The following is a 288358-nucleotide window of genomic DNA, read 5'->3' as shown; positions in this document are numbered from 1 at the left end:
AAGGGGGGAAGGCGCCATGGTATAATGGTAGAGCGTTCAACTCTTGTACGACGAGTACTAGTTCGATCTCAAGTCATGTGAGTTTGTAGTGGACACCATCATACTCTGTGTTTTCTCATTTTCACCTACATTTTTTTTTGTAGATTCAAATTCAAGATATATATATATATATATATATATATATATATATATATATATATATATATATATATATATATATATATATATATATATATATATTATTACTCCAAGTTCACCCTTTTTGTGGGAGGAAAGTATACTCATTTAGGCTTATATGATACATGATCCTTACAATGGTATTGGCACAAACTAGAGAATGTTACAAATTTCTAAAAGTAAGTCATATACCAACTGAATGTAGAAACCCTAACAAGAACACCCGCAAATTAATTGACTAACAAGAACCACCATACTGTAAACAAACACGTATTCCAAAATATGTCACAAAATTCTAATTCAGAATTTGTTTTCCACTTCCAATAACTAATCACTAATATAACTATATACAGGGCGTTTCAAAACAACACAGGCAACGTATGGGAGCTGATTCCTGACACCAAGATAAGACAAAATGTATAGACCAACCTGGGTGCACAAATGCTTCCTTTCGGGGTTATAGGCTGCCGAAAACATGAAAAATTAACTTTAAAAAGTCTATAAGTCCAACATCTAAAGTCTATATATATAATAAGTATGGGACCCACCGTAGTCGGGTCGAGACTTCACTGAGAAACTAATATGTGCCCTAGTATGTCCAAAATGAGGAACTAATATGTGCCCTAGTATGTCCAAACTGAGGAACTAATATGTCCAAAAATCCAAGTTTCAGAATTATAAGGTGCTCACGCAACAATTTTTATAGAGGGAGTTTGGCTACGGGCATATAATTTGTAAGTACTCACCAACTACCTCTATAAAAAATGTTGAAGTACTACAAATTCTGAAACATGGATATCTAGATAGGGCACATACTAGTTCCTAAGTAAACTTTGGTCTGTACTTTTTGTCTTATCTTCGTATCAGAAATCAGCTTGCAAACACTGTCGGTGTTGTTTTGAAACACCCTGTATAAGAGATCGTCTGTATAATCAAATTTTTACATAGAAACGAGTCAGCCACCAAATTTTGTAGATAATCTTCAAGACATTTAATTGCGTACGAGTCTTTCTTATTTTCGATTCGAAGGAGTGATTGGGGTTCACACATTGTGGAAATTCAAAAAGTATAGAGTATCTCACTTGTCAGAAGCCCCTCAAGTTAGTCAACCCAAACAAGTTGCACACAGTTTAGTAAGTGCGAAAAACGGACACTCCTGCTGGTACGTAATATAGATTCTGTATATTTAAATGATAGTCGCAGAATTCATTAAAGTAGCTGCAATAATTCATCCTGTTAAACATTACATGGAAGAATTAAAGTGTCATGTGAGCTGTATTTAATTAATGTTAGTTCTAAGCTTAGGTTTAGACTTAGCTTGTAAGGCATATATAATTCACATATATGTTTACTTTGGAAGTCATGATGTTCTGGCAATTCACAATACCATGCTGTAACATACATGTTATGCCTCCTTGCCTCGGTTGATTCGTGAACATCTTACTTTTTGGTATTTATTTTTACAATAGTTCAAATTTTGTTTTCGCAATTTTTACCCTATTGTCGTAACAACACACTGTGATCTGAAGTTTTTTTTTTCCAAGTGTACACATCAATGTATTAAAATTCAGTTATGCCGAAAATTTTTCACCGACTAATCAGTTTCTGTATGAACATATAAACACATGAGACATAGGCAGTAGCAGTGTCTAAATTTACTAGGACTGAAATAATGAGGGAAAAAGGTTCGTCCGAACGGATATAGAACATATCAAAATCCACTGAAGTATAAGCACTTACAGTGAAAAATGTGTTGTTCATATTCACAAAATCACTAGAATGGAAGCATGTTCGTCTTTGTATAGAAGATGTATTTTGCAACTTGACTTCAAAAAAGAACCAAATGAAGGGTTGCAGCCCGCAAAATCCTTTACTAATATTAATACGGCCCGCCGACAGCAGAAGGCAGGACATCCCTAAACTCAATGAACATTTCTATACTTACACATTTGCTATCGAATCCTTCTGAAATGCAGAGAATGTCTATTTTATAAGTGGTCTTGCTTCAAATACTGAGTTTCCTAAATGTTTGTTTTTATTAGTCAAGTACGTTTCCTTTCTAACGCTTGTATTGTAAATTATGCCATAATAACTTCAGCCACAGTGAGAATATGGATTGCTCATAAGGGCTTCAACATTTTAACTAGTTTATATTTGATACTAACCAATAATGACCGAAAAAGATATACTGATGAAATATTCTCTGCACTGTAATTATCCTGAACCCTTCGTTACTGTGAGTTGTGGTGAAAATATTGGTATACTCAAAATTTCGTGTACTCGATAACACATATTTTGACACACCAGTTGTTCAACGGATGAAAAGACTCGAATATGTTCTATTCTTAAATAAATAAATAAAGGTGAACATTTCATACATATGACTTCTTACCTTTAATTAACGAATCGATACACGAACACAATAATTTACGTGGATTATAAAATAACCAGAACAGATACAAATAAAATAACAAGAACAATAAATGAACGAATACATGCATAAATATCGCGAAAACTGCACCAACGAATTTCCAGACTCAGTAGTTTGGTTGATCAAAGATATGAAGAAAAGTTCTACCTTTTAAATGTATATGCTGTTGTGTGTGAAAAGCACTTTTAAGCGCCAATTCCTCGAAATCAATGCGTCTCGGAAAAGGATTAGAGGGGTGAGACTCAAAAAAATACTAAGAAGTCGAAAGATAAAGGCCATCCTAATACAAAGGGCCAAGTCAATGATATATATTTAAAGTTAAGCAAAATAACTACTAGACTTGTAACTTGCACACAATGTTTCAAGTTCTTCAACTTTTCGATATTAACGTTATCCGCCGTTTTCATTTTGCAGCGAGATTTTTTTTTTTTTTTTTGTATTGTCAAGTAAAAGGACTACATTTTGAATGATAAAATTATCTTGTAAAATTCAATGTGACAATACTAAACAATTATGAAACACTTAAAAACTCTGGTTATTGATATTGACAGTACATTAATTTGTGAACAATATGTGTTAACGCTGTTGCCTGGATTTCAAAATTTCAGGTTAGATTATTTACACATACTTACGCACTTTTTTCGGTAACTTGATGAAGAAGCATTATTCGATCCATGTTTATTTAGTTTTGCATTTACTCTCAACTATTATCGCTGTAATTCAATAAACACCTTTTATTTTTACATTAGATATATAATGCCGATTTATCAAACTATCTGCAATCGTTTTCAATCAAACACACAAATCTATTTGATCAAATTTGAAAATATTGTCCACCCGAAACCCTTTAATCCTATTTCATAATGTTTAACGCTTATTGACAGAAACAATGAACACCTGATTTCTTCAAACGGTATCAAAGCTGCAGAGATTATACTGTGGAATTTAGTTCATACTAGTAAAAGCCGAGAACCTGCTAACACGCCTGAAATACCTTATTTGTAATATGCATTACTATTTTATTAAGAATGGAATTAATTTTCGAATTTTCACACGAATAGCCGAAGAACTCAAAGAACTATGAAGCAATTAGGAATAATGAAATCCCTATATATCGGTAAATATATTGCATTTTTCTCTTTCAAATGCCGGTAAAGGGATTATACTCCGTTTTCCTTTATAAGCCAATGTGCCTAACTGGATGCAAGGAAACAAACACTGGCGCTTAGAATTTCATGTCCATTCCCCCTATCATTAAATATGTTTTCACGGATTCTTACCGTATCTCCGGGATCAAGCTCCTTGAGACAATCCATGTTGACAGGGATTATGCAACAGGGAACTGTAGACCGTTCTTTAACCACCCGCTATTATCCACCACTGAACAAAATCACTGTCATTCTTGAATGACATTCATTGCACTAGTTAAAACATTGTGACACATGTTCACTCTCATCCACTCTAGAGTAACATCTTCAGCAACCATATTCCCGCGCTAACCCTTCATGAATAAGCCCTGGCATGAGATCCTTTGTAGACAACATTGATAGGTGGAGCACAAAGGGAAGTAGGAGCATTGCCAACTCTCAAGATCAATAACAAGCTAGGTCACGGTTCGTAAGTTAGAAAATTATATACTCAGAACATGTATAGCTTTAATTTACAAGTATTACATTTATTACAACCTTATTTCTTACACAACTTAATCACTGTATGGCTTAAGGAGCTCGATGTTTCACTGCCACAGAAATACCCCATTATATGTTACCTTGTTCTGCTTCAATCCAATGAAGATTTTGTTATCTATCTCGACAAGATCATTCCATCTTCCCATATCCCTTCCTGGACTGCAAAACCACAAGGTATCTTTCCAAGTAAAACTTTAATTCCACAAGCACTTCACATGCAAACGCAGTGATGGAATTGAAACGGTATGAATCGGTATAACATACCAGTAGTAAAATGCAAAAAATTATACCAGCCGTAAAAATTTAAAAATTCCTCTACTACACATAGGGAAATATACTTAAGGCAGATCTATGCATACGAGCATACTTCTAATAATTTACATCCATTTCGATGTAACTTTCTTAAAAGATGTGTTTAGGTCATGCTTCTATGTATAAATAAACTTTCTGGTGTAAAGCCTGCAACAGAGTTATGGCTTTAATTTGGATGTGTGCAATCAACAGATATATCAGCTCTCATCATCGTCATTTCTGACTTTCTAAATCGGAGTTCGCTACTTCTTAATTTAAGTACCTACTCACTGCCTCATATTGTTGATTCAACAACGAAAATAATGCAGTCAAAAGGAATCGAACTCAGGCCTACCTATATAACATGCACGCTACCCATATGGCTACGTACATTTTATTCAGTTGGATTTGTATCACAAATACCGCAATTCAAAGGTTACAGCATTGATTCCTTAAAAAGAATTTCAGTTATTTTTATCGGCTCACATGATACTATTTGACAGACTTTCATTATATTCAATACTAGTTTTTAACCACTGCACTGATTGCGAGAATATATAAATAAACAATATTAGAAGTGTCTCATTTGTAAAGGTGATATTCTAATGTGGCATTCAATCCGAAATCATTGTCCCCTGATAATGCATCTATTAGACAAACGCGAACGTCCGTTTATGGATCCAAATCATCACATCCAAAATATTTTATACTTTATTAGTGTGATAGGTATACTTTATTAGTGTGATAGGTTATCATCGCCAGTCGCACCCTGTAAGTACATCCAATTTTTGAAGCCACGGGAAGAAAAGAACACTATACTGTTCCGGCATCCTGACCACTTGCTGGGAGGAAAGATTCCTGATGACTGACCGATACAATGTGCACTTAAGGACTACTTCGTATCGCGGTCTCCGGACTCTTTCGCCACGGAATTCAATCTTTGGCTGAGCGACGGAAAATATGCGTGGTTGCAGACGTCAACTATTTTGATTAACCAGGTATGCTAGTTTCTATTTTTTCGTCCTTTGGAAATGATGCTCCTGGGTTTGAATATTTCACTCGCACCAACTTAATACAAAAAGTAAATTTCGTACATAAGAGATTTCTGGGTACAAATAGGGAAATAATTTGCATGAACTCGATATAGTGACTGCAATATTATTGTAAACTGATAATGCAAATGTGGACAATTCAAAGGTGTTGAGCTTGGGAAAACTGTCCGAAAGTATATTGCATCACGGCATTATCCGACATACTTAAGTTCTGCTTTCCTACCGAACTGCGAAGCAATAAGACAACGCACCACTCCTTTGATAAGAACAATGATCTTAAAGGACAGTAACACAATCAAATGATAGTAAAGTAATGTACAGTTTAAGGAAAAAAGCTTCCAATGAAAAATTGTGTATTTATTGAATTGGGTGATAATCATAATATTAGAGGGGACGGAAATTATTAAAATATTAGAACGGAGCTCAATTTTTATACTACGTATTTCAAGTTCCTTCGCGAAGGTATTAATTCGAACTTGAAAAGGTTTGAATATTACTGTACTGCAAACAATGCTAATAAAAAGACTTGAGATGTATAAGCACCTTCATATCTATGATGACTCACAAAACTACCACGTTTTGAAAACTACCACGAAGGTGGGGGATTCTGTAGTATCCAAATTTGTTTCTGAATTATATTTCATTAGGAAAATAAGTAAATTTTCGAGTCGAAAGATATAAATTTCATTAGTTACAGACATTAACATTGCCGAACACAAATCTGAAGATGTGTATTCAATGTTATGACATATTGAAATCTGTTTTATGAACACTCGGCACGATTAAGATGATTGGAAATTTTCAGAAAAAGTTACAAAACATTCGACCAAAATCAACTTTTAAAAAATCATGAAGGGGTAAGTGAGTAATTATATTTGACTGATGAACTCCACGCAGTGGGGATTCTATCAAAACTTCAATAAACATATTGTAAACTGGGGTTACTTGGAAAGTTTCATACTATCCCTTGTAATGTATTGTAATTTATTGCAATTAATTTTTCTTTTTGTGATGTTTCTTGAGCTTAATCCATATTATTACCTTCTCCTGCAGTCATGATAAAATTTTACTGACAAGGAAAGGACATGAACGTGCCATCCGGACATCCTAATCAAACCTAGTCCATTCGATAAACATAACAAAGATATGTTCATGCACAAAAAATTAGGTACCATGGACAACGGAGTAAGTCCCTGGGGGCCATTAACCCTGTTAGTATAAAGAAAACCGTAGACTCGCAACGGAATAGCTATTGCATCAACACTGTTCATTGGAAAGTCATGGTTTATAGTTCATTCTCTTCAGCATGAAACAAGCTTTCCAGAGGTGCTATGTATTGGGGACCATAACATACCTGAACAGGGAAAATGGGAAGAATGTCGAGAAAATTCCTTCCAGAAATCCTTCCCATCAACTTTGGACTCCTCTGTAGTGGCCCCGGGTAAAAACACACAATCCAAATGTATCTAGAAAATTACTATAGATACAAGAAATGTGTGTACCAAGTTTTGTATTGCATCTAAATACAACAGTTTTCTGTTACATTTAGAGACAACTCTCTCTTGTTTTTACAGTGTCTGATGAAGCCAATATGTTCAGTTAGTTGGTGAAATTGTCACACATTTATTATTTTATAATAAACGTTGCTTTGCTCAGCAATTTGTATTTTAGTGTAAGTTATTGAATATAACAAAGCTAGACTCAGTTAAACGGAGTGCATGTTTATAAAATCAAAAGTGTTTTGAATCATTAAAAAGTTTGTTGTCATCACACAATCACTACGCACTAAGTGCACTAAGAAATGACTTGGATTGACGGAAACAGCATGTGTAGAACGGAAATGAAATCTTTCCGTTTTACGTCCCACTTTATGCCGGCTAGGCTAAAGAAAACGAAGATGATGAGAAATTAATGAAATGGTGGAGTGAAGAAACTGGGTTTGCATTTTTTAAATTATCAACTACGCTATTTACAAAACGACAGATACTTCCAGAAAATCATTAACAACTTATGTTTCTACCATGGTTTTCACCTTTTACCTTCCTCTATTGTGTTCTTCCTTCATTGTTCTGCACACAGTAAATTACCTTACTCTTACTATGTTATCTGTCAACAAGCTACAGTAATGTCCGAATTATGAAACATCCAGGGAAAGGGATGTTGAAGTATTTTAAATAAAATCAAAAATCATCTACATAGCTGTATTAGACTAGCCATGACATGAAATTTGTAGTTTTACGTGCCACAATTACCCTAGGATCAAAAGTGAATGATGATGAAAGGATTGTTCAAATTAAAATGTAGGGAAGAAAAACGGAAAAGACCCACAAGAAGATGTTACTACCACAAATTCTCATGGCCTGTGATCGAACCAGAGAATAGATGTGGTAGTGTTCACTTCTATTGTTAGGTGACAGTCTGTACTACTTCAGGAGAAATAGAACGGAGGCATGTGTTGAAAAGGATAATGATAATAATGCAAAATGGAAGGTATTTCTGTGGCAAAGATCGACGAACACTGACGAGGATGCCACAAGAGCCGTAAAGCGAGAGCGGCAAAAATAACTAAGGAATTCAATCAGCATCTGGAACAGCCACAATTATAATCCGACGCAAATTTCGTAACCTGAACGTCCGCAGTTGGGTTGCATTTCCTAACTCCTGATAATCACTGAACGTGCTTCAGCGCGCCGAGGATATGCAAACTGGACGGCCGATGATTGCAAACGTGTAATACGGTCCGATGAGACCTCTTTCACCTTATATCAAACAGGCTATTATTGGGGATTAGTGCACGCGAGTACGACTAGAAAATATTATAGAAAATGGAATAACCGCAACATCTCTCTGCAGTAGCGTAACTAAGGACGCATGGATCTCCTCGCAAAAATGTTAAATAAGGCCCTCTTTCCACGTTCATGAAGACACGTAAAATTTATACAAAACATACAAGGTGTGTGCGAAAAGTAATGAGACTAACAACACTGCGGACGATCTGGCAACGTTGTGTCTATCGGTCTGTGCTAGACCGGTTTGTTTATCCCTTCCACTTCCTCAGTTCGAGTTACAACTCCGTACAGCTAATACATTATTTTTGACAACGCCATCAGTGAAGTTGTGTTACAGAAATGGAGCATCGGAATTTAGAGCAACGTTGTGCAATAAAGTTTTAAACTTGGTGAATCCACGAGTGTGACTTTTGAAAAGTTGAAACAGGCCTATGGGGAACATCGCTTATCTAGAGCACAAGTTTTCCGCTGGCACAAATCATTTTTAGAAGGCCGAGAAACGTTGAAGATGAACCTCGTTCAGGGAGACCTTCGACTTCAAAAACTGACGAAAACGTTGAACGTGTGAGAGCTCTTGTGAGATCAGACCGTCGTTTAACAAATCATAAGAATGATGAGTGAACAGTTACACTTAAACACTTTCACCCTACATCAAATTTTGACAGACGATTTAAACATGCGAAATATTTGTGGCAAAATGGTGCCGAAAAACCTCATAACTGAACAAAAGGACAATCGAAAAAACGTGTGCATTGATTTTCTTGAGAGTGCCAATGACCAAGAATTCTTTAATTGTGTGATCACAGGTGATGATATTTGACTACGACTGAAACAAAGCGGCAAAGCGAAGAGTGGCATACTCCGTCATCTCCTCGGCAGAAGAAATGTCGAATGAGCAAATCAAAGATCAAGACAATGCTGTTTTTTTTTTTTTTTTTTTTTGACAGTAAGGATATCGTGCACATAGAATTTGTTCCACCAGGACAAACTGTCAACAAGTGTTTTATAAAAGTGTCCTTGAAAGGCTCAGGAAAAGAGAGATTCGTGAGAGACCAGACATTGCAGACAAGTGGATGCTTCATCATGACAATGCTCCGAGTCACACGGTTATTTCCATCAGTGAATTATTGACCTCAAAACGCATTACTGTTGTTCCTCAACCCCCCATTTACCTGATTTGAGTTCTTGTGACTTTTTCCTTTTCCCGAAATTGAAACATGTCCTAAAAGGACGTCATTTTGGAACTCTGGAGAACATTCAAAAGACTGTGACCGACCAGTTAAAAGCCATACCAGTCAAAAACTTCCAGCGCTGCTACCAAGAGTGAGAACGACGATGTTCTAGGCTTTCATATCGCTTCATAAGCCGTTTTGATTCACTTTGGTCTATTCGTCCTATAATCATTTCCCTTTTTCTTCTTTGTTCAAGAAGAAATGGCACTAACTTTGGCACTCGTCTTTCTTTTTCATGTTTGCAATGAATTAGTGGATAAGCACATTTACACCAAGCAATATGAAATAAGGATTCTCTGGCAAGTTTCTGAAACTGTACTACTTTAGCATCACATATAGGGTTTGATTTTTCCACTGATTTTAGGAGCTGACGAACTTTTTCGTGATATTGAAAAATTAAGGCAACAATTCATTGTTGGTTTAAAATGGCTTTGCCACACAGAGGTTAATTCTTCCAAACTTGAATTATTTTAGAAGCAATGTCCTTGGCTGGAGGATCTTTTCTAGAACCGGAATTCCTCTTCTTTGTTTCTCTGTACACCGGAATTGTTTCAGCATACTTTCTATTGTAGGCAGTTGAACACAACTATACTCTTCTGGAGATCCAATAATATCGTGAATAATGTCTTTATGTTCTCTTACCGTAATCGAACCTTATTCCCCAATTCTATGTTGATACAAGGAATACAATTGCACATTCACAAACATAAATGGAGAAAACCATAAGCTTGTAAACAATAGGATCAAGCAAGAAAACAGTATCACGCGTCAACGCTACCAAACTAGCAGAAGCACACGACTCAAATGTGATAATTTACCTCAAACTGATTATGTGTGAAAATCTTTACGTTTAACGTCCCACGTTATGCCGGTTAGGCTAAAGGAGACGGTGATAATGAGAAATGAGTGAAATGGTGGAATGAAGAAAGTGGGAGGAAACGGGAGAACTCCGAGAAAACCCACGAGCACGGTGTTTGTCCGCCACAAAGTCCACACGGCGCGAGCTGGGATCGAACCAGGGAACCCAAGCACCGGCGGTGAACGCTCTACCACTGAGCCACCGCGCCCCCATGATTATGTCTGAGTAAGGCGAGTCTATTTGTTTCGATAATTGAGTTTCAAGGAAAGAAGCTGCCACAGCTGACATTTTTAAATTTCTTTCCTTATTATACTTGGGACTATTTGAAAAACAATTATCACTAAGGGTAATACTGTATGAAGTAATAAATACTTCACTTATTGTTTTAAAAATCTACGATTTCATCATTTTCTTTTTTCGAATTTCAAGCCAATGGCGACCCTCAAAAAATTGCGGTGTCGATTTGAAATTTTTTCCATGTTATATTAAACACATGGGACTAGGGGTAACAAGATTTCGAAAAAAAAAAAAAAAAAAAGTATTTTCCATACACCGTAATATGCAAACTGGACCGCCAATGATTGAAAACGTGTAATACGCTGCTCCCCCCTTTAATCTTATTTCCAACAACAGGTGTTGCAGAAAGTGGCAAAGGTATTTTTTGATTAGTCACTACGAGAATAATCGGTAAAAATTGACTAACACGAATTGTGATTATGTAAAACTTAAGATATAGTATTAGAAGTTATTTTGAAGAATAGCATTTAGTTAAAACAGAGGTAATGGTAAGTAAATACCAATAACAGAATAAAGCGCACTCAAGGCAAAGTTTAATAAAGAGAATAAGTTAGCATTAGAAAGGCCATGTCTAGTATTGATTGCGACACGGATGAGAAAGTATTACGAAACTAGAGTACGACTGCATTTACTATTCTGTGTAGTTTGAAAGGAATAACCGCAACATCTCTCTGCACTTGAAATGGTATTTCTTAAAAAAAAAAAAAAAAATAATAATAATAATAATAATAGTTGTGTTTGCATACGGCGTACTCAGAAGCTTATGTTCCACACAGTCTTCCCTACCATACGATCAAAAAATAAATAAATAAATTTTAATTTAACGTCTCAGGATTATGCCCTTTATGCTAAAGAAGGATAATGAAAGTGAGTGCTGAAAAACTGATGGAAGGAGAATGTGGGAGGAAACAGGAGAATCTCACGAAAACCCACGGACACGATATTGTTTACAAACTTACATGGCCTGGGAGCGTACTAACGAGCTCTGATACAGAAGTGATCGTTCTACCACAGCCATCGTGCCCTACTTGCATGGATTGAGTAATTACCTAGAAACAATAACATGTTCATGGCAAGTCTCTACTTCAATTACTTTAAACATAGCATATAAAACTATGAGGCTGCATAGCTCCACGGAATAGCCTAAAAGCTTCAAGAAAATTGTATTTAATTTTAGCACACAAATAATAATAAAAACGCTCTTCTGTCAGATGATGAGTCACTACGTAACCATAGCATCTTAGAGTGAAAATTACGCAACAGCCGAAACAAAATAGCATAACTTGTAAATATGTGAAATGCTCAGTCGTGTCATGTGGATATTGTTATACAAGAGGTCTTGTAGTTCTCTCGCTTTCATGTATTATCTTTATTCCACCATCTGTATCATTTACTTTTTTATTCATCAATATCTATCTATCTATCTATATATATATATATATATATATATATATATATATATGGTAAGAACCCCGAATATGAGACCCTAAAAGTTAGGATGGTATATGCTGGTTAATTATAGCATAAACAAACACTTGTTATTTTAATATATTCTGTGGAATGTCTACTTTACGATACAAACTATTGGAATACATAAAAAGATAATAAAAAAACATATTGAAAAATGTCATCAAAGTTGCTACAATGCCATTTTTATGAGGGGTGCCTAATAAGAGACCCCGACTTTTTGAGTAATCTTTAAAGAGTTCTTTTATTAATTCACCATTCAACACTATCGTAAAGCCAAATCATGTGATTGTACAAAAATATAAAACGTTACACTTCCAATCTATAACTCATTTTCTTCAATTTTAGAATATACGCACTGTAAAATTTTACCCTTCTTGTGCACATAAACTGCAACGTTTTTTGATCACTTCTTTTAATGTGCAAATATGTACTACATGAGAAGAAACGTGTCCAAAATGACAGTACAATGCCAACGAAATCACTTGCTCTATGTACAGGACCAAGTCTAAGAGACTACTTTGTGACTACAAAAATGTCGATACAAACGAGCTCCTAATATAAGACCTAATTTAGTATATGGGTCACATTATGAGACCGGTCTCATATATTGAACCCGTTAAGGGTCTCATAATAAGACATTCGACCGATAAACAAATGACTAAAGCCATCTCAAATATAAGTGGAAGAAAAGCGGTTAACTCATTACATGTTGCAATATGTATATTCACTGGTATAAAAGAAAGTAAAGATAATAGAATGAATATCTATTTATCTTCTCCATTTTCAGCGCTTGATGTGTGCACGTTAAGAAAACTTTGTAGGGGCGAAATTTCTTCCAGCCTCCACTATACTAACAACTCTCCGCACAACGAGCTCACTAACTTCCGGGGCTGTGGTGGGCTATTTCCTATTATTTTAGTTCTAGATTGCAGCTCTTGCTTCACAAGATAGGTCGGGGTCTCAATTTAGGTGCTTATCCTCATATTAGGGGTTCTTACCCTATAGCGCCACGGGCGTCTCTGGTGGGGGGCGAAGGGGACGTGTCCCTCCCCCGAAATTTTGAAGTACAAAATATTCAATATTCTACCTTAATTTATTTACTAACGACAGTATAACATATAAATAATAATAATAATTATTATATTTATTTAAAATATAATATGTCAGGCTGTGAAACGATTATAACAGAATTCTTGATATGTCTCAGGGGTCCGTGAAGGTAAGCAGAAAGGTAACAAATGGAATCGAAGATAATAAACAGGTTGGGCCAGGTACTACCATTTAAATCACTTTATTTGATGTCTCCCCCAAATTTTACATGCCAGGGACGCCAGTGTATAGCGCTAAATGACATCTCGCCTTGTGATCATATAGACTGGATTTAAAAAAAGAAAAAAGGAAATCTCAACACTGTAATATTAATAATAAAATTACACGAATCTTAACTCATCGTATTATTAAAGTTCAGGAGTTGAAACACATTCTTCTTCAATATCAATACCAATTTACATTCCCATTAACATCCAGTATCACATACGTACAGTTAGTTGTAAAATAACATAGATGGCATCACTGAAGTGGCTGTAGCTGCTCTGGAGCCGGCGCCCTTGCATTCGACTCCTGAACATGAAGATCGATAGGCGACAGCAGGTGACGTCATAGGCGTGGTGTTTCCATCACATGACATCGCCATAAAGATTCTACAATACATCATTTCCTTTTGTAATTGACTGAAATGCATATATTTTCCTCTCTTCCTCTTAAAGAGACTATACCTCAATATTGTTCACAGAGTGGTAGGTGGAATACTGAATTATGCAGCAAGTTTTTATCACAAAACTTCCATATTCACTATCCAATAGGAGCATATATTTTTTAAAAGTATGTATTTAATGATACCTTACTCAGTATCAATTTCAAAGCATTTTCTTTATAGATCAAGGTGACCAGAACTTTTACTTTCAAAAACGGGACGCATACGAAACGGCGACGGGTGGCTGTGGAGGGGGAATTCCACATTGCATTTTGGGACTCAGTAGTGTTTTCAGTTTACAAAATACACAAGTAAGAATGACAACACAGCCTTTCCAACTTAAGTACAACCCAACAATACTTTTAACTACTTGAACACTAGGAATTCCCACTCAATTCCCACTTGAATCAGAGAACACTCAATTCTCATTTGAACATTAAGAAGTTCTCGGCACGGCTAAAACTTCCGAATGAGTGTCGGTACGGAAGAGCGTAGAATTTGCATTGACCATTTACATTTTGAATAATAATTTACGGGACACCTGGGTCATTTTTGCTTAAAAACGGGACATTTAGGCATCCCGTTTGAGAATAAGAAAAAAAACGGGACAAAGGTTGAAAATAAGGGACTGTCCTGGCTAACACGGGACGTCTGATCACCTTATTATAGATGCTTCTAATTGTCATCTCCTAAGACATGTGCCCAAGGATAGCGTAGTCGCAAAATCTCTCGCCTCTAGTGCGAGTGGTACCGGGTTCGATTCCCGGTGGGGATACTAAGTATAAAAGCCTTTTTAGGCCAGTCATCCTCAGCGATGTTTTCCCTCATTTACATCAGGCAAATACCGGTGTGGTACCTAACACAAAGATCCCGCGTTATTTTCTCCCTTTCTATTTCCCTGGGTACTGTGATAGTCGAAACTGTCATCCCTCATACACAACGAGTTAAAATAAGCATAGATGCCGAAAACCTAAAAATATATTTTCTAATTCCTTCTGTAACATGACACACTTCGATGTACAGTACCTGCAATAAATCTATACAGCTGTTTATGAAAATTTCAACTTCAAGGAGGAACGAAAGGAATCCGTCTGATCTTACGAGATTTTTACAACGGTATCACAATATGAACGATTACAATTTCAGCGGAATGGTGCCCTCTTTTCTGTGCGCAAAGTAGTACTACCAATGGGCAACTTACGCAAAATTCTAGTAACGGAGCGTAAACAAGGGAATAAAAAACGACTGGGCAAACGTTATTTTGGCTCCATGACGTCAAAGGAACAACGTAAACAGAGGACTGCGTTCGAAAGGGGCTGCATGCTCATCCTACGGGAAGGTTTCTCGTACCGCGAAATTAGTGCGTGCATAGAATATACCGCTAAAAACAATGATGTGTATGTAGAAGCAATGGAGAGAAGAGAGTCGAAGGTACTGATAATGGGCAGTGGACTGTGCAATGTCATCACACCGCGGGATGACAGGAAAAATAAAAACGTTCGCACGACCATGAAAGACCGTATAGTGTAGTCCATAGTTTTATAGCTCAATGCTACACGTTAACGAGTCTGGACTTATTGGCCTTTATGGCTTGACGGCTCCTGCTGAACGATGGGGTGAAAGCATGCATATCTTAGCATGGCTTCTACTGGAACAATACCACAAACCCCTGGACATATGCCTTGCTGGGTGACAGATAAATCGAGATATCGAATGAATCTCGCTTCAACCTGTCCAAGAGTGATGGCCTATACGCGTCAGACGCTATAGCACCGACTACAGTTCGCCAGTGTGCATTTTTGAATCCAACAGCAACCGAATAGAAAGTATCGGGAGGTATCGGATGCCACTGGGTACAACAGCTGCTACGCATGTAGAGAATTTTACCGGTGAACGATATATCAGAGAAGTTGTAGCGGCTCCGGTAATGAATTTTCTTCAGACAGCTCCGGACGCGCCACACTACAGAAGACCAATGCTCGCCCTCCAAGTATCCTGGAAAACACAAGCCTTCGTCGAAAAACAACACGTTTCGCTCATTCCCTGGTCTGCACAGTCGTTTGACTTGTAGGCGAAGAACATAGTAGGATATGGTTGGACGGCACTTTCTTCGTCACGGTCATCCACCAGACAGCATCGATGTCTTGTGGACTCGCATACAGTATCGCTCTGATTTCAGCATCTGGAGGCTTCCTACCATATTAATTTATGAGGTTAACGATATTGTATAGTTCTGAATTTGTAATCGTTTCTGTACGTAACGTAATGACTCGAACATAAATTTTACTCCTCGCACATGTCTTGTTTGGTGTTGCAATTTTCACACACAGCAGTGTATTTTCATTGTTATTCTACGGGTAAAAACAAAAGTAATCCAAAAATATACTTGTCCGCAAAAGTGTCTTGATCAAAACTCAATGTATTTTATATTTCCATTCCAGAATCAACCTGAACGGAATTTAACGTTTGTTCTCGACACCACCCATAAGTGTATTACATTACAAAAGGGCGGAAACGCCAAAATTGAGATTCAGCCAACAGACACTTAAGTGAGGATCTATTGCGGAAAAGAGGCATCTTTTTAAACATATATATTGTTTTAAATTAACGATTCTCATATATGAAAATTCATTATATGTAATAAAATGTTCATAAAGAAAACATAAATGAATGAAAAATAAAATGTGTCTACTCCCCTGTGAAAAAAAAAACAGCATGACACCGAACGAGTGGTTAAGTTCTCGTGTAATAATAATCAATCATTCGATCTAGACTACGCACATTACGCTCACAAGCTATTTCTGAGAATTTGTACGACCTTCGTTAAGCGTAAGTTCGTTTCCCTGATCGGATTCAAAGTTTGAAAAGTTTCGGAACAGGGATTTTTATTGTTCAATTCAGAAGGTTACTACCCCTAAAATGGCTGTATTTATTCCGCAATATACGGGAGTTTGTACCGAAATAAGCGGTAAGTACAAAAGAAGCTCCTAAAATTTGCATTATAAAAATATATGTTGAAGGTAAGTGTCCATATTGGAAATTGTCGTATTTGTGCTCGACAAAATTATGCAATACTCCAGAAGGAGGAAGGAATAAGGGTATCAATTGTTCAGCGGCTATTCGCCGACTCACAAGACAATTAATTAGACACTTTGCAGTATCGAACTCTAGAAATCTCACAAATGGAACGAAACATTGAAAAAAATGGAATGAAATCTGAGTTTTACGTCCCACGATAATGCCGGTTAGGCTAAAGGAGACGGTGATGATGAGTAATGAATGAAATGGTAGAACGAAGAAAGTGGGAAGAAATGGGAGAACCCCGAGGAAACCCACGCACACGGTGCTTGTCCACCACAAAGTTCACTTGGCGGGGGTAGGATCCAACCCGGGACCCCAAGCACCAGAAGTGAACGCTCTACCACTGAGCCACCGCGGTCCCGGAACGAAACATTGAATATCGACCGAGAAACAGCTATATTGAAAACAGTCGTGGCTGTGTGGTTAGCATAGTTGGTTCGAATTCGATTCCCTATAGGCGCTCACGTGGTTCAAATCCAAAGTTAACGGCGTTGAGCACTTACTTCACCTTTACTTTTCAAATCACTGATTTACAAGTCCCATTTCGTAAGCGGAGAATTATTTTTCTGTTTTCTCTTAAATAAACTTGAGTTTCAATTGTATAACTTTACTGATTTCTGATCTGATAATTTTACCCTAGCTTTTCCCAAATGGGTTTGCATTGTGCATATAAATTTAATATCATTTTAATTAAATTTGATTATTAAAATTACGTCACAACTTAATTTTCACGAGATGAGAACCGTTTAAAATATTTGAAAAAGAAATCAGGAAAATCAAATCAGCAAATTTTCAGTTTATTTAACAGAAAACTGAAAAACTAATTCCTCATGTAAATTAATAGGTTTAAAAAATAAAATTGGCACAGGTATTTCACTTTGTCAAGCTGTATGTCCATGTCTCACATAGCTTCGGTGCTAAGAGGCACGCTAAACTCCTATCCAACCAACCAACCCAATAGTTTTATCCGGTATACACATATCAATGCCCGAGGAATAGTGATAATGTGACAATTACGTGTGTGTTGGTTGCTCTGGGTAAATGAGCTGCACACTAGGGTGGAGCGAAATGGGGGGGTCGATTATCAAAAGTTGTCCAACAAAGTAGCACTTGGCGTCAAAAGTTGTGTATTGAGTAGTATAACATTCGTGATTTTTTTCATAGTTTTTTAACTTCATATTCATTCCCCGCAAAGGCGTTAAAATTTTGCAATTTTTATCAAAATTTGATATTTTTTGAAAATATTAAAAAAAAGAATTTTGAAGCTGCCCAATGAAATCGAACTAGGTGACAAAAGTTGCATAATAACTAGATTACCTACATTGTTCAAGATTTTTAAAATAATTTGCATCTTCATTCCCCGCAAGGGCCTACAATTTTGCAGTTTTTATGGTAAATTTCGAAATTTCACTTAAAATATCATAAAAGTTTTAAAATCCGCCAAATCACTTCACACTAGTTTAAGGAAGAGTTGTGTTCACTACCATAACACCCATGGTATTAAAATAATTTTCGTGCTTTATCTTATTGCCTACAGGAACCTTAAAATTTTGGAATGTATACGGTAAATCTCAAAATTCATTGAAGACACTGACAATTTTCAAGAACTGTCAGATAATATCTGCTAGACGTCAAGCCTTGTGCGTGACTAGTATAATTTCGATTATTTTAAAAATATTTTTTCTTTTTCTTTGTCTTCATTACCTCCAACAAGTTTTAAAATTAGGTTTCACACTATCTAAAAATACATTGAGCATAATATTAAGATACATTACATACATAAATTTAGCAATTTTGCATTGAATTTATTTTTGATATGCAGCTTTTTGCTGGTTTCCAGAACTCACCACGAAGAGGTGGCTGCATATAGAGTTCCGCCCATCCACCCTACCTTTGGAAATTATCTCTTTAACTCTTTGGTTTATATTCAGATTTTGTTTCGAATGTGGGTATAATTGACCTATCCAAAAGTATTATTCTGATAAATCCATCTCGAGCTAAAACATCCTTCACACGAAGGTTACACACTTCAGGCGAAGCTTCGGTTAACAGTTTTAACGCACTTCTCGATTGCTTGGGTATGACATGGCAAATGGAAAACAGACAGGAGGACAGATGAACCTTCCGTTACATATTTCTGTAGATCCTCCTCCAACAAATGGCCCATCAGGGGTGGCTCGGTTACTTCGCGTTCTTTCCAGTTGATTAGGTTAGTGTAATCCTGAGCACTAAAGTGTATTGCTGGAATACTGAACTTAAGTACAGGAGGTGTTTGGTTTGAGATTCTCGACCTTGTGTCAAGGATTCTATGCATAGCTAGTTTTCGAATATGCTTTCGATCACCGGCGAGCATAGATACCAGTAAATTCTCCGGATGCGCAAAGAAACCATTAAGTTGAATTTCCTAGCTCCAATGAGCTTCAGTTCATTGTTTAAGTACCGTGAAAAGGCTATAGTACGATATAAATTCACAGGAGCATCCTTGAGAAAAGGATTACATTTAATGTAAAACCACATCGGAGCATACACTTTCATGATGATTGTAACCAGCTCCTTCATATTCGAAGATGGGTTAGTAGTGCTTATGTACACTCTAAGCACTCTGTTTGCAGCAGCGCAGTAACTTAGATTTTTCTGGGGGGGGAGCATTAATACGCGTATTTGGGCCCCAGAAAAGTTGTTTTTCTAATTCTTGGGCCCCCTCTTTCCATCTTTCTTTTACTCTTTATGGGCCCCCCGGAGCCTGTAGGCCCTCCCGCATGGCAAAGTTTGCGGGGCCGTTTATTACGCCTCTGGACCCGGTCTATACAAAGCCATACGAATAATTATTATTTCTAGGGTCCCTAATAGTAGATTTTTTTTTTTTTTTTTACTGAAATGGGCTCACGGGGCATTTTTGTTTTACGTATCTTTTGTGTGATGTTTCGTTTATGTAGTTCTAATGTAGTGAACCTGTTTGATGCTTCATTTATAATTTCACGTTCGTATCGTATATGGAGTAAGAAAATTTTGTCTTAAAATGGGCCCCCCTCGAACGGCTATGAGCTTTCCTGGGGGTAGTTGCCCCCTGCCCCCCACAAGTTATGGCCCTGGTTGGCAGTAGTTATCCATCTGGCATAGAATAATTTTCCGAACTTCTTGATACAAAGTTCGGTGAAAACTCACCATTAGAGATTGCTTTAAATATCCCACATAGTGCTAAGGTTTGATCTGTGCTAAGGTTTCTGACGTCTTTTTCCTTCATTCGCTTGAAAATTAACGATTGGTAAATCCTCACAATCACCGGCGCATATATGTCTTCAACACAATGCCCTCCTCTTTTTTAGAGATGTTCAAAATATTTATGAAGTTGAAAAACAATGCTCTGGAGGATCAGGGGAGCAGAGTTACCTTCAACATTGGGAAGCGGGCATATTTGAGGCTTATTCTGGGGTACATCAATCTCGTGTCACTTTCCTTTGTGGCAATCGGACACTAATTATCACATTTCTCCCCCAAAAGACACATCTCAAATTATATTATTAGAGGGGACAGTCCCCTACAATCGGTTAAACGTTTTTCTATAGTTCTCTAGAATTTTTGAGGACCCACTGTTGCGCCATCTAAATGCTCTTGAATATGCCTTGGAACATACCATAAAAACTGCAAAATTTCATGCCCTTACGGTCAATGAAGATGCAAATTATTTTTAAAATCATGAATGGTGTAGTCAATCTACTCATAATGCAACTTTTGTCACTAGTTCGATTTTATTGGGAAGCTTGAAAAAAATTTTCAGTATTTTCAAGAAAATTCAAATTTTCATCAAAATTGAAAACATTTAAGGCTCTTGCGGGGAATGAAGATGAAGTTCAAAAATTATGAAAAAAATTCACGAATGTTATACTAGTCAATACACAACTTTTGGCACCTAGTGCTATTTGATTGCACAAGTTTGTTTTTTTCGATCCACCCTACTGCACACCAAACGTCACTAAGCAGCAAAAGAATTGATATTGTGTTTTGCTGTACCGGACAAAATAAGGAAGCTGTGGGTGTCGAAATAAGTCACTTATGTACAGAGAGCAACAGCTTGTGATGGGACTATATGTAGATCCCTAAGCAGTCAGATAAAAACTTGATACAATAAAAAACCCTCAGAACCAACTTCTAGAACAATATAAAGAGACACATCACGAAATATGAGCAGGTACCTCAAAAAACACTGCTAATTGACTCACAAACCTACACGGATAGAGTGGCACAGAGACACCAACAACAGACTATCCACGACTGAAAACGTGTTATTTGATCATATGAGTCTCGAATCTGTCCATATGTAAAGATGTAAGGCGACGTGTGGATAAATCAATGCAATGAACATTCCATGCACATTGAAAACAATTGTTATTATGTTCTCGGGATATTGCAATTATGTGGAAATGAGTCCATAGGTAGCAATGAATTTAAACCAGAAAGGCTACACTCAATCTATGGGTGATCAGATACTTGTTATACAAAGGTATTGTACAAATATATATATTTCAATTCTGCCATCTCTTGTAAGTGTACACAACAAACATGAATTAATAACACTAATACTTAAAAAGACTTAATACTTAATGTACTAGTGTTTATTTTCCACATTTTATAACTTGGAAAACGCACTTTTGTGAATATACCTTTTAGGCTTCATTTTCAGAAGAAAACATTAGTGTACAATGATCAATTTGTATGTTCGCAAGATTTAAACTCCGTGTCACTGGAATGATGTATATCCTGAGCAGTGGATTAGCTCGGATTTTTAAGAGGGATGGGGCAGTAAGGAGGCCACTAAAAATTTGAAGGTCATCATTCATGTCTCTCTCTCTCACTTACTGGATATATATATATATATATGACCATATGACCATTAGTCTTCGAGACTAATGGTCATAACTTTATCCTATATGACCATTAGTCTTCGAGATACAGTCGCCGAAGTGAGCACGTGCACAAGCTGTTCATCGGATTAATAATACAGCGACAATGAAAGAGCTTGAAGATCGCCTGTTTATTTCAAGAATGGCATAACTCCAGGAGAAGCGCTTGAAAGTTTCGAAACGCACTGAAAATGGGCGCACGAACGACACAAAGTGCCCTCTAACGCCCAGTTTTGGAAGCACATCTGTGAAATTTTTACAAGAGACATTAGCTTTTATTTTCTGCCCATAAGTCAATAAGGTCGATTTTTGAGTTATATCACTCTTGAAATAAACAGGTGATATGTCTGAAATTTTTGCTACAAACTTGGCAAAACAGACATTTCAATTGCTTTTCAATTCATTCGAGGTCTCTTCGTGTATATATATATATATATATATATATATATATATATATATAAGCACGCATGAGTCGATCACAGATCAAGGTGATGTTGGTTGTGTTTTCTGATTGGAAAGGCATTCATCATCATGAATTTGTATCACGTGGTCAGATGGTAAACAAACAGCTGTATCAAGACATTTTAGTGTGTTTGAGCAATGTTATGTACAGGAAAAGACCTGAATTGAGGAGAAACTAGATTTGGATGGTACACCGTGCCAATGCGCCTACTCACGTTCGCCCCTTATCCGCAGTTATCTGGTAAAACATCAGACTCTCGTGCCCCATCCACCTATTCTCCAGACCTAGCCCCAGTAGACTTTTTTCTTGTTTTCCAAATTTAAAGTCACTTCCAAAGAATCGTTTCCAAACAATAGAAGAGTTTCAGGACAATGCGACATGAGACTTGTGCACCATCCCAGAAAAGTGAGTTCCAGGAGGCTTTCCAAAAATGGAAGAAATGGTGAGAACGGCGTGTTGCCAGTAGAGGGGCCTACTTTGAGGGGGACAGCGCTTAGAATGTTGTGAAATGAGTATATACAGATTTTGTAGCAGAAGTCCCGGTCCTTTTTTAAACATGCCTTGTATAGCCCTCTAGTGGTCATATGGTTAGTGTACGCGCGCCTTTAGCGCGGGAAAGCCAGATTCGATCCCGATGGAAGCTCATGTTGCTCGAATTTCACTTAAACTGTGAGTAATGTTGTTTGGCTTTCAATTTCGCTGTTGAAAAGGATGCTAAATTCTAATGCAATACACATATACGAGGATCGCCCAGAAAGTAAAGAACGATTGGATCTAACTCAACAAAAACAAAAGGTATCAAAAACATAACTTTATTTACAACGATATTTAACCAAACATTACCTTTCTATATAATCGACAATATTATTGAGGCACTCATCATAACGAGACTCAACTTTTTCAATGCCGAGGTTACACTCATCTCGTTTTAGTGCAATGACTAAAACCACGAAGTTACAGCTAAATAGTAAAGAATAATTTTGCACTATTTCGCACGTAGGCCTTCCACCAAGGCGACTGCGTGCTTGCAAGTTAGCTCCCCTCCCTTCTGCCCTCTGAGCTGGGTCTCGTTCTTGTGCAGTTGCGTTCGTTTCGTTTGTAGTTCGAAATGGTGGCTACAACAGGGATTCGATAGCCACACTACAAGAATTACGTTTTAAGTGGAACATTCTTGACAATCCCCTTTACAGTCTCAATTTGGCGCATAGTGACAACCTTCACCTTTTCCCAGAATGAAAGGATTTCTCGGGGAATGCACTTCTAAAGTGATGACTGATTACGCACTCAAAGCAGTAGTAATTTCATGGTTTAAGTCATAGCCGGCAGATGAGTGTAACAAAGTCATCGAAAAACTTACCTCGTTATGGTAAGTGCCTCAATAACAACGGCGATAATCTAGAAAAGTAGTGATTGACTTAGCATTGTTTTGATATAGTTAGTTCGTTCTTTACTTTCTGCTGGCTCTTGTATATATATACACCCCTATATATCTACGAGGAGTGATCAGAAAGTAAGGTTACAAACCTACAGTGAAACGTGTATATATTATTTCAAACAACCAATAAATTAGGTTATTTTTCAACGTAGTCTCCATATACGTTGAGGCCTTTTCGCATCGTGGAATGAATTTGAAGATCCCTTCCTGGTAAAAATTTCGTTCTTGCGCGTTCAGCATCGGGAACAAACTTTCCTGTACTGCAGCATATCGTGCACAATGTGACGAACGCTTCCGAATGACATTGCTAATTCTGCCACCAGATGCTGTAATGTGATCCTCTGTTGTCCCGATTGAATGAGCTTCTCCACGCGAGCTGTGTTGAAATCTGTTCATGCCGTGCTGGGTCGGCCGATGCGGTCCTCGTCGGTGACGTTTTCTTTACCAGCCGCAAACTTTCAACACCATTCTGCGACATGAACTCTCCCTAAACCTCTATCAGCTGCCGGTGAATTTCAGCCGTGATTACATGTTTCGCCCACAGAAATCGAATAAAACTGAGCGGACTTCTTCGCGAGATCAGTTTTCCAAACGAGTCACCATTTGTGTTTACATACAACTAGCGCCGTAGATAGCGAGTGGCTGAAACTGAACAGCTGCCAACTCCATGTATTAAGATTACCGCACATGCCTCATTCCTCTACAACAGACCAACTCCAGAATTATAATCCTTGTAACCTTATTTTCAGATCCTCCCTCGTATATATCGAGTGCCCAAATTTCTGTATTAAGGAGGTCGTGGGTTCGAAAATCGGCCATCATTCTAATTGAAGTTTCCACAAGGTTTCCAAGTGATGACGGAACTCCATTTTATATATAGTAAGTCATTTTTTCTTCAAATGTGAAATTTGAAACAATCGTTTACTTTACTTATTTAAATTAAATGAAAATAATTTTCAACAGAAAACTACAAAATAAAAATGTACATAAATAAAAGAATCATAATATAGTTTTAAAATGAACATACAATGCAGGTGCATTGCAGGAAAACTTTTTTCTACTGGTTGACTATGGTATTTGCATTATTCGTAGTTGCTACTGTATTTCACTAAAAAATAGTTTCGGATATTCGACACCACAAAATAGTTATCGACCAGTACTACGATTTTCAATAATTTAGTTAGTAGCAATATGACTACTACTAAAAAGGGGGCTACTGGACACTCTAGCTCCCTACAACTCTGTCACTGATCCTGGAACATTTGTTGGAAAAGATTCCGTAAGGGATCAAGTAAAAAATGGTATATATATTTAAGAAAAAAATCTGTGAATCATATGGATATTGTAGTAACAGCAGGATTCAAAAAAAAAAAAAAAAAAAAGCTTCGCAAAAAGGAGTGATATACCAACTGTATTCGAATTCAACGAGAAACTGTTACATTTCACTTCTTTGAAGGCAACCTCTACTCACAACAGACTTTAAATAGCATTATATAAACAACCACTATATATAATAAGTGAAATTTACATGGGGGTTCTCTCCCATTGCATGTACCATTTATTACAAAAATATTCTTATAACGGGGATTATGGGTTAATGGGCTTACGGGGCTTATGGGTTAATCAAAACACGAATAGTTAAACAGCGAAGAGCGTCGTTGTAAATGAAAAAGAGAAAGAAAAAATAGGTTGTACTGATAATAATTTTTTCCCTTATTATTTAAGTAACAAACATTTAGTTTTACGTTTATAATTTCATCACAGGTACAGAATGCGCAATAAATACAGCATCTGATGTGAAGTCGTACTTTACAGTGGAACTTACGAGCGCCTAGAAACCCATGAAAATGGTTGTAAGTTAACATTATTACTGTCATTCGTGAAAATCTCAAATATGTACTGGTAATTCCAACATAAACTGCCGGCATTCCTCAGCGTCAGGAGAAAGCATGTCAAAATCAAAATAAAATATGTTTTTATTTTTTCTAGCAACAGCCAAATGGTGAACCAAATATGTTTATTATGGGAACGCCTTAAAGAAGTACAACTTATCATATTAATATGGCGTTAGACCACCTTTCCCTCTCAAAACAGCTCTGATGCGAGGTCGTGGAATGGAGTCATACTGGTTGTGAATGATACCAAGTGAAATATTGCATCATCCGTTCCGTTAGAGAGGATGAAGGAGAAGAGGAAATCTACATCGGATGTCTCCAAACTTATGTTCAAATCCCGGCATCGGTTGGGCCAGAGGAGCCGTTCAATCTGCAGAAACCAGGATATTGCAGCCCACAGCATCACTGAACCGCCGCCATGTTTCACAGTTGATCAGAGACGCGAGCCATACTCTTCTTTGGGAGTTTGATACACGTGAACGTGGTCTGGAATGAGGTGAATGATGACTCATCCGACCATATCACACGTTTACAGATATCAGCAATCCACAGATACAGCATAATCAGCAAGTCGCAAGTTCGCACTACTATTAGTGTCGTGCTAAAGCGTTATAGTCTCTTATCAGCGCTTCTGCCAATGCAACCTGATCCCGTACTTCCATATCACGTAACTCATGGCGAACTGCAATTGTCGACATAGGCTGTGGAAGGTGCTGCTTGAGTTCCTCCGTCACATGCACTGCCCTTGCTCGATGGTTTGAGTGACATCTACTTTAATGCTCGGAATGACCTGTCACTGAGGATTTTCTTTCGACCACTGTTCCTTTTTGCCGATATGATTTTGTCGTGAGCTTTGTAGGCCATCATCATCTTGGACATTGTATCTCGCGACACAACCAACACACTTGCCACTTCCGTCACGCTCACATCAGAACCAAGTACCAACAATTCGCCCTCAGAGAGATCACACATTTTACATTATCATCGTCTCTTCAATCCACTGCACACTGCCGTTCAACTACTCTTCACGTAGGATTGACTTTATTCTAATACACCCCATCAACAGCCCGGCGTTGCAATTGCCACCTGACCATTACGAACCCGGACATCTGACGTGTTTCCAACAAATTAATAAGTACATTTTATATCGCTGTCAAGCCGAAACATTGATACTGCCTTTCGTTTTTCCATCATCTAGCAGGTTGTGATAAACAACTGAAACAGAAATGTTGCCTAGATTAGTGAGATGGATGAAGGATAGCGGAAAAAGCAGTAGACGATTCTTGAAAATTATCCACTCTTCTGGAAGCCATTTGGGTGGTTGTGTAGATTAGAGGTCTTTCATTTTCAACCAGATATTATATGCGCAGACACAAGCACAAATGGAAATAAACCAGCCTAACTTGCATCTGAAAGTACGAAGAAAGCAAAATGAGGTGGATTTCTAATTTTTCAATGTCAGATTGGAATTCCCATTGAAGTTGGTAGTTCGTAAGTGCAGCGAAAGAATGGTATGTCAAGCAATCTCTGTCGTCAATAGTCCATTTCATTCGTTATAGAGTACCGGTACTTGCTGTTTCTGTAACAAGTTAAAAATACTCTTAAAAAAGTAATAAGCTTGGTTTCATGAATATGCCATGAATACTTTTCAGCTAAATCAAAACTTTGGTACATTTTTCTCTTAACCTGTCGTCATATGTCCGCCTCAATAGCCAAGGCAGCGCTAGCCTTTCCCTAGATATCCTGGTGCCTTAGTTATTATCCAGTAAGTCATACACGCCAGGTGACTCAGCAAAAGTAGGTTATCATGTGTGCAATTAGCATCCAATATCTTCTGCCAATGTATTTTCTCTTTGATTATTTAATTTCTTACGAATGTACGTTCGAATAGACATAAAATTTAGTCTCACATTTATTACTGTGTTCTCAAAGTGGGTATAGTGTTTGTAACTGTGGCAAATATTGATACATATGACAGACGTCAAATACATATAAATACAGATGTAACTCCTGTAGTGCATCAATCAGCGGTGAAGCTTGTCCAAATATATACATCAGTGTGCTCTTGATGAAGACTAAAGTAAATAGTACACATCAAACAACAAAATTTCGAAGAATTTATACCTTGTTAATATTCATCGACAAATAACAATATTAGAAATTGTAAAAGACCATAGTCTATTCATCATCTCAATGCAACAATGTGTTCAATAAACTTATCACAATAAGATTATCAAATGGGTTGCATGTCCAAATGTTAAACTGATTCCTGACTAATAAGACAAATCAAAGAGCCAACCGTTTTAAAATCAACTTATGTTTTATTATTTTTATTTATGCATTTTTAAGGAAATAAAAAAAAAAACGTTATTCTAAAATAACCTCGAGTGGTGGAAACAAACTGTCACAGAAAAGAGTTATACGTGAAATTTACTTCTGTGACAAGAAGATTAATATAATTAATGATTACAGCAACACGATACAGAACAAATATCTCCTCTAACAGTCCTGTATTATGTGGGGAAAGAGTGACTATCTGTGATAGATGAATACTAAATGGCACTTCAAACATTTGATTTTTAGTTCCTGCGATATCTAATAGATGGTCAAGCAAAACACATTCTTATACAAATTACACACTGTTAATTCCCCCCCCTTCCCCCCCCAAAAAAAAATAAAAATAAAATACTATCATTCCTACATATTTTGAGTATTAACATTATCGGAAAACTTTTATTTAAAGAAAATGATGGATAAACGTGAAGTACGCTTTTCTAATTAGCAATCATCCTAAGGCCCTATTTATGATTTATACATTTCATTAGTAAAGCTTTAAATGATAAATTGATTATACGCAAATTGTAAGAATGAAAGCTGGAACTATGTTTTATATGTTACACTGAAAAGTAATGAGCAGAAAGTAAACATAATTTTGTTGTACGATATGTTTGGAAATAAATAATGTACTAATCATGACAATCTACTTTACTACGGAGTTCGAACAATGGTAAATAAACATACTACGACAACAATAATGAAGAAATATATGTTTTGTAATGAAGTAATCTTGATTATCGTCTAGGCTTACACCATACTCAAAATGGCTATTTATTTCTTTACTTCTGCAAATAGAACAAGTATTAAGCTCTCCATATACCGTATTAGAAATTTGTAGAAAACTGTGCTTACACTAAGAACGTGATGTGATGTAAGGTGTCTTTGTAGAAAAAAAAAAAAAAAAAAAAAAGACTTTCGTAGTCTGTGTCTATATTTCTATTTATGGTAATATTTTCTTGCCTCAAGTTTGAATTTAGGAAACGTAAAAAGTCGAAATGTCAGAATTTAATTTTCAGATACTGTTAAAATTGTAGTTAGGTAATCCAAACAGGCAAGTAAATTCGGTTGCTTAAATAAGTTTGAAGGAAACACGATGATGCTAGTTTGAGAATCACGCTAGCCATGAATCGAAACTAAAACCCACAATTATAGACCGCTGTGAAATCATCTGTTTAAATTGCAGAATATACGACAAGAAAACAAAATTGGTAACTGAATAAAGAAATTTTAAAACATTAAAAAGAGAAAATTATATTTAGTATATCTCTATCTGAAGAAGTGTCAGCAAAAGTGCTCGCAATCAAGTTTTCGTATAGTATAACAAAAAGTATCTAAATTCCACGTACTTTTGTGTAATTTGAAAGCAAATGTTATATCAAATATAAGGTTTGGTGATGGGTGGTCACCTTTCTCCGTTACTTGCTAATACAGTCATAAATTATTACGAAACAAAAATACTTAAGAGGAAGATCTTAAATATATGAAATATTATAGAATTGCAGATGACTTGTTACTTATTTACGGAGTGGACAAGGATTTGAATATTTAAACTACAGAAATTAAAGAATATATACCACAAAATAAACAAATTCCACACATACATCTACAGAAAACCATGTCCCTGTAATTTTTATATTCACAATAAATCAGCTCATTTGTTTAACATTAAACCTAATATATGGATCAGCTTCGAGTACACTGATTAGTTTTTTAGAAGAAAAATTATAACAATTTAAACTAGTTTACAACAAAAGTCTCCTCAACGGATATCCCAAAGTTACATTAGAAAATGGAAATCACAGGAGTTACAAATTTACAAACTCAACCAAGGTATCTTTTTGCGGATCACGATAATTTAGCGAAGTGGACTTCGTTCCTTTTAAGGCCTAAACTTCCATATAAATTACGAAGAGTTGCCAACAAATATACTTTCAATATAGCGCTTAAATCATGGATGAAATTAGAAAGTAACTTTAAAGGATGCAAAAATGAGTATGGGGGACCATCTCTTCAGGCAGGTAATTTGCCAATAAAACCAAACTTATATTGGAATCAGAAAATCGAAGTGTATTAATGAGAATTAACGAACACTTTAGGAATTCTAAGGGCCAAGAACTTGCAGTATCAGGATAATCTAAAGATTTGTCTATCTCTAGGACATCAATTATAAGGTAAAGTTAGTTGATCCATAAGACCTCTTCACAAATCGAAAACTTCACTTATGAATTCTACTTTATTAGGATTAAGGAACCGGAACTTAACCAAGGCCCATTGGATAAACGTTGGAATTGTATTTTTAAGCTACGTGACGCAAAAAAATATTATTATTATTATTATTATTATTATTATTATTATTATTAATAATAATAATAAATAAAATACAATAAAATAAAATAAAAAATCATAACTCCATTTGATTCAAGTATACTCTTTAATTTTTCATAAGTAGCAGAAGACTTTTTCAGCAATTTTTCTTAAGTACAAGAAATGTATTACTACAATGATTAATTAAGTTGAATTTGTATGTAGGTTTGTATTTTTTTTTTTTTTTTTTTTATATCATTCCTGATTAGTTTACTAGTGTAACTATCTAGTGATTGTTAAATGAGTTCCTTGGGATTTTTTTACAATGACTTCAAGAAGCTGTTAACTCAAATATTTATGATGAAAATATTAGTGAAGTAACATGTAAATATACACTCGATTTACTACTTACAGTTGGCGTTTACTTTAATGAAGAAATCAGCCTCCCATGAGGTATTAAAACGATAAGGATAACAAATATAAAAATAAGCAAAGACACTTGTAATTTATTCACTTTTTATTACGTATAATTGTGTATTACTCAAAATATGAAAAATCTGACTTATTACTCTTTTTTTCCTGTTTTTAACCCAAATGAAGGGTGTATAAAATGTCCGGGATTATAGGCCAACTCCATTGGGTAAAAACATGAAAAAATGGAAAGAGGAGAAAAGTTGTTGAAGATAGGTGGTTTTCAATCTAATGGTGCGCTCTTCTAATTGCACCAGCCGTTTGGGCTTTACACTGATTAAAGGTCCTATGTTAAATGAAAAGGCAATGTTTCTAGTTCCGCAGGCTGTTCGAACGTAACGTAAGCGCACGCAAAAAGGACAGAGAACGTGCACATTGTTGCATGAGGGAACCTATAACATTCGAATCCATTTCCCAACAATGCTATACGGAGAGCTCACGAGAAAAGCCTGTTGAACAGGCAACATTTCCTTTTCATTCATGGGGTACTTCACCAGTGTGGAGCCCAAACAGAAGGTGTGATTGGAAAAATTCCATTTTAGATTCAAAACCACCTATTTCCAAAACTTTCCTCTCTTTCCATGTAGTAAATTACCACAAAATACTGAAGCCATAATCATACATACTGAAAAAGTACTCAACAAACATTTTCGCTAAATTGTTCACCAATATCAGATAGAGAACAAGCAATAAAAATAAAATTATAGAATATAGGAAAAACTGAATTGTCCAGTTGGGCGCCATGTTGAAATCCACGGTCACATGGTCATGTGCTAAAAGTAGATGGAGTTTACTGAAAGTAAATAAAAATAATAGAGGGGTAGGTCGGTAAGAGAGCAGAATAGCACAGGAATAATGAAGATGAAGTGTTTAACAGAAAGGGTTTATAATATGCATTTTAAATGTGTGTGTGTCTTGACTTCTTCTCGTAAGTAATTCATTATCTATTCCCGATTCCGAATTACACTGTTCGAACTACATACGTAACAACATAACATAAGGTATCATATATATTAGTGGTGGGCCCAAAAATCGGTATTTCGGTTTTTAGGAAAACCGAAACCGGTTTTTGAATATTTTAAAAACCCGGTTTTCACCGAAACCAGTTTCGGTTCTCTCCAAACCCGGTTCGTTTTTCACCAATACCTTTTTCGGTTTTCTAAAAAACGTTCGGTTTTAAACCGGAACCGGTTTTCTTCAAAACAGGTTCCGTTTTTTTTTTTTTTTTTTTTTTCAAACTTGGTTCTATTTCAGACCAGAATAGTGTTTCGTTGTTCTCCGGAAACCGATTCCATTTCCACAGAAATAGTTTTATGTGTTTTCCAAAAGTATTCACCAAAACCAGTTTTGCTGAAAATGCAAACCGGTTTTCGCAGAAAACCGAAACTGGTTTCGATGAAAAACGAACCGGTTTGGGAGAAAACAAACCCGTTTCGCTGAAAACCGAAATGTCAGTTTTCGGATTTCGGTTTTTCTAGAAACCTGTCTTATCCATCCCTAATATATGTATAAACACTTCCTCGTATGTACACGACATGACAAACGCCTCCACAAAAATCTTCCTTCTTAAAACATGCAATTAGTAGTTGACAACTTGACAACTAGATTACACATTACTGATACGTAACGAGTAGTGTAAGCACAGTGATAATGTTAGTAAACACTTATGGTAGAATTTAATATTTTGTACAATAAGCTAACTTATCTTATCTATCCATTTTATGAGATAAGTATGCGGAAGAAAGAAAGAAAAAAACTAAATTTCTAATTCCTTCACTGAACTTTTAGAACATTCCCTTCTCTGCTAAAATCACATTATGGATTGTAGATATGCATACATGTCTCGTTACTGGGTATTTCTAATGCATCCCAAAATATCTAACTCCTTGAAACGTTCTGGCGTAATTATTAGTTAGATGATTGACAGTACAGACAACAAATTATTTCTGAAATAATTTCCCTCGTTTTTAAACTTCCAAACTACGTTCCGCATAGGTATGACAAGTCTTACAGACTGGCTATGTCCGTCCGTCTGTTTGTCTGTCGACAGGTATCAGAACGAAAACGGTAAGGACTTGCGAAAGTGGTTTCTTGGAATAGGTTCAGCGTTCCAATAATAAGTTTCACCTCTTCCATTAACCTTGACTTTATTTTCTTACTACCAAATGCCCCCACGTGTTACTGTGGGCAATATTTTGCATTCCTTCTCCTGCATCTTTCATGCAGAATTCCCCTGAACTCCAAGTCTCACACGAAATTTGAACACCTCGTATAGGCATTTTAGTGAACCACCCCCACTGTCCTTCCTCCCTTCTCGATCATATATATATAAACGCTCACATAGGAGTCTAATTATTTTATATGAAAAATTCAAATACCAAATTTCATGTCTGTAATCTTATGAAATTCCAGGATATTGTAACTCCAGGATATTGTAACTTGTAATAATTGCAATCTCCCTTTCCACACTTTCCACATCAAATTTCCATTCCCTCCCTCCCCCTTCTAGGTCAAATATCCTAAAACACTGAAACACGTGTTTAACTAGTTTAAAGAGCGAGTCTAAATATCAAACTTCATGTTTTTATCCTTAAGGATTATCGAAATACGGGCAGCTTACTGATTCAATTGTAACCGGAATCCCCTCTCCTTTCTTATCGAATTTCCAAAAATCCTTCCTTAGTGTATCTTATGTCACAAATGATTTACCCAAATTTCAAGTTTCTAGCTCGCAGTTTGGTCTCGGCTTTGGTAAATCAGTTACTTAGGATTTCTTCTTTTATATACAGAGATTGTAACCCTCATCCCATTTTTATTCCCACCTTCATGTCTCCTTCCAGTTAAAACATGAAAAAATAAACTCTGAAACACGTATCCCATGAGAAGTCGAAATAACGAATTTCATATGTCTAACCTTACGAGATTCCGAGATATACGCATCTTATAATAGCTGGCTGTAATCTCCTTCCCTTCTAGGTAAAATCTAAAAAACGCTGAAACACCTATCTTATATTTCAAACAAGAAGTCTAAATACCATGTCTCTAACCTTCAGAGATTCGGAGATACTAATTTCCAACCCTATCTCCCCTTTCTTGTCGTATTTCCGAAGTTTTCCTTATTCCTTAAGTGTTCAACGTATGGAAATGAACTGAAGCTTAACAAATATCAGCGACTGTCTAGAGATCAGATGCTAGACGATGATGCTCCCAAGTCTCTCGTTGAATCAGATCGAAAACAAAGAATATAATAATTAGCAGAGACACTGAATTCATCACGGCCAATTGTCCGAGAGTACTACACAAGCTCTAAGTGTACAAGTATCGCATATGAGCTGTCCAAAAATAAGAAGCCACAAAGGCGGGGAATTTGTAATTCATTCTTGACTAGATAACAAAATCATTCCTTTTTAAAAGTGTCGTAAATGGTAACGAAAAATGGCTGCTATATAAGAATATAAGCACAAGCAACTGCGGATTTCGCTACATTAACATCCAATTACATCTATTAAAAAAAATTGACTTCATCCATAAAAGGTTCTGTTGTCTGCTTGATAGGATATTCATGAAATTACTCATTACAAACTTATGGAACAATCAGACTATCATAGAAATCATCTTATATCAACCAAGCACAGTTACGCAAACGTCCCTCTCTTGTCAATCGTAGAGGAGAAAAAATTACGATAATGCAAAACCACATTCCGCGAAACTGACTTAGGATTAGAAGTTCTACTACATCTTTCACATTCACCAGAGTTTGCTCCTATTGACTATCAGTTATTCAGGTCCTTAGACCACAGCGTAAGTCATAAAATTTTTCCGTTTACAAGATGAAATTCAAAGGCATTTAACTGCCTCAAAGAACTTGTTATATGGCATTCTAAACTTAGTAGATCATTGGAAAAAGGTCTAATTACATTGGTGGTTACATTATTGAATGTTGTTCACATTTTGTTAATTACACTTTATCTTCAAAATGTCTTGCAAATAATTGATTACTTTCCGGTATTTTGTTCCTCTGTTGCAAACGTAAGTGAAAGAAATATCTACCACTTCCGGTTCCAATACTGATTCCCGTAGAGCGAAAACGTTATTAGGAGGCGACAAATGGTATTTAATGTGGCTTCAGGATCTGAAGAATAGATGTCATCTCAACTTTCTTCCTTCCACTGAAACTACAAGTAGTAAAAACTAATGCAGCTTCCAGTTACAACCTTGGTTCCTGTATAATAATAATTGTAACAAATAGCGAGAAACTATTTTTGACATGGATTCAGCGTCCGAAGAACGGGTTCTACCTTTCACCTGATCCATCTATTGCAAACAACAGTTTCAGATTTGCTACTGCATTTACATAGTTCGAAAGTCCACTGTGGTTTCACAACGTGAAACGAAACTCGAGTGACTACTACTCTTTACTACTACCGTAAATATCAACATTAACAAAAATTTAAGAACAGAAAAACCGTAATTTTGCAACTGAGGACCTGAAGCAAATAAAAACGTGAGCGCAATTCTTTTTTAGAAAATTGACTGTGTATATTTGTATAATACAATATAAGGCAGTATGTGTTTAGCCCAACAATGTAAAGATTAGTTTAAATTCGATATATTATCTGTCGTTATTAAGTGTTTACGGATAGCATATATTTCCTTGCTTTGAAGTAAACCATAGCAAATATATTTTTACAAATCTCTTTGTTTGAAAGTTTTCATATGAATCTTAAATCATTATTTACTTCGAGTAGTCAGCTCACCCACGTACTAACAGCAGAAATATTTGTCACTTACCTGTAGGCCAGTTGTTATCCCCGATTCCATGGTGTAGGCTGTATATGCGTATGATTCTTCCCCCACCTTACGGGACATACATGAGCCCATAAATGACTCTTTTTTGAATGTCCTCGGCTAAAAAAGAAAAAAGCATTATCTCACATTACGCCACTACTGGTATGTTCACCTAGTAAATCTATAGAAGTCTACGACAAAGTTGATTATTAAAATTTTAAGCGCCATGTGCATGTACTTTATACACACACGGTCTATTACTAGCGGCCGTGTGCACACATGTTATACACATTCCATCTACTACTCAATGGGCCAGTGAAAGCTTCTAGCCCCAGAATAAAACATTTGATTATTTTGGGGATTGGCGCTTAAAGTGTCAATGGTCAAGTCATGGTAGTCTTAACTGTTTAATGTGTTGATCTGCAACCAATTGGTAGAGCAAAATCCACAAAATGAAAGTTCAGGAATTTCAAAATTAATGTATATTTTCGATATGCTAGCCTGTATTACTGATATTGCAATAAATGATACCCGTATAAGGCTCGGGAGCTATCGCTTTATTGAGTCTAATACTTACTTCGTTTTGGAGAAGAACTGATGAAAAATCAGAAAAATTTTGAAAGTAGAAGCTACCAAAAAATTCATGATGGAATTTCTTTTGACGTATTTAAAGTTTTAAAAAATCTACCTTGATACAACTGATTAAATTTACATATAATATCACAAAATAATGTAACAAGTGTGAATTTCTTCTGATTATTTTAAATTAAAAAAAATTTTAATTGCAATTTATAATATTTACCTCTCAAATAAACAATAAAATTGCAATCTTGATTAAAATATTCGCAAATCTCTAATTTGACTGGAATACTTATTTTCTTTTATTCTTTTTCAAATATCAGCTTAAGTACAGAACACTGAGCTCATGCAATTCATAAGCAATTATTTCTGCACATTTTCTTGCTTAATACAGAAAAGATCAAGTGATAGTCAACTCAAGCAAGAAAAGAATCTCACATTTCCCCTTCAAAATGGTTATAGATTTATAAAATTTGTGTTCTTAATAATTCTAAATTATAAACACTAAATTAAAGCCTAAGAGTAAATGTCGAACCAAACAATAGGGAGCAATCATCAGATATGGTGAAAGCAAAATCGCTTTTAGTACAGGAGCCAGCTCATACATAGCATTTTTAAGTTTTCATCTATTTGTAAAGCAGCATGAAACATTTTTGTCCGAGAGCAAATATGAACAAACGAACAGTTAGAAAAGAAAATTAGAAAATTGTATATGTGATATTAGGAGCGAAGTTGGCAGATACTAGAAAATTTTTCACATTCAAAAGATTCATGCTTGAGATTCCAGCGAAGCAGTAAAAATGTTACCATTTAATTCATCATAACACTATAATACTCACACCTATTTACAAAGAATAAAAGCAAAGTTTACTTTGCATTAATTTCTTCACCTAATTAAATCTTCTCTTCAATTGAAATACTTCAGAAATTTAATAATACTCCTACTACAATAATAGTTACTAATCATCAATTTAAATTAATGACTGATTATTTTATTAAGGTTGAAATCCAGTTTTTGCATCTACTGAAACTTAAATATGATTTAACGAGTTACAATAACGGAAAAAAAATAGGGAGGTAAGTCTCGGAAAGTCCGACAGATAATTCCCTCTCATCAACGTTGTTTAATTATCTGTCTAGAGGAAACCGTGAAGAAAGGTCTACATAAGCAAGACTGTATTTTCGATACGACAGAATTAAATGTACGTGGTTCGCAGATATGAGTCCGGAAACAAAACCGTTATCAAATATTGTGACACGAGGGAAAGAAGTAGAGGTTCAGGAAGTATAGTAATACGAGGTCTAGTTTCAGTAACCAAATAATTCGCTAGCGAAGACATGAAATATAAACTTAAAAAATAGATTCAAAGATAGAAATGGCGAACGAAGCAATTAAGAAGAAGAAAAATGTAGTGTTGAGTATTTACCCTGCGGGGAAGAAATACGAACAACGCGCAAACAAAATGACCGAAGACTTAAGAAATGAGAATGTGGACCAAAATGGGTAAAATTAGCTAGGTCAAAGAGAAAACACTTTGACTAGTTGGAGAGAAAAAACAATGGAAGTGGCACTACTGGAAAGAGGAAGTGGCACTAGTTAAGACATCGTCTGAGAAGGTACTGTATCCTGAAAAACGTAATAGAAGGTGCTCTGGAAGAAGAAAAACAAGACAGGGAAGAGAAAACTACAACTGACGACGGTATTACAATGAATAATTGCTATGTCAAGACGAAAAGCTGAGTTGAGAACTAGTGCAACAGATTCTCTCATTTTCTGGCAAGTGAACTGCCAATAATAGAATATTTGTTAATTATCATTCTAATGTAAGCTAATGTTACCAACGTCCCGTTTCTCGGATTTCACAAGATTTTAAAGCGAAATCCGAATCTCTGTGGCTAAAGTTGAAAAGCATCCCGGGATTAATTGAAAACAATCAGATAACGTAATGTAAGCCAACATCAAATTGTGTTTCTTTCCCTTCGTAATTTCCATCGCATTGTCCATCCTTGTCATTTCACTAATATTTTCCTTCAAAACCTCACAAAGTTACACTTAATTAAAATAAAAATTAATTTGAAATGACATCCTGTTTCTTACTTGCCTTGGAATACGAGCTTTGCAGAACTCATGTGTATTAAATCTGAAAGAACAAATGGCACTGAACTAATTCAAATCGAATCTATATTTATATCTTGACAGACTCAGACTTTAACGGAACATTTGAGCTCCTGCTCACAAGTCCTAGTATTAACAATAATTTGACTCTTCAAAAAAGTTTTCGCTACTGAAAGGAGAAACCCAAAGAAAATATCGCAATAATAATAATAATAATAATAATAATAATAATAATAATAATAATAATAATAATAATAATAATAATAATAATAATAATAATAATAATAATAATAATTATTATTATTATTATTATTATTATTATTATTATTATTATTATTATTATTATTATTATTATTATTATTATTATTATTATTATTATTATTATTTAAAAGTGAATTAATCACACTTATATTAACGAAAAACTTAAGTATCCTAATCTAAAAACAAGTGAAGTATATAGTAAACACGCTGAATACATAAAATCTATGAAATGAAATAACGCATATCCCACGGACCAGAATAATTCATGCTTAGATCATTTGCCTCTTATTTGTGAAGGACTAGATTCGATTCCAATATTACATAATCTCGGTTCTATCTCTGGTTTTATTTCTTTTTACAAGACAATTTCATAGTTCTAATACAGTATAGACTAAGTTTACAATGTTTATTGATTTAAAAAAAGAAAGAAAATGTAGCTCTATAATTAGAAAAAAAAAGACTACGAAGGCCATATTCTCGCAAATTCACGTATGGAATTTTAATATTTTGGCTTCAAAAAATATCCTGACTGGTTACGAAAGTAACGAGTTTGTTTGATTTAATGGATAAGAATGCAGGGATTTTTAATGAAAAAGTGTGTGGCCAGGTCTTAATTGATCAACACTGTAATAAATGTATGTACACATTTATTAGCCTCAGTCATTAACATGAAGTAAACATTTGTTATTAAAAATATATGCACCTTGTGCAGCCCCACACACCTACATGCGTTGAGTTCATTCGTCAAATATACACACAGTATCACGAAAAAATTCTGCCATTGCTCGCTCTACGGCACGTTTCAGGTAGATAACGTACCAAGCATACTTCATGGTGTTGAGATCGGAGCAACCAGTTCAATATGACGAACTTTCCAATATGTCACCGGAGCAATTTTGATTTATTTTGCTTGAGCTGAGCGATTAATATATTGAAATATTAGAATAAAATTATGTTTATTAAGAATGCTCTATCTGTGCAATAGGATAAATGAGGAAGACCAAGACAAAAAGGGTTGAACTACCTTAAATTTTCACTTCTTGTGAACGATTTAATATATCTGGACAAAAATTGACATTAATTTATAGTATAATCAGCAAGCCTGAAGGAATTTTCACTCCACTAATTCTTTCGTAGTCATCCACTCTCATTAATCATCTGACTCATTTAGCTTACGAGGCTTAATTGGGACGTAAAACTACATGTTGTGAATATACCTCAAAGTGTAGTCTTTGTTATGCCTCTGCTACAAGGAATGTGACATTTTTTCCAAAATATGTCAAGAGTTAGGCTACCTTATCGATGTTTATTGCGCTTTATGAAGCACTCCGATCGTAATGGTAACCACAAAACCCAGTCAATTTGGAATATATGTATTTAATAAATAAATAAAACAATGTATGGATTGTCAGGAAAACGTACGTCTTTCATCATTCTTCTCCGAACTCTGGAACGAAACGACCAGTTCATGTAGTTTTCTTTGATACTAAGCAAATCTAATTATCTCCATTACCTTAGAGATGAAACCGACGAATTGTTAACCAAATTGCAAAAGAGAGAAATTCTTTCACCAGAAATTGCCGTAAATTTTATTTTTCTACATAAACAAAATGTTTATTAAGAGGTCATATTTCAATTGCATCGAGAGCACAAAATGTGTTAATAAATGATTTGATCTCCATGTTAATGACAACCTGGTGAACAAGGCCATAGATTAAGTGATTAAATGCATACAGTAGAACTTTTACAGATACAATTAACGAAGTACTTGACTTCTCTCTTTAATAGTGCAATTCTCTGTACATTACCGACAAACTACTGAAATTTGTCAATCAGTTTTAAACGTAACGAAATATGAACACGTGTGTAAAACGGAGTACACACTTCTCTTGCTGGCTGCAGAGAAATAAAACAAAAGTGAGATTTTTCCCTAGATAAAATATATAGTTAACATTATTATTATTATTATTATTATTATTATTATTATTATTATTTACATCCCTAGTTGATTTTAGCCAATTATTCAACTTCTGTAATCCACTAGAAACGTAAATTGTAAAGTGAATGTGTTATTGTATTGAAATTGACGCAGATGTCAACATCACAAAGATAGTTTTGCAGCACATGAGAACATTTATTAGTAAAAGAGATGACTATAGGTAGTGTTTAAAGACCAAAGAATATCCTGTTACAATGTAAAGCAGACCATTCAGCTTTAGAAAAGAGATTTAGAATTCCCAAAGCATCCACCACCTGCTGAACTGTAAAGAAAAGCATCTCCCTTTGCAAAAACAAAATTATACTCACAACCAATGAAATAAAAATAATTTCTGATCCTGTGTATGTAGCAGGTGAGTGACAATCACTGCAAAAAGAAATCTAAGTTAATTTTTGATCCCGTTACAAAAAAGTAAATAAATAAAATAAAAATAATTCCCTTGAAATAAGATTACTGTGTTAATTAAAATAGTAACAAAAAAAGTGTCTACGTACCATATTAAAACCTGTTAAGAAATGTTATGTCGATATATACTAATGAATGCTAAGGGGTATATCATATATAACACACAAATAATTGTTGGGATGTGAAAAAGTAGTCACGGGATGCGGACGTAGGTTAAACAATAATATATCTTGATACATCATTTCAAAGCATACCAAAACCTTAAGTTACTCGCAAATTTTTTGGTTAAATTTGAATTTTCCTATATTATATATATGTATATAAAAGAAAAACTCGTGTATGTAGAATACGAACAAAAATTCACTGCGTCAATAATCAGTACTTCTTACTGCAAACTTGTATAGATTAATGTGATTAATCTTTACAAATGAAATAATTAAAGAAAAATGTTACAAAGAGCATTCACATTCATTGAGTGTAAGACAATCATACATGTAATTAAGTATGAAGTACATGTTCTAAGTACGTACATAACTTTCTACAACATACCAACCTCCATGCAGACTTGGTTTATTGGTAATGCCTTAAATTTGCTTTCCTGAAGTTTTTCGACAAAGTGGTTATAACCATTTTTTTTATTTATTTATGAAATGAAACAATTCAACATATGAGAATCCAAATATACTGTTCTTTCATACATATACTATCGGTAAGAATGCACTTTGTGTAGAACAAGTGATTTTGGGTATCTTTTAGTTTCTCCCCCAATCTTGCAAATATAAGATCTCCAGCGTTACTTACTTCACAAAACATAGCTGAGCGAACGAAGGGGGTTAAAAGCCTCGCAGGGCTCGTGCAAGTATTGGTTCGTATGAATGTTCTGTACAAAGTGCACTCTTACCTATACGGTCTTTAATGTATTATAAACTATGAAATATCGCCGACAAAGGGCTTGTAAATTCTATGAGTATGGAAGTTGTCTAGTTTTTTTTTTTTTTTTTTTTTTTTTTTTTAATTTCCCTACGTCATTGCAAATTAAATTGCATTGAGTTTTATGACTCTCTTGTTTTGTTTTTTTTTTTTCTTTCTATCTTTCTTGAAACAATAATAATCTTAGTCTGTGACACTAATTTTGCCTGTTAAAACTTGCATTGGGACTATAAGTGTGATTGTTTGCAGTCAATTTTATTGTAAAAGAATTTGTGAGAGAACAACATATCTCGCAAGATTCTCAGATGCAGATCTTGCATATGTTTTAGGCTCATGAAACTAACATTTAATAACAAAACATTCTCTCTGTGTAGACACGTGCACATTTAATGCTAAGCATTTCAACTCTTTTAATAATTTAAGAGTATGTGTTAGGTCTGGTGTCCGAATGCGGTAACAAATAGCATATTCCACTTTTGATCGAACCTCACATTGTAGCAGTGGCCAACCTTTTGAGGATTGAGAGTCTACTTGTCATTACAGATATCATTGGTGGTCTACTTATCTGTTAATCACCCTACTAGAAGGAACCATAAAATAATGACAATGATCGATGCAGAAAACCGCAGGCTACCATTTAACTTCCCAGTCGATGCGCCCCCCACTCCTCCCTTGTGATATAGTGTTAGAACACCTTTTCCGAGTGCACGACATTATCTATGTTTCAGATTTCCTGTATTAACGAGGATTAGTAAGGCTTAATACATGTATATTGAGATCTTCATAGGCTTATTGTTTTAGTATCAGTGGACATTTCAAATTTGTACACAAAATAAAGGTATAATAAGCACGTGAAGATCTCAATATACATGTATTAAGCCTTACTAATCCTCGTTAAAGGTTACTCGTGTATGTAACCGAAATACAGGGAAGTTTATGCTGTATTAAGGAATACAAAGAGGTGAGGAATTGTTGTGGTTTATGAAGGTCATACCAAAATTAATTAACGCTTATCTCAGGCAAAAATATTTTTATACACTTCTATGAATTTTTCGAATTTTTCTAGCAGGTACAAGTGCCCCATACAACTTCACAAATAAATACATTGTAGCAACACAGCATGGATCCCGGCACTTACTGAAAAAAATAGCCGTAAGAAATTCCTTTTATTTAGTGTTTTTACTCCTATATATGCTCTCAATAACGTCCAAAAATTCATTTTCCGAACTAAAGCAAACGTGCAAGAAAACTATGAATTTACAAATTACAATTTAATTCAAGAAACTCAAATTGTACAAAGATTCCCCCTAAGGACACTTCTATCACAACTGTGTTGCCACCACTACCAATAATTTATGCAAATGATTGACATGTTCGTACCAGAATGACGTAAGAGGCTAAAATTCATATTTTAAGAATAGATGCCCATAAGTGAAGATCTGTAAGGATCTAGAGGCTACACAGAAAATTACTGATTTTTTGTTAGATTCTGAATTCTGATGAATGCCCTCCAGTACATAAATAATTAAGGAAAAAAAACAGCAACAAGGAAAGAGTTACTTGGGAAAGCTCCCAGAGGAAATCGAAATAATATAACGAAGAAATATTTTTTTCTAGATATAGATACGATGTTAATGTTTATTTTTAATATACAAATATGTATTCTATAGCACCCATTCGCTATTTTTATGGATAAGAGTGATAAGAGTGATACTTAGTACAAATATTTGTTTCATAGAACGAGTAAAAGTCACAATAATTCGATCCGATTCGTAAGAAAATGTTAAAACGTAAAGTTCGAAATGGGTCAAAAATGACCCAGCCGCCGTTCTAGTGTTAAGTACTACTTACGAAATTTCTTAAGTGTTATACTATTCTACATTAATAGAAAAGTATTTGATAATTCTTTTCAGTCGAGTCTTCTTTTCACATTAGTTTGTTATTTATTAAGGAATTTGACTTTACCAAAATTCCTTTACTTTCAAATACAATTTTATCGTCAAATCACGAATTGAAAAAAAAAAAAAAAAAAAGCAAATAAATAACAAATGAAAACACTTCTGATTTAACTGCAAGGGAAACTTGAGAACTCTTTGGATTTTGTTTGTTTGTTTGTGTGTGTGTGTGCAATGCGTTTTAATACAAAATTGAGATACACGAGTGCTGTGATAGACCTTTATCCTATTAGCCTAGTGTAACTTTCGATTTCATCCAGCGCACGGTACTATTGTCAGTTGCTAAAGATGGCAGGAGTGCTCTGGACGTCCACGGCATATAAGCAGCGAACTGTTATTCGTTTCCTATGCTGCAAAGAACATACAGCCACAGATATCTACACGGAATGGAGCCGGTGTATTGGGACAAGTGTTTCGCAGTGAGAAGTGTACTGTGGTGGTGCGAGGAGTTTGAAAATAGACGTCACGATACTCAAGATGTTCATGATCTGGTTTTCCTCCATGCCAACGCAAAATTGCACGTGGTGAACAAAACTGTAGTCCAGCCTCACTCCTACATTAGATTATGGAGCATCCCCCTTACAAACCAGGCATTGCCCACAGTGATTACCATCTTTCTGGTCCATTAGGGCAGATCCTGGCAGGACAGAGGTTCATGGACGACACCAGAACTCAGAACGCTGTTCGTCGTTGTTTCGTGATCAGATGGCAACTTTCTACGCAGCGGGAAGGCTATCGAGAAACCTGTGGTACGGTGAGTAAAGTGCCTCAACTGATATGACGATTATGTGCAAATGGATTAACAGACAAAGGTGCGTAGTAAACTACTGTGTCTATCTGGGTTTTCGTTTGTGATTTGTAATCTAGTACTAAATAGTAGGTGCCGAGTCTTTTCTATTTGTCCTCGTATACAAGAGACACCAATCGATATATTATGTGATCCGTTCCGTAATTTGTTTTCTGCCAATGTTCATAACAAAATATACACAGTGAAGAAATGAAGATCTTTACTATATTCCTTTTAATACATGGGCAGATAGTAACAATGAGTTGCATTTTTATTTAGAATTGTTATTATTATTACTCTTTAAAAAAAAATGGAAGAATGCTTGGCTTTCCTTCAAACGCACTTAATTTCACGTTAGTTAGGCATCTTCACAAACAGCGCTATGAAAGAAAATTTAAAAAGAAAAAAAGAGTGTTCTATTTCTTCTTTGAAAAGATCCGATAAGACTATATTAAGCAATAAAAAGTATTATTTCCTTTAACGTAAGAATAATATTACAAACCGAGCGTGGGTATTTCAAAACACTACTTTTCTAAATATTTTATCTGACTGTTCCCAGATCACAATGATAATTGAGTTACGCATTTACATTCTAAAAATACTGACTGTTAAAATCTTAGCCAGGGTGGCTTAAGTTCCGCAAATGGGCCCCCAAAATTACTGTACAAAATTTACAGGGGGAGTGGGGGGATTGAGAGAACTATATGAAATTTAAGCATCAGATAAACGAGACAAAGGAATGAAGGTCACCATTGTATGGTAACTTATGACGGAGAAAAATTAAGTTTAATTTTAGACTATACGAAGGTACGTAGTGAGACCATATTAGGTACGCAAACCGATAACAGAGCATATGTGTGTTTCAAACCCACTGTCTTAAGTAAATAATCTAGGCAGTGATGGTGCAATAGTGGTAGTGACTAACTAACATCGTAGCCTATAACAACGTATCGCCCTTTCGCGGCGACACTGCAGCGAATTGGTTGCATTCGTGATTTTAATGGAAATCTAACAAAAGTTGGTTTGTGTGTTTCGCACAGTAGTTTCTACGTCATTCTTACGGAATTTGAAACACTGAACAACAGAAAGGTGCTACTGTTGCGCAGTAGTACAATATACATGCATACTTATTTACTGAATAAACAAAGAATGAAATTAACAAACATTTGGAAACTACAACTGAAATAGGGAAATGAAACGGGAGTAATTGTAAGTGAGGTATATTAACATAACCGTAAGTAATCAGGAAAAACTTTGAAAACCGTTTTATATTCCTGCGATCGTGGGGAGGTAGAGCATCAGCGGAAACTTACATGGAACTGGTGTAAACAAAGTTTTGAATGAAAAGTAAAATTAGAAATACTAACGAAACTAATCCAAACTATATCATTATTCATATTATTATCCATGACATAGGAGTACAAATAAATACATAAATGTGGTGGGTTTCATTAGTAACCTAGCATTACCTGACCTTCGTTTAGTCATATCATTAATAATAATAATAATAATAATAATAATAATAATAATAATAATAATAATAATAATAATAATAATAATAATAATAATAATAATAATGAGTCTTTACGTTTCTGGATCTACTCTCTGGCACTGAACCCTAATAAAGGCTAGCCAACAATGGTAATTAACAGAATGCTATGATGCAACTATCACCACTTATATAAACAGTCTTCACGAAATAGAAATCACAAGTTTTTCGTTTATCAATTCTCTCATTTAATCTCTAGATATTAAGATGTATTGATTACTATTAACTCAGATTTAAAATATCAATACAGCTTCCAGCTGATCAACAGTGGGAACTCATCTATAGCCGTCGTTAAATTTTAAAACATAAATAAATAAAATAAATCACTCGAAATAATTATTTATTTAAACTCAAGACGGTAATAGTTAAGAACAGCTACTTCTCATCTCCCGTGCACGAGGATACATCTTACTGTTGCACTACCTAAACACCCTAAGTACAAGGGCAAGAACTCAGTCTATTACCTACTTTTTAACATCCTAGATAGTCAATGAATAATTCCTGAAAGTATGGCGTTTCTCGTCCTTCCCTAAATGGGAAGTACGGCTCCTTAACTATAACCCTCAAGACAAAGCTGAATTGATTCCTCGCTTCGTACTATATGAGAAACGAAACCCCGTAATTATTATTCTATAGCAGTACTTCAGGCTGTAACTCATGCAGTACTTATCCGGGAAAATGGGATTCATTTCCCTATATGTTGCTTCTACCACATTCTCACTACGATATAATCATTTAGTATTCTATCTATTGATTATTTACAGTAAAATAAAAATCTTATCGATCAAAAAGTGAGTATTTCGCTTTAAAAAACAGAAAAAAAGAGACTGCGCTTACCTTCTTCAGAATAGTTTATTTCCAAATCGGTATACATATCTACGCTAAAGCGTACTAACATAGAAATTATACGCTGAAAAGATACATTTATAATGTAACAATTGAATTATCGAAATTACATGTAGCACGTACTTGCTACTCAATATATTTAATTCACAATTGCGTATATTAACACCCTCCAGCCATCTTGCGTACACACAAATCAGATGCAGATTGCAGACACTGACGGACGACGCACGAGCAGCGCTGCGCAGCTTGCACTAAGTGATAAGTGAACAAAAGTAAACATCATGCACGTCACATCGGTACATGTTCAACAACAAACTTCATGAAGGTGCGTGCAGCAAGAATATTTGTTTGAACATGGAAAGTACATGGAGAGGGCACTCGACTGTGTTCTGATCTATCTATACTTAGAGAAAGTAAACCGGTGGTACATTCGCAAATCTAAAACGTTCAGAATATTACTTAAATTCTGCACTGGTATCGGCTGAAGCAGAAACGGATTTAAAATTGTTGGGGCCGTTCAATATATCGAACCTGTTCAACCAGTTCGATCATAACGTAGCGAACCTATGTATATATATCAGGTTATCATAAAATAAGTATCGCTGTTCAGAGAACTCTGGGGACATAACCACTTGACAGAATGCTTCCAAACTTGGTAGAGGTGACATTTGGGAACATGCAGAAGAGATTGGTGTAGAAAATAAAATTAGTTCCAATTTTCACCACCAGGGGTAATTGTGGCGCTGTACAACAAGTAAGTATAGCGTGGAAGAAAGACGACACACGACTTTTAGTGATTGTAAATGATAAGAAAGGCTGTAATTACACGACCCGCTCGGAAGAGTAATGCTCCCGGAAGTACGTTTTTGGCGCGCTACTCTAGCCAGCTGTTTTACGCGCTATCCTAGCCAGTTGTTTTAAGTTGGTCACAAAATTTATATCATGGAGTACAAGGGGAACAAAACGAGCCCTGCGGAACTTCTACCCCGTTCCTACTACTACTACTACTTATCTGCACAAAAGTAAGTAAATCACTTTTTTGAGTATTATTTTAATTTAGAAAGTGTTATAAAATGTAAAAAAAAGTTTAAAAAATACTTTCTTCGGGCCGGGTTTTAACTCACGCCAAAAGAGACTTTCGTTACTAGCATATAGCGCTAGCTCACTCGGCCATGAAAACCGACAACAAGAATCGTTTGATTTCAGCTCACTCGGCCATGAAAACCGACAACAAGAATCGTTTGATTTCTGCTATTTGACTGCAACGTGGCAAGAAATGGATAATGCCAGTGTTTTTCGTTCCTACTTCCCGGAGCAGTATTCTCCTGAGCTAGTCCTGTAATTACCTCTCCTGTGGGTCTCGTAACATTGAATACCAACGCTATTAATACCCTGTGGTCAGTGGCAGATTTATGAGGTAGGGGGCTTTTGAACTGAAGCGTCCCTTTAAAATTCTTGGGTATCTTACAAAAGCGAAGTTAAATGTTAGTCTTCCCTGTGCTCATAAAATGCAAGCTCCCTCCAAAATTCAAGGAAAAGATTAATGTCAAATCTCGCGTCCAGAGGTTATTGTGTTTCAGTTCAGTGTTAAGTACGGTGAGTGTGGTATGGAAGACAAATAATAGTATTGATATTCGATGAAAGAAAGGTCATAATTATGCTCCCAGTGTGACGCCTGGCATTGATTTGTACACCTATTAATAATCCCGTGGTACAGTGATGTGTTATGGGCGATAATGATGATGTGAGATTCTGCCCATAGGCAGGTCTTTCACGTGAAGGCCCTGGGCAAGGAAGACGCGTGATGACTAGTACCGTATAAGATAAAGATGATGTTCTAAGAACGGGATCTAGAGGTTAACATGAGATGCGACTCACGTGTCTTCATTGGAAATCGAACCCTGGACTCCTTGAACACAAGGCAAAAAGTGTGGGAAGAAAAAAGAAACAAACATCAGATCACCATCAATTCACTTCGGGCACATAGTGGCTCTCAAATCCGTATCACTGAAACACATGCAGACGTGAGTAAGCACCTGGAGAGGTAATTACAGCTTTCCTTATTTAGCATCACCAGTGTGTCGTTTTTCTTCCACGCTGCACTTACATGGCGTACAGCGCCACATTTACATCTGGTGGCGAAAATTGGAACTAATTTTGTTTTCTCACCAATCGCTTCTGCATGTTACCAAATATGTTCCTACCAAGTTTGATTGCATTCTGTCAAGTGGTTACGTCTCCAGAGTTCTCTGAACAGCAATACTTAGCTATTTTATGATAACCTGGTAGAAATGAGCGAACGAGTTATGTTTTACAGAGCAGGCTAACAGAAAGGGGCCGCATTAGTTACATCATAAGAACCTATATATAACGCAAAATACTGTTGCTGTATGTGGGGTTTATTTATTTTTTTTAACCTTATATGTTGGATATATACAACCAGTTCTTTTTACCTTGATTTGTTGGGTCCCAGTGGCGTAGCAGCTGCCCCCGCAACCCCCGCAGTGCGGGGGGGCCCCGATGTATAGGGGCCCCGAAGTCTTGCGATGAATAAAGTTTTAAAGAAGTAGAACTTCCACCTTACTTGTGTCGGCTTTACAAGTGGGGCCCCTTCTCTATACTTTGCGGGGGGGCCCGCAAAAGTGTGCTACGCCACTGTTGGGTCCTAAGCAGCTTCGGCGTCCCCTGTACTCACCAAGCTTAAAAAAATACCAATAAGAAGCTTTTATTGTTATACTACGTTGAATTTTTATTAAGCATCTTGGACACACCATTGCAACAACCGAAAGCAATCATTTTGTCTGTTTTCAAAAGGTTCATTTTGGACTTTTTGTTAAACTTGACAAAACTACATTAGGCTATATAGACCTACTAATCCACTTGGAGAACAGTTATGGAAATTTGCAACTATTCATATCATAGATAAGAAATAAAATTTCAATTCATTACAAACTGTTAAATTTCAATTCATTAGAACATTACAAACTCATGTGCCTTTAAAATGTTCGAAATGGGTGACAGCATTAATTTCGAGTAATAATTGTAAACTTTTGTAATTTTGTTCTGTATGTGAACACATAAAGAGAATTTTAATTTCGATTCTTCTACGGTAAAAAGTATTTGTGAAATGTAACGGAAATTACGAATATATAGGAGAGAGGGAGGCATTGGTACGATTTTTACTTACCCGAGATTTTAGAACATATCGTCAGCTTGAGAAACATGATTTGTTTTCCAATATAAACTGTGATTCTTTAGCTACATTTACAATGTACAATATTGTTTCTACTAATGTCCTACCTGGAGTAAATTACATTTTATGAAAGGTCTGCAGTCTGTACCAATCTTCCCCATGTGGGGGCAGATTGGTACGAGCAAAGTGAAATTTCACACAGACTTTCTGATAATAGTGTATTTTTTTGTTTTATTTTTCGATGAAATATTTTGAAATATAATATTCTATTAAACTTCCACAAGCTCAAGTATTTTAACAATTGATTTATCGACCTACAGCAGCGAAAATGCAAAATAAAAAAGATGTTTCGTAAAAAGAATGTGAAGATTTGTCAGAATCTTTAGTAATTCAATAGATCTACTTCAACGTGTCATATAAAAATTAAAAAAATAAAATAAAATAAAAAGTCCAATTCTTGTTTGTGTTCTCACCAAAATTTAAAAGTTCCGCAAGCTATTTACAAAGATAAAAACGTACTATGAATAAGGTTCTGTCTCTATAAGGAAAAATAGAAGTAAATAATCCAAGGGCTACCTACAGTTTACAAAATTTTGAAATATTTCATACCTCAACTACTAACTGGAAAATATGTTATAATTTTGGTTCGAGCGTCCCCTTGTCTCCAAAGAAGACGGAGCATTGTTATTATAAAGGTAACCAAGAAAGTTATGTCGCTTTTTCACCCACAAACTTCGAACATCGATATGTTTCCTAAGACGTACCTGCAAGATCAAAAATAGTCCCATTAGCATCGACGACCTTCTGCCAACGCTCTGGAAGGACATGGATCCAATCGTGATAGAACAGATGGTAATCGGATGGTGCAATGTCTGGGAAGTATGGAGGATGCAGTAGTGTTTCTCGTAAAAGGCATAAAATGGTGTCCCGGGTCATCCCAGCCATGTGGGGCTTCACGTTGTCCTGTAACAGGACGACCCCTTTGCGATTCAGATGTGCTAGCTCTAGAGTTTTGAGTTGTTCTTGAGTACAAACCAACTTAGTGCAGTCAAATTACCAAAAAATAAGGAACAAATTAGTAACAAGCTGAAAGTTGGTACAGATGTTGGAAATGATGTTCTAAACAACATACTTAAAGTCCCCTGAAATCCCAAGTGACCTTCTGCCATATTCGAAAATGGCCACTGGAAGTGTCAAATGAACAATACCCAGATAAAAATAGCAATGTCTTCGCTATGATTGAACATAAAGAAATAAACTTAGTGTCGTTTATAGAACATAGATAACACAATATTTTTTTTTCTTTTTTTCTTTTTCTTTTTTTTTTTTTTACAGAGAAACAATTTTTCATAAAACGCATACTTTGAGAAATATTTAGCTCTAAATTCTAAAATTCCGAAAACTACCGTCAAACTGATTTAAAATTTTATTAAACCTAGGAAGTCATTAACAAATTAAAATTTGACATAGATGTTGGTAAAGATTATGTAAATGACATACTAAAACTCCACAACTTCTTCGTTCGCCATATTGGAAAATGTCTAAATGTCCGAACTAATTGAAAGATGATATTTTGTTAAGTGAAATACAAAATCTGGACCAGGCTAAATATTTGAGAAACTGTAAATGCAGTCGATTTAAAGTCAATTGCAATTAATGTTGGTGGGAGAGGGGAAACATTATGACTTGTTTAAGGTTGTCGTCAGCCATCTTGGAGTCAACTTGTTTATTTTAAATGGCAGCATGGTCGTGTGACATATTAAACAACATCCTAGTTGGAAGAGAAACCCATCGCTAAGGTTATTGTTCCATATCCTGCAACGGTTTTGAAGTTGTGAATAGGTTTAGGATATGCTATGTGTGAAATTCTGTGAATTGTGCTGTGCCAAGGATATTAGTGGTAAAGGGAAGGATATTAGTAGTTTCGAATTGAAGGATAAAGATAAAGTAAATAACAAGCTTTGTAACATCTCACATTACGTATTCTTTAATAACCAGGAAGGGTTAACACAAATAACAGAGTTAACCAGAGTTAACACAAATAAGATATTTATAATCACATGAGATATTCAGCATGCCCACCGTTCTGTTTTATGCACATCCTTAACCGTGCGACCCAGTGTTTGTGCACTCTGCGAAGCATAGTTGGTGATACTTGTTCACAGGCCGTAATGATTCTCCTTTTCAGGTAGCCAATGTCATTAATTTTACACTGGTAGATAATAGCTATAAAATGTCCCCAAAGATAGAAATCCAACGGAGTTAAGTCGGGGACCTTCCCGGCCACTCAAGTGGTCCATACCATTCTATCTAGCATCCGGGAGAGTGTTCATTGAGCCATCGATTATATTACGACACTAATGCGGCGGTGCCCCATCCTGTTGCCAATATTGATAAAATCACCCTTCCTCGTCCAACAAAAGTGGTATCACAGTGTTTTCAAGTATATCTCCATATTGTGCAGCATCCAAGGTCCCATCAATGAAAACAGGCCCAATAGGTCGCATCAATGAAAACAGCTTCAATAAGTTTTTCGACCCATATTCCACACCACACCATTACCTTACCTGCACCTTGCGTCTTTGATGCATCTATCTAATTAAGATTTTTTTTGTCCAGTACAGAACATTTTGCCCAGTACCAAGAAATCCTTCGGTAAGATTTTTTTTATTCTGCAACGGTTTTCAAGTTGTATATGGATTTAGGATAGATAATGTTATCATTTAGACTTAATTTTGTTATGTGTGGAACATTGTATAGACAGGAACCGACAGTCTCGTTACTTTTTTCTTGTAGGTAGGACAGGATGCTAACTCGTGAGGAAAGAATCGAAATTATCCTTTTGGCTGGAGAACACAGTTCAGCAATAATAATAGCCATCTTCAAAGAGCGACATTTTAATCGCGTGCTAGTGACAGACAGTGCTGTACGAAAACTAATCCGCAAATTCAGGGCAACGGGTAATGTTGATGATTTATCTCAATCAGGACGACCATTAAATGCAACTGATCCAGACACATCAGCAGCTGTGTTGGGTGTATTGGTGAAAAGTCCTACCAAAAGTGGTATAACAAAGAAAGGGAAAAGTGGCACTCTTAAGAGTCTGCCTTACTAAAAATAATACAAAATTTACCATTTTTCTTTTGCTTGTTTATTCATCAGTGAAAGGAGATAATGAAATGCAAGTCATCACAATCATAGATAATGCTATTCTACAACAGAAAATATGAACCTGAAGAATGTTCAGTGTTGCCATCCATAGAAATTACAGTGTTGCAAGAAAAACAATTTCTCTAAAATCTAAGTTAAGGTAGCAAGTAGAGGAACAAACTCAACTGCATTTGGTTACATATCATATTTGTTTTGGTTTCCTGTGAACTACTTTTTAAACAATACTTGTATTTAGTTTGTAATAAACAAAATAGTTTTAACATACAGTTATTAAAACTAAATAATAATGGTTAACACTTTACTGACAGATCTAACACTTTATTTTACATATGTTAGATCAAAATTAGAATATTGTTCTACTATATGGACTCCCAATAATAATAATAATAATAAAATACTCTCAAGAAATAGAAAGCATTCAAACAAAATTCTTGAAAATGCTTACATACAAAAAAAACCTAGTTTTATCCCAAATATTTTTCCTACAATGATCTAGTAAACAATTTTAATTTTCAAACTTTAGAAAAAAGAAGATGGATGTTAGACTTGTTATTCTTATACAAGTTATTAAATAATAAGATTGATTGTATGGAGTTGGTCTCGAAAATATCACTGCGGATTCCCACTTGCAAAACCTGTGTAGAGAATACAGGTACATTTTATTGTGCGAAGGTCAAAAGCAATATATTATTTAAATCCCCTATGTGGAGGCTGTGTACGTTATATAATGACTGTAAATAAGTTTGGTAAAGTGGATGTGTTTAGTTTATCAGAAAACAGGTTCCGATCATATTTAAAACAAGAAATTTTCTATAGAACTAATTAAGAATTTTATGTAAGTAACATTTACTGTATGTACACAACACTATAATTGGGCACTAAGCCTGTTGTGTTGTATATTAAATAAATAAATAAATAAATAAATAAATTTAGGACTCAGGTTTTTAAAAATACACTTTCTTTTTCGAAAACTGTATCCAACCTTTCACTAAGAAGGAAGAGCACTAAATAACGAACGAACAAACTAATATCTTGTACTTTAATAACACAAATGTAGGTAATTTGTATACACGTTTGCTTTACCGAAAGGAATGAATGATATTTTAATATTTCAAGTTACAACATATTCTGCAACAATAAAGAAGCAATAATGGTCATAACAATGATAACAAATACTATTTTCAACGTTAAAAATGTACAGAAAGGTTACCCAGTATGAAACTTATAATTTATTAACATCGTTGATCTACGTTATAATTTTTAAATATTTTATGAAGGTTAGAATTGTTCAATAATATTAGTAATGTAACATTATTTCAATAATATCTATTGAAGGTAGCAATTGTTTTATAATAATATATGAAGGTTACAGTTTTTCAAAAATAAGTGAAACAAGTTGGTGTACGAAACAAAATTAATTTGCAACTTGAGCTTGATGTTCTTTCATAATCTTCTTCAATTGTGGACCGACAGTTGTTAAACACACCCTCATGTCGTGTTCCGGAGTTAAGAGTTGTGACCTGTTCTTACACTTGATTCTGTTCATTGCAGAAAATCCTGCTTTACTTACAGGGTTTGTCCGGGGAGTAATAGGACTGATTTTATTCCGCCATGACTGTACTTCGGAGCGTGCGCGCACCGACTGGATCCGGTAGAGGGCGTTGCTAGCTAACGAACGAGCGGCTGGTCACACAGACTATCATATACAGACCACAAACTCAGCGAAAAACTGGCGACAGTAGCGCCTCTAACACGCGACAACGGAATTAACCAACCAGTCTGACGTCACCTACGTGGAAATTTCGAAAGCAACCACAGACCAGATTTTCGCTTCTTTAGTTGTATTTGGGAACAGCTTTTTCTGTTGACGTACTTCGCGGAACTTAGATATTTTCAAAGTGAAATCTTTTAAAAGGAAGAAAGTCTATTAATATAAAAAAAAAAAAAGGGAAAAGGACGTCCAGTCCAGAGACAGTACAAGAAAAAGTGAACATTAACTTATCTGATCTTCCTGCACTACATGTAACACTGAGATGCGAAGCAGACGAAAACAATCCGCCGGTTACTATGACAACCCATGACGTCACCTTCCAAGACCGATGGCAGCGCCATCCACACACGACGACACTGATCCCGCCCACCGAGAGCGTTGATTTAAAAGTTCTCGGTGGGTGGGATCCAAACTGTGCAGACGACTCAAACTGATTTCAACAGCGCATATAGGAAGTTGCTCGTCTGTTTGTATACTAGTCTGTGGCTGGTCAGTTGTCTCCGAGCACACGGAGAGTTAGGACAGGCTTTTTCGCGCGACGTGTTTCTGTGAGTGGTGCAAGCCGAAAATGCAGCGTTCGTTAGAGCAGAGAAAAAAATGAAATGAAATCTTTTGTTTTACGTCCCACGATTATGCCGGTTAGGCTAAAGGAGACGGTGATGATGAGAAATGAATGAAATGGTGGAATGAAGAAAGTGGAAGGAAACGGGAGAACCCCGAGAAAACCCACGAGCACTGTGTTTGTCCACCACAAAGTCCACGCGGCGCGAGCTGGGATCGAACCAGGGACCCCAAGCACCGGAGGTGAACGCTCTACCACTGAGCCACCGTGCCCCCCGTTAGAGCAGAGGTACGCGAATAAATTCTGTGTTAAACTCGGTAAATCTGCGACAGAGACGTTTGATATGATCAAGCAGGCTTACCCAGATGATGCTTTAGCAAGAAGTGGTGTGTTTCGGTGGCACAAGGCCTTTTCGGAGGGCCGGGAAGAGGTCGCAGATGAAGACCGTGCTGGAAGACCTTCGACTTCAACAAACACCGACAATGTGACTCGTGTGCGCGAAGTTTTGAACTCAGACCGTCGACTAAGTATTCGTTTAATTGCCCAGATGTTAAATTTACCAAAAACTGTGGTTCATGAAATTGTGACGGAGCATTTGAACATGCGCAAGGTGTGCGCGAACATTGTCCCAAAAGTGCTCACTGACGACCAGAAATTGCGGCGAGTGGAATTGTGCCAAGAAAATTTGAACATGTGTGAAAGTAACCCCCAATTTTTGAATAACGTAATCACAGGTGACGAATCATGGATGATTCCGAGACAAAGAGGCAATCTTCCGAGTGACACACGCCGGCGTCTCCTCGCCCAAAAAAGGGAAGAATGAGCAAATCCAAAGTGAAAACGATGCTCATTGTCTTTTTTGACATCAAAGGCATTGTCCACCATGAATTTGTTCCTCTTGGACAAACCTTCAACGCCAAGTTTTACGTGGAAGTGTTCAAGAGACTCAAACGAAGGGTCAATCGGGTCCGACCAGACATCGGAGCCGACTGGAAGCTGCACCACGACAACGCTCTGGCTCACACCGCCTTTCTTGTGAACAGCTACCTGACCAAGGCCGGCATCCCAACGCTTCCGCAGCCGCCCTACAGCCCAGACGTGCCCCCCCGGACTTCTTTTTGTTTCCTCGCCTGAAACGCCCGATGAAAGGCAAGCATTTTGAGACGACAGAGGGGATCCAAGCAGCTTGCACCGCGGCTCTCAAGGCTATTCCGGAGAATGACTTCCGTGACGCCTTCAATGCTTGGAAATCGCGCTGGCAGCGCTGCATCGACGCAGAAGGAGCCTATTTTGAAAGTTTTTAAAGAATTGTAACGATTGGCTCAATATTTTTTTTTAAATCGACTCAGTCCTATTACTTTCCGGACAAACCCTGTATGTAGGATGTAGAAAAGGGACTATGAACTTTGTAGAAATAGCTGGATATTCTCTCCGGAGAGAAATCCAGAATGATACCTTGTGTTCTTGTGAGTGCTGGAGCTTCAAACTTCGGTCATTCCTCACATCGACTAATTCACTGTTTTCCTGTACATTTAATTCTGCTGACAGTAGGACAGAAGACCCAAACGAGTCCCTCGCTCAGTCAAATGAATTAAACTGAAGCGTAGGAAAATACTTCTCAAAATTGGTACACAACAAAGACAATGTGTCTGAAATGAGTAGAGGTCTGCGCGGATGCGGATACCCGCGGATATCCGCATCAAAATGGGTATCTGTGGATATATATTTCTTTTCTGTGCGGATAGCGAATATGGTTTCCTACATCTTTTCCCTACCTATAAATACACTATAAAATTTGTGATGATATTGGAAAGAGCACTAAGAAAAATTTGTTTTAAATTAGAAGTTTTAAAACCGGTTGAAAAATAACTAAAATCAAAATAAGAATGTTTGAAGCTTGTGACTCAGTGACAGCAAAAGGACAAGAAATGACACGAGAGAGTTGTCCTTTTATTGCTCTTTCCAATAGCTATTTAAAATGTGTTTTAAAAATTTTTCGAAATCATGACTATTATAGAATATGTAAGTTGTATATATTTGCTACCTCATTATCTGCGGATGAGGGTGCGAATAGAAGATTGCGGATGCGGATAGAGATGCTGCGGATGCGATATTTTATATCCGCGCAGATCTCTAGAAATGAGTGTTGAGAGGTTTGTGTCAATTTTACAGCACTTTGTACTCTCAAATGTCACATTTGTTTTGTTTACTAATACTGACCTTCCAAAATGACAGTTTCTCCTTAAATGAGAAAATTTTGTCACTTAAGGTTAGGATATTTTCCTTTTTTTCCCTGCATGCATTTGTTCAGCGTATTTAATGTTTGGAATATGTCGGTAAGAAAAGTAACTTTATTGCACCAAGAATCGTCACTAAGGAAATCGACGCTTTCACTTTCTTCTGATAGAAAGAATAGAAGAAGTTGTTCTTTAAGTGCATAAAATCTTGACAATACACGACTACGAGACAACCGCCTCGATTTCGTCGTGGCACACCAGCGGCCCATTCGCGGCACATCAGTTGGTAAACGCTGTTCTAAATGTTTGGTCTTTTTTCCAGTGTGTTCCTATGTCGTTTTCTTTTTTTACGACCTAATTCTCTTCTCGCATTGCTTTTATTACGTACTGCAATATTGTCATGGCTATCTTGAGAACACCCCGGTTCATCCTGCAAATTTGGACTTGGAGGAGGATTAGGCCTACTTAAAACCAAATTGTCCAGCAATATTTTCTATTCTTTCACATTTTGCCTGTATCTTCTTGTTCTTTCTCTCCAGTGTTTTCTTAAAGCTCTTCTTTCACGATCACTCATCTTCGTGTTTGCTCTTTTGATTTTCTTTTGTTCCACTCTCCTTTTATATCTTTCCTTCTCCTTTCTTTTCACTTCTTCATACCTCTCTTCATCTTTCTTTATTTTTCTTCGATATTTTCATATTTTTCTTTGCCACTTTGCTTCTTAACTTTACCTGTCTCTCTGGAAAGAAACACACATGCAAAGAGTTGTTCCAATAAGTACGTAATGAAAATAGTCGTAAACTAGTATACAGAAAAGTAAATCGTTGCTTTCAAAGCATGAGGGAGTATGTTGCCGTTTTTCCAGAAATATATTTTTTATATTTTCTTGTCGGTCTTGATGGCCTATACCTGGTGGCAAATCATGATAGCTGTATTGAATTCATCTGGCTTTGAGAACCACAAATCATGGGCGTTTTTAAGGGATTAAATGGGCTCTTTGAAAACAACTTTTGTTTGCTTCTGTAAAATTTATGTATTTTACATTATGACCTTCAGCCTTGAACGGGACGAAATGTGTCAACAAATGAAATTTTACAGGAAATGCAAACAACTGAATACCTCTTATCAATTCATGTTTGAGAATCAGACAATCAGTAATCAAACCTCTCTCTCTCTCTCTCTCTCTAGGGGTCTAACTCACAATCCTGAACCAATTAATTCAAAAATGTTTCTTTTCCCTTATTACCCAAATGAAAGTTGAAAACATGCGACTTGACTGGTGATCTTTTGCTTTTCGTGACACGGAAACCAGAAAATTCGGGTTTGATCCCCGGTCGAGCCGCAATTTTTCCAACACTTGCATATTTTCCATGTCTCTGAAGTGACTTGTTTCGCTTGCAATTTTGACCCCTGACGTGAAGGAAATTCCTCATCGTTTATATATAGTTCTGCTTTCTTCGACTGACTAAGGGTAGGAACATGTCAAAGATACCTCGCGATCGAGGTCGAGGTTTAAGTCGCGGTCACTATCTCGATGTCTATAGGGCGCAATGGATGAAGGGCGCAAATAGCGGGGAGTTCGCACCCTCGGTGTTAAGTTCTGTTTGAGGAGAAACATTGTCGTGACGCGTGTGAAATTATTCCGTGCGTGTTTTGTTGTTCAGTTGATTTTGTAAATTCAAGTGTTGCTAAACCATATACTCCAGTAACAGTGAAGATTATGATTCTATCTACAATTACAAAATGGTGGTTACTTTCAAATATTCAGGACAGGCGTTATACTGCTCATCCTATTAATAAGAGAAGACAAGATTTGGGCGAATCATAATTTATTTCCGGAACTGAAACAGCATGCAGATAAGTTTCATGAATATATGAGAATGTCTATTGAAACTTTCGACTACATTTTAAATAAAATTAAGCAAAACATACAATAATTACCACACGGATCCAATCCTGGCCGAAGAAAGACTTGTTTTGACAATCAGGGTTACTGCGTAACACTCGATTCTTTGTTTGAGAACCTCTAATTTCGGTTAATTTCATAGAGAAACTGTTCTTCATGCATTAAAACACCTCCACTAAAAATAAGTGTCATATTCGTATTTCCATCTGCAGAAAATCAACAAAACTGTTATTGTTTAAAAAAATTCAAATGAAAGGGTAAATTGTTTTGCATGTAATTTTATCATACGAAGCATGAGTTATTTTTTCTTTCATTTCCTTTGAGGATCTAGACAACAGACACATACAATACACAACCACTTATCGTCCTTCTCCCGTCACTCTCACAAACACACATAAATATAAATCAGAAAGCAGTGACGAAAATTTTCCGATTCATAAAAACATACTCCACTTATTCCTACATCGTTGTTTAGCCATAATGTCAGGTGGAAAATTTTCTTCTATATTTTTCCGGAAAATTTTCCGTTCGTAACAAATATCAGTAATCAAGTGACAATTCCTCAGTATCCATAAAAGTGATTGAATCCATGTATAGAAATGTTAAAAAGTTTAATCGCTAATGTTAGATCGTTTAAAGAATCTGAAAATTTTCATGGGTCAGACAATTTTCAGTACTATGTAGCAACAAGTGAAATAATTTTTCATGAATCGTAATATTTTCTGTCTTGTATGAAAAAATTAAAGAACTTTTTATGAGTCGGAAAATTTTCATCGTTTTGAAGCAAAAAGAAAAACAACTTTTTGTGAATCGGAAAGTTTTATTGCTCTGTAGAAACAAGTGAAACGATTTTTCTTGAATCGGAAAATTTTCATCACGATATAGAAACAAGTGAAAAAACTTTTCATAATCCGGACAATTTTTGATATTATGTATAGTGATGTTTGGTGGAAAATTTTCTACTATATTTAACTCCACATAGAGCTACAAAATTCAATTCCTGTAGAGGAAAGTTAGACAGCAACAAATTATCATTTTCCAATTAGTTCTCTCTCTCTGTGTGTGTGTGTCTGTGTGTGTGTGTGTGTGTGTGTGTGTGTGTGTGTGTGTGTGTGTGTGTAAAGTGCAGGGAACATACATCGAGTTCGTAGAGAACAAATATCCCATTCCTATATTAAAAATGTAACAAAAAATTGAAAAGAAACCTTTGTCAATTTATCAACTTCAGAAACAGAAAATTTCATTATTTCTTTACAAGTAGGTCTGTCTATGTAATGAAAAAACTACATAAAAGCTCCTTGTGAAGATTATTTTTGTAACAGAAAATAAGAAAAAATGATTTTATTGTGTTTAACTCTCGTAAATCATAATTTCAGTATTGGAATTTTGAATAATCAACATCTTAAAGCATATATTTGTATTGTAAAACTGCCATTATTATGTATGTATAAAAATGTATAATGATGATTTGATAGAACAAGTACATATATATATATATATATATATATATAATTTTTTTTTATTTTGTAAATTAAAATGAAATTACTTGTTGCTTTTAGAACGCAGCGCGAATAGTGCAGCTTTTTAACTTTCTTTTAGTATTTTATTGGAAGAACAACTACACAAATCAGCTTCCTTATTAATTATATTTCACTTTCTCTTCTGAATGAACATATGAATAAATAAATGTTTATTTCCAGAAAATGGTCAGTATTTTCTTTCATGAGTTACTTAAACTCGAATTTTGGGTAGTCAAAAATTTACAGTAGGCACTTTATATTATATCTACTTATTTATAACTGTTGCAGTATGTCAATCTATAAAAGTACTAAAGCTATGAGAAAACCGTCTTATATGTATTAAACTGATGAAATCTAATATTGTAAGATCAAAGGTGGATTCTAAGGGAAGAACGCATTGAAGTTTTTGAAACATTCTTGAAATGAAGAATCGTTAGATTTTCACTTCATGAAACTTTTTAAGACATTATTTATTACCAATAAATTTTACGGCTAAGCGACGATGTAGAAATAAGTGGAGTATGTTTTTATGAATGTGGAGTATGTTTTTTATTTTAAAATATTCATGCATTTTAATAAATTGAAATTTTAAATAATAGAATGAAATATTTGTACTCGACGAATTCAATGTATGTTCTCTGCACTTTGCGTACACACATACAAACACAGAGAGAAAGAGAGAGGAGTTGAATTGAATTGATTTTGAGTTTAACGTCCCTTTCAGCAGCGAGACTATATAAGACGGGACCAGCTGATTAACGTGGAATCCGAACTACATGAGGTCCCACTGGGAATCTAAGCCGGGTCTTCTATGCCAAGGCGCGTATGCTAACCACTTAGCAACGAAGGAGCTCGCAGAGGAAGGGAGAGAGAAACACTGTGTAAAATTTTACTTCCCAAGTTGAAATATTAGGAAATTTTCCGGTTTCCGAAAGCTAATTGGAAAATTACAATTTGTTGCTGACTAACTTTCCTCTATAGAAATTCAATTTTGTAGCTCTATGTGCAGTTAAATATAGTGGAAAAGTTTCCACCAAACATCACTATACATAATATCCAAAATTGTCCGGATTATGAAAAGTTTTTATCCACTTGTTTCTATATCGTAATGAAAATTTTCCGATCTATGAAAATTCCTTTCACTTGTTTCTACAGAGGAAGAAAACTTTCCGATTCACAAAAAGTTGTTTTACTTTTTGCTTCAAAATGATGAAAATTTTCCGACTCATAAAAAGTTCTTCAATTTTTCCATATAAGACAGAAAATATTTCGTTTCATGAAAAATTGTTTAACTTGTTCCTACATAGTGCTGAAAATTTTCTGAGCCATGAAAAATTTCAGATTCTTTAAACGATCTAACATTAGCGATTAAACTTTTTAACTTTCTATACATGAATTAAACCAATTTTATGATTGCTGAGGAATTTTTACTTGATTACTGATAATTTTTTAGAACGGAAAATTTTCCGCGAAAATGTAGCGGAAAAATTTTCGCGGAAAATTTTGCACCTCACATCCCTATCAGAAAGACAAAATGCGTGTTCAATGTTTCCTATTTTTACACGCAGAAACCACATGACTTTTTGTTTTGTCCTATAGATATGTGCCTTACAGCTATTTATTTATCTTATACCAGTAATGAATTTGGAAGAAATTCTTTTTTATTAATTTCGGAATTTTAGGGGGGAGGATCTTAAAGTTTCTAAACATAGATATGATTAACAGTACCTTCTTTTTTCTTTACAAATTCCGAAATTTGGGGTACTCAGCCCGAAAGCACCCCCCTTGTTCCCGCCGCCGCCTTATAGAATTATAAGCTACAGTATAGTTATCACATAAATATGAATAGCTTACCTGACATTCCCATTTGAGTTGCTATTTTCTTCCTTCTCTGTTTGAAACGTGCCTATTATGATGTTTATGTTTTTTTTTTTAATCCCTATAGTGCAGTCAAAATAAGGTTTGAAGTAGACATTTTGAATAAAAAGATGGGAGGACCTTCTGGAATTTGTTCGTGATCTCTTCCTCATTAACCTCAAGAAAATCGAAAAAAATCAAGTTGCGGGTTTTCCGCCATTTTGAATAGTCTGCCATCTTGGATTTCTCACATGCACTTAGTTCATGCCACATAACTTGTAAACTAATTAACGTAGAAGGATCATTCTTTTTTATTATACTTCTAATATTGTAGGCAATATAACCAGTTATTATCACTTTTCTCCGAGTAACCATTTTTGCATAACTGTAGGATAAAGTGAAAAATTGTGTTCTGCGTTAGGGGACATATTCTTTTCATTGCCTCATACAACTTAACAGAGTAGAAATATGAAAAAAAAAAATGTTCGAATAAAAGTTGGAAATTTCATAAGCTTTAAAACGATATATATATATTGTTACTACATACAATGTCAGAGATGCGTAATGAAGCTTCAAACGTCATTGGACTGCGCACAATTTCTGTAGAAACATGTGAATGAAACATTTAACATGAAGAAAACGATATTTAGTGATTTGAGACGGCTTTTCATTGCAATTTCCGGTATCAACAAGTTTGGAAGTTCGACTAGTTTAATAAATAGTTCGTAAAGAGTGACGTCGGCCGGGGGTGCGTAAGAAAAGTGAAAGTAGACTTTCGCACTATATTTCTATATGTAGGAATATGTCTCCATTGAAATTAGTGTTTGAGATAAACATTTTAAAAAGATGAAATCTATTGAAATATGTTTTAGTGATGTTGTTACTCTGCAAAACAAAATCCAGTAGCATTTTCCCGCCTTTTTGAATAAATATCCCTAGTCCAGTGCAATTTCGACAAAAATTGATCAAACTTAAAGATTTTTTGAAAGAAATGAATAAACCGATTGGAATGTGTTCTATTTATTGATATTATACTAAAACAGTCCCAAAACTCTAGTTGTTGGTTTCCCGCATTTGAAATAAGAATTCGCCATCTTGAAATTTCCCCAGCACGTAGTTTTTGGCTTATGGCTCCTAAGCCAAGGTAAAAGTATCATTCTTTCTTTATTATACTTCTAATATTATAGGTTATATAATAAGTGATTACTTTCTCCGCGTTGGCGTTGCCAAAAGTTCAATGTATGTTAAAGTTTTATCTATTAGTGCTTGAAAATAAGAAAAAATAAAAATGGTGATTTAAACAAGGGATTAATTAATAAAATTGAAGGAAAATATACTTACCGAAATTATTAGGAATTAATTTTGTATCCGATTTACAGCAAATACCTTCATATCCTGTTTCATGATTTTCACTATTTCACTATACGTACTAGCTTTTATAATTGTGCTTAGATTCTTCTGCGCATCTACTAAACTCCTAAACTTAAAAGTATTGTAGTTATAAAAAGGAAGGCAATTTACACTCATTACCAGTTGAATTATAGACACCTGCCTAATAGTGCGTGTAACAGCATCTTTCGCTTTGATAACGGCAGTACCCGCCGCAGCATGGACTGCACGAGGCGCCTGCAGTGTTGTTGTGAAATCTCAATTTATATCTGCTGCAAAGTCTTCCACAGAGCCTGCAGGTTAGTTGGAAGAGTGTCCACAGACGAAGGGGTCGTTCCATGGCGTCCCAGATGTGTTAGATCGGTTTTTAAGTCCGATGATCGTGTTGCCAGATCAGAGGAGTGCTCTTCAAACCATTTTGCTGCCATCCTAGAGCGGTGGACCGGCGCATTGTCCTGCTGCAAGATGAAGCTGGATGTAGCAGCCGAGCAAATGGCATAACATGGTCGTCCAGAACATCGCGGTAGCGTTTACCTGTGAGGGACTGTGTTACACGTGTTAGGAGACCCTTTTCAGTCCACGTAAACATGCCCCAGATGAGAATACCACCACTACCGGCTTGCACAGTTTCCTTCTGTCACGATGTTTGTTTCGGCCTCCGTAGACTAAGAGGTAATGTCACAACAGAGGCCTTAGTTTCGGTGTACTATGCAAAATTCCATTCTTTAATAACTTACGGTATTATTTTTTGGGGTTATTCTACTGAATGTATTAGCACGTTTCGCTTACAAAAGAATGCACTAAGGGTTGTGTTTGGATTGTCACCAAAATCTTCTTGCAAGCCCATCTTTCGAGGACAAAAAATATTACCATTACCTTGTGCGTATCTATATAAAGTTATCTTGTTTACCGTAAGTAACAAACACCTATTTATTGAAAACAGTAACGTCCATAAATACAATACTCGATTCGTTAATAATTTGCATGTTATCCCCCAAAATTTCTCGTTTTTTCAAAAAAGTGTATATATTAACTGTACAAAAATTTTCAATAAGTTACCTGACTTTCTAAAACAAAACAAATCATATTCTATGTTTAAATCGGATCTTCACGAGTTCTTAGTAGATAAATGTTACTACTCGGTAAATGAGTTTTTTGAAGATAATGTATAAATGTTTTTTCCTTTGTTAATTATATTATGATTGTATAAGCTTATAAAAGTCATAGTTATGTATGTATTATTTCATCTAAGTTTTTTTCTATACCATATATGTAATTATTTTGTAATTTTGACAACTGTATGCGTGCTCGAGAATACTCTCATTTGTATGCAAAACAGGCAAATAAATAAATAAATAAATAGATGGATCCATTTCATTTTGCGGTTGGCGACGCACCCTTACCAGTTCATCGGCATGTACCAATGTGAAACTATCCAGGCAACCTTTTTCCACATTTCCACGGTCCAGAGGCAGTGTTTCTTTGCCCATACTAGACGTTGTTTCCTGTGTTGCTGTTAGAAGTCGAGATGCAAGGGCTCGAAAAAAAAAACGGCTTTTTTTTTTAAAAAAAAAACTCGGTTTTTTCTGCTTCGCTTTTTCCTTGGGAAATTTTGGGCTTTTTTTCAAAATTCTGCTTTAAATTGATAAAGCAGACTTTGTTTCGCTTCTCTATAACACAAAAAGTCATTTAATTGGTGGTTGATGCTGATAATAATATAAAACCTCGAAAATGAACTATGAATTTCGAAAAGATATTTCAAACAATTTTTCTTCAACATATTTACATTATGAATTCCACAGGATTAACCAATGTATATAATAAGAATTTTTTAACCTCCTATATACAAAAGTAAGCAAAGTTGGCAAGAACCATGGTTGTTTTTGAAAATGTCAAAACCCCGTTTTTTGGGGGATGTTTAAACCAGACTTTTTTATTTAGATTTTTTGTTTTATGTATTTATATTACATATTCACAGAAATAAGTTTGTTTCGCCTTGGTGTTATTATGCAACAGCGGGGTTATGCCGGAAGAACTCCCATAAGCTTAAAAAAGTCCGATCAGTAAATTTCTTAAATTGAGAATCTCCCGCCCTAGCCATCGGGAAAATCCTGTCATTACTTGAAATGTAAGACAATAACGGGAAAATCCTGTTATTGCTTTGCATGTAAAATTTAAAGATCAACGTATCATAATCAGTACGCTAAAACTGAGGTATTAAATTACAAATTTAGTACGTAGATATCATTGAAAGTCCAATCCAAGCTAATGTTGGAAGCTACGTAGGCAATCGATAAATTTTGCCAATTTCTATCAATATATTTAAGCAATCTTGGCTTCTTTATAAAACAACAACCATTTAGGCATGCAGAAATATACAATTTGGTTTCGTTTCGTATGTTTAGGCTTAACATCCTTACAAAATACCAAGGTTATCAAGGAGAAGACTTTCGCTTAAACTGACATCCGAACCGCTACTTGGTTTACGCATGAAAGAAGGGTTGTGGTTCGACCGAGAATTGAACATGGGACACCTTGATTAAAAGGTGAAAGGGAAATAAAACTATTGCAGGTGGTTTGATATCTGAAAACGTCACCATGAAGTTCACACTATTCGCATTTTTTATTCTTTTTTATTTTTTTGGTTTAAACCAGTTATTAAAAAAAAAAGTTGGTGTAAACCAGCCAACTCTAAAAGTAGACACTTCTTTTAAAAAAAATATACAAATAACTAGCAGAATAGTATGTAGTATTTTTACTTCAAAATATTCCATACCCTCTTTTTGAAACAAAATAAAATTAAAATAAAACATAAGAGAAATACTTACATTTACACGATACACTTAAAGGCTGCACATCTAGAGCTTTTGGTTCTGTATATTCTTGAAATTCTATATATATTCTTGAAGTTCTGTATATTCTTGAATACAGTTAAGTTTTATATAACCACCATCACGGTTTACCCAATCTTTAAGTTTTCTGAATTTTTAACAAGAGGGATTCAACATATCATTACGGAACTCCCCCCCCCCAAAAAAAAATAGACTACGGAATATATTTAAGTTAAGCTAAATTAGGGTGACCAACCGTCCCGTAAAAACGGGATTGTCCCGTTTTTTCACTACCATTCCCGGTGTCCCGAAAAAATTTCCCGGGACGCCAAAATGTCCCGTGTTTACGTACATTAGGTACAAAAATCTTTCCAATCTAAAATTTCCTAATATATATTATTATTTTATAAGTTATGTGATTATATTGGAATATGTCTAATTAGTGAGCAATGTCATTACGGCGTTTGTGATATTGTTTTGTGGTAGCTACAATGTTTTCCCTCCAAGACTCCCATTATGCAGACGACAGTGCAAAAGGCTGAAAGTCTTATGAAAAAGTTTTCACTCCCTGTTTCGGGCAGTGGAAGACTGAGGCGCTGTCATCAGTACAGTACAGTGTTTCCGTGATTTGACTAAGGTGTAACATACTGTCATTTACGAAAGGGGAACAAAAGTATAGAACTATAAAAGTGAAAATAAAAAGAAAAGCAGTTGTAAGTGAAATAATGTTTAAAAGTAAGAGAAGGCAAATAAAGGGAGTTGGAATCAGATGTTGAGAGTAGTTCGTTATAAATTGTGCCGGTGACAGATTTTGTTGATTGACAGATAGTTGATAGTTACTTGTTATTTAATTAATTCCACAATCATTTCAATAGGTTTTAAATCGAAAGATTGCAAATTTGCCCTTTTTTTTATGAGAGATACAGAGAGAGAAATAGAGAACGGAGAGGCAAAAATATATATTTAGGGGAGCAACCTATCCAAAAGTAAAAAGTTGTCCCGTTTTTTCTAGTTTACGATTTGGTCGCCCTAATGGGGCGTTTACACTTAGTCGATTTGCGTTCGATTCAGTTGAATTGACGTCACTTTCAACTTAATCGACCGTGTAAACGGGACTTCAACTTAATCGCTTGTTGATCGAAGGCGACTAATCGACTCTGGCAACTGAATTAAAAGACGTTCTATTTTCTGTGGTTGAAATAATTGAACACATCCATCAATCTGATTCGGCCTAGTTGCTTCGATTTAGTGGCAAATGCAGCGAGTCGATTTAGTCGATTTGCGATCAATTCAGTTGAACTGACGTCACTTTCAACTTAATCGACCGTGTAAACAGGACTTCAACTTAATCGCTTGTTGATCGAAAGCGACTAATCGACTAGCAACTGAATTGAAAGACGTTCTATTTTCTGTGGTCGATTCTATTTTCTTCTGCTATAACACCGAAAATTGTACCAATTACTTTTTGCTTGGACATCTTTAAAATTGCCAGTCGATTTCGAATCCACCAGAGGAGAGCGAGTCGACAAGCAGCATTCAATTTCGGTTGAAACAATTGAACACATCCATCGATCTCATTCGGTCTAGTTGCTTCGATGTAGTCGCAAATGCAGCGAGTCGATTTAGCCGTGCGACTAAATCGACCAAGTGTAAACGCCCCATAAGCTAAATACAACTGCACAACAAATATGACTGATTAGCTTTTGCGCTTCTATCGGGAACTCCGGGATTCAACCAGCATTCGACCATTCTGACAAAGCTTTTCTTCATTCCATCTGTGAATGTAGAAATAGTGCGTGTACTGTGAGTTGGCCGACTTCCTTTCTTATTGTTTTTAAATCGTTATTATTACTAATTACCAGCAATGACGGTTTTGCGAAGGCTAGGGGGGCGGTCTTTCGGACTGAAGCCCGTTCCCCAAAGTCACGGAATGTCTGCAACAAACGAAATATCTATTAGTTATGCCTTTACTCATAAACTTTAAGCTCCCGTCAAATAAAAATTACGAATGTTTAGAAAAACTAAACATTAGTAAGAAAAAACCTTCCCAAAATACTTTTGTAAATCCGCCACTGATTCTCAGTATAAAGTGATTTTTAAGGTTGTATCCGGAAGATTATTGCTAAATATATAAACGAAACGAAATATTAGTTATTCCTGTACTAATAAACGTCAAGCACCTCCCAAATACAATTAGGACTTTTTAGGAAACGAAACAATACGAAAAACCCCTCCTAAAGAACTTTTATAAATCCGCTACCGATTCTCAGTATAAAATGATTTTTAAGGTTGTATCCGGAAGATTATTGCTAAACATATAAACGAAACGAAATATTAGTTATGCCTGTACTCATAAACTTCAAGCACCTCCCAAATAAAATTAGGACTTTTTAGGAAACGAAACAATCAGGAAAACCCCTCCTAAAGTACTTTTCTAAATCCGCTACTGATTAATTGTATAAATTGGTATTCAAGGTTGTGTCCGGAAAATTATTGCTAAATCACTTCACAGCTACAGTATAACAGAAATGTGGAAGTACGGTTTGACGGATATATTGAAAAACGTACGCTTTGACGGATAAATAGAAAAACGAGCAAGTTTAACTTTTGAGCTAGAAGCTAGAGTACTAAAAGCTCTTAGAAATGAAACACGGATGACAAACTAAAATGATCTAGAGAAGAAAAAAGATGTCGATAACTCAAAAGTTAAAAAGCCTCTAAAATTGCCCTCAAATGCTACATTCTTCATGTTAGCTTTAATTCGTAAAACATGTGCTCCATCTTGATGGTGAATTTCAGAGCGAAATATCGCATTTAGGTCATGGAATTCTTATCTAACTATAGAATATACTATAAGAAAGCTATTTAGATAGAAAAATCATGAAAATGAAAAAAGCCAAAATTTCAAAAATTCTCGTTTTTTCCCAAAAAAGCCGGCTTTTTATGTAAAAAAAAAACATCAATTCAAAAAAGCCGGCTTTTTTGCATCTCTAGATAGAAGTGATACTCGCGTATGGCTACTGTACCCCATGGCGAGCAGGTGGTTGCGAATTGTGTGGCTGCTGACAGGCGTTGTGTTGCATTGAACCTTTCTGCGATTGACGTACTGTGGCCTGACTATCGGCTGCTACGATGCGGGCCACTCGGTGTCTACCCCTGTCGTCGACATGCCCCTGACCGCGGCAGTTTGCCCGTGTGGGTACGGTTTTACCGGAAGCCAGGTACTCACGATACACCCTTGACACAGTTGCCTTTGAATATCCTAGTGCGGCTGCGACTTCCGAAATCGAGCCACCCAGTCGTCTGGCCCGTACAATTTGACCACGGTCAAGTGCACTCAGGTCCTTCGTCATCTGCACTGACACGGATACCGAGGGAGAGGAAGTACACGGCAGCAGTACCCTCGTGATGCATTTCATTCACATGCACTGGTGGAGCCTCTGCAGGGCGGTTTCTGCAACTGTCCTGCTGTCCCTAATTCAACTGCTGATCAGTGTATATGGCACCGTAAATAGCCTTGAGATGATAAATGAACTTAAAGTTCTAAATATACGAGTATACTTTGAGACTTACTTTTCTCGATGGCGTCTTGCAGTTGAATGTCCACAGTTTTCGTTAACTTCCTCCAAAGAAGTTAGTTTTGGTGACAGCTTCATCATCGCTTCCTTCATCTACATTTTCAATTAAAGTAGTGCTATTACCACATCTGTGTCCACTACTCTGTCCATAAAATGATGTACAATCTAGCTCTTCTATTGCACCCACAATTGTTTCCGCAGTTCGACTGGCAGTTACATGCTATAAACTTTAACAACTTTTCTGAAGCAGGGGGCCGCGGTGGCTCAGTGGTAGAGCGTTCACCTCTGGTGCTAGAGGTCCCGGGTTCAAACCCTGCTCCCGCCAAGTGAACTTTGAGGTGGTCAAACACCGTGTGCGTGGGTTTTCTCCCGTTTCCTCCCACTTTCTTCATTCCACCGTTTCATTCATTTCTCATAATCACCGTATCCTTTAGCCTAACCGGCATAACCGTGGGACGTCTAACTCAAAGATTTTCTTCTGGAGCAGGTTCTTCAAATGTTACAGGAAGAAGGCAATCACCACAAAATCTCCAGCCCGATTCAGTGGGAGTCATCTCCTGATTTTTCCACTGCTGAACTTGATAGAACACATGGAGACTATACTGATTTGCAGCAGTTGTTGTTGGAGGTAGTACTGCTAAGTTGAAAGTGTCACTAATACGTTGTTTGGATACAATCTTTTTGTACATGAAGAATCTTGTACAATCTCGATTTTCCTTCTCTGCTCATCTATATAATGCTAAGGACATTTTTTCTCAAGGACCTGCCACATCATCAGTAGATGATGTTAGAGTTGTTGAAAACATCCATTTCTCGACGCAGTTCTTCATATTTTTCAGTATTTTGTACGCAACTTTCTTCCCTTTACTGTGTGGCGCAGAAGTTGTATCGCAACCAGTGGAGCCATGCGGAAATAAAATGCAGTTCACCATATCTCCCAATGCTCTCTGAAGTTTGGTACTGCTGTATATCTTATGTGGTAGCTTCGAGCAAGGAATAAACATGTAAGTCTTAGTTGTTGCGAGTGCTACCATCAGAACCAAAATATCTGAATCTTCTCCCACTATTACTAACTAGCCAGATTTTGCAACATTTGTTGCGATTAACACAACTAATGTGTGTACATCTCCAGGTGATTGATGTATGGTACAACCAGATTTCTCGAGATATTTCGTCGGAAGTGATATCAATTCGGATTTGTTCTTTTTGTTAGAAAGAAATTCCTGTTGAGATAAACGAACAACTTGGATGTTATCCTCAACGATTACGCGTATTCATGGTTTCTCTGTAGATTTTCCCAAGAAATCTACAGAGCTATATTTAAAGCTCTCACGTAAGAACTACATGGATTTACATAAAAATGATAAATTTGATCTTGCCACAAGTCTAAGTAGCCTAATGACACGTTAATATTACGATATGTTAATACATAAAAAATCAGCATTGTAAATGGAAGAACAATCATCAGTCTTCACAGATAACTCACCTAGTCCATTATTTCATCTTTGGATTCATATTGCTGACCATTACAGAAGTGCTTACTGGATGATTAGGATGTAACTAGTAGACAATACTAGTGCTGGACATTGCTGCCTTTAGAATAATTTTTCCAGGTAGTAGGTTTTCCATCCGATATTGTTAGACATCGGTCCTCCCTTTAGGGGTCAGCATTTAAATATTACTGTGAAAAAAGGCTCTTTAAACAGCTTTACGCTCCGGTCTATCATTCGTAGGTAATGGAGCAGCAGAAAGGGTTGCTCCAATAATCAAGAAGGCATTGCAAAGATTGTATTTACAACACGGGAGGGATGTGAGCCAATTGATATTTAAAAGATAGATTAAGCAGTTGAATTACACTTACACACTTACAGGATTGTATGAGAGGGCACATTCTAGCAAGATTTTATGATAACAATCACTACTGTGGTTCTTGACACATATTCCTGAGTTTCCAGTAAAGGACAACAAATCCTTGAACCATGATATCATGACTTTTATGGATGAGTCCTTACATATATGGCGCAATGTCTGATTGAAAAATAAGTAAAGACATCCTACTTAAGTTTATGGATCTGTAGTTATGTGTTTCTAATTCAAATGAATAGATTCAAAACAGAAGATTGTAGATAGGAATTTGTTATGATTTAAGCAGGAAAGTGAGAATAAGGAGTTGCAGACAAGATAACGTCAAAGCGATTACGAAATTATCAGAACAGTCAAGCCGATGACATACAACAGAAGAAACGGTGACAGAAATAAGCAAGAAAGTTCAAACTATCAGAAACGAACCTGCAACATCAGACAATACTCTTAGGAGGAGAGAGTAGTGATAGAGTTTATGGAGAATTAGAAGGCCACCTAACAGTTGGGGTTACGGATACCATAGAATAAAAAATTCTGATTCAACAGAAAGGGGCCAAGACACTGGATTCAAAATGTTTGTGTTTTTGAACTCTACATATAGTCGGGAGACACAACACGTGATTATTAGGTTTCATTCAACCCGAGAGAGTAAAAGCAACCGGTGGTCCTAAATCATCAAGTTCACTAACCTGATCATTTCTAGACCGCCGGTCGCTTGATACGAGCGGGTTTCCCTCGCACACCCCCTCCCCAAACTACTGAAGCTAGAAAATGAGCGTTTCTAATAATAGGCAATATCTCCAAAACGAATGAAGACATTAATGAACTCCTTTTTCCCGTTTTATCTGCAAGGTGTGCTTTACGATTTTGTCTATTCATGCTTTGGATAGACCCAACGTTTTTTTTTTTTTTTTTGAAAAAATTACATAAACATTAAAAACTGACATATTTTGACCTTAATATGTTCTTTTTTGCTCTGTATCTCCCCAATGAGTTGAGATATGGAAAGAACATCCCTAATTAAATTTATAGAGCATTAAATTATCTTTCCAACGGTACCGAATGTTGTTAGATTTATTTCCAGAAATAGCCCTACAGCGAGGTAAGTTTGAAGGCAAGTGCGCTTTGATTCGAATGCTGATGCTCCGAATGACCACTGAATTTCAGCTCATGTAAGTCAATGAAGGTTTTGTTTCCGAGATAAAAGCTGATTCTTTTCCAATATTTGAAGAACAGTGTCATGATCATTTCTAGGTCTCTGGTCAATTGATACGACCGCGCATTAAGGAACACAAAATTTTGAGGTAAATAAAGATGTCTTTTATAGTGTTAAAATCCATTTACAGGTGATATTCAGGATAATTCCGATTTCTCAACTCTATTTGTGTGCAACATTTCCACCGGTCGTTGAAAATAATTCCTTATTTCTTTAACTAAAATATTTATCTTACCATAATGAAAGAACATATGTAAAGATGTCTTAAGTGGTATGGGCAAACACTTACATGTGATATACAGGGTGACTGATAACATCGTTGTATACCTAAAGGGTATTACTAAAATCACGAAGGGCCTGTATTCTCTCAATGGTTACTTTAAAAATGTTTCTGTAGAAACCTCAATAACTATATTTGTATGTAATTTATAAGAATATTATATCGAACTCGATTAAATACTTACTAATTACTGGAAACAAACAGAACTATATTAATATTCTATATTATCATATCAAATGTACGCAAAATATTTGCAAAATTACATATTTCTTTAGTCTTTTTTATCCCGCATCAGATGAATCATTTTCTGGTATTATAACATCTGTTTCCATTACAGCTACAGGTTTTCATGCTGTACAGCTACTGAAGCACACACACACACTTGCATTTGTTTGTGTAGCACATAGTTTACATATACAAAACTTTAACTCTGGTCAACTTTTAGGCACCGATTCCTTAGTGGACCATTTTCCTGAGTGGGCACCAATTTTCCATTCGTAGTTCGCCAACCAAAAAGTTCGGATTGATGGAAGTCAATATTCGAGTCGCTGACGTGCCGCCAAGTGTATTGTTTGAACAGGACTGGATTAACCCATCTGGAGGCCCGGCTCTAGAATGAATATGTGGCCCCTGCTGATTTCACCTAATACATTTCTGTGAAAGTACAGTGGAAAAAGTTTTAAGGGAATATGTTTCATATTTTTATTTTATGATGATGATTGTATCTTCATGATTCTTTTTAGAAAGCCAGTTGTGATTTTGGTCAGAGTAGAGGCCCCTGTCGACCTGAAGGCCAGGGGATATAGCCCTCTAAGCCCCTCCCTTAATCCAGCTCTGTGTTTGAAAGTGTGCTCTTTTGATGTTTAGCACTAGAGTATCCTTCGTTGGTCTGAATTTCTGTGACCGACTATATCAGCACAGGTAGCATTGAACGAGAATTTTTGTGAATCGTTATAGGAGATTGGTATTTGGCACAGTTAATTAGTACCATAAGTAATATTTTTAAAGTGATTTCCAGATCTCTATGTTTACCCAGGGCCACACCAGAAAGTCTCAAAACGGGAAAAAAGGGATTTTTCAGCAAAAATCCATATTTTACTCAATTTTTCCCTTCTTGGGACGCCCGAGGGACATGAGGGTAATACAATCTGGAAGCCTGCTCTATTCCGAAGAGAATGGTGTATGAATCGTGATCCTACGATAATTAGGGACGTGTCAAGAAATTTTTGAAATTTTTATAGGGTATTCTGGGAATATTCGCAGAAGACGAAAATATTTTTCCCGTCCTTAGTGTTGAAGATAGGAGACTGGTATTTGGCACAAGCAATTAGTACACTACGTAGTATTTTTGAAAGTGATTTCTGGATCTCTATGTTTACCCAGGGCCGCGCCAGAGGGCTCCAAACTGACTGTATATACTGTATACAGTATATATTTACGTAATGTCAATATCTGATTCCCACCCTCTTGTTTCTTTTTGTTTAAGAATGCTATAGTTTAACTTTATTAAAAAAAAAATAGTACTCTCCAACTGTGGTATGATTATTGTAATTATTCCATTAGCGTTACCCAATGATAATGGAAAACATTGATTCTGATATTTTTACATACTACTCGTAGATAATTAGGTCACAGAGATGACAATTACTGCTTAAATAGTCCTTTGCACAAACTCTACAATAGACTGTTGCTACTGTAATAAGAATGAATATAGTTTACTCATTTTTCTGAAAATAATAACATCCAATTCTGTATTTTTATTTTACTCTTTCTTTGTCCAAAAGTCATTTATCATAGGCCTAAGTTTCACCTCATACTTGTACTTTTAATATAAAAATGTTTAATAATTATTCAGGAAACAACATTACTAATATTATGATATTGACAGTAAATGTTTTCACAGAAGAACGGGACTTGGAACACGAGAAACCCCGCCCGTCACCTTTCACGAAATCAAGCTTTTTCTGCTGTAAATTCTCTTCGGAAGTTAGGCACGTACACAGGAATTTATTTCGGAAGGGATCCAAATCTTTTCGAGGGCCAAAATCCAACACGCGTATAGATTATATTAATTAAAAATACAGAACAGTCGGGATTTCGGGAGAGATCCGAACCCCCGGGACCCACCTTCGCATACATCCCTGTCGGACGTGTCCCCACCCTGTCCCCTCTTTCAGCAAGAACGTCCTAAATACTGTCATTCGTTAGTGCTCACAAGGGATACATATTTCCTCCTCCCCATAAAACTTACTGCACTCTGTATATTGTTTGTAAGAGTAATTTAAATTTATAGAAAATATATTTGAATGTCCTGTTACGCATTTAAACTTTTTTTTTTTTAGTTTAAAATCTCGCTCGACGACTCGTTTCATATTGCAGACCTACGATTACTTAACCAACAATTCTTAAAGAATTTGCACTGTTTTGAGAATGTACACCAACGGGAATAAAGTAAATTTTCAATTCTTTTCCTAAATCTTTCTGTCTAACTTAGGACCAGAAAAAGCACCCGGTCTTATGCCTCAAGGAGAAAGATGAATCTGGAATAAACAATTTTTTCACATTATAATATATATATATATATATATATATATATATATATATATATATATATATATATATATATATATATATATATATATAATTACTCTTCTGTCATGTTTTTACCATCTGAAAGTGGAAGGGCAAAACGAGTATCTTGCCCTCCTTGAAAATTTCAGGGGGGCAGTTGCCCCCCTTGCCCCCCTCCCCGGTTCCAACGCCCATGGTTTGAACACATTTATTCTGTGTAGTGTGTCTTTAAGATTCCTTCTACGCAAACTAAAGGTCTCCACTTCTTTGTAGTTTCAGGTATGATGCTATAAAATAATTTTAAATACACTTCGAGTAAAAGAATTTTACACTTGTCTCAGGGCCTTTCTAACACAGTTAAAAATATTTAATTCTGCACCTATCAATATCTGAATGTGTGATCAGGTTGGAAAAAAGAAGTTGTATTTGTGTATTACCTGTTCATACCAAGATGTTATTTATGTTCAGATTCGGTTTATACGCATTATACCTAATACAGTACATACACGGACAAATGAAATGAAATTATGTAAGTTCTAGTTATGAAGGTAAACTAATTTCTCTGTTCATTCCATTCGTTCCAAAAGTGAAAGGCGACTTATTTCTTATATATATATATATATATATATATATATATATATATATATATATAATATATGATCAAATGAAAACCTTAAAAACGCAATCAAATGCCGTAAAGTTGGATGATTGCTTCGAGACGTGGTAGTAATATGCCTTGAGTTACACTTAATGACCGACAGGCGACAGACTGTTGCTGGAAGAAGCACGAACGCGGGAGCGTTAGTATCAATTGTAACAGTCGTACATCTTATTATTACATTTTTCTTTTTCTTTTCTTTAATTGATTATGTGATTCTTGTTGTTGGTCAATCATATTTAATTATGCTATGGGATGTTAAAAGAACAGCCGATCTTCCCTTCTTAATTGAGAAGTTACCAATTGTTTATATTGTATATATGTATGTCTCGTTTATTTCGTCTATTTAGTATGTTTTTTTTTTTTTTGTGTGTGTGTTCTTAAATCCCAATGATAGAATATTCTCAATGGAAAATTCCTATTAACATTGGATATCGCAGGAGAGACTTCAAGGGTGAGACAAAGTCAAAGAGGTAAGTCAGAACAGGATATGAAAGAGATTTTTTATGTTTGTTAGGAAATGGTCACCAGGCCTAAAGAGTCTATGTGCGCACGCAGCTATAGTGTTGGGTGCACAAAAGGGTGTATGTTTATGGAAAGTTAACATTGGTGACCAAAGTACAAACTAGTCATACGATCTGACGTAAGTTACAGAAACTTGTCACGTTTTATTCATTTACTATAAATGTGATCCGTCTCCAAAACCTGATGAAACTTCGTGTAACTCGGGAGTCGAACTATGTAACTCGGGAGTCCGTCGGTCAATCTCTTTTCCGGCATTGTAATACTAAATTCACCGACGGACTTCAATTGTAACGTTACTTCGCTAAACTTCATTTTAAAATAAACAGAATTAGCTTAATTGTCTCAATTATTCAAAGTAGTTGCTACCCTATGGATCTGTCTGCAGCTAAAGATTGAGACTTAGTATGTTTGTTGTTTATTCACGTGTAACCGCTCGCATACTGTTAATCCTGAAGTTGAAATTATAAAGTACGTTCCACTTGCGTACTGGAGTTGCGACACAAAATGGCTGCCCCTCTGTCCACATACACCGCGTTAGACCACAGTTCGGTGATTCGGTTTTAGAGCAGTGAAGGTGTGAAACCAATTGAAATTCATCGCAGGATAGTAACAAAGTATGATGATTTCTGCTTGTCCCTGCAGCAAGTATACGAGTGGTGTAGGAAGTTTAATAGTGGCGTAACATCTGTGGAGGATGCTCCTTGACCGGGACTGGTTCACCGTGTAGTGACCAACGAAAACATTGCATTAGCGGAACAGCTTATAAAGGAAAGCAGGCGTATTACGCCGAAAGAAATCGCCACAATTATGAATATTAGCTATGGTTCAGCTCAACACATTGTGTATAATGTTTTGCATTTCAATAAGGTGTATGCAAGATGGGTCCCAAGTTAGTTGACTGCTAAATTGAAATACTGTCGCGTCGATGCCTATGAAGAACTTTTGCGTCGTTTCAACGCTTAAGGTGATGCATTTCTGGACAGGATTGTTATAGGCGATGAGACCTTGTTTTACTATCATCAACCAGAAACCAAAAACGCGAGCAAAGAATGGTAGCATAGCTCTTCGCCGAAAACAAAGGAATTCCACACTCAACCATCAGCAGGAACGGTTATACTCACTCTCTTCTTGGAACAGTACATGGAAAAGGGAGTGACAGTAACCAGTGTCTTGTATTCCAACCTGCTGAAAAATCAACTTTGTCCTGCAATCAGACGAAACGACGAGGACTTTTGTTTTCAGGTGTCCTCCTACTGCATGACAACGCCTGACTGCATGTTTCTCATTTGACCATTGAGACTATCGATGACATCAAATTTAAGTGTCTTATTTATCCATCCTATTCACCAGACCTTGCTCCCAGTGACTTTCATGTGTTTGGACCACTCAAAGAAGCGATAGGAGGCAAGCACTTCAATAGTGATGAAGAGTTGAAATACGTGGTGCACGAGTGGCTACAATCTTGACCAAAAGAATTCTTCCAACGTTGTATCCATGCACTTCCGAAGCTGTGGAATACTTGCATTCAACGTCAAGGGGACTCCGCTGAAAAATAAGAGGTAAAATTTCCTTTTCATTGTTACATTCTAAAATGTATTGCACTTTTAAGGTTTTCATTTCATTCTCCCTCGTATATATATACTCTTATGGGATATAATTCAACAATTATATTTCCGAAACTTTATTATTATCATCATTAAAAGTTTCAACGTAACTTTTGCAAATGTGTTTTTTTCCCTTCTTTTATCAGTTACAACGTAGCTGAATCTCGAACAGAAATGCAGTAAACAACGAGATTTTTCAACCACCAGACAATGAAATAATCTCATTTTTCATGATTCAGAAATTGTTTGACACTTCACAGGTAAAATGAAGTCATCCTTAAGAAAACAAATTACGCCGTAGTAACATGCATAGATCGAAATTATGGAGCCCAAACCACACACACACACATACATCTCACTCATATTTTATATATACATACAATGGACATACATAAATTCCAAATCACTTTCATTTCGCATATCATACAAATAATTTCATTCATACATTTATCTGATGTCTATACTGTAAAGCATCACGACTGCAAGTACGTATACATACATACTTTTATATATACACATATATTTTTAAAAATATTTACACTTCATTTCTTTCTTTGAATTATTGTACTGCCAGTGCATATATCCGGTAATCAACCGGAAATATAATCACAATTGTCCAGCAAAATGTCAGTCATATAAACACAAGCCATTTGTCTGATCAATCTTTCAAATTATCACTTGGCTCTTGTTTTATAATTACACTGGTTGAAACAGATTCTTCGCCAGCAGCTGGTTTAGATTTATCTTCCACTACGACGGTTTTAGGTTTATCTTCAGTTCTAGACCTATCTTCATTTTTACTAGAAACTACCAATATCGGTGCCAATTTATCTTGAATTTGTTGTAATGCAGTGAGGTAAGTATGGGAGGTTTCCTATGAATTGAAAAAAAATAATAATAGCAATGAACCGAATAATAATAACAATAATATAAATTAAAATTTTCAACAAAATATACACAAAACTGTACACACATGCGAACTCTTTAAGACTTTTATGGATAGATTCTAGATCATATCGCACTTCCTTGTTCCACCATTTTACTTCTTACAAAGATTGATGTGGTTTAACTTTCACAATTGTGAAAAATAAATTTTTCAACCAGTAAAATGATTTAGAAAAAAATAAGGTTATTTTCTTCTTCCACCATTCCATACAGCAGAAACAACAAAACCACATATTAACGGTGTCAATTTTTTCAGAGAGAAAAAGGAAGATTTTAAGATTTTTAGGGGGTAAGGGAAGATTTGTGATATTCATAGTTTTCATATAACGAACACATACATGGTTTTACATAATAAATCTTGCAATTTAACGTCCGACGTTTATTCCCTTTAGCTTAAGGAAGACTATGATTAATGCAAGTGAATGAAATGTGGGAGAAAACATGAGTACCGCGACAAATCCACAGATACGATGTTGTCCACCACGAACTTACTTGACTGGGGATCGAACCAGGGGCTCCACGCACCAGAGGTAAGCGCTCTACCACTGAACCAACGTGTCCCTATGGTTTCACATAGTAATATAAAATAATTTTAATTGGAAACAGGCTGCTTCATTAAAAATACATGTACCATAAAAAGGCGCATATATATATATATATATATGAATTTACAGTCGGAGCCCGCGTTTTGAACCCTTAGTTAAGTTGTAACTCCACATCTCATGCAAGGTGTTTCAAAACAGCATTGACAACGTCTGGGAGGTGATTCCTCTGACACCAAGATAAGACGAAAAGTATAGACCAACCTGGGAGCACAAATGCCTCCTTTCGGAGTTACAGACTGCCGAAAACATGAAAGAATGAACTTTAAAGGTCCATAGCTCCAATACAATGAGATCTACCGTTCGGGTCAAGGTTTTACTTAGGAACTAATATGTGCCCTACCCAAATATCCACGTTTCAGAATTCTGCAACAATTCTCAACAATTTTTAAAGAAGTAGTTGGTGAGTACTTCAAATTAAATGCCCGTAGCCAAACTCCTTCTATAAAACTTGTGTCAGTACCTTAGGATTCTGGAACATGTATTTTTTGGATAGCGCACATATTAATTCATAAGTGAAGTCTTGACCCGAGTATACTGATGTCAGGATATATGGAAATTCACAACCACTTGGAGTTCTGCTTTTATTAGTTCACAGCAGCTTCTGTTCCTGACATCAGTATATCACGACAGATCGAAACTGTAGTATGATAGAGACGGTGTTAACAGGCGAAGGCTATATTAACATAATTATTTTTAAACATACGGTTCAGGTGCCAATTATATAGATGAAAACTCAATTTGTTGCATTTTCTCACTGAATACTAAGTTACATTCATGTTGCGTTGTTAATAGTGTGAGGAAACAGCTCCTATTATTATTATTATTATTATTATTGCACTATTTTATAGACACATTTTACAAGTGTTCAAGATCATAATTTCTTTTAATTAAAAAGCAGAAGAAATAGTTTTTCGTTGGAAAATAAAAACGTATAAGTAAAACGAGCCAAAAAAAAAAAAGGCAATTTTACCACATATATTCATTTACGCTGAGTTTGTTCTATAGCTTCAGAATTTATTCTGACATTATCTCGGATAAAATTTGGAAAAGGGCCCAGCCACATCGTTTTTATGCGCACACTCGTCAAATCATAATGTTGTATACGAGAGTGACTCAAATCGTTTCTATTGATTTTGTTCTGATTTGTTTCAGAGCTTCAGTGCAATGTAACTTCCGAGAGAGAGAGAGTGAGAGAGTGAGAGAGAGAGAGAGAGAGAGAGAGAGAGAGAGAGGAGAGAGAGAGAGAGAGAGAGAGAGGAGAGAGAGAGAGAGAGAGAGAGAGAGAGAGAGGAGAGAGAGAGAGAGAGAAAGAAAAAGCGTGAAGGGGTCCCAAATTTTTCAGACTTTCAAAACTATGCTATATATCGGAATTGTTATAGAACCACTCTGGCCGCCTATCGGCCAAGAGTTATCAGAGCAAAAACGGTGAGAGATGGCGAATAGCGGTTTTCTAGAATCGACTCAGCATCCCAAAAATTGGTTCCAACTCATTTGTCAACCCTCTTTAAACGGTAAGTAGTAGAAATTAACCATTTCCAGCTTCAACGTTGATCGCCATAGAACAAAATCGGTAACAGATAGCGGCAAGCGGTTTTTTTTTTTTTGTAATTGATTCAGTTTCTAAAGAAAATATACCTTTTTTCTTGGACCTACATTCCTACTAAAGCCGGAAATGGTAGAAATTTACAACTATCTCCTGGACTACTAGGGACTTCCATAGAGCAAAGGGTAAAGAGAAAGCGAGAAATGGGTTTTTGATATGGCCTCAGTGTCTCAGGAATGGGTGTCGTCTCTGAAGTCGACCGTAGTTTTAGAATGTGAAATAAAAACATTGTTTCCGTTGTACATGAAATATAGTCTAGACTGTTTGTGCTGATTTGTTTGAATTCCTCCTATAAGTTCATAATTTTTTGTTACACTCTCCCTTTCTATTATAACTGAAACAAAAATACTTTTGTTTTATTACTTGAAGCAATTTCTGATTATCTAAGTGAATAAATAATATATCATGAGTGTTGCGGTATGAACATGAGTGCGATTAAGAACTACGATTTGGTGGGACTAGAATGATGATGATGTTACAGCAGTTAAATACTTAAAAGTATAAAAACTAATTAATGATATTAACGTAAAATATCACTAACAATGCACTAATGATTGCACATTTGATTTTGCAAATTAAGTACAAGATTATTACCAAAACCGATCCTCTAAAGTTTTAGTATAAATAAGAGAGAGAAGATACTACGAGCATAGTATAGCGCTCACCTATGATCAGAGGTCCTTGGTTCGGTCGGTCGCCATGTGAGTTTCAAATGGAAAGTATTGTGCGTGTTCGTTTCCTTGGAATTTTCCAGGTTTTCTACGTTTTCTTTTCTTAATTCTTTCGTAATCATTCATTTTCATTAAACATTCGTCTCTTTAACTTCAATGGCGTTAAACGTAGCACTGAAAATTTAATTTCATTTTCGATTTAAATAAAATAAAATAAAATCTGGAAACATAAAGCGAAATTCTATATTCCGCTAGGAATTATCTTTTTCATTGTACAATAAAGTAACGTCACCTATAGATGTTAACAATAACTATAAACAGATGTCCTGCAAGAGACATCAAAAGCATTGTCTTTAATTCAGATGAAATGACTTCCGTTTCCGCGTTAGACACGTCTCGCTCAATACATATGGTGATAATTGGAACGAAGGGGTCGTGTCAAATAGAGCAGATGACTAGTCTTCGATACCTGGGTAGTATTATTAGTAATATGAAATGTGACCGTGAAATGAAAGCAAAGACGAAAATGGCGGAAGAAATTTTTTCGAGAAAGAAAATGCTATTTTGTGGGACCCTGAATAAAGAATTGAGAAAAAGACATAAAATGCTTCGTGCGGAGTACTGTACTGTATGGATCAGAAACATGGACATTACGCAAAAATGATGAAAAACGACTAGAAGTTTTCGAAATGTGGGTGTGAGGAAGAATGGCGAAAATTAGCTGGATCCAGCGGAAAGCGAATGAGAGAGTGTTAGAAATGGTGGGGAGAAAAAAAAGAACAATTTTAAGCATTATTTAGAAGAGGAAAAGAAATTGGTTGGAGCTGTATTGTAAGCGACGTGCTAGAGGGTATAGTGACAGGAAAGAGGGAGGGAGCGAAGGACACTACAATTAATGGACGATATGAAAACAGATAAATCGTACGTGAAGATGAAGAGGTTAGCGGAAGACCGTGGAGCATGGAAGCTTCTTAGCTGCAGCAAGTGACTTGCCAATAATGGCAGAATACTATGATAATGATGTATTGAAATCGAAACATAACATGATGGGGAAGCACTGTATATTTCATTACCTCTACTAGGTATTCTTACAAGTACAAACATCAACCGCAGAAATAAAAGCAACCCTCGAATTATTGGAGTTCGGATTTAGAGAACAGAACTTGAATAAGAGAAAAAATAAGACCCTACATGGGCATCACTACATACGTTGAAAGATCTTCAGATTCGGAAGGGTTGGCTTATTATGAACAATTCAGGTCGTTTTGATCTGATTATGAAGAAACAACATTTAACGAAAAAGCAACTGAAGTTTTATGCGCAGTTGTTGGAAGTTTATTTTTACTACTATGTTGATTAAATTCCTCACGAAGTGATAAATATGGAAGTTGATAGTAGCAGTTTTATTGTCTTTATACATAAAAGGACATTACGTCATCATAAAATAGATTATCTTACGTTTATATTATACAACACATTTTCAAGTGTAATATCCTGTTTTAAATATTGTTCATAACAATTCGCAATTTAACGAACTTTTGATTTTATGGATACCCTTTGGTCCCAATTAGTCCAATTAATGGAAGATTGTGGCTCTGAAAAACGTTGGAAACTGTGGACGGAAGACGAAAAGCGTCAGATCAAGACACTATTGCTTAGAAAGATTGGATATGTTTGGAAGAGAAGGTGGTGTTTTGGTATTTGCAAACAGAACACGAACACGACACACGATATAGATAAAGCACGTTTATAAAAATTTCTTTTTTTTTTTTTTGTTAGAATTACAAACTGTAATATATAAGGAAATTCACTGACTTGGGGACCACTCCTTGAAATACACGGAACAAAACATCAAACAATTTTATATTACACTTGAAATTTTTATTGTGTTGATCATTGAGTATTTGTGGTCATAATTACCTTCACTTTTTTAAGTTCATCCTCTGTTGACCTCAATTTCTTCTTGTAATCCTTTAATTCCTGAGTCATCTTTTGAGTAGCGCTCGTTGAAGTGCTTACACTTTCTTTTAATTCATCTAAATAAAAACAGAAATAATTCCATTATTGATTACTGGTTCTTCAACGTATTAACATACAATACTTTGTACACTGTTACTTTTAAGTGTCTACAGGTTTGAAGAAAATTCTATATTACGAGGAAAATAATTGAGATTTCAACTAAATAATTTAATTTACAGAATACCACAATGTGCTGTTTAGAATAGTCTAACAGGAAGTTCTACATACCAATTTCTTCTTGCATAATTTGCATCTTCTGTTCAGTATCTGCACGAGCCTTTTCACTTCGTTGAAGTTGTTGCATCAACTTTTCAACATCTAATAAGCCACCTTTATATAATACTAGACCTATAACAAAACAAAAACAATCATGACATCAACATCCACTTAAATAGTAACACTATTATTCAAGTGAATATGAACCATATGTTATATTACAACTAATGTAATTGATACAAAAAATTCTTTCATTTGATTACATTGCTCATGAAGTGATAAATATGGAACATGATGGTGATAGTTTTATTATCTTTACATATTTCACGACACTACATAACTATAAAATAGATGGTTTTCTTTTTCTTATTGGTAAGCATTTAAGCAATTTACAACCTCTTATTTTTAAGTTAGCTAGAGTAAACACAGGCATAATTATGGTACAAACCACTCTGTTAAGAAGTTACCCACCTACTTGCTGTGATTCCAAATACTAATACTAATGATAATGATAATGATAATAATAATAATAAACTAGTACAATTGGTTCTGACTGTTTGATTGTACAAATCGCTGGCCTTTCCTTTCCGTAGTTGTGTTTTTCGCAAAGGAATGAAATGATGGGTCTGAAATTGTTAGTAGTACTTCTTACCAGCTACTTCAACAGACATCCTTTGAAAGCATACCATGTAGGTGGATAACAATTTAGCAGTTCTACATAGTAAAATACACAATATACACTCAAAAATGAACGTACCAGCTTGTATCACAAAGTAGATGTACTTTAATCGAATAGTTTCAATGTGCGCTGACACTTTTGTCGATGACTTTTAAAAGCTGCTACACTGAAACCTCATGTGAAGCTTCCTGTGGCATTTTTCTGAGCAAAAGAGAACACCCACAGTTCTCAATAATTCATATTTGATTTATTTATTATGTATTTTATAGACACTCTCACCAATTATATTACATACAATTACATACTTTATTGACTCTAGCTAACTAACATTACAGATTGTTAATTTCTTAAATAACTTATTAAAACGAACTTTATTATCAAATAGTATTCTAATATGTTTATAGTTCAACAAAAAGTACGAAATACGATCAGATGACAGCACAGAAAATCTTAGCAAACATATAGAAATATATATATATATATATTTTCTTTTTTCAAGTCTAGAGCAAATCTTTTTCTAGTAAAACTCCCTAGATTATGCATTATAAAGGATGCGCCCTTACCTAAACTCATCGCTTTGAAAACGAGCTTCCTGCCTTCTGCTAACGTAAAACTAGTTATATTGCTAAGAAGAGAAGCATAAGAATACTTCTAAGCCGAAGAAAAACTCAAAGACTTCCCTGAAAGTCGGTGAATTATTTTACTTAGATTTATGCCTCATGATTTCTTAGATATGGCCATGCACATAAAATATACACATGCCTCATTCAACAATCGGAAAGTAAACAGTTCTTGATTAACTAGAGGAATACACGAATCCATGAATACTAATTCTCTCTCTGTTATGATCTATTCCGCCTAAAGTAATAAATAAAAATAGGTCTCTCTACTTTCCCAATTTTTGCCATCGCAAAAGAAAAAGATCACTGACCTAGCCAGGGGAAGTAAATTATTGTTTAAATTCAGAACTTTCCATTCATCCCCTACAGCAGTCTGCATCTTTGAAAGAACAGTGCTGTTTCTCTTATCTATCGTCAACTGCTGCAACAATGTTCAATTCTTTATATCTTAAGAAAAGTAAACAGCATTATCTATGTATCATACATATTAGTTTAGCTATATTTGCTACATTTCATTACTTGAAATAATACTGTAGTTTTAGACTCAATTTATACTGTCATTTTCAACTCAAGAGGATTCTGGGAAAATGAATCCTGCCTAAGTGTTTTTAAGAGACGAGATCATATCTCCGGATGGAACAAAACTTTCATAACTGAACACAAATGCGTATGCAAGCTCTTACATTTATCTCACGCAGAATAGGGATACATAAACGCTATCAAGTCTACATAGTTTTTAAAATAACAATCCCTTTATCTTAAAATCAAATAAGGTATGTGCCACTTCTTCTATTCATTTGAAATTTCATTGTTAAGTCATGTAGATTAGGTTTGGCTTTGAACTGCAATTATAGTGCAGAAATTATTGTATAGGTATGTGCAATTTCTAATCATGGCTTCGGTTTGCCATTTTTAGGACTCTCTCAGAATCCTACTCTCATCTGCACAAAGAAAATTAATTTAATGTATATACTAATTTGTCTTATTTTACTTATCTTTAAAAATTATTTTAATGTAATAATCTTAAAATATATGTATATGAGAAGACAAAACATTACAGCTCACTGTCTGCGTGTAAAGATTCACTCTACACTTCCGTTCGCAGAGTTTTATGTAGATAGGAAAATACTACATTTTTATTTTGCAGACCCAAGCCAGAGCGTGGTTGTGAGGAATGTTTTGATTCCTATCACGATACAAGACATAACAATTACATCACATGTTTATATTTTTATAATACTTTAAAGGATCACAAGCACTACCACGATTTCGAATTAATAGTGACCTAATATTTACGAGACTATAAGAGAAAGTGATCGTTGTTTTTGAGGTATTAAGGACATAATCGAGAAATTACATCATAAACTAAAAAGATAAGCAGTATCTCAAAGACTTCGAAATTAACTTAAAATTGGAGTACTATGTTTCATTCACTTCTTTCTTACAAAGAAAAGATGAGTAACTGACGAAAATAAAACGAAAGTAGTAACTTTTACATTATGTCTATTATTTTCTGAAGGGTAAGCTCGAAAGTAATCCTCATCAGTTAATAAGACATTAAAAGTAGCACTCTCATCAATCATTACGATAATATTGAATTTGTCGTATAAAAATATTCTCTACTATTACGAAATGCTCTGCTGTATACATAAAAATGATGAAGACGGATACACATAAAAGTAGAATAAAAAATAAATTTATTAACCAGTTTCCAAGGAAATAAATAAAACATAAGTCAATATACATTGGTAGAAAATGAAAAATGAGCTCCCAGATGGAAATGATATAGAAACGCCATTCGTTTTGGTTACTGGTAGAGCTATACATCCAACGATCAAGCACTGCACTATCAACAGTGACTACTGGCTGTTGGAAGCTCCGAGCTCGTAGTAACAATTAGTAACGTGCCAAAGGAAAGGTCGAATGTATCCAACATCGTACTGCGCCAAATTAGTTGTGAACACTGAAGGTATCAAAAGACAGCGTAGACTAGCGCAGTTAACGGATAGTCTGATCGCCAACCCGTGAAGGCTGTTCCGCAGAACCGCGCAATAAATTGCACGAGGAGTGTCCACTGTCAGTCAATGTTTGCACCACTGATCCGAGGGAGGTACCATGCACAAGAACCCTGTTCCGGATGGTAGTGGCATACGGACTCAAAACTTATCATCCGCAACGAGCTGTCACTGCAAATCGCACGATTATATCATTGATTATAACAACGTCATACACAGGGTGTCAGTTAGAAACATTTGCAACAGTTTGTTGAACGCAGGACTATAATCACGGGTTCCGCTCGCTAGACTTTCACCTTCCTCACGCCTTGCTACCATGCAACCCATATTTAATGATGTCGATAAAGGATCAATTTGAGGAATGAAAAATCAGTGTTATGCTGCACAATAACAAGCCGGTTCAGTCTCGGTGCTGGTGATGATCATCTGTGGGTGCGTCAATTGGTGAACGTCACCTTCCACAATGTGTACAGCAGTGACACGAAGAACTAACTTCAGGGATTATGGTTTCGGAGCCATAGCCAAAAAATGAAGCACATCCCTGGTGCGAATACCGGAAATATTTAACAATGCCGCATACATCTTCATCTACCCTGTTCTAATGTTGTTGCTGCACCAATACGGAAATGTTACGTTTCAATAATACAATCTCAACTTGCACCGTAAGTATTACCCGAAGTGCTCTCCCAAGACCTACGTCACCTCCTCTGGCATGCGCGATCACTAGACCAATCCCACATTAAGCATGTATGGGACTACACTGGATGGCCTCTGGCCCGGTCTTCGACTCTGGTGACAAATTTTGACCAATTGTACCATCACTTCTACTTTCAAGTAGAAGTGTGAAACACCATTTCCCAGGATGGTACCAGGTACCTTTACGACCACTGCAAGAGTGCAGGCCTGCATTGAAACTAGAAGAGGGTACATAACGTACTGATATGGTCCTTTAATATACCATAGACGTAATGTCCATAGGATCCTGTATGTATAATCATGTACAGTGTACAAATTACAGTGTGTACAGAAGAATGAAATTAAATTAAACCATTACTTTTTGATTGCTCATTTTACATTTTCTATTCATGTATTTTGGGACACTACTTTGAGGAAAAGTTAAGTCCTTATTAGTTTTAAAATGTTTCGAAAGTTATACAAGGCCTAGAAACATTGCTAAAACGTAAATACCTTCTGACTGAGAATCTTTTGTTTCTTTGTTGTTTTCATTGGCTTCACGTTTTGGTCTTTTCGCTGCAGGTATGTCATTAATAAACACAGGCAACAGTCGTTTATTACCTGGAAAAATATTATTAGAGCTATGACTTACATGATTTTACACAATTTTCACATCAAATCTGAAATACGGACATGGATGTGTTTCACACGAGTAATACTTACGACAATGGTTCCCAACCTTTCTGGGATTGACGACACACTTTATTGAACGCGCACTATATCACGACACACAATAATATAAATTATAATATTTCTGTAAAGTATTGACTCTTATATATCACTGAGAATTGTTAATGCTGCTGGAGGTGTTGCCTGGTACAATCTGTTTCAAAATTGACTTTAACTAATTATTGAATACTTAATGAGATTTAAATTTTAAAATTTCGCGACCCATCCTACGGGACTGCGAGATACACTAATGTGACATACAGTTAGGAATCACTGCGTTAGAGTATATGAGGTGTTCAGGATAATGAGAGCACCCTCAATGAAGTGAAATTTGAACGTTTGTGAAGTCCAATTGAGGTGTTTGAGTAGTATTTCCACTTTGCTCTAAAGCAGCCAATTTTCGTGCCTATATGAGGAAGAAGTTTCTCCTTCCCTTTGAAAATATAATATCAAAATAAATGGACATTATTTTGACTGTTCACAGTGAATTTTCAAGAATCAAGCCTTTCGTGCTCCTACTATCTGGAACGCCTCATATAGTTTAATTTTTCTGAAAATATCTTAATGTATTTATTGATAGGATGCATACTTAATATTAACAAATTCTACAATCAAGATTGACACTGTTACCAGTTAGTGCTTGCGTGAGTACAAATCCTCTAAAAATAGTTAACTTCTGGATTTTCTATGCATTTTTTCCTTTAATTTTTAGACATTTACTCACAAGTCGGTAAAGCTAAGATTATGCACATGTTTCAACCTTCTTCTTTCACTAATCATTCAGGGAGAGAGAGAGAGAAATGCAAAAACTGTTGATAACTGCGTCTTTTACTTTTCTTTTTCTATGAATATTATACACGATTCACTGTTACTGTGTATAAAAAACACATGTCAGTTATGTGATTTCTGAGAAAATTACTTAACTACAACATTGGCTTAAACTTTTCTATTGAAATTACATTAATGCTGCAAAAAACTACTGTAAATTTCAACTTTCGCTTGTCTATTAATAATAAAATTACAGCGTCTTAAAAAATAAAGGAACAGGAACACTAACGAGCATATACAGATACATTTTTTGAATTTATGGAAAACGAGAGAGAAACATTGTAGTCGATGTAATTAAGAACAACCGATATTACAGTTATTTGGAATTCAAGAGATTAGTCACGAATGAAAATCACGGAACAGCTGAAAATTAATGTGCACATTTAAAATTAATAAGAAAAAATTTAAAAAAATATGAAGTTCCTACCTCTAGCTGCCAATTCAGTTATATATTTACAACTAAGTTTTAAATATGAATCACACTGATTTCTTTGCCAAAAATTACCCTACAAAAACCTGAAGATAAGACGAACGTTTTTTGGGTAAGCATAAGGTAAAATTATAAGTAAAAGAGAGAAAAAATATTGGGCTAGTTCAAAATATATTCTCCACGAAAAGAATAGAACATTTTTAAAAAAGTGAATGTTTGCATGTAATATCTACATTTTATTGGAGCCCTAATACCATAATATTACTGGAGTTCCTAATCACTACAATATGGTAAAAATCACATACGTTTTAAATACAAGTACTGTCAGTGAAAACATTTTCAATGGGTAACTGTAACCCCAAAAAGTGTTGTTTCCACACAGGAAAATGGTTTAAATCAACCTAATACTCCTGTCATACAATAACTGAAAATCTCATACACAAACCAGTATTATGAATTATATGTATTTACCTGATGCTAACTCTTCAAGAGTTGTAACAGGTTCTCCATCTTTTTGTTCATTTTGTTTATCCTTGCTTTTATCTTTGTCTCCTTTCCCACTTTCTGAATCTTTCCTATTCTTATCTGAATCTTTTCCTTCTTCATCTTCATCCTTTACTTTTGGTCTGTCAGTCAGTTTTCTGTAGTTTAATGTATCCCTTGTCACAACTTTTTGAACTAACTTCCTCACCTGGAAAATATACATTTGACGATAACATTAACACATGGAATACAATTATACAGTTCATGTAAAATAGATAAAGAAGTAAACTGCAGCTCATGTTGTATTGCATTATCTGTATCGGGAACGTAAATAACTTAATACACAACACTCCAATTATTTTCGAACAAGATAACTGTTAATCGAGAACAAAGGAATTATTCAAATAACTTCTACTAGAATAAGGACAGAAGTGTGTTGCTACCAATCAAGAGCTGCCGATTTTGTTATTAATATCAAATACACTGTAAAAGTTTCCAAAAAGTATTTCGACGATTTCATGATAAAAGTTTAAAATGATTAGTTTTTACACACAGGATGTGTCTGACAATCCAAAATATCCTTATTCACTTCGTTAACTGCTATTAAAAAAAAAAAAAAAAAAAAAAAAAGCTTAACCTATAATGTTTTTTGTCATAATTATTTTCCTGCGCCAGACAAAATAAAATAGTACGAGTACATAATTATTAAATTACGCTATTTGCTTCAAAACTATCTTACTTTGCCTTACTACATGCCCTCCTCTCCTTAGGTTATTACTCCCATGGTACAATTATCTTTCACCTTTATTTGTTGTTGTTTGTGACGAGACTACGCCCCTAGTGAAAACTGAACCCAAGGCCATGTAACTAAAAACCCAACGTGTTTCCTATGATACTTGACTAGCTTGTTCTCTCTTATTTTAAAATGAATAAAACATAAAAAACATGATTGAAGTAAAGAGAAGGAAAGAATCAAAATTTAACTACATAATATAGAAGTTCTTCCCAATCTACGCTAACGATTTTTACAAGTGAAATATCACCATCTAGTGCTAAGTGAATGACATCATCAGTCGTATTGGAGAGATTGAACCTCAATTTATCCGTAACAGATGCAGTGAACGTTCGTGTTGAAGAATGTCAGCGAAGATCGACCCCAACTGGGAAAGCTACATAATAATGCTTTCTGATGCCAAATACAATTAAAGTGATAAAGTGTGCAGAGACGGTGGATTTATAGTGTCGAAAAAAGCACAGCACGTATGCTAAAAGGGGAAGAAAAGAAGAGGAGTCAGATGATTTCTGTCGGGCAGAAACAAGCCACCTCGCGTCTTACTACTATCCGGGAAGCCCAGGCAGTGATTACAGAGACGAACCCAGGTAAACCGTAGTATTGTAAATCGTGTTCCAGAGATAATTAAAGAAACAGAAACACACACACACACACACACACACACACACACAAAGCTCATTAGTAATCGGAGTATATATATATTTGCTATTACCTGCCGAAAAAATACAGTGAAATAAGGCTGTTTCATAACCATGTTTACTGATTACGCAGCAGAACACGACAGACTCACCACATGATACACTTTTTTCTTCATATTCTTTCTCTGATACCTAAAAATGATCATGGTAATTGTAAACGCTAGCATAGTTTATTTTGTTCTTGTAGTAATATACATATGCTCGCTTGGTAAATTGATGCCTTATTATGGAGATTATCCTCAAACTAACTAGAAATATTTTAATACGTATCCTTGATTACGTTCTAGTAGCAAAGCCAAATTAAAAAGAGACCTTTGGGTACATAAGAAGATGAGATACTAATATAACGCAAGATTTTAGAGAAGTTCGTAATAGCAATTCAGAATTCAACAAATTACAGTTGAAGTTTTGTTTCTGCGGTGATGAATTTTCGGGTTCCTTAAACTATGGAGTTAGTTATGTTTGGAAGGAAGGATCTACAAGAACGAATAAATAATATACAGTATTGCTTTATACAATCCGTTCTGATGTTTAGAAAAATCTTTTAAAAAGTACACACTTCCAATTACTTTATTTTCATACATTCCAAATATGCATAGATCTGTTGAAATAAAGCAAAAACAGGTTCCACTAAAATGTGAGAATTGCCTCTTCAAAAGTGAGAAAAGCATTTTTGGTAAGGTGAAGCCCGAAGAATAAGAAACTAACACTAGGAGTCTATTGTGCCATTAGTACCTCACTGATAAACTATCCATTCCGTAAGTAACAGGTCGACCTTTGTTTATATATAACAGTAGCAGTGATATTATGCACTTTTTTATATGTCGACACTAAAATTTCTTTGTACTAATTACATTAAGTGCACTGGCAGTTTCACATAATTTCTTATTCGGTCTTATCAGTATCCATCATTCCTATACTAAATATACTAACCTGTGCTCGGGAGAGATTGAGGCCCAAAGTATAAAGAATTTCTTCAACGTCCTTATCAAAAATATAACCACAATGTGTTTGGTCAAAGTAAACAAATGCCAATAAAAGACCAGGATCCTGAGTGTAAAGTTTTACTTTTTCCTTTTTCTTCTCTTTCTCCTTGTCTTTTTTCCTATCTTTATCTCTATCCTTTCTGTCTTTACTGTCTTCTTCATCCTGAAATATAAACGATTATAAAAGTTTAGAACAAATAACATGTCGAAATATTAATGTATATATTCAAATCCTTGTTGGTGCATGAAATATAGATATGAAAATGGGACAAGAGAAACTAAACATGAAATTAAAGAATATGGTTACAATAGTGAGAAAAATATAAAATAAAACATAAATAACAAGTCACAGCAATTCCATAGTATTCAATATTGCTAAAAGTTCACTTGCTTGCATATTATGGCCCTAATACAGTTCCCATACGCTTCGCGCTGTTTCTCCTTCTTCACAGTAACTGAAGAACAAACGACGATATTAAAATTGGAGAGTACAACGCTCTACAGTAGTGCATATGCACACCACAAGTGATCTCCGAGGTATGGTTTTGTAGTCCTTATGATTGTATGTCCAAAAATAGACAGAAAAATGAAATTCAACTTGATTAACTATCACACACTAAAACTGAGAATCTCAAAGTTCGAAAATTACAGAAACAAGCATCTTTTACTTTCTGCCCACGAAAGACATTTTATGAAATTTAGTATCCTATCTCCTCTATAAAATATCCTTGAAGTCTTCAATTATATATATATATATATATAAACTAATATGTATTTTCTTCTATTAATACAAACATACAATTAAGTGAATTTTAATACTAGTTTACAAATATAAGTATACCAGTATCAACATATGCTTAATATAATAAAAGTGATCCCCACTTGGGAAAAAGTGTGGAAAAACTCTCCTCTAGAGCCAAGGAAGTATTATGAAATAGAGTGGTAGAACTTTTAGGAACGCTACTTTCAGCTGAAGAAATGCTTATCATTATGACGTCAACCATCCTCTCAAAGGTCTTGTATTCTCATCCATATAAAGATTTAGGTTTGTGTCTTTACCATAGGTGTCCAAACTCGCGAGCCCGACGCTCGTGAGCTCGGCACTCACGCTCAACCGGGCTCGGGCTCAATAATTGAGCGCGAGCCCAGTCGAGAGAGATGAGCGCGAGTGATTGCGAGCCCAGATAAGATTAGTGAGTGCGAGCGCGAGTGAGCGCGAGCCCAGTCCAGAGAGATGAGCGCTAGCCCGAGTGAGTGCAAGCTCAGTTGAGTGCGAGCCCGCGCTCACTTCACACTCACGTCGACTAATTTGCTTGAGCAAAAAAACATTCCATGTGCAGAATTGTAAAGGAAGAATTAAACAACTTTACAAAATGAAAAATCACATTCTTGAGGTCTAAGCTGTCATTTTATTGTCCAGAAGACTTCAAACACCTTTCGATAGAGAACCGACTTTTTCATGGCTATTATGAGAGGATGGTATTTGAGACAGGTATTTGTTTTTGTTGTTTTAGTAACAACTTCCATGACCCAAGCTTTTTTTGTGTGTGCGTGTGTGTGCGAGATCATAGAATAAGGAAACTACTTGACCTTCCGAAGTAGGAAATTTATTTACTAACAACTAAGGAAGCTGCGCGTTCATAGAAAAGTCGAGCGAAATAATTATGTATTATTTAATTATAGCTTCTTTAAATCCCAATAAACAAGAGTAGCTCTTAGGAATGTTGATAACTTGCATCATAATGGTTATTCAGCCCATTAATTTATATGAGGAAACAAAGAATTTTAGCCAGTTAATTTTACTGACTACTTCTTCTTGAGATCTTTAAATGTAATCTAAGCGAAATTTAACTACGGTATTATGCAATTTTAATATATATAAATAAAAACTAAAACAATATTACATTGAATATTTTTAAAGCAAGGAACCCTTAAATAGGCCAGAAGAAGAAATTAGTAAAATTGAATGAGTAAAATCTCGTCTATTTAAAAGAAAAATACTTCCTCATATAAGTCAATGGGCTATTAAAAAGAAGAAAGATAACAATTCAACATAAAAAAAAAAAAACTCCTTTCATTAAAGTATTTTTTCGAAAGCTACCCTGAAACGATGGCGTGTCGTTTGTTGCAACCAGAGTTAAAAGTGAAGGAAAACATGGGGGACGTCATCTCCCACTTCCAAAAATATCTATGGCGTCCCTCCACTTCCTAAAAAATATAGTGGACAAAGATAGGCACAAGGGATGACATGACGTCATGCGTTCCCCAACCTTTACAGATCAATTTTTACCCCTGGTTGCAACTGGATTTTGATGTTGTTTGACAATATTTTCATTGCGGATTTATCAAATCTTATTACCGTGAAGATTAGCACATACCTGACGAAATATCTAAGGGTTGCCAGGCACTTATTCATATTGATTCACTGTGAATAAGTGGTAAGTATTCTCATCTTCCAGACGAGCGAGATCTCATATAACCTCACTGATGAAAAAGAATATTAAGCTTCAAACAAACAAACACAAAACATTCTAAATTTCACGATAGCTTCGTAAATCGACATAATTACATTTCCTCTTTTAACGCAGTTCTTATTATTACCTTATTTTATATAAGTTCTATTTTTCCATTATGTTACGCCATTAAAGAACCGGCTTTTAATATACATAAGGAAATGTACAGATGAATTGAAAACTAGAACCACAATATGCTTACCATTTTCGAAAGTATTACACATAACTTCTTGACTCAAACTGATGTTATGATGTAAATTTCATTCATAAACATCTTTATTGTGCTTTCATTAACTTCTAATTTTCTTTGATGTTGTTTTAACAAAATACAGGCTATAATCAACGCACACTTTCAAATTTTCAGTTTTAATACTCTTAAACTTGGCCTAAATTAAGAAATATTCATATTTAATGTATTTTAGCAGGACAATATGCTTTCAAATACATAATTAAAAGTAGTGGTTGTTCCTGAGGGAAGTCACAAAGTTAAAAAATTAAAGTTTTCTTGCTTCAAAGTAAGGGGTAAAAGTAATCTAATGGACTTAGAAGATGCAGGCCCGAATGGGAACACTATTGTGGGACTCCCGGTTCCAGAAAAACAAGTAAAGAAATCGCATTAAGACTATATCATCCTGGTTTTCATTGAGGTGTCATATCACTTAATAGGCCTATGATCACTTGGCCGAGGGACCCGCGAGCAGAATGTATTAATTGCATGTATTACTTGCAGAATTTAGTCATAGGAGCCACACTGGTTTCCACAGGGGAACATTGTGCTGCTAAGGCGGCACTGAATAGTAGATTACACTCTAGCACGGGACCCGACTGGGAACAATCAGTCCAATCCGCTGAAGTCAGGCCCTGATTGTTGTATACGACAATTAATATAGTAGGGAAGTTTTCTTCTTTTAGTTTGAAGCAACAAAAAGTCTTTTAATTTTTATCCGTGTTACTTCTCTTGCAAGCCCCCTCCGATTAAAAGTACATTTTAAAAAATTTAGAAAATATTTTTCTACTTTTCCTTCTCTCTCTATATAAAAGTTATTGCTCTGGAGGTATACACTACCAAAATTTCTCAAAAATCTCTAATTTTTAGTGCTTTGATTAGCACATCCCTGTAGGATAGGCCGTAACTCCTGTAAGTATTACTGGAGCCTATGAGACCATTGACATTGCAATACCCTCTGAAGTACTATTATTTCGTTGTGTTACATTCAAACCGATATAAAGGGATCAGAGAAAGTTCCCTTTTACCTTTTGGTTTGCTTTTAGCTTCCGCAGAGGTAGCTGTTTTATTATAAAATGGTTTTAACAAACACTTAGAGTCACTGATATCAGATCCTGTTACTTCCTTTACCAAACGTTTAGCAGATTTTCGGGAAACGTTTAGCTCTTGTTATTATAAGTTCTGTAATTTCACGAATGTTGAATACCTGTAATGTCTTCCTAAATTTCTACTTCTAATTTTACTTCTAAAGTTGTCTTCTCACAAAAATATAAATAAATAAAAAATTAAAACCTAAGAATCTGTGTGTCAGTTAAAAACAGGAGATATCTATGCGTAATGTGGGTGTTGGACATAAGCTCACCGGCAAAAAGCTCACCGACAGTCTCATATTACAGGGATGGACAAAAGCTCACCGATAGCAAACATAACCTTCCTTGAAGGACTTGTAATAAAATTCACCGAATATTGAAATTCAGGTGTTAGTTACTTCCTAAGCAGAAAATGGAGCTACTATCTTATATGACTTATCTATCAGGTATAAAAAACAATAATAAGGACGTTGCGCGAGCGCGAGCGAGCCCAGTGGAAAATGGCCACCTTTGGTCTTTACAAACATGTTCGATCTAGCTAAGATTCAGGTACTATAAATCAGGTAAATTAGTTTAAATGTATCTTAAAGTGCTCGGGCCAACATGCACAAAATAATTCATGCAAATGTCATAGGACAGTTAACGTTTGCATTAATTACTGCTAGTACGCCAGAACTCAAGACGTTATTAAATTATCGTACATAAAATTTTGATCAGGTAGAATCAGCCGCTAATTTTACTACTTTTATACTATAGTAGAATTCATTACAAATTTTGAAACACAGAATATGAATAATGAAAACCTGAGAACTGGTTGAAAAATCAAATATATAGCATGAAAATAATGAAGTATTGAACTTCTTATTTGTCAGAAATGCCTGAATTTCAATCACATGTTCACCAACATCGACACAAACATACAAATATCATACAGGAAAGGAGATATAATTATGGATAATGTACCTGATAAATTTCGAAATGAAATCTTGATAAACACTATTGCTCTTCTGCAGACATCCTCTTTACAAAAGTTACTTCACTTAAAAATGTCAGGAAAGTGAACAACACAGGAACTGATAAATGAAGAAAACAACACAGAAAAATAAATACAGCCTTCTTTCTTAGAACCCGATACATACATGATATCCACTTCTCTGAGTCCCCGGACGGCTTGTCTACGTCGTATCATTATTGTAGGTTATTTAGTTTTTGATACTTTTTAATTTAAATGAACTTATCACAAAGAATAATTTCTACAGAAATACAGAAGAAAACACTTTAATGTTTATCAAGATCTTCATTTTAAAAATGACGTGGTACGTTATTCGTAAGTCATCAAATTAATGTATGCGTATCACGAAAATGATGTCAAGTATTATTACGCTCTGAAACCTTTGGTTCTGGGAAATCGGGAAACAAAGAATTGGTGTTGTTGGAAACCACATTAGTTTTTACACTGATCCGGATAAAAATCTTCCAAAATACCTGAACCATTATCACGATACTTCGAAGCTCGAAGAAGCGATTTGCAGCTTAATCTACCAAGATGGCCGAAGTACATGTCTTTTCCTAAATGCATATGTTTAGCCGAATCTTTTGTCTTCTTAATGACAATATGTTGATATTTGGCTTCTGTCCACGTTATGGAAGCTTAAGTTCAAAACCAACGACCATCAAGTTAGTTTTATAAATTTTTGGCACCTGCCTAAAATTCGCTTGAGCACCAAAATACCTAGAGTGGAAATGGACATAAAAAATATATAGAAGAGTAAATTGTTTATAGTTATGCATCATCAATTACCTCTTCTTCCTCCTCTTCGTCGTCGTCTTCCTCTTTTTCTATGCTCTTCTCTTTATCCTCTCTTTTCTCTTCATTCTTCTTGATATCATTGTCCTTCTTTTCCTTCTCTCCTTTATCATCTTTCTTCTCGTCCTTTTCCTCTTTCTTCTCATCTTTTTTGTCTTCTTTCTTTTCTTTTTCTTTCTCCTTTTCCTTCTTCCTTTCCTACAATTACATCAAAACTTAATCAGTTTCATTCTATAGGAATAATTACGAATAGTCATTATACGTTTTTTTTTTTTTTTTTGACCAACATTAACAAACTCTGAGCAAAACTCACATTAATTTTGTTTTTATCATATTTTCAAAGAATCCAAGTACATGGACAACAGAATTTTAGACTGCAATTTCCTAATACTTACAAATTACAATGAGAGTAGTAATCATTACATGGGACATGCGATATATTCCATTATTGTTCAAAAATAGTTTTTTAAAATTAATTATGACGTAACAGATTTGTGCCGAATTGTTGAATAATGAACATCTCGAAAACACTATTCTATTCTAGCATTTTCTAAGTGCTAGAAAATTATATTATAAAATTGTCGTAGTAGGTTTCGAATTATGAGGTGTTCTTAAAGATAGGAAAATATGGGGATGAATTAGCGAACATCCTTACGGCGTAATACGACACATTTATATATTAACAGAAAATCAAATAAAAATAAATTATAACAATACTGCAAGGGTTGGTCATGTTTTGTAATATTTCCACAACTCAAACAATAGGTGTGTGCATACGCGGTGATGGATTTACGTACAAAGTCAAACTAGATCAAGAGTAGATGTGGCAAGAGGACTATTTTAACGTAGAAGCAGCTACTCCGTCAACATCTTCAGTTAGTTTTTAGTAGCAGTGACGATGAGTGCTCAACGTTTGATACGCAAACTCTTACTGTGTGAGTTCAAACTCGGGGTTTATCTGCGGCAGTAACCCAAAACAATTCTCATGCGAAAGGGGAACGTGAACTGAATCACAGCACAGCAACTAGTTGGTTCTGGAAATTTCATGTTGGTTATCAAAATGTCGAAGATAAGCCAAGGTCGGGTCGCCCCAGGGTAACAGATTCGGAGATCACACGACACGCCAATACGGAAAATTCATTCATCAGCACGACAATTGTCAAACCAACTCGGTATGTTCCACTCTACTGTAGTGAGTCACCTTCACTGTAGTGCGTATTTTGATGGCTGACTCATGACAGTTTAATAGAGGAAAAAACACAAGTTCTAACGAAGACAAATCTCCTATTACAGTTGACAGAAGAACTGTTTTCTAAATAAATTCCTAAGATACTAGCTCACCTTGTCCTTCTTCATCCTGTTAAGGATTCATAAAAAGAGGAAATTCAAACAAGTATAGAAGAGTAAGTAAGCATCTTCTAAGTAACAGATCGCGATATAAGAAGTAAGTAAAATGTATAGAGTTAATTGATCGATTCTCTCTCATTGCATAAATGATTAAGCAAATGTTTATCTTACGACACTCTCTCTCTCTCGGAATCAATATATCACACTGTTCAATGCGCTAACGACCAACCACCCTCTCTTTTTTAGGTCTCAGAAGGTTATGCTGAAATCAATTTTCCCATTTCAAAGATATAGCCCGAAGGAATATACATTACTGAAATATCCCATTAAAATTTCATAGAGCCAACTTAACTTTCATGTCGTAAGTGTACAATTTTCAAACACACGTTATAGAAATATTTTGTTGATTTGAACTTAATAACTAAAGAATTGTAGTCGTTATACAAGACTTACAACATGATTTTCCACAAAAATTTGATACTGGATATTTTTTCTTAACATGAAGTTACTGTATTGTGTAATAAAAAGGAACAACTACAGGGTATCTACAATAATTCCAAAATGAAATTTCGTGACTTTTTAGTGACCTTTTCTCTACCAAACAATAAAATTTCACAACATGCTCAAGAAAAAAATTGGGTGCGAATTAGGCCGTATTTTCATGCATGCGATAGAAGCGTGCTTTGCTTGCAATTTAGTAGCGTCTAAAGCCGACCATACACATTTTTAGTGGTGAATTTTGACGTTTTATAGAACAAATTTTTTCAGTCTATACTTTTATTTGTACAGATAAAAAATATCGTGACCCAAAAACTAAATTTCCTGATGTTTTCTCGACTTTCATGACCGTTTTCTGATTTCGTGACTTCTTCATGACTTTCGTGACCGATAGACACCCTGAACTAGATAAATTATGCAGAATTGAACCGAACAGACAACTTAGGAAAACAGTCTCAATAAAATAATACGTTAAGAATAAGAAACCTATAATACTCATGCTCAATCCGAAGTCACACCATGCTGGTTTAAAATTTTAAGTATTTTTTTCTTTATATAATGATACCTGGCACTCTGACGGTCTATGTAACAATACAAAAGCGAGCAAACAATATGGAAAAAGGAAAGCAGCTGCGTGCTGACTCAAGAAGTCGACTTATTCGACTTAATGTGCACAACCAGTCAACGAGGAAGCAGACACCACAACTATCGGTGACTCAGAAAAAAATATGTGGATTATGGACTCTGAGTCGCTTATTAAGAAATAAACCGCGATTAGTATGGTCTCACAGAACTCGCACAATACATATGTAGCTTTTCAAATAAAGTGTGTTCGGGAGGAGTATTAGGTTGCCTATTAGCAAAATTGAAGAAGCAGGTTTTACATAATCATGGAGAGATTTATACAATCATGTTAAAAAAAAGAACACTTGTCCCTCTCAGAAGCCTCCATTTTTACCTAAATCGTAATGCAACAAACTAAGCATCTACTCTTCGTCCCTCTCAAGCTTTTCTTCGGAATCTACATTATTAAGAGATATTATGTACGGAAGAGTGAGGCTTTGTAGATGATTTAGTTAATAAAGATGAGATTGAGGTTAACGTTATTTGGACGAAGCCATATTTGACCTATTAAGGTAAAGGACTACAAGTGGTGACTAATATGGTGGAATATATAAAACCTTCTTACAGTCCTCCTTATATGATCAAGAAGTTCAAAACTATGTAGAATTCAATATATATACAGTAATGATTCGAAGTAGTGTGCGGAAGACATCGAAGTTGAGAACATACATTTATATTAACGTGAATTAACGAAAATACTGTTATTTATATGTTTCATCTTCAGTTTTTCAAAAAAACACGTTGGGTTTAGTACACCCAACTTAAATTCTCTCATCGGTAGGAAAAATTCAAAGGGAACACGAAGACACTCCGTTTTTTCGTTGCTACTATGGATAGAAGTACACCTTTAAGGGAAAAGTACGTGTTTAAGTTTTTTTCTTCTTTTTGAACATTACTATGCGTATAAGAGTAAGCTAAAAATGCAATTTAAATGTAATTAATATTACGAATATAAAATAAAAATGAATACTTTTTCTTCTTTCTCGTCCTTGGGTCTTTCTGGTGCATCGAAGAGTGCTTTGTATATACGGAAACCAAAATCTCTCATTAACATTTCGTTGAACAACTCAGCAAAAAGAGAAACTTCAAATGAATGTTCCTGAAATAGAGAAAAAGGCATTTAATATAGTTCTGGAACCTTGAGATATTCGAGAAAAACAATCAAGATTTAGAATTCACTCAACTTTATTATAACATGTTCAAGTCCATTTCTAAACTAATCACCGTTCACTGAATCTCAAAAATGCACATATCATTTTTCTTAAAAACTTTAATTAATTTTTCCTCAGCCGATTACCCATCGATTTTTAAAAATAGAACTGAAAACAAAATCTGAATCTTGCATAGACTATTTCGAGCAAACGTATAACCGGAAATGTTTAGTTTTAGCGAAAAATTTTTTTTTTTTTTTTTTTTTTTTGGATGGACCTACTTTCTGCGTACCTTAGGACTTCATACCAAACCCTACATCCGAACTGTACTCACGTGCAAACCGTTTTTCGACAATGGCAATGGTGGTAATCTGAAAAATAAGTAGTGTAGTGCGTGAATACAGAGTACGTCATGATCTTTGGTATGGACTCTGTAATAGAAACAGTGCTGTGACTGTGAAAGAACGGCCATGGTTTCACAGAACATTCCTAATAGCCGCGTGGATACGCGTGTTTGAGGCGCTACGAAGATAAGCAAGTTTACACGGGTTAACGTAACTATCCAGAAATAACATCAAATGGTGGTGCAGTGAAGGAATACCATACATAATGCTTTCCAACGTAACACTAACAGGAAGCACCAGATAAATTTCTGTACGTACGGTAAGATGTCGCGTGTGAACAACATACAAAGGGTAGAGCAACATCCGTATCATTGGAAGCGAGTGCAGAACCTTCAACAAGAAGAAACGAAAGTGAGAATGGCGTTTCATCATTGGTCTATAACCATCTACAGTTGGTTGAGATTCTTTTTAAAGATGAAAAAACTTTCATCAGAAATAATAGTCATAACTGACGGTCTTCAGACAATGTCCGTGCTACTATAACAAGTACGTTTCAACTTTCTGGTTGATGTGAAGTGCGGAGTTAATGATATTATGCTTACTGGCTTCACTCTTATTGGTTATCTATTGAATAGAAATGGGTACCTTGACTTTCAAATTAATACCCTATCACCTGCACTTGAGATCATACGGCTTGGAACACGCGTTCGGATGTTCCATCTATTAGACTGGGCATCAGCTCACTCAACATAATGTATGAGGACTAATTACGTGCACATTTCCCAGAGACTAATGGATTGACGTTTGTATTTTATGCCCTTTACGTTTACCAGACCTAAGCCCTCTCGACTATTGTTTCGGGACTGGATGAAAAATCTACTATATTAAGATATTCATTAAGTGAATTCATTTAGAGGACCACAGAAGTTGAAGCAGTGGTCAAGAAAACAGGCCCACGCTCTACTGGGGTTCTGGTCGTTACTGAGGCATGTTGAATGACGTCTTGAAGCTGGTGAACGCAATATCGAATACCTTCCTTGACGTCACGTGATAATTTTCATGTTCAATACGTATGAAAAGACTTTCGCTTGTCCCTACTCATAGTAAGCGGACGTAAGTCCAGTGAAAGCTGTTTCTTATATTATTTGAGCTTAACCTAAGCGTTTCCAGTAAATTTTCATGTAACGTGTTTAAAGCTGTCCATTCCCAACCCTCTTTAGTTTGAAAATATTCAGAAGACACTAAACTAGACGAATACATGAAAGTAAATGTTCGGGTTACCAATAAAATCACTTTTGTATATTTATTTTTCAAGTTAGGAACAAATTACAGCAACTTCATTATTATTATTTTCAGACGTCTAGTAATTTGACCATCGCATTATGAATCTGAAATTAAGAACTACATGTATTTATCTTCTAACACAGAAATATGGCTAAGTACTGTTGTTACTTTCTCAGTTAAACTCTCCGTCATCTTAAATACAACGAATTAGCAATCACTAGCGCAAGTAACTTCCGAGAACTTCCTCCGTCTACTCAGCAAATGTCTACAGGTGTTACCATTTATTAATGTAAGGAAATACTCTAGGATAATTCACGCTTTCCAAAACTTTTGATTAAAAATATGTTCATATATATGAATGCATTTGATAATACTCGTATATGATAATCCTGTATATTAGAACTACGAACTGTTTGACACATGAATAAAGTAAATAAATATGTTATAGTCATATATGCTTAAATAAATAGAACAAAATCTTTCTTTAACAACCCCCTCTAAATATATATATATAAAACCAAGAATATTAAGATTATGCTTAAAACACTAGTATTAAACTAGTGTTTCTGGTTTCAAAAATAATTACACTATATTTCTGCGCTATCTGGCCTGTCTTAAATTGTCTAAGAAACGTGTACATTATCCTTCTCAATTCAAAATTAAAAAAAGTCATCATCCACATAATACGGCGGATGAAACAACGAGGCGATCTCATTTAGCACTCAATGCTCTGATCAAGGAGTTGCAATACATGCTTGTACACAAAGAGTAACAAAAAGTATTTTTATCACTGAATTCCAACTTTCAGTAACTATGAAAAATAAAGACTGCCAGAGGTAAATCGAAAAAATCCAAAATCCAACTGAAAATCGATTAATATTCAAATTACATTTCCTTTAAAATGAATCACAAATTACATAAACTTTTTTTTTTTTTTTAAATTTAATAAGCTGACAACCGCCTTCCGAATTTGAAATATGAAAGTGCGACGATTAATGAGTGAATTAATTAATGTTTATGAATTTCTTCAATAAGCAAGATTCTGCAGTTCACTTATGAAAGTAATACAAATAAGGTCTTTTGTAACTTACCTTCGTATCTTCTTGCCTGTAATCTAAGAGTAAAGACAAAGACATCACTGTACAATCGAATTTTCCTGACTTTGCTGTACGTGACGGATGTACCACAATATGCGGTGCCTCCGGAAGTATATACCGTCTTTCTCTCGCCACTCGTTCTCTCTCATCTTGCTTTTTCTTATCTTCTTCCTACCATCAAAACCAGAATTTAAGATCAGCATTTAAAAGCATCCGAAATAATAACTATAATCATCAGATTTAGTAGAAATGATCAGTATACTCTAATCACATGCTTGGAAAGGAGGAACCTTATGATCAAGTGCAAACAATTCATCAATTCCAAAGGGTTATATATATATATATATATTGTAAAAATACAGCATTCCTACGACGATGACGAAAATGTAAACCTGTAAAGCTCGTGCTGTGATCGAGAATGAATATGAAAAATTTTAGAACTTACTATTCTACTGTTGCTAGATTGACCGTGAGCTCGACTGTAACGAGAAGTCGTGCAAAAATGCCAATGCATGTGGCTTATCAGTAATGACCGCACAAGAAAACACATTTCGTAACATGGTTATGGAAGATAGTTGTGTCACCATCAGCTATACAGTGGGGTCTACAGAGTTATCAGTGAGTAAGGAATGACTAAACTCTTACTTATGAAAGTCAGAAGGACTGACCTCGATACCTGACTCCTGATTAGAGGTACATCAGAGTGAAATGATTCAGGGAACTTTCAAGGATATCAAGAAAATTCACAAAACCTTTCATACCCATTTTGACGCCAGACGAAGCATGGGTCTGCCACTTTGTACAGAATCCGAATACACCACTATATTCAGCGAAACATCTTCCAGTCCAAACAAACTGTGTGTTTAATTTCAGCCGAAAAACTATGACAACTGATTGTATGGGGATTCTGTAGCTACATTATCTGGAATATATAGTTGCGGCGTAATATTATATCAAAATGAAGAACAGCAAAAGGAAGAGAAATTGACATATGAGGTGCTGCTGCATCATGAAGTCCCTTCTGTTTACAAGTTTCGTGTTGCGATAATTGCTACAGTTCGAATTTGTGGATCATTCTCGTACTTATTCAACCTCGCTCCTATTGAATTTCAACTACTTTCAAAATTCAAGCAACACCTTCGAGAACAGACTTCTCTGGATGATAATGCTGTCGTGGATGCAATATCTAAACTAGGAGGGAAACTTCTTCCAAAAAGACAGACACTTGGGGGCGAACACGCACATAGTACGTTGTAAGAGCAACGGCTTATGTTATAATAATAGTAATACTTCGAGTTCAATGTCCATATTCAGAACTGTGGCTATATGCGTTAGGTCCTACAGCCTAAAATAGAATTCGATTTATTATTTATTCAATCATTAGTTTTTTTCAGTTTGAGCCTCCACCAGGATTGGACCGGAAGCTATAAACACAAAAACGCGCGCGTTAGCCACTTGATCACGACGACGTAACCATACTTCGCTTTCTGCGATGAATACTAATGCACACCCTATGCCCCTCATAAATATCAAACCATTTATTTGTTGTTACCAACGACGATTTAAAATAGTAAAAACTTTGAAAAACATACAGTATTTATCACATAAATCTACTTACATAATTAAAATAATAATAAAAAGATCATAATACAAATCTGTTCATGGTTCTACTCCTTACCATATATTTATAATACAATATTTACTACTAACAGAAAATTGAAAATGCAGAGTTATATTCTTTACGTTGTATATTTATGTTTTACGTTTGCTAGTAACAGCCAGTCATGAGGATCAAGATGTACTATTAGAGTAGAGTATCTAAACTCATAAAATTGAAATTTCTCCAATCACAACTGTCTTTCTTTGGGAAGTTTTTTAAATGGCAGGGAGATGAAATAAGCGTGCATAATATTTTTGTTCTAAAAATAATAATGGCAATATAGAGCCAGTATAAGTCTGTAAAAACAACACTGGCTATTTTTTTTAAAGTTCTTTTCTCCTTTGTTACTCACAGGACAGAGGATAATGTGGAAATACATATATACAATAATCTACACGAAAAACTGATTTTGAGTAAATATTAAAATACTCTGGAAATGAATCAACACAATGTTTTAGTTATGTATCGCATTACACCCATATACTGAAAACTAACATATCTATTAGGAGAAAGCAGGGAAAGACTTTTTTTCCTTATTTGTATAACTCATCATAAACTAATCTGAACCATTCCCTTTCCAAACTTTCATTTACTAAAACTATTTTATTCCTTAATTGCAACACATATTCTTACCTCTTTTTTCCTTTTCTCATCATCTTTTTCATCTACTTCTGTTTTTACTTCTTCTGTCTCTTCTTCCATTTTATTGATCGCCTCCTCCTCTGCTTTCTCTGCTTCTGTTTTCAAGGCCTTCGTTAGTCGTGCAATCAACTGCGATTTTAATCCCTTTGGACTCAACAGTCTAGCCTCCAGTTCTTGTCGTAATTCTGATACCTGAATAAGTAAAAAAACGGCAAACGATTGTGAAGTGGAAACTAGGGTTCCAACAGTGGTAACTAGCGTAACATAATAAATAACTGTGTTTCCATCCCGCTTTAAGATCTAGAAATCAGCAAGAAACGAATACTGAGACCTTCATACATGACTAGGGCCACACTAGTAATATATATATATATATATATATTTCGAGATAAGATTAGCAAGAACTCTAATAAAACACGAAAACCAATAACTGTAGTTCGATAAACGTGTCTTGCTGAATGGTTGCGAATAACAATACCTGCAAGTCATAGTCGTCCTAGGGCTACCAATCTGCGCGTGTGTGTGTATGTGTAAAAATAAAGAGACTTTGCGACCTTTCTGTCTGTAACGTGCCAAATGATCATTGGTGAGGGCATATCTGTGCCATTTTTAAACGTCTATAAGGTGGTACGGTACCCACCTGGATGCAATTTTTCGGTAACCAAGGGCATTGTGCAACACATTCAACACTGTAATGTAAGATGTTCCTACCTCGTTAGCCAATCCCCTGACAGTCCACATCCTGTCTACATACAGCAAAGCTTGAATCAACCCCATGTCGACCTCCATCTGGTTTCTGTTGAATACTATTACGTCCTGCACGAAACGCTGCAACCCAACGTGCCACAGTCTAAATACGGCAATGCGTCATTACCGCATACTTCACGTAGTCCAGAGTGACATTCCCTGGAGTTCCTTTCTTTCTTTTCTTTTCTTTTTCTTTTTTTTCACAGGCCACTCAGAACTTTGTCCATGCACGTTTTCTACCTTGGAAAACATCCCCTTTAGAGAGGTGTGATTTGACAACCGACATTCAACACACTCCACTACTATCACTGCAGCACCTACACTTGCGCCGCCACTCGAGTTGTATAGATCTACCCACTCTCTACATATATTGCCAACAGCAGTTCGAACAAAAATCCCTGCGCGGGGATAAAATAGTGTTGCCACCTACTTCTTTCCAGCCCTCGTATTATCATTTTTATTTTGAATACGTAATAACAAGAACAACAGCTACGGTAATATCACCCTTGCCTCTTAGCATGTGACTTATGTATGATATGAAACACACCATCATATACAGGATGAGTATAAAGTCTTGCCCTGATTACAAACATTTATTATAGAAGAACCGTTTGACATTACATAGGTTAGTATTACAAGTTTTTTTAAGACCACTTACATTAGACCACTTTAACGTGTGCCTCCTTGGTAGCTCGGAGAATGTCTAAGCGGTATTCCAGTTCCCGCCAGGTGTTTTGTAACATGTCTTCTGTCACAGTACCCACAACTGCTTATATCCTAGCCTTCAGTTCCTCGACGTCAGCAACAGGTGTGGCATAGACTCTGTCCTTGGTATAGCCCCATAAATAAAAGTCCAGTGAAGTAATGTCTGTGGCGGGGACAGCGTGATACCACAGCACGCATTGCGCTTTCTCCTGCTTCGATGTCATTTCGTCAACTAACCCGCGCGCACAAAGTAACGTACTACGTCACTCTTGGGTAGCACTAGTGCCATCTACTGGTCTTAAAAAATTTGTAATACTAACCTATGTAACGGACCAGAATTTACATTATTCTGTCCAACGGTTATTCCGTAATAAATTTTTATAATCAAGGCAGGACTTTATGCTCACGGTGTGTATATATATAAGTAGATAATTTATATGTGAATTTTGAAGCAAATGTAAATATATTAAATGTTATAACTTTATTTTGAGTTATTCCTATTAAAAGATATAATTTACTTCACACCCAACTAGGGATGTAAAATACCTGGGTATTTATTTCAGCGGGTAAATACCCTGGGTAAATACCCGGGTATTTACCCAAAATGGGTATTTTATGTTTCAATTAGAAATAAATGGATTTTATCGTTGTCAATGAAAAATATAATGGTCATTAGTAACACCTGCAACAGCAGCACTAAATAACCACCTACTTAATCATTTTTTCTAGTAATTAAAGAATTAATTTGATATTTATTAAGTAATACAGTCGGATTTCCTACCTACTCACCATAATTTTCTTTCTACTTACACTAAATTTCCTTCTATTACCCTTGGCGGAAAATAATTATCCATTCTACCCTGTGAATTCTTACCTTGGTGTGCCCCTGAGGCGTCAAATCAACTACACGGTAGAATTTGGTAGTGGATCAAACCAACAGGAAAATTTAAAATGTATGACAGAACGTAACGATGACTAAAGAAAGTGAAGTCAGTTGTCACCAAACCAGTCATGTACTATTATTAAGTATTCTGTTTGCCAGAAGCTCCTGGTACTAATGACACGGAATTAAGTTCTTCTTAGGTTCGCCTCTCATGAAACTTTCACCATTTTTTTTTCAATCTGGCTCATCTTCTTTTATCCTACAATACATTCTCCAGTTTTTCAAATCACCAATGAACACACTAGCTAAAGTATTTAAGTAACAGCAGGATCTTTATTACTAAAGAAATACATTTTCTTTTGGTTTACCAAATTTATTAATGGCGGAAAATGAATTATTAATAACTGCTTTCCTATTTTAAAGATCTAAAGTTTACAACAGTTTTATTATACATATATATTGTTAACATTGCCTTAAAATTTTTTGAATAGTAATGATGAAAACAACTTTTTAATAATTAAAAAAACTGAATTGATATTACAGATACGGCTGGTTACTTCCTAATGTTGTTTTTGGTATTTTATCTATAGGCAGAGATGTAGTGAATTGTCGAGTATGCGAAGAATTGGACCAATAAGTTTTACACCTGGTTTAAGGAATTAAGAAATTAATCTGTTTAAGAAACTACACTGTAACAACGAAGTTGTGATATAGTCATATCATAGTAAAGAAACTCGACTTTAGTAACTAATAACCTTGAAAATACTTAGAAACTTAAAAAATTACACATTTACCGATTACGAAAGTTACAGAATAATCAAGGTAATTAAATTTAATGAATTGGTTGATTAAATTATTTACTAAATATGCCGTTGAAAGAAAATTATCCATAAAATAAGGAATAACACTTCGTAAAACACTTAAATAAACAATTACTGATTTTTAGAAGTGTTCACTAAATGGAGTTTAACATTAACAATAATGCTTTGTGAAAGAATTTGTCGGAATAGCATATTTAACCCTTATCCGGGCAAGCTATTTTTGTAACGTAGACTGCAACTGGGGCCTGACCAACTCTATTAGCCTTACCAACTCGATATGTTCATAACTTTAACTTCGACTAAAGATATAAGAATTCAGAATTTTATGGCATCCAAATATTTATGGTTATTAAGAAATTCGAAGAAAAATATGAAGCTACTGGGCCTGGGAGGCCCCGGTTGCCCGGATAAGGGTTAAAATATTAATGTGATAAACAACATTAAGATGTATAGTAACTCAGTAATATTTATACTTTAAATTATTTCATATAGAACAGCAATTAACCTGTACCATATTTGGAGTACTATAAAACGACCACAAATTTTACCGTCATACTCAGAATCAACCGTAAGATCAGATTCGGAATCATTACATAATTCTTCAATATCAACATCACTATTACTTGCTTCTTCATTTCCTTCTGTCACCCATTTCTCTGTATCCTCTTCCAATGTCTCTGGTGTTTTGTACTGTTCCATGCCAACAGCTAGTGACTTGTTCCTTGATTATCCTGGTCCTGAGTGTTTCATCCATGAAACTTCAGGCAATTTCTTATTTAAAAGCTTCCAGTTATAAGAAGGATATGTTAGTTTTCCTATCCTCTCCAATGATAAACGATTTACTGTTTTACTAAATGTAGAGAGAGTTCTTTCTGGGCCAGCAGATGTAACGGGAGGACTAAGGATTCAAATGGAGACATCAACTAATTCAGTGATGCCTCGAAACCCTCTCCACCAAAGTAGTGAGCTCATTTGTTCCATTCCGTCCCACAAAAACTTCCTTGTCCAATTTCCTTCCCTGCCTCTATGGTCAAATGTGATCTCAGTAAAACAGAATTCAATCCTATTGTTTTCCAACTTCACAAACGAAGTTTGCTCCATCCAGCAATTCTTCAGCGGTCAATTTGCAGCCTTGAAAAGTGGGATTGAGGAGATCTGTAGCGATGAATTGGACCCAACCCTGGTTCACTTGTTTGTTTAATTTTTTCTATCATTGATTGCTCTTCTGTTTTCGAAAGGATTGGTGATAGTAACTGTTCTGTCAGAGTTAGATGAAGACTCTGGAATTTTGAGTGCAAAGTGTCTATCTGATACTAATTTTACTCGAAGCAATTAATCAAATCCACTATATGTTTCAAAATGGCTACAAGGTTTTCAATACAAATCCAGAATACATAATCGAGAAGTATTTTCTTGATTTCTGAAGGTAATAACGATTCCTCACTCACGCGAGCGTCTGAAGTCCAGTTTTATTGACAAGCACACTTTGGAGACATTGTAAATGGTTTCCCCATATTGTTTTTCAGGTAACGTTATTGTAACCCTTTTCTCCCGTGAGTTTTGTGTAAATGGTGCCTGCAGGTGATGGCTATGTTTGATTGTTTTAACAACATCAATTAAACTTCCCAGTAATGTCTTTACCGATGGACATCCGATGATGTCATAACAAAGCAAATGGAGAAGATGAGCAAGAGAACGCAAAGATACTATACTAGGATACTTCTGTTTTACTAATTTAAAAGCTGCTCTCATGTTGGAGAGTTGTCTTCTATGATTATTAAAATTTTTTCAGGGTTATGTTTTTACAGAACATTTATAATCTCTTCAGACAAGTAACATGCATTGTGTTTATTTTCTTTCGACAACGCGAAATCAACAAAAACAGGTTCAGGCCTTAAAATGACGAAATAACTGATAGATTAATTTCTCAAGTTACTCCAACCGTCACACTGTAAATATAGGTTTCTTGATTCCTCTAACTTCGTTTTAACTTCCCCTTGCATTTCACTGTGTTGAGCATCTCAGTAACTCGTAGCCAGGCGATACCTTGATGAGAGAGAATATGAAGGACGAATTTTCTTTTTAAAAAATTCAATCCACAAAGGGTGATCAACAAGTGACAGGGAACACCCACTAACGAAGATCGCTTTGGCAATGTTTTCCTTCAACGCTTCCTGTAAGACTTCATTAAGGTTCCATACGTCGGCATTTGTTTCAAGAAACATCAATATTAAGATTCTATCAAATTCCGAGATAGTAACGTTGAACCTAAGAAGCCATAAAAAGTAAAGAAAAGCCTGTATATTTTATGGTAATTGCTGTATTTTTTTCGTATAATAAATGCGACTATAACTACTATATCAAACTCACTTTCTCCTTTCATTAAAATTACTCCAAATATTCTTTTAAGTTGGAAACTAGTAGACATAAGATATCATCTTTTCATGATTAACTTGAACCTCCATAATGTTCAACTCGGAAAGATTTTGATAATTTTGGTCATCTCTATTCAATTAGTTGTAGCTTCTAATATGTAATGCTTTAGATACATGATCCAGCTTTCGTTTATCCTTTATTCGTATGACGGTTGTCTGAGTTGTCTGTGAAACATTTCTGAAAATTTTAAAATTTCATAATTGCACATTTCGGAAAAATTTGTTCGATTAAAGGAGTCTCGAGACATTTGTTCTCAAATGAAAATACACAATAACTTGATAGGGTTCTTGAAAATTGGCGGCGTATCGTAGACTTCACATTTAAAACTGGGGCTGTCTCCCAAGGATTTAACAAAGAGGGTTCATATACGATTTTTATGTTTGGACAACCTAAGGCTTGAAGTCATACTACGATTTCTTAATTGTTTAAGTCTTAACGAAACTAATCCAAGTTTAAAAGCCGTTCACACCTTGGTGAAGAAAGGGTATAGGTGGATAAGTATAGTAAAATAGCCCGAGATCAATCTTGAGACGACAAGAGAGTGGTAATATAGCTACCCTCAGGATACATTCATTTCTCATGTTTCAACTATGACTCTGATTTGTTCTTGAGCAATGACGTAAACTCGGAAAAGTTAATTATTTCTCAAGATTGGCTTGATCGATGTTGTTCAAAGGACTTCTTCTGAAAATTGTAACAGCTCATCCTCACCATTTCCCCTTTTCAAAACACTCGATTCAATATTTTGATCTCCTCTTTACCTATGAAGTTCTTCGAGAAAAATATAAAAAATAGGTTTTAGATGTCGTTGTAACCTAGAATAACATATAATATCCAAAATTGTATCGCGGGTGTGCCATGGTCAAAATTGCCTTCAAACTCGCACCGCACATGAACGGGGTCAATTGCTTATTATTTTGCATATCTATAGTGAATGAAAGAGAAAACAGGCTCGACAGACCCCAAAATATTAGAAAAGGTCACCGGTATGGTTAACAATTCTTAAAACTTCAAAATAATTGAACTTTCGGAAAATACCCATTTTTTGGGTAGGTAAATACAAAATGGGTAAATACCCGGGTAAATACCCATTTTTTTATTTACCTACCCACTGGGTATTTACCCGACCCACATCTCTACACCCAACGCAGGGTACACATAATAGTCTTTGCAAGCATGGATTAGTCATTTTCGACCAATAGGTGTTTCGCAATACCTGCGAACGAAAATGAAGCACGCACTATAATGACACAGATGCAAATCTCATACAAGGATTGAAATTTACTATGTTTGCGTATTGGAAATACTTCATGGGTGAGTGTTTGTGATATTCGCCTAAAACTGTGTCGAATGTTCCAGTTTAAATAAGATCTCAACGACGAGTTTTCGTTTCATTTGGCCATGACCTTTTCAGCAACACAATATAGTAATGTATAGTGGTACTATGAAAACATGTGACGGAATACTCCGCATCCTTGGATCAATTATCTCTTACCACCTTTGTGTCATAAATTCAGAAAGTGACCTATTTAATTCAACAATAATAATGTTGGTCACGAAGACACAATCAGGATTATCCAAGCATGACGAGGGCACAGTTAGGGTTATCTAAACATAACAGCAATAATCCATGTCGCTATCGAATGACTCACGCCGATCTAAAGTGACTTGTCAAGATACAGACGGGTAGTGTAGTAATCCATGAACTGGCAGGGCAAAGAGAGATGGATTCAAGTCCTCACTCAGTCGCACTTTTTCACTCTTCAAATTTTTGTATTTGCAGCTCTGGGGTATACGATGTAAGAACAGATAGGTTATTTCTTCAATTCCTCATTATCAACCTTAGTTTAAGGTACATACAGAGAAAACCGGCACGGTTCGAAATACCATGGATACAGATGTAACGCGGGGAAACTATGTATTCCAATAAAAATACCGTAGTTTTTAAAATAAAATCTTTACTTTTGAAAGTTGAGTTAAAACAGCAGAAGTTCTACAATGAGCGGTTCCACAGTATAATTTTACCGTTAGACTATATTTTCTATAATTATATAATACTGTAATTTATCAGTGTACGAATGTTCCCTTCTCCACCTTCGCGGAACATATTTTTGTCACTTCTACGATCTCATTTCGGTAAGGTTATAACGTGGGCTGAATCATGTACCCCACCAACTTCATTATATCCTGCTTCTACTCTATTAATAAACAATATATGGCACTCAGAAGACGCTGACGTGTTTTCTTTTCTACTTCGGCAACTCAACGTCAATCAACTATCACGCCAAAACCAAATGTGGGAACGTTCGCTATCTTTATTATAACATGTATTTGGGCAAACGCAATAGGTATGGGCATAGCTTCATCGGATATACACAGTTAAAAAGAGCAAGAAGTCGTTAGAGAGCATCCACACAGTAAATCAACTTTTCATAGAAATATGAAATTCTTTGAATAAATATGTAAATTACAATCTTAAATAGTACTATATGCAGTGGCGGCGATAGGAGGTTAAAAGTGAGGGGGCAAGACACGAATATTTGTGTACCAATGTTAGTTTTCCTGATTGTTTCTAACACTGTTTAACGAAAGGTTGTATAACTAATAGGATACTATATTTTTCAGTTAAAATACTGTATATCGTGTTTCATATTTTATTAAGTATATTAACAAGAGCAACGCAAGTAGATACTAGCCATTTGTATCTAACACTGTATCTAGCCATTTGTATTCTTAAATAACGAAGGTGTAAGGAGAGATTTGATTCCTTCTTCATGAACATCTTAAAATTCTATCTGGAAAATTCTGTGATTAGATTATTTAATAACAAATTGCAAAACAAATAAATAGAAAGGATAATATTAATCATAGTAATGAATAATGAGGCCTGTTTTGCGAAATCATATTTAAACCAGGGGTTAATGAACAACTTACATCTTTAATTCCACACACGCTATTATGTGTATTTTATTACTCTTACTGTTAGAAAGACAGTAAATGCTACAAGCATGCTACGACATTTAAAGAAATATTTTTGCAGCTTCCCGAAACATGTTCGCTGCCATTAGATGCAGTTTTCACTTTCTTGAAATACATAAAAAATTAACAAAACTTAGAAACACTCCACAATCCAGATTTACAAAATAACACTAAAGCTTAGAATTATGTCGAATTCACTAAATGTAATTGTATATATACTTGTACACCCCTAAAAACGCCACTTCACTCGTATATTACACTGCAAAACAATGGAAAAGGTAGAAGTTGTTTCTTATTAGGTCTACTCTCTTTTTAATCATTTGACGCGGGATACCTGGGTTCGATTCCCGTTGGAAGCTCATGTGGTTTGGAGGTCCTGTTTAATATACCCTCGCTGCTGAAAGGGACGTTAAACTCAAAATCGACTCTCTTTGTGTCAATATTCCATACTATTAGAAAGAGAAGACATTTTAGGAACTATCATTTTTTGTGTAATTAAAGAATAACTTTTGAAAGACTTTTTTTAATGTTCTCTCAATTAGTTTCAAAGAGCCTGATTAACATATCGAACCTGTATAAGAAGAAATGAAAGTACGCTGGAATTGTTGCGCTCCAATGCGTTAATTTTTAGACCGTTTTCCGTGGCAATTAAAACGCAATTCCTGTAGCTTTCTCAACTCCAGGGGAAGACAATCAATACGAACTCACACAACGTCAAATATTATATGGAACTATTTTTTTTTTCTATGAACCAGTAATGCATACAAAAATTTTACATTTCCAAATGAAACTATATTCATTAGTGGGACACTTCAAAAAAGTGGGGGGGCAACTGCCCCCCTTTGCCCCCCCTAATCGCCGCCCATGACTATATGTAACAACAGTAACAAATATTCTAACCGCAACGGTAGTTGAAATACTACTATTCTGATATTACTGTAAAAAAAAAAAAAAAAAATATATATATATATATATATATATATATATATATATATATATACAGTGAAATAAAAAAATAACTTACTGTTTCGAGAAAAAATCCATAAACTCCTACAAAACTACGCATATAACACATATGATTTGTAAAAATTGTTCAGTGATACTTAAGGTCCTAAAAGCATGCCTCCACCAATATATGCAAAAAACTATACGGAATATGATTATAACCGAAAATAAATCAAGCACGTGATTCTGAAGAAATGTCGGTTTATTTACCTTCATCGTTTTGGGATCCAGCTCAGAAAAATGAGTAGGTTCCTTTTTATCAGCAGCCATATCATCCCCATCTTCATCCTAGAATGGCAAGTAATATAATTAGGGAGATCAATACGTAATGTATCTTTCTGGCGAGAAAGGTCTACAAATCATCACGGGCATGGAAGTGAAGTATCAAGCAGAAAAAGGCTACATTTTTTTAAAAAGCTCATAAAAACTACTACTTCTATTTTTCTATCTACTAAGAAAGTACTGCAAATAAATGTATCTATTCTTGCAGCTTCCATTGTTCTTAATGTTGTTATTGTAAGAGTTGTTTTAATCACACCTACACTCAATCACTCATAATTATTTACACACACACATATATATATTCATGCACGCTTCACACACACACACACGCACGCACACACTCACACACATACATATGCCCTCACTCACTTAATACAAACTCTCACAATGTTTACACAGATGATGATAAACAGCATTGCACAACATTAACTGTAGAGGCATTTATATTGTAAACACGTATATGGGAAGAATGTTAAAAAGACTGTTGGGCACATCACTTTTTTCAGTCTGTGTTACCTAATCTGAAAAAGATATTTTTTTCGCCTGCTTCATTTATGTATCTTGGCTTCCTAGAATAAGATACTAACTTTCCAGTCATGACTCTAGCCTATCTATACTCCACTCTGGAAGCATCCTGGTTGTTCCATCATTTATGTTGATTCTGGCCATGACAGAAGGGCTTTGAGCCCAATCCTTCTGTGAACACTAAAATACAGAAACAAAATTCCCAGCGGGTGAGTTGTGCTGGCAGCTTAGTTTTACCAATAGGAAGTGAAATGACATTTCACATGACCAAAATTTAGAAAACATTCCTTGTTCTGTCAGTTAATTCCATTTATAAAAAAAAATAAATAAAACAAAATATTACTGCTACATTACTTACCTATATTTTGAAGGCATCCTCAGACCAGGAACTGAAAACATTTCTAACATTTAAACTTAAGAATAAACGTGTGTACTTTACACTCAAATCTATCAAACGTGTGTGAATATGCTACTTAAAATGGTAAATTGCTTTGTGGAAGAAGAATAAAAGGGAAAAAATTCCTGTTAGTGTCCAAGACCACAAGTAATTCTGTGTCTAATTCAAGTGCTGATACTGTACCATCAAATTTCCCTTGCATGTGCAATGTATATAAATTAACTGTTTACATCGATTTTAGACTAAATTAGAAAAAAAAAAACTACATGTTTAATGTTTAATAATAATAATAATAATAATAATAATAATAATAATAATAATAATAATAATAATAATAATAATAATAATAATAATAATAATAATAATAATAATAATTATTATTATTATTATTATTATTATTATTATTATTATTATTATTATTATTATTATTATTATTATTTTATTTATTTTTTTTTTTTCACGTTCAGTGTTAGACTAATTTTCGGAGACTAATTTTGGAATTGTTTCAAATTGTTATGGTGTTATAAACGTGTGCAATATGCTACTGTACGTGTATAAACGTGTGTACTCTCTATTCTAAGATAAACTGGCATACATCATTTCGATCAAATGATAACGAAAAATACTAATAACTAACCAACAAGGTACCCGATCTGGCGAGAAAATCGAATGGATTCAATCCTTCGCTACCTTGAATGGAAGTATTTTCAGCCACTGAAGGTCAATACTGAGGAGCCCCTTAATTATTAACAACTGATTAGTTCATTTCCTCAACTACTCCAAGCTCCACACGCAAAAAAGCTAACATTGCTACTGGACGAAACAATGCTGATACAGAAAATGGTTGGTAGGAATAATTACATTTTTTCATTTGGTAGAAATTATAAGTCTCAGGATATTACACAATCCTGAATCTTAAAAATGGTATCAGTCTAATATAAACGAAGAAACAACGACAATGTGTTGCATTTTCTTTCCCACAACCATTATGATCATTATTTTCTATCGATCATATTAGCTGCAGAGAACACTGGTTCATTAAAATATATACAATATTATTGTTCATATACCATCTACTTGTACTTAACAGCAAGACATGCGTTGATCTTTAATGGGAACGGTTTCACGAACATACTCTGTAGTCGTTACCGTATCCCAAGATTATAATTACAGCGTGAAATTTCTATTACAATCAGAAAACAACACTTGACGTCTTAACTAGGCAGGATCTGAATTTACCGATACTAATTCTATTACTAAACTGAAATATAACTGGTTAATTCCTTACAGCACACCATCTTAATGTACACTACTTTATCTATTAAACTATACCGTGTCAGTTTTTATTGGTATAAGGGAATTACTAGTTTCAATGAGTGAAAAAAAGATTAACGATTAGTGTTTCAGGTGATGGAAGTCTACTGTTTAATTTAATTATGCTTTAAACAAGTTTGCATGTTCAAGGAAGTAAATTACTAATTATTCTATTTTTACCTCGTGCAACTGATATTTTATTAAATGCGCAATAATTGGATACTCTTCCTTGTCTATCTAATCTTTAAAACAAGAATTTTTTTTTTATAAATAACTTGTTTCGCTCGAATAAAAATTGTGAAAGAACCTTTAATAAGTAGAATTGCTAGAAGCTCTTTTTTGCCTTCTTAATATTACTATATCTCTTAACACTGGTAAAGTAATCATAGTTTTGTTTTATGTAGTAATGCAACATGGATATTATGAAAGACCTCACCTAACTGTATGCTAACCATGACACTTTGTAGAAGTTATAAAAAATATGGAGTTATATTTTAGATAATAATAATGATGATGAACTCATATATTAAGTGTATTACTATAAAATTTGATTACAATACCGGTATATTCTTTCTCTATTCACAAGTAAAAACATTCACCCATATATAAAATCATCAAAAGAATATCCTAATATAAAACGTTGTTTCAACAGGGTGACTCTTATATGCAATGCACTTACATGTGTGGATTAGATTAAGATATGATCTTATATATACATCTGTGAATATTCAGAAACAAAAACTGTGCTTATGAGTCTGTTATAACCAATGTCATCTTAGTCAGAAGTATGTGAAGGTGCAATATAATTTTCTAATGATGTGTTGTGTACAAGTTATAATAAACTAACAAGAAACTACTTTGTTAAAAGTTACCAATGAACTGACAGAACAATATTATTTGACCAGAAGTATTTTTAATACTTTTTTATTCCGAAAACAATAATTTTGACGTGGTTTTCGTGAAATGTTCATTTCGCAATTCCTCATTAGCTCCACCAATTAAAAAGCTGCCAGTCAATCAAACTGTGCCTGACAAGAAAAGAAATGTTTAACAAAGGGTGCCTTTTCATCTTCGCCAGCATCCTGTTCTGACTTCAGCTTCTTCATCAACTGCTTCTTATAGTTGAGATGTAGGCCATCCCATTCAAGGCGTGTTGGAACACAACTCCATACATCTGGGAGAAATATGACGACTGTTTCAACTCGGGTAGGGACGGTCCGTCCCTTGTGAGTAGTTTCTCCCCGACGGTAGTATATCTCCAGAAAACGATACCTACAGAGCAGAGTTTTCCAAGTTAAAAGTCCATCACAATGAAAAAAGATATAAATATAATATCGAGATAACAAGACTCTTAAGAAAAAAAAATCAAACTTTTGTTTTCGAAAAAAGAAAAAGAAAGAGGAATAAAGTCAAATAGTAAAGACATTGGAACAACAAATAAAATATTTCTGTCATCTGCCTTCTGCAAACTCTTGTATATAATTATAAATAGGAAACAAATTGTAACTCTACCTAAAACTAAGGAAAAGAATCAAAATAATGAATTACAGAACACTTACATTTAATAAGTACTATATGCTTAAAACACTAGGCACAAATGTAATCACGTTACAGAGTGTACATGTGTTACTACATTTAATATGAGTAAGCGAGCGCTTTTTTATTATTATTATTATTGATGAACTTTGTTTTTACAAATTAGAGCTTAACTGGGGACGATATTTAATTTAAACAAAATAGTGAACTGCGTAAGATCAACACCACTAGATACGGGTGACGTAAATACACTGTTGCCTGAGTATATGAGGAAAATACGAAGGGTCCACGAAAACCGAGACTCTCCAGTTCAGTACAAAGTAGTTATTCACTGATTTCTCGCGAAAGGTTTTAATTTGGGACCTTCACGCTTGGGACCTTTTGTCATTTGTTGCAAGAAAATACATCCACATGAGAGCTTTCTTCTTTTGAACGAAAAGCTCATCAAAGACAGTACAAAATTGGATGCGTCATGTATATTGGAAGAGAAAATGTTTTTTATACATGTTCTTCGACGACAATATTAAAGCAACTGGAGAGACAATACTCCTTTCCTGATGGAATTGTTAAGTCCATTTTTTCTTACTATAACTACAGTTACTTTCAGTCATGATTTGAACAATCATTTAATTAATATTTCTTGTTAACCCATCTAAGCTCTTTTATGTAAAATTCTAATATGAGTAATATACAAAATAGTTTCCCCACTTCCATACTGCAGAAACCTTTATTTTTAAATTCACAGAATGTCTGCAAATAGCATTTTAAAGACCAATTTATAACATCTAAATATTATAAGCATATTTTCTTTTCTAGTAAATCAGCCATTTTACATTCCAAAAGACTACTGCAGTTTTATATATTATAATGAATCGAAAGACTATTGCAGTTTTATATATTATAATGAATGCTATCAGATAGTATCGTAAGTCATTCAACATCAAACTGCACACCAAACAAAAACCTTTATCCTTCCCAATTTTAATGGGATCCTGTACACCACGTAATTCTGGTGTATTTTATGAAACTCAAATTTAAGCAGATAAAACTAATCAAAAATAGTCACAAGAATGTAGAAATTAATTGTAACTGAGGCAATGGTTTTCGACGTAATTCTTATAAGAGACTAAGCAATAAATAAATAAGAATTTAAAATTGATTTTTAATATTTAATTTTCAGCGGGAGATCAGACTTCGAGTATCGGTAGGAGCTCATTAGGTTCTGATCCTCACGTTAAGCTGTACGTCCACGTATCATATAGTTTAAGTGCTGAACAGGACACTAGACTTCAAATCAATCACCAAAATTTCATTCAATTCTTGAACAGATTCTGAACACTAGCTTGAATTAAGAGCAATTGAAAATTACATTCTGAATACTAGCTTACGTTAGAAGCAATTGAAAATTAACATTTTTAACAAATGCAGGGCATCTATGTTTAACTGACCTGCTACAAATAAACATTCATCGAAGCTATGTTACTCTCAATTACTTTGAATTATTATTATTATTATTATTATTGTTATGTTTTCATTGCTAATATCATTTGTAATACACTTTTCATGTCAACAGCTAGACTTTCCGATCATGCTGTAAGTAGCTACGAAATAAAAGCACCTAACTGTATTTCCAGTAATTTAATCTACGGATAAATTGACCGTACATGGACTACGTCTATCCGTATTGCATTCACTATTTTGAAATGATTTCTTGTTTGCGTACACTCTCAAGTATACGTGAATTCTTAATCAATACCTCTACATGCATACTTGAGCACTATTAATTTTTATTTGCTTGTGATGCCATGTGTTACCTTCCAATTTTATACTTTGATATACACTGACACTTTTATTATTTATAGCACGAAAGATGATTTTACATTGTCGTCAAATGTCATACTTTTGATTTTGTCTTTAAAATTAAGCCAAAAAACAACTTCCCTATGACTGCACCTTAGTCCAACCTTAACTATTTTCACCAACTGTGACAGTATCGTTGACAATTTATTGGATTTCATATTTCATCGTAATAATAAGCATACAAATTATGAAGTGTGTGTGACAGAAAAAAAACTGAAATGATATTTCTTGTGCAATCTGATAACAGAATGAATAAGCTACATACAGCAAGTACTCATTTCTGAAGAAAATATAGTATGTGATAAACACAGTACATATCTAATTAGTACTGATCAACTGTTAAAATCATACTATTTTCAACTTGACTGCAGTGCTCAGAATACTCTTTATGTCCTGATGTAGTTATATTTGTAAGATTATATTGTATCTTCAATCTATACTCTCTGCTGCTTACCGTAAAGTCAATAAAAATCTGGTATCGGCAGAATGTTATTATTTTCAATTTTTGGACAGAACTCCTCCGTGACTAAACGGTTAGCATACGCGTCTTTGGCGTGGGAGACCCGGGTTCGATTCCCGGTGAGTGCTCTTGTGGTTCGGATTCCACGTTAATCAGTAGGTCCACGTCTCATATGGCCTCGCTCATGAAAGGGACGATAAAATCAACTCAACTCAACTCAATTTTTTGACACAAAGTACCCAACATAGCTTTCATAAACCATTAATAAATGACGAGTAATTCATTAAAATCCCTACTTCTTCATTTTATCGCCGAAAAGGTTGCACCTACAACCTTTGCGAAAGTTTCAAATTCTTTGCTGAATAGAATTCAAGGAATTATAAGAAATACATTCGCATTCATATGTAAATATTGTACTCCAACAACTAATAGATGTACGGACATTCCTTTTTATGTAACATAACTTAGATTACTCATAAACTCCAAGAAGTAAGACGATAGTAGGCTTTACATGTCGAAGGCATGGTATGGGAAGCATCCTATGATAAGAAGTTCCTGATTGATTAAAAGGCATTCTATTACTTTGTAGGTTTTTTTTTTTTTTTTTTTTTTTTTAATGTAACAGATAATCATAATAATTTCATTGAAAGTTGGACACAGTTCTTTATTGACAACTTTCTCCATGAGCTCTTTCGTGGTTAAATCGCTTAACGGATTTCGCATATATAAGGATTCTTTGTCCGCTACGAGTACGTACGCTAAGCATCAATTTTAAACTGTAAGTCTATCCTAACATAGCTTTGGGACTGAAAAGATACTTTACATGAAATACCAAAATCTTTTCATACACTATTTAGTTATGCTCTTCCCTTCCCCTTCGAGAAAAGGAATAAAAGAAAATTCTACCTTTTTTTTTTTTTTTAATTTTCTGTTTATAATTCTTTGATCTCGAAAACTGTCAGAACGATCAGGAATGTTCACAATTTTATTTCCTTTGATTTGTATTATTACCACTAAGTTCATTTTTATTTATGTTATGCGCTATCACAAGACAATTTAAGGCATACACATTCAGTTGCAGAATAATTCTTCTAATCGCAAACATAATAGAAGTAAATCATTCCGATAACATGAGATAGTTTTACGACAAGGAAAAAACGTTTGTTGAAATCCTGTGGCTGCATTATATGTGACATGAAGAGCCGACTTGTAGGCTTAAGCCCTGTAGGAGTCCGTGCCAGCGAATTTAGCTTTTTTGTTCAGAAGAGGAAAGGGAAGCAACACGTAACTCAATCATTATTGATAGCTGGAATACTATGATGTTGTATGTACTAATTCTTGTTGAAAACAAGGATGTTTCTAAAAAAGAAGACGCTCCTTAGCTCACACACATATGAGTTGATTTTGAGTTTAACGTCCCGTTCAGCAGCGAGGCTATATGAGACGTGGACCTACTGATTAACGTGGAATCCGAACCACATGAGCTCCCGCCGGGAATCGAACCCGGGTCTCCCACGCCAAAGGCGCGTACGCTAACCGCTTAGCCACGGAGGAGCTCTAGCTCACACACATATTAACAGCTTTACCAACAGACAAGGAATAATGTATTTGTAAATAGTGTCTTACTACGGTATATACATATTACCTATAATTAAATTAAAACGAAATGAAATGTCAAGTTCAACGTTTCATGTCATGCCCTCTACGATAATGTAACGGTAAAAGTTTAAAAGACGATAAAATAATCAATGAAACTATAAAGTGGAATGAAATAAGACCACAACTCCCATCCGCACATGGTACTATCCACGTTCTGTTGCTGTGCCATTGCTGTATTTACCTTGCCTTCACACCCAAACACAAAAATATCTGCCTGTCTTATATATATGGAAAGATATCCTACGAGATTAGACCTCGTTAATAATTTTTAGTAACTTTCTTTAAATATTACTCGTGAAACGAACAAACATATTTTTCCTTACGTGAATGACAAATTTATGATTTCACAATTCGCGTCAGCAGATGAAGGTACGGCGCAGAATTTCTATAAGATGTAAGTAGTTTCATTTCGAAATTCATACACTAATTCGGAAATTCCCTGACATCATTTACGCATTTACTGTTTCCGTATCCATGAATTTTTTAATATGAATGTCTTGCTCTATTTACCAAAGGCTTTCATACACAGATATATCGGTACTTATATTTATACTCAAACCACAAACATGTCCACTGTTTCAAAATGGAGTATCACATGATAATTCTCATCATCGAATTATCCTCCTCCTTCCTACATCATACAACAAAAAATAAAGGTAACCTCATTTCCATTACGTTCAAACTTCAGAATATATACATCGCTAGCGAATACATGTGAACTATCGTAGATAAATATTGTCATAAATGAATAACCCATAAATGCAACTGTGTTAAAACCTCAGCAAGAGAAATTGGACATTATGTGAGATTCCATAATTTGTGCATAAAAAATCAATAATCAGGGATTAGGATTAGGAATTAGATTTCTGGGCTTTCAGCATCTATGGGCATGTTAGTCTGCCACGCATGAGAGATGACGTCCCTCGGCGATCACACTATCAGAGGAAAGGGAAGGAAGGAAGCGACCTGGAGCCTGAATGTTAGGTACAATCCTGGCATTTGCCTGGTGTGAATGAGGAAAATCTGATTCAGGATGGGTGGCCCTGAAAAAGCTTTTGTAATTATTCGACTGAATGTCCCCACCGAACCCGGGACCGCTCGGACCAAAATCAATAATCAAATAGAGGCTACTGTTACAATACCCACTCACCGAAAGATCAGATTGGTTAACTATGAGAACCGTTCGTTGCAAAGGACGAGAACGGGGACCAGAACCGTTCGTTGTAACTAGCAGTAGTATCTAACGGGTCTTTTAGCATTTGTATACTTTTTGGTGCTTACACTAGTCTGAATCAGTCTTCTATTTGCCGCAGTTTGAGTGAGTTCATACATACGGCAGTGTCGTATTTTTAGGTGGTGTAAAATGGAAGGTCTTATTAAGAAATGTTGTGTGAAGTTTTGCTACTATACAGACATTCGAAATGCTTAAAAAAACATACGGAGAGGACTGCATAAGCAGAAGTCACATGCTTTAAATTGGGCAGAAGGTCGATGGAGGAAGATTCCAGGCCTGGACGACCTTCCATATCAATAAATACTGACATATCGACAATGTTCGTGCCCTGATTCGCACAGATTGTATCAGCCGTGTCATTTTAGGCGACACACCGGAAATAAATCGCATCGCAGGCGGACACAGACAATACCGTGTTGGGATCAGTGAGGAGCTGTTGGGTTACAGCAAATAGTAGTAACTTCTTTACGCAAATAACAATAGGGAATGGGACTTAAGTTTATGGGAATAGCCATAAAATGAAAATCATCCATGAAAATGAAGTTGTCTTTTTTCAATTGGTAAAGTGTAGTGCATTCTGAATTTATACCACGTCAGCAAATACTAAATAAGGGTCTTATTTGAAGCTGTTAGGAGTTTGAGAGAAGCTGCGCGCGGAGACCTGAGTTATATACTGTACCACGATAACATGTTAGCTTATACTTCTCTTTCAATTAATAATTTTCTCCTCAAAACCAAAATACCACTCGTTTTGCATCCACCCTACTCACCAGATCTTGACTAAGATTCTTCTTTTTTTCATCCTTCATTCGATATTTCTTTGAAAAATAAAAGACTGTATTGTACGAGTTCAGCCAAACTTACCGCTCGGGGATCAAAATTGGCATAGTGGTAGAATTTCACCAACTAGAAAAACGCTGAAGTATTATTTGTGCAGACTTATAGTTCCTGTATTATGGCAGTCAAATATTTCGTCATATTGTTTCGAAAACAAATATATATATATATATATATATATATATATATATATATATATATATATATATATATATATATATATCATCCGATTGGGATCAAATTTAACATGGTAGTAAAACTTTGACCTGCTACATATGCAACATTATGTTGTGCAAGTTTACGGTACCCGAGTTATGAACCGTCAAATTCTGCGTCATATTTTCAAAAACAAAAACTCATTCGGGATCAAGTTTGGCGTTGTGGTAGAATTTCACCAACTATCAAAGCGTATGAAACATTATGTTGTGCAGCTTATAGTTTCCCAGTTTTGGGTTATCAAATTTTGCTTATAGTTTCCCAGTTTTGGGTTATCAAATTTTGCATTATATTTTCAAAAACAAATACTCATATATACATAATCATCCGAACGGGATCAAATTTTGCATGGTGGTAGGATTTGACCTATTATAGAAGCATGTGAAATATTATCGTGCAGGTTTACGGTTCCTGAGTTATGGATCGTCAAATGCTGAGTCACATTTTCGAAAGTAAAAGCCCATATTTGCGTTAAGTGTTCCTACCGAGATAAAATCTGGCATGAAATATATTATGGGTGCTTTGGTCCAGAGTTATGAGTTATGAGTGGTCAAATTTTGCGTCATATATTCTAAAACGGAAACCTATACATCTAACTCATCTGATCGAGATTAAACTTGGCATGGTGGTAGAACTTCACTACTATAAATGCGTGTGAAATATTACGTTATTCAGATTTTGAGTTTCCGAGTTACGCAAATCGAATTTCTCAATCAGCGGACATAAGAAAAACGTAATACTTGTAAATACCGTTTAAACTTCAATTAAATGTCAGTCTTGGACAGACGGACGACTACGTGTATCTCACTTGCCAAGTTGAAGAAAATGCTGAAAGGTCGCAGATTTCAATCAATTGTAGAAATTAAAAAGCTATGAACAAACTACAGGCGACTTCAGTAAACGCGCTCCATTCATGGTAGTGGTGTCACTAATGAAGGAGCCTATTTTGAAAACGACGGTTAATTATCACGCAACTTATCAATACGAAATCTGTAGCGCAAGTCTGGTCTTTATTGAATGAATCATGTAATAGCAAATCATATCAAAATCAGCCATTGCATTTAACAAAACAATATAAAAGTACAATTATGCATATCTATATTTAGTTTTTTCCTAACATTATAACTGCACATAGGATATCATAGCATATCATTGGTATGCAATAACAAAAGACGCAGAAAGATTTTATGAACGTAAGGTTTCACACGCTAATAAAATTATCACTAATTCACAAGTCTGACAATAATACTTTGAAATGAACTGATTTAAGTTAAATTTGTAAGATTTATATTACAATTAATTCATTGTATGTTCTGAAATCAATGTGAACGAGAAAAAAGAAATCAACTCACTATGCGTGCCAAGAAAGGAAAACAATTCATTCCATAAGCGATTAAACAGATATTCAACTCTGGTTAATGGAATCAATAATAAACAGACTGATTTACTATCAGTGTGTAAACAATGCTTATATATGGGTGATTCCACGAAAAAGGGAAATTTTCTGTCACGGGCATTTCTTCAAACTACTACTAGAAAGAATCACCTCATTTTTATTTTGTTTGGTAGTAACCGTCACAAAGTAGGTATGCCATGTATAACAGTTTGCAAATATAACACGAAACATACGTAAAAAATTAATTATTACCCAATTTCTCAACACCGTGGGCTGTCACAGATTACAGTTGACTGATTTTAATCAATAAATTACAACTGAAGTCGCAAATCAAACATCATTTAATGGTAATTAAATGGAAGACAACACTTCAATGTTTCGGTTTTGTGGAAAGTAAATCTTTATAACGATTATTTTCGAAAGCTTGACTATGCTTCGTTTCTGTCACCTCTATTTCGTCTCAACTCCATGGCAATAGAAAAAATTGTCATTGCTCTCAACAGATAGCATGGTCGTCCACATTGGCAACACCCACAAGAAGACAAGGGAGACATGTTTGACTGAAGAACAGAAAAAGTTGTGTGCATGTGTTAAAAGCTATAGGAAAAATATTTTTGTGTGTGGAAAGCAGGTGCGTATATTAATTGATTCTCAACACCATGGTATTTATTACTGAATGTATTTGTATGGTATATACCTTCTTTCCCTTGAGGAACCTACGCCTTAACGTAGAAAATTCGTACACAATTACTCACATGTACTGGTTAAAAAGTGGGCCGGTAAAAATAAATTATATTCGAGTTTCTCAACTCCATGGTTCTCAACTCCATGTCCATCTGAAAACTAAGGAATCCACGGTGTTGAGACAAGTCACGGAGTTGATAATCCTGTAGTGTTTGTTATGCTCATGCTCTTCCAAATATTTGTTCTTTCAATATATTGATAGAAATAAAGCTCGTTTATGGTCTAGTGACTGGTATGCTCGCCTTTCGTGCGTGGTTCTGGGTTTGTTTCCCAGTGGAAGCTCAAAAAGTAATGGTGTTTACTTCGCACAGTAAGGCAATTAAAAAACTCATTTGAGTAGAGATGTACTGAAACCTGATCGCGCAGACCATCGCAACGGTCGTAGAAGCCGACACGCTAACCACGTGTCATTCACACTCAAAGACCGGCTGGAGGGTCCTAGCCCATTTAAGGAGTGTTTCGCGGAAGTTCAGATTTGGGGCTGTCAGGTAGCCGGAGGTAAAACTTCAGTCAAGTCAAGATAGATGGTATCTGTTTTTAACCTATTGACGTCTGAATCTTATGATCAACTAATTGTTTTCTTTTCAGAGATTGTCGAAGAGTCTGAGGGCAATATGCGGACAGTCAATTTTATGACGCGGATCGGGAGGAATTTCCCCTGGCCTACTAAACCTGACGTTTAAAAAGCGTTGGCAGTTGTCATTCTGTGTAGACTAGAACAGCCCTTCCCTGTTTCCTCAAGACATTTCCTTCATTAGAGTGGAAAATGAGAACTACCTAACAAAGAACATCGAATTATCCAAAGAAAACAGAAATGATGAGTGCCTTACACTGTCATTTAGTGTGCATTATACAGGGCGTTTCAAACAATACCGACAACGTTTGGGAGGTGATTCCTAACACCAAGATAAGATAAAAAGTATAGACCAATTTGGGTGCACAAATGCTTCCTTTCGCAGTTATAGGCTGCCGAAAACATGAAAAAAAAATTAACTTTGAAGGTGAAGGTCCATAGCATAAAACTATGGGACCTACCGTAGTCGGGTCAGACTTCACTTAGGAATTAGTATGTGCGCTATCCAAATATCCATGTTTCAGAATCTTGCGGTACTTCCAAAACAACTTTTATAGAAGTAGTTGGTGAGTACTTCAGATTATACGCCCGTAACCAAACTCCCTCTATAAAAATTGCTTCGTGAGTACCTCAGGATTCTGAAACATATTTTTGGATAGTGCACATATTAGTTCCTAAATGAAGTCGTGATCCGACTACAGCAGATCTCATAGTTTTGGAGCTATGGACCTTTAAAGTTCATTTTTTTCATGTTTTCGGCAGCCTATAACTCCGAAAGGAAGCATTTGTGCACCCAGTTGTCTATACTTTTCGTCTTATCTTGGTGTCAGAAATCAGCTCCCAAACGATGTGTGTATTGTTTTGAAACACCTTGTATATATACCAAATATACGGTACAAATATTAATACACTTACCAAATGTTGAAAAAGTATTGCACTTTCGACGTATGGACTTGATCACACAGAGAAGACAAACGGTTTACATAAGCTCAGAAAACAAATGAAGTAGACAATAGACAGGTTTAGTGACTACTTCGTCTGTTTCATAAGCTTATGTAAAAAGTTTGTCCTCTCCATATGATAGTCAACATATTGAAAGCGCAATAATTTTTCAATATTCCATAAGTGTATGTGTATTTCTTTTTTTCTTACTTACGTCACATATTCATATATATATACTATGAATACTATACATACATACATACATATATATATATATATATATATATATATATATATATATATATATATATATATACTCAATTTTGGAACCTTCATTAGATATATTTTCATATGCTTGCAGTATTTTCTGGAGTATTTTTGTATAACAAATTACGTGTCATCTAGTTTGTTAGAATTTTATTCAACATAAGGAGAATAATTCTAACTTACAAAAACTATTGGAAAATTATTTCAATTTTTATGTAAATTATAAGCTTAATCACTTATAAACCAAAACTTATCACCCAGATGTATCACGTTTCTCAACTCCACAGCAATTTTCAACTCCGTGTTAACTAATCTCAACTCCGTGACCTATGGTCTCAACTCCGTGGGTGCTGAAAAGTTTATTATTTTTTATTTACTACATCAATAACGATTCAGCTCTGCTGAACACCTAATTAACATGTACTTAGTAGTAGTAAGTGCATGTGATATTTTTATTGAGATAGGCGACCATCAACGGAACAAAAATTTTCCAAGTGAAAATTTCCCTTTTTCGTGGAATCACCCATATACACATTGGAACACAGCTTCGCAACAGAGCTACGGTTTAGATAAAAAATCATAACAAATCACGAAATTTGGCGACTAGCTCAATTTTGATTGAGACTGTGAGAAACCAATTAATGTTCCACAAAGCCAATGTATCGAACTTCATTGAAACGGCAACGTCAAGGCACGAATTTTGAAGTGATATGTACATACTGCATCCTCCTATTCTCCTGTCAAGTCACAAACTGAAAGACGGGGAATGATAGGCGGGTAATTTCTTACATGTCATATTGTAAGTCAAATAAGTCAAATGTTCTTCAAATAAAGAGAAAGCTCCTCGTTCTTTCGCAGTGATAGATTTAACTAATAACTAACTCAACTTCTACCGAACACCATTTTCTTTAGTCATTCTTCACTATCTCTTATATCGAAATAACTTGATGAACGACACCACTCCTGACAAACTCCTCTTCCACTTGAACTTCCCTTTGTTCTTTCCTCTTCTATTCTCCTATTCCTTGGTTCATATGTCTGTTCACCTGATCTGAAGCCCAAATCAATTAACACTATATTATATATATATAGTGTGTCCGTAAAGTTGCGCAACCCAAAGTTTGATTGCGTATATCTTTTGATCTAAGAATGATAAAGACCTGAGACTTGAAACAAATAAAAGCATGTTCTATGTAGATATTTTCGAGATCATGACCAATGCTGAAACTTGTCACGTTTTTCTGCAGTAACGAAAGAAATTACCATAAGTGTAAAATAAAAAATGTGCATAATGAAGAAAATCAATACTCAGTTGCAGAAAACTGATTTTCTGCGGGTAAATTCCTGTGTACAGTATGCATCAACGTTTATCCAACGATATCACAAATTTCTGAATAAAAATTCATGTTATCAATTATGTGCAAATTCTAATTGCTTAACATTAATTAACCTAAAACATACCTGTTGCAGTAATTTTACGACAAGTGTTGCCAGGGGCCCTGTTTATGTTAAAAAAAAACATTTTACGGACTTGTATTAAATAGCCTTTTTATATGGCAACACTGTATCAACCTTGTCACATTTTCGCACCAATGGATAAATGTTGATGCATACTGTACATATACACAGGAATTCACCCACAGGAAATCAGTTTTCTACAACTGAGTATTGATTTTCTTCAGTTTACACATTTTTTTTTTTTTTTTATTTTACACTTACGGTAATTTCTTTCGTTACTACACAAAAACGTCACAAGTTCCAGCATTGGTCATGATCTCGAAAATATCTACATAGAACATGATTTCATTTGTTTCAAGTCTCAGGTCTTTATCTTCCTTAGATCAAAAGATATACGCAATCAAACTCTGGGTTGTGCAACTTCACGGACACACTACATATATATAGGGTGTTTCAAAACAAGACCTACAACGTTTGGGAGGTGATTCCTAATACCAAAATAAGACAAAAAGTATAGACCAACCCGGGTGTACAAATGCTTCCTTTGGGAGTTATAGGCTGCCGAAAATAGGAAAAAATGAACTTTAAAGGTCCATGGCTCCAAAACTATTGGACCTACCGTAGTCGGGTCAAGACCACTTAGGAACTAATATGTGCCCTATACAAAAATCCATGTTTCAGAATCCTTCGGTCTTTCCACAACAATTTTTATCGAGGTAGTTTATGAGTACTTCAAGTTTTATGCCAGAAGCCGAACTCCCTCTATATATATATATTTCTTCTATCTAAAAGCTTTTCATTGATTTCTTGTAGTAAGTTAAGTTACTAGCGTTTTTAATGACTTTCCCTTTTAAATCCAAACTATTGCTCCTCACTATTTCTATTTTTCAAACATAGACTAGTCTGTTCATTTAAAATGTAGAGTTTTTGCTTTGTGCTCTATGAGACTAATTGTTGTATACTCCTCTCATCATCATTCATTCGACTTTTTCATTATTATCTCTAAGAATTTGTTTATAAATCATCTCGTTTCATAAATTCTATTACATATTCGCTATAAATCTTCCTTTCTCTTCGATATTCTTAAATAATTCAATTGGTGTACTGCTTAAACTGACTGGCTTCCCATACATCATCTTGCTAAAAGCCTTTCCAAAGTTATCTTTTATGTAACATATCTGACATCCATCCTTACATATTTTTTGTCTTTAATATTTCATTATATGTTTGACTTTTACGTTCATGTAGTTCTTTACAATATTTCTTCCAATTACCAAATATTACAGCCTTTCAATTCTTAGTTTATAGTATCACAGCTGTTCTTCCTAGCATCTTTGCTATTTTCAATGATTTTACCTTCCAGAACATTCATTCGTACCTCTTTCTATTTGTACTTCTACTTCCTCAGTTTTATTTGTAGCATTCTTTTCTGCCTATAATTCGCTTTTACGAACTTTCCTACAGATCGTTTCTCCTTCTTACATGTATTTTCGCTTCAAAATCTTTCTCACCTTTTCCTCAACACTTCTTTTGTAATCTATGGCTTCTTAGCCCCGCTCTCTTCGGGATACAGTACCGTTGCATCTGCAGCCTCGTCCACGCATGGTCTGAAATATTACTTTTTGATTCTACTTTTTCTGAAGTTGAATACTTTTCACATATTTGTAAGCGAATGTACTTCCCATTTTCACACTTTTAATTTACAAATACCTAACTTCTTGTTTTTCTACTTTCTCTTAGTTACGTTTCTCGCTTGGATATCTATTTCAGCTAGCAGAAGATCAGTATCTGAGAATATATCAGCCTCACGTAGGACCCTGTTGTTCTTCAAAATATTCTGAAATCTGTCTTGTGTCATTACATAACATATCTGATATCTATGTTCATCAAATGAAAATTTCCAGATTCTTTTTTTCTTTTTCTTTCTTCATTGGTTGTACTAATATTTCCTATCATCAGCAAGTTTTGTCGACAAAAGTTGATCACTCTTTTCTAATTCATAATGAAACATTTTATAAAGCACGAAAATCTCATCTTTCACTTACACACATTGGTACACCATTCTTCTTTGATTGAGTGAAATGGAAATATAATTTCTCTTTATTCCACCAGCAAACATATTTATAAACTACATATAAAATTTAGTTACAATCTGTTGAATTTTGTGACCAACAGAATCATGCACACACAGACGTACATTCAAGACTCGCTTTTACGGGGTCGAGATAACGAAAGTGTAAATCCACAGAAATCTTCAATTCAATTCTGTTTAACGATATTACACGACTTTCTCACTTCTACAGTCGCACGAAATAAACTGAAATATTCAACCATTATAAATACTGTAGTCACAATACCCAATTTGACTTTATAAAAAAAATACAAACAATAATTTATCTCGATGACTTTAGAAATCTCATTTACATATGTACATCATGCAAAGATTTTACGCTGATAGATGGTTTACACAAAATTACGTAATATGTCTCATGCTACTGCTTTCCTTCAAGAACAATGTTGAAGTGCATATTTCTTTTTTAGTTTATAATGAAATAACTATCGAAGAAACCACGTTGTCGCAAAGAAATATTTAAATCTTCAAAAATCTGCAAAAGACCTTTAAAAAAGATTAAGGTATCTTTCATTAAAATATCTTATTTCCTTCTACGTATATATGTAAAGTTCTCCAGATATTGAGTTGGCACGATATCTGCAGGTCAAATAGAAGAAACAATTAAGTAATGAGGATTTAACTACTTACTCAGCAGGCGCTAACAGATGAAGATTTTCGATGCTACAACACTTGACATGTTACCTTATTTTAAAGTCTCTTCTAACCAGTGTTCTCTAAATAAATTATGATACTTCAAGGAAAACTACTAAAAAATCAGGAAGTTTAAAGGAACAAGACAACTCAAAGTTCACATTTATCCATAGAGTTAACAACTTAGGTGTAAGTTGTTGCACTTCGAGAGTTACATCATCTGTTTTGTTATTTTCCATCGTTGATAATTTATGACGTACTGCTAAAGTGAAACAAACTGAGCCATAATTTACTTCACACATGCACATATATACTAGATACATTTAGCTGTTCCATATTCTTAGTTATTAAAAAAACGCTATTTCTATTAACGTATGGTGATAAAAATTTGCACAAAATTTGCAACACTGCAAACCCTGGCATCAGTGGACCATGGCACACGATATGAGCTATGCAAGAAGATTAGTGTATCTGTCGTGCATTAGCAAGTGCAGGAGAAGAATGACGCACAGTGAAATGAGTTTGGCTTTAAATGAGGAACAGATTCGTAAAATAATCGTGCAATATTGGAAAGACAATCCGAATGTTAAAAATTCAGACCTTGTGAAACACTTCCAGAGAGTGGGATATTCAAGACCAACGGTGTATAATATTGTGTCGAAAGTAGAGAAGGGTATGAACGTGGAAAGGAAGGTCGGTAGTGCACGGAAATCGACTTTAAGTGATCCCAAAGTGTTGAGACAACTTCGACGAGTTACTGTAGGTAAGGTGGCAAAATCGTACCGAGAACTTGGTAGGAAATTTCACAGTGATAAAAATACAGTGAAGGACGTTTTACAGAAAATGGGAATTACAAGACCTAAACGGAAAACTATGCCGCAGGTTACGGAACAACAAATTGTGATTCAGAAACAACGTTTAAGAACTCTGGTCACCAAAACGTTCACTGCTACAAATGATGCATCATGGACGATGAGACCTATTTTACATTAGACGGCCACGAATGGCAGCCTAAATCGTACTACGATCTAGGAACTGGTGATGTGACTGATTCAGTGCGTTTTTCTCCGAAATCAAAATATCCACAAAAGGTGTTGCTATGGCTTGCGATGAGTGAAAAGGGACTCTCTAAACCGCAGTTTTTCACCACCGGTCTTGCACTAAACACTGAACGTTATGTGAAGTTATGTCTGCCGAAAGCTAAGCAGTTTATCAACACGTATCATCGTGGAGACAATGTGGTGTTTTGGTCAGATTTAGCCAGCTGCCACTAAGCTACAGCAAGTCTTGTAGCCATGGAACACTATTGAATACGCTACATACCCAAAGATCAAAATCCTCGTAATGTTCCTCAACTTCGGCCTATTGAGGACTTTCGGGCAAATTTAAAGAGACAAGTGTATGCCAATAATTATCAGCCACCATCCGTTGCAGGTCTTATCCGACGGATCCGTAGATACTTGAATGAAATTGGTACATCGTGTTTCGCGTCATCCATGCAAAAAGTTACCCGCAATTGTCGCAAGGCCAGCAGATATGGCGTATATATGTTTGTACATTGAAGTCCAGATGTCATTCTTGTTTAACAATCAAACAACACAATAAAATTACGGATGTTCAGTGTGGCAAACGGATTATAATTTTGTGCATTTTTTTTCACCATACGTTACCTACCTTAAGTTGTAAACTGAAATACAAAAAATGTTCATAACACTTACATAACACTTAATGACTGTAACCACTGTTTCTATTTTGAATTAGACATGAACCGCTGGGAATCCCACCACGTTTTTATATATATATATAAAATAGAAAGTGAACCATATTTCACTTTCTAGAATGCTATCAAACAAATAACCATATCCAAATTTTTTCTTACAGGTCAGAAATCTGAGTAGCAGTCTGTAACACCGTATTATCGAAAACTTAAATTTCTGCATAACATGAAAAGCCCTGAAAACTATGGTTAGTTCCATTAAAAGTCAAAGTTTGTTCACGTGAATGGTGCGTCGTGGCGTTTGAAACAGCTGTAGTGTTACATTAACTTTATTCCTATTTATACTGGCGTGCATCTTGTCATAACTGTGGGATTATTTCTTGACTGCTACTTACTCTATATTTCAATTTCTTTTGGTGTACAGAAGATATATTCAACACTCAAACACTTGATGTCAAAATTAATAGCTTCGTACGCCCCTCCACATCTGAAATTGGGTAATTTTAATATTTTGTAAGTTATCCCATTTCAGAGGCGGACAGGCGTACAAAGCTATTAATTTTGATTTTAAATGTTGAAGATTTACATTTCTGTTCCTGTACATCAGACGAAAGTCAAATATGGAACAAGTAGCAGTTCAAGAAAAAAAATCCCAGAAAGATGACAAGATGCTCGTCAATGTAAAAGAGAATAAAGTCAATGAAATATCGTAAGCTTTTTCAAACGCCACTATACACAATTCACGTACATAAACTTTAACTTTTAGTAGAAAACTAGCTGAAATGCTACCTGTTCTTTGAACGGGAAAAAAAGGTTTATGTAAAGTATTTGAACCCCTTAGAATATGCATGGGGGATGAATTTGAACTTACATGGCATCAGTGGTGTCACTATTCCTCTCATAGATTGGACACTACTATCGATCGTTTTCTATTATTTTTACATGTATCCCAGCCCACACCAATGGAGCTGAATTTGAACTTAATGGCGTTAAGAGTGTTACTAATAATCTCCGCAACATCAAAAACTATGGATTGGACTTTAAAATCAGTCATTTCCGAATAATTTTACATATCAACCTTCACACCTTTTCCTTCCCTTGTTGACAATGTTTCAGTGGTAGAGCGTTCACCTCTCGTGCATGGGGTTTGATCCCAGCTCGTGCCAAGTGAATTTGTGGTGGATAAACACCGTGTGCATGGGTTTTCTCGGGGTTCTCCCGTTTCCTTCCACTTTCTTCATTCCACCATTTTCATTCATTTCCCATCATAACTGTCTCCTTTAGCCTAGCCGACATAACGTGGGACGTAAAACTTGAAGATTTCGTTTTTTTGACAATGTACTAAAACTTGAGTTAAGCTAGGGTCTACTATGTACCAAAAATCATCAAAATAGGTGCAATGGTCTAGAAGTGTTACCCGCCAAACACTATTTTTACATGTCATACCTCTCATATTTCATCCCTTGCAGAAAATGTGCTAAAAACTTAAGTTACACTAAAGTATACCAATGTACCAAAACAATCAAAATCGGCGCTCCTAACAAGACTGCAGGGACAAATACTGTTACATTAATTTGTATGTATATGATATGCTCCCCTTAAAACGGAAATTTTCTAAGACGTTGAAACATGGCTGTTTATTTTAAATAAGTAATTTATATATCAAGTTTCATCTTCCTAAGTGACAGGATCGTGAGATACTCAATGTTTTGTAAAATTTTCAACCCGTTCCCCCCTTTGTCACCGCTCATCATAATCAAAGTTACACGATAAAAATATGAGTTGAGCCATGGTCCAGTCATATATTAAAAATCATCAAAATCGTTGCAGCGGTTGATCATTAAAATGAAAATCATACGTAATCCTAAACCCAACCTTACATAGCAATCCATCGAAATCACAATCCATACATAAAGAAATACTAAATCAGAATGACAGCGCAACAGTTACCGTACTGGTAATCATACTACAGTAATCATCCTTGCATTATCAATAATACATTAAATGTTATGTCTACTACACATACTATTTAGATCATGACATAAGACTAGTTTAATTCCCTCCTTCTCTCCTCTTTGTGGTACAACTACCAACATGCGTGCTAGTGAATGAGTTATTTGTTTTCTGTACATCAAAACATTCCCAATATTCATTATAAATAATTATGATTTAGGACGTGTCCAAAAGATACAAGTGCAAATTCGAAGTACGCTAATTTCCGGAACTGACGTCACTTACTATGCGTCGAAATGTCCAAATTCACAAGTCTGTGAGTGTATAGTGCGTAGTAGGAACAACGATACTGTCAGAATGACTTCTAAATAAAATTTTAAAAAGCATATTTTAAATATTTTTTATGAGGTGAATATTTTTGTGGGTTGATATTACAATAATTTCCTTGATAAATATGCAAATTAGTGATTCTATAAGTGGAATATCAAAATATTACAAAAATACTGGAACTTAGAAATAATGTAAGTGAAAGGCTAATAGTCACCGCAAGAAAGAAACCTCTCTCTTGCGGTGACTATTAGCCCTTTACTTATATTATTTCTAATTATTATCCCCGCTCGCAATATAATGATAATAACTGGAACTTATTTGTGTTATGTTTTCTGAATAAACAATGGCATTTAAAATCGTGTAGGAAAAGTAACCAAATAATATCTTTAATACTGCTTTGATGATATTTGTGTTCATGATAATATACAAGGTCTGTATGATAAGTAATGAGACTCGCCGCGCCGCGGCGCGCGTGTCGCTGGAGCGGGTTTGTCGGTGATGGAGGATGTAGGGGGGGGTCCGAGCAAAGCAACGCACCGCGCGTCAGTTGGCTCCGAGCCTTAGTGGAGCGCGGACAAGCCTTGGACAAAGCCCTTGTGAACATTCTTGTCACGGCGGAAAATCAACAAACATGGAGGGTTCCATCGAACAGCGTTATGCGATCAAATTTTGCGTTCGCCTGGGGAAAACGGCTACTCAGACGCTTTCTCTCATCACGGAGGCCTACAAAGAGGAAGCCCTATCCAAAGCCCAGGTGTTTCGTTGGCACAGTGCGTTCCGGAACGGCCGGGAAAGCGTTGAGGATCTGGAGAGGGCTGGACGCCCGACAACAGTGACTACGGACGAAACTGTGGCAAAAGTGAGGGATCTCCTGAACTCAGACCGTCGATTATCGTTGAGATTGATTGCTGATGAACTCGATATGAACCACACAACAGTGCACAAGATTGTGACGGAACAATTGGGAATGAGAAAAATCTGTGCGAAACTGGTGCCGCGAGTGTTGACTGACGAACAAAAGCAACGACGTGTTGATTGTTGTCAGGAACTGTTGAACCTCATGAACAGTGACCCTAACTTTGAAGATGACGTCATAACAGGTGACGAGTCGTGGGTGTTCCAGTACGACCCTGAAACGAAACGTCAAAGCGCGGAGTGGCACACTCCTGCGTCCCCGCGCCCCAAGAAGGCCAGAATGTCGAAGTCAAAGGTGAAAACAATGTTGATTGTTTTTTTTGACAATGTGGGGGTGGTCCACAAGGAGTTTGTACCCCAAGGACAAGCCGTCAACGCCGCCTTCTACAAACAAGTCCTTGAGAGACTGCACAGGAGCGTCAAGCGGAAAAGACCGGCGATCGCTAGCCGGTGGAAGTTGCATCACGACAATGCCCCTGCCCACACCGCCTTCTTAGTGACCTCCTTTTTGACCCGGATTGGGGTGGAAGTCCTTCCACAACCACCCTACAGCCCAGATGTGAGCCCGGCCGACTTCTTCCTCTTCCCGAAGCTGAAGCCACGCTTGAAAGGAACCCGTTTTGCAGACGTCACAGCCATCCAAGCAGCCGTGACCACATTTCTAAAGGACATGCCGGCTGCTGACTTCCAGGGGGCGTTTGCAGCGTGGAAACATCGATTGCAGAAGTGCATCGACGCAAGAGGAGAGTACTTCGAAAGCTTTTAAGTCCCTGTACAGATCAGATCAATAAAACAATGTTTCCAGACCTGGTCTCATTACTTATCATACAAACCCTGTATGTAGCTTATGTAGTTGGATTCTGATAATTAGACTATCGACACTGCAGTCATTTACACGTAAATTATCAACTTTAATGGTATATGCATTAATATTTTAAGCTGTAGTATAGAAAAGTGAATACCTATAGTATTCATTACTCTAGGGCTACAGCTATAGTTGCAAATGTTAATTCTTACGTAGAGAGTAAGGTATAACTTGTTAGTTTTGATTCTAAGCAAATTCCTTTCCAGGCTACTGTATTTCCTTGCACTTAGTCTATATCAGAAACCGTAATATACCAATTACCGAAAATTCTGCAGTTTTTGACAGCTAACCAAAAGTGAAATACTGGTCAGAAGTTTTCTTTCCGTATCTTTATAAACTATTCATAAATTCATCTTCATTCGTATAATAACATTACTGCACCAACTATGAAAGAACAAGAAAAAGAATAAAGAACAAGTAATCCCTTCCGTGTAGTTGAACAATATGAGAACCATTACATAACATATATTGTATTTTTTCATAAAACTGCCTCTTGATTCTCATAAAATACTTACTATGTTAGCAAATTTTATTTGTGGTTATACTTGGACGATGGGATTTGTTTCATAAGTGAGTAACCTCCGTCATTTTCACAACGGGAGCAACAGGAAGAGAAAGCAAATGTGTACCAACAGAAAGGAGGCGTCGAAAGTGTAGTCGCGCGTTCACTTGTTGTGATTCAGAATATTGCAGTAAAGTGCGTGTAAATATTAGGGTTTGTATACTATGTACAGGTCTTCATTTGGGAAGATTATAAGGTAGTAATCTTACATTTTTTTGGTTATTTTAACAATATTACTGAGATGTCCGGCCTGTAAAAATGTGATCCTTACACATTTGTATTTCACAGTGACATAATAGTCTTTTTTTTTGTAAATTTCGCAAATGTTAGTCTCATATTGTTCATCTGCACCACTTCCTTTCTTGTCATTTATAAGTATTAACTTTTGGTGCAAGTTAAGAATGTGGAGACCAAGTATCGAAGATTTACTGGTTAAAATCTATAGATTTACAAAGAAAGAGTATTATGTAAGCAAATTAATTACCAGCGCAATAGAATATAAATAGCACAATTAAGTTAAGTGTCACTGATATGTAATTCACCATACAAGAAGTTATATACAATATGAACTCTGTAGGACCTGATATATTAAACATTTCCAAAGTAATTTTGTGCCACACTTACAATAAATAGCAGTCCACTCGGTGCCTTCGCTCCTGATGAATTTTCAAATTTAGTTTTAAGGACTAAGAACATTTAAAAAACAGTTCTGACTAGAACAAAATGAATTATTTAATAACTATGCGTTTTTTTGTTAACAGTTTCAAGGACCTAACGTCCTCTTCATCCGACATTGAGAAAAGACAGATGACAGCAAATCTTTTATCTTCCTCAGCTGTTAGTTAGCATAGAATATAACGGCTGAGGAAGATACAAGATTTGCTGTCATCTGTCTTTTCTCAATGTCTGATGAAGAGGACGTTAGGTCCTTGAAACTGTAACAAAAAACGTATAGTTATTAAATAATTCATTTTGTTTTGGTCAGAACTGTGTTTTAAATGTTATTCTGATTATCCAGAACCATGGAGTTTATTTATAAGGACTAAGAAGTTAGTCACATTGCTTGTAAATAGCGCCCGCAGCTGTGTCGTCAGCGCAATAGTGCTATTTTCTTCGCGGTGGGTTGTAAAATACTTCATTTTGCAGACATGCCTACTGATAATAGGACAACGCCAACAGTTTAGTCGTTTTAATGCAATTACGAGTTTATTTTACGTTGTCTTTATGCTCCATGAAGTTAATCTGCGCGTACAAGATGTGAAATGATAAATATTTGCAGATGCGGCGACAAAACACAACTTTTAAAGCTGTCAGCATACATCAGAAAACATTTTTGTGTCATTTTATGGTGCCCTATATTGTCAATCTGTACGATATTTTTTTTAATCTTTAATGTAACTGGAACTCATTTATCTCAAAATATTTATGCATTAATTTTTCTTCCAGCTTTCGAAATTTTTCATTCTTTTGTTATCAATGATTCATGTTCTACCACGATAAGGTGCTGGAACAAAATGCAGATCGAAAGTTGATTTGAGGAAGTGTACACTCTAATCGTACACATCAAGCTTGCATACGCGAAGTGCATACTTTGCATTTTTGGACACGACCTTAGTCTAGTAATTTAGCTCCTGCTGGTCTAGTGACTAGTGCACATGACTGACGCACGAGGTCCCAGGTACGATTCCCGGTGGGAGAATATAGCATATTATAGTGTTTCGGATTTCATCTTCAACTATAGGAGACGTCTCATATAGCCTCCAGCTAAAAAGGAACGCTAAAATTCAACAAAACATTATTATTGTGATTCCTTAATATTACTGTAAAGGGGGCTTGATATAGTGATGTTATTTGTCTTTATACATTACTTTCTTCCTATCTGCATTACTTCTAGATTTATTTTCGCAGTGACATTTTCTAATTAGTTTCTTTAGTTCCTCAATACTACAGTAGAAGACAGAAGAAGGATGTAGAATAATTCAGTGTCGAAAATCTAAAGGAATCACAGTTTGTCTCCACTAACCTATACATTAAGAATAAACGTAAACCAACGATTAAATTAAAACGAATCAACGAACTCATAATACAGAAGCACAATACATTCTTTATGTCTTGTCACTTTTCTTCCATAATATAACCATTTTTGCCCCCAGAATAACATTCTGAAAACACTACAGGAAATATAGGTGTGCGTAAAATTCATGCAAACCAAAGCCTAGTTCTCGGAACTGGATCTTTTAAATATCCTGTTCACTTGAGATGTCACTACTACATAGCACTTTAATAAATTTCTTTATTAAGATAAAACTTCATGCTCTAGCGCTACAATCCATGAAGTGTTATACGTAGTCAGATGGCACACATTTACCCAAATAATGCGAGGTCAGAGCATCAAGTTCAATGAGTAAGTTCGTAACTTTTTAATTTATTCTGCACTTGCCTCATAATAGTGAATCAATACATGATTTTTTTTCCCCACTGGAAATATAACACAGGATCATGCCTAACAAAGTATGAGCACTCGTTATTCATACTTTTATATTATTATTATTACTAGCAGCGTTCACCCCGCTTCGCTGGGGTCACTCCGGAACGCAATAAACTTTGTTACTTAGATAATTTTTACTTTTTCGCTTTCAAGTGATATGATAAAAACCATAGAAGATTGGAGTAAATGTTAACATTATATCGCCTGTCATTTATGTTAACCCGCCGAGTGACACGGTCATGTGGGTTGCATATAAATACGGTTAGATTTAGCTATGATGAGCTAACAAAGGATTTGTACGTTATGGACACTTGAATGGTCAATTATCTCAAGACACTGGTAATTGAAAATTAAAGTGATATGATAAAAACCATCTAGGGTCCAAATCTTAATAACCCCCCAAAAATGAAAGAAATTGGTTCAGCCGTATTAGCGTGATGAGCTAACAAAGGATTTGTACGTTCTCTTTTATATATAAGATTATTATTATTATTATTATTATTATTTCATACCTAATTTACACTAAAGACGAAGCACGGTAGAAATTTATACTTGCAATTCAAGACTAATATTCTTTAAGTTCAGCTAATAAAAAATATAACGTAAATCACCGAATCTAAGCATTACTTAAAATCAGGCAGTTTCCATATTGCCATTTGGACTATGGATTGCAGATATTCAAATGAAGATCTTGCATCATTACATCTCGCAATTCTATGGTGATATCTGCGAAGAAAACGAAGTCATCAACGGAAATAGAGATGGGCCCGATGTTCCTCCTCTACCATTTATTTTTTTGACACACATACTCAAGTATACTGTAAAAACTTGAGAAATAATGTCGCCTTGTCGATCCTCTTCTCAATTCTGACAATCTTTGTTATAAATAAAAACTTGGCCAGTGCTTGATAAATTTAATTAAAAAATTGAAAACGGATCAATAGAATGTCTCAATATGAAGTGTTTTCTATAAGAATAGTGCGGACATGATCTCTGACCCAGGGCTTGCAACCTCTCATGGGCCGACAACATGATTAAAGTAAACCAATCGTCAACAAAATTAAGAAAAACAAGGAAAACTGGGAGTCTTACATACCAAAAGGACTACAGACTTTGCCAATGTTGACTGATTATAGTAAAGAATTTTTTAAACAAATGTAATATTGTCGATATATTTCTTCTGTCACCACTGCTTTCAATTCAAGTAAATTCTAGTTTTGGCAAGTTTCACACACTGACTTCGTAGAGTCTCTAGATGTTCATTATAAGCAGTTAACTATGAGTTTGCACTTTTAATCCCAACCGTAACTTCCTTATCGAACAACCAATCAAACAAATTTTTCAGTGGGTCCATGCTGTTTGCATGTTGATTCGAAAAGAAAACCTCAAAATAATTTTCAACAGGTTAGATGTCAGTAATGATTTCACCGAATTATTACAGTGCATTATGCATACGCTAAGAAAGTAATGTATAACGTCATCGTAGCAAATTTACGATGGAACACAAAATTCACTAATTATTCTTGTAATAACGTATCGGTAAACAGAACATACTGAATTGGGAAGTTTGGCATTATATCAGAACATGAGTAGAACTCTGTAAACTGTGTAACGTTAGTTTTGCGTGTGGCAAAAGTAAAAAGTACAAAATTTATCAGGTGTCTACAGGGCTACTTCTCATGACCGAAACGATACAATGTTCCTCACGCTGTTCTAAAAATATTTCGTTTGCAATTATTATATGTTTTCTCTTCTATAATTTACAATTTATCAACTTTTTTTTATGGCTTACGTTAAAATTTCATCATGTTTTTGAAACAGGTAGACATCCTTATATAATACTGAAGGTACTACTTTAGAATCAAATTTCATTTACTTTGCTTCAGTGTCAAGCAATAGCATTACTTACGAATCAGCTTATTTGTCGTGTATTAATACACGACTAATCTAGAAAATGAATACACAACCTGGTAGTTGTTGCTTCTTCTTTTCCGTTCGTTGATACTGAATTTCCAAATTGCACTGTTCATGAAGGAAATTATTGTATATATTTTCTAATAAATTAAAAAAATTCTAAGAATTTAAATATATATCTTATTTCTTATTCATAATTTAATGGTTAACATCATTAAAATTTCCAGACTAGGAAAACATATTTTTAAAACAAGACAACTTACCACTGTGTGCAATGGCTCAAGTCTATGCCAGTCAAGGCTCGACACGTTCTGACGGCAGTTTTAATTAGAACACTTGGATCTTTGTCAGGATTAGGCCCATCTAAAGATGGACTCCACGGTCCACCAATTGCCATGGTCTCGTTTTTTCCTCGCAGTCCCACAAGAAAATTAATGAGGCGCGTAGGGTGTACAAAATTTTCTCTAACGTCAGCAGTGTCCTCAGCTAATGCACATGACTTGTGAAATATTTCTTCTTGAGGAGGAACACTCATCAACATCACCTAAAAAACAAGTCACGATGAGAAACAATTCACAAATAAGAAAAGTAAAAACTTACTTTGTATAGAACGAACATAATTCCCTTTTTTTAAAAAATGCTCTTCAATTTCGCGAAGGAACATACACCTGGAAAGGTAATAGATGGTCTCGCATCATTGGCCTATTTTTCATCGATACTGCTTAACAGCTTCACCAATACCTGACGCTCTTGAAGCAACATACATTTTTTCATTTCTGAATCCAAACCGTAACTTTCCTTCTTATTTTCAATACGATGGAACCCTTCTCCACTATGGCGTTGGTGTGAGTCAATAACTCAATGTACAACTCCCAAGGAAGAGGATTGGTTTCCATGGTGCCCAGATCATATGACCTCACACCCTTTGATTTCTATCTGTGGAGCCATTTGAAGCAGATGGTGGATGCTGAAAAACTCCGCGATAAGAAGCACTTACACGACCGCATTCAGTACGCATGTGACATTTCACTGGACATTCTCTCGCGTGTGCAGTCAGGGTGGCTAGAGCAACTATGGAAGTGCATTACACGGGATGGCCATCACATAGAATATGTGCTCTAACGTGTTGTTGATAGGTAATTTTCAAACTTTTAGCGTTCAGAAGGGCAAACCAAATAATATATGAAGAAAAGAATTACACATTTGGATTTTTGAGCTCTCACCAATATTACTTGATATGCCATACGTCCCCATTCCCAATTGAAATTTCGATCTCACTCAAATGATGGCTGTCATTAAAAACTTGGAACAACAAAGCTTATAAAAAGAAAAGTAAGCTACCTAGTTCTGTGAGGCAACAGTTAAATTGTTTCACCAAAGACAAGCTTGAGGAAGCCGAATATTGACGCATTTGCAATATCTACAAAGTTGTTTTATCTTCAAACAGAAAACACGATCACATTTTACAACTTAGAGATGTTTAGTATTGTTAAGATGCTTTATGTTTATCTTCGTAATATAGATATGTAGTTTATATAAGTTGTTTTGAATTAGATAAATTGGCAGTTGCAAAAATAGTTGAGGAAATAGCATCTTTTTAGCACGTTTTCATCCTTTCTTCCCTAAAAATAATAACTCCTGCTCACGGGTGTCAATCCCATCGGGAACATATCAACCCCAATATTTGTAAAACGGTTTTCGTCCTCCCAATATTTCAAGTATCTTAGGTCAAGTATGACCCAAAAGAGGCTCAATCATGTAGCAGTTTGCTACGTTTATAAAATAATGTTAAACAAAGTGGATGTGAAAAAAGTAGCACAAAATTTTGTTTCCAATTGTGAAAAAAGGCAGTCAGTCTTTTGGTTCTATGAAGGTGAAGGTGGAGTAATTGTAAAGTAACAAACTGTTTTTGTTTAGATAGCGAGCTGCAAAGCGAGTTTAGTTTAGCTTTAAAAAAATCAACTAATTTTTTAACTATACTTTGTTGAGCCTCATTTACATTAGTAAGTTTAAAACCTGTTCTCAAAACTATTATTTCTGAGCATTCACTTCATACTACCTCTTATCATACTTTTGTTTAACTAAAATTGTGAAACAAGGCTGAATTTTACTGTTTGAATAAACAAACAAACTGTATTTTTTTAGTACATTAAAAAAAAAACGACTACCAAAGGTAATAATAAAACAAAATTTTAAAAGTTTTTGTTAGCTTCTTAAGTGAAAAATGCTTTAAAATGCAATGTACGAAGACTACTTTTTAAATTATTTTCCGGAGAACTATCCCGGATGCCCCGTTATCCTGGAGGTATTCCATTCACCTCAATAACCCCTGTAGTATGTCCTCCCCAAAGTTTATGTGCTGCTGACGCCAATGGTCCTGCTTATAATACTTTTTTAGCATCTCAATAGTGTCATCTCCTTTCTATAACATAATCATTTACAACCCATCAACTTTTACTTAGAGTATTTCATCAGATGCAACTATGGCTGAGCAATGGTCACAACCTGGAAAATGGGATAGAAGAAAGAAAATGACATTTTCTTTGGTTCCAGTTACCACGTTCAAACCACCGGCACCCGAACACCTCTTGAGACTAGTATAATGTAAATGTGAAAAAGGGTAGGCTATTTAGGTGCAGTTGTATAAAAGTTGGCTTGAAATATTTTATTGCATGTTCCCATTGCAAAGAATTATGGTGCTGAAACTCAATAATACCTTCTACGTCAATTGAAGGAAGAAACATGTTATATGAAGTTGAAGATCATCTACTCTTTGGGGGGAGGGGGTAAAAAAAAAAAAAGTAACAGAACCTGAGAAGATAGAGAGAAGGCACTTCTGACGAAAACGGATTTTAACACTTGACAAGGACAGTAACTGAAGAACTACCATCAGAAATAGAGGGAATAGCCAGTACATTCAATTGAAGATGTTAAAATAAATCATTCGAGAAATCAACCGCAAAGGGGTATTCTGCATGTAAGACAAACGGAATTAATGTTTACCTACATGAGTTCAATCCTGATAAAACTAGTTTATCAGAAGTTACTACGAAATTGTTATGAAACGTGTTTCACTACATTCAAGTCGCTTTAGACTTAACAATATGACATTATATATACTGTAAAGAAAGAAAGAAAGAAAGAAAGAAAGAAAGAAAAAAAGTTCCTTATCGTGCCGTTATATTGCGCACACCTACTTTAAGGAGGCAGGAACTATTATGAGGCTTTGGCGGCCACATACGAGCTATTTATTAACTCAATTTAGCTTTATTTGATGGTACAGGAGGTAAAACATAAATATTTTGAACAGTGAATATTTTTACAAATACCAACTTTCAGAAAACTTGTGGCAAAAGAAAAAAAGTTTGGTTGAGAGCGTTGAATTTGTGATCACTCCGGTCGACCTCTACAAGAAAGGTTTAAAAACATTTTTTCGTACCTCGCATGGTTTCGCACAAACATTGACAACTGTTCAAAATCCTCAAACAGGAAATTTTTTGCAAAAATGGCGGTTGTTACTAGGACCATGCCGTGAAGGGGGGGGGAGCGGGGCGACGGCCCCAGGCGCCGAAGTAAGGGGGGCGAAAATTCGGGAGAGAAAAAAGAAAGGAAAAATTGCTTAGAATATATGTATGGGGGCGCCGTCGTATACTCTCGCCCCGGGCGCTGATTTTCCACGGCACGGCCCTGGTTGTTACCCACCATCGACAGAAATAGATTCAGTTTTCAGTATTGTCTCTAGGCTATATCTGAACATGTGTACAAAAAGTTAGCTTCTTCCAAATTCTTTTTTAACTTAATTTGCCTGACTTATACATAGTTATTTGCACTTCTGAAAGTTAAATATATTTTTGAACGCACTATCAATCATGAAAGCTAATTGATGTACAGTAATCCAATATTTATATTTCAATGTATACTATGAACTTAAGATTTTTAAAATACAGTTGTGACTAGTGTATTATCAAACAGCAGAAAGATTATTAGCATTAAAGAACTAAAAATAAATTTAACAAATACTACTATATACTTAATATAGGTACCTTTGCTGAAAAGAGATAGTCTGCATCTGGAGGCTCTAATACAGCATCATTATCTAATACTTCATCTACCTCCTTACTCATAACGTGAAATGAGCATGATCGATCCATCGTAAAAGGTCGATTTGGTGGGAAAGCATCTACCCAGCGAAAACTTGTAGTAAAGAAATCCGATGGGATATACAAGTTTGTATATCGTCTACGCAGTTCGAGAACATTTGCTTCAGGCCTATGGATGTAACAAAAGAAAAGTAGAACTTTAATTTTAATTGGTGTTTTAAAATATTTACCTTTTTCATTATTTGAGCAAAACTAGCCTGTAGTACTTTTATCACTAATGTCCATGGAAATCTTTGTATTTCACAAAGTTAATAATAATAATAATAATAATAATAATAATAATAATAATAATAATAATAATAATAATAATAATAATAATAATAATAAGAAGAAGAAGAAGAAGAAGCTAAGCTTGTCAATAACCAAATTTTGTTAAGTTTTATGTATTTCATGATTTAACAAAACTGTTTAACATATTACTGTTATTATTTTAAGATATATTAGAAAATATAAACATAAGAATATACTCGAAGTTTACTATGCTAACAATTTACACAGAATACAAGGAATACTTACAAATCCAAGGATATCTTTGGTATCTGTACAACATAGCGAGGTACAATTCTAGTACGACGTCTTGGTGGTGAACGACTTCTTGCTCTTGGACTTCGGCTTCGTTTTCGATTTGAAGGACTACGTTTTTCACGCTCTCGTTCTCTTTCCCTTTCCCTATTAAAATAACAATATAAAGCATATTTAACATTAAAACTGTCAATTTAAGTTATCTAATTAAAGTAAAAAATAACATCATTTAACTTCTTTTGTGTGTGTGTGTGTGTGTGTGTGTGTGCGTGTATGTGTGTGGTGGTGTGTCTAACTGCTGCTGTGATTTGAATAGTTTTAGAATCTACTAAAAACAATCCTCAACTCGTCAATACAGTATATACTAAAACTTTGTGCCTAAATTCTTTTTACTATTATGTTGATATTTATTATTATAAAAAGATTTTTTTAACGAAGTTTCTATCCATCTAACATCACTGCTCTCGTACAAGGTCTCGGACCAGGTGAATTAATAGTAGGAAGCTCATCTTTACGTCACAGATTCATATGATCGAACACTAGTCACTTGGTGAGAGTTTTGTGATCGATACATACCATGGTGTTGTTTCTCTACGGATATTTAGGTTTCATTTGTTTTCAAATCCAAGTTAAATCACATCTACTTAATACGAAATTATAGCTTTTCCAAATGAAAAACAAATCGTTAGTTTCCAAGTTCCAAATGAAGAGTAATATAGCCCATTTACTATAATTATTTTCTCGTTTAATGTCTGAAAGCGCCTCTCGATGGTGTTTCCCCACAATTAACCCAGAAACAAAAACTTCAGAATTTCAATGAGGACATGTTATAAAACCAGTCACAAATGTCGTACTCTGTAATGGCTTCCGGAATAATATATTGAATTCAATGTTCCTAAAGTAAGTTATAAATTAAGGTATGCCAAAGAAGCAATCACGACAACGTCTGTCAACCAAATGAAATAAGTGTTTACTTAACTAAGCCAGTATTTACTAATATACTCTTATTATTTATGAACTAAACTAACTACATTATTATTTAAGACTACTTCTGATGCAATTCCGGATTAATATTGCATTACAACATAGTGTTAAATGTACGAATAGAAATTACCACTTTAGTATAATCTTGTATTCCGTCACTAACTACGAATCTCTCTTCAAAACTTTCTTACTAAGGTAATAACTATACCTTGCTCTTTCTTCCCTTCTTCTTTCTCTATCAGGGTCCCTTTCTCTCTCTCGTTCCTTTTCTCTTTCCCGCTCTCTTTCACGATCCCTTTCTCGTGTCCTCTGGCCTGGGGATATTCTCCTCCCTGACAGTTGATTTCTAGGCATAAAGTTACTTTGTTGCTCTGCAAAATAACACATTTAATTACAAGCAGCACTTTGATTGCTAACAGTCATAGAAGTTTCTTCCTGTATTTGCACAATAATTCACTTAATTACAATATAGAGGGCACAATCACAGGTTATCTCACTAATATCGAAAATTTTAATTAATATTTTGTTTAACTGATTGAATGTGTGCTGAATAACTCTACAATATTATTAACGTTTAACAGAAAAAAATGTGTTCACAAATGAGACATACCAATCGATGGATATCACTAAACCTAAGAAAATGATATTGGTGGGTGTACACTCTCATGTGTAGTTTTTGAGAAAATGGAGAAAAACTAAAACCCAAAACTGATACTGTACGATAACTACGTCACCTATCAAGATGAAGCTGATACTGAAGTATATACTAATCAAGCTTTACATTAAGACACTAGAAAGACGTCAGTATATCGTATGGATAATGAGAGAGTTCAAAATTGAGATTAACTTCCATTTTAAATCTTATTTTTTGTTTAACAACATACTCAGATGTTTGATATTGTCCAAAGACACGACACACATCAATCGATAAATCACACTGAGCTGAACAAAATGACATGCTTGAGTGTAAATCCTATTGCCTAGTTTTCGAAAATTCGAGAAAAAGGAATTTTTATGACATTAAAAAGTACGTCGTTCGTTGCCAATCTGATGCAATTGATAGTTTTTTTATTATTATTATTATTTATTTTGCTGGAATAGATTATTCATTTATTGTACACGAAAAAGATCCAATACTAAGTAGAAATTCCTCTAATGTTTGATCTGTCCTAACAGTGACATACACAGTCTTAGAGTACGTTTGTTTTATCTCGGCACGCTTCCCGCCTAAAGGATGGATCTGTCTGCAACGCGTTGTTGCCACGCCACGGTTAAGCTGAAAGTTACACTACGCCAGGAAACAGCAAATGCCACACCACTCACAAACACTTGTTCGCGTGTGACAATTAAGCACTTCAAATACCGGGCAATAGGAATGACCTCATTTGATGGACTGACTGAGAACTAACGTCACCTACACGACAAAACCAATAAGACATCTATTGGATTAAAGCATTCATGTGAGTGCTAGCAGAAAATACTTTAAAGACCAACCAAATGCATTACCGGGAAGTGTGCCAAGATAAAACAAACATACTGTACCAGCGACATACAATACTCTTAACAGCGGTGCCCATACTACTTGTAAATTGAGAGAAAACTGCACTCATCATTTGTAGGTAAAAGTATGTAAAACCTTAAACAATTACATGATAGTACCCACGTACATGTAAGGTGGGTCTACAGGCTCCGCCATTATCTTGCTCAAATCAAAGTTGTCTCGATCTAAAGCGTTAGTATCGCTTCTGGTGATCCAGTTATTATGCAGTTTTTCTTGTTCAAATTTAAATTTGAGTTTCTACTCATGGGTGCTATATGATACATATCAAATGTCCACCTAAGCTACTTTTGTATGTAGTAACGAATTTCTTGTTAATTCGTGTGCATCACTATTGAACGGCACTTGGTAATTTCTCAACACCTGCAACGGTTGTTAACCTCATTTACTTACATTGTTGAAGTTGCTGCCCTGTAAAATTATGAAAAATATGTTATAGGTGATCTTACGATTTCATAATTTTACAGGGAATAACCATATAAGTAAATTAGCTTCTCAACTGTAGCAGGTGGTGGGAAAGGAGCCAGCACACGGATTAGCAACAAATCCGTCACGAGATACAGGGGTAGGTTATTTATTAAACGTGAATTCTTAAGTTTTATGAAAAAATAATCAATCACAATCTTTTCAATATTTATTAATTTGCAAATAATTCTGTGGAAAACCTGAAGAAAGAAATGGAACGCTGAAGATAAGATATCTTGCGAATCAGCGAAGTTAGGTGGCCTGATGGAGGAGACGTGCAGTGGGGACTTCAGAATGATTTATTCAGAAGCTGTAAACGTTATAGCAGGAGTCGGTTTTATCTTAAAAAGATAGGACAGAAAGTTATAGGCAGCTGAAGATACAATGAAAGAATAGTAATGTTGAAGATAGCAACAGAACCGAGGAATATGACAATAATCCAAGTATATATGACTACATCACGCTACACAGATGAGGAAGTACAAGAAACTTATTCATTTATGGAAGTTTAAGACCTGGACAATTTAATCATCATGGGTAACTGGAACGCAGTAGTCGGCGAAGGCAAAGAAAAAGTGTAACTGGGAATTTCGGCCTAGGAGAAAGGAGTTGAGTTGTGTTGATTTTGGGTTTAACGTCCCGTTCAGCAGCGAGGCTATATGAGACGTGGACCTACTGATTAACGTGGAATCCGAACCATATGAGCTCCCGCCGGGAATCGAACCGGGGTTTCCCACCCTAGGAGAAAGGAATGCCAGAGATACACGATTAGTTGAGTTCTGCAAAAGCCATACTCTGATTCTAACAAATATTCTCTTCGAACAACCACTAATAAGAAAATAAACATGGACACGGCCAGTAGACAAAGGAAGATACCAAACAGATTATATACTGGTCCGACAAGCATTTAAGAATTAAGTGAAGAACAGTAAGAGTTACCCAGGGGCAGACATTAACTCAGACCATAATTTAGTTTTGATAAAGAGCGAATTCCGACTAAAGAAGAAAAGAGTTGAGTTGATTTGGAGTGTAACCTCCCTTTCAGCAGTGAGGCTATATGAAACAGGATCTACTGATTAACGTGGAATCCGAACCACATGAGCTCCGCCGGGAATCGAACCCGGGTCTCCAAGTCAAAGGCGCGTACGCTAACCGCTTAGCCACGAAGGAGCTCTAAAGAAAAAAAGAGTGGTAGCACCAAAGATGGAATCAAGTTAAGAAGAGATAAAAACACGAAAAGGGAATTTGCAACTGTAACAGATAAAGAGACGTCTAAGGTAGCTTTAGCGAGTGATGACAACTCGAAAGGGAAGCCATGAAAGTAGCGATTATAAAAGCTAGTATATACCCCATTTTCACCTCTCCCTCCCTAAAAATTCAATGATCCAATCATGTCACAAATATTTCCTCCATTGTGGGCACCTAATGTGATGAAAAATAAATAAATTTCGATTAGGGACAACTCAAAAGAAACTGGATCAGAATCATATACATTTTTAACAAAATATAAAACACATCCTATTGGTTTGCATGTAAGCAACTTTTATTCTAAGCAAAGTAACAGAACTGCATAACTACAGCTTGTAGACACGGCCTATATGTAATAATCTGGCTTCTTGAATTTTTTTTTTTTTCTTTCTTGCAATTTTTCTTACCTTCTACGCCTGTCCTTTAAATTAAAAGTTAAGTTCGATGTGAACTTGTAACGTTGTATGATTTAAACTTACAAATGATTATTACTAGAAGTTTCAATACAACTTGGTGTAATTAACAGACAATATAATATGCTATTTACTTCCTACCAAGAAAGAGAATTTCAGTTTTCATATTCAACTTACGAATTTCTGCATCACATTTTAAGTACACAAAGCTTACCTGGTGGTGGTACAGCGTTGTAACTGTTCTGTTTAGGAAAATTTTGGTTGATGGTAGGAATATTTTGATTGCGTTGAACTGGAGCACCTTGGTTAGGTAGAACTTGAATTCGTGTTGCATTCCACTTAAATGGCATATTTGCATTATATGATGCTTCTACTAAGACCCGGTCTCCAACTTTAGGCATCACACCTTTAACACAGCTATTGGAAGAAAACAAAGTAATTAATCTTCAGTGTCATAAGTGTGACATATGATACAGAATATCCCAAAAAAACGAAAATAAATATTTGTTTCGAAAATTGCTACAAAGGAGCATAAGTATTTCTTAACAAAGTTACGTTAGTTGGATAAAAATGGCGCGTAGAAGTGAAACTATACGTGGACAATATTTAATATTTATGATGTAAGAGTAGCTGAGTAATTGCGAAAGGAAACAGTATCTCATACTTTAATTTTTTGACTGATAACTGGTAGTACAATAGCTCGCAAAATTTTGAAACAGTAATATTTAAATTGCCATGACAGGCCTGAAATACTAGTACGTGATACGACTTACTATAGCCACTTATTTCAAGATAAAACATATACAGAATCTTACGTACAAAACAAAATTGATTCTATACCGTAGTTTTAGATTAAATTGATCCAATTTCTTGTCCGCTGTAAAAGATAAAGTCAACGGCAGCACACAATTTTGTGAAGAATATAATTCACAAAGAGATTAGGAAATGAAAATGTACAATTTTATATTCTGTAAATATAATACTGTGGTACGCTTCCTTCTTAACATTATTGAAAAAAACTGTTAGTCAATAAAACTTGTAATTAGAATTAGCTAAAATATACCATATGAATAATTATTTCTGAACTGAAAATAAAACACGAACTCTACAGCAAAAATATTACTGAAAAAAGGTTTGATGCAAAATGGAATAGCTCTACAAACATTCATTTCTTGTTTTACTGAGATGGAAATGAATAAATCAAGCTTCCCCGTCTGCGCAAAACTTGAACTCACTCGAGCTTTTAACACTGAAAGTAGTCATTAATTCAAGCCGGACGAATTAGTTACAACATCACGATTCCTTCTGCCTAAGTGCTTAGCGTCTTGTCATTGCTGCCAATAACAGGGGTCCATTTCCGATGTGAGTACGTATGATTATAAATTTTTACGTAATCGGCGAATTTAGGCTCGGTGCTTAAAAGGATAATTAAAGTCGAAACAAACATACATTACAGTCATAAGTAATGTTACATGTGTTTTTCACGTTACATTTTAAGATATTTTGTTTTCAAGAAATCTACTAAATATATTTGTTTTGCAGATATGCAAAAAAAATTCTCGACAAATGCAAACAATTTCTTGAAGAATCACACAAAGAACATAATTAAAATTCTAAAGAATATATGACGCATTATTTCGCTAAACCTATATTTCTGGTCTAATGAAACGCTCTTCTCTTATGGCAAATTAGTGCTTAGCGTTTCACTTTTAGAATTCACAAGAACTCAATATTAACGCAACACTGTGCAATATTATTTACAATGCTAGCTGCGTAACACTACACGTCTCAAAAATGTACAAAAATAACCGAACTAAATAGTAAAAATTAAAATCTTATAAATATGCAAACACGCACGAAAAGTCAATTAAAAAAAAAAAAATCACAATATTGCGAGCAGTGATTATATTTAATGAGAAAAAGCGGAAAGACTATTTTACTTACTGAAAAAAAAATATAGCAGAATTTTCTTCTACATGCAACAGGTAACGCTTTCGGAAGATGCAACTTCCTTCAACAGCCTGTAGTAGACTTCAAAAGGGATAAAAAACATGAAGGATGCTTAAAAAATTGTTAAAAGGTTAGGATATGTAAAAAAAAAATCTTCTGTAAACATTAAAACACACGGGAATAGAAATTCACTAACATTGTACACTGCTGTTCACTGTTTTCTGTTCTTGCTTTCCAAATGATGAAAGTGTGTAGTGAAAAGATTACTCCAAATAATATTTATTTCTCCTCTATCCAGGTTAAGTTAGGGCATTTCTTTGTGAATATAATATGATTCTTTAATTTTTCGTTCCGTTGCTTCTTTTGCTTTTTCAATTAAACATGATTTCACGATATGATGATTATAATCTCTAAGGTGCGTTGCTAGACCGGATAACTGTTGCGGATTCCGAGATTTCGAGGTACGAACGTGCTGAGTTATTCTAGTACAAATGTTCCTTTTTGTTTGACCTATATACACTTTATCACATTTCACCCGATAGATGCCATTGCTTTTAAAGAGTCAGTAAAAAATGCTTTAAAATTGGTTATGCATTCATCTATAGATTTTGGAGGAACTTCTGAAATTTTGGTGTCGTGTCTTTGCAGAAATCTTCTTGATTTTTGCTGAAAAATGTGGAACCAAAGGGACACCAATCCATCTGTCAGTTACCAGAGTAGGACGTTTGGGTGCAAAGCAGTTCACGATGAACTGCTTCGGTGTGGTTGTTCGTTCTTAACTGGTCATTGAGAACTATCATACCGATTCCATATCATTATTGAAAATAATACTGTTCTTTTGCCGCCCAATCGTATCGTTCATTTACGTTAGATATATTATAAAAGATAAAAAAATGCTTTGGGGTGTCACAGACTGTCTACAGTAAATTTTATTTGGCCTATTCTTCCTATTTCAATGTATAGCTAGTGCATATAAGTGCCTATTTTTATGAAATCTGAAATAACTGTTTATTAATACAATAGAGTATCAACTATCCGGCCTAATGGGCAGTTCAAATAACAAAAAAGCATTCAATAAATACTACCTGAATCACCCATATCATTAAAAATACCATTTTTATTCCAAAAACAGCTCTTATTCATTTCTTCTGACCTCTTGGTACTTATTATATTGCCATATTAGAGAAAATGAAAATATGTACAGTATTGTACACATTTTAAGATAAATTTAAGAATGTCTGACTTAAAAAATCAAGTGCACAGTGCAGTATGAATTTATAGTCACATCTTTAAAATAACTAAACATTAACGAAAAACGTACTTTTTTTTAACAAATTAAATATGTCTTGTTTTATTAAAAAGGAAATATTCTTTTAAAACTAAGCCACATAGTACGGAGACCGGACAATCAATAGTTTGGTACGGTTTCTTCCCATTTCTTTTCAACTGGTAGAGACAAGTTATGCATGATATGCAGAAAATTCGCTGTATTCAGGATGTTACTTTTAGTTTTTGCAAAATTATTTGCGGAAGTTTTTCGAAATTTCCAGTGTTTAAACATCCAGGCTCTAATTATCAAATACATTGTAATATATGTAGGTAGGTAAACCTATTTGGATAAAAAGGTTTGTGCCGAAATGTCTCGCGCCCAAACGTCATGTACCCTCAGTTACGGTATCTGCTGTTGGTTGATGGTGGGTGCCGACGATCTCCTGTTGTACCTGTTTGTGCCATTTTAACAATAAAGATTTTTGGAAACCATTTTCCTGTCCAATCTGTAATAAATACTGTATTTCCTTGTTGAGATCCTCAGAGAGGTCTGAAAGTAAAAGAGCTCTCCTAAAAAAGTTTTTCCAAACATTTAATTTCTGAAGCCATGAATAATAGGAGATCGTCGGCACCCACCATCAACCAACAACAGATGTCGTAACTGACAGATAGATTGGTGTCCCTTTCGTTCCATATTTTTCAGAAAAAATCAAGAAGATTCTGCAAAGACACAACATCGAAATTTCAGAAGTTCCTCCAAAATCTATAGATAAATACATAACCAATTTTAAAGCATTGTTTTACTGACCCTTTACAAAGCAGTGGCGTCTATCGGGTGAAATGTCAGTGTGATAAAGTGTATATAGGTCAAACAAAAAGGAACATTTGTACTAGAATAACTAAGCACGTTCGAACCTCGAAATCTCAGAATCCGCAACAGTTATCCGGTCTAGCAACGCATCTTAGAGATTATAATCATCTTATCGTGGAATCATGTTTAGTTGAAAAAGCAAAAGCAGCAACGGAACGAAAAATTAAAGAATCAAATTTTATTCACAAAGAAAGGCCCTCACTTAACCTGGATAGAGGAGAAATAAATATTATTTGGAGTAATCTTTTCACTACATACTTTCACCATTTGGAAAGCAAGAACAGAAAACAGTGAATAGCAGTGTACAATGTCAGTGAGTTCCTATTCCCGTGTGTTTTAATGTTTGACAGAAGATTTGTTTTTTTACATATTCTAACCTTTTAACCATTTTTTAACCATCCTTCATGTATTTTATCCCTTTTGAAGTCTACTACAGGCTGATGAAGGAAGTTGCATCTTCCGAAAGCGTTACCTGTTGCATGTAGAAGGAAATTCTGCTACATATTTTTGCGGTGAGTGAGTAATAGCCTTTCCTCTGTTTCTCATTAAAAAAATCCTTCATAAAAATTGTTTTCTTTGAATACTGAAACTTTTAGGTTACTTCTTAATGTGGCCCTAGAAAGCGTGGCATACGAGGGTTAAGTCATAAGTCACGGCACTATTTTTTAAATTTCGAATAGGGTATAACAGCACAGTTCGAAGATACACGTTGGACAGCTTATCGTTAGTAATGTTGAGTGGTCGCACCACATGGTGTATGTGAGTAGAGCTGTGTGTCTGAGCACGCTACGAAGTTCGGTAGGTGAGCGACAGTGGTCTGGAAGGAGGTCACGAAGAATGAACAACGTGCGTATGTGAAGGTAATATTTCTCCGCGGCAGGAATACACGGGAATGCCACACACAGTTACGAGAAGCACTACGTGCGCATGCCTTACTCTTTCAAACAGCGGCGAGGTGCGTAACGGCTTTCAAACGCGTCGTGATCGTTCAAGTGATCTCAATGATGAAATATAGTTTTTATATTAAATAGGATATAAGAATGGTTATAAGCTGCGTACCTTACAAAAATGGTTTAATCAAATACGTAAATTAGTGCAATTTCCTTAAAAAAAAAAAAAAAAAAAAAAAAAAAAATCCCAAAGAAGCAAAAACTTGAATAAGAATTCCTTTCTTTCCACAATTATCGACAAAAATTCAACTTATTCTTGCGAAGCATAACACATCTGCTTCCCCCTAAAAAGTTTAGGAAAGTATCTCATCGGCTTTACAAGTTACTTTGTTCCTCCAGTATTTACCGTACTCAGTGTGAATAAGACTCTTCATATATAAGTCAAACCAAGCGCCATATCAACATCCGAATTAAAGAATACATTAGACAATCAAAAAAATTCACAAGAAGAGGGCATATCCGAAATGATACTTCACCTAAAGCAACATGCACAAAATATAAAATGGGTTAATGTAATAGGTTCAGGAAAGACACCGACAGATTAAAGAATCATTCTTTATTCATAAGTATAAACCAACTTTAAATCTGGATTCTGGCAACATTGATACGATCTGGCTACCTATTTTTTGATGTGTATTTTGGTTCTGACAACAGTAAAACAGCATATACAATATGCTTCTTTTAAAGTCAATTCTTTATTTCTTCCATTGTACTCTGTTCGTTCTATTTAGCACTTTTTTTTTTTTTTTTTTTTGTACGTTCATTTTCTGCTATGTATTCCTGTTCTCATACCATATTTCTGTTATCCGATTTTATCCTTGTTACCTTACCACTGAAGATGAAACTAGTTTGCTGTTCCGATACGTTTGGAGAATATTTAGTATTCCCACGGGAGAATAAGTAACCAATCTTTTGTTAATTTGAATTATCCTCTTATACGTCTATATAATTGTTACTTTATCCAGATTTAATTTTGGGACCTTGGTCCTAAGAATAATTCGTATACTAGTCTTTCTATAAGCGAAGTTTTGTGGCAAATAGTACACAAAGAAATAATCCAGAGGACATAAATAAGCAAACAGAGGTGTATGCGGAATACACAGTAGCAAAATAATAACCCTTGACGCACCACATAGCATTAGCTCTTCTATACAAGTTAGTGCGTTAATATGTATACACAATATTGTATTAAGCTCTAGTTTATACACCTTAACAATGACAACTGAAGAAAAATGCTCTAAAGTGTTGAAATTATTACAGATAGAACGAATAACGAAGGCTGATCTGAAGTTTCAGTACGTACCTTGTTTGGAAAAATACATCTTCGTCAACAAAACCGAAATTATCGTGTAGTTTTGTTACTGTTCCGGTGAAAACTCGTTGTTTTGGTGTTGGCTGAGCTTGCGCAGGCGCAGGACCCGGAGCAGCTTGGGTTACGGGAACAGTAGGGACCGTACCAGGTGGAGGTGGTTGCTGAAATGCTCCTGGCTGAAGTGCTCGGGGAGTGGGATAACTGACTGTTGCCACCTGAAAAAAAAATAAATAAATAAATAAATAAAATAAATAAATAAATAAAAAATCACTGGTATTTGACTCCTACAACATTAAATAAACTTAAACACAGAAGGGGAGTATCAGAGAATTTTAATTATTCTCTTTAAGTTATTCAATGATTTTGATGTAACTCTGCTACATAGACATTTGACTATACACGCATGATTTAGTGAAAATTATTCATGTATGTTATTTACTTTCTTTACTGGTGGTGATAATCGTCATTAAGGTGCAAGATGGAGAAGCTAAAAGTTCGTAGCGTGATTAAGATTCTGCATTTGAAGCGTTACACCGTCTAGCAAATTCATGATGAAATGAAGCTTGTGTTTGATGGTAATTACCATCCTATGATACTGTCGTAAGGTGGAACAGGAACACCCAAACAGGTTACATGTCCCTGACAGATAAGCCACGACCTGGACGTCCATTAATCACAGACGTCTCCGCCAGAGAGGAAAATTGAAGAGCTGACCCTGGAAGACCGATGAATCTATAACATCAAGCAGCAAAATAGATTCAGTTATGGTAGTGTCGAAAAAAATTAATGAAGAACTGCGCCATCTCGAAAATACCAGCACATTGGGTACCACGTTTGCTAACTCCTCTTCAGAGATAAGCACGGCGCGACATGTCGAGTTACTTGCTCAAGATGAAGAGGATTTTTTTGCCCATCTGATAACTATGGACGAATGGTAGACCTATCTACATGATTCTGAGGCAAAGGAAATGAGCAAGGAGTCCCACAAAAGAAAAAGGTGCAAAGGTCTACCGGTACGGTCATGCTCTCGTTTTTCGGGACTATCATTAGGTCATCCTTACACTACCTTGAGAAGGATGGTACTATCAATGGCACGTGTTATTGCTCACTTCTGAGGAAGTTACGAGAGGCTGTTAAGCTGAAACGTTGCGGTACGCACACCAAAGGTATCCACCTCCTTCCGGACAACGCAATCCCAAGCAGCGTTAGTGGTAGCTGCTAGATGTAACTGAAATATTACCACACCCAACCTATTCACCTGATCTGGCGCCTAACTTTTCCTGTTCCCTAAATGAAGAATCCATTATTTTAACAACACAGTGACGTCATAATGGTGATGGATCAATGGTTTTCCATGCAATCTGCGGGAGTTCTACAATCACGGCGTTCGACAAGTGAAAAACGTTACGAAAAATGTGTAACTCTCAACAAAGATTATATATCGTAATCTTAAGAAAGGCCATAAAACTCAACATTCTGTTTCTATCAGTGTATGACGATAATTAAAACTTTCCGATATTCTCCTCATAGTCCTTCATACTAAAAAATATTACCGTACAGCATGTGTTTCAACGAAACAGAAATACAAATTTTACTAAACAGAATTATTGACATTGATAGTTTAGAAGTTGTCCTTCATAGCTATGTCAGATCGCGTATTGATCCACAAATTTATGTATTTTACTGAAGAACATAACTGTATTTTAAGCTAGGACTCCAATTGTCTTGGTGTACGATCCAGATTAGTTAGTGTTATTGCAAATTAGTTAGTAGTTATTGCAAGTTAGTAGTTATTGCAAGATAGTTAATAAGTTATGTTGCAATAACTTATTAATGTTTTTTTATTTAATTTTAATTTTGTAACTTCTTGTCTTTAATTTTGTAGTATCTTCTCGTTTTTATTTTAATTAATTTTAATAAATTTCCAAATTATAATTTTATTTAATCTTAACTCCTCATCAGTATTTTGCAGGTGTCCTTTAAGGGAGGTTTCACCGTATATGTAAACCAAAAATTACAACACATTCAATACAGGAACAACACACTTATGGTTTACATTTCCTAATTTTTATTTTATTTTGCTACACAATGTCTTTGTTACGTTAAATTCCACCTGTGTGTTTATCTTGCATATTTTCAAATATTTGTTATTTTATTTCCAATGTAATAGTTGCTTCCAAAAACCGATACTCTCTTCTTTCTTTGCATCTGAATTTTGTAACTGAAACATCTAAACCAAAATTCGTTAGCATCTGGGTTACATAAACAAAGAAAATAACTTCAGTCGAAAGAGCAAAACGTTCACATTCAGTGAGAAGTGAAGTAGTTTCTATTGGTGAAAAGAGAAAAGTTCATTCTCTTCTAACAGCCTGCAAAGAAGTCCTTGCACATGTAAGCTTTAGGATGAGGCCACACCCGACAAGCGTGCTTGTCATTTACCAACCTTCTTGAACTGAACTCTGTTCATAAGACAAGATTTGAGGTAAGAGCTGTATGTTTACCTAAGTCTCGCCCTGAAAGAATTACATATTTTGCAGAAGGAAAAATCTCAAAATCTAATCCTCAAATTATCATATTTTGAACTCATTTTCATCGGAATCAAAAATCGTATATGCTGCAGGAGAGCACAGAATAATTTCATACACCGTTGAAAAACTATCAAGTATCTCCCCATTCGGATGCTTTAGAAGACTCTCGCTCTTAATCTTGAGGAACTAAGTCGTAAGACAGGGGGATAAATAGAAGAAACGGATCATCGTAACAGAGATTTTCTCGCACGACTATAATTATTTTAAGGCCAAACCAAATATGTACATACAATTCTATGTTTCAGTTCTGGTAAAAAAATCTTTCCAACGCCTAACAAAATATCATATGAATATGAATATTTGTCCAGGAATATGAAATGAGGTTATTGCTATGAAAGGTAATTTCCTCAGTTTGCACGAAATATAAGAATATGTATATTTGTGCATGGGAGCCCAGAACTTATAGAGCTGATTTTGTTCTTAATTTCATAAAATTCAGAAGAAAATTTAGCCCTTCCTACTGGTCTAGCGCGTGTACCATTCGTGCTATAATTACGTATTTACCTTCATTAATCATCCGTCTCCTTTAGCCTAAAGATTATATCGTGGGATGTTAAACTAAAAATTTAATTTCTTTTCCATTTCAGCTTTTACATAATTAGTTACAGGAACAATTAATTTTATGGTAAAGCTCAAAGAAAGGTTTCTTTGTAGAAATTAAACGGGCGAAAACAGACGAGCCGGAGCTTCTTAATCCGTAATTAGGGGCATGGGGATACGGTATACCCTCAGTTAGCTTTTATCGTGACTTTTTTCAATGCACGGTTGGCTATAGTTTTTTATATAGAAATGTCTTATGAAACAGAACAAAGTCGTATTCAAAGACTTCTTCATGATGCTCTTGTTTATGTTGAAGCTGCGCATTTATATGGGACTAGATTTTGGCCGAGAAGTCAAATTATTCGTGTTGCACTACTCGTTGGTCTTTTGTCTGGAGCTATCACTGATGGATAGATATGCATTGCAATGATGTTAGTGCCTCGGATAGTGTGTATTATAAATTGCAATAGTCATGCTATAGAAAAGAGGTGGTTGTGTATATCAATTACTTTTCGAGAGTAGATTGTCAACAGATTGTGTATGAAGTGAAAAGGTGGATATTTCGGTTTCACAAAGTAAAGCGATATGACTGATTGGTAATACGACTGAAAGAGGCCAAGTTGCAGCTCCAGCAAATGTGAAGCTCGTGTTACCCGGTGCTAACCAGTCACCACTTCAAAAACAGGTGAAACAACTAAATGGAGTGAAGAACCTTCCAAGCCAAAGGGCGATCGCTAAGAAGAGATAAGATTTGTACTCCACTGTTAACGCCATCATTCAACAAGTTTTAGATGAAAAAAAAAAATAAATAAATAAATAAATAAATAAAAAAATAAAATAAATAAAGATTATGTTCCCAATATACATGTAGAACAAAAAAACTGAAAACATAACTTTTCTTTGAAGAGGCATATACCAACCTTGGCAACTATAATGAGAAAAAAACTCTGAATGCAACTTGGCCAAAATACCTAGAACGGTTTAGGAAGTATGATCAAAAGTTAGCCATATGGATTCATAGTGATGGCCAACTTTCCAAAAAGGGGTACGGTCATCTCAGGACTATGTTTATATGATGTTAGAGATCCAACTGGAATGGAAGTTATACTGATAATTTCTGGCCAATAGCTTCACAAGACCTGTGGAATAACGGAGGGTTGCAACGCACACTCGAAGAGGACAAATACGAGATCTCCAACCCAAGTCTTCGTACCAAATTTCCTGAGTTAACTGGTTTCGGATTCCTGGATACTTAGTTAACTCTAAGGTTTCTATAGTGGGAATCTGGGAAGGAAGTACTTCGACCGGGGTTGTTGACGAGCTACCGCACTAAACTTTCTCGCTTCCATTTCTTAACTTTAATCGTCATGTTGCAATTATTACTGAAATATATATAAACTGTAACAAACGTTTTCGGAAACATACCCTCCCCCCCAAAAAAGTAAATAAATAAAATTAAAATTTAAAAATTTAAATAATAATAATAATAAACCTTCAAGAGTACTCCTTGTGGATATTTGCATGGGAAATAGTTGGAGTCTTGTTCATATTAAATATGAACAAAGTCGCTTTAAAAAAAATCCGAAAAACAAACGAACAAAAACTCACCCCAAATGTAAACTATCCCTTGCGGATTTTTCCTCCAAAAATGTCTTTTGTTATATTAAAAGATTGTTAATGAAATATTGACTTATCAAATATAAACAACATTGTTAGAGCAATTTTCGAGGAATTTACACCTTATTTTCATCATCCAGAGAACTAAACTGACTTATTTTTGGGGGTAGTAAGGAGAAAATTAAAACTCCCTGAGAATACATAAAAACCTTAAGTGGAAAAAAAAAAGTTGAATGATATAACCTCTGGATGACTGTACATACATATGAACAAAGCCATCCAAAGATAACATTTTCGGCATGTACAGTCCACGAAATGTGTAAATTAGTTGAAATCTCGGAAATGTTTCTTTCTCTTTCATATTCTCTCCTATCGACTCTCGAAAATAGAAAGTGTTCTAGGCGTGGCATAGAGGACGTAGAGACTGTCAAGTGTCACGGGCTATATGTAAAGTACATGCCAAATCCAAGACGTACAGAAAAAATTTAAATACTCTTGCAAAGCAAGTCTTTTATAAGAAATCAACCTCAGTAATTTCAACGAATGAAATTAATCAAAATAACTTACTTGGGTTGTCGCTAGTGATGTTGGTAGTGCTACTCCTGGATTTCCTATATTAGTTGTTAGGGATGTAGACAAAGCCATTCCTTGCTGCAATAAAAACGTATATTACATTAGATCTAGAAGATTCTCTCCTGAAGTCTATATGAGATGCAAGAAGTGACGGTTTCTAGACTTACATCATGTTTAGTATCGAGTTTTAGATGAACTAATCGCGAATAACCAGTAGTTTGTACTAAATTTTCGATGCATTGGCTCGATCAGGTTAACTACAATACATGTTATAACACAGCTATGCTCACCTTCCTCAGTTTGAAACATGGAATATCTTATTTTTATTTTAATAAAACAATTTACTTTCAATTTCCAAACACATTAATTTCTATTTCCGTTTCCGAGCTTAGAACAAATTATAGACCGATAATAACACTAATCACCTATTTTATTTTTTAATAATGCTTCATCATAGCTGATTCTGAGCAATAAAATGACATGTTTTCACATTTAAGGAAATTAAATAAACTATTGGTTGATTTCATCACAAAATATTTGATTTCTTTTATTTATTTAAAAGTAATTCTGGATATTATTGGCATCTACGGCCTCAAGCTCCTCACGTATGAGGGACGACGTCCCTCGGCAAGCATACTATCTGAGAAAGAGAGGAAGCGGCCTGGTACCTGTATGTTAGGTACCATCCCGGCATTTGCCTTGTGTGAACGAGGAAAATTCAGAAAAAACTCACTCAGGATGGCTGGCCTGAAAAGATTGTTGCACCTTTACAACTAAGTGTCCCTACCGGGCATTCAACCCAAGACCGCTCGCGCCAAAGACGATAGGGTTAGCGACTACACTACGTGACGCTACACACAATAATGAAAACTGTTTATAATAACAGAATTCGTATCGATTACACTTTAAACTACGTTTGCTATGTCCTACTGTCAGCTTGTGCGAATATGTGCATTGGAACTGGGAAAAATGGCCACTTTACAAACATAGTTGTATATCCACAGATTTGTGCGCAATGAAAAGCATTGTGGCAATTCAAAGTAAGTTCCGATGACAATTTGGTCATCGTGACCTTCACGCATCGTCAATCCGAACGTATAATAAACACTTTCGCATAGAAGATGCATCTGGAAGAGTCACGAGAGGATCGCGCGGAACCAAAAAGACTGACAGAACACGTCAAATTATTATTCGGGACCTTCGGAGAGCTGGTTAATGCCAAATTTCGCAGATGTCGCAGGATAAGACTATTTACAAACAGTACAGAGCCTCCTCATCACATTAACATATGAAATAATGGATTACTTAAATACCTGCAAAGTCAAGGGATTGTGTACCTGCTAAAAAGTTGCATATTGCAACTGTTATCGGTCCCGACAGTGCGATTTCTTCTTATAGGCTTCGTCAAGAACAATTTCACTTCTAAAACACTAGCAAAATCGCGAAAATATATTGCCGATATCGTGAAACGTCACACACAACATGCCGGAGAGAATTTAGTGAGAATGGAAACGTCTGCCGTGCCACGCCCGACGAATACATTTGAAGTTAGTACGAAATGTCATATATTCCTCCTCCAAACGTTAGTTAATATTGTGACTTTCTGCTTCGTTTTGGTGAAAATATTATCTTATAAAATGGACCAATAGTTTAAGCACACCTTCTAAAATAAGAAAATGAATTTAAAAAGTAAGATATTATTTGTCAACTATTACATTTAATAGAATTTAACTAATACTCTTAGGCTCGAGCAAAAGATCAGCTTACCTGAGAAATAATAGTACCCTGTGGTAAACCAGCATTCTGAAAAGAAAGAAAGAAAATAAAGCGTTATTAAAGGAATCTGCTAATAACCACTGAACATTTCATATACGGGAAGTGATATAATGTAAATGCACTTACGTTACTGCTTTTTTGAAAGAACCATACTTAAATTTTTTGATGTAAACTAAACCGCAATATTTTTTTTTTGTCAAAGTCACAGTACTCATAACTTCCTGGTGGCACAGGCTTATAATAAATTGATAAGTGGTATACAATTACTGGGTGATCAGTTAAAAGAATGAAGTTAATACGACACTTTAAAAGACTTAGTTATGTAACTCAATTTGTAAGAGAGGGGGCGCGGTGGCTCAGTGGTAGAGCGTTCACCTCCGGTGCTTGGGGCCCCTGGTTCGATCCCAGCTCGCGCCGTGTGGACTTTGTGGTGGACAAACACCGTGCTCGTGGGTTTTCTCGGGGTTCTCCCGTTTCCTCCCACTTTCTTCATTCTACCATTTCACTCATTTCTCATTATCACCGTCTCCTTTAGCCTAACCGGCATAACCGTGGGACGTTAAACTCAAAGATTTCATTTCATTTTCAATTTGTAAGATCTTTGTGAGTGAGCAGAAGGTCGAGACTTAAGAATAGATCGCTATAGTGATAGTGGCCATGCTTGACCCTGCAATTATGATGATGATTTTTCCCCTCCGCAAAATTCGAATGAAAATTCGATGAATAACTGACCATACAAATGTTTGAAAGTATAACTGTTCGTTAAATGATGAGTGTACGGGAAATGTATAACCAGAGTGTGTTGTTTGCATTCTTGAAAAAGAATTTATTTTTGTATAAATAACATATTCACAATGTTTTTCTTAACGTCCAACAATTATGCACTGCGGTTAAGGGAAACGGTGATAACGGTGGAATGAATCAAGTAGAAGGAAACCCGAAAGAGAAGTAGAAGGAAGGAAACTGTAGAACTCCGAGAAAACCCAAGCAACGATGTTTGTTCACCACAAAGTTCGGTTGACAAGAATTGAGATCAAACAAAGGATACCACGTAAAAGAGGTGAACGCTGCACCATTGAGCCACGCGTCCTCCATCAACTAAAAATTAACACTTCTAAATTTTAAAACTATTAAAAAACAGAAAATTATATTTACCTAACCTCCAATTCAACAAATTGATTCCAATTAAAAAAGAAAGAAACTATTATGTAAACATTCTAGCGTGTATGAAACTTGTGTTAAAAGAGTTATGTACACAATAAATGCAAAAACACTTTCCTAAAACATGCCACTGCCCTTCTCGCTGGTCTAATGATTAGCGCATGTGCCTTTTGTGCACGTGGCCCCGGGTTCAATTCCCGACAGAACACACACACACACAAAAATAATTTTACAATCATTCATTTTCATTAATCATCCATAAGCAATGAATTGTACATACAAAAGAAAACAATTTCAGATCAGGTAAGAAAACATTACTTCTTTCAAACATAATACTTTTGATTACTGTAGTTATTATTTATTCACAATGGCGGAGATAAGGCATGAACCTTTCTTTCCGGTTAACTATTAGCAAATACTAATTTCAGTCAAACAATACAAATAATGTTCATAGAACATTAAATTCATTGTTAACACACAAAAGACAGACAGTAAAAATATATTGGTATATAATGGTATCATTTACAATGTGAAATCAAATGAGCCAGCTTACCAACAACGCACGTGCCATACACTAATTGCTATTTCCTAATGTCAGTTACTACCGCGCTGCCAATCTGGGCACCGCTAGCCCAAGTAATCTTCAGGTGTATGGTCAACCCTTGGAATTTCGACATTCAAAATATAATTGTTCATGCGAGTGTACCCAAGGCTGTTTTGTGAGTTTTCGCCCTTTCTGAGCTGTTAACAGTACATCCGACATAATGAAGAATTTGAGTTATTGCTGCGTCGAATAATGCGTATCTTTTTTCTTTTTTAATATACCAGTATTTACATTCAAACATTAAATATTGATTATAGAAAGTACATATCTTTCTATCCAAAACCAAATGTTAACCCACAAGGTTCGAAATTCATTTTGAACATTATTAACTGTACCGAGGATCAGAATAATGCACTAAGTTCGTAATTTGGTCGTAGGGTGTCGGTGGGAACATACTACAAGTAGTAATGCTTTGTGGTAAAATGTTGAACTGATTAAATACTTCCGACAACAACATATTACAACAGTTATATTTCAATGTTAAGTATATTGGTAAGTTTTTCAGTCACTAGTTCTCAACGAAGGTCGATCGAAAGAGTCATGGAATGCGTACGTTCCCATAGGTAATCCATGCCAAGTTTGGTAGAGATTTCTGAGAGTAGGACGAGTTTTGTGACAAAGATAGCAAAAGTTGATCATACCGTCGTTCCCTCAATTCATTACTACCAACCACGATTTGTACCCAATTGACAGAAAAGTAATTACTAAAACTGCTTCAATTTTTCAAGCAGATAATAAAATACTATTGTATATCTCTCACCTCGTGGATTTACAAAAATGAGCTGTATTAACAAATTATGATTAATGTCACACACAATATTACGGACAAATTCATACTTCCTTCTTCCCTTTCTCCGAAGCTATGCATAAAATGAACCACTGATTTCTTATCTGAAGCTGTGGTCAGATAATTTTCAAGTAATAATCCATCACGATCATGCATTTCCTTACACAATTTCTAACGGTCAATTCAGATAACAAAACAAATGATGAAATATAATTAAAGTCTGAAAAAGGCAAATGCAGCAGTTTCGTAAAAGCAGTAGGTAAGATTCTCAGCAATTGCTTGAAGGCAGTCTAAAGCATATATTTCTTCTTCCAAGTATTAAATTATTCAACAACAATGAGAATGAGAACAACAAATACAGAGGTTTATCCAATTCCGTCTGAACACACTGACGCTGCTGCTTACCTAAAATATTCCACCCCACCGCCACTGATCATGCTCGATGTGATGGAGAATGCTATGAAGCGTTGCACGACACCACACTACTGCAGCAAACTTCATTGCAGCTGTACCAATAAAATCTCCCACTCCTCTTACAGGCTTTCCAGAAGCCATTTAACGTACGAATTCACTGTGATGAAACGCGCCGTTTGAGAAGTCCAAATGCACAGTAATCTATGGAACTAGCATCTGAACTCTTAAAGAAAATATCGTTGAACGGAATAAGATGGGTATACCAGTTATATTTGCCATGGTCGGAGAAGGCCAGAATATTTTGATCGTGTGACCTAGAGCTTTGTCCTTGTGCACAGTTCAACACGATGGATACAGTCACCATACAATGACTCAATTACCATATTTTGTCTGTGTCTGTGTAAAATGGTGATTGAGCATGTTCCTACTGATACGCAACATTGATTTTGATATTATATTCGACTTTACAAATCTTGGAATTTCCTCTGCAGCAAAAATCATTAACAGCCATAAAATCTTGACAGAAACTTTCTTTCCACTGAAACACAATGTTATATCGATCTTTTACATGAACACCTCTGTAGATAACGGCCCAAACTTTTCCGAAGTCACTTAGGCAGAAGCAGGCTTCGTCCACTGGCATAACAAATTTTCAATCGTCTTCCGCTCCGTAGCGCTGGTACAGCCTTCTTTCCTTCATTTTTCACTCCGCGAAACCTCACGGTGTTAACGCATGTACACTCATGTCCAAAATGATTGTCGCATATCTATAACTGTCTTCTTGTAAGAATATAATTTGATAATGATTTTGCAGGGTACTTTTAATACTGATACTATGTGTATAATCGGGAAATATATATTTGTGGTAAATTTCATAGGAAAAGAATTATAAATACGAAAATTAGAATGAGTAAAACAAAATGTTACTAAATGGACAATAAAGTTTTATTTTCGCTTTATTGTTCTTATTTACTGCTCTGTTGACATGAAATTTGCCACATACACGTCTTTGCCAATTATACACATACTAACATTATAAGAAATACGAGGCGAATTCGTTATCAAATTATATTCCTACAAAAACATATTTATAGACATGCGACAATAATTTTGGACATGAGTGTACATTGGCCTAGCAGAGAGCTTGCAGTCTCCATTTGTGATTGATTGTATGATTCACTGTTGATTGGTCCACATGTAATCGTTTGGGCGTAACACGCTGTGGCAATGGATTCTCAGAGGCCGCCCTGTACCAGAGGACAGGTCTTGTGAGTTTTACTGACACCATCTTGTTGGTGAAGTAGGTTGTGAACGAGGCTTCTATGAATAACGTTTAACACTCACAGTGGCCCGTCCTACCATAAGCCATTGTTCTGACACTATTCTACTATGTGGTAAATACTAAAATTTGCATGGGAAAGAGCTCTGAAATACCCTTTCCATAAACATTTTTTTCGGCAGCAATTTGCCCACTACAAACACATTCACTCTACACACAACTGAGAGATTTATCCATATGTGGCTACAGTTTTGTTGACCTGTAAAACGCAGTTTTAACAAGTGTCGTCCTCTTTAAATGGATCAGCATCTGTATATAGGCGAAATGTTAACAGCAGTCTAATTTTGAAAATAGCAGGCATTCCTAAGTAATTTCGCTGTACTGATTTTAAAAATGTAATCCATTTTTTTACATTACGAGAATCTTAAACACAGTTATATATATAAAAAATAGAATGTACTTTATCATCCACTGTCAATCTGTCAATCTACTTAAGAGTCTCTTAAATTCTTCCCCACAACCATTTCAGGTAGTTCTCTTCCATTTTTTTCTAATATGCGTTTTGATTACACAGTAAATTCTTGTATAAGCATGTGTAATATATTTCTTATCTCTTGGTTTTATCGTACTCTGTTCCTCCAAAAAGAATAAGGGGAATTACTTCGAGAAAAAATTCAATTACACTATCTTAAAAATGTGAAGCAAAACGGATGTCATACTGATGCTCAGGAGCTTCAAATTAGTAAAGAATGGCAGTTACTTTCAATGTCATGTAAACAGAAAAATGACTCACCTGCTGAATTCCCAAAGTTGGCTGATACACTTGCTGAGGTTGTTGAAAAGGAACTACAGAAGGATTTGTTAATCCCGGTGCCAATGTAGTTTGACCCATTATTTGTGACGTGAGGGGGGCTGGCTGACTTACTGCTGGAGTAATGGGCTGGGCTAAAAAAAAAAATAAAGAAACGACTCGTAACTAATGTCTTCTACTATCAGTCAATCGTTCTTGACACAACCTGTAATACGGAAGCAGATAAACTGATATCATTACCAAACTGGCAGGATATCTTATTTTCAGATTAGCGTGTGAAATCCCCTTTTAAACGAAAAAATAAATCACATGTTTACGTAATTTTGTGATAATAAAAAAATAATTATTTTAACAGTATCACTCATAAAACAAAGTATCTTTGTCCTTAATATGAAATGACTGTCAAGCAATGGCTGGCACTATAAACATAAATGTCAAATTATAAGATTTAAAAAAAAAATTAAAAAAATATTCTATTGACTGAAGTTCGATGTTCCTTATTAGTACCGAGGCTCACGAGAGGAGTCTACTGATTGAAGCGGAATCTGATCTGCTACTCGGGGTTGTATGGTCTTAATTTAGCTAATATACAACGTACAGAAAATCATCACCATCCAATTTTATATGCCTGAGCTATAAACTGCAGAAAATTCGAAAAATCAGTTTTTAAAGCTCCCTAGTTTGAATATTAAGACGATTTGATAAAGAAGTACATGTTACAAGAACAAGTACATGTTTCTAAGTATCGAAGTGAGTGAAGAAGTTTTCTTTATAACGTGAGAAGCTATACACTTAATACCATGTTGACATTTCTTAACAACCAAACTAAAGGATAGGAACAAACGAAGATAACTGAAATTATATTTACCTGTACTTCGAACCCAAGGCGGGTTCTTTGCTACTGCACCAAACTGAGACATGTTGACTATTCAATACCTGCAATAATAACAACAATAACGAACATGAAATACGAGAAGGAAACATTGCATGTATGATAAAATATAATGAGTATGCATTAGAAACACGATAGAAATACGAACTTTACTTATACTTGCAGCACATTTGATCGTAGACATGCGTGTATTTGAATTTTTAGCAGGGAATTTCATGGATGATTTATTCACTCACACGAAAGAACAACCAAGCATTATGAAACACTAAGTTTGCATGGGGAAAAATTATCCCAGTGGCCCAGCCAAGCTGAATATCCAAATTAATTACAGTCTAATCTAGAACAAAATATCCTAATGATGCACATGCTGAACAGTCCTTAAATTATTTGGAAAGTACAATTATATATTCAGTATCTACATATTTTCAAGCAGTATGCAGTACACAACACATTTTTATATGATGCGAAGTATGAAAATAGACAAATATACTAATCAACTGAAACATACAGAAACGACATTTCTTTTCCTACTTTCTCTGGTGACAACTGCTTCAAGCATATTAAAAAATTCGAATGTACTTAATATTTCTAAAAACTTGTGAAAGGAAGGGCATATTTAAGACTATCCATCTGTAAATGTATAAACGTCCTTGTTTCCAGGAACCACTTAAGAGCAAAATAATTAGGTTAATTCATACATATTCATTTGAGTGATTCCATTTCAAATCGTCCAGGGTGGTCCACACGACTGTCTCAGATTTCATTATATATATATATATATATATATATATATATATATATATATATATATATATATATAAAAGATCTACATGCAATATTATTAGACCCATATTTTTTCTTTTTGCTGAATTTTTTTTTCCTTCGATATACAGCCATCCAAAATGGCTGCCCTTCTCTTGGAGTGTTCGAAAACCTGAAAAACATGTCAAATTAAAATTTCTGTTGTGGAGAAACGATGTACTTAGTAACATAATCGCAATATCGGGAAGAGTATAAAGTTGTATGTTTCGGTGGAGGGCCAAAAGTCGTCTATTGGTCCAATAGGAATCGTGCAATTCACTCGCAATGTTGTCAACTTCGGTGAAATTTTTGTTAACTTCAAACATTTTTTTCTGTCCTCACGAGCAATATCAACCATCTGCTTCTAGCATCGAAATCTACTCCATAAGGTCTATTGAAAATGTAAAGGACTTAGGTTTCTGATTATTACATCCTACGTTATAGTATGATGAAAAGCTGAAAATTTCATTAAGACGCCATGTTTGGGCGCCATTTTCTCAAAAACCCCACCTTTTAAAAATCTGAATTTTTTACAACTATTGGAGAAGTACTTAAGTATTTAATATATGTTAACCGTTCATGTAGCTGCAGCCCCTAACATTCGCAATTAATTATTGAAATTTAGATTTTTGTACCTGAAATGTAAATATTTCCCATGGGCATTTAGGTTCTATACACAAGGCGAATTGAAAGGGAGTATGAAAATTTTGAGAGATGAATCCTGACATCAAATCAAGTAGAAAAGTTCTTATAAACATGAGTCGAATTCCGCTTCGTTTTCGAGTTACAGGGTTTCCAACTCGGGACCCAAAATCGGCTCGCGGCAATAGAAAATAAAATATATATTTCGCGTTAAATCAGAAACTGTGTGTTAAAGTTATGATGAAGTTCAGAAAGTTTATTTGTATCAATATGATGATTTTTACGTGGTAGTGTTGCCAACTTGGTAAACTTTTATTTGTTTCCAAATGACACTACGAGGATTTTATTTGATATTTGGTATTCATTAGTGATTGTGAACATCACATGAAGCACAATTTTCCCCACATCACCACAGTTTTCGAAAACTTACATGTATTTCGTTAAAAGATTTTATCTCGTATAAAAAAAATAAATGAAACCTGAAACTATGATGGGGACCAATTGTGGTTTGTCTGGACGATTTGAGATGGAATCGGTCTGATATTAAATGATAGAAGAAATTAAGTCCATGGAATACTGTGGATAAATTATTCTTTATGGGATAGCAATTACTGGTTCCCAAAAAGGAAAAAAAAAAAAAAAAAAGACGGAGATACAAGTTAAGCTGCTTTACTATGAATATGTGCACTGGAGCAAATTCCAGGAGTATGAGTGGCTCAGTGGTAGAGCGTCCACCTCCGGTGCTTGGGGTCCCTGGTTCGATCCCAGCTCGCGCCGTGTGGACTTTGTGGTGGACAAACACCGTGCTCGTGGGTTTTCTCGGGGTTCTCCCGTTTCCTCCCATTTTTCATTCCACCATTTCACTCATTTCTCATCATCACCGTCTCCTTTATCCTAACCGGCATAAACGTGGAACGTAAAACTTAAAAGATTTCAATTCATTCTTTCCGGGAGCATATCCCCCAATCTTGGAACTGGGGAAGATTGTTCCCCCAAAAATCCGATTTGAAATTTTTTTCTAAGTAGAAACATACCAATTATAAACATATGTATTCAAATTTCAGAATGTGATCGCGGTACTGATTTGTAATACTGACATGTACCCTACTTCATCTACATCGGCTGATATATAATACACAACAGGTTCACCTCAGAAATCAGATTCATCCAGCGTAATATGAATCTCCCCCCCCCCCCTGCACCACCACCACCACTACCACCAGTAAGCCTCAAATCTGCCAGCATCCCAATGTTGAAGACAACTCTAGTCCACCGATCCTCCGCAGCATTGTTTTTCAACTTCATAAATAATTTGAACATCGCTAAAAAAGTGCGGTCTTACCCGTCCTTTCAATGTTGAACACAGATTTGCCCCGATGACTATGTCCTCTATAGCTTCTATCAGCAGATACTAAATAAATTTATTAGCTAATCGCTTTATAGATGGGTCAGGAAAACTGTGAGATGGGAAATTACAGAAAACAGAAATTAACACTTTCTCTTTTTAAGTTCAGCTTAGTTTAGGTCCAACGTTTATGTTCCGAGGCTACGGAAGATGGTGATAATGATAATGAATGAAATGTGGGAGGAAATTTGGGACAACTCGCGCACAGGGTGTTGTATGTCAAAAATGTGCAAACTGACCTAAGGTGTGTTCCCTTCTATTCTTAAACTTTCGTAGCTTCTAATTTTGGCGATTTCTGTCTCACCTTCATCATAGCCTTCGCAGTCAAGTGTGGCTGAATACTATATCCATATCACGCATGTCAACCTTTACTAACAGCAATATGAGAAAAGTATAAAGATGCAATACATACGTCATCCGAGCATTAGACTCCTGGGCATTAACTGTTTACTCCGCGACTTTGAATTAATTCCTTCAGTATCATAGTTACATGAGACCTGGATTCCATAGATTAAGATGCAATCCGAATCTCAAACTCCGCTACGTGATGACTGCGAACAAATTTATATCAAGTAGGTAAAACAATAATAATAATAATAATAATAATAATTTAAAAAAAAACGATTAATCATGAGAAAAATACGCACCAAATCAATGAAGCTTGTCAATAAAAGCAGACATTGCATCTAGTTCAATTCAAAACAGTAGGAAGCTTAGCGCGCGCTTGCATCGCAGGGATAGGAGCGTTACGGACAATGAATATGCGTGTAAAGGATAAATGCAAAAAACACTCATTAACTTGTGCTAAGTAGTCATTAAAAGCTAGCTTTGAAATAGAATTGCACTTTTTAGCGTATTGGTAAGTTTAATATGACTTACATATTTCACGACACATTTATACATTAATAACTTCACTTAACATTACTCTCTCTCTTTTACTTATTTATTTATTGATATATTGTACTTTGCAAACTTGAACATAAAATTAAGCAAAAAGAGAACGAAGTAAATCACTGCACAATGCTTTTCTTATGGAGGATTGTGTCTTATATGTCATTCATTTTATAATTATTGTATCTTCAGTATAATTATAGATTAATATAGAAATAAACACATACTTCATCATTAGTTACCTGATTTACTGTATTACTTAACTTAGGGTGTAAATTAACTTTAATACTAAGCAGATTTTATCAGTAAATTTTGGTTGGAAATACCAGGGATGCAGTCTAACAGTAGGTCATCATAGAAATGGTATGAAATGAAATCTTTGAGTTTTACGTCCCACGATTATGCCGGTTAGGCTAAAGGAGATAGTGATGATGAGAAATGAATGAAATCGTGGAATGAGGAAAGTGGGAGGAAACGGGAGAATCCCGCGAAAACCCACGAGCACCGTGTTTGTCCACCACAAAGTCCACACAGCGCGAGCGTCATAGAAATGGCAATTTTACAGTTAAAATAAATGAGTGTATATGAAACAGGACTGTCTAAGATATTTATTTCCACCGGCGGCGTATTTCTGCACGATATAGAGAGGCTGTATTGTATGTTTACAAGAAATGAGTTACTATTGTGAATCAGTTACAAGCCAACAGGTACAGAAAGTCTATACCTGTTGATAATTGTGAATATTTGCAATAGTGTTAACAGTAGACAACTTGTTCTGTCGCGAATGTCATACATGTTGGACAACTGCGAAAAACACATTAAGATATTCCTAAACACAACAAATATGCACAATCGAATTGCTCTTCTAGTAACCAGGAAGTACAACTTGGTGCATGTATTTCGCATTAATAATAGTTCCTGCACATACCTGTCATCATTTCGTGACTTTCCTATGGATATAATCCCACAGGGTCTAGGAAAATTCGGTGTAAGAAAACTCGGTGTACGGAAAACTCGGTGTGGGGAAATTTAGGTGTAAGGTATATTCGGTGTAACACATATTGAATATTACCACTTACGATAACTTACGAAACTTCATATTGTGGAAACGAAAATCAAAATGTAACGAATAAAATGTCATTACCTACTTCAAGAAAAGCAAATTTATTTTTTTGCCTCGAGTCCAATACCTCTTCCATGTCTTTTGCGGGGTATTACTATAAACTACTTTTCATCACACAATGAAGCTGCCACTTTTTGTCAGAAATAAAATAATTACAACTATAATTTTAGAGAAGAGTTATAGGAACAACTAAAAACACCTTTCCTATTGTACATCATAGAACATATACAAGGCGATTCTTTTAAAACTCACGTATTTCATTTCGGTCTAGAATTTCTAACTGAAATACGATTTCCATGCGTTTTGTGGCAAATGATCAAGGAACGTTGGGAAATTTATGGAACTATGTTTACTGGTTTAAATTCATTTGGGGTAATATCGGCCACGCCTCTAGAAAAACAGCAAATATTCGCCACTGTACCAAATTGGAATTAGGTGAGGTGCGGTGTGGAGATTTGAGTTTCTTTGTTAGATGGCAAACTCGCGACGGTCAATAAGAAACAGGTAACTGGGCTGTTGTATTGAGAATTATGCTGTGCTATTGTATCAATATTATCAGGGCACAGTTACAATAATGTACTCTTTGGAGCAACGTGATTTTATCGTTAAAAAGTTTTTGGAGAACGGAGTCTGTTGTTGCTACGCAAAGGGCATTTACACACAACTTTGCCTCACGCTCTGCCCCAGACAGGAACATAATATGGTCGTTAATGAATAACTTGCAGGAAACAGGGATCGCTCCTGAGTAAGACAGGAAAACATCGGATTCCGCTGGCGGATGTTGTGGAATATGTCAGTTACCGACTCTTTAAGTCACCCAAGAAATCTCTCTGTCGTAACCGGCTATTCAACATGTGATTTATGTGTGTTATCACTTTCTATTCTTCAATTTTGCTTCAAATATCCAATATCTCATTCGAACTGTAACGTACAATGGCGAATATTTGCTGTTTTTCTTGCGGCCTGCTCGACATTACCCCGTATGAATTTAAACCAGTAAACATAGTCCCATAAATTTCCCATCCTTCCTTGATCATTTCCAACAAACCGCATGAAAATCGGACTTAAGTTAGAAATTCTAGAGCCAAAGAAATCCGTGAGTTTTGAAAGAATCACTCTGTATATACATATGTAAGATGCAAAAATATATTGATCAAAAAAGTCTTAGTGGAAAGGGCAATATAAAGCAGGATGGTTTTATCAAATAATAGTTGTACAAATAGTTGACTTCTCCTCCAATCAGACACTTTAGTTTGTTTGCCTTAAGGTAAGGTAAACAAGTACTGCAATCCTATTGACTCCTTATTGACTTCTTCTCCAATCAGGCGTAGATACTTTAGTTAAGGCATTTCTTTTTACACCCTTGAGTAACATAAATAAATTATGTCGTTTTTGAAGAATTTAGATTTAAATATTTGTTTATAAAATAGACATAAAATCGTCAGAACATTTTTGAAAAATCTAAAATTTCCAACTTTACCCGTCCAGTAACTTTTTTTTTTTTTTTTTTTTTTTGGTAAGTAGAAAATTCTAGGAGGCATCCTCCAAAACAGCATGAAAACTTAAGTTTTAAATTAAATGTCGATTGGTAGCGATGGTCGCTTCGCTAAACCACACGAACGGACATCGAAAAACAAATTTCTCGTCATGTAAGGGTCATGAAATGTTAAAATCCGTCAAAATCTAGAATTCAAATTATTTCACGATCACATTTTTTTTTTAAATTCCTTATAGTAGACAGTAAAAGTACGTTCTACACAAAGTTTGAACTTCAAACTAATACGCTCATTTATCCTCAAAGTAGAGTTTTTAATAAATCCTACGGCTGACTACAACGAATCTTTCTTTACACCTAACATTCCCCACACCGAGTTTTCCGTACACCGAATTTTCCTGCTCCCAATCCCACAAGTCCACTATCTGAGCCCTGCCCGGATGAGTGATCTTTGCTTGTAGAACCTACCTAGCACATGTTATTGAGTGATTTTTTTTGCATGAATAATCAATTTTACGTATACTCACCTTCGTTCCGTACCTGCTTCTTAATGAAGATCTCACTGTGACCCACCAGCTTCACACTACCCTGGCGCGGAATAGAATTCTTACTTGGAGGAGTGGTCACCTAGCACAGGTTTTTCTTCTTTCTTTTTCATGCCTAAGTTTTTGTTCCACATCAGTTTGCACGCACATAATCAACCTGTAGGCAATTATTTGGAATAGTGTACGAGAGTAAAAAGTATATAGAGCGTCTCAGAAATCGTCTCAAGGAAGAAAAACCCAAGTTGATACGTGTTTTTGGCAGGGTTGGCAAAAGCAAGTTTAAAAGAATATTAAAAAAGCAGGATTTCGATCTAACCCATTTTTTTTCTGTTTAAAACAATTTTCTTTGTTCATTTAGATAATATATGGACAGAAAAAGTTTCTTTGGTCTTAACGTCCTTATGTAAGAACAGGGTGATGAAGAATGGGGCCCCACAGCTTAAACAGGACTGCAAGATCTTAAGAATTTTCCCATAAGTTTTACGTTTTCCGGCACCTTATACGTTTTCATTTTCTCCGCAAAATGATTTCTTCTGTTTATAAACTGATGCAAATGCCAAAAGAGTCCGGGAGCTTATGCGTTGCGATCATCGGCTGACGAACAGAATAATCGGGGTAGAGTTGAACTTTAGGCATAACACGTTCATCAGCTGTTGACCAATAAATTGGATCCGAAAAATCTGCTCCAAACTAGTTCCGCGAATCCTCACGAAGGAGCAAGGGACTCTTTCGACTTCTGCATCAGCTTCTCCAACTCAAGGACTTCCGCTGCAAGCTTTAGGTCTTCAATTGAGTCTCTTTCTTCTGCAAATGACTTAAAATCAACGAAACACCTGAACCCTTGTCAAAACACCGTCTTCGTAAACCTGACGAATTTTTGCTTACGTTTCCGTTGTATTGCGTCCAAGTCTGCAGCAAAACCTAATCGCCTACCGTTGCGATATTCGTATCACTCATTGTCAGAACGAACAAGCAAAATCTGCTTCATCAAAACAATCGCTATGGCTAATCAACGTGACGCTTTCCACTTACCCTAATGGTATATCACATATTCAACGACCTTCCCTACAAGTCCCACTTCACTAGCTTTACCGGTTTGTCCGTAGAGTTGCCAGTATCGTTACTTTAACCTATCTTGTATTTAGTTGGTTGGATTTGAGTGTAGTGTCTCTTTTAGCACCAAAGTTAAATGGGATGAAGATGTGCGGTCCGAACTACGTGGAATTCAATCTCCCACAGAAATTATAATATACATTTTTCTGTGTTTTATATGTTTCAGTTGCTTCTTTACTGAAACTGTATAAGTTTCCAATCAAAATCATTCTACATTACTATGTGAAACCATATACATATGTTTGTTGTATGTAAGAAATTCGCAATATCACATTGTATTCTATTTCTTTACCTAACAATCTTAAAATCTTCCTATTTTATTGCTGCAAAATCTGGCAACCTTGAGCTTAAAGTGGTATCCGAACCACTACTCGGTTTGAACCCAGGAGAAATAGTCCTACATCTGGACTCGAACCCTGGACCCCTTGAGTGCAATGAGCAACGAGACTACTGACTTATTCACGAAGAACATCTTATAAGAACAGGCTTCGTCGTACTCTTCTCGCACACTTGTGAATATTTTAAGCACTTTAGAAGGAGAAGAAGATACAATGAAGAAGTAAAATCCGTGCATAGAATTATACATGAACCATTTCAAATGAGAGTACAGATCTAATTTAGTCCACGTTAGTTCAAAAAGTCAGAAATGCAACGACTCAATTCAATTTGAATGTTAATAGAAGAAATAAATGAAGAATCAGACAATGTTTAGCAGAAGGGGTCCAGCTATTTTTTTCTAAAATACGTTACAATTTCGGTAGTTTCTGTCCACATTAGGTTAGTTTATGTTAGACTATATTAGTGTGGGGTCCAGCATAATTTTCGAAAAAATGACATAATTTCGCTTATTTGTATTAATATTAGGTTAGATCAAATTAGTTATGTTAGATCTAAGTATTTGCATCTTCTACTTCCCCCGTAAATTTTGCAATTTTTATGTACTTCCGGACCTCGTCTGCCAAACATTTACCGAAGATACAAATCATATGAGATTATTCTGGCTCTCAACCATTCGTAAGTAAACATATGCAGACAATACTTTTAATGGGTTAACTGAAGCAGATCGCGGGCCGAAATACAACATTTACAGAGAAATGAACCGAATCAAATGAAACGTGTAACATAAACGGTAATAAAAAGTCATCAGTGTAGAATGATAATTAGGGGGAAAAAAAGAAATAAATTAAAATCTGGATTACATGACTTCGTGTATTGATGTGATATTAGGTAAACAGGCAGTAGAGTATAATATGGCAGTATTTCAAACCCACTACCTTTTAACTACGGTCATGAAGAACATGAATGCTGCAGTGATGGAGGGAAATCAAAAATGTAGAGTAGAAACTAATAAGTGGGAAGTTGCATCTGAATTGAATGTGGTGAAAAGGGGCAAAATCTTGGATTATAACATCTTATTGGGGTATAAATTTGCAAAATCCACGGAAGAAATATGTTACTTAATTTCACATAGAACTGTACAAGTAACCAAAATGTACCGAGATTACTTCTGACAAGTACAGTAAGGTAGAAATACGAAATGGAAAGTGTGCTCTTGATGAAGTGCTACGCGAAGGCTGTGTATAAAGTGGATAAATTCAAGTTACGGGGGGCGCAGAATTTTTTCCTAATAATTCACATTCTTTTGATAACTATAGCCTGATTTCGGTTAGGTTAGATTAGGGTTTACATTACGTCCTACTTGATTCATGGTTTGCAGTGGCGTAGCAGCTGCCCCCGCAACACCCGAAGTCTTGCGATGAATAAAGATTTAAAGAAGTAGAACCTCAACCTTCTTCTATCGGCTTTACAACTAGCGCCCCTTCTCTATAATTTGCGGGGGGGGGGCCGCAAAAGTGTGCTACGCCACTGATGGTTTGTATAGATCGGCAATAGCTTTCGAACAGCCGTGCACTATGTTCTATTTCACTTCTTTTTCTCCATTGCACAGACTGTATTTCTATTAAATTTACTTCACATATTACTCACACTAATTACGCTTCAACCACCAACTACTCATTTCTCCTGTGAACTTTCTTTTCTTTTATCTACTTTTGGCCACCTGCAATTAGAGGTTAGGTGATTTTGAGTTTAACGTCCCGTTCAGCAGCGAGGCTATATGAGACGTGGACCTACTGATTAACGTGGAATCCGAACCACTTGAGCTCCCGCCCCCTGCGATTAGAATTAACCCTATAAAGTTATCATAGAAGTTTCGCAAACATGTGCAACACTGAAGGCATGTTTTTTATATATAATACAAAGTGTGTTTCCACTATCCAGGATTGTTCGTATACCCATAGTCGCTGACGCGCCTGCTCCCTACGGACGCGAATGGAGTGGTTATTGGGGCCTTTCCGCTGCGCTCTGTTTTGATTCGGTTAGATAGGATTCCTGCTTTTTAGTGGACATCTACCATACCCCAAGTTGGTTTGTGATTTCAAGTTAATTCGTGTTTTATGCACTGCAGTTTTTATACCATATTTGCACACGCTGGTTGTATTCATCCTTCCTAAAATCATTCTTCAGCAATTAATGCAACTCTTCGCCTGTGGAATACTTTCTAAGACAGAGAGTATTTCCCGCTAAAAGTTAATATTTCTGAATATAAGTAGCCCCTTGTATGGCTGCAAAGAAAAAGCTATTTTCGTAAGCGTTTTCTAATTTCTGATGTCCCAGGGCTACGGCCCAATCCTCTTTTAAAAGTTTTATTTACCTAATACTGGTTGGAAACATATGAAGGTAAGGATTCTCTTTTCGCTATTTCTGCATAGTGCATAGTTAAGGCACTAATTTTGGGGAATAATACAATACAGATAAATACGAATCTAGTGAAGAGCAAAGACGAAATATTTGTGATTAACATTCACGACTGAAGGATGGAAATGAAAGAGGAGTAATTGTTGCTAACGTACATTAATATACCAACAAATAAATAATACACCCACGTGGGTCTAATCCGCGGGCGCCTTCTGCAGGTTACCCACCTTTTATATGGTAGGTCCTACGTTAGTTTACACGCAAATTAACCTGTACGCAAGCATTTGGGATTGTGCGAGAAAAATAAAGGGTGCAGAATGTTTTAGGGGCTCATTTAAAACCAAGAAAAGTGAAATAAAAACATGTACTTCTTTTTTAATTTGACGGCCTATTGTAAAACTGAACGGGTTTCTTTATAGAAATACATCATAAGTTGCGTTGGTTTTTGTTGGATGATTACTTCAATATTTAATAATTTAAAAGTATGTCGCCTATGATCTGCTTATATAATACTCTTTCGTTGTGATATATCGGACTTTTTCTGCAAAGTTTGCAGATACTTAGGCTCGTATTCCTCATCGTAACCAGAAGTGTTAAGGTTCTAACAGGTGCTTCATAACTTTTTTATGTAATCAGGAGTCGACTTTTACGAAGCAAATGAATCGTTATACTTATAACCATAAATGGTTGCGTGGATATTCTCAATTCGCACGCTGTTAATCAGCATCTAGTTCACGAAGCTTGCGTATACAGAACCGGCTCTATTAATTTTCAGTGCTATCTCCCGCCACACTTTAGAAATAAGTATTTCGGAGCTCAATTACCGCATAAGGTATTTCTACTAAATAATGCATTTCAATGCAACCATCAAACTACAAAACAAAAATGAGCCTAATGAAACCAAGAAACAACACATCAGCTAGGTATAAACAATAACATGCACACGTAGAACAATCTTGCTTACCTTCTCGTTTTTTATATCTCTGACAGCCTATGAGCCATGCATTTACACTTATCGGAATAATCACTCCTAGAATATTTTTAGTCATGGATTACGATAGATAGTTTTCTGAAAGACTTATATGAGCATGTACAATCATCTCACTACAAAATCAATTCACAAAACAACTAAAGATGGCTACCTCCAACAAGGTTATTATTCGCACACAGTGTTGTCAACCGTACATTCCAAGAAAAATATCCAGGAGGCAAATACCAAGGCTTATCATCTCTAACTAGAAGGCATATAGAAAATGTTTGTTTCGTTAAAATCAATACTAATATTTCTGTTGAGATATTTTTCTTCACGACTGTGTTGTTGTAAAACAAAACTGGTCGATTGTTCTCCTGTACTGTTAGCACCAGGCAGTAGCGTAGCCAGGATGTGTGTTTGGGGGGGGGGGGCAAGTGCTGTTATAGGTACATATAGAAAAATTACAAACAAGAAAATATATAAACATAAAAATATATAAAAAATTACAAACATCAAAGTACCAAAGTACATTGTCGGACCTCTTTGGGGGGGCCCGACCCCTCCGGGCCCCCCCTTCCCTACGCCACTGGCACCAGGAACGCCCGTAGGATTTCTTATGCAGCGAAGGGCAAAAGACCGACACACAGGCAAAGTCGCGAATATAAACAGCTTGATACCATAATATTTCATATAAAACAATTATTATTGAGGTACATTTTATAACTTTATTAACTACAGTAAATATATTAAATACTGTAGTGGGTGAGTAAGAAATTCTAATACGTTTTGACATATTTCGAGAAACCAAATTCTTGCGAAAATTCAGACAGCAATTGCCCCTCTTGCCCTCGCCTATAATTTGCACTACCTTGGTTTCATTACATTATTTTGGGTAGGCCTACTAAAACCATATTTCGTCGAAATCAGCATTATATGGTACTTTACAAGGGCGTGTCACAAAGTTCGTGCAACAGTGGCGGATCTAGCCAGAGGCCGGAGGGTTAATTCAAGCTATTTATACATTTTTGAAAGTTTATAGTAAATTCATGATATGCTTACCATAGTCTTGGTTCTGGTACCCCCCCCCCCTTGTTTTTACCTTCTAGATCCGCTACTGTCGTGCAATCATCTAGAAGAAATCCACTCTAGAGAACTCTGACATAATGATGGTATTAGTCCTCTACGTAGTCATCGTGCTTAGCGACACATTTTTCCCGGTGGTTTTTACTTTCCATAAGCCAGTCTGTAAAAGTCTACAATTTGGCTTTGAAACCACAGTTCAACCTCAGAAATTACGTGGTCCCTACTGTCAAAATAGCGTCCACTGAGTAGACGCTTCATTTCTGGGAAGAGAAATGTTATTTGGTGCTAGGTTTGGTGAATATAGGTGGAACAATATTCCATAATTCCATTGCCTTCACCATGGATGCGGAATGAGCTAGTGCATTGTCTATCAACAGTAGCACCCCTTTTGTGACCAATCCATGACGTTTCTTCTTCAGTCCCCTAACTTAGTCAGGGGACGAGAATAATAGGTACTAGTAATAGTTTGCTCCTGTGGTAGGTAATATGTCATGATGACCCTTTCACAGTCCCAGAAAACGGAGAGCATCACCTTGGCGGCAGACTTCTGCACTCGTGACTTTTAGTACCCGGCTATTTGAGGCGATCGCAAAGCGTATTTATTGCTCATGCGTACTCTTGGAATACACTGACCATGTATTTAAATGTAGATGGCTAATCATAAACGCGAAAGCAATAAAATCGCTGAGAAAACGTCAGCTCGAGCGTATTTGGTGCGGGTCGGAACAATAGACCGCCTGCTGTTTAGAAGATTTCAAAAGGAAGGAAAAAAAGGAAAGACGTGTTGCCAGGCAAAGAGATAGTAGCAAGAAACAGCTGCTTGGAAGATGGTTTGTGCAGAGTATTGGAACTCTGCTATTACACACATGGACCTGGTAAAAAGACCTGGAAACCCTGACTGGCTCACAGTATGATTTACACATCTGGTGAAAGTAAAATTACTGAATAGCCACTTTGGCCGCGTTCGCTACAGAGTGTAACGCTTTCACAAATAACCTGACTTAGGGATAGGGATATTTACATTGCTCATTTCTTTTGTTTCTGGGTCATAAAGATAAACCCAACTTTCATTCATTGTCAATAGTCTGCCGAAAAACTCCTCTTCATCCACCTCACAGCGATACATTTCTCTTGCAGCACCCTCGCGATTTCTCTTCTGGAAACGTGTGAGCAGTCGTGGCATCCACCACGCTGACATTTGCTGAAGATGCAGATGTGAATGATATTCCAGGTAGGTTCATAACTCATATCTATCGCACATATACTTTCAATGCTTATTCTCCTGTCTTCCATCATTATTCTTTTAACTTTCTCCATTAAGGGGACATCACCAGCGAAAGATGTCTTCCAGATCTAGAGGCGTCCGCTGCGGTCATGTGTCCACTTCGGAATTGCCGTTTCCACTTGGATACCATCTCATAGAATGGGCTCTGATCCTCACAGACTTCTTGCACCTCTTCATGAATCTGCTTTGCTGATTTCCCCTGAAGATGAAGATGGACGAACTTAACGATGCTTCGTGCCTCAAGCTTGTTAATCATTGCAACTTCAGTGATTTACTTGAAAAAAAAAAAAGAAAAAAAGAAAAAAAGAAAGAAAAGAAAATTGCTCCAACGAACCCAGAATTTGCTTGATTAACATCTATGGACCTAACCAGGGGGTAAAAGTGCTCCGAAAAAATATGTCCGGCGTCCCCCCAGTTCCTAAGAAATTACAATGGACAAAAATAGGGTAGAGGGACGGCGTGACGTGGACGGCATGCCGCTACCTACCGTTCCCCTACCTTTTCAGATCGACTTTTACGCCTAATACGTATAAAATGTGTGCCCGAGGAGATTCGTCATCTTCTAGGTAATTGCACGAACTTTCTGATATCTTGTCGTATATTGTACTGTCTATATCTTTTTTCTTTAAAGAATCATTTAAAAAATAATTAATTCAATGTCAAAAAATATTTGTAATAGGAGGAAAGCCCATCACCATGTCCGTGTCCATATCATGTTGACGAAAATTGCTCTAGTCGCCGAAATTTGCAAGTAATCAAGTGGTTGGCACCCATATTCTTTCTGAGGTTCGATCCGATGAAAGATGCTTGGATTGTCCCTCCCCTTGAACAAGATATTATACAAAAATAAAAATTTATAATATTAAGATACTGTAACCTGAATTGTGAAAAAAAAAACTACTTTCGCATAATCTTGATTCTGAAAGAGACGCTAAACTCAAATTTAAAAATCCAGTTTTAAAAATAAATAGCTCAGTGGGATTTATGAAGTAAAGTTACAAAATTAAGTTTTATTAAATTTTGTGCGTACATTTAAAGTCGTATTCCTATTTAAAATATCATTTAAGAATTCGTATTATATTGTACGTGGAATGCCTAGGTGACACAAAGGGAAATGTAAATGAGATATTTCAGTTTAACGTAACTCGATTTACGTCCTTTAGGCTAAGGGAGAGGATGAAGAAGGCAAGTGAATGATCATGGGAAGAATTAGTGGAATGACAAAGTGGAAGGAAACAGGAGTATAACGAGAAAACCCACGGACACAACATTTTGCACCACAAATTTATTTGGCGGTGGAACGAACCAGGAACTCCACGGAAAGAGGTAAGCGCTTTACCGCTGAGCCACCATTTCCCCTCCCCTCATTCAAAGGGAATCTGCGAAGTTCCATCCGCGTTGTGTGGCAGATACCTTGCACCATTGGTACTAGTTTATATTTCAATTTCTAGAAAAGGAGAAGTAGACAATTCTGTAGGTAAAAAGAGATACATAATTTACACAAATAGTAGTACCGCATGTATACCACGTGAAGGACGACTTTGGTTTCTATGGCGTGATATTTTCTCAATTAATATTGAAACCGGAAGTGATAAAAAAAGATTAGAGTCGAGATATAGCATATTCTTGGGACACATAATTGATTGCAGGAAACTGTTTCTTGCTATACCGTTTTTACTCTATATCGATTAACGTTAAAACGGGAAATGGTTAATTTCCGCCACTTTTTGTTTGTTTAAGAGAAAAGATGCGCCTATTCTTGGAGCGCTAAATTGATTCGAAAATAAAATAAAATCTCGCTTTTTCTTATTATTTTCGCTCTATGTAAGTAAATCTTGAAATAGGAAGTTGAAATGGATCTCTGTCATTTCCAGTTTTCGTAAAGGGTTAAGGATAGATAAGAAATACGGTATATTCTTGGAACCCCTAGTCGATTACAGGAAACCGTTTCTCTACAGTGAGGAACCGTTTGTTTGTTTTTATATTGTGAACAACGTAAAAACTAGGGACGGCCAAAACCGTTCTTTATATAAAAAAACAGAAACCGGTTTCGGCTTTCCGGTTCAGTTTTTTCGCCGAAACCGTTTCGGTTTTCACTGAAACTCGTTTCAGTTTTCTTGAAAACTAAACCGATTTGAAGATCTAAAAGATATGTAAGTTCTCATAAGAAGGAACCAATACCGGCTTCGGCAAAAATCGCACTGGTTTTAGTAAAACCTAAAAACCCAAAACTGGTTTGGAAATCACATCCGACTATTTCTGTGGAAATGGAATCGATTTCCAGACAACAACGAAACACTATTCTAGTCAGAAATAGAACCAGTTTTAGAGAAAACCGAAACCCGTTTCGGTAAAAAAAAAACGAACCGGTTTTGAAGAAAACCAAAACCGAATTCGGCGAAAAACCGATAATCGGTGAACACCGAAACCGGTTTCGGCAAAAAAAACGGTTTTTGAAAAATTTCCAAAACTGGTTTCGGTTTTGGTAAAACCAGAAACCGCAAAACTTGTTTTTGTGCCCACCACTATTAAAAACCCGGAAATGGGTGATTTCTGCCACTTCCTGTTTTAATATCTCCTCCGTCAAGAAATTTCAGTCCTAAATTTTGACCCTTTACATCATGGCCAAAATTGATGGTGATTCAATAAATAGTTCTTGAGATTTATTTAATTAATTAATTAATTAATTTAATTAATTAAATTTATTTATTTATTTATTTATTTATTTTTGTGTCCTGGAATGGCACAGGGACAAAGTAAATATATCAAGAAACCAAACCCCTTAATCATATATAAAAAAGGAACAAAATCTCCCATTATTCTACATTCAGGATTCAAATATTTAAGCCAGTCGTCCTGATAGGAAATTTCTTTAATTTCCATCAAAACACACTAGGGAAATATTGAGATAGTACCTCAAGGATAACACTATCCAAGTTCAGTGTTGAGAAAATAAAGGTATATCTTTAGTAATTTTCTTTTTCTTTTTGAGTAAAACGTTACTAATTTGTAACTAATTGATACATGGTGAAAGACATTTTATTAGTTGTTTGTACTAATACGTGAGTATGTGCTACAAAAACAAACAGAATGTGGTCGCATTGCATTCTATTCCAGATTATAGTTGACCATTGTTACAGCGAATTTGATCGAACGCGAACAAAATTCTTTATGCACGATTCCCATATGATGTTCTCTTCTGGAGTTCTCATTTTGATAAATACATATTTTAAAACAATTCTAAAAACTATAGGCGTGTATCAAGAAACACTACTACAAAAAGGAATTATAATCATTGTATTAAGGTTATCATTTCAATCCAAGTTTTGAAGTATATTTTGCGAGTTACTTGGGGGGGGGGTTGTGGGCTTTTTTATATGAGTTTTAACCCAAAAAATCCCACTGGTTACTTTTGGGGCTGGGAAAAATTTCGGCAACCTCCATAGAAGCAGCTGAAAGTATATGAGCTTAGAAGCTTGATCACCTCCTTTAACGAACTTCTGCTGTTCCATGTTGAACTAAATTCTAATACTAAAAAGGAACTTCAACCGAAAAGTCATCAATTTTCTTCAGTCATTGAAAGATTTACATATGTGTGAGTGTGATGTTTTTATTCATTGACTGATTCATTTAGTTGGTTTTAGGTGGGAACGTCAGCGGCTAGGCTATGGGAAGGCCAATGGCCGACACATGCAACTCATAAAATAAATGAATCAAATAAAAGATCAAAATTTTTTTGACAAAATAACAAAAGGTAAAACATATCAAAGAACAGAAGTCATGGAAAACTTAACAGAATATCGGTAAATACTATAACAAAATAGAAAAATACAATGTGGGTCATATTGATGAGACATGATTATATTTTGACTGCGAGCAATAACATATGCATGTTTTTCACATAGCTTAACAGGAAGTGTAAGAATGAAAGTTACTGATACATGTTTCTTTCATTATTGCACGGAATCATCTTGATGTATAAACGTAGAATAAGAGAAGCAAACTAACAATGTTGCCAAACTTGGAAGATATGGTGAACGAGAGACAAAAAACGAACTAAAAGAACACGAATACTAATAATTATTCGAATTAAGCGGTAAAGATAACAACAGGAAAGATATAAAACAACAACAATAATAATAACAAAAATAAACGACAAAATGAAATTTAGTGGCAATCCGGCAACGCTGTATCTTCGGAAGAGGTTCTCCGTATAGTTCGAGAGACGACACTGACAAAATTTCATGAATAGGAGTTGACGAAAGGAACACACCCTCGCGTTCTATTAGATGCTGAAATTGGTAGATCTAGAACAAGCTTCACGACTTCGTGTGATCACTATAGCCAAAGGTCGGACCTGAGAATTTAGGTTAAACACGTCTCTTAACCTCCTCGTCGTTTGGTGACTAGTTTTGGAAATAAATCAATCCTCAGGGCCTCATTAAATATATATTGCGCAAAATTTTGATTGCAGCGCATCGCAAAATATGTTTTAAGAATGAGTACTGTACCTAAAAGGAAAGTTGCAAAGATTAGCAAAATGGAATACAAGTCGCAAAATGCGATCTTCACAAAATCAATGTAATAGTACCGATTGTTCGTGACTGAAACTCAAAACTTTGTGTTTCACTAACGCTAACAGATATAACGGAATCCCATGTGTATATTTTGTTTGCTTCAGGAAATTTATAACAACAAAAAAATTACACCAATGATTCCACTCGATTTATCATTACACTAGATCTTCAACAGCAGTAATGAACAGCAGCAACCCCTCAAGAGTTAAGACATTCTCCCCGAGGCATTTTCGTTTATTTTTGCTGTACTACTTTAATTCCACTGCTTAATGGAGTATTTGTAAAACGTCAAGATTATTGGGAAATTTTTTGCAAGGGCTAGGCTACAATTACATCCTCTCACATTTCATGTGCAATACTGAAAGATATAGCAGAATTGCAGCATCTTATTAAATAAAGTTGTATACCTTACTCAGTACCGTGCCTTGAATGGGGCGAGCGGGGAGACGGCTCCGGGCGCCGAAGTAAGGGGGCGCAAATTCGGAATATATATATATATATATATATATATATATATATATATATATATATATATATATATATATATATATATATATATATATATATATATATATATATATATATATATAAATTGAAGGAAAAAATTTAATAAAAAGTGCTCATAATCAAGGAAAAGCAGGGTTTCTTTTAGAAAATTTTCTTGCGCTTCGTGCCAACGATGGTGGTTCTTCGCGGCTAGTCTGTCGACCTCTCATATGTACGGAGATGACGTATACTCTCGTCCCGGGCGCTAATTTTCCACGGCACGGCACTGACCTTACTTGTTTTTTGAAACAAATATGCGTTCTGACTTGTATTAGAACTTAACTAAAACTCGTCAACTTAACTAAAACTAAATTATTTAATGTTACACCTAATATAGAATTGAGATCATATTTAGGAATATAGTATACGTTGACTAACGTAAAATCAGCAGTCAGTTCATCAGCTTCCAAGCTTCCAAAAACCATTATTACTAGTTTCCTATGTCGATGACCTATATTATTTCTCCATTCCTTGTACTTAATCAAAGGATTACAATTACATGCTAAAAGTTGCATCTTTTAACTGTGATGAGGAGTGAATAACGTATTTTCAAAACATTTATCTACCATATCATACGATTTCATTATACCACATTGTCTGAAAACTAAGCATATAATAAATTGTTTGAACTGCGAATGAATACATGTTTGCATTTGGACATTAATACTGTTATTGGCAACTCTGTCTGAGAGCAAACTACACGGTGCGTAGACTGAATGGGACCGGAGACATCTGACTCAAGTTGCGCGAATGACCTGCCTCGCTAGTAACCACTGAAAGAAAATTTAGGACTCGATCAATGAAAACACGCACAGGCGCTAAGTTTAAAAAAGAAAGAAAAAGTTTAGAAAAAGAAAACCCAAGTAAGACTTTTTAAAAATTTTCCTATAATAATAAGTAGGTATGTAGTGGGGTGTATAGTCGAGTATTCGTCGTATAGGCCTATTCAGTGTTTTATCCCGTGCAGTGGCGGATCCAGGGGCGATCGGCCCCTTCCCCCAGAAGAGGAAACTTTCTTATTTTATATATACAAATAAAACCATCCCAGAGTTTGAAGCTCTTAAAAGTAGCTCTAAGTAGCAGTATGACAACCCACCGGCCGTCCCCCAGATGTCGGTCCTGGATCCGCCCCTGATCCCGTGTCTTCAATTTGGGGAAATCTAAGGCTCTAGGAGGGAAATCACATTCATCACCTACATCACATGCTACACTTATATCTACAAAAATTTAGAGGGATTCTTAAACTTGGGGGAGGGGGGAAGGAAATCCCTCCTAACACGTCTGAATTAAATACCGCGTATACTGTACTTACCTAATATTGTTATAATCCAGCATATGGTCATATTGAATTTGCTAAAGAACAACTGTCTTAACACTGGGTAGACGGTATGCTACATTTTTGACAATGATCGAGGTATACCCAAGGGCGCCAATCCTGGGGGGCCCGGATCCCCCCGAACCTCATGTGGGCCTCTATTGTATTTATGAATATACAATATTTGGCATAATTTGAGCGCAATTTGTCTTAAAATCTTCATATATATACCTTCTGCATTTGAATGGGCCTCCCCAAATTTACAGAGAAATCGGCGCCGGGTATACCTAGCATAAATTTTAACATTACGTAATCGTATTTTGTTTTCAAAATGAAAAAAAAAAAACTTTTGGCTATAGCAGTATGTAGTGGCATGCCAAAATTAGATGTGTTAAAATGAATTAAGACAATCACACTAATAAGATCGACATCATAAAACTACCAATGCTTTAGAAAAGGGTTTCTCAACCTGAAGGTAGCGAAGATAAGCGGAAGAGACAAATATAATTAGAATCTAGTATCGGAAAATATTTTTAAATATTATTTTGAATTTTGTTCTGATAGGCATATTTTCGCCTCAAATCGCCATTTCTCAATTCCTACTAAAAAGGAAAAAGGAAAGACAACCTCATAAAACAACCACATTTTAGAAAACAAAGAGGCATAATTCAGGTTACGTCTATTTGTGATCTTAAAAATTTTGTCTCGGGAGAGTGAAAGCTGATTTACACCTATGACTATTTATATTTCGGAATACAATAAAAATCATTAACTAATAATACAAAATATGTAGCTTTTGCTCTTGAAATAATATTTTTTTTTTGTTTGTTTAATTAACAGAGGTTCAAAATTTTCTTAGCGTTAACAGGACAAAGAATGATTTGTTTATTCAATAATTGAATTATGTTCTTAATATTTACAGTTGTTAATTGATCAACTATCGACCAGATATTTACAATTCGATAAATACTGGAAAAGAAATGGGAATACAGTAATATTTATTGATACAATAATATTTATTGATTTTTGAAAGGCCTACGACTCGGGCAGAAAGAAGTACTGTACAACATTCAATTTGAAATACAGAAGAAGCTAGTTAGGTTAATTAAGATGTATTTAAATAAATCTCAAAGTCCGAATAGGAAGATACTTGTCTAGCTTTCACGTCTAAAATTACCTGAAACAATGAGATGCATTGTCGCCATTATTATTCAACTGGAGTACGCTATGACTAAGGTTACCTACCAGACATCTTGATTTAGTCGAGACAGTTTTTTTTTTCATCTGTTCTGATTTATTTCAGACAGTCGGGAGGCAAGAACGTCCCGAATTTTTAAACATTCATTGAAACAAATTAAGTGCTCTACTGTAAATTAGAAAAGAACCCTTAATTTTTTTAAACTTTAGTTTTAAAGTTTCTCAGAAAACGTAAAAATATAACTTTCGGTTTTTAGGACTTTTGATATTTTGAATTCAAAATTGATGTTATTCGATTTTACATGTTTTACTTAGTCTACACATCAAGTTTCAACTTGCGCAAACCAAGGAATTCAAAGATATGGGGCCGGTCAAAATTTTGCCAAAAATATAAGGGGTTTTAGGGCACTTGAATTTTCACTTCAAAAATTGATGTTATTTGATTCTACACGTCTTACTAGTCTACATACCAAATTTCAACTTGCGCAAACGAAGGGATCCAAAGTTATAAGGGTCCATCGAGCCCGAGCTGAGAGGGATACTAACGAAGGCGGTGGACAAGTCTACCACAAGGGCGCCCATACAAACGTGAATACTTATATATACATGGTGTAACTTAATTATTCCATTATTTTTAATTGTAGATTCCATTAGTGTACAATCGTATGTAGTGCAGCGGCGGTGCAAGGGTGACTCCCAAAGAAACTGGAGTATTCCTTCGAGTATTTTTATCAAACGTTGAATGAGGAATATGAACAACTACAAGATTTCAGCAATCAAAAGTAATAGTATATCGTTCAAATTAGAACACTTAGAATTTGAATGAAAAGAGATACACGTATGTGATTGATCTATTTTGTCTCAGCACAGTATAAACTCTCGGAAGAATTTAAATGAAAAGAAGCATTTAACGTATCACAGTTATATATTCTAGGCTAATGGTAACGAATGATAACTGAATGGCTTCCTGTCTAAGTTAAGAGTGTGTGAAAATGAAAAAAAAAAAATAAATAAATAAATAAATAAAATAACTTTGATCCAGATTAGGTTTATAACAACTGTGCATAAGACGGCAAATATCATATATGAACGAGAGTACAACTGACAACTGTGATTCCCACAAAATATGTGAATATAATTTGAGCGAAAGTAAACTGGATTAAAAGATTTCTTCCTTGTAATGCGTAATTCCGTAGAAGATAATAATTCCGAGCACAGAAGCAATGAAACTCACGAAACACAAGCTGTTGTGTATGTTGCACAATAATACAAAGACATTTAGTTTCAAAGTACCGATTTATTTTGTTTCGTATAAAGTAGGATAACTGTGAAATACTCAGAAGTACGTTGCACAGTATTTGTGCAATGAAGAGCTGTGAAGAATAACAGTTCACAGTCTGATATTGTCGACCGTTGACCGCACTGCAAAGATGACATGGGCGAAGCAAATTTTTCAATTTGCGGTCAAACACACCCGAAAATTCGGAGATGACAGCTGCAGCTATATTAACTAGACCAACAAGTTTTTCGAGTGTCGTGGCGGTGTTGCACACAAAAGGCATTTCATAACCTCCTTCAAGAAAAAGAGAAGTCAAGGGGCGTGAGGTAGGGTGAACGAGGTGTTCATAACACAGGTCCTTCTCTCCCAATTCAACCATCTGGGAATGTTTCATTTAGGTAGGTCTGCATATTCCTGCCAAATGTGCAGGTGCACTGTCATGTTGGGGTCACATATGCTTTTTATATTCAAAGGAACATGTTCTAACAATTTTTCGAGAACATTACGTAAAAATAAAAGATACATACTCCCACACGGACGGGACGGTAATTAATAAGGTAATACCATAAAACTATCCACCATACCACACCGCACGCTCACACTAAATTTCTGCTGCTTTTACGCCCTATACATGGCTCCTACTAGTTTCAGGACGGTCTTTGATCATTCCTAGTACGCTGTCTTCAAATTCAACTGTTCACATAGTGCGATTTCCCCAGATTTCACGTAGGGAAAATTGAAGAGACTCTATCTACTCTATCTTTTGCGGGCGAATATGAAGGCGTGGAAAAAATACACGGAAAGGTTCCCCTCCTTTGATTGCGATGGTCACGATGTAAACGCCTCGCCTCTAGACTATTTCCCATGCCTCTCCATAAACGAGGTGCATTCTGCCAGTTCGTGGATAGGGTAATCTGCTATTGCGGAGACACGTACAGATTAACACAATCAATTTTACTTAAACATCGACGTCTACACTAATACACGACCGTGAATACCTGGACACAACCCTCTATCGTTGAACGCAACACTTCCTATTCTGTTATACAGCAATGCACACGTAACACCAGAGCATCGGACTATTATATTACTCACAACTTGCGTAGATGACTACTACATCACAGCCACGCTACTTGACGTCGTTGCACAACAAAAATGCAAGACAGCCTTGTGCGAGCTACTCGCAATTGACACACAAGAAACGATAGTTCCGTAATGTGCGACCAAAGCATCATGCCATTAATGAAAGTACTATGGGCTACGTACGTGTACGCAAAACTGCCACCTCCTCCGTGGCTAAACGGTTAGCGTACGCGCCTTTGGCGTGGGAGGCCCGGGTTCGATTCCCGGCGGGAGCTCATGTGGTTCGGATTCCACGTTAATCAGTAGGTCCACGTCTCATATAGCCTCGCTGCTGAAAAGGGACGTTAAACTTAACAACAACAACAGCAAAACTGCCATATTCTCTTTTCTCCGTGTAGGTATTCCATCCAGCTCCAAGGTACATTAGAACGTCGAAAAATGATTTTCCTCTATTTTTAGGGTATAATTTCAACGAGCTTTCTTCTATAAAATTTCTCCAGTAGTGACAAAATCAAAATATAAGTGGGCTACTTTAGGACACTATTTTGGTATATTCATAATAGCAATGTAGTTTACCATAGCTCGGGGTTATGTCAACTACAAGAGAGGGGGTAAACCCTCTCGAAAGTATCCCTGGAAAAAGATTCACCTAACGGATAAATGAAGTATACTGTCTGAGCGCATTTCTTTGTATCATTATGCAACGTGTACAACATCTTGTATTTTTGCATAGAAGTAGGCCTATCATATTTCATGGAATTACATATTACGAAAAAGAAACCCTTTAATGCAACTTACTTTTGCCCAATATACAGTGACTCAAAAAATATTCATACACTCAAAAAATTAGTCGTAGGTGAGTTACGTATATGTAAGAGCAGGAAATTAAAAGTTATATTGAAACTAAGGGACGGAATAGCACTAACAGTAGCATGAGTTGACATTTATTTACTTTTGTCATCTAAAGATTTCTTCTTTTGATTTTTTACTAACAAACATAGTAAATAGTGTATATTTTCAGATGATAGTAACATTGTTTTTATTTAACCTTCATATATAATCCTACGTCAAAAACTTTGCGTGTATGAATACTTTTTTGAGTCGCAAGGGCGCCGATTTCTCCGTAAATTTTGAGAAGGGAGGCATTCAGATGCAGAAGGTATATATAGAAGATTTTAAGACAAATTGCATTGAAATTATGCCAAATATTGTATATTCATAAATACAATAGGGGGACCACATGAGCTTTCGGGGGGCCGGCTCTCCCCCTGTGTCATGTGAAGAATCCCTTGTACACTAGTTCATCACATACGATCATTGCATTTTTGAATACTACATGTTATGTTTCTTTACATTCCGCCTAACTGTCCTATGTACAGTCGTTTTAAACCTAATCTGAATCAAGGTTATTTTTTCCATTTTTACACACTCGTAACTCGGACAGGAAGCTATTCATTTATCATCCGTCACCATTAGCTTCTAGAGGATATGACTGTAATACGATAAGAATTCGTTACATTTAAATTGTTTCCGAGTTTCTTCTGCACTGAGGCAAAATAGACCAATCGTGCATGTGTATTTCTCTTTATTCGAATTCCAAGTGTTCTTCTAACTTGAACGACTATTATTTTTGATTGTCTAGGGATGGTACAGAGACCGAGACCGAGACGGTCTTTTATATGCCGAGACGAGACCGAGACCGAGACCGAGACGGAGCTCTATAAATCGAGACGAGACCGATACGAGACTTAGGTCAGTCTCGAAAGTCTCGGTCTCGTCTCGAATATTGATATAGACAACTATTAAGATTGACCTTTACTCAAAATTTCTTTCGTTGCTGTATTAGGTAATATGGGAACAGTTGACTAATGTTCAGTGGCGTATTTAGGGGATGGCTATCGAACTGAAGCCCCTCCCGAAATAGATTTGTGATCATTTTTTGGCATTGCACGTACAACACAAATATTTCTTACTCTTTCTCAAGCCTCTCCCGAAACAAAATCCACTGCTGGTGTGTATAGTCATCTCTGCCTCTCTCCCTCTCTCAACACACTTACACACACACACACACACACACACACACACATATATATATATATATATATATATATATATATATATATATATATATATATATATATATATATATATATATATATATATATATACACCAGCGGATCCAGGATATGATCGATACCGAGACATGTAAAAGTATTCCAAAATGGCCGATATTAGTGTCAAATGTATAGTTTTTGCGGTCGCTGAGATCAATGATGTCACTTCCATTAGCGATAACTTTCAAATTCAGCTACCAGTGCATGGGGGCCGGGGTTCACCTGCTGGGAAGGGGGTACCGAGACATGTAAAAATAATACAAAATGACCGATATTAGTGTCAAATACATAGTTTTCGCAGTTGCTGAGATAGTGATACTCCCACAGGCCTTGACTTCCAAATACTGGTCCCATGCGAAAAATGGGTATTTCATCTAGTTATATATAATAGTCATATATATTAAAAATGCTGAATTCTTTTAACATGCTGTGTGAAATATGGAAGGGGAAATTCTTCTAGATACACTGCAATACCACTAGATAAACAAGCAATGCTGCCAACGCAACATAAAGTTGTAATTTCCCAAATTGCACTACGTTTGATATTACATATTTATGTTCAGTTAATTTAGTTTAGTGCGTGGGTTTTGTCAGGGTTCTCCTGTTTCCTCCCATTTTCTTCATCCCACCATTTCATTCATCTCTCATCATCACAGTCTCCTTTAGCCTAACCGGCATAATCGTGGGACGTAAAACTCAAAAATTTCATTTTATTTTTTAATTGAGTTTAACGCCTCTTTCAGCAGCGAGGTTATATGAGACTGAACCTACTGATTAACGTTGAATCTAAACCACATGAGCTTCCGCCGGGAATCTAACCCGGGTCTCTCACGCCATAGGCTAACTTCTTAGCCACGAAAGAGTTCTACATATTTCTAATTTAGATATTAAATTAAACCACAAAAGCACATATATTATTCAGTGTAACAAAGGACAATACATATCACTAACATCAACATTTTGCAGATCTCTAATAACTCAAATGTCAGGAACATTATAACATTAGTGTTCAGTAGTTTTAATTACAACAAGTCGCAGTTACATTATTTTAAGCAGTGTTGTGAACTTAAATAAATTGCTAAATATTATTATAAATATAGTGCAAATAACGTAGCTAAAGTACAAAATATTTTAAAATTACTCATAATTTGTTTTATGGTGCAATAATGTTTTCAAAACACGATGTTTTTCATAGCCTTTGGGCTACTTATAATGTTAATGTCAAAGTTTTCGTTCCAGCAATACATGTAAAAGCAAATTGTAACTGAAATTAAACATAACTGAAAGCTTTTCAGTAGCACTAGTTGTTCTCCCTAAGCCTTAGGCCTGGTGTATTTTTTTTTTTTAGATTAAAACACTGCTTTATTAAAATTTTAATTACACCCTAACTGCATTTCATTTGTTATAGTTTGACCACCGACCATCTCAAACTCGATCCATACCATATAGCTATATGGTGCCTTCCATTTCAACTCAGGCAAAAAAATATAAAATTGTACCATCACCATCTCAGATATTTTTGAAACTTTTTTTATAGCAACTAGACATGTTTTTAAGAGACCCATATTTTTTTGTTTTGTCGAAAAAAATTTTCCCGCCAAGTAATGGGCCATCAAAGACGGGGAGTACAATTTATGAATTGTAGAAGACATGGAAAATGGTCAACTTCGGAGCCTCACCATTCAGCTATGGAGACAGATAGAGTTATAATTCTTGTTGTGGTATGTACATAGGGATATAAATAAACTATATTTTATTATAGTTTGGTTTGCGCATGCGTATCTTTTTGTACATAAATTAACAAATGAACATCAATTTATCTGAAAAGTCGAAGTTTGCGAATTTTTTTCGAGCACTTCCGGTTCGAAATTTAAAATTCTGTTTTCACGGTTGGTAAGACCTAGTTACCCGCTTTCCGAAAAAAATTTGTATCGCTTCTGTGGTCAACCGTTTTGTCGCAAAAAATTCGAGAAATTGTAAAATTTTCAAAAATCGCCATTTTTTGGCGCCATTTTCTCGAAAACACCATTTTTTAAAATTCTGAAATTTTGTCAGATGGTTGAACTTTACCTGAATAATAAACACACCAAATATCATTTTCGACCAATGCTTCGTGGATTAACTGCAGTCTTTTAAAGTTAGCGAAGTTTCGCTAATTTTGATGTCACAGTTAGCAACACTGGGAACAATGAAAGTGCAATGATTTGATGATGTTTGTGGTTCACATTCATTAAATGAAGAATAAATGGTTTTCTTGGCTGTTTTTTTTTATTATTTTGATTAAAAAGGCTCTGAAATAGTAAAATGAGCCTCCCTCTACTCCTCCGTTTTCTTAAACTGAAGTAATCTGAGGTGGAAATTACGATTACGAAACACACAAATTTCAAGTTCACTTACTTAAAATGGTCTTCGGAAACAAAATTTCACTGTTTTTTTTTTTTTTTTTTTTTTTTTTTTTACATGGGCCAATCATTTGCTTGGTTGTTGTCTTCTTTGCTAATAGCATGTAACCGTGCAGATGATCCAATAGATGTTGGTTCACTCATAACTCATCCAGGAGTGGATGTAGGGGGACGATTGTCCCTTCCCCCCCAGAAGAAGAAACTTTCTTATTTATATATAAATAAAACCCATCCCAGAGTTTGGAGCTCTTAAAAGTAGCTCTAAGTAGCAGTATTACATTTCCCCCCCCCCCAGAAGTCCGTCCTGGTTCCGCCCCTGCGTAGCACATTGTCGATAGTCACAAAACACTTATTTTCACTTCTCTTATGCTCTTCTGGAAACCTGTACCCTGCTGAAGGTTCATGTGGAAGCATAAACAGCACTTAAACTTCACGTAATTCATGATTTATTCATAATATTTCTGCTACGCACCACTGGTTATCATACACATATGTATATAACAAAAGTTCCTTTTTGCAGATTTCTTAAATCTACACTTTGAATTGCAAAAGTTCGATTTTGGCGGAAGTATGAAGTTAGTTCATGGTGACCCGTTACTGCCATAAAAACTTCGCAATTTTCCGAAAGCCAAAGATAACTTCGTTGAATACCAGTTACCGGTCGCATACTTTCCCTTTTTTTCTTCCGGAAGTCGTCGAATTCAGTTGCAGGTAACAAAACGAGAGAAATACCCGGAGTTTGTACTTGCACTATACTCACGAATTCTCCTGCGGTTTTAGTGGGAACGCGGTGGTTCAGTGGTAGAGCGTTCACTTCCGGTGCTTGGGGTCCCTGGTTCAATCCCAGCTCGTGCCGTGTGGGCTTTGTGGTGGACAAACACCGTGCTCGTGGGTTTTCTTGGAGTTATCCCGTTTCCTTCCACTTTCTGCATTCCACCATTTCATTCATTTCTCATAATCGCCGTCTCCTTTAGCCTAACCGGCATAACCGTGGAACGTAAAACAAAGATTTCATTTCATTTTTTTCTTCTGCGGTTTTAATACTGTGTATCTGTTTTAGCCTAAGGCTATGGCGCGTTGCCACATTCTTTGCCACCCCCCCCCCCGTTCCCCACTACCGTCGCAGAGACCCTTGCATGGCCGGTTTCACTGCAAAAACACTGCTTTATCGGACCTGTCTGCATCTCGAACATCTGAAAGCGATTTTTAAAGTGGGATGCAGCACCATCAGAAATCACTGACACGGTTTGGGAAATTGTAGACACCTATTTTCACGTATTCAAACCTTTTTCTATAAAATATATTTTCGCTTTTCTTCGAGTATGTTTAGAATCTTGTCTATGACTATGAGTTCATGAGCCGAATCGTGTGTTTTATCGTCGTTTATTACAACAAAACTGTCAATTGTTTCATATTTCGGTAATAACTCTGAATTTCACTTTGCAGAATAACAGTCCAGTTTTCAACGAAGTCCACATGAAGTAAAATAGAATTTGTATCTTGAAATTTTATACGGTGGTTTTCGGTACCAATTGATTCTCTTTAGATTTTCTTGATGTAGTCATGAATTACAATTCTTACAGTTAAACCGGCAATGTACGATACGAAAACAGAAAGTGGCACAGTTTTTTTTTTTTTTTTTAACGAGATCATTATTCTCCCATATGGCATAAGTAACCACTATCATTTTCATCAGGATCAATAATTAAAGACACCACACTTATTTCTTCCACTCCAGGACATTCACCACATTCTTGAAGAAGACAGCTGTCATTTTCTACGGATCATACTACTAAAGGAAATAGGTCACTCATGACAGCTTCAATACAGGTTGCACCTTTGATTTGTAGCAACGCAGTAGCAGCTAACTTAAAATTTGCACAATACACACACACACACACACACACACACACACACACACACACACACACACACACACTTCCCTCTCAGGTTGCGGACTGACACACTTTAGTCGAATACTATAAAATTCAGAGTGACCCATTTTTATGCTGGGATTGTTCTGTTTAAAAATTCAGTAAATTTCTTTGGAACGCGTAAGAAAACGTTTCGATTTTTTAAAACTTTTTGTCATTTTTCGATCACTGTTATGACATCGCACTTAATTGAGACTTTGTCTGGAGCATTCCAAATCATACTGAGGTAATAGTTTAGGCCTTTTATAGATCATCAGAATTCATTGGATGGCCATTTCAAGTAAACTTAAAATTTGTGTGTTTCATAATCGTAATTTCCACCTCAGATTACTTCAGTTTAAGAAAACGGAGGAGTAGGGGGAGGCTCATTTTACTATTTCAGAGAGCCTCTTTGTTCAAAATAATACAAAACCAGCCAAGAAAACCTTTTATTCTTCATTTAATGAATATGAACCACAAACATCATCAAATCATTGCACTTTTATTGTTCCCAGTGTTGCTAACTGTGACATCAAAATTAGCGAAACTTCGCTAACTTCAAAAGGCTGCAGTTAATCCATGAAGCATTGGTCGAGAATGGTATTTGGTGTGTTTATTATTCAGGTAAGGTTGAACCATCTGACAAAATTTCAGAATTTTAAAAAATGGTGTTTTCGAGAAAATGGCGCCAAAAAATGGCGATTTTTGAAAATTTTGCAATTTCTCGAATTTTTTGCGACAAAACGGTTGACCACAGAAGCGATACAAATTCTTTTTCGGAAAGCGGGTAACTAGGTCTTACCAACCGTGAAAACAGAATTTTAAAATTCGAACCGGAAGTGCTCGAAAAAAATTCGCAAACTTCGACTTTCCAGATAAATTGACGTTCATTTGTTAATTTATGTACAAAAAGATAAGCATGCGCAAACCAAACTATAATAAAATATAGTTTATTTATATCCCTATGTACATACCACAACAAGAATTATAACTCTACCTGTCTCCATAGCCGAATGGTGAGGCTCCGAAATTGACCATTTTCCATGTCTTCTACAATTCATAAATTGTACTCCCCGTCTTTGATGGCCCATTACTTGGCGGGAAAATTTTTTTCGACAAAACAAAAAAATATGGGTCTCTTAAAAACATGTCTAGTTGCTATAAAAAAAGTTTCAACAATTTCTGAGATGGTGATGGTACATGCTCTGCCTGAATTGAAATGGAAGGCACCATATGCAATTATTCAAAGACTGACAGTTAGTAATACACATTGTGTTGATTTTTGGTTTGTTTTGTTTTAGTTTAACGTCTCACGATTACGCTAGGGCGGCTAAAGGAGACGTGGAGTTACTGATCATTAGAGACCGGATGTTTAGGCACTAAAAAGTTGCAAAATAGGCAGGCAAATAGGCACTTAAAATTTCAAAAATAGGCAGTAAAATAGGCACTAAAATATAACACGAAATAATGAAGGTAAATACTCAATACAATTTAAAAAATAAATTCAAGTTTTAGATAATCTCAAACAATATAGAAACATATCTGTTTGTAAATATCTTCTTTTACTCTGTATATGACAAGAATTTTAGAATGATCCAAAAAATGGATCAAAAGATTGCGATATTGGCCAATGACTAGTTTTTGGATCAGAAGCAACAACATTTGTGAACGGCTTCTAAATCGAGTTTTTGTATTTTTTTTTTACGGAATAAACATATCATACTGAGTTAAGTGATTTTTGGGATTGGCTACTCTATATGTAGTTTTCCATATATGGGGCGTACAAGAAAATTTTTGAGTGAATGCAATATATAGAATTTTTTGAATAAGGGCACAAAAATTGTGAACGGCCCCTAACTCGAGTTTTCCTATTTTTTACGGAATAAGTACATCATACTGAGTTAAGTGGTAGTTTTTGCTTGGCTGCACTATATGCAGTTCTCCAGATATATGGCCTATAAGAAAATTTTTGCCTAAAATATATTGGATCTTTTGTTCCAGAAACTACGTTTGACATGCATTCCATATATATATATATATATATATATATATATATATATATATATATATATATATATATATATATATATATATATATAATTATGTACCGTATTATTTCTGGTATATATTTTCCCAGTGAAGTCTTATTTTGAAGAAAATGCATGGAATAGGCAACATTAGGCACTAAAGCAATTATTTAGACAGTAAGGGGCGAAATAGGCAAAATAAAATTGACTTAAATTGAAACTATAATCTCCCATATAAACTTTAAAACGTTTTTTTTGATCATATCTTTAAAATTAAAGAATAGGCATTTTGCCTAACATCCGGTCTCTACTGATCATAGTGGAATCCGAAAATCTTCGCTCGTTGAACATTACCGCCACCGGGAATCGAACTCGGGACCATGCGAACCAAAATCAAGCGTACTAGCCATTACAGCAAATGGGGGTTTTTACATTGTGTTGATTTAAATAATTGAGTCAGTGTTGCCAGATCCGAAGATCAAAAAGTAGCGTGTCTGTGCTCCAGAAGTAGAGGATATGAGCTATTTGTAGCCCAAATATATAGAAATGAATTATTGGCAACTAATGACTGGTACTAATGAAATAATGTTTAAAATAGACTGGAAAATGTGATAGTCATATTGCAAGACGAAATTATGATCGATAGACGAAAACAATTTTAGATTGGATACCACATGACAAAAACAGCCTAGGAAATGTCCGCATACAAGAAATTGTGACAAAATCAGGAACCACTGGGGAGTAACCTGGAAAAGAATTACCCAAGATAGATAGTTGAAGATAAAACTTGGGAAGACTTCATCCAGCAGTGGATTGATAATGCTTGATTATGATGATGGTGATGATTTTATATCGAGACCTCAGAGGTAAACTAAACCAAGTCATAATTTCGTAATTTTACAGGAGAAGCGAAAAACCGGTTCCTTAACTAAGATCTATAATACTGTTTTTCAAACTATAAGTAGTTACAAAGTAGTAAGGGCTTTAGACTTACATTATTACACCACTAGAAAGAACATAGTATATTAAAAAAAGTATTTTAACTCAATTTTACCAAAAAGTGACTTAACATAGTCTACCACTAATGTTCAGATATATATACTGTATAAATTTACTAGGTAAGGTAGGGTAAAATTGAATCCAAAATTTAACGAAAGTCATACAGCGAAAAAAAAAAATAGTTTTGACTATTTAATACATCATGTTGCTGCAGAACTACGAAAATGAATACAAAAGAAAACTAGAAAGTTAAGAATCACTTGTTTTGGCGAGAGAGAGAAAATAGATACAGTTAGCTCGAATTACCTATATACTTATATAATATGTATGTTCATGTTTCGCAAGTAATTTTCAATCAATATAAAATTTCAACGTAATGAACGCACGATTGGTTTTCTCGAATAAAGATCACATGCACCGCTAAGAGCTCAGGAATAAGCTTAATCTATGTTATGGCAGTGGATATACGTATACGTATGTAATGCATTACAACTTTAGGAACTTGTATAAGAAACAGAATGTACTTAAATTTAGACGCGAACTAAGTTGCTTTCGTGCCACTGCTTATTAAAATTTTACAATTAAGTAATACTAGAAATCCTATTCTAAAAATACACAAATAACACTTATTTTCTGTAAGTTGGCCACCTGTCTAAGTTGGCCACTTTTCGATGGAACCGATGGTGGCCAACATAGACAGGTTTCACTGTAATTTACTCAATTTGTTCAGATAATGAACGTTATATTATGTTTTTAAAATGACAGTCAAAACAGAATGTATTGGATAATAAATGAGAAATTGTAAAATTTCAATTTCGGTACGATTAAATACATGCATGCTGCTATGTGTTGCGTTATCCGTTAGAATGTATTGAACAATTCTTATTCTAAGGAAGGAAATAAACTACTGTATAGTACTGAAGTTAATTTAATAGAGTTTAATTGTATAGGCAGTACTGAGGCCATATGAGAAAGTCTTTTGCTGAAAGTGATATATGGGTTACTATTAGAATTTTATCCCAGGGTATACCCACTGATGATTGAAACTGGAACACACGCATGGAAGGCATCAGCGCTATCAAATTAGCTCTGAAGAAGTACACCATACTATAATTCTAAGTCAAGAATAAGGCCAAAAATAAGAAGCAGAAACGACAGACTTTACAATAATAATATTTTTACAATTTTAATTTCACCTTTTTATTTCGAGACGAGACCGAGATTTGGCCCTCGAGACCGAGACCGAGATCGAGACAAGCATTTGTTGACCGTGACGAGACCGAGACAGCTATTTTTAAACCGAGACGAGACCGAGACTGTACAAAGTCTCGTCTCGTCTCGATACCATCCCTACGAAATCTTGTACTTGTCAATCCCTTCATTCAACATTTGATAAAATACCGTACTCAAAGAAACACTTCAGTTTCTTTGGAAGTCACCCTTGCACCGCCACTGCACTATATCCGATTGTACGCAAATGGAATCTAAGACTAAGAATAAAGGATATTCTCTTTTACCCAACTTCGATCCGACATTTTGTTCTTGAGTCATGGCTGTTTTTACATTTTTCCGACAAACTTTCGACTGGTTAAGGCGCCGAAAGGAGGCATTTTTACACCCATGTTGGTGTATACTTTTCGCTTTATCTCGGTGTCAGGAATCACCTCCCGTATATTACAAATAATTAAATTACACACTATATTATATTATAGTATACTTTATATATATATATATATATATATATATATATATATATATATATATATATATGCACGGTCGCCATTTCATGCATTAAAACCACCTAGCTAAACTGTGAAAAGTCTTTACTAGAGAAACACTTTTTAGTTCTCGTAAATAAAGTTTTTGTTGAACAAAATGAAGCTAAATATATACCAATAAATCAATATAACTATATTTTAGAAATACAATAGGCACTAATAACTCGAACACTGTTCTAAAACACACAGGAACAATCAAATCTGTAAAGAGCTTTTTGAATTGTTTAATCTGAGCTATATCGATTACGCTTAGCTTCTTTTTTTTTATTGAGGGGGGGGGGGGAGTAATAATTGAGTAGCAGCACGAAAACTCCTATATTAGCTTACGAAATAGATCCACATATTAATTGCTTTACTGGGTCTACACACTTTTTTTTTTTTTTTAAGTGATTGTACTCTTTACTTTACCTGTTCTCTGCCAATAGCAACTCTATAAATGTATTATTCAAAACAGGTATAAAAATATTTTTTTTTTAAAAAAAATGTATAACATGATATTTCGCAGGTCGCTTTTTATAAAGGCGCACTGTACTCTTCACAGATTCTTTACCAACAGCCACTATATGAATTTACTATACAGAACTAGTATACTGAAAAACAACTAAAACCACTTATCTATAATGTGATGTTTCGCAAGGCGCACTGTACTCTTCATGGGTTCTCTATCAACAGTACCATATTTTTACTGTACAGGATTGTGCTATACAAAACAATAAATAAAACCGTTCATCTTTGATGTGGTTTCGCAAGGGCGCACTGTACTCTTCACGGGTTCTTTACCAGCAGTAACGGTATGTGTTCGTTATACAGAAGAACAGTTTCGCAAAGGCGCCTTATGTAAAGAGCGCACTGGGCTTATCACGGGTTCTTTACCAATAACAACTGTAAGAATTTATTTTTAAAAAAATGTACCTTTATTTATAATGTGATGTCTCGGAGGGCGCACCGGGACACGTCCCGGTGGGCTAGCATGGGACTGGGGTAAATTTGGAAAACTTTTGATACCCATAACTTTGGATCCCTTCGTTTGCGCAAGTTGAAATTTGGTGTGTAGGCTAGTAAGACGTGTAGAATTGAATAACATCAATTTTGAAGTCAAAATATCAAAAGTTCTAAAAACCCGTCTCTGACCAAACTTTCTTACAACACTAGTCAAATCATTGTTTGCATTTAATTGTGTACCGCTTTGAAGTGTGCTTTGTCAGTAAACAACTGTTTTGTTGATTGGTTGATTGTTGCAGGATCAGAAACAAACGTCGTCGTCATGCATTCATCTTTCCTAAATATTGTTTGGATAAAACTTAAGAGCATCGAGAAAGAGTATATTCGCGCTTACGCAAATACTTCTGATATTGCAACCGCTATTTCTGCAGACCGTGAACCGATACTAGTAGTACGACTTGAGGCCATATTCATTATTGTAGTATGCCGATGGGGAAGGTTGGGAACCCCTGTTCTACTTGTTTTGACATGGACGGAGGTGTAAACACTAACAACTTCGCCGGATATAGATTACAAAACAAAGCATAGAGAGACATAGGCTTAATCAGAAATATTCTATGGGAGGTGATATGTCGTAAGTCTAGAGTTCTAAGATCTAAGCCATTTCAATATTCATTATTCAATATGAAAGATTCAATGGAGGGCTATACAATCTTCCGTCCGCTAAGCCACTATAGAAATATATATTGGAAGAATAAATAAATAGAACATGACAGGTGTCACAGATATCATTGTAAAAGTAAAGATAAGTGTTAGTGAGGCGGAGACTGCAAGAACAAATGCTGATCAGTTGCTAACAACATGTCTTAGGTAGACACTAAGTGACAAGAAGTGACCTAAGAACTGTCCTTATACAAAATGATGTAACGAAATCAAGAAGCGCTGGGGAATAAGATAGGAAGGATTGTCAAAGATAGATAGAAGTAAAGAAAAAATGAAGAGGTTTCCATCGGGCAGTGAACTGACAAGGCCCATAATGTGCCCAATTATATCCTTATTATAATCTTCAGTCTTTCTCTGTAATATTCCTAACCAATTCTCTTATCTCTGTAAAAAACAAAAAATAAAAAAATAAATAAAAAAGACAACATGGCACTTTTTCTGGTGTCCCATCTTAATCCCCAAAATTTCATCGAAAGCGATTTTATAAACGAGTCTAGGATTGTAGATTTATATCTCAACGAGAAATACGAACCTTCCCTGGAATGGAAACGGGACATTTTTCCTGTAGGTAAACATGTTAACCACTAAGTGAGCTAGACTCAAGGTCCGTCGACCCTACTGCGCTTAAGAGAGGAAAGGAACAGTAGGGTCGACGGACCTTGAGCTAGACTCGTTTTGTCTTATTTAAATATTTTGAGATCCTAGTGAAAATAAGGCTTGTTTAAGCACCAGAAATACACATAACGCGACTTATCAAGTTTCCATTATAGTACAATAATAATAATAGCATTTACATAATGATGGATGTGTATAAAAAAAAAAATCACAGCAGACACAATCAATAAGCACACACATATTAAGAATAACACGACACAAAGTAAACATTCAATTTTGTAGGACTACTTGCAGTGAAATGAAGGTTTTCTTCCAGCGTTATTTTTCTTCGAATGAATCTACATGTAGTTTCAGCAACAAGATCTAATCTTGTTCCAATAAGAGAAACGTAAAATGTATACGTTAGCTTTCTCAGAGCTCCCTTAACACAGGTTATTAACTCCGTTGAATCAAAAAGAAATTTGTTACACTTCTCTGACGATTAAATTTGCTGGCTGGAGAAAGAAAAGAAAAGAAACCTTTTAAATTTTGTCACGAAGAATAATGCAAGCAAATATTTTTTAAATCTACACTTTGTTGCTTTTACCAGTGTAGATTATATACAAGGCTATATACTAAAATCGAAATGTAATATAGTGTAGTCGGTATGTGAGTATATATGCATAATCTACGTGTGTCAATCGAAAATGTTACGCACGATGTGCGTCACTTCATTCAATTTGCTGCGTAAAACTTTTTTAAAGCTCTATTTTGACACCCAGTTGATTTGGTTAAAAGCAAGAAGGATCACAGTGAAAATTCAACAAATCAATCAAATTTTGCAGTCATTACCTCTGCTACATAAAGTATGAATTAAGAAAACTGTAGCAAAAACATGTTTTAATACATTTTCAATTTTTTTTTATTGTCACATGTCTTATAAAGTGTTTTCTTCTTAATTTGATTCTAAACGTTTATTCGGATTTTTTTTTTTAAAAAAAAGACAAAGTTATGTATGAACTTGTGGACAGTGGAAGAAATATAAGTTGAAATCTGCCAAATACATACTTCTTTCAATTTGAAACGAGAGAAGAAGAAGAAGAAGAAGAAGTAACTTATCATTAGTAATAAAATAATCTACATTAATGTTTTTTCCCCTAGATTAACATTATTTCTCGACTTCTATAACACTATACATTCGTTAATAGAAATCTAGTTTTGTGAATTGCTCCTTACTTACAACATTCCAAGGGCCGCGGTGGCTGAGTGGTAGAGCATTCACCTCTGGCGCTTGGGATCCCGGGTTCGATCCCAGCCCCCGCCAAGTGAACTTTGTGGTGGACAAACACCGTGTGTGTGGGTTTCCCTATTCCTCCCACTTTCTTCATTCCACCACTTCATTCATTACTCATAATCACTGTCTCCTTTAGAATAGCCGGCATAATCGTGGGACGTAAAACTCAAAGATTTCATTTCATTTTACAACATTCCAATTGTTAATTTCTACATTGAATTCAAATTTGTGTCTCGAGGAAAGTGATTCAAAAATTGGTGGAAATATTTTAAGAACAGGAAGTGCCAGCTTTCCGATAATCTAAATTTTGTGTAATTTTATAGCTATAAAAATCTTTAGGTAAAAGTATATTCTCATTTTTGCAGACACCTCTATCAAATTTAGAGTGCAAAATTTTTGAAATAGTTACTTTTATGTCCGAATTCAATATTTAGTTAATTTCAAGGAGACAAATCAGCAAGTCGATAAGCTGCGAATTATTGTAAAAAGCATGCAAGATAGAAAGAGATTACCTAGGTACATATAGCACTTTGTAAGATTGATACATGATTTTACTTATATAATTATTTCGTACCAAGTATTAAGACTATGATGATGTGCCTAGCATAAAATATTTGGCTTGTTACTTACGATAAGTACTTCAATGGACATTTCCACTGAGTTTTTTTTTCATTAAGCTAAAAATATATTTCAGAGTTAGCTGATTATGAAGAATGCTTCCTTTCGTTCATCCGATGATTGTAAGTACTTGAAATTTGCGATTGAATTTCGGTCTGCTTGCTACTCGAGCGCTTAAAACAATTACCGCCATGTTTGTACGTCATTGGTTCAGGGCAAACTGACTGCGCCGCTCACTAGGGAAACGGTTTAGCAAAAGATACGATGCATGTTTTTCAAATGTGTACAAATTTGCTAATAAATAAAAAAAAAGGAAAAGTAACAGAATTTAGGCTTCTATAAAAAGTAAACTATTTGTCTATTTATTTATTACCAATTATTTGAACCTGCTTGAATATCTAAGAACAAAGTTGTAGTGTACTGATTTGCAATATTATTGACATTGTTTGAAGCCTGAGTTAATAAACTAATTAATGTTCTCATGTATGGGTCACCGACGGATCTTACGAAGCGAATTTTATTCATTCTTGAGAAAAATCAACAAAATAAAAGCAAGTAAATTGATAGTAGCGTTCTAATTTCTGGTATGCAAGTTCGTCGTTGATTCCATAGTTATGCGTTCAGGGGGAGCCCGAGGAAATTTACACGTGAGAAAACATTTCCTCAAGTAAAAAGTATCTGAATTCTTTACTGAGTTCAACACTAGGACGCAAAAACTTAAAATGATAACCGTGTCCATGAGTTTTCTGAAAATTCACTGGTCCTATTATCGAACTACTTTACACATTAACAATTGTTATTTCACCATAATATCTTCGCGCTTGCTGTCGTTTTCTTTAGCCCATTTAACATACTCGTAAATTGTTTATATTAGTCCATGTGAACATTTACAGGTCGACTGAAATGATTTGAACACATGAGTTAACATTTAAACCAACAAATAAACAAATATGGTATCACAGTAATTATAACAAACTAGATACAATTGGCTGATTATTGAATAAAATAAAATATAATTTTGTTCCACGAATATGTTCTGTACGCAAGAAATATACAGTAAACCAAAAGAGAGGCAGGTAACACAATCATTCTTCCTGTGGACCCAGTTGCATACCTTTCATATTTTTTGAATTATGTTACATTAGCTGTATTCTTCCCGTGTGAAAAAAGGGCATGTCAACTGGTCTGAGAATCAATAGGGGTAATTCCGAAGGAATTGCTCATCATAATATATTTCACGCATAGTAGTATGTTTCCGTTATGTTGACATTTCGTTCCTCATTGGTTTAGCCATTTTTGTTTTGTTCTAGACGATTTCTGATTGACTGATGCCACCTGTACATGCTGGAGACGTAGGAATGCCATGTGCAGATGTTGGAAGGGGTGAGAATAACGTGTAACATGTTGGGAAACAATATGTATTTCAGACTGATATTTATGTGGCTACTTTTAAAGTTGGGAAAAAATGATTTTTTTCAATAATTGGAGATAATGTTGATCATTTCCTGCAGACTACATGTAAATGAAAAATAAATGTGTCTCCCTAATGAGAATTTATATGTGCCCCACACAGATGTACAGGAAAATGACCGAACAGTGAGAAACCAATTATTTGGAACACCCACGATTTTTTTTGTGTGTGTGTGTGGGGGGGGGGGGGCTTTTAACGAATTTGAGTGTGTGTGGACTTTTGCATAATATGTAGAGATAGAAAATGTCAATGATTTTTGTTTTCTTTTTTATGTAGAAGGAGGTTTTGTAGCTGTGAGAAAAATGCTGGACGTCCTACAGATTGGGTTTTAGTAAAACTGTAAGAAAAAATGTTGGAGAAGGGCTATTGTAGAAATCTTAGTTTGGAAGACATGAGTCTTTTAGTAAAAATTTTGGATAATTCGTTTTGTTTGAGAGAGACAGGATGTACAGATGTAGGAGAAAGGGTAAAAAGAGATCAGTTGCATGCTCATATTTTGTTAGAAATAAAAGTGTTAGTTTGAAAGGGTGATGAAATTTATAAAAAAACTGCATGTAAGTGATACATTTCCTCCGCCCTTTTAGGGAAAATGTGAAGAGAAAATACTTTGTACGTTTTAATACGGAAGACCCCCGTGTTTTGTGTGACTCCTTTTAAAGAAAAAAGATTTCCTCTCAGTTTGCGTGTATTGTTAGCTAACTGTGAGAAGAACTGAATTTTGTTTCTTTTTAGTGTTGAAATGACGGTGGAATGAAAAAAGAAGCGACCGTGGTTTCCCTTGGAGGGGGTGGGAAGAAGGAAGTTAAATTGGCAGATCTATTTTGCTGAATTGTTTGTTGTTATTATTGTTAGGGTTAATTTGTTTATATGAATTGATAAATATTGATTATAGAGTCTTGTGTTTATTTGATACATGGACTTAGATATTATCATGTAACATGCAGCACACAGCATTTATGTATGATGAAAGCATTTGATACATTTTAAATATTATCTTAGTAATGACTGACGTTTGTACAGCTGATAGATTTTTAAAACGATTGAGTGAATGACAAACGTGGGAATCGAACTTACGTTTATTGAGAGCAAAAGTGTATGAAGTAAAAAAGAAATTTACTTAGTTTCAGAATGTCGACTAATACTATTTTGGGAACTGAGGTACATTACTCAGTTTGTTAGTTAGTAGGATAGAATCTTGTTTGGTTTAGCCTTCTTTTTATGAGATGTGAAAAGAGAAAGGAAATGTACTGTGCTAGAGAAATATAAACATTTCAACTGGGAACCGAACTCTTGTAAACTAGAGTTGATTAATATTGTTTATTTAATTAGTTAGTACAGCTTTGGTTTATGTGATGGATCTTATTTTCAACAACTTTGCTATTTGCACAATTTTAAAAACTATCATTCCCATTGTTGTTAGCAACGAGGCTATTTTGAAATGAAGTGAAATCTTTGAGTTTTACGTCTACGCGTATGCTAGTGAAGCTAAAGGAGGGAGTTATGTAGTTTCGCTTTTAAGAAAGCTCTTGAGAAAAGTATATGAAAAAAGTGGGAGGAACCCCGAGAAAACCCACGAGCATGGTGTTTTTTTTTTAGCACAAAGTGCACACGGCGCGAGCTGGGATTGAACCAGTGTTATACTCGCCCTTGAGCTTACAAGTTTTTTTTTTTTTTTTTATTTGCGCAACATATTATACATATAGCTCACAAACGCATTCCTGAGAACACGCGAGAACTAAACAAAATTTGGCCCAGTAAATTTACTAAAGTCGCCACCGCAGCAACTTGCCACGGAAGAGAAGAAAAACGCAATTTCCTAAGTTCGTGTGGGCACAGGAGTATACAAAGACGATATACAGATCACATCGTACGGATTATTATTGTTTCCGAAACGAACTTAGCCATAGCTAAGAAAATATAGACTAATTAATATACCAATTGTAGAAGTAACTTAGTGAACACTGAAATGTAATTTACAGAACACTATATTATAACATTAGATATACATGAAGAATTCAAACAAATTATTACGTATCATGACAAATACAGTTGAATCGAACCAGTAATGTTGAACACGGAGTTAGTTCTGCTTTATATTTGCCATAGTATCATCATATACATAATTCCATTCCACGCATTACAATGTTTGAGTATATCTTTGAGGTAAGTAGTAGTATTTAATAATATGTTTGAGGTTAGTATGTAAGCATTTCTCTTTCGTAGGCATAGTTGGCAGTAGCTAGTTTAGTAGTATCTGCAGGTATTTTAGGTTAGGTTCTTAAGTGTTTCTTTATTGATATATCGTACTGTATTTCTTTACAGATTCCAAGCACCACTAATTCCCTCTCTTTATTACAGGTAAGTATATTTTATTTCAATTTCTTTATTTTTTTTATCATCGTAGACTTTGATATATAATATTTCTTTATCATTCATTATAATTCATATTTCTTTCATAATAAATTAAATCGTATTTTATCTTTCATTTTAATACGTTCGATATATAAATATATATTTACCATTTCCATAAAACCTTTATTTAATTTTTTATTTATTTAACAGATATACTTTCCTTTTCAGAGGTAAACCTAGGATGATGCTGGCCGTATTATTTCTACTCGTCGAAGCAGGTGAGCATGTATTAACTTTACCTATTAAGAAACACCATTTCTTTGATAAGCATATATCGCTGACATATACGTGTTTTTATTCGATATCACTAGATATCAATAGTTGACCTCTCGCTTACTTCTTAAACCTCATAAACAACAAACTAATGATTATTGAATGCTGACATTTTGTTTATATTGTTCGTATCAAATTTCTTCATTGATATATAAAAAACCCATGATGGTATTGTAAATAAATACATCAAATTTTGTTATGTATAAATATAAATTAATAAAAGTACTGAGAATTTTGAAGAGAATTTGTTGATATATTAAATTATAAGCATTATCATTTGTAGCGGCTGAGTGGACTTTTGGGGTTTAAAAATCACCAAATCACTAGCCTTCCTAATGATAATTCATTTTAGTTATTTCGCACTTTACAAAACTAAATATACAATATTTGATAAATAAATGTTATGATTTTACCTTGTAAACAACTTGTTAGAAATAAATATCGATTTTACTTATCAGTTTTCCAGAAAATATGAAATATCTTATCTTCGATGAAAATCCTTATTATTTTTTAAAAGCAAACTTCGTTGTGAATAATTTAAATGTTCTTCTTTTCTTCTTGAGCAAGTACCAAAAATTTCAATCCTTTTCGCCAACATTGAATATTCCAAAGTAATATGTATAAATTTAATAGGGGATGATAGGAGAACAGTAGAAGTAAATGCAGAGATCTTATTAAATGCTTGCAGGGACATGGGTTTAGAAGTAAATGCAGAGAAAACTAAATACATGGAAGTGCGTCGGGACCGTAATGCGGCAAATTGTGGAGGCGTTAAAATATTAAATAATGCTTTTGATAAAGTGGATACTTTCAAATATTTAGGATCAATATTAACAGACGAAAATCATATTCACGAAGAAATTAAATGTCGACTAAAAGCAGGAAATTCGTGTTACTATTCGGTTCAAAATCTCTTGTCGTCGCGAATTCTGTCGAGGAATTTGAAGCTTAAAATATATAAAACGATAATCATGCCTGTTGTTCTGTATGGTTGTGAAACATGGTCGCTTACTCTGAGGGAAGAACATAGACTGAAAGTATTTGAGAACAGGATCCTGAGAAGAATATTCGGACCCAAGAGGAACGAGAATGGGGAATGGCGGAAGCTTCATAACGAGGAACTACATAGTTTATACGGTTTACCCAACATTGTTAGGGTCGTCAAGTCTAGGAGGCTTAGGTGGGCAGGTCATGTAGCTAGAATGGAAGAAAGTAGAAACGCTTTCAAAGTCTTGACTGGTAGACCCATAGGAAAACGACCATTAGGAAGACCTAGGCGCAGATGGGAGGACAATATTAAGATGGATCTCGCAGAGATAGGAATACAAAGTAGAAACTGGATGCAATTAGCTAAGGATAGAAGTCAGTGGAGAGCTTTTGTGAACGCGGCACTGAACCTCCGGGTTCCATAGGCCATAGAGTTAGTTAGTTAGTTAGTTAGTTTAATATGTGTATATGAAAATTTGGGTACAGATTGAGAATAAGATAGATATTACATAAACGTGAAATAATTAAAGTTAGGTCAATAATTGCAAAACAAATATAAACTAAGCGTAACGAAGAAACAAAGCAAGAAACAAAACGTAAATTAAACAAAATAATCTGTAGTGCTTTGCTGTCATTGCGGGGCACTACACCAGGGACACTAGTACCAGAGGTGAACGCTTTATCAGTGAGCCACCGCGCCCCCACGAGTTATGTTGTTGGTGTGGTCCCACCAGAACTGATTTACTGCTTTTATAACCTTTATTATTTTCATTACCGAGCCTAAATGCCAGGATGCAAATCACATGAGGTTTGCCCGTGAATTGAACCCGCTACCCAGTAGATGCATGGAGAAAGCTAAAGCGAATGTTTATAAAAGAACTGTTGAAATGAGATAAGGTAAAATTTATGGACACGATGTTGTACGGCACAATGTATACAGGATGCAAACTGTTATATGTGTGTGTTAAGAAAATAATTGACCGAGGATTGAACATGGAATCCTGGAACATCAGAGATGTACGCTGTATTACTGAGTTACTATTGTTGCCTAAGCTTGGCTAGTGTTAAATTTGTACAGAATCGATAAAAGAAATGGAATATGTCACTTTCTCGTGTCACGTTTATGCATTAGGGTAAAGGAAACGAAAATGATAGAATAAAGAACGTGTGAGGAAAACCATGGAGTGGTCACTATAAGTTTACTTGGTCATGGATCGAAGTAGTGAGCCCTGCGGACCAGAGGTAAGTGCTGTACCATTGATTCACCGAGAGTAGTCCGAGAAAAAGGCATAGAAACAATGTTGTCCATCATAAGTTTACTTGGTTGGGGATCGAACTAGTGGTCCCACGGACCATAGGTAAGCGCTCTACTTTTGAACAAGTGTAGTTGCACGTACACTAATTATATAAACAGAAAAATAACATGTGGAATTTAAATTATTATGGAGAAAAGATTTTGATTAAATATATTAAATAAAAATTTGCATACTCACACAATGTAAGAAAACGCAGTGCCGGACTCTATCGCTGACATTAACTTACTGTGAAGGAGTTGTTTTCTTTGCTTTTGGGTCAAAAGAGTTTCGTTTGTTAAAAAGTTTATTGTATTTACAGAAATTCTTGAACGCGCTGGGTGTCGTTGTTATGAGGGGGAAGAAAAAGGAGAAAATACAGTATGTGTGAACTGACCGTTTACAAAATGGGGTGTTGTGTATTTCTCTTTTTAGTGAATAGAATTGGACGAAAGAAGGGATTTACAGACTGTCTTTTTAAAAAGAGGAGGGGCATTGCAACTAGATATAGGAAACATTTTTAAATAGGAGTTACCTAATTTGCAGGGGTCCTTTTTTCCTATTTTAAGCAAATTTTAAAAGAAAGGACCACACACTTATTGGCAAGATAGCGTGGTTTTTGAAAATTATTAAAACCGTGTTTTGGAGAAGAGATGTTTCGATTTTTGGACCTTGTCCAGACGGATATAGGTGTTCGTTTTACCATTGTGGACGTGGTGGTGTATTTCCGATTACAGAATTCTTATATTTGAAAGGTAGGTTGATTTCTGCTTCCTTAGATATATGGGAATAAAAGTTGACTTTCCTTTAAATGTTTAAATGTTATCAGACATTTTAGTAACATGAGATTTAATTTATACTATTATTATTATTGGGAAATGGCAATTTTAACGTCAGACTAATTGATATTAGTTCACTTTTTAAGACAAATGACAGAAAAGTACTCTGAAAATATTGTAGACAGAATTTTGTTAGAATAATTTTGATATTAATCTATGTAATAAACATGATAATTTTTGAGATTATAACAGGGAGCTAATTATTTGTTTTTCTTAGAAATCAAGATTTTTTTGTAAAGTTTGATGATTTTTATTGTATTATATATCCATTCAAGTAAAATGAAATTTATTTTTTCTTATTTTTAGATCACTTCCGTGGGAGCGACTATTTTTGGAATTTGATACGCTTAGAATCATCAAGTAAGAAAAATAGGATTTTTCTTCTTTTCTTCTTCTTCTTCTTCTTCTTCTTCTTCTTCTTATTATTATTATTATTATTATTATTATTATTATTATTATTATTATTATTATTATTATTATTATTATTATTATTATTATTATTATTATTATTGAATATTTAATGTTGGAAGCACACGACTTCTTATTTTAGATGGAAGAGCACAAGATGAATGTATTTGAAAACAGGGAGAAATGTATAGTTTAGGAAAAATTATTAGTTTTCTGTAGGTGATTTAAATAGACAAATCATTTAGTTAGAATGAAAAAAGTAGGAATGCTTTTAAAGTTTAAGTAAAAAAAAAAAAAAAAAACGACCATTAGTAAGACGTGAACTACATATAATAGAAACCGAATACAGCTGTTAGCTAAGAATTCAAATGAATTGTGACCTTTTTATATGTTAAACGGGCATTTTAATATTTGTATAATTTTTTGTGAAGTAAACTGAGATGAAACTGTGGACTTGGAGACAAATGCTTTATTATTGAAACATCTTTTATATACTAAGTTTGGAAGGGAGTTATGAAATTCATTGTTTGAGAGAGGAGTAAGATTGAGTATTGAAATATAGGGTGGAATTAGATATTCTAGATTGTTGGTAACCACAATTATTTAACCCATTGCGTATGAGGGATGACATTTCTTGTTGGGGATTACACTAAGCGGGGAAATAGCAGGAAAGATGCGAAGTGGAATATGTATGTTGTGTACTATTGTGTCATTTGCTTCGTGTGAATGAAGGAAAACACGGCTGGGAATCAAACCCGGGACCATTTGCACCAAAGACGTGAACGTTAGCGACTACGGTACGGGAAACCACTTGATTTAGTACTTTACATTATTATTATGTCGAGAAAGTGGTAGATGCTTTTATATTAGAATACAAGTTAAACCTTGTATTTGGTTACTACGTTGTTCAGAAGAAAAATAAATAAGAATAATTCGGTGAATTTAAACAGAGTCAACTTACAGTAGAGACATTTAGAAGTAAGAAAGAGTAAAGAAAAGAATCATTTATGATGGACTAATGAATTGAATGTTGTTTATATAGAACTTACTAATAATCTGGTTGTTTGTGTGATTTTTTTCTCTCCTTTGGTCTTCCTGTTTGTGGCTTTCTCTGTATTAACACGATGATTGAATTAGACTGTTGAATAAGATGGTATTCATTAGTTTACTTTAGTACGTAGCACGCTACATGACACGATCTTAAGAAATTGTTTACGAACGATTTTTTTTACTTTCGTAAACAAAAGTGTTCGCTAAGCATAAGTTTGCTTTGCTTTCTGTTCTATAATTTGATATCGTAATCTTATTTTGGCTGTTTTTTTGTAATATTGATAAGTAACTTAAAATAGAATTATTATTATTATTATTATCGTGATTTACATAAAAGATGAGGACGTACTTTATTAATGGAGTATTGTTGGAGCATGGTCGACCTGATTTGAAACTTTTTGTAGCACTGAGTAATGAGATCAGTTTCACAAGTCTACACAAAATTTGTCGTTCTTTATATTTAAAAGTACACTGAATTTTTTGGTAATATAGTTTTAACTTATGTAGATATGGATGTTTTAGAATAACCGTGATACGAATGACAAGTTTTTGGTTGTGACTTTAACGGATTGCAACGATAAATACGCGTATAAATGGGGAACTTTTTTGTAATTTGCATCTGAAGTTAAGCTGTAAATGATTGTCTCATATTAATGCTGAGAGGTAAGGAAGGAAGAATTTCGCATAACCCCTATTTGATATGCAACCCAATTTGCTTCAATGCACTGCTGGATTAACTAATCTGAAGGATAACATGAACTACGTAAAACATCTGAATAAAGTATAAATTAGCCAAGGATGTTATAAATAGAGGATCTGCCCATACGTATCTTCATCCTATTAAATCGATGAAGCCAAAAAACAACCGAGCATCGACATGTCTAATTGGATACTCTCGTTTCTGCCATCGTCTGATTGGTTATTTTCGTTTCCGCCATGATTGTTGGCTCTGCAATCCTATTGGGCGGAGTGGGCAAAGTAGGGGTGGCAAAACTGTGACGTATGGCTTCAAGAGTTTGTTGTAAGGGCAGATCCTCTATTTTATAACATCCTTGAAATTTGCTTAAGGTCTTTGAAAAATGAAATAAAATGTTTTAGTTTATTATCTGAATAAGTTATGATAGACTACTTTTAAAAAAGTATTCTGATAAAACACTTAGAGATGAAGTTTGTGATATGGAAAACTTAAATTGTTTATCGTAAAAAAAATTGATCGTTAAAAATCGGTTCTTGTTCAGTTGAGTATAACGTCCCGTTTGTGAGGGACAATCCGAACCACATGACCTTCCGCCAGGAATGGAACCCAGGGTGTTTGACGCCAAAGGCACGTACGCTAACCACTTACCCACGAAGGAGCTGTATATTAGAAGAGTAATAATAATATACACGTGAAATTTAAATTACCTAAACTTGTACCTTTGTAGAACTGAAGCCTGGTCTTCAAGTTATAATTTATTGAAATGGTGTTTGCTTAAAAGAACAGAAAAGTAGCGTTTATCTAGAGCTATACTAATGTTAAAATGTTAGCTTACAATATAAGAAGGGAAAAGTTGAGTTTCATTTTTAGGGGTGAGGATAAACAAACCGGTAATTAACGTAGGATTAAATCGCATATAGGCTTTTTTGTCGGGAACCGAATTTCGGTGTTTTACGCTAATTGATTATGCAGGATGGTATTTAAGTTAGAATAAATAGGATTGTAAATATTTGTTATTTATAATTGTATTTCTTGTATTTTGCAGGATGTCAGATGAGATTAATGGAATGCAATCAACTGGTGAAAATTGTGAAAAAATCACTGCCTGCTTTCACTAGTGGACCCACTAATGCCGCATGTGTGCGAGATTCGGTGGGAAAATCATTTAAACTTATTAGAGGAAGCTGTAAGCAATTGTGAAAGAAAAATGTTGGATACGATAGAAAAAGAACAAGAAGAAGAAAATCGAAAAAGACAGAGATAACAAGATAAAGAAGAAGATGGCGACAATGAAAAGGAAGACGACGAAGAAGCGTTATGGGAACTGTTTCCATTAGGAGAACCAGAAGTTAATGTCATTATCGCAGTTAAAAGGGTTTCGTCGCCGTTTGAAAATAAATAAAAATAAAAAAACTGTAAATAAAATGCGGATATATTGTAAATAGTTGAAAAATAGAAAGAAAAAAATTAGATAGTGGCATAGTTCTAGAGAAAAATTTGATGTTTTATTTCAAGAAAATGTGAACCCTCTTTTTTTGAACGGTATATGTAAAAAGAAAAGGAAGATGAATTCGTTACTTGTTGATGGTGAAAAAAAGCAATTCTTGAAGGAAAAAACACGTTTTTAATAACACCGAAGCTATATGAGACCTGCACCTACAGCTTAACGTGAGATCCGAACCATATATTTTGTACTTGTAAACTGAAATTCTAATTTCTTCTTGCTGTTCTCAAGAATAAGGCTATTTGAGACGTGAATTTACAGTTTAAGACATGATCCGAACCACTTAATTTATACCTTGAAAATGGAATGCCTTGACAGAAATTTATACCTTGACAGAAATTAAGAAAAATGGAAGAATTTTTTTTATTATTATTTTACAGCTTTTAATCGAAAAGTGAAGGAAAGTATTTTCAAATTAAAAAAAAAAGTCTAAAAAAAGGGAGCAGCGCTAGTAGAACAAGAAAAGCATGATGTCGCACAAAGATACAATACAGTGACCATTTATAATGAATAGCTGTTTGTTTCTTTTACAGGACTTTTTGATAATACATAAAGTCAAGTGATTTTTTAAATGAATTGTTAAAGATGGAATATAGCAGCTAGGCTATATGAGACGTGAACCTACAGCTTAACATAGGATTAGAACCACGTAAGCACCCAACCGCAAATTGAAGTAGGATTTATCAATGCTAAATGTGGATTCGAAGAAACTATTATTATTATTATTATTATTATTATTATTATTATTATTATTATTATTATTATTATTATTATTATTATTACACTAGCCAACAGTGAAAATGTAACTGGAATGAAATAGATGTTTGTTAACTATATCGACCACGCTGATAACGAAAACGATAATGAAAAACTGGAATTTGCTCTCGTTTCCAAGTTAAAGGGTGTGCATTTAATTATATTTATTATATTTTATTAGCATTCATTGTCAATCCCTTCCCATATAGGCTTCAAATCCTGCTGATTGTAGACAAAGTGATTAAGTTTTGTGCAGGCAACAATAGCTGTGTGTATTTGGCGCTATTTTTAGCCCGGACTCGTAGCAACAATGGGGAGAGAAAGGAGAAGGTAAGGGAGGAGTGGAGCATGTATCATTTAAGCGTAGTTTCTGTCTGTTACAAGCAGTGTTGTGTTCTTTTGCTTTAAGAATGTGTTATTGAAGTGTAGTTAGTGCGTGTGGTCATTGTAATTCCTGTGATTCAATATGCCTCGCAAATGCGTAAACAGTGCTGACTATTTTTGTTACATTTGCGGGCCAGCTACATTGAAATCGCAAAGGAGGCCAGTAACGCTATATATTACGAAGGCGTACAGACTATACTTTGGGTGTGAAATTGGGGACTAGGACAAGCCCTAGGTTCTTCATGTATGCTGCATATCTTGTGTCTCGAGTCTTCATTCGTGGTTAAACCATAAAAGATCATCTATGGGCTTTGCTATACCCATGATCTGGCGAGAACCATCAAACCATGTGGATGATTGTTACTTTTGTATGACAACTCCGATAACACATGGTATTTCCAAGAAGGAAAAGTCTTCCTTGATATATCGTAACATACCGTCGGCCATGCGACCAGTGCCTCACGAAGATGGACTACCTGTTCCTGTTCCACCTGATTGTGATAGTGACGAGGGCGGTAGTGAAACTAGTGCTGCACCATCACCTTCAAAACCCAGTTCTTCGAAAGATTTTGATTTTGTGTGTAACGATGAGTGTACAGAGAATCACAAAATAACACAGTGTGAACTTAATGACCTAGTGAGAGATCTGGAATTGCGAAAGATAAAGCTGAACTACGACAGTGGAATTGCCTTGATAAGACGGTAAATGTGACTGCATTCTGTAACCGCCATATGTCATTCCTTCCATTTTTCGAAAGTGAAAAGAACTTAGTATTTTCTAGTGATGTAGAAGGACTAATGGCAGCTATGGACATTGACTATAAAAGTGATGAGTGGAGGTTGTTCATCGACTCCTCCAAAGTAAGTCTCAAATGCATAATGGCAAGTCCTCCTGCAATATGGCAAAGTGCTACCATTGATTTCGATTGGATATGCACCTTACATGAAAGAAACGATAACATGAAACAATTGTTATTGAGATTGAACTATGACAAGTTTATATGGCAGATTTCCGGGGATCTGAAAGTCATAGGCATATTACTTGGGCTACAACAGGGCTGCACCAAATACTGTTGCTTCCTGTGCCTCTGGGATAGCCGCGCCAAAGCACTTCATTATAAAAGGAAAGATTGGCCTGAACCAGGACTTTACAATGTTTGCACGAAGCACTTATGGAATCGAAGAACATAATTCTCCCTGCTCTTCATGTAAAACTGGGCCGAATAAAAAACTGTTAAGGCCATGGACAAAACTGGTGAAGCATTTCTCTATTTGCGCTAGAAATTTCCACGTCTTAGTGAGGCGAAAATAAAAGAGGGGATTTTTGTGGATCCCCAGATACTAAACTGTACAAAGATGAGCATTTCAACACCATCCTGACAGGTGATGAAAAGTTAGATTGGGATGCCTTTGTTCAACTATTAACAAACGTTTTAGGAAATAAGAGGGCAGAAAACTATAAGGATCTTGTGGCAAATCTTCTGCACTGCTACGATAGATTGGAGTGTAACATGTCCTTAAAGTTACATTTCTTAGATTCCCACTTGCACTTCTTTCCGGACAACTGTGGTGATGTAAGCGACGAACACGGGGAACGCTTCCACCAGCAAATTTCGGACATAGAAATGAGATACCAGGGAAAGTGGAATGCATCAATGTTGGTCGATTATTGTTGGACACTAATCAGGAAAACAACAGAAAAAAAAAAAACACTACAAACGCCAGGCAAAGCGGTTGCGCTTTCAGTGACCTTCCTCCGAGGGATAACAACAAGTTAAATACAGGGATAAGCTTATATAGGCAATAACGTAAAATTATTATAACTTCAAAACCAGAGCTAATCTTGCATTTTCATTAACAGTTTCGTTATCAGCACACCCGAAAATATAAAGATTAGCTGTTTTCATATCAGTTACAGAAAAAAAGTAAAATTTTGTTGGCTATAATAATAATAATAATAATAATAATAATAATAATAATAATAATAATAATAATAATAATAATAATAATAATAATAATAATAATAATAATAATAATTATTATTATTATTATTATTATTATTATTATTATTATTATTATTATTATTATTACATCTGTTTTGATTTTGCGTGCATTTTAGCATTGAAGGTATATGAGATCCGATTCATAGGAAATTTTGTTTTTGAGCTAACACGAACAATTGTTGGTAATGTACGCTAAATGCTTAGTTAATGAAATGGGGGACTTAGATTTAGTCATAAGATGATTTACATTATTCACTTAGCACTCGAATATGTAGAACAATCTTAGAATTTAATAATAAAAAATGAATTCAGACAATATAGGATTAAGATTTTTTGCTTGTTACCAGCTAAGATAATTATCCTTTAAAAGGAGAAGGAATAAACAAATGTAAAATCCGGTGATGGACATCCATGTTACGTAAAAATCCTAACATCGGTAAATGTAAATGAAGAAAACTTGGTGGCGATTAGTTAATGCTGGTGTGGACGGTCGGTTTAAAATCTTGTTGGAGTTTTTGGAATGCTGCACTGAATATATGAACGGACCGACACATTAAAATGCAGACATAGAAAATACATTGGTGAAATTTAGTATATAAACTGTTCACCTTTGACTTATTTTAAGTTATTAGTACTAGCAGGCTTGCAATTGTACAGGAGAAGATACGTTATACTATTTGCATACAGAGGTGGGACACCATAGTTTAGTGATTAGAGCATTGGATTTACGTTTGCATGGTTTCGGCTGTGATTTCTGACTGGTGCTTTTTTGAATTTTTGGCGTTATGAACCTATGAATAACGTGGTTAGTAATATTAGTGGGAACTGTCAATAGAGGGGATGAATCGGTTGAGCGGAGCGTTATTCTAAATGGTTTTTAGAAAATAGATTATATTGTGTACAGAACTAAAAGTTTTTTACTAGTTTATTTTAAAGTAGCATTTCAAAGAGAGGGCGTGTACTAGATAAATTTGAAATCAAAATTATAAGTATCTTTAAAACGTTTTTCTGTGAGATTTTATAAATTAGTTGTATAAAATAATCAGATAGAGTTCTTTAAAATAGCATGCAGTAAAATTCCATTATAGAATTTTTCAGAAAATTCGAACGAACATAATGCATTTAAACTTTTAGCTTATGTAACCGAGAATTGTACTTGGGACCCATGCATTAGAAGTAAAACTTTATCACTGAGCTTTCTAGGGTAAAGGAGGTGCATATAATGGAATAACAATTATTATTGTTTGGATCTTTAGTTGCCATTTTTTCTTCCTATCCTTAATAAAATGTGTTTGTCTTAGCACACAAGTACAATGATAACTAACAGAATATTCACTGGAGATTCCCTCCTGCATTGATTTGTTTCGCACAAATTTAATATATTAAGTTTATTTAGTATACTGTCTTGACAGTAATGAATAGTTAAAGAATCTCGTTTTTCAGAAATATCCTGCTAGTAAAGGAATGTAATTTTACAATAAATTTAAGATGTACTGACAACTACATTCTCAGCAAACGAGAATATTTATACAAATGGTTCAACGGATTTTGTGCAGTTTGCTTAGGTATTTTATGAAGGTTAGCTTTCGAGGAAGTAAGGTAGTATATTATCCATGGAAAGGATTGGTGAAGACTTATATATTAGGTATCATATTGTTATTTTACGGTGTGAACGGTGGAAAACTTTTTGTCTAACAAAACTGGAAATCAAACCGACGATATGAACGTTAACCAGTAATTTAGGATTAATTCATGTACTAGTACTAATGTTTATTTCCTGTAGGATTAAAAGAAATATCAAGAAGAAACAGACAATATTTGATAGTTCCGTACAGCAGATTTGGCATTTAAAATGGTTCGATTTTTTATGAAAAGCTTATCGGGTGTACAACAATTTTTAACTGGAAACTGGGAGGAACGCCGAATAAAATATACGGAAACTTACTTAACCGGAGAATGAATGATGGATCCCCAAGTACCACAAGTAACCACTCTACTACTGAGTCATCACGTTGGAGATTGAATGAGGGACCCAAGTAGCACAAGTAAGCAATCTAGCACTGAGTCACTGCGCCCTTGCATTAAAAGATAAACAGTAAGCAAATAATAATAATATAGAGTAAAAGTTACTTGTGACTTTCTTAATTTTTGACCTGTAACGAGGAGTGTGAAGAACTTAATAGGTGGAGTTAAATAAATAAATCTTTTAAGCTTAACATATGGTTGTCGGAATACTGAAATAAAAGCTTTGTGTTTTAATATCTTAGAGTGTCAATACTAACGAACGGAAAAGTAATTTGCATATTTCCCTTAGCAAACATTATAATCTTATTTTTAGTTCAAACTTTTATAGGGTAAGATCATAGATGGAAGTTAATCACGATCATAATAATTTTGATAAAGTGGTTGGTTTCAAATATCTAGGATCAATATTAACAAACGAAAATCATATTTATGAAGAAATTAAATGTACACTAAAAGCAGGGAAATCATGTTATCATTCTATTCAAAATCTTTTGTCGTCGCTAATTCTCGAGGAATTTCAAGTTTAAAATCATGCTCCTGTTGTTCTGAAATATGGTCGCTTACTCTGAGGGAATAATTATAGTAGAAAATTACGTAAATAGAAGTCAGTGGAGAACATTTGTGATCCATTGGGCTCCATAACCCATGAACTTCAATAGTTTTAAAACCATGCTTTCTAGATTACTGATTTATTTTAAATATGAAAAATTACTGTAGCAATAAAATGTGATACATTCAATTAGAGATTGTTTTATTTCGGACTAACGCAACATTAATCAGCGGCAGTAATTCATAAACTATAATTCTTGGGTGTTACACGCAAAAGAATGTAAGTACAATGTCCACTGAGATTATCATATTAAAGAGTGTGATCGTGCATAGCACAGAATTAGTTTAGAACGTTTATGTAGACATTTATGAGATTTCCAATGTACACTGAGAACGAAAAAAGTAGCCTTAGAGAGGAAATAAGGAAGAGAGAAATGACTGTGTCCTCAATGCAATGTAAGATTAGCATTTTTAGAATATTTTACAACAAGGTAAATACATAAAAAAAACCGCAAGCATAGTCTTTTCTCATATATTCAAGCTAAGAATAGCTGGATGGGTATATTCTTTGCTTCTTAAGGTAGAGCATTAGAATATTTTGCAAGTATTAAAACAGTTCTGTTAAAAGGTAACAGTTAATGTTTCAAATAAGCTATACTGAGTTTAGTTCATTTTGTTGGTAACAGATGATATGTATGTACTACTTTGTTAACCAGTCGACTGATATGAAGGAAGTAAGTTATAGTAATAGTACATTATTTCAATAGAAATATGGACATTTATTATAAGACTTTGAGAGCAAAATTCTATAGTAAATGTTGGGACATAAGCAACATACAGTCACTATGAATATTATGTGATTCCATATATATTTTCAGAATTTCCTTGCACGTACCGTCTTCTGATAAAATAGTAAAAGCTTCCAAGTCCAACACATGTTTACTTTTCAAGATACAACAATGTATATTGTTATTTTTCAAACTGTAGTAACATGTAGCGGGAAGTAGAATTTTGTTTGGTATCCATTTAATTAAAGCTGATTTAGTACAATTAATGTCAATACATGATTTCTCACACGAGCAATCCATACTTTTACTAATGCACAAACGCATTTTCTAAGAAAATATCGTCTACAACACGAAGAATCGAAACGTATTTCTTTTCTGTACAAGTCTTGCACACTACAGCGACCAATCTTTTATTTCGTGTTCTACAAACAGTGTCGTTCTCTAGCAGACAAAACATATATTTCAAGTTGTAATATTTTGCTAGTTAGTTATGCATTTTACTTTGTTCTCTGCAAGAATGTTTTCCACGTAAGATTTTTATTCTTGTTCATGATTAGATAATTTCTTAAAATGTAAAACGATATAAGGAAAAATTAAAATGAACACATGTGAAGCAAAACGACCAAATAATATAGGTAAATGCAAAAGAAAATAATTATGAAACATGTGCTACTTTCCAACATTTTACTTCTTAATAGAATTTTTCTTTTCTATTTGTTTATTTCAATGTTATTTTTTTCAAAAACAAAACAACTCATTTTACTTTAATACAATGTTTATTTGTTTGTATTTTCATGTATATAAAAAGGATTTTAATTTTTATGTTTCACTTACAAAAAAACAAAATTATTATTATTCATAACAAATTATAATTACATAATTTAAATTGCATTAGTTAATGCTATTGAACGCTCCACCAAAAACATAATTGTTGTGCATTGCAATATGCACATCCTGATTTTTTCTCAAGTTTAATATTTTGTTCGTGAAAAGTGCAATAATCATTAAATACGTTCGCTTGCAATGTGTTTAATGATGGACAATGTTTACTTTTCAAATCAATAACATTAGCTAGTGCAAAAAATGTTTTAACCCAGTGTTTTTCTGCACCTTTGCAATAAAAGGTTGTATCTTCTTTACAAAGTTAATATACAAGGTTACGTATGTGTGATACAGTAAAACCGCGTTTATCATTCGAAGTTAGTCCGTGTAAATTTAATGTTAACCAGTCAATTATGTTGTCTTGAGACACTGAATCATTGAAAAAAAACGCTTCTCGCTATCTGTTATCGTTTTCGTTCTAGGCGATGAAGCTTTGAAATTGTTAATTTGAACCATTTTTTGTTTGAATAGAGAGTTAACGTAGGCGATTGAGCCTACTCTTGGGATGCTGAATCGATTGGATAAAACAGGTCTTTGAAGTTTTACCGTTTTTAGTATATGAAAATCAGTATTGAAACCGGAAGTAATAGTAAATTTAAAGCACTTTCGGTCTTGGTAGAGTGTTGCGGATTGTCATAATATGTTACCTTGAGACACTGAATTGTTTACAGGAAACAAGTTCTTGCTATTTATTACCGTTTTCGTTCTATAGAGACAAACATTGAAACCATATATGGTTAATTTGAACCACTTCCAGTTTGAATAGAGAATTCACGGAGGAGATGGAACCTATTCTTAAGACGCTGAATCGATTGCAAAAAAAGAAAGAAAAGAAAAGAAACACTTGTCAACATTCCTTATCATTTGTTCTGTCATTTGTCGAAAAGCAGACAGACGGACATAGCCGTTCCTTAAAACTTCGAAAGCAAAATTTGGAAGTGTAACATATATGTGAAAATACATATGACCGATTACTTAAATCTGAAGTTCATAAGTTTGTTACAGTGGGTGTAGAAGATACCAGAGTTCACTCTCCTGTATTCTTCCTGTTCTGAAATGATGTCCGGAGAAATGTTTTAATCAACTCTATAATCAAACGGTTAACATGTTTTTTTTTTTTTTTGGACGTACACAGCAATGTACGTACCTTTGATTTTTCTTGAATACATGTTAATGTACAATATTACAAAATGATATCATAGTTGTTATACAAAACTGTTTGGAATCTGAGTGGAGATACTGTGTACCCCTTGTATCCTTCCTTATAACCACACTGCGAATCAGCGGTGAGGATTAGGAAGTTTTCCCCTTCAATCAAATTTTGATCCCTCAAAAGAAAGTAATTGAACCATTCCTGTGGGGATATTTGTCCCTCAAACCATTTTTAGTGATAAAAAGTTTCCGTTTATTGTCAAATTCCATTGTTTATTTGTCCTTTCCTTTATTTTAATCTGCAAGCTGCATACGAAATGAAAGATACAAACTACTCAGTTTTAACTTATTCTAATTTTATACTCGCGATTATATACCACAATGCGCATGTTCTTTTCCGCTGTTTTCACTGTTCCATTGTATTTAAGTTGTAACGTAACCATTCCTCATACCCTTCAGTTCATCGTTGAAGGTAAATTTGGATGATGACCTTATACTATGTATGGCGATGTTATGTATCGATTTGCAGACGTCTTACATTTTACATGTACTGAGACTGATTCCTTTCTCGATTAAGGCATGGTTAGTAACAAATCTTAACATTATGTATTATTATAGCTACCAGATTACAGTGTTTACTAGATCAAAGATTTAACATACGCTATAAATTCAACGCAAATATTTTTGTACACCTAACCGAAATAAGTATCTCTCCCCTAAGTGCTCTAATCCCATTACATGGGGTCCAGGTAATTTGCAGTTGTGAGACGCCTAAATAGATGCAACTCAACTTCCACTACTTTTCTCGACACTGACAGCAGTTGGTAGCCCTGATCCAGGTGTTTATGCAGGTAAAATTGTAAAGTGGGTGACTAACGAAACAGTTCTCCATTCTAAGATGAATTTCTATGGTTCGGATTGTGTTTTCCAAAGAATACCATATATTAATATCAATATTGCTGTGTATGTAATGTATTATTTCATTATATACTGTACGTTTAGAGAAATAAAAATACTGACCACGCATGAATCAGTAAATGCTTGAAAGTAGCTGAAAATATCAGATCTGGAACAACTGCTGGAAAGAAGTTTGTAAATGATTACCTCCACAGATAGAACTTCTCCAATTCTCCTCATTCAAACATATTTTTCTTTCTGGAGGAGAAAAGATCTTGTTTGTCACACTGAGTATGTATTGAAATGGAAACATTTGAAAAAGTTTGAACCTCGCCGAAATTTGAACCCGGGTCCGCCGAATAGAATTTCAATGCGCTAAACGCTTACCTTCCGCGTCACTTTATCTTTCATCTAAACTATCAGCTAGTTAAAATCGTTGCATGTAAAACTATATACAAAATACTAATGCTCGTATAAGCAGACGTTCCTTATGAGTGTCACAATAACTTATTCCAGATTTCCTTCTTTAACTCAAAAGCAAGTTATATAGACCTTCATCAATGAGGAAAATATTACGAAACCTTCTTCAAGTTGAGGCTACTTCATCGTTTTTAACTAGTTTCGATTTACTTACTACTGTTCTTCCTTACCTTAACTTCAAATTTCCAAGAAGAAAAGCCGGTAGACATTATTTTGCGCAATCTTTGAATTACATCAACACATGTAGAAAAAGAAAGTTCTATTTTTATCTCCCGTAACTATTACTTTATTTTGTTATGTTTGTATGAGGAATTTGTTGTAGATTGCCAAAGTATGAAACTCGTATGGCAGAGACACGGGTTCGAATCCTGTCATGGCATTTTTTTTAATTGGAAGGTATTGTTTACGTAATCGCTATTCTAATACTGTTATTCCTTTGTTATTATTATTATTATTATTATTATTATTATTATTATTATTATTGGAAAGTTGAGAGTTGGCTACATACTTTATATTAGATAAAGTTTTTGATTATCTAATTTGGAGTTTTTTTGTTGATATGGAACGTATCTGAAATAGTGAATTGCTTAAAACATTAATATTTCTAACAGTAGTAGTAGTAGTAGTAGTAGTATTAGTAGTAGTAGTAGTAGTAGAAGAAGAAGAAGAAGAAGAAAAAGAAGTATTAGAAACTTACGCAATTTCTTTGTTTTTAATCGGTCGTATTTTTTACCTATAATAACGATATGCCTTACGTATTCATCAATTGTTCGTTAATCTACGTTACATTCCCAGATAGTACGAATCAAGGTTAATACGGCTGACGTCATCTTGTAGGCCACTGTCCTATTGCGAGTGCACTGAAAAAGGTCGTATCAACACTAACATCGAGAGAAATTGAATATTTTCTGTTATCTTACATTGGAAGTATCAACATTACAAATGGTAAAAATTTCGTTTAACTACCCAACGAGAATCTAATCCCGGACTACTGAAATGTGAAACTAACTCTTATCCTACTAATCTAAGACATAGCTGTCAATTAAGAGGGGGAAAACTTGATATGAAGTGTCTTAAGCAAATTGCACACTTTTACCATTTCAATGTTGTAAAGCTTTTGTTTCGGTCATAATAAAATAGAGAGTGTTATGTAGAAACATGTCAAAGTAAATTATTGAAAATGAGTGACTGTAGTAGTATTAGTAGATGTTGTTGCAGCATTTAGATTTGAGGAAGTTTAACGTCTTGCTTGAGCATCTTGGCTAACGCTATGTGAAACTACAGTTTAAAGATGTTTCTTCGAGTATTTCTTTATAATCATGTTCTTTCACAAGCCAATAATATACATTGCAGATTGTCGAGTTCAACGTTTTAACCAGGTTGCTCGATATGGGGTAAATAAAACTCTCTAACCATTGGCCCTCGAAGACATGTGGCCCGAACGTTCAAACGTATTTTTATATATTTTTTCTGTTTATTACGTTATTTTTATGGAAGTTTTTTGTGAAAGGTAGAAAAAGAAAACACTTTGTGAGTAGAAACACTTAAAAAAGTACCCCGACATGGGCGAGAACCACCAACTTTACGATCCAAAATCGATTGTTCTTCCCATTTTGCCACGGATGCGATGAGGGAGACGTCGCATGTAAAGAAATAAATCATTGAAGTCTTTTAATTTGGCCAATCATTGAGCTCCTGTAACCGTGTATATTCGACAATAATCATTTGGGCTCAATTTGCCACAAATTCCTAGTATGAATATAAGAAAATAAACTCGTAGTTATGGAACATAAACATAGAGCTATCGTGGTTAGCGTGGCTAGAGTGGTTAGCGCATTGAACTTCTATTCGGTAGACCCGGGTTTAAATCCCGGCCAGGTTGAAACTTTTTCAAATGTTTCAATTTCAATTTCAATACATACTCAGTGTGACAAGCAAGATCTTCTCTTCCCTATAAAGAAAAAGATGTTGGAATAAGAATTGAAGAAGGTCTGTCAATGGATACAATGATTTACAAACTTATTTCCAGCAGTTGTTCTAGATTTGATATCTTCGTCTACTTTCAAGCATTTTCTGATTCATGCGTGATCAGTGTTTTATATTTCTTTGAATATACAGTATATAATAAAATAATACATTACATACACAGCAATATTGAGATTAATACATGGTGTTCATTGGACAACGCACTCGGAACTAGAGAGATTCATCCCAGAATAGAGGTGTGTTTCGTGCGTCATCTATTCACAATTTTACTTCCATAAAGTCCTGACTCAGTGCTACCAACTGCTGTCACTATCGAGAAAAGTTACGTGTAAGTTGGGTTGCATCTGCTCAAGCGTTCTCACACCTACAAATTACCTAGACCCCAAGTAGGCCTAATGTAATTAGAGCACTTATGGGGGGGGGATAATTTTGCGGTTGGGTCCATAAGCAAGATACATTATTTTATTTCTACATTATTTTTTCGCTTTCTAAAAAAAGGAAGGTGTTGTGGAATATTCTTCTTTCTACACTCGCCGATTCAATTATTTTCGATATTATTGAAAAGATGATAAAATGGCCTAAATTCATACAAGAGAATGATGGCTAATTTTCTCATTTTAACAATTTAATGTTATTCATATTTGACATTTTTAAAAATTCTTTTAAGTAGGCCTGTTTATTGCCATTTGCATGAAAATAATATGCACATTGATTTTTATTATGTGCATAGATTGATTTTCTTATTGTTGATAGGATCAAGCAAAAATATTTTCTACCCAATGAAATATTATTTATTATTATTATTATTATTATTATTATTATTATTATTATTATTATTATCATCTGATATTACAGATCTACTGTCGTCTCAAGTCTTGGAGTGTTTTTTTTTTCATATTTCTACTTGGCAAAAAGAAAGCTTTTCTTTTCTTTCTTTATTTCAAAAAATCATCTTTATCATAAAAGTGAAATAATAATAATTATATGTATTCCAAAATTATGGGCAGATCACTTGCCGCGTCTGAGAAGTGGTCATGCATCACGTTCTTTAACCGAGTCTTCGTCTTCACGTCGATTTTTCAATAGTCGTCCTAATTGGCGGAACACTGTTCTCTATTATTATTTTTTTTTTTTGTTTTCCCAGCAAGCAGAGAAGTATTAAAATATAACGACACTAACGTATTAAAATATTGGTATGGTAGTCTACAATAGAAGCTTTTTATTTTTTCTTTCTTTCTTCTTTTTTGTTTTGTATTAATACATAAAGATGTGAAGATCTGCAAATCTGTATTGAAAAAAAAAAGAAAAGAAAGAGAAAATGAAAGGAAACTTGTCCTCTCAAACTCAGTATAAGTCAAGGATGTTGTAAAATAGAGGATCTACCCATACCTATCTTCATCGTATGAACTCAATGAAGCAAAAAAAAAAAAAAAAAAAGCATCGTCTTAGCCGGCACGTCTGATTGGTTACTCTCGTTTCCGCCATGTTTGTTGGCTCGAAACATTGCGATCTTTGTGGCCCGGAGCGGGCAGAGTAGGTGTGGCAAAGCTGTGACGTATGGGCAGATCCTCTATTTTATAAGATCCTTGCCATAAGTCGACACGTCTTTGGACCGAACATTAAGCAGTGATGCCAACTAATGGGAAAGATCCCATTTTGTGGATTTTTTGGACAATTTTTCAAATAGGGATAACGGGAATTTTCGCCAAAATTGTCATCATATATGGGACTTTTAATATATTTATTTCATCGACGCCAAGAAAACTCTCTTTTGAGCTGGAAGTAGGCTAATGACGCTTGAATAAATGTGAAATCAGTGCTAATTGTCAGCAGATTTTGTTACAAGAAAGTGCAAGTTAGTAGTAATTTATGGAGGAACTTGTGAATCTTTTTTTTTTTTTTTTTTTAAAGTACGTTGTACTTTGAAATTTAAAAGAGAATCATAAACGGAAGAAAGTAAATTACCAAACGAGGAACAGATAATTTCTAAAACGTCCAACACAAAATTAACTGGAGAATGAAGTTTGCCTAGTTTCATAACGTTTAGTAGAGCATTGTAACACACACACACACACACACACACAGAGAGACAAAAAAAGTGATGGAAATACTAAATTCTGGCAACAAAATGTGTTTTCATCAACAATTTCAGTAATTAAGGAAAATAGTTATTAGGAATTTTAGAAGATCGGAATTTACGAATAAGTCGTTCAAATATTGAAGAGAGTAAGTGATATACAGTAGTTTGAATATTCATATTTTATAAACTTTATAATTAGTATAGCGCGTGGGAAATTTAATAGCAGAATGGTAATTCCTGCCTCTTGAGCTGAGAGTGGGTTCCACTTGGTATCACTGATATTAATTACGTTACGGTGTCCCTAGTGAGCGGAGAAAACTATGAGGCGAGCTCCGAATACTATACATTGTTGCCATCATATTAATCACATATTATAGCTGTCGAAAAAATTAAATTAAATTTTTGTTTTACGTCCCAGTTTATGCCGTGTAGGCCAAAGGGGACGATGATAACGGGAAATGAATGAAATCATGGAATGAAAAAAGTGGAAGGAAACTCGAGAAGCCCGAGGAAACCCACGCACACGGTGTTTGTCCACCACAAAGTTCATTTGGTGTGAGCTGGGATCGAACCAGGGACCCCACACACCAGAGGTGAACACTCTACCACTGAGTCACCGCGGCCCATTATAGCTGTCGAATATTAATATTATTTGAAAGAATCCAATGCACCACCCAAGGTTCTACCTGCATTTCAGTGAAAGAGACGAAACGATGTAGATTAATTATGCCTATATACTGTTTCAGTTATGTTTCTGCCATTTTTATAGAAAGCTCAACGAGGCACAATGTTCGCTCTCATCGTTGGTCTAGTGGCCATGGCGTTTTCCTTTGGTTCATGTAGTCCTGGATTCGATTCCCAAAGAGAGGCATAATTAGTTGTTTGGATTCCACTTAAACTGTAGATCAACGTCTCATATAGCCTCGGTGCTCAAAAACAAATAAACAAAGAAAACAATATGGTTTATCTGTACAGCACAGATATATATCCATGTTCTCTTTTCGTGCGCTAGTTAATCGAATACACTTCAGGCCTCATCCTTTTTTTACTGTTAAAAATACTGATAAATGACATTACAACAAAAATGTACATTCCCTACTAATTAGGCGAATGCTATAGTTTACTACTACATACAACGGTATGTTTTTACGTAATCCATTGTTGTTGGGTATAAACATTCTAATAATACCAAGTACATGCACAATGTTGAGCGATTATATCTTCAAGGACACTGAAATGAATGCTATTTTCTCCATATCAAAGTATGACATGTAATCTATTGCACATTCTTCTCAAGACAATAACAACTGCGACTAATATTTTGCTTATCAGATAAATGGCTAAATGGACTACTATATGAGACGAAAAATAATACTCGTAGTTTCTAGTGTACAGTAGAAAGTTCTACCTTAAACAACTGTAAATAATCTTTTTTTTTTCTTTTTTTTTAAATAAGGGTTCAGTTTTTATGTTCTTGAGTACCGGTAGTGTGAAACTAAACGGAAATGAAACGAAATTTATAGTTCTATGTCCCACAATTACGCCGTTAGTCTGATTTATGAGAAGAATTTTAGGAGTAATCAAAAAAAAAAAAAAAAAAATGCATCAAAAGATTGTGATCTTGGCCAATATTTAGTTTTTGGATCAGGGACCACAAAACTTTTGAACAGCCCCTACTCGAGTTTTCGTATTTTCTACGGTATAAGCACATCATACTGAATTAAGTGATAGATTGGGTTTGGCTATACTATATGTAGTTTCCCAGATATAAAGCCTTGCAGAAAAATTACGATTGAAATATATAGAATCTTTTGAAGCATTTTTGTAACAAGGGTCACAAAATTTTTGAACGGCCCCTAAATCGAGTTTTCGTATTTTCTACGGAATAAGCACATCACACTGAGTTAAATGTTAGTTTAGATTTGGCTACACTATATGTAGTTCTCCAGATATAAGGCGCACAATAAAATTTTTGATTGAAATATATTGGATCTTTTGATCCAAAACGAGATGGATGATTCATGAAATTGATATGATTATGAAAACATTGGTAGAACGATAAAGTGGGAGGAAACTGAAGAACCTCTAGAAAACCCACGAGCACCATATAGTCTACCACAAACTCACATCGATAAAGTGGGAGCAAAGCAGGAACCCTTCGTACCAGACAATTGCTATGCTACTGAGTCACGCTGCTTTAATATAAAACTGAAAACTAAATGAAGTGATTTCCAAGATATGTTAAAGTAGCCGTCTCACATGTTTATTAGGCCTCTTAGGAAAATTATATGTAGGAGAAAGTGGGGTAAATTGAGATAAGAGCTTTTCTTGATTATTTGTTGCATGAAGTTGGAAACGATGGATGTACAGACATGCGGCTGTTGACCTCCCTCTGTCATCTTAGTAGGTAAATGGCTGACGCCAAGGATACATGCTGAGAGAGAGTACAGTGATTTTCAATTAAGCAAAGTAAATTTTCTGTATTTCCTTTATCTGAAGAAATCAAAGTAAATCAAATAATTGGGGATTAATTTCAGAACATGAGATGCTTTTTTGTCTATATTTATCACAATATTGTTGGTTCCGAGAAAATACGATTGACATTGATAATATGCAATTGGAGTACAGTGAGACGCTTCCTTTAAGCAAAATAGAGATGTGTCCAGAGAAGAAATTATTGGCTGTGAGAAGAAATAAAGAAAACAACAAATAGAAAATGAGTACATTTTTTTTTTAAGACGCCTTTTTCGATCTATGAAATCGATCCAGGTGTAGAGGAAGAATATGGCCTAAACTCCATCCTTCTGTTCAATTTTTGTTTCATTTTAATATCTTATATAAAACAGGAGTTATTAGCTTCGGAAAAAATGTGTCTCACTGTACCCCACTTTCCCCTACACTTTGATTCATTCATCTTCATTATCTTCTTATATAAACAATGACAGGTAATTTATGACAATTGATAAGCTTAATACATTACGATCTTCAGCTAACTTCTTCGCAATAGTGTAAGAGTTATATTTTTAATAACTAACTGTATGGTTCAAGAAAATGGAACATTTATCGCCGCCGAAATAAAACTACGCCATTGGTTTCTATCTTTGTGCCAAATCACTATATTATATGGAAGAATTATATTATATGGACTATATGGATGCTCTAAAAATGGCGCTCATGAACAACAAAGGGCTATTGTTCGGTTCAAAATAAAGCAAAATTCCTATATAATTACATCCCCTTCAGCCGCTTAATCAATCAAACTGTGGCAACGACACAAATTGACTTGGAACCATTAGCATTGCCCTACGAATCCATCAAACAGTTATATGATTATTATGCTAAGTGGTGCTAGTGTCAACATATATCGACTTAATTTGCATCTGGAAAGAATTGATGTAACTATTTGATAGATTGGTAAATCTTCTTCTGTAGTTCTTGATCTGCTACGTTGCCACATAGTGTTATTCGTGTCTTTAGACGAGGATTCGAAAGGTATACTATTATAAAAGGTGTTTCAAAACAACACCGACAACGTTTGGGAGATGATTCCTGACAGCAGAGCCGAAGCTACGGGGGGGGGGGGGGGGGGCAACGAGATAGAACAAAGAAATATATTGGAAATGAGTAAACGACGCGTAGCCCCGAAAAAGTGTTAGCCTCCCTATTAAATTGTCGGTTTACATATACATTCTATGGGCGACCACCATCTGACGTTCAAATACAATGTATTAATATCAACCAATAGCTCTTGCTCATGGATTTTCACTTCCTTCCTGAACACGAGCAAGCCCAAAGTTTCTGACCCCTCTGATCCGCCCAAAAAGTATAATTTTGATACCGCGTGTATTTCCATAGAGAGACTAGATTTAAGTTTAATTATATTCAAATACACACTAAATACATAATTGGAAACAAGAATTACTATTCAATATACATGTTGCAATATATATTTTAACATCCAGAATGTTGAAAAGACTACACACTGCAACTTTCATAATGGTTTTGAAACTCTTATCTCATAATAAATGTTTTACACCTCTTAATGCACTTAACATTAGGAATATGAAAAAAAGTGACACAAGATACGAATACTTTTGAAGCTATTCAATTTTAGCTGAAATGATGTACGTAATTACAACGAACCCGATTAGTCCATCTTCCACAATTTTAAGTAGGTAAATTTCGTCGTTAAGAATTCAGTTTTCTTTTTTCCTTTTTAAAATCATTTCATTAGCTTTCCAGTATCTATCACATTCCTTACGGTCTCTGCATCATTCTTGTAGATGGGTGGAATGGCTCTATTCCTTGTCTCTACATGGGCTTATCCCAATTTGGCCAAGGCTGTATTCCTCGTCTGTACATGGGCTTATCGCAATTTGACCAAGGCTCTACTCCTCGTCTCTACTTGGGCTTATCCCAATTTTCTTCGGGATACCTTCTTTCCTATCTCCAAGTAGACAATCCAGGGATTGATGGCTACAAAGTCGAAAATACTGAAAGGGTGAACAGGTCAATGTTGAGACCTGCTTTGATTGAATAACTCCTGGCCATCTAGTCAATATAAACAATACTTTGCAGTGTTTTTGAGGAAAAATTTCTGGAGTTTTCTTGTTAATTTGGACGCCATACAAATACAGAGACGACAGAATAAACGTTTTTCTCTCTTTTTTTTCGCAAGTTCAATTAATGTGTATGTTGCAGATAACGGGTTGTTACGTCCAATTTTGAGAAACTTAACTAGTTTTCGAACCTGGAAGCTGTTGGTTTTCGGAATTATTTATGAATCTGTTTCACAACCAGGATAAAAATTATAACGCCACTTTTCACACGACTACACATGATCTCTCAAGTCGTATCTAAGATTGTCGAAATCGGGAAGATTACGGAAGTTAATAGAATGCACGTCAGAACCTTTGCATCATTTACTTCTTGAGCATACAGGATGGAAATAATGCAAGTTCAATCCGTGTCATGGACCAATCATCAGTTTTTTAAGACTCGATTAGCCTCAGTCTCATTGCAATGAATGTAACGACCAATAAGTATATCGTTATCCTCAGTTTCACCTGGATGAGTCATCACTAAAGACTGGATTTTAAGGTGCAAGAATGTGGTAGGAAAAAGGGAATAAAAGGGGCTGAAAAATCATTCAAAAAGGTGCTAATAGGATATCTTTATTAAGTGCTATAATATACAGTTACATGAACATTCTTTACTCAATACACCTGTTAAAGTCTTGACTTTAAACATTGGACATAAATTGCAAAATTGTTTTATTTAATTTCAAACTTGTACAACACTCAACATTCTTGTAATAAAATTGTGGTTAAAACCAACTTGGTATTTTAAAAAAGAAAACTTTAATTTAACAATATTGTAGCTTGAGAAACCGTCACATACTACTGGGTCTTCAGAAACTGGTTATATTGATTATGCATAACATTTCTATATTTTCAAATGTTAGTTTCTGTCGCTTGCAGCTCAGGAGATCCTTGTATGTGAAGAAACTTCGCTCGACATCAACGGAAACCAGTGGTACACATCTTGTAAGCGCATGGACAGGAAGTTCAGTTGACGTTGCAAAGGTTTCTATGTCCGGATTGTTTTGCAAATTCAGTTCAAATTTATCCCTAGGAAACACATCAAGATTGCGTCTAAATTTAAGGAATGTTATGTGTAAACTAGATTGAAATTACAACATATTATTGTCCAAATTAAAAAAAAAAAAAAAGAGAGAGAGAGAGAGAATAAAGGCGCTAAAGGCTAAAAGAAGAAAAAGGGAAATTTTATGAATCTAGCAAAACAGGTGCAACAAAGCGCGTTCATTTCAGTTAGTTGTATGCCCAGAAATACATATTTTGAACTTTGGCTGTTATAACAACTACATTTTTAGAAAAGGTGCTGTACCTTAAAATCCGCTCTAGTCATCACTAAACTTAGTGTAAATTTTACACCTTTGGGCACTGTACAAACCTCACCATACGAGCTTCACTACGAAAGTTTTTAGATGTGAAATAACTTACATACTTAAAATCAATTTAACACTTACGTTTTCTCAAAGTATTCACCATTACACTGTATACACTTTTGCACCCTCGAAAACCACTTTTGGAAGCAGTGTTGCCAGTCTTTTTCTTCAAGTGTTGAAAGTTCATTCTCGTAAGCCACTACAGCTTCTTCAGGGCTGCAAAATCTCTTCCCACGCATGCGATCTTTGATCCTGGGGAACAGAAAAAATCACACGGGGCCAGGTCAGGGCTATACGGCGGATGTGTCGTTTGACCGTAGATTCTAAAAACTGAATTGTGATGGCCGTGTGCGCGGACGCGTTGTCATGATGAAGCAGGATCCCACGCAATCCAGTTCTTGGACGTCGTTCCCGAAGCTTCTGGAACACTGGTGTTAGGCAAATTGGTGTACCACTGAGCAGTAACAGTCCTTTGTTCTTCAAGTGGAACAGTTGCAACATGGCCAGATTTGGAGAAGAAAGTTGGGACCATCTTCCCCACACTTCGCGGTCGCTTCACTTTCGTGGGTGGATTTTCGTCTGGAATGATCCAAACTGTAGACTGGCGTTTATTTTCAGGTTCAAATTGATAGATTCAAGTCTCATCACCAGTAACTATCAGAGACGCGTCGAGAATTGCTTCAATCAAATCTTGCAAGCATTTCTTCACACCATTCCACACGTATGTGCTTCTGCTGTTCAGTCAAAGTGTAAGGCATCCAACGAGATGAAACCTTCTTGACCCAAAGATCATCATGAAGAATTTTTGTTACTGTTGGCGATCCAATGTTCTTGAAAGTTGTTCGAGGATTTTCTCGAATCATTTGTTCCACAGCGGCAATGTTTTCATCTGACACAGCTGCTGCCGGACGTCCAGCTCTCTCTTCATCTTTAAGCGGTGGCCGGCCTCTTCTGAATTCAAACCACCGAAAAATTGTAGCACGGGAAGGAGCAAGGTCCCCAAATGCCCCCTGCAAACGGTCAAGGCTTTGTGTCTCGTTCAAATCACTTTTGAAATCTTAAAGGATCATTGCCCGAAAATGTTCCCTTTGGATTCAGATCCATTCTAGACAGCCGAATACTGCTCACATCAACAAACAAGTGAAGGCGATACGGCCACGCCGATAAGAGAGGCGATTTGAAACTTGCTTCGCTTCTTCGCTCTGGATACAACTACCGAACGCAATTGTTGAATTGAAATACTGTGCCTCAACAATGCGTATCCCAAAACTTTCGTAGTGACCCTCGTACATCCATTAATTAAATTAGTTTGATAATTGGTCTTTTGAAAAAGTCAAGTTTCAAACCTCTCGACAAGAAAATGGGAAATTTCACCTTCAAGCGTTTGCGTTAAACGAACCACTACAGTCCTATCAGCAGTGGCGTAACTTGAAAGTTCAGTGTACCTTCCTACGCGCCGCGAGGCTGCCATTTACGTCTATGCTTACCCGTCAAATAGGAGTAAATATTACGGAAAGCTCCATGCCGAGTATAATAATCTAAAGCGTCGAGTTTGCTCCTTTGAACAGCTTCAGATGTATACAGCAGTTTTCTTACGTTCATGAAACACTGAGTTTGGATCTAGTAAAACAAAGCGTTCGTTGGGTCATGAGGAGGTAAAAGCTCCATCACTGTCTTGGCCTGTAGTACGAATGTAGTCGCCACATTTCGGTCGCTTTTATCCTAGGGGTTTGTAATGCCATTTTACAGGAGTCAGAGCAAACCAATGATCGACTTCGAAGTCCAACAGCTGTCAAGTACACGCCTTAACTACGCTACCGCAGCTCCACTAGTTCCGATATCTATACAATTTCACAGTATTCCTATGTGGATCAACAGATTACAGATATTTTGATATGCAAACAGACCGTAACAAAGTTTTGTACATTTTGGTTCAAACTAATCTTACCTCACACTCAGCTTAGTGTAAAAACTAATGTTCTCACTCGAAAGTAGGTCATTGATAACTGGTCAGTAGTAGGCTCTTTGTTTGTTCTCTGGAAGTGTTAGTGCGTGTTCTGAATTTCCTGTACCTCTTATTTTGTATTTTCATTTACCCGTATTGGTTTGTGATTTTACAACTTTACAGGTAATTTTTATACTTTATGGTTCTTTGTATTATCTAAACTACTCATAATACACACACCTTTTCACTTTTACTTCAGCCCCTGAATTATTTTATATATGCAAGTTCTTACTAACCAGTAATTACTTTTATTTTCAGTTTTGCAATACTTGTGTCAACTGTTTTATGGATTTCTTCACACCTTCCTTAAGAAGTGAAGAGTAACGAAAATTCCTTTTGGTTAAATATCTAGGGTAGTACTAATTTTCCTTTATCCACTTGATTGATTAGTCTGCCTTCAACTCTTCAAATCTTAGGCTTTCTTTTCTTTCCTTCATAACCCATATATTTCTAATATAGGGTGTTTTAACGTACGCATCTTTGTGGGAACCAGAGTTCGATTTCTGGCAGGAGTTCATGTGGTTTGGATCCCAGGTTAAGCTATAGGTTCAAATCTCATATACCCTCGCTACTGAAAATCAAAATAATACAGAGTGTACTGGGGAAACTTGGCATACATGTTCAGAACCTCCAATAAAATAAAAAGTGCATGGATTGAAACTCCCTAATTACGGAGATAAGGCCAATTTATGATAAATTAGTAGAATTGGTCATAAGGTAGCTATACTGAATAGAACCGACAAATTTCGCACACGTAATCAAGACTTAAAATGCAAGGAAAAAGTTACCTGTGACTGATTTGAAAATTACGGAAACAGGGCCATTCTAGTAATCGTACAAGCAATTTCTCAAAATAGTTAAATTAGTCCTTTCCGACCTAAGGTTCAGATGAACTCTTCTTGTACTGAGGTCCTGAACAGGTATGCGAAGATTGTTTAATTTCCGCAGCATCCCATATGTCCACGTTGCGACTTCGTTTACTCTGTCAAATGTAAACTATTCAAGTTCGGAATTACCTAACTTACTGTTATGTATAGTGATGTTTTTTACATTGTGATCAAAAGTATCCAGACACCCCCAAAAACATGTTTTTCGTATTAGGTGCATTGTGCTGCCACCTACTGCCAGGTACTTATTATCAGCGACCTCAGTAGTCTAATTAGACGACATGAGAAAGCAGAATGGGGCGCTCCATGGAACTCGCTGAATTTGAATGTGGTCAGATGATTGGGTGTCACTTGTGTCAGAAGTCTGTACGCGAGATTTTCACACTCCTAAACATCCTTAGGTACAATGTGTCTGATGTGATAGTGAAGTGGAAACTTGAAGGGACACGTACAGCACAAAAGCGTACGGGCTCATCTCGTCTGCTGACAGAGACCGCCGACAGTTGAAAAGGGTCGTGAAGTGTAATAGGTAGACATCTATCCAGACCATCACATAGGAATTCGAAACTGCATCATGATCCACTCCAAGTACTATGACAGGCGTGAGGTAAGAGCTTGGATTTCATGGTCGAGCGGCTGCTCAACCAACACATCACGCACGTAAATGCCAAACAGCGCCTCGCTCGGTGTAAGGAGCGTAAACATTGGACAGTGGAAAAACGTTGTGTGGAGTGACGAATCACGGTACACAATGTGGCGATCCGATGGCAGGATGTGGGTATGGCGAATGCCCGGTGAACATGTCAGCGTGTGTAGTGCCAACAGTAAAGGTCTGAGGTGGTGGTATGGCGTGGTCGCGCTTTTTTTTTTTTTTTTTTTGAGAGGGCTTGCACCCCTTGTTTTGCGTGGCACTCAACGCAGGCCTACATTGATGCTTTAAGCACCTTCTTGCTTCCCACTGTTGAAGAGCAATTCGGGGACGGCGATTGCACCTTTCAACACGATCAAGCACCTGCTCATACTTCACGGCCTGTGGCGAAGTGATTACACGACCGTAACATTCCTGTAATGGACTGGCCTGCACAGAGTCCTGACTTGCATCCTATAGAATACCTTTGGGATGTTTTGGAACCCCGACTTCGTGCCAGGCCTCACCGACCTACATCGATCTCTCTCCTTAGTTCAGCACTCCGTTAAGAATAGGCTGCCATTCCCCAAGAAACCTTCCAGCACCTGATTGAAAGTATGGTTGCGAGAGTGGAAGCTGTCATCAAGGCTAAGGGTGGGCCAACACCATATTGAATTCCAGTAGTACCGATGGAGGGCACCACGAACTTTCAGGCAGGTGTCCGGATACTTTTGATCACAGTGTACATTTGTTCTTATTGATAATGCTTGTGCAAGAGTATTTAGATCTCTTGTGCACTGTAAAATGCTAAGCTGAAGAACTTAATTGTTGGATTGGAAATTACTCATGGGGAAAGTCTCTTACGGTGGTGTGAATTCTTACCTTTGTCCGTAATTCTAGGCTAAAGCAATATAGGTAATTGTCTCAAAGCATCGCGAGGTTTCACTCTTTTTATATTAAAAATAATGAAACTTATTAGATTGAATGGTGGTGCTGCGTCGAGATTTGATTATATATTCCGCCAACTTCGTCTGCTTATTGATGTAGTCCTCCGGATTACTTCTTGAACGAAAAGTAATCCAGAGGACCAAATAAGCAAGTCGACTAGACTTTGCGAAAACGTACGAAATATTTCACGTCACACAGGTAGCAATATTTCCTCCTTTATACAAATTAGTGGGTTACTAGGGATACAGTACCGTATTATCTTGTTTACTTCACTAGAGATTTTTAACGTAACACTACATGTAGGGAAAGTTGAGAATTCATTCTGACATCAATTTTGGATTAAAAAAAAAATAAAAACCTTTAATGCGCATTTTTTTTTTTTAAATTTGGAGTTGTCTCGGTGTAGGAAACTGATTAAAAAAAAAAAAAAAAGCAAATGTGGGGTCTATGGGACAATTTATGGTTTGCATGTAGGTTCTACGCAGAGTTGCGCGTCGACATCAGCAAAGTCCACCAGAAGCAGATAAACCAATAAAACCCGACTAATTGTCAACGTACTTGTACTTTTGCACTCATTACACTTCTAACAAACAAACAAACAAAAACAAAAAAACCTGCAAAACCTGTCCACCTAAACGAGCGAAGGAAACCCAAACTCCGCGTGTAGCAAGTAAAACATTCCAACACTGACTTACTATGCCATCCAGGGTTCCCACGCAACTTACAAAAACTAGGATTTTCCAGGATACTCAGGTAAATTTTCCAGGGATATCACTAAAATTCCAAGGGTATTTCCGACAAAATATCTCTCTTCTGAAGTTATATGCAGTTCAGCAGAGTATCATTACATTAATCTTTAGACCAACACATCGCTATGGCAGATTAACTGAGTTTCAACATAATCTTTTCACTTAGCTCCTTCACCACACTTCACTTCCTCTTAGTTTTGCCGATCTTCTCATGCTGTTTGATTTTGCTTTTTCGGCGTATGTCAGCAGATTTCTGTAGTTCATCTGTGTCATCTTAACATTTTCTTTTTGTTCTTCAGCTCCAACAGCATCAGCAACTTTTTTGCGATGACACTTTCTTTGCCTCCTTCTGTTTTATGAATAACGAACTTCCTATGAGCACTTGATGCAGAAGCTAAGAGTTCCTTAGAAATATCTACTTTTGTTACACCACCAACATAACTGACGTGGTCATATATTATTCTTTGAGCTTGGAATGACTTCTGCTGAAGATTTTCGATTTCAATTTCCTTATTAACAGAAAATCCTCATTCAACTGTGGCTTGCCCATGTGATAAGAGAAGAAATTTTCCTGACGAACAAACTTCTCTGAAATACGATCGAATTCCTTATATACACACACACCCCATTGTTTGGAAGGACAACGGTATCAAGAAAATCTCTGTACTCCTTCAGCATATCATCCCAAGAAGACATTCCACCCTCAATTCTATTTAAGTCTGTCAACGTCTTTAAGCTCGTCATTTTCTGACATCTGTATCTGTTCCCATTAATTTGGGATTCAGACATTGTATGGCACGTACTAGTGGGTATGTGATAGGTGACTTTTCCAATATTTTTTTTTGCAATGCAGACAAGAAAAGACCTGCATTGAATCGAATTCTAGCACACGTTTTTCACTGATGGTCTTCTAGTCAGTAACTGATCAAGCTCATGCTGGGCTGCAAATCCATCAATGTTTTTTGGATGAGTAATTTCCAGAATCTGTTATGTCTAATTTCAGTAGCTGTGGAATATTACCAATGCTTTCAACCTTATTATTCAGAATAACTCATTATATTTCGCAATAAATTATAAAGATCATCATAGAGGAAAGGAATCATTGGCTTGTCCACCTGGTACACTAAGAAATTGCCGATGTCCTTTGTGACTGATGAAAAATTGGAGCTTTGCTGTTGTCAGTGGATCCTGAAAGTGGGACGTGATTGTTTTAAAAGAAACTGAGTTCGGGGTATTTGACGTTTTACTGCATCCATCTATAAATTAACTCTTCCTGCATCTGTAGTACTCTCTCGGCAACGGGGAAATTTTCCACCCAACGGTGCCCATGGGAACATGTGAGCCAGTCATTTTCATTAATCCTCCTTTCTAGCAGGGGAATCTTGAGGAAAAAACTGTGCAAACTACTGAAGAGTTCCAACAAATGCCACCCTGTTTTGTTCATTCCTTCTTTTACCGAATTAGGTACAATGGAGCCCACAGCTTCCCACATTTAACAAATGCACTCCTGAAGTCTGTAGCAACTGTTCCTGCAACAAACGATAAAACTTCCAATTGACATTTGGCCCATCCATGGATACCTGAAGAATTTCGTTTAGGTTCAGTCTTTCAACAGTTCTGTAAATCTTCCAGCATCACTTCAGCAGTAGAATGTCCTATGAATGCTCAACCATAATACCGGGTTACCACCTGTAAGTGAAAAAAGTTTAAGTGCATTTGTTTTACGGAAATTACACTGGTCAAAGCACTGTTTTTATTAAGTAAAAATAATAAAAACAGTGCTTTGGTCAATCGTGTATTTCTATCGTATACAGAGGTTGTTTCCGGTCTATGGTGACGAAACCCTGTGCAGCACCACCAAGCGGGAAGAGAAGGAAATTACCAGTCGTGTGGGCACCTTGGATCATTGTGTGTGAGATGTGGTAAGTGCATATCTGGACGAATGCCGCCGTAAATAAATGCTTTTTGGGAGGGCTACATAACTGCCCTTTCCGACGTAAACACTGTGTGCCAGCCTCTTCGAAATTTCGCTGTAGGGCAATTTGCCAAGATGCAGGGCCACCAAATAGAACACACTCGATAGTGGCGACATTGTCTCTCTTACCCAACGTTAGTGTAGTTTGAAAGTCACCATAGATTGGAAACAACCTCTATTTTGTTTTTTTAAAAAAAAACAGTTCGTAATCACTGACATAACTCACAATATAGTTTTAATATAAATCTTAAAACAGAGAAATGTGATTTTCGTCATATCCAATACTTCATTTCGCTTTTATTTTAAAATCTTGGCACGAGACCAGTAATCACTCAGGAACATTGACTAAAACAAAGTTCTGATATCCGTGCAACTAATCTCCTCCAACCTGAATCAAAACCAATCTTCCCCAACTTCGGTAGGACCTTAGTTATACCTCCATATGTTTCTGTTTAGAGCTCAGAACTTTCAGTATAAGTGTCATGAGTAAAGTGCCTCATGCAATTAGTTCCTTTGCTTAATTATGATTACAAATAACTAAGTCGCAATTAATATGGCATAATTGTGTATCACTTTAGCATCGTAACCAAATAACTGATTTCCACTATAACCAAAGCTGTATAAGTTAAGATAATCTATTACCTTTTAAAGTGTCAAAAATGGCGAATATTTCGCGGAGGTGAGCCAAAAGTAGGCTTACTCTAGGTTAAGTACAGCTAGTTTAGTTACTTTTAAAAATAGTCTACACATCATTACGCTTAGAATGATGCGAGTATTTAATAACAAATTGGTTCTGGTATTCAAAACTAACACTAAAATTTTCAGTAACATCTACTTACCCTGTTAATATCCCAAATGCGAACGTGGATATCCATGTTTCATAGCTGTCGTTGAGTTCAAAGTTTCATCAAAAAGCAGAACGTAACGTGGCGCAGACACGTAACCTTGATTTTTGAAATATGGCGCCAAACCAAACACTTAAATATGAACACTTAGTTTCACCACATGAAAACTCCACATCACTGTCAGGGAACAGAGGTAAAAAGGACTCGAAACGTTTTGACAAGAATTGTACGAGTAATGCGATGTCACGACTTTCATTGCCCAAAGTACTTCTGCTCGCAAACAATCGTTGCGTTGTCACCTGAATGGTTGGTGATGCATTGGTGGATGGCAAACTGGCTCTACTAACTTCTTTCCGTTAATTACCTACAGTAGTTTTAGACTGAAAAAAAAAAAAAAAAAAAAAAATGCACTGTGCTGCTTCGGTTGTTTGTCAAAGTCAAATGTTTCTTTCCCGCTACAATACTTCGAATGGCAGCCTTAGCCATGTTGCAAACATCGAACACTTGAGCAAAGCTCACATTTTGCACCGTACTTGTCCGGACCCACAGTCAGTCACTTTATATTTTTTTTTTTCTTCAGCCAAGTTTCACTGAACGTGGATTTACCTTTAGGCATTTTTTTTCTAATTGTTAAGTAAAATAACAAGAAAAGTATCGCTATTATTCAACCACATGAACAAAGCACAATCTATCAAACTAAGATCGCCAGTGAACTAACTGGACATTTCTCTTTCCTTCGTAATGTATATTGCTATGAAGGCGGTAGCACGCCTTTGAGCAGTTTACACGAGAGGTTGAGGAACCGTAAACGCATAGTATACACAATGTTCAGTCTAATGCACTCTCGCTTTTATACAATGTCATTGCAGATTAAGATGTGACGTTGCTTAGTTGTTACTTCGACTACACAAAAAGGTCAAAAACATGATACGAGAAGCAAAACGGTTTTTAAATCAATACACTAAGCACAGGAATCTCTAATGAACACATCTCTCCAGAGCGGAAATGTATTACACTGAACATGGTGTATACTGTGCGTTTCAGTTTACTCAGTTGACTTAGAATGCGGCACTGACAGGGAAATGTCTTAGGTCTCGCAATTTTTATTTCTCAGGACTGCTTTCGTTCGTATTCTATTGCCATGTAATTGCAACTAGTTAGGAAATTGAAAAACTTCAACTTTCCAGGATTTTTCCAAGACAGCAAAGAAATTCACGGATATTCCAGGGTAATTTCAATTTCCAGGGTTTTCCAGGGGCGTGGGAACTCTGGACATCTAGCGAGAAATTCAGAACTTCATTAGTGGCAGGGCATCTTAGATAACACGCAAAGCTGCGCACTCAAGGATTAAGAACGTTGTTAACCAGCTTGATTGGAATTGTAGCAGATTGCATAGAACTATGTGTAGAATATGGACAAGGGCATACGAAAATTAAAACTGCAACATATTAATGGAGGTGATTAGCACGTTACATTTATCCTCTCTTCGAAATCAAGAGTGAGCAAGACGCTAACAACTCCCTACAATCCTTTACTCCTGCAAAGTAATTCAGGTGTAAGTAAACAATTCATAGAAAAACAGAATCTGAACTTTGAAAGAATTTTATTCTTCGATTTATATTTCTCCAGCAAAATGTTCAAACATGCCAATAAAAATGGAACAAACTTGAAGGTGAAAAATGCAGTCGATAGATAGGTTTAAGTAATTTTAGGAATGATAGCACAAAAAATAAACATTGGGTAATGATATGCTTTAAGTCCCTTCATGATCGTAAGTGCTAGATCTAGAAGATCAGAAAAAAAAATTACTGTTCCGAACATTTATTTCATTCTACGTTAGTTACAACACACAAATACATGCTTGAATATATCAAAACTACTTAATCTGAAAACATTTTTAAAAAGAGGACCATGAAGGGTGAATTACCAGTTCAATACTAGTCCTTCCACAGACTGATCTCAACACCAAACACTTAACCCACAACAGTGGTCAACACTTTCACTGGCATATCACCACCCATTAGAGAAAAAAAATCAGTGAACGGAATGGCGGGCTGGAAATGCTGTGAAGTTGTCACATTACACTGCCAATATGCCAAGATATATATCACTATGGTCCCTTGCCCTTGTTTGATCTAAAAATTATCTTGGACTAAATCACGATACTGTGACAACTTTCCATCACTTGCGAACAGATGAATTACTGCAACTGACCAGAATCAGCCACAACTATCTTCTTGGATGTCTTACCACTCTGAGAACCATATCCTTCAATCTGAAACAAATTACATTCAAATGAGTCGAAATATGTTACAAATCACGAATAAAATGCACTATATTTCCTCAGCATGTGTTACGCTCTACATTCTATTTATATGGTGTTATGGTAGTACGTTAATGTAAAAATTTGAAAACTCCTGCTGTATAAAATTAGAGCCAATCTTTCGAATACAGTGAAACTTCTTTTCTCTATACAGTAAAACTATTATTACATCTTTATTGAACTATTTAACCAAAGAATTACACAGCTTCGTTAGATGAACATACAAATTGTAAATATTTGAAACTACACTACGGGCTCGAATAAAATGAGTTCCGTTGAGTAGTTTTAAAATCGCACTCAAAAAACTTCGTTCCAGTTTCGTGTAAAAAGCCCGGAAGGCTTTTGTTGGTATCGTTCTACAGCCGTCGTAAGTCTTTCGCTTTTTAAATTGTTAAGAGCCCAATGTATTCAAAAATTAGAACAGGCAAATACTACTACTTTGTAATTTCTCATTTACAATTAACGAGGTCCGAATTTGAAGTGAACTTGTTTATATATTTTCTTTCCTCTGTAATAAAATCTTTAGAATACTGTCCTGTAATTTTTCCTGAAAATTGGGACCTTAAATAATATTAAAACATTTAAAAGAAATGAAAGATCCCTGAAAAAGCTTAATTCCACGTTATATTGCTCATGACTAAATATTAGCTCGAATTACTTTCGCAAACCACGAAAAGGAACAGTTTTTAGTCTACTACCACCATAAAATAAATTTAGTTTAGTGAAAGCTGTATTTGCTGTAGAACGTAACTAAAATCTGCAAATTTACCATTCCCCGCAAACAAATTTCACAATCTTTTGGTACTGAACTCGGGAATAATACTGCAGCATTTACAGATTACGAGGATATGAACAAATTGAAAACTCAAATTATGAAGTCAAAACCAACCCTGCATTCCCCTCATTTGAATGTAGATAAAGTTTTCAACCAGGCATACTGTCTGAATAAAACATCAGGAGCAAAAATTGCAGTCAAGTTCGTCAGTCAAAGTGTGTTGAAATGAGGGATGGATGAACCAAGTTCCTTCGATACTGCATCTCAAACACCAACTTGGCGCGAAGTGTCAAGGCAAATACTAACGAGCCTTAGGGATGGTGGTGGTGGGTGTGTGAGTTTGGGGCCACCACAAGCCTTAGGCATACCAACTTAACAAGTGGGCTAAGGCGCGTATATACTGCAGTAAGGTTGGGGGTTCGTAATCCAGACAAGGAAAACTTGTAAGCCTCCAGGTATCAAGAAAAATAATATTTACAAGCCTTAGGGATGGTGCTGGTGGACGCGGAGAATTTTGGAGTCACCACCAACCTTAGGGCTGGAAATGTCCCGGCGGTGAAACTCGGAACTCAGCAAGTTGCAGTATTAGTTTCAGATGCAGTGGCCAATGAGCTTTGCTGCACTTTACACACTAGTATTTTGTTCAGATTTCAATGCTTTTTGTAGTTCACCTTATCAATGTCGTACATTGGGATTCCACAATTGTCGCATATTGTTGAATTGAAATTTCGGATTGTACATTTTTAAAGGAGTCAATGTGCCACATGCAATATTACTTCCCAAGGGCTCTCCCACCGAGAATCGAACCCAGGACTCCGTACACCTCAGGCGCATGTACTAGCAATTAGACCAGCGGAGAAGGCTTCTTCCATTAAATATATCTGAGCTATGGCCAAACAGACTAATTCATTTAACCAAAGTAACCAATTGATCACCTGATTTTCATTACTTAAATAAGAAGTTTCAACAGGCGCCCGATACCTCTGATACTGAATTCTCGAAGATACACACACCATCCGACACGGTTGGAGTTTCAACATTGCATCGTGCTCCGTCCTTCCACATCGCTGTATTGCGGCTTACATGGCACGCAAGTTGCGCAGTTTCACACTGCCTAGGGTCATTTCCCTTCAAAAATTTTATTTATTCATTTAATACCAATGAATGCGACAAAGGAAAACACTCAATGAAAAACAAAAGCTTTCCTTGTCTAGGTTCCAAACACCAACCTTACAGCAGTACATAGCGCACTCGACCATTCGATCTATCGACATCACTGCGCATGTGTTCAATAATTTTTTTTCCCCGATTTCCGATAGATAGGGGTAGGAGTTTCTCGCAAATTGCGAAATCAAAAGTTTTCCGACAAAGCCGAGAGTTGGTTTTTCAACTACATCAGAGTGAGTAATGTAATAGACTGAAGTCTTAAAATGCGATAATTGACATTTTGAGCGGATATGCTGCAAAACGTGACAAATTGCGAATTTATAAAAACGTCAAATTCAGCTGTTAAAATACAAAAGTAAGTACAGTTTTCCAAGCAATGTTTTCCTTTTGCAATTGGCAACGCTGACTACTACTACCGTTTGAAGTTCATAACTGGTAGTTGTGGAATGTAGAACACTTAACATCGTGGTAATATTGTTTAAAAGATGCGGGGAAAAGTATTTTAAAGTTACATACTTTGAGGAAAGGAAAGCAAGAACTGAAATTTATGAAAGCCTTGGAAAATTATTTGTTCCCTTATTTGTTGGGTGCCTCTCAAAGCCCGATAAAGACTGTGCAAACTTTGTTCACATGCCAAGATTTTCAAAGGAAATTGCAATACGGTAGAGCGTCGATTATTCGAAGTAATTGGGGGACATGGGTGTTCGGATAATCGAACTGTACATGTTTATTTGCCAAAAAGAAGTACTGTACAATAAATTTATTCATAAAAAGAAGTGTGCTGATTGTTGAAACACAGCGACTGGCGGCTTGGCCGGTCAGCAGCGCCTTATGAAGGCCCCATTAGAAGCAATGTTCCGCCAGCGGTGGCTCAGTGCGGCGACTACTGTGGGAACTTGGTTTGGGAGTGAGGGGGACGATGGACGGTAGGGTGGGAGAGTAACAGGTGCGAGCGAGTACACAGTTCGGTTAAGCGGTCGTTCGGTTGACCGACGTTCGGATAATCGACGCTCTACTCTATATGAACCTTTGTATGTTTATTTCCATAAGAGTTTGAGGGAAGTTGTGATGCAAAGTAAAGATGGATATTTTACTTGCACAGGCAACCAAAGGGGAAGAAAATTTGAATTTCAGTAATTTGTGCCCGTTTGAAATATGGCTTCCAATACCGAATACAGATTTTTTTTTTCTTTCGAAATACAGTTTGGTAATCAGTGATAGAAGGCTACAAATAAAAGAATGTGTAAACTTGCCACATGCTGCACTTTCCATCAGAATAAAAATTTGCAGACGAGATATACAAGTTACTGCGCTATAATATTGCTTGCATGTGTGTTTTTTGGTGTATAGCTAATACAATAGAGTTTTGTGATTGCAATCGTGTACTGTGCTAGTGTATTTTAAGTTTTTGTACTTTTAAAAATAAATAATTTGTTGTTAGTAACTGCATAAAGAATAACTATTGTTCTAAGTAGTATTACTGTTTATTATTTACACTGGACCTATATTAGAGTTTGTAAAATAATTTACTTAGCGACAAAATGAGAAATTTTATCTCAAAATGCGAAATTTAATTTCAAACTGCGAAAAACTCCTGCCCCTACTGATTGACTATAGCACATTACTGAAATTTCAGACTGTTTCCAAACTTATAATGTACCTTTTAAGCAGAATTTCACGTCTATCTCATTGGAAACTAACTAATCACTGATGAGTCGATGAATCACAGTAAGCCTGAAAACTGCATATTTTAGGGGTTTAGTACTACAATATGGTTGAAGCTAGGGACATGAAATTTAGAATGAGCACATTTCTAATATCTGCTTAAATTTTGAATCTCATTTCTACATTTAATAGTTTATTTTTACGGAGTCTCGAAATTGGCGAATTTGCCCAAAACTTTTCTTCTTGTATAACATGCTTCCGGTAGTGCAAACCCCTTGTTGTTTGCTGACAAATTTTCTTTGCGGAACTGACTGCCACTCACTACTGTGAATGTCTATTACTATGTATGAGGGGAATTTGTGACGATTTTTTTCTTTTTTTTTTTAATTGTCCCGGGAAGTTCCTTACCATTACACAACTCGCAAACGAAGGACAGCATCACGATCTCTTGTAGAATTTACAGCCATATTCTGTTTCTGTTGCAAGTTCCCAATGATTGGCTCACTTTCAGATTGAAAAAAAAACATGACAAACAGAAGACCAAGTTGTTAGTGTTATGGAGATCAAATCTACCATGCAAAGAACATTTCGACGTCAATATAATCATGATCCTCCCAAACTTCAAAACAGGTGAGCAGAAAACTTCAGGAGAGCTAACTACGAATGACCTATCGCGGAATATAGCAGGGAACCGTTGTAAATTATCTGAGTGGCAATACATGTAAACAAAAATGTCATACCTCGCGGAACATACAGGTATTAAAAGATTCAAATTGCCACAGATCTGAATTCCATATTCCATCTGCAAGTATAAATAGTCCATAGTTCGAAACTACTATCCTTTGTAGGCCTCAAACTAGTGCACTACTCAAATTTAATACTCAAATCCTAATTCTAAATAGCTCTTACTAGAGGCATAAATTGCAGAAGATAAATTTGCCTGGCCTGCAGTGTTCTTTTGCACAAATTATCCCCCCCCCCCCCCAATAAACTACTACAGTACGAGGAAAGTAATAATTTCTACTTTCACGCAGGCAAAACAAGTACACACACCTTTAATAGAAGGTAAAGATATTACAAAGTTACGGATTAGTATCAGAACCGACGATAGATTTTATATAAAGAAATCCCAATTTTACCTACACATGGAGACCAAACGTGAAAGAAAAAGGCCAGCGTCATGAAATTAAAGATGCTTCATGAATACTAAACGTCAAACTAGTTTCAGGAGAAAACAAGATCACTAATTTTAAGATACGGCTACAACGATGAATGGAATTAGGATTTCAGAAGAAGCCCCATCTAATGGAGAAAAATGTCACTGAAAGACTAATTTTCAGGTTTAGCGTCATTTCCAAGTTCTACTCTCGAATGCATTCTAAGATTTTACGAGCTTCGAAAATTATTTTCCGACAATCTATTTAACGCCTAAGTTGCAGGTACCTCAGAAAACTTTTCGAATCACACATTTAACATGAAAACTTCAAGACTATCCTGTTCATATTAAATTAGTTCATGGTTCGCATGTCGTAAGCGTCAGAATGAATGTTACAAAATGTCACGGATGGAAAATTAGTTGTTTCCCTTAGTAGGTGCTGGTACTTGCATAATATGTACACTTCAAAATCCTTAAAATGTGAGAACAACGCACTAGAAAGGGAAAGATTAGTGAAGTATTCCCAACACCTTGTCTGCCATTTGAATTAATAAAATAGGAGCTGAATATTTCAAGTAGAAAACACTTCGATCAAAAAACAAAGATTTCTTTATCAATGCACCTAAAGGTAATTCTACAGTTGTTCCGATAGCTGTGCATGTTCAATTCATTCTTTGTGTTGGTAATCCACTTTTGAACCTGATTCCAATTCCACTGGCTGTTTTATTTATATTCTATTTTATATATATATATATATATATATATATATATATATATATATATATATATATATTACAACGAGATACTTTGTATCGTTTAATAATTACCTGTACCTTGGGCAGAAAGTGCTCATACTCAAGCACTATACTTGATGTAATGTTAATTTAAAAATAACAAAAGAAGAATGTTTTTAATATATGTGAAGAAATATACATTATTGTATAATTCGTTGCTATGTAGTTGTTTTTAGATACCTAGTCAACATGTATGTTTGCAAGACAGTTTGAGTGAAAATACGTTAAAAGAGTATCAACTAATAAACCATTTAATACCGATCATCGACTTGTAATTTCGATAGAAAAGGTGAGAATAATAGTGTATATTATTATTGAAGATATTTTTTATGTGTAAACAATTATTACCACTCAAGATTTACTTATATCATTAGCCGAACCAGGTTAACGACTACCTTTGGTGAGTCGTTGTAATATATATAAATAAAAGACTCGCTTGCTTTCTTCACAAGTTACGATTCAGAAGCCGCTGACAGTTCGTATCCGACGATTTCCCAAAAATTCAGAAAACTAATGATCTGAACATTCTCTTTTCCTATTGGAAGAGTACGTAGATGGTACTAAAACAAGGACAAGTTTCTTCTTCCCAGGGAACGAACCTAAGGCTGATGTCACGGATTTACCAGGTGAAAAAAAAATTCATAACCATTTGAAAATCATTTCTGGCATGGGTACCCCCCCTCCACCCTCTGTAGACTTCGAATTTTTAGGACCATAGAAACAAGGAGTAACAAAAGTATTGCAATTCAGAACTTAAGAACTCTGGTTTACCAAAACTAACATTTACCATGTCGATGTGTCAATCCACGATGAACAAAAAAAAAGAATACCCATGAATCAAATTGGTCAGGATTAAAGGGTCAAAGGTTACGAGGCAATATTCAACCGGAAGTGAAACTTACCAACTTTGTTTCCTGCAATCGATTAAACGTCCCTCAAAGCAAGTTTGATCTATATCCTTTACTGAACGTGGAAGCTATATAAATTCATTAACTTTCGGTTTCCATATTCATCCTACTGCTCAGATCAAGGCGTGTTAAGATTTAAGCTTAGCGTCCCGTTCAGCAGCGAGGCTATGAGACGTGGACCTACAACGTAGAATCCCAACCACCTGAGCTCACGCCGAGAATCAAACCCTGGTCTCCCGTGCCAAAGGCGCGTACCTACATAGCACGAGGGAGCTTTCGCACATACTAAACTTATTTTTTCGAATCTATTTGCGTTCTAAGATTAGGTTTCATCTCTACCAACTCAAACCGAAAGTTCCAGATATAAACCACTCTCGGGTCTAACGTTGATCGCCACAGATAAAAATCTTAATAGAAAACGAGAAGCTGTTCCCTGTAGAGGGAAATCTACAATTTCAATTTCAAGGTAGCTAATAGATAAGAGGTTTTCTGCAATCTATTACACTTCCAAGAATGTATTTGGTCTTCACTCAATCTCCACAACCGGATAGCAAGGTATATAGATGAATCAAGCCCACTACCCCCCCCCCCCCCCCGCAAAACAATTAGCAGTTACGACAAACAGTTAAAACTGCCAGCGAGTGCATTTTTCTTGATCTATTTCCAGGTTACACTCCAATAGTCACTGCTGTAGCCATAATTCATTTTGAAAATAGTTCGTGAACTTTGAAAAGCGAGGGGCTGTTTAGGTAACTGATTTTGATCCATCATTTTGTAAAATATTCTCCTAACCGTGACTTCGAGGTTACGATTACGTTCTTCGTACTGTACATTTAACTGATGCATAACCGATATCCTTAGACACTGCGACAGTTTGTTAAATTCATGTAGATTAGATGAGCTAATTTGTAGATTATTGAACTAAACCTGGTTGTTCCACATTCAATAAAGTTGAACACTGCGTATGTGTTTCCGCAAGTGAATTCGCCGGTAATATGCTGAAGCTGGAGGGATCGGTCCAACATTTGTCGCACCGAGTATTTCGGCGTTAGCAGACACTTGGAAGTAAATTACCAGCACGTATGCATTGATGGTGCCAGAAAATTTCATACCAATGTCTTTAATGACACCTTGGGATTGGAAACTCGTTAGAACTTTTAAACAAAGAACCCTTCATCGTTTTTAACGTTTTCAGGAATTTAAAGCCGCTGTAGGAAGAACGCTTTAAGTTCTTTGAACCTTCCTAAAAGATAAATAAAATTACACATACAAGTGCGAAGAGTCCTAGTGTGCTTTACAAGAAAAAATTGGCTGAAGGAAGTTTTTAAAGTGTTTATGTTAACTACGCGACATGCTCAGTGGCCAGATGAAGTTCCGCAATCAAGTGAATTGTCGAAACCTGTAAGTTTTGCGTGACTACTACAGAAACACCGCATTATGATGGAAATGCAATTACTGAAAAGCCGGAATGGTGGTGTTCCAAATACTTCCTTGCAATTGTAACAAATATGATACAAGTGTTTTGCAATTCTCATGCGATTTAGTTTTGTAAACAGTTCTTTGTTAATACATTGTTCAAATATACTTTGGTAAACTATTCCAAGTTCTTTTTACACTAATACTGTTAATATTCTACAATATAAAGTTAGGACAATGTACAGTCCGCAGCAAAAAACCTGCAACATGAGTAAGGAAGTTTATTGTGAAGCTACGAAGTCTACTGCTCCAAAATAAGTGTGCAGGGAAGGATACCGAGGTTTCTCCTGGCATGATTCGTGCCACTTAGACGTTATGTAGATTCCCTGCGCTGTTAGGCGTACTTTCACAAATTTACATGCTCATGTTCTTTTGTTGCAAGTTTTTTGCTGCGGACTGTACAACGAAAAGATCACTATATTGGAGAAAACACATTTTCAATTTTTATTCTTTAAATTTGGTATTTCATGATTTGGTATATTTTACCTCTGAAGTCCAGACTTAATGGACAAAAGTCATTGAAATTTTGCACCATGCAAATATTGGCAGGGAGACTGGCATACTGAAGCCACAAGGATAACCTTTTCCACTACGATTTATTTTCTGAATGCTGATAATTGAAGTCAAAATGTATTATAGATTTATCATTATATAACTTTCAAAACATCAATATATTAACCCTACGTGATGATACAATTAGTTTAAATTTTATGACGAGTGTAGCTAGTTATTGAGCGATTTGGCAGCGGAAGGCCATGACGAGCTAGACTCGTCATTTCAGTGCAAGAGGTTAACAGTATCGCCAACTCAACGTAACGTTGCATTTTTTCAAATGGAATTACATCAGATTATTACATATTTTACATCTGATGTGAAAAACTACCGCACTTGTTATGCAGTATTTCAAACTAATGCTGTAGCATCAAAAACGTACAAATCGAATGCCTCTACGGAAGTAATACTGCAAATAGACTGAACAACGCAACATCCGAAGTACTTTGGTGTAATACTGTCATAGCCCAGATTTAGAATGAATAGGAACAAAGATGCAAGGGACTGAAAATTTATTTTCAAAAGTATTTCGAAAAACCGCACAATACGTACCTCATGCAATTGCTAGATGGTTTTACATAGACTAAGATCAAATTCCATTTATAGTAATTTTATCTCTAACTGTTCTGGAAATATAGTACAAAAAATTTAAAAAAAATAAAATTAAATTAAAAAAAAGGTATAACTGCTTAAACTTATGTAATTCCAACAACCTGTTCGAATTATACCTACCAGAAAGTATTACTGTTTTTTTTTTTAATTTTAAAATTAGGCTATTTTAAGCAATATCAAATTTCACTTTTTCATATCTCCCGACTGGTTTGAGATATTAAGTTATGACCTATGTCTACTGAACACTTATGATGTAATTCGATATACTTATCTGAACATTCTTTTTCAAAATAAAGTCCTTAAGAAAAAAAAAAAAAATCACCGAAATTTACTGTATTTTTTCGAACTAAGTCTTGAACTAGTATTTCGAAGTGCTCTGCATGTGCATTACTCTGCCCGTCTCACTTGCGTTATTCGTGTTTCAAAACATTCCAAGATTCGATTAGATGTTTGATATTGTAGCGTCCTATGTAACATTTCATAAGTATGGTATTGCACGTTGCAATTTTTCCTATTACATGCAATTTGAAATATTTAATGATCTAATGTAGTGTCATTTGGAAATATACAACTTCATGTTGGGTTAACAATTTTATTTATGTTAAACAAGGTCCTGTCGATATTTGCATGGTACAAAATTTGATAGTTTGATAATGTGAATCAAAAGTAGTAGTTACTAAACTAGTATTTAAATAGACTTAATGTAAAATACCAGTTATAATGAACACTATTACAGTACAACCTTAAACCCTATTCCGCCTACTTTTTGGTTCAGCCTGAGAAAAATTTATGCTTATAAAGAATGTTTTCACTTAATAAGTATTGACACCAGTCGTTTCGCGTTCATTTTCCGGCAGAAATATTTATTTTTGTAACTTCCTGAACTTACGAGGTTTTATTTGCAATCCAGCATGTGCCATATGGCCTATTGATCTTACAGCCTTCAATACTAGAGCACTTCAACCGATTACAAAACTACAGCTCTTGAGAACACTTCAGAATATCTAGTTTTCGTTTATTTATTTACCATGAGTAACAGATTAAACAGTTTCGTGTCGGGAATGTTAGTTATGGAGTTTTAATTACTTATGCATTAAGTCTCATGATGCTCCGAAGCTAAAGATTGGCCGAACGAAGAAAGTGGGAAGAACCTAAGTCGCGCACTGTCCACTACAAAGCCCCACGAAGCTAATTGGGATGAAACTAAGGGCCCTATGCATCAGACGTGATCGCTCTACTACTGAGCTATGCGACCCCAGGAAAACAATTTCCAATAGTGATATCTACCACCACACTGTTATGCCCCATCCAATTTAGTGTGGAAACTAATAAAGTTAATTTCAACAACTTACCTTCTTCACAACGTCCATGCCTTCTACAACTGAACCGAAAACTACATGCCTGTTGTCAAGCCAACTTGTTTTTACTGTGGTGATGAAGAACTGGCTGCCGTTAGTTCCTGGACCTGCATTTGCCATAGACAGGATTCCTACGAAAAGTACGAAGCTTTATATATAGTTAACATTTACAGTTACCCAGCACATTCAATACTAAAAAAGTATTGGCAAAAACATTAAAACTAATTTATTACACAAAAACATTTCAACATTTAAATCAGTTTTTTTATTACTTCAAACTAAGATTCTTAATTTGTTTCAATTTATTTAGGTTATATATGGTTAGAAAGTTAATTTGGCCTTAACGTCCTCGTGCAACAGTAGGGCTATGACGGAGGGGACCCACAGCTTAAAACGTGATCCGAATCACTACTCGGTGGTTTGTAGCCGAGAGTAATAATCTTCCACCTGGACTCATGAGTGCAAAGGTGACTAGTCCCTGGAGGACACCTGATGAGTTTTACTGATCCTGCATAGTTATGAATATTTTAAGACTCACTTCCGGAAAACAAGATAACTGCACAAGGAAATCACTCTAGAGTTACATGCACTAATACAATAAATTGCCAATTTCAAGACTAGAATACAGATCTAATTAAGACCAAGTTAGCTCAGCGAGTCAGAAATAAAGCAACTTAAATTTGCATATTACAAAAAGAAATGAGTTATTTGAGTTCACTGACTGAACCACTCGTGCAATTTTTTTTCCTTTGCAGTAAGTCATTTATTTCCCCCCGGCTTGTGTAATGAAAAAAATATCAGGAATACGAAACTTTTTTTTAAAGGCCGTATTGACAATGCTTATATTCCAAGGCCGCATGAGTTTTGAATAGACCTAATTTGATATATGGAATTACAGTTATATTTCTGGTACAGTTCACGTTTTCCATATAATTCAGTATTTTTCACAAGCCCAGAGGCTGCATGTGGAAACCACTATGAAGTTTACAACAATGAGACATTATTCCTTATTTTTTGGTTTACATCATTAAAAAACGCTTGGTTTAACTCAACCGTGTTAGAAACTACAAGAATGAGTCATCAGTCTTGCAATATTTCCACAATCCAAACAGCAGGTGCGTGTATATGCTGTGACCGATCGTAGGTACAAGATCGAATTGATCCAGTAGGCAGTGTGACAACCGGACTATAACACGGAGGCTGCCACTCCGTCAGTTTTTAGTGGCATGAAATGAGAGCTCAACGTCAGTTATGTGCATTGTTACTGTATGAGTTCAAACTGTCATAATGCTGCAGCAGCAAGCCAAAACTTATCATGCGAAAGGGAAAGTGCAATGAACGACAGCATTCATGCTGGCTGTAAAACTGTCGAAAATAAGTCAGGGTTTGGCCGTCCCGGGTAAGATTCTCAGGCCACTGAGGAAAATTATCCACCAGCATACGGTGATTGTCAAATTAATTTGGCACGTTCCAGTCTACTATAGTGTGTCACCTTCAGAAATTCAAAAACCCATCAGGGGGTACCGCATTGTGCCACATGAATTGACCCGGCTCAATTCCACGAAAGGGAACGTGTGTCGACAACTGCTAAAAGATCCGCGTAATTAGTTTTCTGAAACTTGATAGTTACATGCAACGAAAAGTATTTTCTGAAATCCAAACGCGCAAAAAGTTATTGTGCACGGACTGAATTCCAAAACAGGTCGTCAAACAAGGTCGACCAGTCAAGTGTGATTGAGGTAATTCTTTTAAAGTTAGTTCCCAACGTTTGTACAATCAATGCATAACCATTCCGAACCGTTTGAGCGGATGTATGCTGCAATATGCCAAATATACTGTGAACCGAAACTGCGTCCTGCTGCAATAGAAATAAAACCAAAGTTGGCTCGAAAAATTGTAAAAAGCAAGGAAAATGAAATCTGAGTTTTTACGTCCCACGGTTATGCCGGTTAGGCTAAAGGAGACGGTGATGATGAGTAATGAATGAAATGGTGGAATGAAGAAAGTGGGAGGAAACGGGAGAACCCCGAGAAAACCCACGCACACGGTGTTTGTCCACCACAAAGTTCACTTGGCGGGAGCAGGGTTTGAACCCGTGACCCCAAGCACCAGAGGTGAACGCTCTACCACTGAGCCACCGCGGCCCCCTGTAAAAAGCAAGGAGTTTATGGTATCGAACTGACACCACACCCGGTTTATAGTCCTAATCTTGCCTTTTCAGATTACTACCTGTTTCAGTCCATGGTACGCTTCCTGAAATCACTATGCTTCACCAACCAGGTAGTGATGGAAATAGGAATAACTGAGTGCCTCTAAGGACAAGACGTGGTATCTACGAGGTGACCGCGCAGATAGTCAAACATGAGGAGCTCTACTTTGAAGGTTAACCTACTCCTATTATACTGTAATAAAACTATTTTGTACTAGATTACAGCCTTATGACTAACCCTTGTCTTGAAGGCAAAAATAAAAAATATGCCGTTTCAAAAAGAATATACGTATTACGAAGAATTATTTTGTCCAAACTATCGATCTCTGCGCCTCGGTTCGGCTATTGGAGAAACTAATACATAATTATATTAATAGCCGCTAGACGTCAGTTTTATTCTGTTTTGCTTGGTAACAGTCATATGCTTAAAATGGCTACTCCGCAGCAGAAATCATTTTGTGTTCTCGAGTTTGCGAAGTGCAAGTCCGTGTTTACAGTGCAAAGAAGTTTCAGGTTAAGGTGCCAAATTGATCCTCCGAATGGGTGGAACATTCGCAGATGGTATCGACAGTTTGTAGATACAGGATGTGTACGTAAAGGAAAGTTCTTGAAAGTGTTGCACGAATTCAAACTGCTTTCCAACCTAGTCCAAAATCAACTCGTGCCAGTCAGGAGGTGCCGACAATTTGGCGTGTTCTACGGCTTCATAACCAACCGACGTCTCAAGTCACAGCTGTTACGAGCTCTGTGTCCTGATAAACGCAAACTTGTGGCATTTTGTAACTAGATTCTGGATGCTGTTTACAATGATTAACACTTTTGCACAACGCAACGTGTTCAGTGATGAAGCGACTTTCCGTGTTAGTGGTCAGGTAAACAAAATTTTTGTATTTGGGGCCTACAGAACCCACATGCAGTCACTGAACATGTATGAGATTCGCACAAAGTCGACGTGTTTTGTGTGATATCCCGATCATCTGTTTACGGCCCAATTTTTAATGGAAAGACTTAACAGTCAGCAGTATCTCGCTGTTACAAAACTGGTTGTTTCCGAGGCTGCACGAAGACAACTTCATTTTTCAACATGACGGGGCACCCCCTCACTGGAGTCTCCAAGTGCGTGAATATCTGAACGAAACTCCCGAACCGTTGCATTGGTTGAGCTGGCGACTTCATGTCTCAGCTGGCCTCCACGGTCACCGGATTTGCCACCCTGTGACTTTCCTGGGGGTTTCGTTAAAGACAACGTTTATGTACCACCACTCCCACAGAATCTGGAAGAGTTGAAGAACCGGATCCGTACTGCCATAACATCAGTGACGCAGGGCATGCTTGCCCGAGTATGGGAGGAATTTGAGTATCAATGTGATATTGTTTGTGTCGCTGATGGAGGACATATAGAACATCTGTAATTTGAACTTTGAACTGTAATTTGAACTTTAGAGGTTCATAAATATGTGTATAAATTTCATATTTGTATGTCAAAGTTTAATATACGCATTCGAAATACGTATATTTTTGAAATGGCGTACTAATAAGAATTCTGAAAAGTCCTGATGTAAACGATACAACGGAGCCTACTGTCAAGCAGTTTTTTTAAAACAAATACCGAACATACATTTAAAAACTCCTTTCAGAAGGAAGCCGTCAAAGTTACCTGCCATTAACAATTACTAATCGTACTATTACACTCAATGATAACTGATATTTACCAGGTCCAGTGTGCTTCAGGTTGAAATTCTCGTCTTCAAATTTATTTCCATAAATAGATTTCCCGCCTGTGCCATTGTGATTAGTGAAGTCTCCACCCTGGCACATGAAGTTTGGGATCACACGGTGGAATGTACTACCTTTGTAACCAAATCCCTTTTCACCAGTGCAGAGAGCACGAAAGTTTTCAGCCGTCTTTGGTACAACATCACTCCTCAGCTGTAATTGAAGTTCCAAAGTTTTAGAATAAAATTACCACATGTAAAATTCGTAATACTAATTACCTACCTGAACTAGAAATGCAATTATACAATATTTTAAGCATTTTTTCTTTATTTTGTACTAGAGATGCAAGGGCTCGGAAAAAAAAAAGTTTTTTTTTTTAATTCTGCTTCGCTTTTTTGCTTGGGAAATTTTGGGCTTTTCAAAATTTTGCTTCAAATTGATAAAGCAGACTTCGCTTCGCTTCTCTACAACACAAAACTCACTGATGTAGATAAAACATCTAAAATAAACTATGAATTACGAAAAGTTTCTTTTAATACTTAACATATTTACATTATGAATTCCAAAGGATTAATCAATATATATAATATTTTTAACCTCTTTATATACGAAAGTAAGTACTTGTTTTAAAGAAAAAATATACATAAATAACTAGCAAAATTGTATGAAGTATTTTTACTTCAAAATATCACACCCTCTTTTTGAAACACAGTAAAACATGAGAGAAATACATTTATATGATACTCTTAACCCGGGAAAGCCCGGTGTCTACAGGGGACAGCAGTTTAAATGTCAATTATTTTTCACCCGAAGGAAGTATTTCGGTTATGTTTGGAGTTTTGGAAAGTATCTAGTCTGAAGATCACCTGGCACTACTGCGTGATTCCACATCCACCTAGCGGCAGAGATATGAAGTACAGAATTGCGCATTCTGCGGCCTGAGTGGCAGTTTGCCCCCTTCACTGCATGAAAATGGCTGCCAAGAAAGGAAATAGATAACTATATTTTTAAAAACTCTTGATTCATTATCTTGAAACATTCATGTTCACATATAAAATGTAAGGTTTGGTCACAAATGAATAAAAATACTTATAATTTTGCAAAAACAAGGTGTCCCCTGTAGGGGACACTGGGCATTGTACATACATAATCTCTTTCTTTGTATAATTTCCGATTTTGAGACCATAGTTTGAATATACTATGTCGTAGATTTCTGAAACTATACAAAATAGATACTGATACCTTGCTTATTATATACTAAGTTTGATTTAGTCCAGTTTTCTTCCAAGGCGAAAAAGGCTTTTGAGAACTATTCTTGTCTACACAAAGGTTTTCAAGATGAATTTAACTACTACATAACAATGATAATGATTGTTGTAAGTAAAAAATAAAAATTATAAAAATTGTATTGTTGTTGAAGTTTAGATAACCAAACAAAACCTAATTAAATCTCCCTAGTCTAATCTGTTTGATTATGTTTTCTACGTATAAGTAACTTGTGCTTTGTGTGATAATTTACGTGAAGCTAATTTTCTTTTCAGCCTCAAGCTCCATGAAATTGTTGAAATCCACTGACTTGACTATTAACTGTGATCTCTGCCACCCGAACAGGTTATTTGATTACTTTTGAACCCTAGCACGGAGCTCAGTATAGCAAGATACCGTATCAAGAGATCTGGGTCTAGGTCCAAGTCTTGTTTTGGATATAGAGTCTAGGTTACCGCAAGGCCTTGGAGCTTACAATTTTTATTTTGATAACATTTTCACAACATTGTCACTTATTGAAACTGTCAGTGCATTCAATAAATATAGAGGAGTCGACAGATTAGATGAAAATGCACACTCAATGAGATTTGCTTTCCAAGGAAACAAATGGTGGTTCCCTCTCTTCGCGTTTGGTATGGATGGCATTCTAATTATGCATGGCTAATACTAAAAGAATTGGCCAAGGTTAAAAACTTACTTATTGTCAATTTCGTAGAATGATTGTTCAAATTTACTGCGGTATTTATAGGAAAGCACCTGTGAACAGTGTCACTTGTAGTACACCATTAGATCAACGAGTTCCGAATGGCGTTCGCCTCAACTCTGACCCTAAGTAAAATGTACACAAAAGAGGTGGTTTGTGCGAAAAACACACAAGATTCATGTGTGAAAACTGGTGAGATTGGGTTACATATTCGTTGTTGGTATGACTTTCACAGCCAAAAGTAAACATTGAAGGTCACCATTGTAATTTGCGTTCTGTAATGCTATTGTTTTACCGTGTTTTAGGCAGCGTATTGAAATGTTATAACCAGAATATCCGTATTTAATATTTCACATTTTGTAGTTATTCTATGTATAAGTGATATTTGTGTTCATTTATATTTTACTTACAACAAAACCAGTATATTTTAAGTCAATAGTCGTTTCAATGTATGCCCATTGTATTTCTAATGCCCAGTGTCCCCTACAGGGGACACCCATTTCTCCGCATTGGGTACACGTATGGAATTATTTCCCCTCAATCTCGATTTAGTGTTTATAAAGGACGCATAAAAACAAGAAAATTATTCAGTACCCACTTTGTAGTAAGTATGGGCTTTCCCGGGTTAAAATCTGCACATCAAGAGCTTAGTTTCGGGCGATTCTGTACATTCTTGAAATTTTCAGTTAAGTTCTAACTTTCACATACATTGTATAAATACTTCGAACAAAATTTTCATTCATTGATCATATACATAATCTGTTACCACCTATCAAATGCTTCGGATCTGCAAAATCGGTAAGGTTCCAAATTCTGTAATGCAATGACTAAGCTTGTTCAGAATCGGGAAGTACCGGATTTTCTGTTCATGGATTATATGCAGCCCGAATTTTCTGTTCATCTGAGTGTGTGGTTTCCTAGGCTCTAGAATATATAACCACCACCACGGTTTACCCAGTTCTAAAGGTTTCTGAATTTTTAACGAGGACTTCAATATATCGTTACTTTTTTTTTTCAAAAAGAAAAACCGGAATACAGTTAAGAAGAGTGAAAAGAATAAATCACTGTTTCAATTCACAAGGAAGATGACAAAACTGACAGAACAAATTTACAGAACAGTAACACAGTATGGAAGTTAAAATTGTAGATTCATAGAGGTTCATAGTAATGTGAAATACAAACCCTTTTCCCTACGTTTTACGATTCGTTTGCTATAAATTATTAATTTTGTCTCGATTCCTCACGGCACACCGGTTGGGAAACTGCTATACGCAGATGAAATTATTGGAGATTGTATCAGTGTGGATTTAGGCGAAATCGATCCAGTATCAACCAGATATTTACCATTCGACAAATGTTCGAAAAGAAATTAGGTTATATTACCCAGTACATCAACTGCTTATTGATTTTAGAAAGGCCTAGGACTCGGTTAGGAGGGAAACATTGTACAACATTCTTACAGAATTTGGAATACCGAAAAAGCTTGTTAAATTAATGAAAATGTGTTTAAATGAATCCTCGAGTAGAAAAATTCGAGCTTCCACGTCAAGAATGGCCGAAAACAAGGAGATGCGTTGTCGCCATTATTCAGCTTTGTTTCGGAGCATGCTATAAAGAAAATCAAAGATAGCAGCCAGGGTCAACAGCTGAATGGTATTCACCAGGTTATGGCGTATGCTGATGTAAATCTTACAGAAGAACATCGAAATAATTCAGAGGCCTTATTAAACTCTTGCAGCGACATTGATTTTGAAATAAATGCTGAGAAAACTAAATACATGGAAGTTCACCAGGATCGTAATACGGCATATTATGAATGCGTTAAAATATCAAATAATACTTTCGACAAAGTGGATACTTTCAAATATCTAGGATCAATATTACGAGGCCAAAATCATATCCACGAAGAAATTAAATGTAGATTGAAATCAGGAAATTCGTGTTATTATTCAGTTCAAAATATTTTGTCGTCGCGAATTCTGTCGAGGAATTTAAAGCTTAAAATATATAAAATAATAATCATGTCTGTTATGCTTTATGGTTGTGGATCATGGTCGCTTACGCTGAGGGAAGAACGCAGACTCAAAATATTTGAGAATAAAATCCTGAGACGAATATTTGGACCCAAGAGGAATGGAAATAGGGAGTGGCAGAAACTTCATAACGAAGAACTACATAATTTATACGGTTTACCAAACATCGTTCGAGTTATCAAGTCAAGGAGGCTCAAGCAGGCAGGTCATGTAGTCAGAATGGAAGAAGGTAGGAACGCTTTCAAAGCTTTAACTGGAAATCCAGTCGGAAAACGTCCTTTAGGAAGACCTAGGCGCAGATGAGAGGACAATATTAAGATGGATCTTGTGGAAATAGGAATACAGAGTAGAAACTGGATCAAATTGGACAAGTCAATGGAGAGCTGTGAAAGCGGCACTGAATCTTCGGATTCCGTAGACCATTGAGAGAGAGAGAGAGAGAGAGAGAGAGAGAGAGAGAGAGAGAGAGAGAGAGAGAGAGAGAGAGAGAGAGAGAGAGAGAGAGAGAATACATTTAAGTTAAGCACAACTGCATAACATGAGTGAGTGGTTAGCTTTTGCTCTTCTGTCGGTAAGTCCGGAATCCATCCCCGCATTCGACCATTTTGACAAGTTCTTAATTCCATCTGTGAATGTAGAGATAGTGTGTGTACTGAGTCCTGGCCGACTTCCTTTCTTATCGGTTTTAAATCATTGTTATTACTAATTACCAGCAGTGACGAATTTGCGAAGGGGCTAGGGTAGGGATGTTTTCGGATTGAAGCCTGTACCTCGAAATTATGGAAATTCTAAAACAAATATTAGTTATGCCTTTACTCAAACTTCAAGCTCTCCTCAGATAAAAAAAAAAAAAAATAAAAAATAAATAAATAATAATAATAAAAAATAAACATTTATAAGAAAAACTTTTCCCAAAATACTTTTCTAAATCCGCCACTGATTTCAGTATAAAATGGTCTTCGAGGTTGTATTCGGAAAATATTGCTGAATATACAAACGAAACTAAATATTTGTTATGCCTGTACTCATACTTCAAGCTCCTCCCAAATAAAAATTAGGGATTTTTTAGAAAAATCAAACATTTAGAGAAACCTTTCCCAAATACTTTTCTAAATACCCTACTGATTATTCCTATCAAATGGTATTTAAGGTTGTATCCGGAAGATTGTCATTATACAGCTACAATATAACAAATGTGGAAGTACGCTCTGACTGATATATTGAAAAACACAAGTTTAAATATGGCTACAAGCTAGAGTACTAAGCTCTAAGAAATGAAACACGGATGACTAAAAAATTATGTAGAAGAAAAACATTGTCGATAACTCAGACTAAAATAAAGTTAAATGACCTCTAAAATTGCCCTCAAATACTATGTACTTTATGTTCACTTTAATTCATAAAACATGTGCTCCATCCATCATGATGGTGAATTCAAGAGCGAAATATGGCATTTAGGTCATGAAATCTTATTTAACTTCGGAGTATACTATAAGAAAGCTATCTAAATAGAAAATTCATGAAAATGAAAAAAAAAATCCAAAATTCTCGTCCCCCAAAAAAAGCCGGCTTTCTATATAAAAAAAAAATATATTAAAAAAAGCCGGCCTTTTTGCATCTACTTTGTATGCCGAGCACTGATTAAAAAAAAAAAAAAAAACCGCAAGCCTTCCACCTAAGCATTCGCCGTTAAACTACAGCTACATTTGAACTATAATGTATCAGGTTATGACTTAGTAAAAATATCATAGAGGCACCACTGAAACTACAGCATCCTAGTTTTTATTTCCTGCAGTGATACAGAAGCAGAAACAAACCCGGAGTACCACGGGAAAAGGCTATCAATTTTCCTTTTAGACAGGTGAAACGGGTTTGGGTTAGATATTACAACTATGGTCTATCTTCATATAGTAATCATGATTCAGATCTTCTGAAGATTGAGACAGTGGTTACGTTATTTACAGTAGTCGCCAGACAAAGCAAAAATTATTGAAAGAAAGCACTGCCAAAAAGCCAAGACTTTTCCCCTATTGCAAACAATATTAACTAGTCAGATAAATGCAAAACATCCTAAAAAGCCTTTAGTAAAATTTTAGTGTATCTACTACTCGAAACTACTTACCCCTGTAGCAAACCTACGTCGGCCACTCAATTTCAGATAGAGGGCGGATTAAAAAAAAATTGGCACGTAAAGTTCACTATTATGTAGTAAAATTACCCACACAAGAAGCATTAACGCTTTTTGACAGTTCTGAGAATTTAAAAGGTAGCAAAAGTAAGAGCTAGAGTAGGTGTATTACAACGCAAAGGTTTTGAACCAGTCAATGTGTAATTCAGTAATAAATGAAATGAAAGAAAATAGAAAACGCAGTGACAATAGCACTAGAGTAACACTGGTAACAGAGCGATACTCTTGTCAGGGATACGTGACAAGGGTAAAGAGATCAGAGTTAGTATGAAAGACAAAAAGAGATCTCGTAGTGATTATCAAACTGGCACTAAAAATGCCTTTAGTAGAAGAGAACCCGTAAGAAGCAAGAGGTATAAACACTAGGACAACAATGCGGGAAGGACACTGATGTGACGATGACAACTAGAAATTCGGTCTGATACTTATGAGCAGTGTTGATAGGGCAAAGTCGGCTCGAAGCTGAACGTGAGGACAATCCACAAGCAGGATGTTGAATACTATCTTGCTCCACAGGTTGCAATGTTGAGTTTCCGGCAGGAAATAGAAATCTGTTAAGTGTGAACGTCCAATGCGAATCTAATTAGAATTCGTTCCTCCTGTCGAGATCTTGAGCTGGTGGTTCAGACACCATAAGTAGGTTTGAGTACATGTAATGTATTGTTGACAGTCTTGTTCCATTCGAGCTGTCAGCGCTGATGCAACTGAGTAGTGAATAAGCAATTATATGGTTACGCCAACAAAGTATATTTGCACCCGCTCAGAACCATTATTAATATCAATATCAACCAAAACAAAACTACGAGCAAACCGGAACAAGCAGAAAAAAATGTCAAAGCATATAATAGAAGGTAAAATATGCTCAGTCGGACTACTTACACAGAGAAAAAGGGGATGTTAGTTAAAACCTAACAGGTTAATCTGTCGAGGCTGCTCGGCGAGAGGTGTTCGTGGGGTTCGCCCTGAGTAGCAGTGATACAGCTGTTCATGAAGAAATGAAAGATTAGGAAATACTGTGACAAAATACCAAGGTAAAGCGAATCGAAGAAAAAACCTAAAGGAAACACTAGTAATAAGGTGTGGAAAATACGAGTTAAGATATCCATACGTAACATTAAATTGCATGCAAAACATTGATGTACTGTAAAAACCTCACGAGTCTAGGAATAAAATGCGAGTCACCGCCTAGTAGTAATCTCAGTTCCTGTGGGTGTTATAACACATCTGAAGCCAAAACAAAGAGGATACAATTCGGAGCTGCAGCCCCATGTACGAGATATGCATGCCAGAGGGCTCTGCCCAACTGCAGCTGAGTTAGAAGTATTTGTTTACAACAGGACGGTCTAGAATCTAAACTAGATCTGAATCTAAATGCTGCAGTAAGACTAGAATAGTACACCGGGTAGAGATCAGTGCAAGAGGAGCGTTGACAATTTAAATCGTGAACAATTGCATCGTTTGCTACAGAATCCGCCTGCCCTACCAAGAAATCATATGGAGATCAATACGTTGAACCAGAGGTGGTTGTATGTAAATATTAGGAAGGCTAGTAAGAGCACTTCTGGAGTTTGAGAGGATCAGAATACGAGCAATAGTATGGGTCATAGCGTAATCTAAGGCATGAATAATAGCGAGCACCTCACCACTAAAAATGGATGTCAAGGGGAGGGCAGGCCGTGCCCGCATGGGTATGGCCTCGGCCAAGGACAAACGCCAGCCAAAGCAATATCTTCTGCGATAGTTAAGGGACTGTTCGTGTGCATCAAAAGCTAGGCATAGGGGTAGTTAGAAAAGCACCTATAAACAAACACAAAGATGACAGTATCCAAGACTGCCTAGCAAATGAGTAAATCACTCAATCATACTCGAGAGTACAGGAAAGACTTAAAGAGTACTCTACGATCCGCACTCCAGGAACGATAAGGAAATTTCAAAAGTTGTACCGCTCTAGCGCAAGTACATTTCAAATTACGTAATGTTGAAACCAAGTTTGGTATCAGTGCAAGCCCAGATTGACACTACGATAGAACTGTTCCGCTAAAATACAAGGTCAGGACTGGAAACACCGTTAATTATTTTTTTTTCGAGAAAAAATGGAACCCAGTCTGTTGCCCAAATGCATAAACTATTCAAAGTTTGAACTGACGGATAAATGTGCACAGATCATTGGAACTACAATAGATTGCATAATCCAGAGATAAGATCACAAAACAATACCTTGAGGTACAAGTTTCTTAAAGAATGCGATTAGAAAGGGTAGAGAAAGCTTGTACTCTAAAATCAGAGTATAAAAACTTCTGGCAACACAGTCCAAGAATGAAGCTATTGCACGATTCCAAGGCGGCAGGTGGTTGATCGAAAAAGAGCGGCTAAGTCTTTCACATTACGAAAAGCATCCCGAATGAGTTTCAAGACAAACAAGATTATCAGTAGCCGAACGAAATTCACTGAATTCACTTTGGAGGCTAAAGTGTAGAGAATTCAGTTCCGAGAACCAGCATTAGGTTAAGTACCACGTCTAACAACTACCTCCAGCTGACATTCCTGTATTATAACTGGAAGTTATAGCTACTACGTCCGGCTTCTGTATTAAATTCGCAATATATGACTTCCGCAGTTTCATAATGTGGAACGAAATTTACTTTCCAATTAAATGGAAATAATGCCGAGTTCACAATTTCCATAAAATGCACGCCTTCATCTCTGCAAAATGTCCTAGTTGCGGGAATGAGTACTGCTATACTCAAAAGGTCTCGATTCGAGGAAACTACCAATTCATCACGGTCAGTCTCAATGAAGTTGAACATTTCTGCAGTCTACATCGACCTACAGTTTCACGGTGGAATCCAAACCACCGTAGGAATATAAAGGCTCTTCTACCCGGAATCGAACCTGGAACATTTTGTATCAAACGTGTTCGCACTATCCGCTACACCAGCGTAATAGACAGTTTCTCTAGATGGAAGTTCTGCAAATTACATGTTAAATCTTTCATTTCCTTAGTCATATGTCGACAGCTCAGACCTATAAAGATAATGGGCATAAATCCATAGTGTTTTTTTTAAAGTATACACTTCAATTCTTGATAAGTATTACTCTAAAGGTATCGCACTCTTTCACATTTTCATTAGGTGGGCATAAGGATAATTGTTATAAATTTTATGATTAAATGCAGACTCCGGACAGTTATTCGGAGGCAGTTTCCGAAGTAGCTTTGCAGACAGTCAACATTATGTATTTCATAGTAACTTCAAATAAGCGGACCTTTCATCTAAAGGTAAACAAAATCACGATGCTAAAGGCCTTTACAATAAATAACTTAATGCATGTATTCCTTAATATAGAAGCGAGGCAAAGTAAATCGTAAATACAAGTTATTTTTTTAATCTTTCAAGAAAAAACATGCAGACCTGAACTGAATATATCCCAAAATATGGTTACTGAGGTGAAAGTATAACCTTCCAGCCTCGAAATTAATGCATGAGTTTCCAAGCGCAGAATGTGTTAACGGAATTAAAAGTATATTTCTGGGCCTTCGGCATTATGGTCTTTCAGGTCTGTCACGTATGAGAAATGACGTTCCTCTCTGCGATCACATTAACCAAGGAAGTAGGTACTTAACAGGTCCCAAACAGTTTCCTTCCTGTCATTTCCTCAGATGTTGGGAAATTGCCAACTTCTAAAATGGTCATAATTTTGCCGCTCCAAGCAAACTTTTTAATAATTTGTACTCTCCCGGTTTATGGAAACAAGCATGAACTAGTATTCTTTAGTCAGGAAAATCATTCCTGGTATCCATTACTTCTTGAGGGTGGGGTTCCATTCCTGTATGCAGATCCACTTCAGAAAATCTTAGTTACGGACACAGCATCCGGACATACAGGTCTCATAAAACGAACAGTGCAAAACCAACCACTTGAATTAAGTGGGCACTAGAAAGCAAGAACTAACTTACATATGAGTAGATTGTTGGTGGGCTCAGGTGTGCGCATGAATAGTGGAAAAACACTCCGTTGCTATGTTTTACTATCGAACAAGTTTCGGATGCTTCTATGTTTACTGATCATGACTTAACACTAATAATTTTAAAATCCGAGAAAGGGTTTAAGCTTATGATATACATATTTAGTTTATGCGTCTCTTATGGGTTACTATGTTACACTTTTTAACAGTGATGTCCGATTCATGCTTTTCTTTATTTCTCGGGATAACTTCCGCAGATGGCCCCCCAAAATTATGGTGAAACCGAATTACACGAAATTTAAGTACCAGAGAAAAAAAATATAATCACTGTACAATAATTAATTACCAAAAAAAAATTAGTAATCTTTCGATTATACAGGGCGCGTAGTGAGATATTAAGTAAATTTACAGCATAATGTGTCAGGGTTTCACACCCACTTAGTAATCTAGGTGCATGATTCAACACACGAGAGAAAGGTGCCAAATGATTCTAGCAAGACTCCAAAGTGTCGCAAAACACATCGCCCCTTTGAGGCTCCACTGCAGTTAACCGGCTGGATTCCTCCAACGTTTGATTACAATATGCAACAGTTTGCCGATTACAAGGCGACCGGCGAACCATTGCTTTAGTTATTTTCGTATGAGTCTTCAACAGTTAACAGTTGAATGACACTGGTCTTGCGTGGTAATGCAAGTTAGTTTATTCACTTAGTCAAGAATAAAGCAAACAGGAAATTAACATTTGCGAAATACAATTCCAACTGAAGTAGGCAAATGAAACAAGGGTACTTTTAACTTATTTTACTGTCACCGTAAACATTGTAACGTATAAAATAACTCCTCTAATCAGGGGACAGTCAGCTGAACCTTAGTCAAATCCTGCTTAAGACAATGGGTATTTCTATATCTTAAAATTGTGTTTCTGTAAACTGGGTTAGCATCTTAGAGTGATTTACAATGCCCGCTCCAGCTGGTAGAGTGACTGCGCCAGTAATGGGCCTTTTTAAACCACATAACTAAAACTAACTATGGCCTATGGAACCCGGAGGTTCAATGCCGCGTTCACAAAAGCTCTCCACTGACTTCTATCCTTAGCTAACTGCATCCAGCTTCTACTTTGTATTCCAATCTCTGCGAGATCCATTTTAATATTGTCCTCCCATCTGCGCCTAGGTCTTCCTAATGGTCGTTTTCCGATTGGTCTTCCAGTCAAGACTTTGAAAGCGTTTCTACTTTCTTCCATTCTAGCTACATGACCCGCCCACCTAAGCCTCCTAGACTTGACGACCCTAACAATGTTGGATAAACCATATAAATTATGTAGTTCCTCGTTATGAAGTTTCCGCCATTCACCATTCCCGTTCCTCTTGGGTCCGAATATTCGCCTCAAGATCTTGTTCTCAAATACTTTCAGTCTATGTTCTTCCCTCAGAGTAAGTGACCATGTTTCGCAGCCATACAAAACAGGCATGATTATAGTTTTGTATATTTTAAACCGCATAAGCAGTTTTAATTAAATATATTAGGAGTTATTCAAAATACCAAAATACAATGATTTCCAAGCACTCCGATTAATACAAAACAAAACAACCATTTTAGATGAGTCATATTTAAGTAACAAAAATATATTTCTGGACTGATATGTACCGGTAATGGGCTAGGCATTTTCTTAACCGTTTAACTTAAAATCACGAATTATCTCGGGATTTTTATTTTGCCTATAAATTATGATAACGAGAATATTTGTGCAGAGCAAAAAAAGACTGACTAAATTTAAACAAATTCTTGTTGCTTGCATTCGGCTAAGTACATAGGTGTCCGCTAGATGTTGCCAACTTCCATTTCAGCAGTTTTAGCTACTAATTTTCGGTTCAGTCAATTAATTATTCACAATGACCTTAGTAAAATAATAGATGCACATTGTATCAAAAATTAACTTTACTGCTTTTTCTTCGAAATAATGGTATTTTCTTGCATAATATTACAAATTTTTGCAATATAAATTGAATGGAATATTTAATTATACTGCTTTTGTTTTTCACGCTTTCTACAGAATATTGATAGTAGCCTATATTCCATTGGGTATTACAGCCTTCCATACAGAAATAAATATTTAAACACTGTTGTTCCTAAAAATATATATGGAGATTTTATAATGCAATTCTGACCTTTAATGTGATATTGTATTCTAAAATATTTTAAAATAAATTGACATGCATTGGAATATATATTTCCTTGGCTTTTGCATAATATTCTAGTATAATTTGGTAATACTTATTGTAGAACATACATTTTCGGAATTTTAATAGTTTTTTGTGGGAAGTTTCATCCTAAATTTCAATAACCTGAACAAACTATATACAACATGTTGTAAACATTCATTTTATTTTTATTTACACTAATAAGTCTTCAAAAAGTAACACCAACAATAAAATACCTATTTTTATATCTTGAATGAGTATACTCGTGCTTCTAAATTGTCAGTTTTCAAATGCCTATTTTGAGCCTAAATTTTGTGTAATTTTAATAATATTTATTTTCACTCACTTTCACCTTCTATGTAGAACAAAAATAAATAAATTTGGAACGTGTTTTGCGAAAAAAAAAAAATTATAAGTTAAGCGGTTAAAAATCCAGTAGTGGGCCACTTATGAAATTATAACGCTCTGCTTTAATTTGAAAGGGAAATTACCATTATCTTTTGAGGAAACATGTCGAAGTAAACTTACTATTATTATACCACATTGACTTGATCCCCAGTCTCCCGTTGCAAGCGCTGCTATCGTCTGAAGGAATTCCACTTGCTTTCTCTCGCTTAGCAACAGCTGACCCCTTATTGGCTCAACGAGAGTGTGTGAGCTTTAGTTCGCATTTTTGCCACGGCTCAAGACATTTTGGCAGCACAATAAACCATTACAACATTTTCCCAGCCCAGTAATAATTCTAAGAAATGGTACGGCATGGCCCATCACTAGATCAACTGATTCTGTACTGAGCCACCATCCTAGGCACAGTGAAATATGGCCCACAACTTAATTCAGAGCGAAAATTCACTAAGATGTACTATTTTTTCATTTTCATGATATTTTCAGTTATTCAAGTTCCCAAGACATTTCTCTGAATTTCATCAATAATGTACACCTGTGGCCCATTACTAGGTAAGATGCTTTTATTTGTGCCTAAAGAGAGCCAGTACGCTGGACTGCACCAACAATTAGTTACACAATATAGGCAGCAATTCGTCTTTGTTCATAACCTGAATCATTATTTTACTTACAATAAGGATTAACTGGATAATTTTTGATTCAACTTACCTCTTCGCTTATCAAAATGCTTAGTTCCCTGCGATTTGCACCATACTCTGCATCCTGCCAACATGTGACTGTTTCACACTATTAGCAGAGTAGAAAAAGACTGATTGGAAGAATCTCCTTTCACTTGACTTTTGCACCGAACAGCCAAAGATAATTTGTCCTTCTGGTGCTTATTGAGCACGGCAATTGCTTGTCAAGAGCAATTGAAACATGTGGCCCACTACTAGCGCATGGCTCATTACTGGTACAAGGCAAAGTTCTAGAACACAGGTCCCCTTTCCCATTTAGCTGTAATAGAAAACGAGCCCTGTGGGGCTCTAACCCACCTTCACTCGCTGATGCTCGTTCGACAATACAATATGAATGAATTATTAAACTTTGGTACAGAAAGGAACCAACCTTGCTACTAACGTATATCGAGGGACTTGTGTTCTAGAACCTTCCCCTGGTACACTCACCTTATACTCACTCAGAAACAATTACAGCACTTTATGAAAAGTAATCAAAACTCTCCTAACCTTAAATTAGACCATTCCTAGGCCTATGTTAAGCAGAAGGGGTCCAACTCTTTTCTCTAAAAAATGTTACAATTTTAGTAATTTCTGATCACATTAGGTTAGTTTAGGGTAGATTATGTTAGTTTATGTTATATTAGTATATGGATCTAGTATAATTTTCCAAAAAAATGTTAGAATTTCGCTTATTTCTACTAATATTAGGTTTGTTTAGTTTAGATTTGGTTACGATCTGTTACGTCTAAGTACTTGCATCATTCATCTCTCCTGTAAATTTTGTTTTTTACGTGCTTCTGGACCCCTTGTACTAAACATACCCCCATTCCTATCCCTATCATACATATCCGTGTCTTACTCTACCATACTCCACTCTACTGTACCGTACAGGAAGGTTCTAGATTACTGGTCCCCCACGTAGGTTAGTAGCTGGGTGGGTTTCTTTCTGTACTTAAGTTTATATATTAATTTACTTAGTATTGCCGAGCGAGCGTCAGCGAGTGAAGGCGGATGAGAGCCCCGCAGGGCACGTTGTTTTCTCTCTTTATATTACTGCTCAATGGGAAGGGGGACCAGTAATCTAGAACGTTGCCCTACTGTACTCTGTCCTTTTAAAGCGACACCATTTATCGAAGCGCAGCTGGAGGTATATTGTTTTCCCGCACCTCATATTCAAAAAGCAACAGTATTAGTAAATGATACACCAAATATGTGCCTCTACATTACGTGTAAGCCCGCGCAGCACAGCCGACAGGCCAGCTTACTTTTCATCTCTGGTTAGCACATGCCGATTTATGGTTTTAGAGCTAAGTTCGATGCTTCATAAAGCAATATTAGCATACTTTTGAAACTGGGGGAGCCAGAATATTTGGCTTAACTTTCGAGGTTTCTTGCTATATTTTCTAGATTCGGATATGATATTTGGATTTAGGGGGAGAGCAGAATTCTTTGCTTAAAATTCTTACTTTCTTCCTGTACAATTTTATTTTTTTTTTTTTTATGGTTTAGGCTAGATTAGGTTATGTTAAGTCGTACTTACACTTACGTAACATCAACTCGTTTCTCCTGTAGATGGTGATTTTGGCCCCCGAGTTCCAAGATTATTCCGCAATATTAGTCTACGATATTACGTAGTCAAATATTTAACCCATTATAACTATTTTATGTGTATTTAATAAATCTTGATCGGCGATACGCAATGAATTAGCCTAGCGTCACGTGGCTATGAAATATGTTCCATCGTGCACCTATAGCTGAAGTTACACCAAACAACTTACAAATTAGGTGTTTAAATAAATGCACAGATTTCAGGATGCCCTTACTCTGAGAATTTTAAGTGACGAGACCACGTCAGCTACTTACTTAGACACAAGAATGCATATCGATAATTACCACTTCCTGTTATACACTGTGTTACCCATTCAATAAGACTTAAGTTTTCCTACTGCAACAATAATGCAACATTAACCCTGAGAAAAAGTGAAATATATGATATTGACTTCAGATACGAATAACAAAGCATAAAGCGAAGCTGGACAACACGCAACATAGTACACAGAGCCCTGGAATACTTAACATGGTAACCATGATATGCTCATTAACGCCTGATTATGCACATGGAAAATTCCACAATGAAGTAACTCGCTTGTAACAAATTCCATTCCTATCAGGACAAAATTAGCTTGTTATGGAGATACATTAACTAATTTCAATTTTTAATGCAGTTCATATTTTATCTGCAGAACAAACAAAATAAAATTTCTCGAATAAATTCATGCGTCATGTCTTCCATCCCAATTGGAAAATAACCTCATGACTTAACCGGCACACTATACAGCCTATATTTAATTAGTGATAAAATTGATTTCAGAAATTTGGAAATTATAAAAGTTAATATTAGTGAGCCTTCAGGCACCCATATTCAAATACTATTTTGGCTGACAGTGGAAACCGGCGAACGATGCATGTCTTGTATCTTGGGCGGCGTCTACACCACTATGATTTTTCAACATTTTAGTATAACCTTATTATCAATATTCTACTAACCTCCATAACAATTCTTCCTAATGGCTGGCCATCTGCACTCATATCAAAATATACTCGTGGGAGACTCATTTCTGAAGATATTTTACGAGCAACCGCAAGGTACGACTTTAACACTACACCACTAACTCCGGCAGGCCTCTGCAAAGAACACGCTTGGCGGCAAATCTTCCCTACTGCAAGTGAGAGAGCCATCTTTCCAGAAAATGCAATGCCTACTACGTTTCTAGGATATCAAATGCTAAAATTTATATAATAAGATCTAGGAAATAGATTTCTTTTTTAAGTGTAACTTTTATTATATAATATCAGTGATAATTTATTTTACGTGTTTGATATTTTAGTAATAATTTTAGGGACTACTTTTCATAGCGCATAAATACTGTTACCGTGATTTTACTTGTGTCAACCCCGGAAATAAATGACGGTGCAACTGCGATTTAGTTTTTTCCTTTTTTTGTTTTTGCTTGTAATGGGGTTGGAAAGCGGGTTTATAAATTGTAAGATAGCACG

The 288358-nt window shown here is 35.5% G+C and overlaps 3 protein-coding genes across 9 annotated transcripts in view; all 3 read right to left on the bottom strand.

Annotated features, from left to right (window-relative positions):
• The window catches only part of LOC145694865 (uncharacterized), a 294105-nt gene extending 246710 nt beyond the window's left edge, over positions 1-47395 (bottom strand). For 2 of the 6 annotated variants that reach the window (XR_014133059.1, XM_081771607.1), the window contains exons 1-2: positions 47133-47395; positions 35718-35834 (exon numbers count right to left, since the gene is read on the bottom strand). Coding sequence is in view for 5 of the 6 variants with exons in the window: in XM_081771607.1 (XP_081627733.1) it covers positions 35718-35807 (90 nt within the window). In the remaining variant the exon portion in view is untranslated. Of the gene's footprint in view, positions 1-3888; positions 4104-35717; positions 35835-40977; positions 41036-47132 lie in introns of those variants that run through there. The other 4 variants (XM_081771578.1, XM_081771586.1, XM_081771570.1 and 1 more) reach the window with 4 other exon arrangements.
• Positions 47396-80219: 32824 nt separating this feature from the next.
• On the bottom strand, positions 80220-188624 carry LOC145694852 (cell division cycle and apoptosis regulator protein 1-like). Of its 2 annotated transcripts, XM_081771559.1 has the most exons (24): positions 188415-188624; positions 183563-183737; positions 176655-176722; positions 175769-175920; positions 170722-170757; positions 168949-169032; positions 163628-163851; positions 157499-157701; positions 153809-153971; positions 152611-152763; positions 151978-152203; positions 148198-148478; positions 122305-122515; positions 118936-119013; positions 109141-109341; positions 106842-107018; positions 103942-104070; positions 100497-100700; positions 94813-95028; positions 92377-92596; positions 90432-90539; positions 85942-86061; positions 85615-85730; positions 80220-80744 (listed from the first exon to the last, which is right to left on the bottom strand). In XM_081771559.1, exons 3-24 carry the CDS (start codon positions 176704-176706, stop codon positions 80529-80531), a joined length of 3570 nt encoding a protein of 1189 aa, XP_081627685.1. In that variant the 5' UTR covers positions 176707-176722; positions 183563-183737; positions 188415-188624; the 3' UTR covers positions 80220-80528. The 2 variants fall into 2 exon arrangements, with proteins under 2 accessions (XP_081627685.1, XP_081627676.1); XM_081771550.1 differs by lacking the exon at positions 183563-183737.
• A 68074-nt stretch (positions 188625-256698) lies between these two features.
• Positions 256699-288017, bottom strand: LOC145694846 (peptidyl-prolyl cis-trans isomerase). Its single transcript, XM_081771538.1, has 4 exons — positions 287849-288017; positions 271820-272036; positions 267893-268029; positions 256699-257387 (listed from the first exon to the last, which is right to left on the bottom strand). Exons 1-4 carry the CDS (start codon positions 287915-287917, stop codon positions 257313-257315), a joined length of 498 nt encoding a protein of 165 aa, XP_081627664.1. The 5' UTR covers positions 287918-288017; the 3' UTR covers positions 256699-257312.
• Positions 288018-288358: the final 341 nt, after the last annotated feature.

Source organism: Thermobia domestica, chromosome 1 (assembly GCF_964235325.1).
Source record: "Thermobia domestica chromosome 1, izTheDome1.hap1.1, whole genome shotgun sequence".
Taxonomy (NCBI): Eukaryota; Metazoa; Arthropoda; class Insecta; order Zygentoma; family Lepismatidae; genus Thermobia; species Thermobia domestica.
This window is presented reverse-complemented; position numbering and strand designations above follow the sequence as displayed.

What these genes read in the sequence shown, in the direction of transcription:
- LOC145694852 (XM_081771559.1), bottom strand. Translation starts at nt 176,706, where the DNA reads ATGTCTCAGTTTGGTGCAGTAGCAAAGAACCCGCCTTGGGTTCGAAGT. An exon ending in CAACGCTGTACCACCACCAG is followed by an intron (nt 153,972 to 157,498) that starts GTAAGCTTTGTG and finishes GTTATTTTGCAG; the next exon opens with AGCAACAAAGTAACTTTATG. An exon ending in ACGAAGAGGAGGAAGAAGAG is followed by an intron (nt 95,029 to 100,496) that starts GTAATTGATGAT and finishes TTTATATTTCAG; the next exon opens with GATGAAGAAGACAGTAAAGA.
- LOC145694846 (XM_081771538.1), bottom strand. Translation starts at nt 287,917, where the DNA reads ATGAGTCTCCCACGAGTATATTTTGATATGAGTGCAGATGGCCAGCCA. An exon ending in TAGGAAGAATTGTTATGGAG is followed by an intron (nt 272,037 to 287,848) that starts GTTAGTAGAATA and finishes CTTCAATTACAG; the next exon opens with CTGAGGAGTGATGTTGTACC. An exon ending in GCATGGACGTTGTGAAGAAG is followed by an intron (nt 257,388 to 267,892) that starts GTAAGTTGTTGA and finishes AATTTGTTTCAG; the next exon opens with ATTGAAGGATATGGTTCTCA.